Below are 286,150 nucleotides of genomic sequence, written 5' to 3' on the forward strand. Positions count from 1 at the left end.
AGTCAATTAAGCGTTTGACTCTTGATCTCGGCTCAGGTCATGATGTCACAGCTCATGAGTTTCAGCCCCGCATTGGGCTCCACGCTGGCAGCACGGAGCTTGCTTAGGATTCTCTCTCGCTCTTTCTCTGCCCTTCCCCTGCTTGCGCACTCTGTCTCTTTCTCTCTCTTTCAAAATAAATAAATAAACTTTAAAAACTCAATAAATAATTTAAGTATATATAATAACTTGAAAAATTCAATAAAGTTGTCAGTGAGGTATGATGTAAGATCCCTAAAATATCCCGGAATACTTTTTCCTTTCTGGTATAATAGGACTCTATCTGTCAATAGTTGAGTATTCAGAGAAATACAGACATGGTGAGAGTACATTTTTTCATGAGTTGTTCTGGATGCTACACAAATATTTCATCACTTTAGAAAAGGCAGTGCTTATTTTGATGATTCATAACCATGTTTTATATGTTCCACATGATGGACATGTTCTGCTTTCTATTTAACCGAGGAATTAGTTTCATGTAAACTGTTAGCCTTTTAGTTTTATCACCCACTGAGTATGCCAACCTAAGCAAATGAAGCCTAATAGCCTAGTAAATGTTCTGTGGATTTGAGGGTAGACTTGAACATTGTAGTAAATCATGAACAAACCAGACACAAAGCCCAAATGTATAAAGGAACAAATGAGGTCATTAGCAGTGTGTAGCTTTTGCAGGAGTGGGGCCTTGGCAAGGACTTAGCCAGCTGCAAAGGGCAAAGAAGTTCTCAGACCAAGAAGTAGGGATGCGTTTGGGATAATCAGAATGAGAACTACCTACTTTGTGCCAGGCATCATGTTAAGTGCTTTATGTTAGAGGTAAACTCCACCAGTCAGTGGAACACAATCTCAAAAGCAGCAGCAATGTTCACCTAAAGAAAGTGATCATAAATCTGTTTTTACTTTTTGTCGTGAGGGAGGAAATTGATTTTATATTGTTAGAGAACAAAGAAAATGATGACCTATGTTTAGCTGATTTGCGAAGCTGATTGTATGTTCCATTTGATTGTGTGTTCTATGTTTTCCACTGTTAAAAATACTTTACCCTTGGTGGTGTTAAAATAATTTTGCAGGATACTAAGGAAATCACACTTAAAATATTAGATCATGTTTTAATATGGGGTATGCATGAAGCCAACATTTCTCCCATTAACTTGATCACTCATTCACTCAGCAAATATTTGTTGCAATAACTCCTCTGTGAAGGTATATCATCATGCCTATAATCAGAAATGGGAAATGAGGATGTTGCCTTTTTCAGGCATACCATTTGAGAATAGGAACACCCTGTTCAAGATACAGGGGTGAACAAAACACATAGTCCCTACCATCAGAGAGCTCACAGTCTGGGGTGGGGGGGGGGGGGTGAGCAGACACCAAGCAAATAATCACACCAATATTTAGCACAGCAGGTCTGAAACTCAATTCAGAAACTCAGTGACCAAGAAATGTATATTCTGAAATTCAGTTTCTAGCTCTAAGTCATCATTCCACCCAGCTGGCAGAAACAAACAACACACACATAAAGTTATTATCAGTCTCTGTCAATTGGGTTGCTAATCTAAAAGTATGGGAGAGTCTATAAGCTCAGGAATGAGAAGGGTAGAATGAAATAGGTTCAGTGCTTCAGATTGGCTCCCCAGGGTCTAAGGATAATAAAGTAGTTTTCTTTTAGGCTTGATGAACAACAAAGGTAGAATATGCGAAAATGTTTGAAAGGTCAAAAATACATAACACAAAGAAACATATTTTTTCAGTTGAATCAAGTTTTTATTTTGGTACAGAGTGTTATGGGAAGTCCAACTTTTCAGAAGGACAAAGAGAAGAACCACAATGGTTTACATCAGCAGGAAACTTATTATTGTTATTACCTGACCTAAGCTCTCACTCCACCCAATAATTACCTTGCTTTTATGTAAAGGATGGCTCCAAAGAAATAGAAGGTGGAAAGAAGTGGATACTTTAAAAAGGCAGTTTCTACGGTTGCACAGACTCCATTCTTAGTTTTATACACACTTTTTTTTTTTTTCAGAGATTTTAGTGAGTTTCAGATGCCTCTCCTCTCCACTTAGAATGCTTTATAAAACAGGCCATACTGTCCTATGGCCTCGGTTAACAAAACGCAGGACTTGTTCTAGCAAACAGCACGGAATAGGCTGTTAGCAATCTGTTTGGAGGAGTTGTTACCTCCCACTCTCCTATTTCTACAAGCTAGCTCTAGAACCCTTCATAAGATAACATTCTGATGCCAACTATAGATCAAGGACTCTCTATTTTCTCTCTGGGCCCACTTAAGTCTGGGCTTAAAACCCAGAGCCAATTTGGGGCATGCAGAGGAGGGTGCCCTGATGTGTCCCAGACTAACTCTTCTCACTGAATTGGGAGTGTGATGCCTGCTGGCTAAACGATGCAATTTTGACATTTGCTGTCATGTTGTTTGCTTGTCAGATAGTCTAACAAAGTTCAATAGCTTCCACTCGCAAATCTAAGAGGATAAAATTCTGATTTAAAGTTGGGTGTGAAAACATAAAAAATATAACGTAAATGAAGTTGGGTGTGAAAATCCAGTATTCTCCTAACACTAACACATGCATAATTCATAAACTTTAGAAAACAGATCTTGGAAAGCAGACCTGAAATTCTATGAAACTTCATCTTGTAAAGATTTTGGTTTAAGTAATTCTAATAATTTCAAAGTTTTGCTTCCAATGGAATAATTTTCTAACCTATTTGGAGATTTTGTAAGTACACATATGTGGTTATATGTACTTGGAATATGACTAAAAACATTAAGAAAATCCCAAAAAAACTCTTACAATTAAGCCTAGATCACATATCTCTGAAATAAAAGTTTATTAAGTTTATGTTAAGTTGAAATGTAAGTTCTACATCAAATGTCATTTTCTAACATCAAAATCCCAGCTTACTGCATACAAATTGGACTATTGGATATTAAACACTGTTTCTTTTTCTTTAAACAGCAACAAGGGAAGGTATTAGTAATGATGAATTATCCTGGTTGTTTTGACTTGGATCCAATCAAAATATCTATTACATCTCCCTGAAAAGAAAAAGCGAAACAATTACAATGCAATAAAATATAAATTAAGAGGTAAAGGAGTCTTTAAAATGCTATTTGAAATTTATAAGTTAGTGATACATATAAAGAGCATCCAATAAGATCGTAAAAAGGAAACAAACCAAGGTAAGTTTAAATAGTAACGGTTACTTCCTAGTATAAACCTACTTTTTCCAATGGAGGACTCTTTTAAAGAAGTTTGATCAACAATAAGGATTCAGTTAAGCGACAATTTTGGCAGCTCCTGTGTAGCCTTAATATGTAAGCCTCAGTTTTCTCATCTGTAAAATAGCTTGTGATCTTAATGATATCTTAAACTCTTTCCTGACCTATAGTGCTTGATTTAGAGACAGCTGAAGACCTGAATTCCAATGTGGATTTTGTATTTAATTTAATAATAACAATCTTACACTAAAGGGGTAAAATAATAATCTGTAAGAGGATGAAACCAAAGATGGTAGGTTTTTTTTAATTTGTTTTTTTAACGTTTATTTATTTTTGAGACAGAGAGAGACAGACCATGAACGGGGGAGGGTCAGAGAGAGGGAGACACAGAATCTGAAACAGGCTCCAGGCTCCGAGCTGTCAGCACAGAGCCCGACGTGGGGCTCGAACTCACGGACCGCGAGATCATGACCTGAGCCGAAGTCGGCCGCCCAACCGACTGGGCCACCCAGGCGCCCCGGTAGGTGAGTTTTTAAGAAAGATGCTGTGAATTAAATTCTACACATAAAACTAATATTACACTCTATGTTAACCACCTGGAATTTAAATAAAAACTTGAAACAATAGGGGCGCTGGGTGGCTCAGTTGGTTAAGCATCTGACTCTTGATGTTGACTCAGGTCATGATCTCATAGTTCCTGAGTTTGAGGCCCACACTGGGCTCTGAGCTGATGGCATGGAGCCTGCTTGGGATTCTGTCTCTCCCTGTCTCTCTGCCCCTTACCTGTTTCTCTCAAAATAAGTAAATTAACTTAAGAAAAATAAAGTCGTGTAATTCCTTCAGATTAGGTGAAAATAATATTTAAAAACAACGTGAAACAACAAATAATATAATATAATATAATATAATATAATATAATATAACATAATACAAAGATATTGTGAAAAGTTGGGAGTTGGAAGCAGAAGACCAGAATTTTCTCACCTTTCACAGTAAAGGTGATCTTAAAAAAGTCACTAATATCTGGGAATCTTAGTTTCCTTGAATGCATAATAGAAATATCAACAACCACTTCTAAAAATTATTTCAAGAGTTGAATGAACTAATGTATATAAAAGAGTTTTACAAAACTCTAAATAGTTATAAACACCTTAGATCATATTACATAAGTCAGTCCTGTCTTTTAGCCTATACTAAGGATGACATTCCCCATTCTTCAGGTCCTGACACAAAATCAGTTGCCAAGCTGCTTCTCAAATCCATCTCTTTCTACTTCAGTCTTTCACTTGGGCTAACACAGCAGATCACCACTCTAATTTATTCACTGTTAAATTCTTAGCACCCAAAACAGACCCTGTCACATAGTCCATACTCAGTAGATGTTTGTTGAATGAATGAAGAGTCTATATGTAAATACCCAAAGTACAGAGAAAGAGATGGCAAACATTTATATACTGAAACATAAGAATGGAAATAGTATCCAGGAGTGATTCTCCATAGGCTGCCTCCAGAAAACAAAACAAAACAAGTCACTTTGTGCAATGTCCCACTGGAATTAGCTTCTGCCAAGTATTTAAACTATAATTCTGTTCGACACAAGACTGAGGCCCCCAGCAACCAACCACATCACACCAGAAGAGGAGGTGGTGCTTCAACAAACAATAATGCTAAGGTGGTGGTAAGTCCCGTTGGCAGCTGGCTACATCACAAAGTTACCATTGCAAAGCTTGGACCCTATACCCCTGTTTACACCAGGCATCAGGCTGATATTACCCTAAACCACATACCCTGGTTGGTAGGACAGGGCAGGAGCCAATGTCCTACTGTGTCATATCACAATAATATTCTGGTCCTTGGACACATCAGGGGGCTGCCAGAGTTTCAGAAATTATTTAACTTAAAACATGCACAGCCCTAGGATCAAAGTTCTTCTCTTGCTGTGTAAGGCCACAGTGGGTGCCGAACAATGTGGAGGTGAGCGGGAGTCATGGTTCTTTCTATACGTATACCATGGTCCTTGGAATATCTCCATGGGTTTTCTCCAATGGGCCCTGCTCCAGCACACTTGGTGCAAGTGTTATCTGGTACTTTGCCTTTGTAAAACACGTATCCCTGTTGAAGTCCCCTTGGTACCTATCCCTAATTCTTCTATTCCTGCATCCTTCACTTCTCAGAGGCAGTCTTTATTATAAATTTGGTGTACACCTTTCCTATAGAATGAAAACATAAGCCTTCCAAAATTTTAATTCACTCTTGGTTAAAATTAATGGAGAAATTATAGGCCATAATGTTACTTGATAAGATATCTTAATAGGAAATAATGGTTTGACATTAATTACTTTGAGACTTCAAATTACTATGTCATTATAATTCTCTGAAAAGTTCAGGAAGAGGTGTATCAGGTAAGCTTGAGTTTGTCAGTAAGTAACATAAAATCTGATTAATAGGTTTTTCTTGAATCTCCTAGAAGAATAACACTGAAGTTTTAAAATATCATGACCAAAAGCATGAAAGACATATTTGTATTAGAAAACTGTATTTATTTATTAATGTATGGAATATATTTCTTACAAGAAAATTTTGCTCACCAGCACTGAAATCATTAACACACACACACACACACACACACACACACACACACACACACACACAAATGTTTGTCAAAAATGTTCAGACTCTCAACTTAGCCTTCTGCTTGCAAAGCATACTGCTCAAAATAAAAGATGTCTCGTGTGTGTGTGTGTGTGTGTGTGTGTGTGTACACCACATCTTCTTTATCCATTCATCAGTCAATGGACATTTGGGCTGTTTCTATAATTGGGCTATTGTAGATAATGTTGCTATAAACATTGGGTGCATGTATCCCTTCAAATTTTTGTTTTCTTTGGGTAAATACCTAGTAGTGCAATTGTTGGATCGTAGGGTTCATTTCTGAGTGAACCTCCATACTGTTTTCCAGAGTGGCTGCACAAGTGTGCATAAAAAAGAAGAAAATCTTGCCATTTGTAACAATATGGATAGAGCTAGAAAGGATTATGCTAAGTGAAATAAGTCAGTCAGAGAAAAACAAATACCATATGATTTCACTCATATGTGGAATTTAAGAAACAAAACAAACAAGCACAGAGGAAAATAAGAGAGAGGCAAACCAAGAAACAGACTCTTAATTATGAAGAACAAACTGATGGTTACCAGAGGGGAGATGAGTGGGGATGGGTTAAATAGGCCATGGGGATTAAGGAGCGAACTTGTGATGAGCACCAGGTGTTATAGGGATGTGCTGAATCACTAAATTCTACACCTGAAACTAATATTACAGTGTATTTAACTAACTGGAATTTAAATTTAAAAACTTGAAAAGGAAAAAGATGTCTCTCATCAATTCAAATCAAACACCAAAATGAAATCTTTTTCTTCTATATTCCAATCTATATTCCATACTTTTACTAACTATAAATACATCCACTAAGAACACAGCTTTTATACTTGTGTTTAAATAATCTTACATAAATCATAACATACTGTACTTATCTTTCTCCAGTTTACTTTTATCACTTAACACATTTTTAAAGATTTATTCAAAATTTGTCATATTGAGACTTTTAAGTACATATTATTTAAACTTCTGTATTACAGTGACTCATGTGAATGTGCCATATTTTATTTATCCAGTGTTTCACTGATGATCATTTAGGTTGTCTCCAATTTATCACTATAGAAACAAGGCTGTTATGAACATGTCTTTCAGACCACTACTAACAAATTAAACAAAAACCCTGGGAGATACATAGAATCCAAACATAACATTTAAACATCTATAAAGACTGTAATGTTACCAGATAGGAAAAGTATAGTAACTTAGAGTTAATGACACAGTAAATAAATAACTTGAAATCAATAAAGTGATGCAGCAGCACATTCAGGGTTGCAGACTTCCATGAGAAGATAGAGGACATGGGTAATAGGTAAGTAGACTTCAGGAGACATGGGCTCTGAGACCATTCCATACGGAGGGCATGGACAAATAAACTATAAAGCAGGGCTCAGCCTGGCACCAAAGTAGTTAGAAACATCTCCTTAAATGTCCAGTCAATATGCATGTCAGCCAGTTGAGAAAATCATCTCCAAAACTACTTGGGATGCTTTATTTGTTTCTTTATTGGAAAACCTATTTTTACCCTGAGAAGAATAAGAGTTGTGTATAGAAATAATGCAGCAAATCAAACCTATAATTTTAATATTTTTGTATTAAGGAACTTGTATATATTTGGTATTTTAAATATTCATTATATGTAAGAGTATTCACTATTATTAGATTGTCTAGCAAATAAATTTGTGATTCTAATTTAAATGTGTAATTGGGTAATTGATTTAGACTTGTAATCATAGATTGAAATACTATTCATTTATAAAAAGCATTGGAACATTTAAGAAAATTTAAGATTCATCATATTCAACATTTAAAATTTATTAAATTAATAAGAATTCCTTAAGTATCAGATTTGTTTGTCCATAAGATGATTGGAGTACTTAAAACACTATATTAAATTTATAAAGTAAATTTAGAGGATTTAAAGAAATTTGTTACAAAGCTTATTGAAAGTGCATATTAAAATTTGCTAGACTTAAAACCAATCTGACAATAAATTTCATATTAAAAAATCTGCTAGACTTATAAACAGAATAATAAAATGTATTCTCTAAATGTAAGAACTTCAGGAAAACTTCAGGTAAACTAAGATTTTTAAAAAAACTTTATAGCACATTTGAATGTGAACATTTTAAGCAAAAGTTGACTGAATAATCATCTCTACGTACAAAAGAAACATTAAAGACAAAGGAAAAAAGGAAGAAAGAATTCACATTGATACCTTATACGTGTGTCCAAATAAACATGTGCAAGACATTCTCTATGGTATCACTGCCTTGTATGGTATTTGAATTCTAAGTTTTACTGAATCTCTCTCCAAAGAGGCTATGCTAGGGGCACCTGGGTGGCTCAGTCGGTTAAGTGTCCAACTTTGGCTCAGGTCGTGATCTCGCAGTTCCTGAGTTTGAGCCCTGCATCGGGCTTTGTGCTGACAGCTCAGAGCCTGGAGCCTGCTTCAGATTCTGTGTCTTGCTCTCTCTCTGTGTCTCCCACCTCTCACACTCTCTCTCTCTCAAAAAAAAAAATTAATAAAATAAAACATTAAAAAAAGAGGCTATGCTAATTCATATTCCCATGACCCTTGCATAAGAGCTCCTATTTCCCTACAACTTTGCTAATACTTAATACTGGCTAATATTTTCATTTTTGTAAATCCAATCAATTTGAACTGATATCTTGTATAATTTCAATTGTATATTTCTCCATTTCTAGAGAGAATTAATATTCCAGTTTTTCTATGATTTAGTATTTTATACATTTGCCCATTCAAAACATTGAATTGCTCTTATTGTTTAATAGGGGTTATTTATACATACTGGACATTATGTCTCTTATAATCTTAGAAATTTCTTCTTCTAATATGTTTCTTTTAACTTAGCATATGGAATCCTGAACAAAAAGTGTTAATTTTGACATAATAGTCATAGAAAAAAATATTTGAGGTTTATTGAGAACTTACTATGTCCCAGTACCAGTTCTAACCACTTTGTACCTATTAACTATTTTAATGTTTCTAACAACCTTTGATTCTGGTACCAAAATTATACCCAGATAAGGAAACAGGAAAAACATGAAAAAAATTAGGAGATTTTTTTTTTGGTCTTTTTAAAATCTGTCTTTGTCTCTAGATCATTAAGACATTATTCTACATTTTCTTCTAGTGGTTTGTTTTATTTTTCAGTCTTTAATTCATTTGGAGTTCACCATTGTACAAAATGTGAGATAGGGAATGGCTTTCTATTTTCTAGAAAATAAGGATCAAATTCCGGATCATGGCAAATGACCCAACAGGCCCTTTTGCCACTTTTCTCTCAAGCAATCTCTTTACCAGTCAAAAAAGTCTACTCACTATTTCCTCAAAATGTCATGGACCTTTCTAATTCTGTATCTTTGCTCAGGCCTTTCCCTCACTCTGAAATAACAGCTCTACTCGCTTATCTGCAAGGAAAATTTCCTTTTTTTTTAAGTTTATTTATTTATTTTGAGAGAGAGACCACGAGCAGGGGAGGGCCAGACAGAGAAGGAAAGAGAGAATCTCAAGCAGGTTCCATGCTGTCAACACAGATCCTGATGCAGGGGTGGATCTCACGAGATCATCACCTGAACCGAAACCATGAGTCGGTCAGTTAACCAACTGAGCCACCCAGGTGCCCCTGCAAAGAAAATTTCTAATCCTTCAAAACACAGTTAAAATTTAATCTCCTGTGTGAAAGTCTTCCCCAAAGTATTCACCTATGTTTTCCTTTCTTTCTTCCCATTCTCCTTTCAAAAGTCAATTTTCCTACTCTGTGCTTCTATAGGAGTTTCTTTGTTATTTTGGTCTTTATGACTTGATTATATTTGTGTGCATATATTGTTCCTTTCTTAGAAACCATGTGTCTTTTGGGTCTAAGTGTGTTTGTTCATTTTTCAATATTTGCTTAGTACCTATCATGTGCTAGCCCTGTGCTAGTACTTAAATATACAAGTTTCCAAGTAGCTCAAACTACTAAGAAAGACATGTATACAAAATATTATAGTTTATATTGATGAATTATTGTCATCTTTAACAGGTACTATAGACATATGTGATAAAAAGAATCAACATGCTAATGCTCATGTTTCTTTGCTACCACCAACCCAATACACACCAACAAAGATTTTTAAATAATGCAACTCCCTCTCCCCACTGCCCCAATTTAGAATTTGTGGACGAGTTCTTAGAGCTTTTGTGGGATGGAACTGATGATTACAGGGATAGAAAGCAATGGATTTAGGCCTTGATGCTACATTTAGGATTTGAGGGATAAGTAAAGAAGAAAAAGATTACTATTAACTATATATTTTGATCCATTTTAATGTTTTTGAAAGACTTGAATAAAGAATAGAATTCTCTAGTTCCTTCTGGCTGTTGAGCTGTATATCATAAACAAGTGTGGGCATAAACATCTCAGTACCCTAAAAGGTATTATATACTCAGTGAATATGAGAGAAATTAAAAATATTAAAATGTTTACATCATGAAAAAATAAGCCATTAATGTTGCATTTCTCAGAACAGACTAAAATTATGATGTAAGGAAACATGCATTTTAGAAAAAGAAGCTTTATGTTTTTATGAACAAAAGAGACAAAATTCACTATTTACATGTGGCTTATGTCCTACCTGTGGGAGACAGGCAATTAACAAAATAAATCAATAAAGAATATGGTATATTCAAAGATAAATATTACGAAAAATAAGTCATGGAAAAGTACGAGATAAGAAGTGTAGGTGAGAGTAGAGATTCAATTTTAAATAAGGTATCCAGGAAGATTTCACGCAGATAGTGACTGATATTTGAGCAAAAACTTGAAGTACCGAGAAGATCAAACTCTGGATGTTAGATAGGAGAAATGACAAATACAAAGTCCTAAGCAAGCATCTATCTGTCTATCTATCTATCTATCTATCTATCTATCTATCTATCTATCTAACATTTACAGTCTATATAGTTGGGATAAAACTCCACTTGCTACAGTATGTGACCCAAATATAATCAACACTGCTGACTTTCCTGGCCACATTTCCATCTGGTTGCATATTTAGATTATTTTCTTTTTCTTTTCTTATCCCATTACAAATTATGCTATAATTAATTTATTTGATTGCCTTTATGAATATTTCTATAGAATAGAATTCCAGAAGCATGACAGTCTTGGTTCAGATTGCCAAATTGCTTCCAAAGAAGTTATACCAAATTCTACTCCAACATTTTTCTGTATAAGAGAAAAACTGTTTTATCAAATGTTTGCTAGTACTGAGTACACCTATTAAATATAAAAAAAAAAACTTTGTTAATTTCGTATATGAGAATGTGATCACATTTTAATTTAAGGTAATACATTTTTATTTCTTCATTTATAAATGAGGTTTAATTTTAAAATATATTTACTAGTCGTTTTTTTGTGAATGAACTGTTCCTGACTATTACCCAGTCTTCTATTGTAGTCTCAGTGTTTTTGCCTTATTTTTCTTATTTTTATTTATTTTTTTAATGTTTATTTATTTTTGAGAGACAGAAACAGAGAAGGCACGAGCGGGGAAGAGGCAGAGAGGGAGAGTGGAGACACAGAATCTGAAGCAGGCTCCAGGCTCTGAACTGTCAGCACAGAGCCTGATGCGGGGCTTGAACCCACGAACTGTGAGATCATGACCTGAGCTGAAGTCGGATGCTCAACCAGTTAAGCCACCCAAGCGCCCCTTTATTTTTATTTTTTTAACATTTATTTACTTTTGAGAGAAAGAGAGACACAGAGGCATGAGCAGGGGAGGGGCAGAGAGAGGGAGACACAGAATCCCAAGCAGGCTCCAGGTTTGGAGCTGTACAGCACAGAGTGTGACGCGGGGCTTGAACTCACAGTCTGCAAGTCATGACCTGAGCTGAAGTCAAACGCTTAACTGACTGAGCCACCCAGGTGCCCCAAGTGTTTTTTCCTTATTGATTCATGCATATTTTAATATTTTAACTTGTTTATCATATTCATGGTAATATATACCAGATTACTCCATAAAATAATATTTAAACTTTAAAAATAAAAAATTGAAAAGCTACCTTAAAAATAATAGGTAGTGATAATAATAATCTAGTGATACTGATTGCTTGTTAAAGTTTTACAACAAAGTTTTCATATTGTTTTTCTTTTTTCTTTAATTTTTTTCCCTTTTTTAAAAATTTAAATCCAAGCTAGTTAACATATAGTGTAATAATGATTTCAGGAGTAGAATTTAGTGATTCATCACTTACATGTAACACCTAGTGCTCATCCCAACAAGTTCCCTCCTTAATGCCCATAACCCATTTAGCCCACCCCCATCTAGCAACCCTCAGTTTGTTCTCTGTATTTAAAAGTCTCTTACTGTTTGCTTCCCTCTTTTATTTTTCCTTCCTTTTCCCTATGTGTATCTGTTTTGTTTCTTAAATTCTACATATGAGTGAAATCATATGATATTTGTCTTTCTCTGACTGACTTCTTTTACTTAGCATAATACATTCTAATTCTATCCACGTTGTTGCAAATGGCAAGATTTCGTTTTTTTTCATCTCTAATATTCCAGTGTGTGTGTGTGTGTGTGTGTGTGTGTGTGTGTGCGCGCGCGCATACCACATCTTTTTTATTCATTCATCAGTCGATGCACATTTGGATTCTTTCCATAATTTGGTTATTATTGATAGTGCTGCTATAAACATTGGGGTGCATGTGTCCCTTCAAATCAATATTTTTGTATCCTTTGGATAAATACCTAGTAGTTCAATTGCTGGGTCGTAGGGTACTTTTATTTTTAATTTTTTGAGGAACCAACATACTGTTTTCCAGAGTGCACCAGTTTGCATTCCCACCAGCAGTGCAAATGTTTTCCCTTTTCTCCACATCCTCATCAACATCTGTTGTTGCCTGAGTTGTTAATTTTAGCCATTCTGACAGGTGTGAGGTGGTATCTCATTGTGGTTTTGATTTATATTTCCCTGATGATGAGTGATGTTGAGGATCTTTTCATGTGTCTGTTAGCCATCTGGATGTCTTCTTTGGAGAAGTGTCTGTTCATGTCTTCTGCCCATTTCTTCACTGGATTATTTGTTTTGTGGGTGTTGAGTTTGATAAGTTCTTTATAGATTTTGGATATTAACCCTTTAACCAATATGTCATAGGCAAATATCTTCTCCCTTTCCATCAGTTGCCTTTTAGTTTTGAGTATCAGAGTAAGGGAATAGGATAACACTACAGAAACAAAAACAAATGCCTATTTTGGGAACATTGGATAATATCTAAAATATTATAATTTCTTGTAAAAGTCTTTGAATATTTGCAGTAAACTTCTTCAGCTATATTCAACAATTATTAAATCCCAACAGTATATTAAGCACAATTTTAAGTTATTCCATATAACATTTACAATTATTATGCTACAACATTATTGTATTCATATTACAGAGAAAAAACATGAGGCTCAAAGAAAATAAGCCTAGTAGATACCATGCTAGTAGCTAACAACTCCTGGGATTTATGTTCTTTCCATTGCACCACGCTTAAGATATCTAAGAAATGTAAATTCCTTGTATGACACAAAATTATAACTGAAATTATTAAATGACATAGAATTTTGATTCTTGAGTCTTACCCGGCCAGAATTCAAAGCAGCAGGCATATTTCTCAGTTCATACACACCAACCTGTCCATCACTGTCACCCACCAGAAGGCAATCTGTTTGTTTGGCAAAGAGGACAGTTGTGAACTTGATTCCGGGGTTAGCAACATGCACAATCAGAGGATCCAAACTGTAATAAAATATTTTATTTGTAAATGTATTTGTTGTTAATATATTCTTATATACAGATTAAGAAAAGTCTGAGATATTTTTTTGTGATTTCATGTGACAAAAACAAAACAAAAATAAACTTTTTAAGTAAATTTCCAAAGTCAAAATAACTGTTTCTCTACTCCTTATTCAGTCAAAACTTTCACTTCTTTAGTGAACAAATTTCGACTAAATAAATTCAAGCAAGTCACAATTAAGTTGTGAACTCATGGGGCGCCTGAATGGCTCAGTCAGTTGAGCATCCGACTCTTGCTTTTGGCTCAGGTCATGGTCTCATGGTTGTGGGATCAAGCCCTGTGTCAGGCTGCATGCTGAACGTGGAGCCTGCTTAAGATTGTCTCTCTCTCCTCTCTCCATCTCTCCCCTGTTCATGCTCTCTCTCTCTCTCTGCAAAATAAATAAATAAGCTTAAAAAAAAAAAAGATGCGAACTCATAAATTTAAACTCCTGTGCTGGTTAACTTTATGTACTTACTTGGCTAGGCTATGGTACTCAGTTGTTTACAAGGTCAAACACCAGTCTACACTTTGCTGTGAAGGTATTTTGTTTAGTTGTGATAAACATTCAGGTGAGTAGAATCTGAATAAAGCACATTATGCTCCATAATGTAGGCAGACCTTATCCAATGTGTTGAAGACCTTAAGAGAAAAGACTGAGTTCCCCAAAGTAGAATAATATTCTGCTTCCAGACTGCCTTCAGACTCAAGATTGCAAGATGGACTGACGGAATTGCAAGATGGAATTTCCTGATGGAAATTCTAGCCCACCAGCCTATAGTTCAGACTTGGCACTTGCCAGGCCCCACAATCATGTGAGCCAATTGCTTAAAGTAAATCTCTTTCTCTCTTTTTTTTTTTTTTTTTTTTTAATTTTTTTTTTTTTTAACGTTTATTTATTTTTGAGACAGAGAGAGACAGAGCATGAACGGGGGAGGGTCACAGAGAGAGGGAGACACAGAATCTGAAACAGGCTCCAGGCTCTGAGCTGTCCGCACAGAGCCCGACGCGGGGCTCGAACTCACGGACCGCGAGATCGTGACCTGAGCCGAAGTCGGACACTTAACCGACCAAGCCACCCAGGCGCCCCTCTCTTTCTCTCTTTTTATTGCTACTGTTTCTCTGGAGAACCCTGAGTAATACAACTTCTTAAGTTGTATTTTAATGTCTTTTAATAGAAGGATATTTTGACCCAAATGAACCTCTGGAATATAAAAGAATATTTTGAACAAGAACTTTTTAAATTCCCTGTCATCCAAAGCAATCCACTGATACCCTTAAAAAACAACAGAACCAGGGGCACCTGGGTGGCTCAGTGGGTTAAGTGTCCAACTTTGGCTCAGGTCATGGTTTTGCTGTTCGTGGGTTTGAGCCCTGCACTGACAACTCAGAGCCTGCTTCAGATTCTGTCTCTCTCTCTCTCTCTGTCCTTTCCCCACTTGTGCTCTGTCTCTCTCTCTCAAAAATAAATAAATAAACTAAAACAAAAAACAAAAAAACCAAAGGCAGCAACTTGCATACTTCTTAAGAAATATCCTTGGGGTGCCTGGGTGGCTCAGTCGGTTGAGTGTCTGACTTCAGCTCAGGTTATGATCTCACCGTCTGTGAGTTCAAGCCCCGCATCGGGCTCTGTGCTGACAGCTCAGAACCTGGAGCCTGCTTCTGATTCTGTGTCTCCCTCTCTCTCTCTCTGCCCCTCCCCCAATCGTGTGTGTGTGCGTGCGCGCTCTCTCTCTCTCTCAAAAACTAAATAAACACACACACAAAAAAGAAATGTCCTGAGATCTACAGTTTTACCAAAAAAAAAAATAATTAAAATCAGAGGTGGGATGAGTGATCGTTTTACCAAAAAATTAAAATCAGGGGTGGGATGAGTTAAGTCGTCATTTTATACATTAGTCATCTCATACTCAAAACTAAATTGCTTTGTGGTATAATCCTTGGTTTCGGATTCAAACTATTTTATAGTATAAGCCATGACAAAATTTTAGAGTTACTATATGATTAAGTTCTAGGATAAAAAAATTGTCATTAACAATAAACCCCTTGAGGGGAACCTGGGTGGCTCAGTTGGTTAAGTATCTGACAGGTCATGATTGCAAGGTTTGTGAGGTCAAGCCCCACATCAGGCTCTGCGCTGATGGCGTGGAGCATGCTTGGATTCTCGTTCCCCCTTTCTCCACTCCTCCTCTGCTTACACACACTCCCTCTCTCAAAATAAATAAGCCTTTTTAAAAAAAAGAATAAACCCATTGAATTTTGTGTCACTTATTTTAAGCAAAAATATATTGCCCTGATGCTTCTGCTAATAACTAACATAAAAATCTACAGTATTTTCCAACTGAGGAAATAGAATCATTAAACACTTTATTCCCGCATTGTATAAATTTCCATTTTAAAAAGAAAACATGGGTCTAGATGACCCTCTAATAACTTTGGTGTCACACCTTAAATTAAAATTTTTAATTAAATGAATGGCCATTTAAATATATTTTAAAACAAGGTAAGAGAGTAAGTATTATAAAAAATAATTATTTTGTTCCCTTTCTTTGTCTTATTGCAAACAATCTTTAGTTAAACACAGTTAGTTGCCTCTCTGCATTCTTCTAAACAAGGCAATGAAAAAGAATTCAAAGCAGCTATGATATCTTATATCTTCCTGTAAAAGTTTGATATGAGTAAGGTAACCTATTTTCATTTAAATATTTTTAAAACTACATACCACATAAGTAATTAAAATGAATATAGCATCTAGCCTATATCTTTTATTCATAAAGGACTCTCACAGTGTAAATTATTACTTGTTTTAAAGTAACCACAATTCTCTCTAACCAATACCAAAACTATCAGGTATCATTTTGTTTGAACTGCTTCTATGAGAAATATCACCAGGAAAAATATTAACACTTACGTGCTGATGTGAAGGTGCCAAATCTCTACTCTGCTCTCGTTTGCGGCTGCAAATATATAGGCTGATTTTGGAGACCAGGCAACATCATAAACAACATAAGTAGTTGGATAAAAACTCAAAAATGGCTTGGGATTCTCCTGTTGCCATATAATAACACCCCAATCTGCAGAACAGCTTAAGAACACATCATGACAAAATGGATTCCATGCTATTTTATACACTGGACCCTAGAATTAGAAAAACAAATTAAAATACATAGGTAAGTAATAGTTAACATCTCATACTTTAAACTTGACCAACAAATTAAAAATGCTAAGATTTCTAGAAGATTTAGGTACCATGCATTGTTGTGTATTATTTTAGCTCAGAGTAAGCTCATAAATTGAATCTTCCCTAAATAATGCCATACAGAAACATAAAAATATAGTTGTTACAATACTAACTAAATATTAATACATATTATACTTATTTACTTTAAAAAGTATAAGGATTACTTTAAAAAACAGAAATAAGGGAGAAAATGAAGAAAACATAAATGGAACAAAAGATACAGAAAATAAGTATATGCCAGAGACAATTTTACTTTGGAATCAGCATGTTATCATAAGCAAAGTCTTTCAGAAACAAATAAAAATTGTGACTTCCATAACTTGCAAGAAAAAAATCAAGAACACCTGGAAGCCAAACAAAATGTCCCACACGTTATTGATGATTTCCATACAAGACAGTACTTAATTCAATTCGTACTATTAACTCTGAAGTTGTAAATTTAGGGCATGTGAAAAGTAGTGTGTATAAAAATACTATTTTTTTCAGAAATATTAAAAGATAAATTTTCCATACCTACTATAATTAAACTAACCTTATGTCCTCTGTAGGTTTCTAGGTATTGTTCATTATACGAACAAGAACATTTGTGAATATGACCCTCCTCGGTCCCAGCCAAATAGATATTTGTATCCTACAACACAAAAAATTAAAATGTATTGGCTTGTGATATATTAGTAAAGGTGCTAAATAGAAAATCAGATCCCTCGGGGCACCTGGGTTGGTTGGTTAAGGCTCAGTTGGTTAAGGGTGCAACTTTGGTTCGGGTCATGATCTCACAGTTCATAAGTTCGAGCCCCGCATTGGGCTTTCTGCTGTCAGTGCAGAGCCCGCTTCAGATCCTCTGTCTCCCTCTCTTTCTGTCCCTCCCCTACTCTCTCTCTCTATCTCAAAAATAAATTAACTTCAAAAAATAAAATCAGATCTCTCAAGATCTATTAAAATGAATTTAAGAACCAAAACTAGAAAAACTATCTTGATAATAGTTGTCTGTTGTCTTTTACTTTCTATCATCGTTTTATAATATTTATGTATATAATGCTGAAGAAATGATTTTTTGCTGGATATGAAAGATTGAACTAAATGGAGTCTTAAGCATTTGTAACTCCATATGTAGGTACTAAATAGAGATTTTAAGTGTATTTCCTACTGTGAAGTCATAGTCTAAAGGTCTGAAAGTCAGGCTCTATGTCCTGGGTATGTGGAGTCAGTATCATCTGGGAGCATTTTAGAGATGTCAACTCTCAGATCCTACCCCAGACCTACTGAATCAGAATCTGCATTTTAACAAGATCCCTAAATAATGTGTATGTACATTAAAATTTGAGACACACTGTTCTAGCATGTACCACTACTTAAGAATGCAACTACAAAATCATGGACTATAAGCAGTTTAAACAACACAATAAAGTATAATTTTTCCCCAAACTAGCATAACCAATTTACATTCAGCAGTATATAGAAGTTCCTTTTGATCCATATTCTCTTCAATGGTTGGTTACATTAGAAATCTTAAGTTTTGCCATTGTATTAGGTATAAAATTATACCTAATGGTATATGAATTTATATGAATATGAATTCATTTATATGAATATTAACAAGGTTGAGCACATTTTATGTTTACTGGCCATTTGTATTTCCTCTTCTGTTCATGTCTCTTAACTATTTTACTCATAATATTTTCATATTGATTTATATAAAAGTTCTTTATATATCCTATTATATATGCTTTGTCTATTACATATGTTGCAAATATCTTCTCCAAGTGTATGGCTTACCTTTTACTTTTTTAGCGTCTTTTGATAAACAGAAGTTCTCATTTTGATGTAGTTAGTATTATAACTTTTTTATATACTTAGCATTTTTTTGTGCTTTAAGAAATTTTTCCTATTTTGAGGTAAAAGCAAAGTTTTCCTATATTTTCTTCTAAAAGTTTTTTGTTTATGAAGGGGTAGGTATCTAATTCCATTTTTATATGAACAATGATTATCCCAACACCATTTATAAGTTGTTTATCTTTCTGTAGAGATCTTCAAAGTCACTGTCTAGAGTTATTCTTGTCAGTATATAAACTCTGAGATTTCCATGCAACAGATTTATTGGGAAGTTCTCTCAGGAATAATTTCTTTGAAAGAAACAATAACGGGCAGAGATTTAAGTTGACTATGATGCAGTTGCAACAGAAGGCTCAGCCCAACCTCCAAGAAGCTCTGGAGTTGAGATAGCCCTTTAGAGTCTGGCCTCCAGGCAAGGAGGCCAGACATGTTATACCACCACCCCACCAACACCAATAAACTAGTGAAGCAAAATGACAGACTCAAACCAAACCATATCAAAATAAAACTAAATGTAAATGGCCTAAATATCACAATTAAAAGGCAGAAATTATAAGATGGATAAAAAAGCAAGACCCAACTATATGCTACCAACAAGAAATGTACTTTAAATACAGAGATACAAGTAGGTTAAATGTAAAAGGATGGAAAATGATTTAATAAACACAACAAACAAACATGGCTGGGGAAGAGAGAGAAAAACCAAGAAACAGACTTGTAACTATAGAGAACAAACTGATGGTTTCCAGAGAAGAGATGGGTAGGGGGATGGGTTAAATAGGTGATGGCTATTAAGGAGGGCACTTGTAATTAGCACCAGGTGTTGTATGTAAGTGTTGAATCACTAAATTCTATACCTGAAACTATGTTGACTAACTGAAATTTAAATAAAAACTTAATAAAAAGAAAAAATAAACCATGTTAACACTGGTTAAAAGAACGCTGAGGTGGTTACATTAATATCGGGCTAAGATTATTTCAGTGTTAATAATATTACCAGTTATGAATAAGGCCACTTTAAAATGATAAGAGAGTTGAATAATCAAGAGAACATAACAATCCTAAACATTTGTATCCTTAAGACAAAGCTTCAAGCTACATAAAGCAAAACCTGATAGAATTACAGTTAAAAAAAAAAAAGACAAATCCAAAATCATGCCCAGACACTTCAATGCCTCTCTGTTAATAATTGATGGAAGAGGTAGGCAGAAAATCAGCAAGGATATAGTCAACTTGGAGAACACCTTCAACCAACCTAACCTGATTGTCATTCATAGAACACTCCACCCAACAAGAGCAGAATACACATTTTTCTCAAGTGCACAGGGAACACTTATGTGTAAATGTCACATTCTGGGCTTCAATAAATTTAAAAGGGTTCAGTTTATTAATTTTTATTAAAAGTTTGTTCTCTGATCATGATGGAATTAAATTAGAAATCAATAAACAGAAAGATCCTTGAAAAACCCCAAATATTTAAAAACTAAATAACATGCTACTAAGTAGTCCATCAATCAAAAAAGAAATCAGAGAAATTACAAAGTATTCTGAATGGAATGAAAATGAAAATACAACATATTAGAATTTGTGGGATGCTGCCAAAGCAGTACTTAGAGAAAAAGTTATAGCAAAAATGCCTCCATCAAAAGAAGAAAAGTCATAAATAAATGATCCCAGATTCCACCTTAAGAAGCCAGAAAAGGAGGAGCAAATAAAACCGAAGCAGAAGAAAGAAAATAAAGATCAAAGTGGAAATCAGTTTTATAGAAAACAGAAAAACAATCGTGAAATTCAGAGAAATCAAAAGCTGGTTCTTTGAGATCAATAGCACTGAAAAACTTCTACCAGACTAAAGAAAAAAAGAAACACAAATTACCAACAGTAGCAATTAAAGAGGTGACATCACTACATATTTTAATATCTATTAAAGAATACTAAGGAATTATTATGATGCCACTAAGTTTAATAACTTAGATGAAATAAATTTCTTAAAAGACACAAATTATCAAAATGCACTCAAGAAGAAATAGATGATAATAATAATAATAATAATAATAATAATCCTATATCTAGTAAAAATTTGCATTTCTAGTTACAAGTTAAAAACCTTCCTAAAAGAAATTCCAGGCCCAGATAGTTTATTAATCCCATCAAACACATAATGAAGAAATAATACTAATTGTATACATATTATTTCAAAAAAGTAAAGAGGGAATACTTTTCAACTCATTCTACAGGATTACCCTAATATCAAAACCAGACAAAGACATCACAAGAAAAGAAAACTGTAGATAGATATCCCTTATAAGCAAAGATGAAAACTGCTAAACAAAATTTAAGCCTATCAAATCCAACAGTACATTAAAAGTATAAATTACAATCAGGTGGAATTTATTTTAGAAATAAACATTTAAAAACCAATGTTATTCACCATATTAACAAACTTAAAAAGAAAAACTATATATCATCTCAATAGATGTAGAAAAAGCATTTGACAAAAACCTAGCATCTATTCCTGATAAAACTCTCAACAAACAGTAAAGTAATAGGATCTCCTCAATGTGATTAATTGTATCTACAAAAAAATCTCAGCTTACATCATACTTAATAGTAAAAGGACTGAACACTTTCTCCCTAAGATCAGAAACAAGAGAGGGATGTTTGTTTTCACCACCTCCATTCATCATTGTGCTGGAAGTTCAAGCCAGTACAAACAGGAAAGAAAAGGTAACCAGATTAGAAAAGAAGTAAACTCTTTATTTACACACTATATGATCATCTCAAATTCCTCACACCAAGGACATTTCTAGGATAACAAACTAGGATTTCTCAACCCAGCACCATTGATATTTTGGGCCAGTCCCTTCCCCTCCCCTTCCCCTTCCCCTTCTTTTCTTTCCCCTTCTTCTTCCCTTTCTCCTGCCCCTTCCCCCTCTCCTTTTTTTTCCCCAGTACCCCTTTTCTTCCTCTTCCCCTTCTCCCCCTTCTTCTGTGCAAAGGAGGGCAATAGTTGTCTTGTGCACTGTAGGATGTTTAGCAGTATCCCTGGCCTCTGCCTACTAGATGCCAGTAGCATTCCTTCCCACGTCCCACCTCCTGTAGCTGCAACAACCAAAAATATCTCAAGACATTGTGAAATATACCCTGGTGATAAAATATTCCCCTCCCTGCCCACATTGAGAAGCACTGTTCTAGAATCAAGGTGAAATGTGGATTACAAGAATTTGAGAGTGAAGGCAGTTGGAATACAACAGCTGTGGAAAACATGAAATGCAGTAAAGGCCTGAACTACATTAGCAGTAGTAGGCTTGGACTAAAAGGACAATAATACTTAAATAGCATTTGGTTGATAGGGTAGAACAAAGTAGGAGCTCAAATTTTGGTTTGCATAATTAGATAGATGATGGTGTCACAAAAAAGATGATCATGTTACATATAAGGAAAAATATATAGGATATGCTTGTTTGTCATAGTTGCTGAGTTTTCTGATTCCAAAGTACTTCCAGATAAAAATAATTAGAAAAAGTAGAATTTCATTAACTGTGCTTTGATTTGATTCTCTTCCTGATAACCATGAACTTAACTATTCTTCCTAATCCTCATCATCATGAGAGTCACCACTCACATTGAAATAGTGGACTGTATGGTAGTTTCGGTTTCTATCAAAATGATAAAGCACTCAAGTTAAACTTGAAGTTGTAAAGAGAATCCTTCCACAGTTTCTCAGAAATATAGACCTTTCCTCTAGAAAGCAGATAAAGACACAGTACAGCCAACTGGAATGTGCCTCTCCACCTTAGTTTGGCAGCTATGTCTATGTTTGTTTTATTTTTACCTACAAGGCACTATATTGATTAACATGCTAAACCTTTGTCTTGCTTTATGTCTTACTACATTTCAATTATTGGAAGTTGTCATTTGCAATAGTGAATAATGGATTGGAATAATTTACCTTAGGATGAAAAGCGAAACACATTCCAGGGGCCTGTCGAGATATCAGAGCTTCACCTTTCTTTTCTTTTTCCCCTCCTTTTTTGCTGCTGCTAGAAGTAGTTCGCTTCAAACGCATCAAATCTTTATTTAAAGAAGAAAACATATATCTTATTTAATACATGAAAAAGTATTGTATAATAATGTATGTCCCTCCTACAAATAATAGTATGAGTTCTGCCATCTTTTGCATGTGATTATCTTAAAACTAGCAAATACCAATGAGAAAAACAATGAGCAAGTACAATATTTTTTCTTATGTAGCCAAACGAAAATTTGTCACCTCTTACTCATGGCTCACTAGGAATTTTAAGTCAGCACATAATAAGAGAAAGGTAATTTGATACGTATGTGTATTTGTATACATTCTTTTTACCATGACAGTCCAGTCCTTTCCGTATAACCCATTTGGAGATTCTTCCATCTGCTGATATAGAAACTAGTATTTCTCTTTTGTCATCCCCTGTTGTCCCTCGATCTTGTTCTATCCACTGTAGTTGCCATACAGGTCCCAAATGTTTTTGAGGTGATTCACTAAAACAGGGAAAAGCACTAAATATAGAATCATTGCCATAATTTTTAAAAGCACAGGAGTATAAGTCATAAGGACAGCTCCCTGGAGCACTGTGACCTACTTATGGGATGATGCTCCTATTGTTCACTTTCACTTTAGTAAAAGTATTTTGAAAAACAGGGAAAACAATCATTTTGTCACCTAATATTTTTGTTTTTTTTCATTTCTTATAAAAGGAAACTTTTACTACTTTTAATTATATTAATGCCATAAAAGAAATACAAAAGCAAATATTTTCTTTCTTTTCAAAATATACTTTCCCTTACTCTATTCATTTACTTTTTCCTAGATAAGTTGTGTTAATTTATTTTGGACACTTTGAAAATAAGTATCTTCATCTTTATAAGGATTTTTTTCATAGCTTAAGTAGATAAATTATTTAAGTCTTATTTAAGTAAACAATTACCTTACCTTTCTATATTTCAGGCTTGCCCATTGGCTTGATTCTCTCTATGGCTGATTTAACGTTTCTCTGAAGAATTAAAATCACTTCTCAGATTAGTGATTGTTTTCCTGTCAGGATAATAGGTTCCTCTGTTCCTAGTCCTTGATTTTTTTATGCAAACCTCCCAAAGCAATGGTTCTGAATCTTTTTAAAATCATAGATAACTTCGATTATTTGGTAAAACAAGCACAAAGGCCCATGCTTACAAAACTATGCAGATAATTTCAAATTTAAGCTTACAGACCCTCCTTTGATGCCTATTTTCAGCTCTAAGTTTATTAAAACACTAATATAAATATACTACTTCATTTTTGCCGCATTGGTATCTATTCTATTATAAAAACCTAACAATACTCAATATCTTTCACTTTTAACTTTTTTAATTTTCTCAGTATGACTCATTCACTGATTGATTTATTTATTCTTATTCACTTACTATAATCCTGTTACATTCTCAATATTATGTGACATGCTGATGATAAACAGGCAAGACTTAATCCTTGACTTCGAGTTGCTTACAGCCTCTTCAGAAAGATATATATATATAAATAATACATATACAGCGTGATGAGTGCTATGATAACTAGACAAACGCACAAAAGAAAGGAATGGGAAGGCTTCTTGGAGGAGGTGGTGCCAAAGCAATAAAGGGTACAAACTTATAGTTAGAAGATGAACAAGTTCTAAAGATCTAATATATAGCATGATGTTCATACTTAACAATACTGTACTATATACTCAAAATTTGCTAAGAGAATAGATCCAAAATGTTCCCACCACATATTAATCAATTTTATTGTGGTAATCATTTCACAGTGTATACATATTAAATAATTACATTGTACCCCTTTTAAAAATCACATTGTAGAACCTAAATATATACAATTTTTATTTGTCAATTGTACCTCAATGAAGCTGGGGAAATTTTTGATTTTCTTTTAAAAGAATAAACAAACTGTAGGGGCACCTGAGTGGCTCAGTCGGTTAAGCGTCCGACTTCGGCTCAGGTTATGATCTCACGGTTCATGAGTACAAGCCCCACGTCAGGCTCTGGGCTGACAGCTTGGAGCCTGGAACCCACTTCAGATTCTGTGTCTCCCTCTGTCTGCCCCTCCGCTGCTTGGACTCTGTCTCTCGCATTGTCTCAAAAATAAGTAAACATTAAAAAAAATTTTTTTTAAGAATAAACAAACTGTCAAGGAAGGTTGGTGAGGTGGGCAGAGAACATACAGATTTTAGGACAGAGCATTTCAGCTAGAGAGGAATTATTAAGTGAAAAATAATGGTATCACTCTCAAAACATAAACATTCACTCAAAATTAGATAACATTAGATTAAATTTTTACTTCTCCCTAAAAAAAGCACATATTATATGTTTATCTGATTCTTGGATTCTCACCTACTATCCAGAACAGGAACATTACTGTTGCTCTGTACATTATAAATTGCAATGGTACCATTGTGATAGCCAACTGCTAAAAGATTAGGTGCTCCAATGGAGAAATCCACAGCAGTAACTCCATATGGACTCTGATAAATACGTTCTGGCCACTGAATAAAAAAATAATTGTATTACATTTTAAACTGGGTTTTGCAGGCCGCAGTAAGATAGGGTATAATGGTGACTTAAGACAAGTCTGGGGGCAGTGGAAATGTAAGAAGGGCTAGTCTACATTAAGTTACTCTTCTCTTCCTAACTTCCAGTATAGATGAAAACAAAATGTCAATTAGTCATTCCCTTTCCTTTGATGAATCCTCAGGACTCAATAATTTTAAGAAATACAGCATGGCCTTCTCCAATAATTATCATATTTTGGTAATCTTTCAGTAGGATTTGCATGATCATCATAGATTTACTTTCTTTAAGAAACAAATAATGGGCTCCAATCAAATTATCTAGCAATGTTCCTATCTTCCAGTATCTGTTTCATAGGCTTGCATTATCTAGACATTTCTGAACGGTGGAAAGAAGAAGCCACAAAAAAACTCTGTACAGTAGTCTTTTTGACAACTCTGTGAAGAGTTTTATTGTTTTGCTTTGCTTAAAGTCTAATCTAAATCCTTTCTTGCTTCTAACAGTCTGTATGGAAAAGAAGACAACTTACCAGTGATGGATCCTATATTAATACTTCCACATGTTTAAAATTGCTTCTACCTTCCTTTTTTTTAATTCTACATAAACCCAGCTTCCTAATAGACTGGGATTATTTATAAAAGCTCCAATCATTTTTTATTTTGCTTTCCTGATCCTTTTCTAAGTTTTCCACTTCACAATTCAGTTATGAATTAAAACTAAATGTAAAGCTGCAAAATAACAGACTGACTAAAACTGTTTAACAAAAAAAAAACCCATGACTGATTCTTATTATTCTCTTCTTGCTAATAACATGGTCATTCATATTCATCCATTTTGTATGTATTCAAGCCAGCAGAAATCTATCTTATGAGGTGATGAGATATTTATACATTAAGAAACAATTCAGTATTAGCTGAAACATATAATTTTCAAAGGATTTTCACTCGCAAATTTGCTCTTCTTTCTGATAAAAAATAATGGTTCAACTCTGGATCATAAGATCTAATAGCACATAGTAAATGCTCAATAAATATTTATTAAATGAATTTACTGTATCTTATATCAACAAGAATAAATTTTAATACTTATAGATTTAAACCAAAGAAAATAAAGTCTTCCTCGATAATTTTTTGACTTTGTTTAATTATCCCACACAACTATCTACTTTATGAGAATTATGTCAATATTTAATTAACTAAAAATGGGTTTATTCCTACTGGGGTTACCATAGGATTCTTTATTGACCAGCAGCAAGCCAATCCTCTTTTTTGCTCTCTAAATCCAAAGTGCCCATAGCCAACAGCCAAAAGGTCCTGAAAATCAGAAAAATACGTTTAAAATAAGAGAGAGTAGCATAGAAACATTGGAAAATATATAAAGATACATTTTAATGAACTGTGTTAAGAATAGAAAGACATTTCTATTGAGAAAAAATACCAGTATACTATTTATTTTTACTTTACACCTCCATCTTCCTAAGCAAAATAATAATCATATTTTCAGACTGATGAATAACTAAAAAGAACCAATTGCTGAAAAGTTCTTTTATATATTGAGTTAATCTTCCAAGATTATATTACTACATTATGGGTTTCTGAGAATGACCTAATTATTTCAAATATAAAGACAAAGTGCCATGAACTGAATTGTGTCTCCTCCCCTAAAATTCATGGGTTGAAGTCCTAATTCCCAATGTGATTATATTTGAAGAAAGGGCTTTTAGGAGGTAATGAAGATTAAATGAGGTCATGAGGGTCATAATGTTAATCCAATAGGATTGGTGGCTTCATAAAAAGAGGAAGAGACACCAGAGCTCTCTCTCTCCACCATGTGAGAATGCAGCAAGAAGGTGGCCATCTGCAAGATAGGAAGAGAGCCTTCACCAGTAATGAAATCAGCCAGCACAATGATCCTAAACTTCCTGGCCTCCAGGAAATAAATTTCTGATTTCTAATCCAGCCAGTCGATGGTATCTTTCATGGCACCCCAAACGGATTAATAAAGCATTTCAAGATATGCTTATACAAGTGCATAAAGACAAAAGTTTAATGATTGACCAAACCCAACCTCTTCTTTGTAATCAGAATACCTTTATCAAAAATATATTATATATTTTTGCCATAACCCTACTTTCAAGCCAACATCACCTCTTTATAATTTCCTCTGCCTTAAACCACTCTTCACCACTATTCCTTTTACACTGACATGAACAAACTTCTATTCATCGCTTCAAGACTCAGCATAGGCACCACTTCCTCTAAAAAGCATTCATGAGCCTCTCTTATGTATTCCCACAATACTATTTATTTTCCTTATTAAAACACAGAGAGAACTATTATATAGGCAGGGTCTATGTGTGACTAAATTACTACTGTTTCTCTAGTGCCTTATTAGAGTTCCTGGCATAGTCAATGTTCAATAAGTATTTGTAGAATGAATTAATAAATATAATAGATGCCATTTGTCATATTTTTTTAGCTTTGTTAACAATTATTTAAATTTAATCTCAATAACAATATATTAACTTTTAAAATGCTGGTTTATTCAGTTTCTAAAAATGATTCACCTGTCTTTATTACACATTTATTATTGATTTATTGAGTATCACTTACCTTACATGGGGTTTCCAAATATAGTTTATAAAAACCAATCTGTACTAAAAGTATTTTATTTTATTAAAAATAATATACATAATTTAAACAACACATTACTTAGGTTTCTATAAGAATGATGATAGACTTTCTGTTTTTTTAAAAACCGTAACCACTAGCATATTTGCACATAGCACCTTATAAGGTGTGGCAGTAAAATAAAAAGGCTAATTCTTAAACTTACATTATACAATACAATCTTAATATACCAATTCATTTTGACCACTTTAAAAATACACTAAATATTTATTCCAAAGGTATTGTTATTACACAAAAGGGTTTTAGAATCCCTAATTGAGAATCATGTCTTCAGAAGCAGTTTATAAACTCAAGGAGAAAATAAGTCTCGTTACTCTATAATCATCTCTCTTTTAAAGCAAACATACCATTCTCCAACTTGATGATTCATATAATTTGGCTCAAGATGATTTTTGGCAGTGCAGTAATTAAGAGCAAGAACTCTGGATTCAGATGTTAGAGTTTGAATTCTAGCTGTTTCACTTACTAGAGTTGTGTTACTCTGGGAATTTAAGAGATGTGTAACTTTGGGCAAGTTATTTATCCCTTTTGTACTTCAGTTTTCTTATCAACATAATGGGGAAAATAGTACCTAACTCAGAGTTACCGTGTTAATACAAGTAAAATGCTTACAGTATCGCCTGGTACATAGTAAGTACTATTTAAGTATTGCTGTTAAGCACTCTCAATAATAGCCAAATTATGGAAAGAGCCTAAATGTCCATCAATTGATGAATGGATAAAAAAATTGTGGTTTATATACACAATGGAGTACTACGTGGCAATGAGAAAGAATGAAATATAGCCCTTTGTAGCAACGTGGATGGAACTGGAGAGTGTGATGCTAAGTGAAATAAGCCATACAGAGAAAGACAGATACCATAAGTTTTCACTCTTATGTGGATCCTGAGAAACTTAACAGAAACCCAAGGGGGAGGGGAAGGAAAAAAAAAAAGAGGTTAGAGTGGGAGAGAGCCAAAGCATAAGAGACTCTTAAAAACTGAGAACAAACTGAGGGGTGATGGGGGGTGGGAGGGAGGGGAGGGTGGGTGATGGGTATTGAGGAGGGCACCTTTTGGGATGAGCACTGGGTGTTGTATGGAAACCAATTTGACAATAAACTTCATAAAAAAATAATAAAAAATAAAAAAATAATTAAAAAAAAAGTATTTGCTATTACTGGTAGTAATAATATTTTAAGAAATCTCAAAATTATCTTGTATATTTTCAGGGTCACTAGATTAAGTATATATTTGTGAATATGATTACTTTAAGAAGAATATTAATTTGGGTACATGAGCTTGATATATCTGAAAATAAATCAATTAGATGTTATCTTCTGGTTCACTTTTCAATATCTGATATGGATTCAGAGAATACTGTGTCCCAAGTACATCTCCTAAAATTAAAATGATGACATTTCATATTAAAGGAGAAAAAATTATTTTGTAACTATTATCATTTTCTACTTTTTGAAACATGAACTTGTTGTAGAGGTATGTTAAAAACTCCACTTTAGGAGGAGGGAGGGAAGATGGCGGCGTAGGAGGACGCTGGGCTCACCGCGTGTCCTGCTGATCACTTAGATTCCACTTACACCTGCCTAAAGAACCCAGAAAACCGCCAGAGGATTAGCAGAACGGAGTCTCCGGAGCCAAGCGCAGACGAGAGGCCCACGGAAGAGGGTAGGAAGGGCGGCGAGGCGGTGCGCGCTCCACGGACTGGCGGGAGGGAGCCGGGGCGGAGCGGCGGCTTGCCGGCCAAGCAGAGCTCCCAAGTCTGGCTGGCAAAAGCGGAGGGGCTGGATGGACTGTGTTCTGACAGCAAGCGCCAACTTAGCATCTGGGAGGTCATAAGCTAACAGCTCTGCTCAGAAAGCGGGAAGGCTGGAGGACAAAGGGAGGGAGAGCAGCTGAGCCCCCGGAAGGCAGAGCTCAGCTTGGCGGGGAACAAAGGCGCTTGCCAGCGCCATCTCCCCCGCCCATCCTCCAGCCAAAATCCCAAAGAGAACCAGTTCCTGCCAGGGAACTTGCTCGCTCCGCACAAACACCCAACTCTGTGCTTCTGCGGAGCCAAACCTCAGGCAGCGGATCTGACTCCCTCCCGCTGCCACAGGGCCCCTCCTGAAGTGGATCACCTAAGGAGAAGCGAGCTAAGCCTGCCCCTCCAGCCCCCGTGCACCTTGCCTACCCACCCCAGCTAATACGCCAGATCCCCAGCACCACAAGCCTGGCAGTGTGCAAGTAGCCCAGACGGGCCACGCCACCCCACAGTGAATCCCGCCCCTAGGAGAGGGGAAGAGAAGGCACACACCAGTCTGACTGTGGCCCCAGCGGTGGGCTGGGGGCAGACATCAGGTCGGACTGCGGCCCCGCCCACTAACTCCAGTTATACACCACAGCACAGGGGAAGTGCCCTGCAGGTCCTCACCACTCCAGGGACTATCCAAAATGACCAAATGGAAGAATTCCCCTCAGAAGAATCTCCAGGAAATAACAACAGCTACTGAACTGATCAAAAAGGATTTAAATCATATAACAGAAAGTGAATTTAGAATAATAGTCATAAAATTAATCGCTGGGCTTGAAAACAGTATACAGGACAGCAGAGAATCTCTTGCTACAGAGATCAAGGGACTAAGGAACAGTCACGAGGAGCTGAAAAGCGCTTTAAACGAAATGCAAAACAAAATGGAAACGACGACAGCTCGGATTGAAGAGGCAGAGGAGAGAATAGGTGAACTAGAAGATAAAGTTATGGAAAAAGAGGAAGCTGAGAGAAAGAGAGATAAAAAATCCAGGAGTATGAGGGAAAAATTAGAGAACTAAGTGATACACTAAAAAGAAATAATATACACATAATTGGTATCCCAGAGGAGGAAGAGAGAGGGAAAGGTGCTGAAGGGGTACTTGAACAAATTATAGCTGAGAACTTCCCTGAACTGGGGAAGGAAAAAGGCATTGAAATCCAAGAGGCACAGAGAACTCCCTTCAGATGTAACGTGAATCGATCTTCTGCATGACATATCATAGTGAAACTGGCAAAATACAAGGATAAAGAGAAAATTCTGAAAGCAGCAAGGGATAAATGTGCCCTCACATATAAAGGGAGACCTATAAGACTCGTGACTGATCTCTCCTTTGAAACTTGGCAGGCCAGAAAGGCTTGGCACGATATCTTCAGTGTGCTAAACAGAAAAAATATGCAGCCGAGAATCCTTTATCCAGCAAGTCTGTCATTTAGAATAGAAGGAGAGATAAAGGTCTTCCCAAACAAACAAAAACTGAAGGAATTCATCACCACTAAACCAGCCCTACAAGAGATCCTAAGGGGGATCCTGTGAGACAAAGTACCACAGACATCACTGCAAGCATAAAACATACAGACATCACAATGACTCTAAACCCGTATCTTTCTATAATAACACTGAATGTAAATGGATTAAATGCGCCAACCAAAAGACATAGGGTATCAGAATGGATAAAAAAACAAGACCCATCTATTTGCTGTCTACAAGAGACTCATTTTAGATCTGAGGACACCTTTAGATTGAGAGTGAGGGGATGGAGAACTATTTATCATGCTACTGGAAGCCAAAAGAAAGCTGGAGTAGCCATACTTATATCAGACAAACTAGACTTTAAATTAAAGGCTGTAACAAGAGATGAAGAAGGGCATTATATAATAATTACAGGGTCTATCCATCAGGAAGAGCTAACAAGTATAAATGTCTATGTGCCGAATACCGGAGCCCCCAGATATATAAAACAATTACTCATAAACATAAGCAACCTTATTGATAAGAATGTGGTCATTGCAGGGGACTTTAACACCCCACTTACAGAAATGGATAGATCATCTAGACACACGGTCAATAAAGAAACAAGGGCCCTGAATGATATATTGGATCAGATGGACTTGACAGATATATTTAGAACTCTGCATCCCAAAGCAACAGAATATACTTTCTTCTTGAGTGCACATGGAACATTCTCCAAGATAGATCATATACTGGGTCACAAAACAGCCCTTCATAAGTTTACAAGAATTGAAATTATACCATGCATACTTTCAGACCACAATGCTATGAAGCTTGAAACCAACCACAGGAAAAAGTCTGGAAAACCTCCAAAATCATGGAGGTTAAAGAACACCCTACTAACGAATGAGTGGGTCAACCAGGCAATTAGAGAAGACATTAAAAAATATATGGAAACAAACAAAAATGAAAATACAACAATCCAAACGCTTTGGGACGCAGCGAAGGCAGTCCTGAGAGGAAAAGACATTGCAATCCAGGCCTATCTCAAGAAACAAGAAAAATCCCAAATACAAAATCTAACAGCACACCTAAAGGAAATAGAAGCAGAACAGCAAAGGCAGCCTAAACCCAGCAGAAGAAGAGAAATAATAAAGATCAGAGCAGAAATAAACAATATAGAATCTAAAAAAACTGTAGAGCAGATCAACGAAACCAAGAGTTGGTTTTTTGAAAAAATAAACAAAATTGACAAACCTCTAGCCAGGCTTCTCAAAAAGAAAAGGGAGATGACCCAAATAGATAAAATCATGAATGAAAATGGAATGATTACAACCAATCCCTCAGAGATACAAACAATTATCAGGGAATACTATGAAAAATTATATGCCAACAAAATGGACAACCTGGAAGAAATGGACAAATTTCTAAACACCCACACTCTTCCAAAACTCAATCAGGAGGAAATAGAAAGCTTGAACAGACCCATAACCAGCGAACAAATTGAATCGGTTATCAAAAATCTCCCAACAAATAAGAGTCCAGGACCAGATGGCTTCCCAGGGGAGTTCTACCAGATGTTTAAAGCAGAGATAATACCTATCCTTCTCAAGCTATTCCAAGAAATAGAAAGGGAAGGAAAACTTCCAGACTCATTCTATGAAGCCAGTATTACTTTGATTCCTAAACCAGACAGAGACCCAGTAAAAAAAGAGAACTACAGGCCAATATTCCTGATGAATATGGATGCAAAAATTCTCAATAAGATACTAGCAAATCGAATTCAACAGCATATAAAAAGAATTATTCACCATGATCAAGTGGGATTCATTCCTGGGATGCAGGGCTGGTTCAACATTCACAAATCGATCAACGTGATACATCACATTAACAAAAAAAAAGAGAAGAACCATATGATCCTGTCAATCGATGCAGAAAAGGCCTTTGACAAAATCCAGCACCCTTTCTTAATAAAAACCCTTGAGAAAGTCGGGATAGAAGGAACATACTTAAAGATCATAAAAACCATTTATGAAAAGCCCACAGCTAACATCATCCTCAACGGGGAAAAACTGAGAGCTTTTTCCCTGAGATCAGGAACACAACAGGGATGCCCACTCTCACCGCTGTTGTTTAACATAGTGCTGGAAGTTCTAGCATCAGCAATCAGACAACAAAAGGACATCAAAGGCATCAAAATTGGCAAAGATGAAGTCAAGCTTTCGCTTTTTGCAGATGACATGAAATTATACATGGAAAATCCGATAGACTCCACCAAAAGTCTGCTAGAACTGATACATGAATTCAGCAAAGTTGCAGGATACAAAATCAATGTACAGAAATCAGTTGCATTCTTATACACTAACAATGAAGCAACAGAAAGACAAATAAAGAAACTGATCCCATTCACAATTGCACCAAGCATAAAATACCTAGGAATAAATCTAACCAAAGATGTAAAAGATCTGTATGCTGAAAACTATAGAAAGCTTATGCAGGTAATTGAAGAAGATATAAAGAAATGGAAAGACATTCCCTGCTCATGGATTGGAAGAATAAATATTGTCAAAATGTCAATACTACCCAAAGCTATCTACACATTCAATGCAATCCCAATCAAAATTGCACCAGCATTCTTCTCGAAACTAGAACAAGCAATCCTAAAATTCATATGGAACCACAAAAGGCCCCGAATAGCCAAAGTAATTTTGAAGAAGAAGACCAAAGCAGGAGGCATCACAATCCCAGACTTTAGCCTCTACTACAAAGCTGTCATCATCAAGACAGCATGGTATTGGCATAAAAACAGACACATAGACCAATGGAATAGAATAGAAACCCCAGAACTAGACCCACAAACGTATGGCCAACTCATCTTTGACAAAGCAGGAAAGAACATCCAATGGAAAAAAGACAGTCTCTTTAACAAATGGTGCTGGGAGAACTGGACAGCAACATGCAGAAGGTTGAAACTAGACCACTTTCTCACACCATTCACAAGAATAAACTCAAAATGGATAAAGGACCTGAATGTGAGACAGGAAACCATCAAAACCTTAGAGGAGAAAGCAGGAAAAGACCTCTCTGACCTCAGCCGTAGCAATCTCTTACTCGGCACATCCCCAAAGGCAAGGGAATTAAAAGCAAAAGTGAATTACTGGGACCTTATGAAGATAAAAAGCTTCTGCACAGCAAAGGAAACAACCAACAAAACTAAAAGGCAACCAACGGAATGGGAAAAGATATTTGCAAATGACACATCGGACAAAGGGCTAGTATCCAAAATCTATAAAGAGCTCATCAAACTCCACACCCGAAAAACAAATAACCCAGTAAAGAAATAGGCAGAAAACATGAATAGACACTTCTCTAAAGAAGACATCCGGATGGCCAACAGGCACATGAAAAGATGTTCAACGTCGCTCCTTATCAGGGAAATACAAATCAAAACCACACTCAGATACCACCTCACGCCAGTCAGAGTGGCCAAAATGAAGAAATCAGGAGACTATAGATGCTGGAGAGGATGTGGAGAAACAGGAACCCTCTTGCACTGTTGGTGGGAATGCAAATTGGTGCAGCCGCTCTGGAAAGCAGTGTGGAGGTTCCTCAGAAAATTAAAAATAGACCTACCCTATGACCCAGCAATAGCACTGCTAGGAATTTATCCAAGGGATACAGGAGTACTGATGCATAGGGGCACCTGTACCCCAATGTTTATAGCGGCACTCTCAACAATAGCCAAATTATGGAAAGAGCCTAAATGTCCATCAACTGATGAATTGATAAAGAAATTGTGGTTTATATACACAATGGAATACTACGTGGCAATGAGAAAAAATGAAATATGGCCTTTTGTAGCAACATGGATGGAACTGGAGAGTGTGATGCTAAGTGAAATAAGCCATACAGAGAAAGACAGATACCATATGGTTTCACTCTTATGTGGATCCTGAGAAACATAACAGAAACCCATGGGGGAGGGGAAGGAAAAAAAAAAAAAAAAAAAAAAAAGAGGTTAGAGTGGGAGAGAGCCAAAGCATAAGAGACTGTTAAAAACTGAGAACAAACTGAGGGTTGATGGGGGGTGGGAGGGAGGGCAGGGTGGGAGGGAGGGCAGGGTGGGTGATGGGTATTGAGGAGGGCACCTTTTGGGATGAGCACTGGGTGTTGTATGGAAACCAATTTGACAGTAAATTTCATATATTAAAAAAAAAAAAAAAAAACAAAAAAAAAAAAACAAAAAAAAAAAAACAAAAACCACACTCAGATATCACCTCATGCCAGTCAGAGTGGCCAAAATGAAGAAATCAGGAGACTATAGATGCTGGAGAGGATGTGGAGAAATGGGAACCCTCTTGCACTGTTGGTGGGAATGCAAATTGGTGCAGCCGCTCTGGAAAGCAGTGTGGAAGTTCCTCAGAAAATTAAAAATAGACCTACCCTATGACCCAGCAAAATAGCACTGCTAGGAATTTATCCAAGGGATACAGGAGTACTGATGCATCGGGGCACTTGTACCCCAATGTTTATAGCAGCACTCTCAACAATAGCCAAATTATGGAAAGAGCCTAAATGTCCATCAACTGATGAATGGATAAAGAAATTGTGGTTTATATACACAATGGAATACTACGTGGCAATGAGAAAAAATGAAATATGGCCTTTTGTAGCAACGTGGATGGAACTGGAGAGTGTGATGCTAAGTGAAATAAGCCATACAGAGAAAGACAGATACCATATGGTTTCACTCTTATGTGGATCCTGAGAAACTTGACAGAAACCCATGGGGGAGGGGAAGGAAAAAAAAAAAAAAAAGAGGTTAGAGTGGGAGAGAGCCAAAGCATAAGAGACTGTTAAAAACTGAGAACAAACTGAGGGTTGATGGGGGGTGGGAGGGAGGGCAGGGTGGGTGATGGGTATTGAGGAGGGCACCTTTTGGGATGAGCACTGGGTGTTGTATGGAAATCAATTTGACAGTAAATTTCATATATTAAAAAATAAAAAATAATAATAATAAAATAAAAAGATAAAAAAAAAAAAAACTACTCCACTTTATGTCAAATAAAATCCCTTGCCTAATGTCTGAGAAAACAAACAACTAGTACTTGACAGTCACCCTTATATACTAAAGACAGAATTGTTAAAATGTTCAATAACTTACAGGATTTGTTCTATTCCAGGCAAGGCTGCTCACATTAAGGCCTTTGGTTAAGTCACAGGAAAAGGACCAAAGTCGTTCTAAATTGGCTGGTATTGTTGATTGTCCTGTACTTATTTCTATTTCTTCTTCCTCTTCCTTCTGACCCTCTTCCTCTGTCTTTTCAAGTTTTTCACCTTCTTGAAAGTCTTCAGGTTTTTCAGGTTCTGGTTCTAAAATTAAATCAAATGAAGAGATTATTGTCCTCCATTCCTACAAGAGCCTTCCAAAGGTCCCAAACAGCATCTCTCCCTCTGAGACACTTAAAGCACCACTGGATCTGCTGGATGATATGGCCCAAGTGACAGGGCATTCTGAATGACTACCTGGGCCTCTTGTAGAATCTTCTTTTCTTCTGGGCTTACTCAAAGCTAGCCTTTTTTCAGATCACTTAGTGAATAAGCCAAAGTAGCACATCCAAATGAGGAATATGTTGTCGCCAAAGAACAAAGAGGTCTACTAGGCATGGTACCTTTTTTGGTTATAAGAGGGGCCAGAAGAAACAACTTATCCTTAACCTTTGGAAATTTCACTGAGGTGGAAAGCCCCTGAAATTTTATCAGAGGTGCCTGGGAGGCTCAGTCGGTCAAGCGTCCGACTTCGGCTCAGGCCATGATCTCTCGGTCCATGAGTTTGAGCCCCGCATCAGGCTCTGTGTTGACAGCTCAGTCTGGAGCCTGCTTCAGATTCTGTATCTCACTCCCTCTTTGCCCCTCTCCTGCTCATGCTCTCTCTCTCTCAAAAATAAATAAACTTTAAAAAATTAAAAAAAAATTTTTATCAGATTTATTTCTCACCCTCTGGGATGCAAATGTCTTACTAATAAGTCTACTTCTTATTCACCAGGTCTAATCAGCATAATGTCATCAATGCAATGGACCAGTGTGATGTCTTGTTGAAGGAAAAATTCCCTGAAGACTAAATTAGGACATAAAACTAAAGAGCTGATATACTCCTATAGGACAGTGAGGGTGTATTGCTGGCCTGGCAGGCTGAAAGCAAATGGCTTCCAGTGGGTTTTATCAACAGGTACTGAAGAAAAAAGAAAGCATTTTCTGTGTCAATAGTCACATACCAGGTACCAGGTGGTGTGTTAATTTGCGCTGCCAAGGAAACATCTGGAACAGCAACTGCAATTGGAGTCACCACCTGGTTGAGTTTACAATAATCAACCATTATTTCCCAAGATCCTGCATTTTCTATGCAAGCCAAACAGATGAGCTGAATGGGGGAGGTGATGGGAGTCAATACTTCTGCATCTTTCAAGCCCTCGATGGTAACATTAATCTCTACAATCCCTCCAGAAACATAGTATTGCTTTGGTTTACTATTTTCATAGGTAGCGGAAGCTCTAGTGGCTTCTACTTATCGATTTCCTACCAGAATAGCCTCCATCACATAGGTCAAGGATCAAGTGTAGGGCTTCTGCCAGTTGCTAAATATTTCTATTCCAAAGTATACATTCTGGAACAGCGGAAATAACTACAAGATGAGTTAAGTTACCCACTGGACCCACTGTGAGATGGACCTGAGCTAAAATTCCATTGGTCACCTGACTCCTATAAGTTCCTTCCGGCTAACAAACCATAGTGATGTTTTGGGACTCATGAAGTTAGTATCTGTCCAGAGCTAGTGTCCAGTAATCCCTGAAATTTATGATTATTTCCTGTTCCCCACTACACAGTCACTCTTGGAAAAGGCTGTAGGTCCCTCTGGGGAAGGCTGAGAGAAATTTTAACAGTATACACTTTTGGTAGTGTAGTGAAATATTTTCTCAAAGAGACGCAGCCTCCCCTTTATCCAAGGAGTTCTGGGTCTGCAAATTGACTCAAGCCTAGAAATTGCTTAAAGGGCTATGACTTTTCTTTTGTAAAGAAAAGACTCTTCTGTTTATACAGATTAAGTAAGAATTTAGGAGGAGACTACATTTTATGGGCTGATTTATCTCCCCAAAATTCATATATTGGAAGGCCTAATCCCCAGTACCTTAGAATGTAATGGGTTTGTAGACAAAGGCTTTAAAGAGGTGATTAAGTTAAAACAAGGCCACTATTCTGGGTCCTAATCAAATATGACTGCTATCCTTATAATAAGAGGCCATTTAGATACACCGAGAGACACAGGGAAGGCACAAGCACAGATAAAAAAACCTAGTGATGAGACCGCAAGAAGGTAGTCATCTGCAAGCCTAAAAGAGAGGCCTCAGAGGAAACCCCAACTGTACTGACACCTTCAGCTCAGACTTCCAGTCTCCAGAACTATGGGGAAGTAAATTTCTGTTGTTCAAGCCACCCAGTTTGTGGTATTTTGTTATGGCAGTCCTAGCAAACCAATACAGCACCTACCTATTTCTCTTCTAAGGATATGATGATCAGCTAGCCAATGCCATGGATCTCTGTGAGTCAGACTGTTCTGATTACTGCTCTTTACCCTACAGTAACCATGCCCACCGTTTCATTGGTGATTAACTGCTGCCACTTATCCCCTGCCACTCAGAATCTAATTGTTTAAGGATCTCAGTTGACTAGCAGTAGTTCCCACTACAATTTCTGACCTACAAAGAAAAGTGAGCAAAGAATTCTTCAAGGACATTGGGGCACCCAGCCAATTTATTTTTCACAATTGTGCTAAAAGGTGTATTATCCGGACACTTCTATAGTGGATAAGCAGGTCATCATGATAAATCCACCCTAACATTCCAATGTCCCAAAGCCTTTGGATACCTTTCTCTATAGTGTACCAAAGCAGTTCTAACATTTCAACTTTATTTAGTGAAAACCACATTTTGTCATTCTGGGGCCAGGACTGAAGCCCCTGCCTCTGCCCCAGGCCAACATATGTACAAAACTGTAAATGCATTTTCTTTTCCTTATGAATTCTTTTAATAACATTTTCTTTTCTCTAGCTTATTTTATTGTAAGAATATAGTACATAATACATATAATATAAAAATGTGTGTTAATTGACTTTATGCTGTAAGTAAGGCTTCTGGTCAATGGTAGTTTATTTGTAGTTAATTTGGGGGGAATCAAAAGTTGTACTTGGAGTTTCGACTGTGCCAGGGTCATCACCCCTAAGCCCTGCCTTGTTCAAGGGTCAACTGTACTTACCATATGAACCCACTTATATGATATACCAAAACAGTCAATCTCTGGTGAGAAAAGTCAGGTTAATACCTGTTTATGGGGGGTAAGGTTTAACTGAAAAATAGCACAAGGGAAATCTTAGGGTTTGTAATTTATTCTACAAAATGGGAAGATACTGAAGGTTTTTTAAGAGTTAAATGCCATGTTCAAACTTGTGTATGGGATACCTCAGCACACCAGGATAGTAAAGTGGAAAGAGAAATGGAATGAGATCAGGCCTTGGTTGAATGCCTAGCTTTGTCATGGACTCTAAACTTAGAAAGTTTCTGTACTCTTCATCTTCTTCATTCAAAAATTGAAGGGTTGAATTCATCTCTAAAATCTTTCAAAATATTCTGTGAACATATGAGATGGGATTTGTAGCAATAAGAACAGGAAGAATGCCCCTGTAATAAAATTAGGGATAGGTAATAAGCACCAGAACCTGGAAAGTGTCAATGGCAATGGAAAGGGGATTAAATATGAGAAAACAATTCAGTACAAGGGCAAGGAAGAGAAGAGAGCCATGGAAGCTTTTGTAGATTTTAATCTAAGGGGTGACCTCTTTTTTGTGCGCTCTGTAGTTTGAATTCTACTGTTATTTGGATGTTTAATGCTAAAAGGTATATAAATATGTCTTTTGATAAGTGATGATCCAGTCTGGAGGTTACATTTAAAAATGATAACGTCATTCAATTCTTTTGATTATTTGAGCTTGTCTAAATGTGATTTTTCAAAATACCTTTTAAAATAGGAAGCTGACGATAAGCTGCAAGTTTTGGTTGAAATATATTTTCCATTAGAACTCGTTCCATAAAAAATAAATCCTGATGAAACTTGTCAGATTTCAATATTGTCTCTGAGTGGTCTACTTCATCATCATGGACTTTAGTCAAAATTACATTTTCTATATCCATTAAAGAACTAGCTTCACTATCTGTAAAATACAAACATGATGCAAAGATAAAATAATTTATGCAGTATTAGATGATTCCTGCAAAGGATTTTAAAATGACATTTTGTCATTACTGTTTGTTTTCCTCCAATATTCAACAACTTCAATAAACATTTATTGAATATCTTTTATCTACCAAGCACATGAAAAATATACACATATTATTTCATTTTGGAATTCTTAACCATTCAAAAATGCACTATTTATCAGAAGATAAGCAATGATAACCTCATAGGTAATTTATATCTCTATACCTTGTTCTTCAAATTTAAACAAGATTATTAGCCTTCAGATGAAGGTCTGACTGGATTACTGTTTTATAGAAATACCATACGATTGTGTTAATTTTTTGTTGATGCTACAACAAACTACCCAAAACTTAGTAGGTTAAAATCACACAAATTTATTATTTTAAGAGTTCAGTCAGTTAGAGGTCTGACCCAGGTCTCACTGGGATACAACCAAAAAGTTAAGAGGGTTATGTTTCTTTCTGGAGGCTCTAGAGAGACTTATCTTTTTCAGCTTCTACAAGCCACCCAAAACCCTTCCTCCATCTTGAAAGACAACATCACTGCATCTCTCTGATCTTCTTCTGTCATTACATCTCTCCATGACCACAGCGCAGAAAGGTCTCTACTTTTAAGTAGCCATATGATTAACTACTCTCTCATTCTACTAACAGAAACCACAACAAAGACTCTTGGCCACATTTCCCCTTCATTCTTTCTGCCTCCTGACCAACTCTGGTACTTCTCTGTGTAGCTCACAGTGTAGAATGTTCCTTCCTCTTGAGATTTGTGAATATAACAAGCTATCATTTCAATGGCAATAGTGTTCTGATCTGTTGGCCTTGCCATGCCTAAAAAATAATACATTTCGGGGCACCTGGGTGGCTCAATCGGTTAAGCGGCCGACTTCAGCTCAGGTCACGATCTCGCGGTCCGTGGGTTCGAGCCCCGCGTCAGGCTCTGGGCTGATGGCTCAGAGCCTGGAGCCTGCTTCCGATTCTGTGTCTCCCTCTCTCTCTGACCCTCCCCCGTTCATGCTCTGTCTCTCTCTGTCTAAAAATAAATAAATGTTAAAAAAATTTTTTTAAATAATAATAATAAAGTTCACATTTAAAAAAAAATATTGTCTATTGGGATGCCTGGGTGGCCCAGTTGGTTAAGCATCCAGCTCTTGATTTCAGCTCAGGTCATGACCTCATGGTTCATGGGTTTGAGCCCCATGTTGGGCCTTGCATTATCAGTGTAGATTCTCAATCTCTATTCTTCTCTTTCAGCCCCTCCCCTGCTCATGCTCTCTCTCTAAAATAAATAAACATTAAAAAAAAATTTTAAATATTGTTTACAAGCCGAATTTAAATGTAAAGACACAGATAGATTAAAAAGATAGAATTAAAAAGATATGTTAACACTATCAAAAGAAGACAGAGTAGCTATATTTAATTTCAGACAAAGTAGACTGTAGAACAAGGAAAATTATCAGCAATAAAGTGAAGCATTGCACAATAATAAAGAAATCAATTCTCCAAGAAGACACAGCAAGCCTAATCATTTATGCAGCAAAAAATCAAGACTACAAATCTGTAAGGCAAAAACTAATAAAATTGCAAGGAGAATTAGACACATCCACTATTATAATTGGAAACTTTTAACACTTTTTAAACAGAATACACACTATTCTCAAGTTCACTTGGAATGCTCACCAAGATAGAACACATTCTGGGGTGCAAAGCACACCTAAACAAATTTAAAAGAATAGAAATAATAAAAAATGTGCTCTCAGACCACAGTGGAATTAAACTAGAATTTAATAACAGAAGGATAGCTGGATAGTCCCAAAATATTTGGAAATTTAAAAAACATATATAAATAAAAAATAGGTCAAAGAAGAAGTTCCAAATAAAGTTTTAAATTTTTTAAATATTTGAACTAAATTAAAACTAAAACTTATCAAAACTTGTGAAATGCAGCAAAAAGAATGCTTGAGGGAAATTTATAGCATTGAATGCATATACTAAAAAGAAGAAAATCTAAAAATTAGTAATCTAAGCTTCCATCTCAGGGCACTAGAGTAAGGAGAGCAACATAAGCCTAAAGTAAGCAGGAAACAAATATATATATAAAATATATAATATATATTAAATATGTAATAAATATATATTAATATATATATTAAAGCATAAATCAATAAAATTGAAAACAGGAAATCATCAGAAACAATCAATGAAATTAAAAGTTGTTTCTTTGAAAATATCGATAAAATTCATAATCATCAGCCAGGCTAAACAAGAAAAAAAATAAAACATCTAAATTGTCAGTATGAGCAACAGCAAAGGTGTCATCACTACCGATCCCATAGCCCAAAAGAATAATAAATACTGTGAATAACTCTTATGTCCACAGATTTGATAACTTAGACGAAATGGAGCAATTCCTTGAAAGACATAAACTGCCAAAACTCACACAAACAGAAATAGGTAATCTGAATAGGCCTCTATCTGTAAAGAAATTGAATAGATAATTAATAATTTTTCTAAATAGAAAGCATCAGGCCCAGATGGTTTTACTGGTGAATTATATTAAACATTTAAGGATGTTTATGCAATCAGAAAATAAGTAGAGAGAACACTTCCCAATTCACTTTGTTAGACTGACATTACTCTAATATGAATACCAGATGAAAACATTACAAGAAAAGGAGAATTACAGAAAAATATTGTTTATGAAAGCAACACAAAGATCCTCCAACAAAATATTAGCAAATCAAATCTAATAGTGTACAAGAAGACTTATACGACAAAGTGGGGTTTGTTCCAGGTATGCAAAGCTAGTGCAACACTTAAAAACCAATCAATATAATTCACCAGATCCACAAGCTAAAGAAGAAAAATCACACTTGATTCAGAAAAATCTTTTGACAAAATTCAACAGTCATTTATGATTAAAAAAAAAAAAAACCCAGGAGAATAAGAACAGATATGAATTTCCTCAACTTGATTTTTAAAAAACCTATGAAAAACCTATAATGAACATCATATTTAATGGTGAAAACCCAAAAATTTCCCCACTAAGGTAAGAAACAAGGCTAGGATATTCCTTATCATCACCTTTATCCAACATCATACTAGAAGTCCTAGTCCTACAATAAGTCAGGGAAGAGAAGTAAAAATTATACAAATTTGAAAGGAAAAAAACACTTTGTAGATGATACGAGTGTTTGTGTAGAAAATCCCCATAAATTGTGAAAAAATATAAAATTCTCCAATTATAATAAAAATTAGAGCAAGGTTGCAGTAAACACCATTAATATACAAAAATCAATGGCTTACCTATAAACCAGTGATGAACAACTGAGAACTGAAATAGGGGCACCTGGGTGGCTCAGTCAGTTAAGTGTCCGACTCTTGGTTTCAGCTCAGGTCATGATCTCACAGTTCATGAATTCAAGCCCCACATCAGCCTCTGTGCTGACAGTGTGGAGTCTGCCTGGGATTCTCTCTCTCCCCCTCTCTCTCTGCCCCTCTTACATGCTCTCTCTCTCTCTCAATCAATCAATCAATAAACTTACAAAAAAGAAAATTGAAATAAAAACCATAATACTATTTATATTGGCACTAAAAAGTTAAATGCTTAAGTTATAAATCTAACAAAATACATACAAGATCTACATGAGGAAATTACAAAACTCTGATGAAAGAAATCAAAGATCCAAACAAATTTTCAAGGATAGGAAGTCTCCATATTGTTAAAATGCCAATGTTTTATAATTTGATATATAGCTTCAGTGCAATCCCAGTCAAAAAATCCCACCAAGTTATTTTATTGACATTGACAAACTGATTCTCAAGTTTTTATGGAGAGGCAAAAGAACAAGAATAGCTAACACGATGCTGAAGAAGAATAAGACTGACACTACCCAATTTTAAGAATTACTATAGAACTACAGTTAATCAAGACAATGGGATATTGGTGAAAGAATAGATAAATTGATCAGTGTAACAGAATAGAGCTCAGAAACAGACCCACACAAATACATTCAACAGATATTTGACAAAGGAGCAAGAAAACTCAAGGGAGTCTTCAACAAATGAACAATTGGTCATCCATATGTTTAAAAAATGCAAACACAGAATTTATGCCTTTCACAAAAACTAACTGAAATGAACCTCAATATAAAATACAAAACTAGGGCCGCCTGGGTGGCTCAGTCGGTTGGGCGTCCAACTTCAGCTCAGGTCATGATCTCGCAGTCCGTGAGTTGGAGCCCCGTGTCGGGCTCTGTGCTGACCGCTCAGAGCCTGGAGCCTGTTTCGGATTCTGTGTCTCCCTCTCTCTGACCCTCCCCCATTCATGCTCTGTCTCTCTCTGTCTCAAAAATAAATAAACGTTAAAAAAAATAAATAAAATAAAATAAAATACAAAACTATACATTTTTCTGAGACAACATAGAAAACCCAGGTGACCTTGGGTTTGGTGATAAATCTTTGGATACAATACCAAAAGCACAATTTGAAAAAGAAAAAAAAAAATGTTAAATTGAACTTTATTAAATTAAAGGATTAAATATGAAGGACCAAGAAAATGAAGAGACAAGCCTCAAAATGGGAGAAAATTTTGCAAAATACTTACCTGATAAAGAACTTAATTTATCATAATTCATAAAATACAACAATAAGAAACAGTCCCATTTAAAAAATAACATAAAATTCAATTAGACCCTTCACCAAAGAAGATATAAATCTACCAATAAATATATGAAAAACTGTTCAACATCACATGTCATTAGGGAATTGCAAATTAAAGCAATAATGAGATGGGGCGCCTAGGTGGCTCAGTCAGTTAAGTCTCTGACTCTTGATTTTCACTCACGTCATGATCCCACCATTAGTGAGACTGAGCCCCATGTTAGGCTCTGCACTATTAGTACAGTGCCTGCTTGGGATTCTCTCTCTCCCTCTCTCTCTGTCTCTCCTCTACTGGTATGCTCTCTCTCTCTCTCTTTCTCTCTCTCAAAATAAATAAATAAACATTAAAAGAAACAATAATGAGATACCACTACACATCTATTAGAACAGCTAAAAAGTTTTAAAAATAAATAGTATCAGGGGCACCTGGGTGGCTCAGTCGGTGAAGTGTCCAACTTTGGCTCAGGTCATGATCTTATGGTTCATGGGTTTGAGCCCCACATCGGGCTCTGTGCTGATAGCTCAGAGCCTGGAGCCTGCTTCCGATTCTGTGTCTCCCTCTCTCTGCCCCTCCCCTGTTCATTCTCTCTCTCTCTCTCTCTCTCTCTCAAAAATAAATAAACATTTAAAAAAAATTTTTTTAAAGTAAACAGTATCAAATACTGATAGAATGAGGAGCAACAGAAGCATTCACTTGCGTTGCTGGTGGTAATACAAAATGGTACAACCGCTTTGGAAAACAGTTTCATAGTTTCTTAAGAGTCTTAAGCATACCCTTACTATACGACCCAGCAACCGTACTCCTAGGTATTTACCCAAATGAGGTGAAAAGTTATGTCCACACAAAAACCTACACAGGAATTTTCATAGCAGCTTTGTTCACAGTCACCAAAAACTAGAAGGAACAAAGAAATCCTTCAATAAATAAATAAACACATTGTGGTACATCCATATAATTTAATATTTTCTAGTGGAAAATAAATGAGCTGTCAAGTCATGAGTCAGCACACAGGAGCCTTAAATGTATATTGTTTAGTGAAAGAAGCTAGTGTGAAAAAGCTACATATTGTATGATTGCAACTGTATGACATTTTGGAAAAGACAAAACTATAGACAAAATAAAAAGATCAGCGATGGTCAGAGGAATGATGGTCAGAGTTATGGAGAAGGAATGATGACTAGGTGGAGCACAGGGGACATTTAGGTCAATGAAACTATTCTATATGAAACTGTAATGACCGATACATATTGCATTTGACAAAACTCACAGAACTGTACAACACAAGGAGTGAACCTTGATGTAAATTATGGATTTCAGTTAATAATAATGTATCAATATTGATTCATCAATTGTAACAAACATACCACACTATTGCCAGATGTTAGGAATAGGGGAAACTGCACCAAGGGCTGGGGGAGGGATGAAGGAAGAAATTAGAAGGATCTCTCAGTACTCTCTACTCAATTTTTCTCTAACTCTAAACCTGTGCTTCAAATGTCTATTACGTTTTCAAAATCTAAAGCTCTCTTAAAAAAAAAAAAATGGGGCGCCTTGGTGGATCGGTCAGTTAAGCGTCTGACTTCAGCTCAGGTCATGATCTGGCAGTCCATGAGTTCGAGCCCCACATCAGGGTTCTGTGCTGACAGCTCAGAGCCTGGAACCTGCTTCAGATTCTGTGTCTCCCTCTCTCTCTGCCCCTCTTCTGCTCATGCTCTGTCTCTCTCTCTCTCTCAAAAATAAATAAACGTTAAAAAAAATTTTTTTTAAAGAGCTCATAAGAGAAAATAATTTCTCCTTGTGAACTGAGCTAGGGTCTTACACATTCAAAAATGAAAATCATGGCCCTTTTTCCCTCAAACGTAATGGCTAACATACAACCTGTACATTCAAAGTTTAAATAGAATAGAAACACTTCTTAAACCAAATATGGGCCATATTTAACTTTTTTTCTATGTATTTGCATTATAAAATCTCAGAGGCAAAAGGGACGTTAGAGGTGATCTAATAATGCTACGAGTTTTTATCTGACTCTCCTTTACACACTCAATAAATCCGATCATTTACCTCTGCTGCCTACCTTTTTCTATTTTTTATTTTTTCCCTTTTCCTACTTATGGTCTCCCCTATCCCCTTAATTGGCCATAATGCTAAACTAGAGTATACTTTTATTTTGTATTATAGTTCTTGAATATGGTTCTATTATTCCTTTTTGCTTTTTAAAACACACCCATATACACAAGAAATAAAAGACCCACAAATTGAGACATTTTTCTTTTAGGACCTTCCACTTACACTTTTTTTGTGTGTAAATGGCCTTAATAGAGGTGGAGTACGTATATCCAATTTTGAAGTCCCAATGTAATTTTTCAGCCTAAGATTGATGTTTTTCTTAGCAATTTTTCGTAGGAAAAATTTTAGCTTCTAAAAGCAAAACTACTATATGGACATTAACATTTAAGCAACAAACAACGTTTCTTTAGTGCTAACTAATAATTCATTCTTCCCCTTCATTGTTCTCTGGGAAAATAAACTGGTCTTCATTGTAAACAACTTTCAGTAAAACATGGCTATAGTCTACATGACTATATAATTTAAATATAATTTTAAAAACCAAAAGAATATTGGTGACATATTTAACATATGTCATAACATATATGAAAGAGAGCTTAAGAACGAGTAAGCAACAGAGAAAGACAGACTCTTTGAAGCTCTTGACAGGTATCCAAGAAAAATTAAATTTTTCAGTTCAGAGTCCAAGATGACGTGAAAGACTAACAATGCTATTTCTGAATAAAAGTTGTATTTTTCACGTTTCACCAGAAATGAAGTATTGTGACTGCCAAGAAAGAATTTACTTACAATGACGTGTGAAAACGTCACTTTTTAAAAACTGAGATAGTGCTTGCTGAGGCAGCACGTACAGTAATGTTAGAATGATACAGAGAAGACTAGCATCTTGTGCAAAGATGACACACACATTCGTGACACATCCCATTAAAAAAAAAAAACTGACATAAATGAAACCTTACCTTTTTCTGTAGTACTCCCTGGCACTCTTTGCTCTCGATCTTTAGAAGGTACATTTGCTTTACCACATGAATCAAGGATAGATTGTTTTGCTGGTAAAGATGAAAGCTCCATAGCAATGTAAGAATCATGCAAATCCCAAGTAGTGGACATTATACCTAAGTAAAGAGATAGGTAAAAATTAGTTTCAACCAAGTTCTAATAGTTTAGGTTATACACAACTAGTTATAGAAAAATCTCTCCGTGTTTTAATGATAACTCCAAGTTATCCTCACCATCCTTTTTGATACCCTCTCCTTTCTCCCTTCCATCCCAAGCTGATGCAGCAGAATCCCATCAGTCTGTCGCTATAGGTCTTGCTTAATATGGACCTGGACAACCGTGTTATAATAAGCATTTAGCATTCTTTCACTTCTGGTTAATATGTTTATATTCTGTAGAACTTTTAATTTATAATAATATAATCCCATTTTTAGCACATAACACCTCCTATATACTTAACGTGAAAAGATTACACTTGTTGGGAAAATGTAGATTCTGTTCTCAAGAAATTTGTAAAGTAGTAGGGTTATTATCTTCTCTTTCAAAAATTTGTGTTTACATTATATTTGTTCATTTGAGCAAATATAACAAGTCTCCAAGCAAAAATTGGCAATATTATTTATCTCCAAATAAAAAAAAGAATTCCAACCCCTTTCATTATTGATATAACAAAGAAAGGCTCATGTAGCAATTATTTTATCAGTGACCATATTCCTAAGGCTAAACTTGCTAAATTTTTAAAGTCCAGTGATTTGCTAAAGAATTATTTTCCCTAAAAATCAAAACAAGATCTGGATACAATAAATGCAACCACCTCATTGTTAAAACTTTTATTTTCATGATACAAAATGAAGGAGCTCTGGTATTTCAAAATGTTTTCAATTAGCAAGAATATTAACTCACATTTCATAGTAACATTTCTATTTTATTAAACCTAGTTATATTTGGGGCGCCTGGGTGGCTCAGTCGGTTAAGCGGCCGACTTCGGCTCAGGTCGTGATCTCACAGTCCCTGAGTTCGGGCCCCGCGTCGGTCTCTGTGCTGCCAGCTCAGAGCCTGGAGCCTGTTTCAGATTCTGTGTCTCCCTCTCTCTGACCCTCCCCCGTTCATGCTCTGTCTCTCTCTGTCTCAAAAATAAATAAACGTTAAAAAAAAAATTAAAAAAAAAACACCTAGTTATATTTAAGAAAGTTATACACAGAATACCTAGCTTATTTCGCTAATTGAAAAGGGTACAATTTCCATGTTCATAAAGTAAAATACCATAGGAGGTAATTGTGTCTTTCTATGTTGAAGTACTTAAACTTTTTTCTTCCTTTAACTGAAAGTTTAGTAATTTGAGTAAATAGGAATATACTGTTATGTGATCACTAATAATTGCTACATAAATAAAGGTACATGTTATAAATTACATGAGCAATATAAAATGTTAGGGTGATTTAAAGTTTTTTCTTATTTGAGAATAACAAATAACATGGGTAATTTTAGTTTGGGTACCATCATGACATTTGTACATTTGAATAAATTAACCTAAGAAATAAAAAAATCTCAAACCACATGCCATAATAACATGTACAAAATAAAACAATAAATAATGAATGTTTTTTTGTTTTTTGTTTGTTTAAGTTTTTATTTAAACTCAAGATAGTTAACATACAGTGTAATATTAGCTTCAGGTATACAATTTAGTAATTCAACACTTCCCTGCAACACCTTGTGCTCATCACAAAAGGTGCATTCTTTAATCCCCATCCTTAATCACCTACTTAACCCATCCCCCTACCCAACTCCCCTCTGATAACAATCAGTTTGCTCTCTACAGTTAAGAGTCTGTTTCTTGAAGAAAAAGAAAAAAAGCATGATTGTGACTTCCCAATTTTATACTGTTTTTTATACTAAAGAAAGTTTTAACTAATATCAGAAAAAAAGCATTCCCAACTATATCTGTGTTTTGAGCGTTTCTGAGTCCAGAATATGTCGAAACAGTTTTTACCCATTTTAAAATATTGTTTCTCTCTATTAGTTTAACTCAGACTATAAAAGAATAGCAATTAGCCATATAACATTTGCAGAAAAATAATTTTATATTTTAGCTGAGTAAAAAGATATGCTTACTGTGAAAAAAGAAAAGAAAAATATGACTTATATTTCCATCACCCAAAGATAATAACCGCTAACATTTTGGTCTATGTCCTTCCAGAGTCACATATGAACAAATATGTGTATTTTTTATAATAGAAATGAGCTCTTACCAAGCTTTTTAAAAAAATTTTTTTAGAGAGAGAATGCATGTGCAAGTGGGTGGAGAGGGGCAGAGGGAAAGAAAGAATCTTAAGCAGGCTCCATATTCAGTGCAGAGCCTGACCTGAGTCTCAATCCCACGACTCCAGGATCATGACCTGAGCCAAAATGAAGAATGGGATATTCAACCGACTGAGCCACCCAAGAGCCCCTACACATGTTTTTATAAAAGACATTATTGTAGTATAATATCCATAGAAAACAAGCTGGTTTTATGAAATCTGCAAAGATTTATTGAATTATATATACACTTATTGAATTATCTATTTATTCGAAATGCCACTTTTATAATAAACTACTATGTCTACTGTCAGGTGGAAACTTTTCCTTCACTCTCTGTGAATCTTTACAGAGGGAACTTCAGCTAAATTAACACCTTGACCTCACTATAACCCTCATTCGCTCACTGCAGAGAAAAGTGACTAATCCTATAGGACAGTTTAGAAGGCATTGTGCTTAGCCACTTCCAGATTCTTTTGTTAGGTCTGTTCAATGGCAGAAAGCATGCTTCCTGGTCAGGTCTCACCCCTAAAAAAGAAGGTCTGTGCTGGTCTAGCTGTGCTAATTACTACTGGTAAGATCTATTCTGAAAGGAAGAAATGCCAATTCCACTTAGCTGCAGATTTAAGACTACATTTTTTCAATTAACTTTATCAGTAATAAAGCTAATATTTGACTTCCATCTCTCTGACTCCTGCATCTCTTTCAATTTCATCCCAAATCAGGCAAGGAAGACATATTCTTTTCTTACTGATCCATAAGACTTTAATATTTAATTGGTCTGCACTGAAATTTTTGAATATGGACTATCTCTCATTATTTTTAATTAAACTTTTCTATGAAATACTATCATTCATAGAAGAGTGTATAACACTTATATGTGTAAAGAATTACTACCATGTACTCACCAGCCAGGATAAGAAATAGAATATCTCCAGGTGATTAGAAGCCTCCTAGACACTCTTCTATCATAGCCCACCTCCTTCTAGCTACCTCAAACAGAAGTACATCCACTTTTCCTAACTTTTGGAATGGTCATACTCTTGCTTTGCTTTAAAAGGTTTCTCTCCTGTGGTAGATGCTGTTAGTGTCCTGCCCGTATCTGTTATGCATTACCTCTTACTGGCCAATCTGCAACTGCCAGCACCTATATTGTTTTGCTTGGGGCCATCTTTGGCCACTAGGGCCACTTTGATGTGCACAAATCAGGCCAGAAGTACCAAGGAACTAACAAGCCCATCAGCCTTCAAACAATGATTTAGAAAGTTGGAGCATGATAAGATAACCTGGCTCCCAGATTCTCTAGCAGTATTGAACTCGTTACCCAAAGAAGTAATTTGTTAGATCACATAACCTTTGTTGGCTGCCTACCCTTTCTTGTTTCACTTACTCCCCTACCAGTGTTTCTTAGGATTACCTCCAAAATAAACTATGTGCACTCAGATTCTTTCTGCAGAGGTTTCTTCTTGGAAAACCTCAGGTAAGGCTCTCTGATATATGTATACCTACACAATATATACTCTAGTTTTAAAAACTGAATAGCAAACACTATCACAGATGAATAAAAAGAGAGAGAACAAAATCACTACTATTAGAGGAGGACTACTAAAGGAGGATTCTCAGGAGAAGATCATCAGAACAGTCTGGGTCACATTCTGACTTCAGCTTCCCTGAGAGTTTACAAGAGCCACTTATGAAGAAATCACATGGTGAGATCATGAATGTGTCCTTGGAAACACAGAACTTAATCTTCAGAGGGCACCTGACAAGCTGGGCATCGAATATCCAATGAAAGTATGGTTAGGTAAGTGGGATGTTCTATATTTTCTGTTCATCATGTCTTCTCTGCAGCAGTCAGGGTAAAACAGAACATGTCTGTGCAGGGAAGGATTTCTAGGAATGTGTCCATTTCATTTAGCTATTTAATTTATTGGCATACAAATGTTCACTTTTTTTAATAATCTATTTTATTTCTGTAATGTCCTCACTTCCACTTTTCATTTTAGTAATTTGAATCTTCTCTTATTTTTCTTTAGTCAATCTAACTAAAGTTTTGTCAGTTTTGTTGATCTTTTCAAAGTACCAACTTTTAGTTTCATTAGTTTTTCTCTATGTCCACTCTAATCTTTAGTATTTCCTTCCTTATGCTGGCTTTTGGTTTAGTTTTATCTTATCTCATTCTTAATGTGTAAAGTTAGATTATTGATTTGAGATTATTATTTTTTTTTATATTGAAGTATAGTTGACACATAATGTTACATTAGTTTCAGGTGGGGATCTTCTTTTTTAAATGTATCTGCAGCTGTAAATTTCTCTCTAAGCACTACTTTCACTATATAAGTTTTGTTATGTTTTATTTTCATTTTCATTCATCTCATCTCAAAATATTTTCTAATTTCCCTTGTGCTTTCATCTCTGATGCACAGGTTGCTTAAAAGTGTGTTGTTTGGGGTGCCTGGATGGCTCAGTTGGTTAAGTGTCCCACTTCAGTTCAGGTCACGATCTTGTGATTTGTGAGTTTGAGCCCCGCGTCCGGCTCTGTGCTGAGAGCTTAGGGCTTGGGGCCTGCTTCAGATTCTGTGTCTTCCTCTCTCTCTGCCCCTCCCCTCTCCCCCGCCCCTTTCTCTCTCAAAAATAAACATTAAAAAAATCATTTAAAAGTGTGTTAATTTCTAAATATTTTTAAATTTCCCAGTTTTCCTTTTGTTATAGGGTTTTAATGTCATTAAGTGTGGTCAGAAAAGATATTGATTTAAAAATTTTTATTACCTCTTGTTTATTACCTAACATAATGGTGTATCTTGGAGAGTTTTCCATGTGAACTTGAGAAAAAAAATGTGTTTTCTGATGTTTGGGGATGGTGTATATGTCTGTTATGCCTAGTTTATATTATTATTCAAGTCCTCTATTTTCTTTCTCATTGATAATCTCTCTGGTTGTTCTGCCCATTATTGAAAGTGGGGTACTAAAGTCCCAACTCTTATTGTAGAACTTCCTATTTTCTCCCTTCAATCCTATCAATTTTTGCTTCATATAGTTGGAGGCTCTCTTGTTGAGTACATATGGGTTTATAATTGTTATATCTTGTTTATGGATTGAATTTTTTATCAGTATATAATGCTGTTTGGCTCCTGTAATAATTTTATGTAAAGTCTACTATGTCTGATATTAGTAAAGCCCTGTCAGCTTTTTTTGGTTGCTATTTACATCCTTTCACCTTACATATTTTTGTCTGTGGCTCTAAAGTGAGTCTCTTGTTAGACAGCATATACTTGGATCATGTTTAGTTTTTGTTTTTTAACCCATCCTACCAATATCTGCCTTTTAATTGGAGAATTTAATCTACTTATTTAAAATAATTACTATTCAGGAAGGATTTCTTCCATTTTTGTCTTCTTTATGTCTTATGTGTTTGTTCCTCAATTCTTTCATTACTGCCTTCTTTTGTGTTTACTTGATTTTTTAATGGTGTTCTGCTTTGATTCCTATCTAATTTTCTTTTTTGTAATTTTTGAGTTATTTTCTTGGTGGTTGCCTTGCAGATTACAATTAATTTCTTAAAATTTTAACCATCTATTTTGAATTAATACTACCTTACTTCAGTAGTATACAAGAACTCCTATACAGTTCCATCACACCCACTTTGTGTTGATGTTGTCACAAATTACATCTTTATATACTGTGTGTCCATTTGTATAGTTTTATAATTATTGTTTTATGCATTTATTTTAAATTATATTGCAAAAATAGTGGAGATACAAACCAAAATTATAATGCTGACTTTTGCATTTACCTATGTAGTTACCTTTCCAGTGCTCTTCATTTCTTCATATGACTTCAAGTTATTGTCTGGTGTCCTTTCATTTCTGCCTGAAGGAGTCCCTTTAGCATTTCTTATAAGGCAATTCTACTAATGCTAAATTGTCTTGGCTTTTGTTATCTGGGAATGTCTTATTGTCTCCTTCATGGGAAAGTATTTAATCTTAATTATTTAATTTCTCCCTCATGAGGATTATTTGAAGGATATAGAATTCTTGGTTGACAGTTTTCTCTTTCATCTCTTTAAGTATGGCATCCCACTGACTTCTGAACTCCATGGTTTCTGAGAAATTGGGTGTAATCTTATTGAGGATCCCTTGTACATGAAAAGAGTCACTTTTCTTTTGGTGTTTTCAAGATTCTCTTTCAACACTTAATTATAATGTGTCTGAGTGTGGATCTCTTTGTTTATCTTTTTGGGAGTTTGCTGAACTTCTCAGATATGCAGATTCATGACTTTTATGAAATTTGGGAAGTTTTTTGGCCATTATTTCTTCAAATATTTTTTGTTCCCCTTATCTCTTTTTTCTCCTATCATTCTGAAATTCCCTTTCTGTGTATATTGGTATGCTTGGTGGAGCCCCATAGGTCCTTCAGGCTGTGTTCAGTTTTCTTTATTCTTTTTTCTTTCTTCTCCTCAGACTAGATCATTTCAATTGACATGTCTTTAAGAATTGCAGATTCTTTCTTCTGCCTGCTCAAATCTGCCACGGATAACTCTAGTATTTCCATTTCAGTTATTGTACTTTTAATCTCCAGAATTTGTTTGGTTTCTTTTTATAATTCCTGTCCCTTTATTCATATTCTTTTTTTTTCCATACACCATTCTTGTTTGCTTTAGCTCTTTGCCCATAGTTTCCTTTAGCTTTATCAGAATGTTTGATACAATTGATCTAAAGTCTTTGGCTAATAAATACAATGTCTGTACTTCCACAGGGAGAGTTTCAGTTAATTTATTCTTCAAATGGGCCATATTTTCTTATTTCTTTCTATCCTTTGTAATTTTTTTTGAGAACTGAACAGTTTGAATATAATAATGTGGTAAGTCTGGAAATCAGATTCTTCTTGCTCCTTGGAGTTTGTTTTTGTAGTTTGCTGTGAGTACTCGTTGTTTGTTTGCTTAGTGATGTTTCTAAACTATTTTTATAAAGTCTGTATTCTTTGTCATGTATCATCGCAGAAGCTTTTGGTCAGCAAGTGTCATGACAGAGATCTCCTTGAATACCTGAATTCCTCCACCCTCCCCGACCAGTCCATCAGAAAAAAACAAGACAGAAAAGAAAAAGAAAAGAAACAGACAAACAAAGGATAAAAAACCTCTCTGGGTCTTGTAGAGTGGGTCAATGTTAAGGTATTCCTTTAATGCTTAACCAGGCTGTTTACATCTATGCCTTAGCCTTCACTTCCTGCCTGTACTAAGCCTGAGATCAGCCAGAGGGGAAAGCTTAGGATCTTTTCAAGTCTTTCCTGAGCTTGCATCTTGTCCTAGGCATGCACAGGACTTTCTAAATTTCCCTGTATATACAAGCCTTTTTTAATATCTTAATTTCCCAAAGATCTCCCTCCCTAGCTTTTTCTCTCAGGCTTACAGTGTGTTTCTTGTCTGACTCCATTGTATTCTTTTGCCTCTAAGAGAGATGAGTTGTTCATTTACTTTGCAATATTTGTTGGGAATGCAATATGCACAGCTGCTTTACCGCCTGTGTGTCCTGAGTTAAAAAACAAAACAAAACAAAACAAAACAAAACAAAACAAAAACAAGTGCTCTGGGTCAGTCCTTCAGATATTCCCAGGCAGGTTAAAACAAAGAAGCCAAATCCTTTGAGAGTAAGGTCTGCTCTGCTTCTCTGGAACCAGAGGCCAGGGTCTCAAACTGGGAAGGCAGGCAGTTGCCTTTAAGACCATCACCATACTGAGAAGGGGAGTAGGGCAAGAGTGAGTAAGAATGCCGCAAAACTTTCCTACTAATTATAAGTTACCCTTGGCTTGACTTAGCATTTGCTTAGAAGTTTTATTTTAATCTTTTCAAAGAACTAGCTTATAATTTTGCTGAATAACAAAAGCCATTAAAATTAATAACTTTTTTCTAATTACCTTTCTGGCCCTACCTCACAGAATTTTTGGCCATGCAGGGTTATGAATTTATGAACATTGAGAGACAGTAAGTGTAGTACAGAGCACAGGTTCTAGAACCAGACTGTCTGAGGGTATTACTGCGTGCCATACTAGCTGAGTGACGTTGGTCAAGTTAGCTAACTTCTCTTTGCTTGTTTCTGCCTCCAAAAATGGAGAGTAACAATAGTACCTACCTCATTGTGTTGTCGTGAGAATTAAACCAGTTAATAAATGTGGAAGGCCTAGAATAGTGTCTGGCACATTTTAAATGCTATTAGTTATGGTTAAGCAATCAGTTTCTCTAAATGTTTCATAAACATTTGAATAGCACAAAATTCTATAATAGAGTTTCTATAAATATCAAAATTATAATTATGTTATCTAAATCATCTATATTTATATTTATTACTCATTATTTGTCAAGTTCTAAAAGCTATAGATTACAGGACCTAGCTGCTATTGTGATTTGACCAAAGTATTTCTATCTTTACTTCATATATTTCAACATTTATTTGTTAACTGACAGACTCAAAGAATGTATATTAAAATATGTACTTTATCAAGCAGAATGAAATATAAATTACCTTTGTCTTCTTTTACGATTTTGTCACACTGAACATCTTTATTCTTTGGTGCTCCATTAATAGTCTGCATCATCCTTTCAGCATATAAGTCATTGCCTAATCTATTTCTACAAAGGGTCTCATAATTCTTGTTTCTCTGCCTATAAAATATAAAGTATATTCAACTCATTAATAACAATTATTGCCATGGATATTATCTCTTTATATTATGCCTTCTCTTTAAAATTATTTTCTTTAATGTGGATTTCACCAAATGTGAAGTGAGAGTTCAAAAAACTCCTTAGGAAAAGACTGCACTTGGGGCGCCTGGGTGGCTCAGTCGGTTAGCATCCGACTTCAGCTCAGGTCACGATCTCGTGGTTCATGAGTTCGAGCCCCCCCCCCCCCCCCCTCCCCCCGTCGGGCCCTGTGCTGACAGTCCAGAGCCTGGAGCCTGTTTCAGATTCTGTGTCTCCTTCTCTCTCTGCCCCTCCCCCCACGTGTGCTCTGTCCCTCTCTCTCAAAAATAAACATGACAAAGAAAAGAAAAGAAAAGAAAAGAAAAGAAAAGAAAAGAAAAGAAAAGAAAAGACTGCACTAAACTACCTCCAAAAGACTCTACTTACTATACCTCCCAGCATCCTTACTACTTTCAGTGCCCAACGACATGCTGGCACTATCTCCACACAGTTTTTATGAACTCTGCTATAAACACTGAAAGCTATAAATTTCCTTCAGAGTACTACATTTGTGCCATCCTGTAGGTATGTGCTATTTTAATAATTATTTACTTCTGAGTATTTCTTAAATTCCAATTATGATTTCTTCTTTGGTTCATAAGGAATTTAGAAAATGTGCTTTTTAACCTCCAAATGTGTATCTGAATGTGTGTCTGTGTTTTAATTGAGATTTATGTTATTAATTTTTAACTTAATTCTATTTGTGGTCAGAGAATTGAGTTTGTATGATACTATTTCTTTGGAATTTTTGAAACCTTGTTTCATGGTCTTGTGCATGAATGATTTTTAAAAATAATTGGTGTGTGCTTGAAAAGAGTGTGTATTCTCTATTGAATGCAGAGTTTTATATGTGATCATTAAATTATGTCTTTGGTTCAAATTTTCTATATCTATGTGAATTTTATATCTGGTTGACATACAGTAATTAAGAGAAGCAAGTTTAACACACCTACTTATACTTAACAAGTTTCTAATTTTTGCTTCATATACGTTGAGGTTATTTTATTAGGAGTATTCAAGATTAAAATTATTATACCTTCCTATCATTATAAAGTGATCTTCTTTGTCCCTAGTAATGCTAGGTAATAATTGGTTTAATTATTTCTCTGTAGATGATTTTTTTTTCTTTTTTCCTTCTGTTTTTAAAATCTTCTTTTGGGGGTGCCTGGGTGGCTCAGTCAGTTAAGCATCCAACTCTAGCTCAGGTCATGATCTTACGGTTTGCAGGTTTGGAGTCCTGCATCAGGATCTCTGCCGTCAGCAGGGAACCCACTTTGGATCCTCTGTCCCCCTCTCTCTTCCTCTGCCTCTCCCCCACTTGCTCTCTCTCCATCTCAAAATCAATAAACACTGATAGAAAAATAAAAAGTAAAATCTTCGTTTAGTATTTGGTATTCTGGAGTATCAATATAATGCACCAAGTGCATTTCTTTTTTGTGGATTTCTTTTTATTTATTCGTTTCTGTAAAGTGGTGTCTTAATAGCTTGGGAACATCCTTACCCACTCTCTTTGAATAGTTCATCTCCTCCATTCTTCGTATTTTGATATTTTGGAACAAACCAGGTGCATTTTAGACCTTTATTCTATTGTCAATTTCTTTTTTTAACTTCTCTTTCATACTTTATATCACATTTTTCTTTCCAAGGTTTATTTTGTAGAATTTATCCAGACCTATGTTTCAATTTATTAAATCTGTTTGATTATGTCGTGTTTAAATTCAATGTTTTCTGTTTAACTTCAACAATTATATAAATATACTTTATTTTAAAGTTCTTTTTAGATGTTTTTGCAAATATGAGTCATCATTTCGATAGTTTCTTGATGTTAGTGAGGTGTTAACACTATCTTTTATTTAAATATTTCACATATATTTTATATTCTATATCTCATAATAGAGTCCTAATATCTCATTATCCATAGTCCTCAGGGTGTAGATCTCTGGTCTGTTATTTCTTTTAATTCTCATTCATAGTACTTTTTTATTGGTTTGGTGTATTTTTACCAAACTCAATCTGAGGGAATCTTGAGTCTAAATGGGATATGCTTTCCTCCAGAGAAAATTCATGTTTGCTTATGATATTAGCTTTGAAACCTGGGATCACTTGAGATAACTGAAATCCTTTTAAGGACTTTGCTTAATACAAAAATGTCTCTTTTAGTTCTCTTAATTTGTGCGGGTCCAAGACCTGCTGGACTCTAGATCCGTGTGTTAATTTTAACGTTTGCTTCTAGCATCTCTCCACCTCTGATTTCAGATCACGTATCTATCCATTTGTTATTTGCTCCTTTCCTTTTTCTGGTGTTAAGAGCTTTCCCTTATGTCTTAAGAATTTCAAAGTGTGTTATTCAGGATCTACTTGTACTATATTTTATAGTCCAAATAATTCTAGGATGTTTTATATTTGGGTAAGAATAATATCCTAAAAATGTTTTATTGATAGATTTTTAGTACTTTGAATCATATTCAAATTATATTTGAATCTAAATAATCTGAATAACTATATTAATAATGTATATATTTTTTTTATTTTTGAAAGAGAGAGCGTGAGCACAGGAGAGGGGCAGAGGAATAAAGAGAGAGAGAATCTCAGGCAGGCTCCAGGCCCAGCACCTGGGATCAACAACACAAGCTGAAATCAAAAGTCAGACACCCAACTGACAGAACCACCCAGACACCCCAAAAATCTGTTTACAGTAGCTACATTAATTTCAGACAGAGCAGACTTCAGAGCAAGGCAAATTATCAGAGGGGCATTATAGAGGGGCATTACATAATGATAAAGGGGTCAATTCTCCCAAATTCTCCCAAAAAGGCATAACAATCCTTAATGAGGCAAAATAAATGAGGCAAAAACTAATGATCTATTTGAATTCATTAATAAGGAGCAATGGAAAATCTGCTCTAATATAGTAAATTCAGTTATTTTCCAATAACATATTTTTACTTAAGTTTTGAATATAAAAATGTCAGGCCTTTCTTTTTATTTTTTAATTTTTATTTTTATAAAATGTTTCATTTATTTATTTTGAGGGAGAGAGAGAGGGAGAGCATGACTGGGGAAAGGGCAGAGAGAGAGGGAGACAGAATCCCAAGCAGGCTCCACACTGTCAGCACAGAGCCCCATGCTGGGCTTGATCCCACGAACTATGAGATCATGACCTGAGCCAAAATCAAGAGTCAATCGCTTAACCTACTGAGCCACCCAGGCACCCCAGTCCTTTCTTTTAAACTGGAAATAACTTACATATGCATAAAAGAAAAAAAAATATCATTAAAACCTTTATTGAAACTTGGAAGCTTCCTTTATTTCTTTTATTATTTGACTTAGTAGTGTACCCACTTTTTAAAGAGTATGGTAAACCTATGGGTTCTTCCTCTAGAAAAAAGTACATACAACATAAATAGTTTTCAAAAAAAACCCCACAAACACTTTTCATATCATTTCATAAGGCACATATATAACTTTATATAGAACTTCACCAAGCACGTATGCCACCAGTATTTACCCAGGAATGCCCCAAAACAGAAACAAGGATAGGAACTTCTGACTTAGCATTTAAATTACAGAAGCAATATAGACAATTGAGCCATACATACCTTACTTTCATAGCTTCTTCAGATTCTACAGAAACCATGACTGTTGGTAGGTTAAAAAATCTTAGTGTTTCCGTCTCTGTGAGTATTATCTCTATAGTCTTTTCTAGGTCTTCTTTTGTTACAATTTTTCCAGGTGTTGCCCTCATAACTCGTAAATCTAAAATACAAGACTTAATAAAAATCATTTACTAATTGCTATTTTAATTATCATTTTACCAAAATATGATGGGTCATATGTTGCAGGTGGCTTTTATGTGATCAAAGAACAGACCATATTGTGAGATGTATTCAATCCCTTCAGAGGGATTCAATCCCTCTGAGTCTGCGGAAGATTACAATAATAATCCAATGCTCCTTGTCTATCTCTGAGAGGATGATCTTCCCTCCTGCAGCAGACACTGCTGATTGCCAAGTTTTCATTGCTAAGGCTTTCCCCCTTCCCTTGCCTCTTTCCATTAAGAAAATCAAGTGTTTAGTTTCCTAGCCTCTCTTGAAGCTAGGGTTCACCATGTGACAGAGTTCTGGCCAATGAGATAACAGTAGAAATACATAGGAAAGAAGACTTTCCTGGGGAAACTTTTACTTTCCTGATAAATAAAAGTGATATGGCTGGAGCTATTGCCTTTCTCCTTTCTGCTTTTAATGTGCATATAATATCCAGAGCTGGGGCAGATATTTTGAGACCATGAAGCAAGAAGGAAGAAGAAAAGGCTTAAGGAAAGAGAACAGCAGAGTCGCCAATCTAGAGTCTCACAGTTAAGCCACAAGATCCGATCCAAAAGCTATCTACCTTTTAAGTTCTTTTAATGCGAGAAAAATAAATGATTATTTAAGCCAATGGTAGTTGGGCATTACTTGTTGTCAGAAGTAGTCCTGTTACATATCTTAACACCAAAGAGTCTATGAAGCACTTTTCCAACCTTATGAATATTTTCATTAATCCTTCATTATCATCTTAGCGGAAGAGACACTCTTACTGCACTCCAAGGCAAGCATTCCTCAAGTAGGTATCCACTTCACCCAGCACTTTTGATCATCCATTATTTCCTCATTTTTTTACCTTTACTTTCATAATCCTTTACCTCATGTTTTATGTTCTGCTTGGAAGAAGCCACCCCTATTTGTTCTCCTGATAAATTACTAATCATCTTTAAAAACTCAAGCCAAAAGTCAATAATGTTCTCTGTTAATTCTTTTCTTTTTTCCCACCTCAAAGGTGTTAATCTTTCCATTCAAAGTGCTCCCATCACACTCTGCATATATCCTATTATGGCACTGATCACAGTGTAACAGAATGACTTATCTCCTGAGTTAGAAGCAGAGCACTCCTAAAAAAATTTTTTTAATGTTTATTTGAGAGAGAGAGAGAGATAGAGCGCAAGCAGGGAGGGGCAGAGAGAGAGGGACACACAGAATGTGAAGCAGGCTCCAGGCTCCAGGCTCCAGGCTCTGTGGTCAGCACAGAGCCCCATGTGGGGCTCAAACTCTTCAACTATGAGATCATGACCTGAGCCAAAGCCAGAGGCTTAACTGACTGAGCCACCCAGGTGCCCTAGAAGCAAAGCACTTCTCAAACAGTATCTGTGATTCCTGAGGCTGGTGGTACAAGATTCTCACCTTGGGAACATTGATACTACTCTGGTAATTCTCACGTAGCTAACCCTCTGGCCAGCATTTAGAAATCATTACCAGAGTTCTTTTATCTCAAGTACCTGACAAATAATAAGTATATTTGCTAAAGAAATAAGGGACTGATACTGAAATAAATGATCACATTTTCATTACCTGTAAAACTAGTCAATTTTTCTCGTTTATAGGATGGTTCTTCTAGGTCTTCTGCTATTGATTCAGTAGTAGATACACTTGACTTAGAAACTATACTGCTTCCTAAAACTGACCTTTAATAATGAAAAACAAAATTATTCATTTATTTAGATGTTCTTATGGGTAATTGAATACATGAACAAAAACATTATCATATTGAGAAATCAAATATCCTATAATCATATAAGAAAAATTGATAAAAGTAAACTACTTCTTTAAACATCAAGCTGATTTGTAATGTTCCTTAAGTAAAAAGTCATTATTAAAAAAAGTCATTATAAATATAATTTAGGGATAAAACATGTCAAACCTATATCCAAAGTCCTGTGATGGATTCCCAATATATTTAGAATAAAAAGCTAAAGTACAGCTTATCTATCCAGTCTCTCCATCTTCATTTATCACATTTCCCCCATCCCACCCCCTTTTTAAGTTACTCAATCTTTTGGCACTTTCTTACTTTAGAGTCTCAGCCTAGAACATTCTTCCTTTCATTTTTCACCAATTTTCTGCTCTTCACTCAAATCCCATCTTAAATGTGATTTATTCAATTTTATAAAGGCCCTCTCATGATTTAATTAAGAGAAAATCTATGTACTGGTTAGGAAATCAATACATTGAAGCATACAAAAATAATTTCTTTAAACATGTAAGCAACATAATTTCGTGATATTATATACTTTTCTCCCCTTTCTACTTATAGGTCCAACTTGTCCTCAAAAAGGTAGGTACAGCGGGGCGCCTGGGTGGCACAGTCGGTTAAGCATCCAATTTCGGCTCAGGTCATCAATCTCACAGTTCATAAGTTTGAGCCCTGAGTTTGGCTCTGTGTTAACAGCTTGGAGCCTGGAACCTACTTTGTATTCTGTGTTTTCCTCTCTCTCTCTCTCTGCTCTTCTCTTCCCCTACTTGTGCTCTCTCTCTCTCAAAAATAGGCAAGTAATTTTTTTTTTAAAGGGTAGATACAGTTTACTGGAATATTCTTTGTTTTACAGAGCACTCCTATGGCTACTGCATGCAAATTTTGAGTCAGACTCTAGAGCAGCATATTTTCTCCTAAAATGTGCTTAGTTAACTTCTGGAACTTTTAATTGGTCAAATGGAAAATTACACATTCAAATATTTCCCCATAATCTTTAGATTATTTTAGGACATACTGTTTAATTATTGCAAACATTCTGAACTTCTCTACCATAAACATTAATAAAATTTCACTTCACTTACATAAAGTGTCTACATAACACATGCATAACATTTCATTTACAAAAAAAATTATGAAACAAAAGATAAATCAAACCCTAGGAGAACATGGATTTACATGGGATATTGGGGGAGCGGAGCTGCTTCTTCCCATAAGTTGTAGCATAAAAGAAACAGAAGAAATACGTCTGTAGGTATGTGATTACCCTCATCTTTTGGTTCCTCAAGAAAACTTGTATAAAACCCATATATTTTCTCAGAAATGTTTGGTGTGTTGGAGAACTCTTTTTTATTCTTATTCTTTAATTTTTTTTTACATTTATTTATTTTTGAGAGACAGAGCACAAGTGGGGATGGGGGGCAGTGGGCAGAGAGAGAAGGAGACACAGGATCTGAAGCAGGCTCCAGGCTCTGAGCCGTCAGCACAGAGCCTGAGGTGGTGCTCGGACTCAGAAACCATGAGATCATGAGATCATGAAGTCGGACGCTTAACCAACTGAGTCACCCAGGTGCCCCGAGTATTGGAGAACTCTTAGGACATGCAAACCTCTACACCTAAGTAAAACATGAGGGGAACATAGAGATGGCACACTAACATAGAGTGCAGGTGGGAGACCGAAGACAACTGACATCTAAGTTACATACATACAACTTAAATGAAAAGACAGCACATGTGATATAAAAAAGAACAATAGAATTGTATACTCTACCTTGTAAAGTGCCCTAACATACTAGGATTTAATGTATTCTGATAAAGGCTATAAGAAGATATAAATTCTGCTGCAAATGATCCTTCTCGTGATGTCAGTAGTTTATTTGGCTTTGCTGTACCTGTATGTGGATCTGGATGGTAAAGAGGTCGGGGAGTGACATCAACTCCATGTGCATCAATTACCTGTGGAAAATCATTATTTAAAATGAAATAGGTAAAAAAAAAAAAAAAAAAAAAAAAAAAAAAAAAAAATGGTGGAGGGTTCTGAATAAATAGGCCCTAGAAAACAAAAAAAGTCGTAGAAAAAAAAGTATAATGTTTCTAGGTTGAAATAAACATGAAAAATTGAATAAAAGTTTTTATGCTTAAAAGGTTTCTTAACTAGGCCTACTTTTCAAAACAGTCTTATTCATGTTTTTACATGAATATATATGAGTAATATATGTTATATATAAGCCATGTATATTAATATCAGGGAAATTCAGAAAGGTAGAGAGAATTCATGCAGATTGTTAATATTTTTGTATATTTAATTTTAATCTATAAATTTAAAAAATCACTATTATTCATTCAATATTTTATTAATAAACATTTCCCAATTTTTACATATTTCTGTTTGTTTTTGCCTAATTCTTAATCTTTTCAATTATGAAATTTAACACATACAGAAATACAGGTCTTACATTCAAGTTTTTAATCCACTTTGAGTTAATTTTTGTGTATGGTATAAATAATGGTCCAGATTCATTCTGGCTTTCCAGTTTTCCTAACTCTACTTATTGAAGATACTGTTTTTTTCCCCAATGTATACTTTGCTCTTTGATTGTAAATTAATTAGTCATATATGTGTGGGTTTATTTCTGGGCTCTCTATTCAGTTCCATTGATCTATGTATCTGTTTTTGATCTATGTGTTCATGTGCAAATACCATACTGTTTTAATCACTATAGCTCTGTAATATACTTTGAAATCAGAGAGGGTGATGTTTCCAGCTTTTTTCTAAGACTGCTTTAGCTATTCAGGGTCTTTGTTGCTTCATACAAAATTTAAGATTATTCTATTCTGTGAAAAATGCCATTGAAATTTTGATAGCAATTGCACTGAATCTGTGGACTGTTTTGGATAGTGTAGACATTTTAACAATATTCATTCTTCCAATTCATAAGCATGGAATATTTTTCCATGCATTTGTATCTTCTTCAATTTCTTTCATTACTGTCTTGTAGTGTTCAATATACAGATCTTTTACCTCTATTAAATTTATTTCTAGGTATTTAATTTTTTTAATGTTTATTTTTCAGAGCGAGAGAGAGAGAGAGAGAGAAAGAGAGAGAGAGAGAGAGGGCGAGCATGAGCGGGGGAGGGGCAGAGAGAGAGGGAGACACAGAATCTGAAGCAAGCAAGCTCCAGGCTCTGAGCTGTCAGCACACAGCCTGACGCAGGGCTCGAATCCACGAACTGAACCATGAGATCATGACCTGAGCCAAAGTCAAACACTTAGCTGACTGAGCCACCCTGGCGCCCCTATTTCTAGGTATTTATTCTTTTAGATGCAATTGTAAGATTGTTTTCTTAATTTCTCTCTCTGAGCACTGGATATTAATGTGTAGAAAAGTAACAGATTTCTGTATGTTAATTTTATATCCTGTGAATTTACTGAATTTATTTACTAATCTAATAGTTTCTGGTGGAGTCTTTAGGATTTTCTATATATAATATCACGTCATCTATAAACAGTAACAGTTTTACTTCTTCCTTCCTAACTTGGATACGTTTTATTTCTTTTTCTTGACTAATTACTCTGGGTAGGACCTCCAGAATATGTTGAATAAAAGTGGCAAGAGTGAGCATCCTTATTGTTTTCTTGATCTTAGAGAAAAAGTTTTCAGCTTTTTACCATTGAGTATATATACAGTCTAATTATGTTGAGATACATTCCCTCTATTCCTGATTTGTAGAGTTTTTATCATAAATGGATAGTGAATTTTGTCAAATGCTTTTTCTGCATCTATTGAGATGATCATATGATTTTTATCCTTTATTTCATTGATGTGGCCTATCACATTGACTGATTTGTGAGTGTTAAGTTAAACCATCCTTGCAACCACGGAATAAATCCTACTTGAACATGATCTATAATCCTTTTAACATATTGTTGAATTTGGTTTGCCAATATTTTGTTTAGGGTTTTGTATCTAAAACATCAGGGATATTGGTGTTTTTCTTTTCTTGTGGTGTCATTTGGTTTTCATATTGGGGTAATACTGGCCTCATATAAAGAGTTTGGAAGAGTTTTCTCTTCTTCCACTTTTTGGAAAAGTTTGAGAAGGACTGATATTAATTCTTTGAATGTTTGGTATAATTCACCAGTGAAGCTGTCTGATCCTAGACTTTTGTTTGTTGGGGATTTTTGATTGCCAATTCAATCTTGTTAGTAGTAATTGGACTGTTCAGATTTTCTATTTCATTATATTTCAGTCTTGATAGGTTGTTCATTTCTAGAGACTTATGCATTTCTTCTAGGTTGTCCAATTTGTTGGCATATATTTATTCATAATATTATCTTATGATCTTTTGTATTTCTGTGGTATCAGTTGCAACATCTCTTTCATTCTGATTTTATTCATTGAACCTAATTTTATTTGAATTTCCTCTCTTTTTTTTCTTGGTGAATATAGTTAAACATTTGTCAATTTTTTTATCTTTTCAAAAAAACAGCTTTTAGTTTCATTGACCTTCTCTATTTTCTTTTCAACTCTGTTTCATTCATTTCTGCTCTCATCGGTTAATTCTTTCCTTCTGTTAACTTTGGGCTTCATTTGTTCTTTTTCTAGTTCTTTGAGGTGTAAAATTAAGTTGAGACTCTGTTTTGTGAAGTAGGTATTTATCTCTATGAACTTCCTTCTTAGACCTGCTTTTGCTGCATCCCACAAATGTTGGTATATTCCCACTTTCATCCATCTCATGGTATTTTTTGATTTCTCTTTTGATTTCTTCTATGACCCATTAGTTATTCACTAGCAAGTTGTTTAGTCTCCACATATTGTTGAACTTTCCAGTTTTCTTTGTGTAATTAACGTCTAGTTTTCTAATACTGTGGCTGGAAAAGATACTTGATATGATTTCATTTCTTTTCAATTAATTAAGACTCATTCTGTGGCCTAACATAGGGGCTAAACTGGAAAATGTTCCATGTGTATTTGAGAAGAATCTGAATTCTGTTGCTTTTGGTTGGTATTACCCTCTCAGAGGATCCATTCATTTTTCTTCATTCTTTTTTCCACTCTGTTTTTGGCTTGCATAATCTCTATTGATCTATCCTCAAGTTTGCTAATTCTTCCTTCGGACGGTTAAAATCTATTATTTAGTTTCTCTAGTGAATTTTTAAAATTTTGATTAATGTACTTTTTTCTCAACTCCAGAATTTCCATTTGGTTTTTATAATTCCTTTTTGGTGCAACCCAGAAACAGTATTTTAGTTTATTTATTTATTTTTAATTGAGATATAATTGTTACATAAGATAGAATCGTTTTAGGGTACAACATAATGATTTGATATACGTATATTGCAAAATGATTACAATAATAAGTTTACTTAACGTCCATCACATAGTTACAAAATTTTTTTTTGTTATGATGAGAACTTTTAAAATCAATTTTCTTAGGAACTTTTGAATATACAACAGTTTTAAAAAGTTACTTAAATTCCAGTTAGTTAACATACAGTGTAATATTAGCTTTAGGTGTGCAATATAGTGATTCAATACTTCCATACAATACCTGGTGCTCATTACAAGTACACTCCTTAATCCCCATCACCTATTTAACCTCTCCCCCACCCACCTCCCTTCTGATAACCATCAGTTTGTTTTCCATAGTTCAGAGACTCTTTCTTGGTTTGCCCCCCTCTCTTTTTTTTCCTCCTTTAGTCATTTGTTTTGTTTCATAAATTTCACAGGTGAAATCATATGGTATTTGTCTTTCTCTGACTGGACTTATTTCACTTAGCATAATACTCTCTAGCTCCAACCATGTCATTGCAAATGGCAAGATTTCATTATTTTTTTTTTTTTTACGGCTGAGTAATTTCTGAGTAATATTCATATATATATATGAATTCATATGAATTCATATATGAATATGAATATGTATGAATTCATATATATATATGAATATATTTATACACACACACACACATATACCTCACATCTTCCTTATCCATTCATCAATCAACGGACACTTGGGCTGTTTCCATAATTTAGCTATTGTAGATAATGCTGCTATAAACATCTGGGTACATGTATCCCTCTGAATTAGTATTTTTGTGTTCTTTGGGTAAATACCTAGCAGTGCAATTGCTGGACTGTAGGGAAGCTCTATTTTTAACTTTTTGAGGAATCTCCATACTGTTTTCTAGAGTGGCTATACCAGTTTGCATTCCTACCAACAGTGCAAGAGGGTTGCCCTTTCTCCACATCCTTGCCAAAAAGAGTTGTTTCTTTTGTTGTTGATTTTAGCCATTCTGACAGGTGTGAGGTGATATCTCATTGTAGTTTTTATTTGTATTTCCCTGTTGATCAGTGAGGTTGAGCCTCTTTATTGATATTTTCTATTGGATGTGATGGTCATCAGACCTTCTTTTACTTCTTTATTCATGGTTTCTTTGGTTCTATGAAGACATTTATAGTGATTTCTTTTAAATCTCTTTTTGTTAAATCTGACATCTGGTTCTTCCCCCAGTTTCGATTGCCTGTATTTTTTTCTTAAATATGGGTCATATTTTTCTCTGGGTACTGATATCTCCTTCCTTTCTAAAACTTGTTATTGCTATTTGCTTGTTCATTTGTTTAGTGATTACCTGGATTATTTTAGTGCGATTTATTTCCCTATAATGGGTTGAACTGTGTCGCCCCACAAAGACATGTTGAAGTCTTAACCCCCAGTACCTCAGATTGTGAAAATAGGGTTTTTGCAGACTTAAGCAAGTTAAGATGAGATCATTAGGGTAAGCCCTAATCCAGTATGACTGATGTCTTTATAAAAAGGGAAAATTTTGACACAGATATACATAGAGGTAAGACATTATGAAAACACACGGGGAGAACACAATATGAAGACAGAGGATTGGAGTGATAGATCTACAAACCAAGAAATTTCTATGACTACCAGAACTAGAAGGGAAACAGATACGTTCTGATCGTATTCAGAGAGTGCATGTTCATGCTAACACGTTGATTTCAGATTTCTGTCCTCCAGAACTATGAGACAATGAATTTCTATTGTTTTAAGTCATATAGTTTGTGGTACTTTGCTAATGCAGCTGAAGGACTAGTATGCCCCCCCCCAACCCCACTTACCCCCACACAATGTTAATTGTGCTTCTCAGGGACAAATAGCTTTGGGTATGCCCCAAACCATCCTGGAGTGACAAAGGTACTATTAGGGCTCTCTACTATACTTCTTTTTTTAAAGATTTATTTTTTATTTTTAGAGGAAGGGGAGAGGGACAAAGGGGTAAGGGAGGAGGGAGGGGGGGTTGAGAGAGAGAGAGAGAGAGAGAGAGAGAGAGAAAATATCAAGAAGACTCCATGTTCAGCACAGAGCATGACACAGGGCTCAATTCCACAACCCTGGGGTCATAACCTGAGCCAAAATCAAGAGTCAAATTCCCAACAGACTGAGCCACCCAGGAGCCCCCTTTCTACTACTCTCACCCCGTCCACACTCAGCTGTTAAACTTCACTAACTGCCAGTTGACTGTTCTATTGTTTTCAATGCCCTGGGGCACAAATTCTCTAATCCAATCAAATTGTGGCTGCTTTCAGGGACTATTTTCTGAGGTCAATGTTTGATATTGAAAATGCTCCTCCCAGTAGCCTTATTCTTTCTGCCTCTGAATTTGACTACTCTAGGTATCTCATATAAGAGGAATCACACAGTATTTGCCCCTTTGTTACTGGCTTATTTCAATTAACATAATATATTCAAGGATCATCTATACCCTAGCATGTGTTGGAATTTCATTTCTTTTTGAAGCTAAAAATTTTCCAGTGTGTGTGTGTGTGTGTGTGTGTGTGTGTGTGTGTATCAAATTTTGTTTATTCATCATCTGCTGATGGAAACTTGGGTTGCTTCCACCTTTTAGCTATTGTGAATAATGCTGCTATGAATATAGGTGTACAAGTATCTGTTCAAGCTTCTACTTTCAATTCTTTTGGATATAGACCAAGAAGTGGAATTACTGGATCATATGGTAATTCTATACATATATTTTTTATTTATTGGTATTTTTATTTTCTAATTTTTTGAGAGGGAGGGAGGAATTAGAAGGAGGAGAGAGAACATCTCAAGCAGACTTCAAACTCAGCACAGAGCCTGATATGGGCTCAATCCCACAACCTTGGGATCATGACCTAAGTTATAATCAAGAGTCAGATACTCAACCTACTGAGCTACCAGGTGCCCCTGATAGGTCTATTTTTAATTTTTTGAGGAATCACAACACTGCTTTCCATAGCAACTACACCATTACACATTTCTGTCAACAGTGCACAAAGTTTCCAAATTCTCAGTATATTCACCAACATTTGTTCTTTTCCATTTTTTTTTTTTTTTTAGCCATGGTAATGAGCCTTAGGTGATATCTTATTGTGGTTTTGATCTGCAGTTTCCTAATGATTAGTGATGTTGAGCATTTTTTCAAGTGCTGTTGGCTATTTGTAGATCTTCTTTTGAAAAGTATCAAGTACTTTGTCTATTTTTTAATTGGGCCACTTATTTGTTGTTGAGTTGTAGGAGTCCTTTGTATATTCTGAGTATTAACACCTTATCAGATTTTCAAATATATTTTCCTCATCCCATAGGTTGCTTTTCTTTTTTTTTTTTTTTTTAACGTTTATTTATTTTTCAGACAGAGAGAGACAGAGCATGAACGGGGGAGGGTCAGAGAGAGGGAGACACAGAATCCGAAACAGGCTCCAGGCTGTCAGCCCAGAGCCCGACGTGGGGCTCGAACTCACGGACCGCAAGATCGTGACCTGAGCCGAAGTCGGCCGCTCAACCGACTGAGCCACCCAGGTGCCCCCCATAGGTTGCTTTTCATTGTGTTGTGTCCTATGATGCAAAGGTTTCTAATGTTTGATGTAGTTCATTATATCCATTTTTTTCTTTTGCTGTATATGCTTTTGGTATTCTATCTAAGAAATCATTGCCAAACCAGTCTCAAAAAGTTTTTCCCTATGCTTTCTTCTAAGAATTTTAGTGTTGTAGCTATAAGAGCTTGATACGTTTTGTTATTTTTGTATATAAGAGTCCTACATCATTCTTTTGCATGTAGATATCTAATTTTCCTAACATCTTTGTTGAAAAGACTGTCCTTTCCCCATTGCACAGAATTGGCATCCTTGCTGAAAGTCATTTGAACATATTTGTAGGGGTCCTCTGTTGTTTTCTATTGGTTTATGTGTCTGTCTTTATGCTAGTACTACAATATATTGATTACTACAGTTTCATAGTAAGTTTTGAAATCAGGAGGTGTGAGACCTCCAACTTTGTGGTTCTGTTTTAAGATTGTTTTGGCAATTCGGGGTCTCTTAATATTCCATATGAGTTTTAAAATAGATTTTTTATTTCCACAAAAAAATATCATTGAGGATTTGAGAGGGATTGCATTGAATCTGTATCTTGTTTTGGGTGGTATTGACATCTTAAGAAATATTCCAATGTATAAACAAGGGATGTTTTCCCATTTATCATCTCCTTTCATTTATTTTAGCAATTTTTGTAGTTATCGGTGTACATTTTTCACTTTCTTAGTTAAGTTTCTTCCTAAGTATTTTTATTATTTTTGATATGCTGTAAATGGAAATCTTTTTTCTTAATTTTTTTGGATTATTCATTGCTAGTGTATAGACACACGACTAATTTTTGTGTGTTAATTTTCCATCCTACAACTTGCTGAATTTATTAGTTCTAAGTACTTTTTTTTTTAATTTTTTTTTAACGTTTATTTATTTTTGAGACAGAGAGAGACAGAGCATGAATAGGGGAGGGTCAGAGAGAGAGGGAGACACAGAATCGGAAGCAGGCTCCAGGCTCTGAGCCATCAGCCCAGAGCCGGATGCGGGGCTCGAACTCACGGACCATGAGATCGTGACCTGAGCCGAAGTCGGACGCTTAACCGACTGAGCCACCCAGGCACCCCTAGTTCTAAGTACTTTTTAAAAAAATGTTTATTTATTTATTTTGGGGCACCTGTGTGGCTCAGTTGGTTAAGTATCTGACTTGATTTCAGCCCTGGTCATGATCTGAGCCCCTGAGATGGGCTTTTACGTATCGTAATACTATATAATACGTATGTATTGTATATATGTATGTATAATATACACATAATACATATAATGTATATATAATAATATATCATTGTTATGGACTTAATGTTTGTATACACCCCAAATTCATATTGGTCTCCTAATCCCAATGTGATGGTATTGGAAGGTAGAACCTCTGAAAGGTAATTAGGTCATGAAGGTTGGGACCTCATGAATGGAATTAGTACCCTTCTGAAAAGAGGCCAGAGCTAGCTAAATCACTTTCCACCATGTAATACACTGAGAATATACTGAGGATAACTTGAAAATTTAGCAGTCTGCAACCTGGAAGAAGGTCCTCACTAGAACCCAACCATGCTGGCGTTCTAATCTTGGGCTTCCAGCCCCAGAACTGTGAGACATAAATTTCTTTGTTTATAAGCCATCCAGTCTATAATACTTTGTTATGACAGCCTGAGATAATATAGTATCCATTTGTTAAAATTATATAAGCTTATTTCCATTGTGTGGCTATTATAAGCAAAGCTGCTATAAACATTTGTGTATAGTTTTTATACAAACTGATACTTTCTTTTCTCTTGAGTAGATACCTAGATGTGGAATGGCTGGATGATATAGTAGGTATATATTTAGCATTGAATAAAGTGCCAAATGGTTTTTCATTTTTCATTCCTACTAGCAGTGTATGAGAATTGCTCCTCCACATACTTGCCCACATTTGGTATGATCAGTCTTTTAATTTTAGCTATTCTAATAGGTGTACAACAGTATCTCATAGTTTCAATCTGCATTTCCTAATGACTAATGCAGATTGTCATTTGATGTGCTCCTTTGCTATCTGTATATGTACTTTGTTGAAGTATTTGCTCAAATGTTTTGTTCATTTTAAATATGAGGCTGTCTTAATATTGTTTTGAGAATTGTTTATATATTTTGGTTATAAGTACTATATCAGATGTTTACTTTATAAATAATTTTTCCCATTGTATGGTTTCTTTTTCCATCCTTTTAGCATTCTTTCAAAGATCAGAAGCTTTAATTTTGATAGAGTCCAATTTACCAATTTTATCTTTTTTTTAATTTTTTTTTATTTAAAAAAAAAATTTTTTTTAACGTTTTATTTTATTTTTGGGACAGAGAGAGACAGAGCATGAACGGGGGAGGGGCAGAGAGAGAGGGAGACACAGAATCAGAAGCAGGCTCCAGGCTCCGAGCCATCAGCCCAGAGCCCGACGCAGGGCTCAAACTCACGGACCGCGAGATCGTGACCTGAGCCGAAGTCCGACACTTAACCAACTGAGCCACCCAGGCGCCCCTACCAATTTTATCTTTAATGGACTGTGTTTTTTCGGTCATATCTAAAAAAATCATTGCCTAGCCCATTCAGATTTATATATTACATACTTTTCTGTATATATATTATACTTTGATTAAAAGTTTTAAAAATTCAATTCTTAGTTAAATGTTTTCTTCTTATTTTTTTTTTTAACATTTATTCATTTTTGAGGGAGAGAAACAGAAAGAGAGAGAGAGAGAGAGAGAGAGAGAGAGAGAGAAAGAGACAGCGCCAGGGCATGAGCAGGGGAGGGGCAGAGAGGGAGGATCCAGGATCCAAAGGAGGCTCCAGGCCCTGAGCTGTCAGCACAGAGCCTGACATGGGGCTCAAACTTATGACCCAAACTTATGAACTTATGAGATCATGACCTGAGCTGAAGTCCTAGGCTTAACCAACTAAGCCACCCAAGTGCCTTTTAGTTAAACATTTTCTAATGAGATAACCAATTTGTGATAATTTATATTTGCTAGAGTACATTACCAAGAAGAATGGATGTTAGCTTTACTACCTATATTATAGCTAGGTTAGCTATTATTAACACCATAATCAACTAGTTCTTAAGGTCATGAGTAGACTTTCCTCACTCCACCCTAATGTTTCTATTACCAGTAATGAATTATAGAAGCCAACAGCCAATGTTACACTGTAAGATATGTCATGTGGCAAAGACTCTAACAAAATCAATGTATCAATATTAGAAGTGAGTTCATTACTTCAAAGCAGGATATTTTCTACTTTTAACATTTCAGTCAAGTTCTTTATGATGCCATTTTCAAATAAACTCAGAATTCTAAAGAATATTACCTGTATGACTGTCCTTGGGGTGGAAATACTCATTTTTTCTGCTTTTATCTCAGGTGCAATTGTCAAGGTTTTTGACAGAGCCATTCTGCTTTGGTTTGCACCACTATATCCTTTTGTTTGGGTTCCTTTTACTGTGCTGATAAAACTAATAGACTTCTTTGGCTGTGGGCCAGTGCTCCTATATCAAGAAAAGATAACATAACACGAAGGATTCATGATTGAAGGAAAATTAACCAACAATAAAAATCAGACTTTCATTTAGAAACATGGAAACAATCTGAACATAGGTACAAGAAAGAATAATAGCTACTTGAGAGTTCAATATGTATAAGCATAGTTCTAGAATGTTTACATGCATTGTATCACTTTTTTTCTCATAATCCTTAAGAGGTTGTTATAAATATCATTTTATCTAAAATCAGAGAGGCTTAAAGGGAACTATTCCTATGAGAGTTGAAATCTGAACCTAGGTAGTCTGATCCAAAGTCTACAGTGATTTTTCTGGTCTCAGTTTCCTTATCTGTAATATGGGGATATTAACAGTACCCTATTCACAGATTATTATGAGGATTAAATGGATTAATTTGTATATTATAGTTAGGAAGTCTCTGGCACATAGGAAGCATAAGTGAGTGTATAGGGCAGTTGCATAGGCAGAATGAAGCATGAGGAGTAAAAACTGGGAAGAATATTGTGTTTCTGCCTGAACAATTACATAATAATCTTTAATAAGAAGATAACATCAAAATGTATCCTGGAGAAAAAAAAAAAAAGATATGATTTCACTTTTCTATACTCTGCAAATTCCTTAACACAAAAACCTACCTTATCATTCCTTTGTTCTAGTACTCTGTATTACGGATTTCTTCTATTAAACAAAGATGATCTTCCCTCAGATTATAAAAAGGAAATAGGTTTCCAAAGAAAACATTTTAAACAATAATTTTACTTTTCAAATCATAAAAGATCAGACAAGAATGAAATATTTTTAAATGACAATCAATCCACTTTTCATGTTTTATTTTTCTTCATAGCATTTATTACTACTTGCCACTTTGTTGTTGTCCACTCCCTTACCAGAATGTTAGCATCTTCAGGGTAAGATCTTTGTCTTGTTAATTGTTATATTCCTAGAACCCACGACAGTACTCAGGATATCGTGGTCTCTAAAGAAGTATTTTTTAAATAAATGAATTCCTGCAATGAATTCATGCAATATTTCAAATTTACATTGTCTTAAAGTATTTTACTCTATCCTCCCTCCTTCAATGTCTAAATGACTTTATCTTCAACATCTCTAAGAAAATAAGAACAAACAATCTGGTTAAAAGCTCCTTAAATTATTTCTCCATTGTCTTATATTCTTCTTCCATATCCTACAAACTCACCTAAACGCATCTTTCTTTCTTTCTTCTTTTAGTAAAAGAGTTGCCATTCTTATCTAAGGCTAATCTTTCTTCTTGTGCTCTGAAATCTGTCTATTACTACTTTCTCAGGGACTATTGTACATCAATAATTCCTTATCCACTACATATTATTTCCTCTTTTCCCCTTGAACATATAATTATGCTCCATTCATCCCCCCAACTAAAAAATCCTTCCTTTAGCTGTGTCTTCCTCTGTTACTTTATCTACGCTTCCTTTCATAGTCTAACTCTTCAAATATTAGTAAATAATACTGTCTACTTCCTTATTCCTTATTGGCTCCAAAATTCACTGCAATCTAGTTCCACCTCTCCTCGCCTACCGCATAGAGATTACTTTCATTACAATCCCCTAGTGCTTCAACTTGTCAAATCCAAGGGACTCTTTTCAGTACTTATCTTTGTAGCATCTGACAGTTAACTCTTCCCTCTTCTGGGACATCACTGTCTCTTATTTTTCAACCTCCTTGGGACCTCTAACCACCTGACCCTTCCATTTTGGACTAATTTGTACCTTTTAGGTTTCTCGTCTCTCTCTATTTAATCCAGAATCTACAACTCACTAATTGAATAACTCTTTTACCATTATGTTCAACTTGGATTTTCTTTTTCTTTGACCTTTTGCCCTATCCTTACAAAAGCTAGTCCTCCCATTTTATTTCTCCTTTATTAGTTTCCTCTTTTAAAGATTACACTTAAGCTCAAACCCCAGTTATTAGTTTGTTCTCTCTCTATACACACACACACACACACACACACACACACACACACACACACACAATATCCCTGAGTAAATTTACCAACATCCATAGTTTCAATGACTACTTCTATTCCACTTCCTTATGGAAGTCTATCATTACCACTACTACCTCCTTTCTTCCATCCCCTGAAGATTTTATATCCTAAATTACTGACTCTCTCTCAAATATTACTTCTGGCATAATTCTTGAGTATTTCAATATCCATGAAGGTAATCCTTTTAATGTTATGGCCTCTTATAACTTGAAGCCTTCTCACATACATGATCTAGCCCTCCTTGCTATGTCAGCTACTTATTCCCATGGTCATACATGGTCATCCCGTTGCTAAGGGCAAGGTCAACTATCACTTCCTTTTTTTCCAGCTTATACACCCTCTGAATACCCAAATTCAAACAACTCTATTCAACTCCCTTCAACTCCATTGTCACCTTAGAGTCCTTGATTCTATCTACCATGTTTACTCCCTTCCCCATCTCTCTCATGCAATCTCTTTCTCTCCTGAGCTTACAGTTAATAAATATAAGCCATAATTAATTATAGGCATACCTCGGAGATATTGCAGGTTCAGTTCCAGGCTACCACAATAAAGCAAGTATCACAATAAAGTGAGTAAAATGAATTTTTTTGGTTTCTTAGTGCATATAAAAGTTATGTTTACACTATAGTCTATTAAATGTGCAATACTATTATGTCTAAGAACACAACATACATATCTTAATTAAAAAATACTTTATTGCAGGGGTGCCTGGGTGGCTCAGTCATTTAAGCTTCTGACTTCGGCTCTGGTCATGATCTCATGGTTTGTGAGTTCGAGCCCCACGTCAGGCTCTGTGCTGACAGCTCAGAGCTTGGAGCCTGCTTCAGATTCCGTGTCTCCCTCTCTCTCTGCCCCTACGCTGCTTGCACTCTCTCACTCTCTCTCAAAAAAAAAATAAACATTGAAAAATTTAAAAAAAATACTTTATTGCTAAAAATGTTAACTATCATCTGAGCTTTCAGTGAGTAATAATCATGGATATGGTTCATGATAAGAAATACAATAATAAAAAAGTTTGAAATATTGTAAGAATTACTGAAATGTGACACAGTGCCAAAAAGTGAGCAAATGTTGTTTGACAAATGGCTCCAGTAAGACAAGCTCAACACAGGGTTGCCAGAAACCTTCAATCTGTAAAGTACACAGTATCAACAAAGTGCCATACAGTGAAGTGCAATAAAATGAGGTATGCCTGTGTTATAATCTTTACTTACATTCTCATCTTCCTTTTCCTTTTCCTTTTTTAAATTCACTGTATTTGCTGGCAAAACCAAAACTATGATCCATTCCAATCATCTTCTTATGTTGAGCCTTGCACCTGTGTATCAACCATGTTTCTAGCTTCGGGTAAACCTGATGTTTTATCATTTGCCATAAATGTATAGGCCCAATATGTCTTGTTCTGGACAAACTGATATGCTCAAGTTACTGTACCTTGGTTTCCCGACTCCTTGTCACTCCTTCCCCTCCCAGGGGTACAATTTTCCAATGCGAACCAGTCTATCCCCAACCATCTCTCTTATCAGGCTCTCACACTGTGGGCCACTATATATCTTCCCTAATCACCCTATAGCCAGGTACCAGACAACTTGGGATGGTCCCTAGGTTCCAGATCCCACTGAAATGATTCAAACTAGTCCAGCTTAAGCCTGTTCACCATGTCTCACTCTACCTTCCCACCAAAAGCACAATAGAGATGGGCCCACAGTTTCTCCCTTTCCCTCTGCCTGGTGGCTAACCACACTGCTTCCCCATGTAGCCCCCTGTAGCATTGCCTGCCCTCTCCTCTTGGACACTATGAGTAATAAACTATTTTTTTCAATGGCAATCACTTCCTGATCTGTTGACCTTCCTATACCTCTAATTTTCTTTAATACACTATGTTTTAATTGAACCTGTACAGCTAAAAGAAGCTGGAGAAAAAACATCCAAGTATGATGCCAGGTCTCACTTTATGGATTTTTGCTTTAAAGTGTGTCCTTAAAATTAAAAAGTATATGGAAGCCAATGAAAATGATAACACCACAACCCAAAACCACTGGGAGCAGCAAAGACAGTCATAAGAGGAAAGTACATAGCAATCCAGGGCTTCCTAAAGAAGAAAGAAAGCTCTCAGATACACAACCTAACATTACGCCTTAAAGAGCTGGAAAAAGAACAGCAAATAAAACCCAAAACCAGCAGAAGACAGGAAATAATAAAGATTAGAGCAGAAATTAATGCTATCGAAATAAACAAACAAAAAAAACCCAGTAGAACAGATCAATGAAAACAGAAGCTGGTTCTTTGAAAGAATTAAAAATTGCTAAACCACTAGCCAGTTTGATCAAAAAGAAAAAGGAAAGGACCCAAATAAATAAAATCAAGAATGAAAGAGGAGAGATCACAACCAACACAGAAATAAAAACAATAATAAGAGAATATTATGAGCAATTATATGCCAATAAAATTGGCAATCTGAAAGAAATTGACAAATTCCTAGAAACATATACATTACCAAAACTGAAACAGGAATAAATAGAAAATTTGAACAGACCTATAACCAGTAAAGAAATTGAATTAGTAATTAAAAATCTCCCAAAAACCAAGAGTCCAGGGCCAGATGGCTTTCCAGGGGAATTCTACCAAACATTTAAGGAAGAGTTAACACCTATTCTCTTGAAGCTGTTCCAAAAAATAGAAATGGAAGGAAAACTTCCAAACTCTTTCAAGGCCAGGATTACCTCGATTCCAAAACTAGACAGAGACCCCACTAAAAAAAAGAACTATAGACCAATTTCCCTGACAAACATGGATGCAAAAATCCTCAATAAGATATTAGCCAACCGATCAAACAATACATTAAAAAAATTATTCACCACGACCAAGTGGGATTTATACCTGGGATGCAGGGCTAGCTCAATATCCACAAAACAATTAACATGATTCATCACATCAATAAAAGCACAAGAACCATATGATCCTCTCAATAGATGCAGAGAAAGTATTTGACAAAATACAGCATGCTTTCTTGATAAAAACACTCAAGAAAGTAGTGATAGAAGGATCATACCTTGAGATCATAAAAGCCACACATGAGACACCCAACGCTAATATCATCCTCAATGGGGAAAAACAGAGCTTTCCCCCTAAGGTCAGGAACAAGACAGGGATGTCCACTCTCACCACTGTTATTCAACATAGTATTGGAAGTCTTAGCCTCTGCAATCAGACAACACAAAGAAATAAAAGGCATCCAAATCCGCCAGGAGGAGGTCAAACTTTCACTCTTTGCAGATAACATGATACTCTATATGGAAAAGCCAAAAGATTCCACCAAAAAACTGCTAGAACTGAATCATGAATTCAGCAAAGTTACCAGATATAAAATCAATGCACAGAAATCGGTGCATTCTATTCACCAACAATGAAACAACAGAAAGAGAAATCAAGGAGTCGATCCCATTTACAGTTGCACAAAAAACCATAAAATACCTAGGAATAAATCTAATGAAAGAAGTGAAAAATCTATACACTGAAAACTATAGAAAGCTTATGAAAGAAATTGAAGAAGACACAAAAAAATGGAAAAAGATTACATGATCCTGGATAGGAAGAACAAATATTGTTAAAATGTCAATACTACCCAAAGCAAGCTACATATTCAATGCAATCCCTATCAAAATAACACCAGAATTCTTCACAGAGCTAGAACAAATAATCCTAAAATTTGTATGGAACCAGAAAAGACCCCGAATACCCAAAGCAATCTTGAAAAAGAAAACCAAAGCAGGAGGCATCACAATCCTGGACTTCAAGCTATACTACAAAGCTGTAATCATCAAGACAGTATGGTACTGGCACAAGAACAGACACTCAGATCAATGGAACAGAATAGAGAACCCAGAAATGGACCCACAAACGTATGGCCAACTAATCTTTGACAAATCAGGAAAGAATATCCAACAGAATAAAGACAGTCTCTTCAGCAAGTGGTGCCGAGAAAACTGGACAGCAACATGCAGAAGAATGAATCTGGACCACTTTCTTACACCACACACAAAAATAAACTCAAAATGGATGAAAGACCTAAATGTAAGACAGGGAGCCATCAAAATCCTCGAGGAGAAAGCAGGCAAAAACCTCTTTGATCTCAGCCACAGCAACTTCTTACTCAATACATCTCCAGAGGCAAGGGAAACAAAAGCAAAAGTGAACTACTGGGACCCCATCAAAATAAAATCTTCTGCACAGCGAAGGAAACAATCAGCAAAACTAAAAGGCAACCGGCAGAATGGGAGAAGATATTTGCAAACGACATATCAGATAAAGAGTTAGTATCCAAAATCTATAAAGAACTTATCAAACTCAAACCCAAAAAACAAATAATCGAATGAAGAAATGGGCAAAAGACATGAATAGACACTTCTCCAAAGAAGACATACAGATGGCCAACTGACATGTGAAAAAATGCTCAATATCACTCATCAGGGAAATACAAATAAAAACCACAATGAGATATCACCTCACACCTGTCAGAATGGCTAACATTAACAACTCAGGCAACAACAGATGTTGGCGAGGATGCAGAGAAAGAGGGTCTCTTTTGCATTGTTGGTGGGAATGCAAGCTGGTGTAGCCACTCTGGAAAACAGTATGGAGGTTCCTCAAAAAACTAAAAATAGAACTACCCTACGACCCAGCAATTATACTACGAGGCATTTATCCAAGGGATACAGGTGTGCTGTTTTGAAGGGACACATGCACCCCCATGTTTATAGCAGCACTATCAACAATAGCCAAAGTATGGAAAGAGCCCAAATGTCCATCGATGGATGAATGGATAGAGATGTGGTATATATATATGGAGTATTACTTGGCGATTAAGAAGAATGAAATCTTGACATTTGCAACTACGTGGATGGAACTGGAGGGTATTATGGTAAGTAAAATTAGCCAGAGAAAGACAAGTATCATATGACTTCACTTATATGAGGACTTTAAGAGATAAGACAGATGAACATAAGGGAAGGGAAACAAAAATAACAGAAAAACAGGGAGGGGGACAAAATATAAGAGACTCTTTTTTTTTTTTTTTTTAATTTTTTTTTTTTTCAACGTTTTTTATTTATTTTTTTTGGGACAGAGAGAGACAGAGCATGAACGGGGGAGGGGCAGAGAGAGAGGGAGACACAGAATCGGAAACAGGCTCCAGACTCCGAGCCATCAGCCCAGAGCCTGACGCGGGGCTCGAACTCACGGACCGCGAGATCGTGACCTGGCTGAAGTCGGACGCTTAACCGACTGCGCCACCCAGGCGCCCCAAGAGACTCTTAAATACAGACAACAAACAGAGGGTTACTGGAGGGGTTGTGGGAGGGGGATGGGCTAAATGGGTAAGGAGCATTAAGGAATCTACTCCTGAAATCATTGTTCCACTATATGCTAACTAATTTGGATGTAAATTAAAAACAATAAAATTAAAAAAATAAAGTACTTCCAGATTGGAAAAAAAAAAAAAAAAGTGTGCCCTTAATGTGCCAGCAATCATACTGCATCTTTTTTTTGGTTCACTTTTTAGTACACCTTCTGAGGTCACTATTTCATACTTCTCTCTCCTTGAATATCAAGATTTCCTCTCCCATCTTTACTTTCAGCTTATTAAATGAGAAAAATGAGCTAATCAGGTAACTTTCAAATATTGTCACGGTCACAACTATGCACCTGTCTATATCTATGTCTACATTCTCTATTTTTCTCTTCCTACTCTGGACAAATTACCCATGATTCCAGCTTAGGACAATTTCTCTACTCCTGTACTAAATTCCATTTCTTCCTGCCTATTCAAGGACATTGCTCTAGTAATTCTCTCATGCATCATAAACTTTTGTCAGTCTATTGGATTATTCCTTTCAGCATGTAAACATGCTATTGTTTTCTTATCTTAAAAAATTTCTCTTGGGGCGCCTGGGTGGCTCGGTCGGTTAAGCGTCTGACTTCGGCTCAGGTCATGATCTCATGGTCCGTGAGTTCGAGCCCCGCGTCGGGCTCTGTGCTGACAGCTCAGAGCCTGGAGCCTGTTTCAGATTCTGTGTCTCCCTCTCTCTCTGCTCCTCCCCTGTTCATGCTCTGTCTCTCTCTGTCTCAAAAATAAATAAACATTAAAAAAAAAAAAAATTTCTCTTGATTCCATCTACCTCTCCAGTTACCATTCATTCATCTTTCCTTTAATTATAGCAACTCCTTTGAAAGAACAATCTGTACTTATTGTTTCTCTTTTTTTAATAAAGTAATTAATTAATTAATTAATTAATGTATTCATTTATTTGAGAGAGAGAGACACAGAGCACGTGTGAGTAGGGGAGAGGGGCAGAAGGAGAGAGAATCTTAAGCAGCCTCCACACTCTGTGCAGAGCCTGATGCAGGGCTTGATCCCACAACCCCGGGACCATGTCCCAAGCTGAGATCAAGAGTGGGAAGCTCAACTGACTGACCCACCCAGGCACCCCTATACTTTTGGCTTCTAATATCCCTCCGTTTATACTCTCTTGAACCTGATCCAGTCAGGTTTTAGCCCTTATCATTCCACCAAAAGAACTCTTACTGAGGTCCACTCACTTCCACAATATTAATGCCAATGTTCTCATCTTACTTTCCAGCAGAATTTACACTGCTCCTTCTTTGTTCTTTGACTTTTTTTTTTTTTTTTTTTTAACTTGGATTGCAGGACACTTTCCTTATCCGGTTTGCCTTCTACTTTTTCTGCAGTGTTCATCCTTGGGCTCTTCCTATTTCTGTCTATACTCATAGCCTAGGTGAACTCATCCAATGCATGATTTATAAACCATCTATATGATAATGACTCCCAAATATATATCTCTAACTGTACCTATATCCTCTGAACCCTAGACCTATATACCCATCTCCTTACTTGACATCTCAGACTCAAAATTAGCATGTCCAAAATTGAGCTTCTGACAATCTCGCCCTCACCCTGTCCAACAAACCTACTTCTCTTGCAGTCTCCCTCCCTTTTTGTCAAAGATAATGTGATTCTTTCAGTTGCTCAGGTGAAAAACTTCAAAATATATCCCAAATTCAACCATTTTGTTATCTTCCTTGTTGCCACCATCCTGGTACAAATAACTATCCTATCTCTCTTGGATTGTTGCAGTAGCCTTCTAACTCATCTTCTTGCTTAACATCAGTCCCTTGAAGTCCATTCACCACATGGCAACCAGAGTGATCCCTTAAAACACAAATTAGATCATGTCACTGCTCTACTTAAAACCCTCCATTTATTTACCATCTCATTCAGAGTAAAGGCCTAAGACCTCACTATGACCTAAAAAGTCCTACATGCATCCAGTTAGGTCTCTGACTTTATGTTCAATATTCTCTCCCTTGTATACTTTACTCTCGTCACACTGGCATCCTTGATATTGGCAGGCGTATTTCCTTATCAGAGCCTTTGTCCTTGCTATCCTCTTTACCTGAAACGCTTTTCCCAATAAATAAACATGTTTAGCATCCTTTCTTCGAAGGTCTTTACTTAAAATCACCTTCTTAGTGTGACCTTCCCTGGCTCCTCTATCTAAAATGTCAAATACTCCTCCTCTTAAATATTTCATATCCCCTTGCTTTACTTTTCTCCATAGGACTTATACAACATAATGCATCTTTTACTTATGTATCTTATGAATTAGCTGTCTCCCCACTCCATAGAAGTTAAGTTCCATGGGGGTAAAAATTTGGGTTTGTTCAGGGGCACCTGGGTGGCTCAGTTGGCTAAGCATCTGACTTTGACTCAGGTCATGATCTCACAGTTCATGAGTTCAAGCCCCGCGTTGGGCTCTGTGCTGACAGCTCAAAGCCTGGAGCCTGCTTCAGATTCTGTGTCTCCCTCTCTCTGTGTTCCTCCTCTGCTTGTGCTCTGTCTTTCTCTCTCTCTCAAAAATAAATAAAGATTTTTTAAAAAAAATTAAAAATGGCACCAGCATTCTTCTCGAAGCTAGAACAAGCAATCCTAAAATTTGTATGGAACCACAAGAGACCCCAAATAGCCAAAGTAATATTGAAGAAGAAGACCAAAGTGGGAGGCATCACAGTCCCAGACTTTAGCCTCTACTACAAAGCTATAATCATCAAGACAGCACGGGCACGGTATTGGCACAAAAACAGACACATAGACCAATGGAATAGTATAGAGACTCCAGAATTGGACCCACAAAAGTATGGCCAACTAATCTTTGACAAAGCAGGAAAGAATATCCAATGGAAAAAAGATGGTCTCTTTTTTTTTTTTTTTAATTTTTTAATGTTTATTTATTTTTGAGACAGAGAGAGACAGAGCATGAATGGGGGAGGGTCAGAGAGAGGGAGACACAGAATCTGAAACAGGCTCCAGGCTCTGAGCTGTCAGCACAGAGCCTGACGCGGGGCTCGAACTCACGGACCACGAGATCATGACCTGAGCCGAAGTCGGCTACTTAACCAACTGAGCCACCCAGGCGCCCCAAGACGGTCTCTTTAACAAATGGTGCTGGGAGAACTGGGCAGCAACATGCAGAAGAATGAAACTAGACCACTTTCTTACACCATTCACAAAAATAAACCCAAAATGGATAAAGGACCTGAATGTGAGACAGAAAACCATCAAAACCCTAGAGGAGAAAGCAGGAGAAAACCTCTCTGACCTCAGCCGCAGCAATTTTTTACTTGACACATCTCCAAAGGCAAGGGAATTAAAAGCAAAAATGAACTATTGGGACCTCATGAAGATAAAAAGCTTCTGCACAGCAAAGAAACAATCAACAAAACTAAAAGGCAACCAACGGAATGGGAAAAGATATTTGCAAATGACATATCAGACGAAGGGCTAGTATCCAAAATCTATAAAGAACTCACCAAACTCCACACCCAAAAAACAAATAATCCAGTGAAGAAATGGGCAGAAAACATGAATAGACACTTCTCTAACGAAGACATCCGGATGGCCAACAGGCACATGAAAAGATGCTCAACGTCACTCCTCTTCAGGGAAATACAAATCAAAACCACACTAAGATACCACCTCACGCCAGTCAGAGTGGCTAAAATGAACAAATCAGGAGACTATAGATGCTGGCAAGGATGTGGAGAAACGGGAACCCTCTTGTACTGTTGGTGGGAATGCAAACTGGTGCAGCCGCTCTGGAAAACAGTGTGGAGGTTCCTCAAAAAATTAAAAATAGATCTACCCTATGACCCAGCAATTACACTGCTAGGAATTTACCCAAGGGCTACAGGAGTGCTGATGCATAGGGGCACTTGTACCCCAATGTTTACAGCAGCACTTTCAACAATAGCCAAATTATGGGAAGAGCCTATGAATGGATAAATTGTGGTTTATATACACAATGGAATACTACTTGGCAATGAGAAAGAATGAAATATGGCCTTTTGTAGCAATGTGGATGGAACTGGAGAGTGTTATGCTAAGTGAAATAAGTCATACAGAGAAAGAGAGATACCATATGTTTTCTCTCTTATGTGGATCCTGTGAAACTTAACAGAAGATCATGGGGGAGGGGGAAAGGAAGGAAAAAAAAGAGTTAGGGAGAGAGCCAAACCATAAGAGACTCTTAAAAACTGAGACTAAACTGAGGGTTGATGGGGGGTGGGAGGGGAAAGTGGGTGATGGGCATTGAGGAGGGCTTCTGTTGGGATAAGCACTGGGTGTTGTATGGAAACCAATTTGACAATAAATTTCATATAAAAAAATTAAAAAAAAATTTTTTTTTTTAAATTTGGGTCTGTTTTGTTCCCTGCTATATCCCTAATGCCTGCAATAGTACTCAACACACAGTAGCTGCTTAATAAATATTTGTTGAATAAATCATTATATCTAACTCAAAACATTCAATCTTCATACTCAGATGTTTACCAGCCTACTGGGTGGCTCTAGCTAAATATCTATAAGACATCTCAAACTGAATAGATGCATAATGAAATATCACACTTACTCATAAATCAGTTCTTCCTCTTTTATTCCCCATAGGACCCCAATAGAAAGGAATTAGTGAATGATGTTATATCTATCAATTAGGTAGTCACTGGGATCTTATGAGAGCATTATCAGTGACCCCCCAAATCTCCACATTCTAAGTTTTATGGGAAGGAACCGTGTTTATCATGTCCACAATTTCAGGTCCAGCTATTAGCAGTCTGCCTGATAGATAGGCAATCAGAAAATACAGACCACTTTTTGAAAGAAATTAAAAGAAGTACCTGTAGCCAATTATGTTAGAAATTTATGGTATAGGGGCACCTGGTGGCTCAGTTGGTTTAAGGGTCCAACTTCACCTCAGGTCATGGTCTCATGGTTTGTGAGTTCAAGCCCCACATCTGGCATTCTGCTATCAGCATGGATCCTGCATTGGATCCTCTGTCCCCCTCTCTCGCTCTACGCATCCCCTGCTTGCACGCACATGCGTACTTTCTCTCTCTCTCTGAAAAATAAACACTTAAAAAAATCTGTGGTATGTCTCTAACTACATTAGAAAATAGATATTTCAATAGAGGCAAATTAGAGAAGATAACCACTTTGAGGTTTCGGGAAGAGGTAACCACTTTGAAAGCCACTACACCTGAAAATAGAGTCATAATACAAATGGTTATGTACAGCTGCACATTCTGGAGTTTCCTGAAGCAGGGACCTAGTTTGTTTTGACTCCTGTAACTTCATTATGTAGGGCAATAACTGAAAAATATAAGGCATTCAATTGGTATCTGTAGAAAGAACTCCTGATGATCACTTCCATGTAAACAGAGGCAAATGACATTTAAAACATACTACATATACACAAATCTCACTATGAAATAACCACAAAAATAAAAGTAGGTGTGGCTTGTGAAAAAGTTTCTGTTTTAGCCCCTTCTTAGTTTAATGGGATGATGGTAATTTTTTTTAATATAATTTATTGTCAAGTTGGCTAACATACAATGTATACAGTGTGCTCTTGGTTTTGGGGGTAGATTCCCGTGATTCACCGCTTACATACAACCATACAACACCCAGTGCTCATCTCAAGTGCCCTCATCAATAGCCATCACCCATTTTCCCCTCTTTCCCGCCCTCCTCCCCCACCCCATCAACCCTGTTTGTTCTCTGTATTTAAGGGTCTCATGGTTTGCCTCCCTCCCTTTCTGTAACTATTTTTTCTCCTTCTCTTCTCCCATGGTCTTCTGTTAACTTTCTCAAGTTCCACATGAGTAAAAACATATGATATGTATCTTTCTCTGACTTATTTCACTTAGCATAATACCCTCCAGTTCTATCCACGTTGCTGCAAATGACAGGATTTCATTCTTGAAATGATGGTAATTCCAACCTAAACCAAATAAATTTCTTCCATTCATTCTAGTTATTTATAGAACACTTGCTATACATAAGGCCCTGTGCTAAACACTGGCAAAGATACAATATGAATCAGATATAGACCCTAAGGAACTTATAGTCTAATAAAAGAAATAAAATGTGTATATGATTATAATGCAAGTACAAAATTGTATTTGCCTCAAAAGAAGTACACAGAAGATGAAATGAGAGTTGTATTAAGATGACTTTGGCTGAGAGGTTTGAACAGAGAAATTATGAGTGACATCTGAGTTAGGTCTTGAATTGTTAAGTGGGATTCCAAAGACATACTTGGGGTGTGCATATAAATGTGTGTTTGTGTTTGGTGTGGGTGGAGGTGAAGGGGGACAAAGGCATTGGAGTAAGATGAAAAATGCACCCTGAGGAAAAATCTTTGTGAACAATGAAGGTAGAAAAGCATGTGGTATATACAGGGAATCTTAAATGATTCAATTAAATACATGAAGGAAAACAAAGTTAACCTTTATAAAAGTAAAACAGCCAGGCTAAGTCTGGGATTTTTTACACAAGCAAGAGAGTGTCTTCGAAGGTTTTTAAGCAGAAGAGTAAAGTGACTTAAACTATGCTTCAGAAAAATTTAGCTGTATGCAGCACATACTATAAGTAAGACCATTAGTTAAGATGCTATGGGAATAGTCCAAGTGAGAAGTAATCAAGGTTTAACACAGGTGGCAGATGTAGAAATAAAACAAATACAACATATACCATGTATTAAGCATGTCTTTTTATCTTTGCATTTTCATGCTTTGACATCTAAGAACTTGTTCATCCTGGAGGGAATGCCCCTCCCAAGGCTAATGGATGCCTATACACAGTAAGGGCTCATTTATAAGCACCCTTATAGAAACCAACCAATCCAGAGCCTAAACCCTTAACAACCTTTATCAGGCTGTCACGGAGATCTCATTCTCTGGGCCACTATCCACCTGCCCTAATCACCCTTGGGACAGGAATCAGACAATTAGAGATAGCCCCTATAACCAGAACCTTCTGAAATTATTTAAATGAGCTCATTGTAAACCTGCTTATTCTGCTTTGTCTGTTCTTCCCACAGAAACCACAATAAAGGTTCGTGCCCATATTTCTTCTTGCTTGTTCTACCTCCAGACTGGCTCTTGTGCTTTCCCATGTGGTCCCCTGTGTGGCATGGCATGCCATGTATCCTGTTTCTAGGGATCCATGAGTATTTAAAAAAATTCCTCCCCTCATAATAGTTATTTCCCTGTCAAAGTGTCTTACATACCTGATTAAAACATAACTCAGGCATCCTTAAAAGACAGCAGATACAGAACTGATCAGAATTGGTAACAGATAATAACAATACTACTTAAATTTTAAATTTCAAAGAACTTCCATCTATATTCTTTAGTTCAATTCTTATAATAACTTGTAAGATATTTAATAGTCATGTTTTACAAATAAGAAAACTAAAACTCAAAGGTCAATTTAAATTTTTTTTTTAACGTTTATTTATTTTTGAGACAGAGAGAGACAGAACATGAACGGGGGAGGGTCAGAGAGAGGGAGACACAGAATCTGAAACAGGCTCCAGGCTCTGAGCGGTCAGCACAGAGCCCGACGTGGGGCTCGAACTCATGGACCGTGAGATCATGACCTGAGCCGAAGTCGGACGCTTAACCAACTGAGCCACCCAGGCGCCCCTCAAAGGTCAATTTAAATGCTCAAACTCATCCAATAATTCAGAGGCTATTAATCTGTTTATTTGTAAATTAAGGTTAATAATAGTACCTATCTCATTGAGTTAAGGTGATGATTAAATTAGTCTTCACTTCTTTTTTTTTAATATTTATTTATTATTTTTGAGACACAGAGAGACAGAGTGTGAGCGGGGGAGGGGCAGAGAGAGAGGGAGACACAGAATCTGAAGCAGGCTCCAGGCTCTGAGCTGTCAGCACAGAGCCCGATGCAGGGCTCAAAATCACAGACTGCAAGATCATGACCTAAGCTGAAGTCAGATACTTAACCGACTGAATCACCCAGGTGCCCCTAAATTACTCTTCACTTCTAAAACACAATAAGAAGTTAAATTGTAGACATGTTCATATTAGATATCAGTGATATCTGATGGAGCCGTCTGGTAGCAGTTAAAAATGCAAGAGTAAAGTGAATTTTAAGGAATAGAAGTGAAAGCTGGAGATTCAGATTTGAGAATCTCTGTACGGAGATGATAAGAAATGAACTGAGTCCCAAAATAAAAACCTAAAGGCATAAAAAGAAGGTAATAGAACCAAGGGGAGAAACTGGAGATAGTAAAAGAAATCAGAAAAGAGGTATTTGAACCAGTAAAGTTCAGGGATAACTTAAATTTATTGAGGAAGATCAACACTGTCAGATGCTGCAGAGAGGTAGAAGTTAAGAAAGCCCATTGAATTTGGTGACTTTTGAAACCTTTAGGTAACTCATTATTGACCTTTGAATAGTTTCTGTACAGAAATGGAGACGACAGATTGCAAGGGTTGAAAAGTGAACATAGATGTTCTGGTCCAACATGTAAAGACCACAAAAGTCATCAATCTTGTTTTTATAACAAGAAAAAAGCTTAGCAAACTGAAAATCAACAGGTTTTTCAGATCCATCATTTAGTTTATAGGCAAACCACTGGCCTGAAAGTTGGACAGGCAGGAGAAAACAGAGAATCACAATTTACTGAGAGTAGAAACTTTGCAACTAGGGCCAGCAAATGGTAGGAAAACTTAAAGGATAACTGACTAATTGCTGGAGACTGAGTGTAGACTAATTTGAAAGGTAAAAATTCCTGAGGGCCCAGCCTCACACGGAGGCCCACCATGAGACTCATCGGGCTCTTGGGATGATCAGAGAAAAACTCCCTAATAATTTCAGCAGGGAGATAGGGCATAACTATTCTAAAATATACTCAGAACGTTCAGTTTTCCTTAACAAAGGCCTGCCCTCAAGGAAAACTATTTTATCAGAGCCTAACCAATGTGGGGGGGAAGAAATACACAACTCCAAGACCCTCTAGACTTCTTGTTCCACCCAAGGAAAAAAAATCTGAGAAACACTTATGAAGGTCACACTGAAGGGACAAACGCCCACTAAAAGACTAAGACTAATCATAGGATTATAGAACACTTCCTCTCCCCCCAACATCTTATCACCACACCAAGAGGTCGCCTGTACAGTAACAGGGGACTGGAATGGGAAGAAATGCAAGGCTCAGACTCTATGAAGGAGTCTCTAGGGAAACCTAAAAAACAGAGGAGACAAACACAAGGACACCAGAGGAAATTGAAGCCTCAAAAACCCACCACACAGCCCAATTTCCAGTCAGATAAACACAAAATCTCACATTAAAGGCTTATTTTCCTCAGTTCATATTACCTGATGCAACATGTTCGCTTTCAACAAAAAATTACAAAGCATATCAAAGGGACAAAGAACAGTCTGAAAAAACAGAGCAAGCATTACAGCCAGACTAAGATATGGCAGAGATTTCAGAACTGTCAAGAATAGGAATTTAAAATAATTATGATTTATATGCTAAGGACTCTAGGGGCACCTGGGTAGCTCAGTCAGTTAAGGGTCCAACTCTTGATTTTGGCTCAGGTAATGATCTCACAGTTTGTGGGATTGAGCCCCACAACGAGCTCTATGCTGACAGCCTGGAGCCTGCTTGGGATTCTCTTCCTGCTTGGGATTCTCTCTCTGTCAAAATAAATAAATAAACTTAAAAAAATATGATGAGGACTCTAATAGAAAAAGTGGATAACATGAAAACTCTAAGAAAGAATCAAAAGGAAATGAATGAACTTGTAAGAAAGGAGAATGGAGGAACTAGGCAGAGAAGTGGGATAAAAGCATTGAAGAAAGAGTGGTTGTTTTTACCATGAAAGGAGATTGCTCATATTGCTAAGCTAATAGAAAAGATCTAATATAGGAAAAACTGGAGTGAGAAAATGGAAAATTGGTAAATACATGTTTTATGAGATTCTTTTCAAGTTCAGGATTAAGTCCTAAAAGGAGAAAGATGAGAAATAACATTGGTTACTGGTCAAACCAATGGTTGTAAACTTTAAAGTCTATGAAATTTTGCTTTAATTGGGTAACCTGGCTATCTCAAAAAATGAAGATTATACTACTTCCCATCTCCCACCTGATTCTTTCCTTAATAGGTAATCTCCTACGAATTTGTCATTATGTAAGAAATTCCCAAGAGAATTTTCTAATCCTCTAAGCTACTATGAGAGTTACAAGACTTTTTAAAAAAAATTCACATGAATTCAACACAATTTTACTTTCAGATTTCCATACCTACAAGTAAAACAAAAATCAGACAGGATGAGCAGTAACCAATATTAGGTTCCGTCAGCAAATACTTATTGAGTGCCTTCTTCATTGAAGGCAATAGCAGTGAACAAAACAAAAATGCCTGCCCCATGGAGTTCGACAATTTGGGTGAAGACAGAATAATGAAAAAGTGTATCATATACCAAGGAGGGATAAGTTTTATTATTTTATGACGGGTGGATTAAAAAAATGTTTTAGTTTTGAGAGAGAGAACATGCACATAAGTGGGGGAGGGGCAGGAGAGAGGGAGAAGGGGAGAGAGAGCGCGAGAGAGAAACCTCTTGTGGCTGGAACCCATGAACCATGAGATCATGACCTGAGCTGAAATCAAAAGTCAGACGCTTAACTGACTGAGCCATCCAGGCACCCTGAGAAGGACTTTTTGTTAAGGTGACGTGTGAAGGAAATGTGAGTCATGAGACTAACTGGGGGTGCAATATACCAAAGAACAGCAAATGCGTAAGCCTTGAAATGGGAAAATAATGTGCCTTACATTGTTGTGAAACAATGAGCCAAAGGAAAGGGTCCAAGGTGAGATCCTGTGGGTCTGTAATGACATGAGCTTTTTACTCACATGGAAAAACTGGAGGGTTTTGAGAAGAGCCACAGTGATTACTAAGTTTGGGGTATTAGAAGACCATTTAGGTGGTTACTGTGATGTGACAGGGACTTTTACATTAGGGAGGTAGTCTCGATTTATTTTGCAGGTAGAAATGATAGAATCTGCTGATGGAGTGGGGCATTAATGAAGTCAAGGGAAACTCCAAGGTTGTTTATTGTGTAATTGGAAGAGTGGAAACTCTCATTTACTGAAATGTCAAAGACTGCAAAGTATATAAGGGGTTGGGGGAGATTAGCTTTGCATATAAATTTGGAGATGCCTATTAACTTCTAAGTGCAGACATTGATTTTTTTAAAGTCTGGATTTTGGAAGAGGTGCTGGCTAGAAATATAAACTTGTGAGTCATTAGTATATAGGCGATTTTTAAAGCATAACGCAATAGTGAAAAAAAAGGTGTTTAAAAACTGACCCCAGCAACACTCCAGTATTTAGATATGGAAAAGAAGAAAAGTTACCACCAGCAAAGCAATTTGAAAACAAGTAGCCATAAACCAAAGAGAGAACTAGGGAGGGCTGGTGTCCAAGAAACCAAACGAAGTGATTCAAAACTTGAGAAGTAGGAGGGTTAAGAAGAAACTGAGGAATGGCCATTGCATTTGGATGCACGCCTATTGCTGACCTTCACGCAAACTATTTTGGTGTTGTGGTGGAATGGAAAAAAGACCCTGAGAACCATATTCTGGAAAGAATGTAAGGATCTCCCCCAAGAACTTTCAACACGTTCTATTAAAGAAAGATTAGCTGAGCTAGTGGAGATTGGAGGAGAGATGCTGAAGGTCTGAGAAGAGAACAAAAGTGGTCCGGAAGTGTGGGAGAATGGATGAATCAGAAAACTTTAGTGCAACTGCTGGGCAGCACTAAAGAACCATTTGAAGTTGTAAGCGAAACAAGTCCACAGAGTTGTGTGCTCTTCTCCAACCTCTCGTTCAAGTGTTGCAGAAATGGCAGAACATTAGCAGGAATGGGTTTTAAAAGCACGATAGCATGAGGAGGCAGGAAAAAACTTCGACGACAGAGCATTAGTAAAGTTCAGTCCTCTGGCTCACTGAAGCTGAGGATTGAATGGGGGCAACAAGCTTGACCCGGCAGACCGGAAAAACCACCCCAGGAATGCTAGGAGGAGGAGCGGTTCTAAACAAAGTAGGTCTTTCCCGTAGAGCAAGCACAGCAGTAGGGGGTTCAAAAAGGCTGTACTAGGCCACGGAAGGCGATACTGCGGTATGAGAGCTTCGAGGGATGACTGAACCCAGACGCACTAAGAGACTGGATCTAAAGGGGCTTCCTCCGAGACCCAGGAAGATTAGCGCCGGAACTTACAACCAGAGGTTCTGTTGCTTGCGGCTGTTTGCTGGAGAGATAGGCATGGTTGCGACAGGCTGTGGAGTGGTGGGCCACCCCTTCCCTGGCTGCTTCTGGAGTCCCTGTACCCCAGCCCTCGGCGTTAGCGGCTCTGGCTGAGGCTCGGGAATGTTTGCCGGGCGTCATGGAGACGGAGGAACCCTGGCTCAACAAGCGACCGCGCGGTTGGCTGGCGGCTGGAGACCGAGGAGGAGGGCGGAGGCGGAGGGGAGGGCAGAGGGTTGGTGGAGCAAGAGGAAGCCCCGGACGACGACTAGAAAAAGGAGGCGGGCGGCCCGGGCCCCAGGCCCCTCCCAGGTTCTGAGTCTCCCCGGCTGCAGGCGGATGGATGGGGCTTCTTCAGGCGGTGGCGGCAGCAGTGAAGGTGGCGGCGGCAGCAGCGGCAGCGGCTGTAAGTGCAGCCTCCATAAACCATCTCTCCTCTCCTAGTCCTGATTGGGATGAGGGGCTCCTAAAGTGTCCTCGGTCCCCTTTCTCTCCTTCCCCTCCCCCACCGTAGAGTACCGCCCGGAAGACCCTTAACTTCCGGGGAGGGGCTGAGAGAGAACGCGCCCGGCCCGCTTCCCCTCCCCGAGTGCGTCGCCCCTCTGGGCGCATGCGCAGCTCTCCTCCACAGCGCACCCCCTCCTAGCCCGGTCTTTTGCTTTGGCGGTGGCGGCGGCGCGGATCTTCCCCGGCGGCCGCGGTGCGCTGGGAATCCGCTGCGGTGTGAGTTCGTCTCGCGCAGTTCGCTTCCGCCCCTTTCTCCTGTCGGCTCCCGAATTCGGTCGGGGTGGGGCTAAGCTGACCATCCCCCTGTGGCTCCGCCTCTTTTCCCCTGTAGATCCGGGTTCGGTCCCAGCCCTCCCTTGGGAGGCTTCTGCTCGCACTGCAGTCCCCGTGGTGAGCAGGGTCCTGGGCAAGCCGCCCTTTTTGAAGGGAATGAGGGAGGGCAGGAAGACTGAAGAGGGCATTAATATGAAAGAACGAGGTTCTCCTGCCCGATGGGAAGATCCCTGGGGACAGATGCCTCCCCCTCCTTGAAATGGCCTTGTTTTTACAGCTTTTCTTGGAAAGATCCCTGGCTGGGAGCCCATTTCTGATCCTCGTTTGCTGTGTGACCTTGGGCGAGTCACTACCCCTCTCTGGGCCCCAGTTATCCTTAAAGCTTCCTCCAACGCTAAAATTCTTAATTTTGCAGAAAAGCTTGTGCAGTTACAGACTCACCCGTCTACTGGGGCCGCTTAGCCCAGATGACGTGGAGTTGACTGAACGAACCTTCTTTCTTCAATCATGGACGGAATGAGGCGACCTATTTATTGGGTCGCTTTTATTTCTTTACAAATGGCATGACCCAAGGCCCATTAATGTTTTCCTAAAATTGTCATGGGATCCTTGTCCTAATTCTTGGCCATCTTTTTAAAAATGAGAGGTTGAGAATTAGAGACATGGTGAGCTTGCGGTATCATCATCTCTGGTCTCATTACTACTGAGGCTCTCTTTCCTTTGATCCAGATGGTGTGGTGGCTCGATTCTCCCAGTGCCTGGCTGAGTTTCGGACGTGGTTAAGAACCAACTGGTTGAGGTTCAATGCAGACAAGACGGATGTGATGCTGGTAGGCAGGGGCACACTTGGATATTAAGGGAGGGAAAATCCAAACTCCCTCAAGTAATATAAATATTACATTACTCTTCCTGTATATTCCAGTGTTTGAGAACTGATGATGGGCCAATAATTTCCAGAGTTTGGGTGAGATAAAAATAACATGTCGACAATATTAGGACTATTAAGAAAAAAATCAGTTTGTGATAATCTGATAAAAGGGGTCGCCCGGTAAAACTCTATGTAAAAATTGTGAAAAAAACAAGACTGTCCTTTGAAGAACCAAAAGGCTATGTAAGTGTTTTGAGGTGGGGTTAATAATAAAAACCAAACTAACAAAAAGATGATGCTGATTCTTGCATAGCTGTGGGGCTTCCGAATGTAATGCATTACTGCTTTGTAACCCGCATTCTGCCTACTAAAGTAAAGGTAAACTCTCAATTTATCTAAAATGTCATTTTAAGTTTTTTGATATTTAGGTATTTTCAACCAAACTGGTAGCTATCCATAAATTTTTACCTGCACATAATGTGTAGGTTGTTACTTTTAAATAAAAATTTTAGTAAATAGTTTACCAAATAATCTCAAAAGGGACTCATGGACTCTGAAAATTGTTAGGTAGAGAATTTGTTGTTAGCGTTTTGAATGCGCTGCATTCATCTGTTTCATTCAAACAGCTCTAGAGTAAACTTACAGATATTTTCTTGGAGCGTTTTGAAAGGTACCTGAGTTGCATAACATTTTGTTTATGTAGTATGGATATATAGTACTTACATTTGCATCAGGTATTGGTACTGAATAACAGGTTATATTTCATAGGTATATGTAAATTGCCAGAGACGTTTATTTATTGGTCAGTTTAAGGTACTGGTTGAAGTAAAATTGTGACCTTAAAATGCTTTTGTTAAAGGAGAATACTAACTGAAGGGTTCCCGTGTGTGCGTGTGTGTGTGTGTGTGTATTATAACTTCTATAAAAAATGTTTAATAACTTTTTAATGGAGTATTCAGTAAATTGTTTAAAAATAATTTCCCAATATAATAACAGTTTTGAGAAGTTTCAACGTGGTGAAAGTTAATGTTAGTTTGCCTGAAAATAATGAAGCTTGTAGGTGGGGAATGGGAGCTAAAGAGGCATTTATTCAGGCTTTGTATAGAGATTTTTTTTTTGTTTTGGGACATTAGCCACAAACCTCACCTAAAATTGGAATTAACCACACTTTTTAGCTTAACTTTAAACATTTTACTACATGATGTAACAGAGCTATCATTTTGGACATCACATTAACACGTAATATAAACTGTAATGATTTTAAACAGCTCATAGGTATTAGTGAATATTCTCATACTTTTAACTCTGTCATGTCTTGTTTTTAGCTCTTCTAATATCAATAGGCATTGAAGACTTACATTTTGTTATTCCAAGTATAAATATTGATTGCTTGCACTTAAATACAAAGAAGACATCTATTGAATTAATCCGAAGTGCTGAAAAACTCAGGGAAATGAATGGAAGTAACTAGGAGATAGATTCTGGTTTAATAAAACAATGTTCCAAACATAGAGCTTTGTCTGAAAAGAGCAGTGTCTTCATCAGTCATTGGAGGTGTTTTAGCATAGGCAGAAAAGCCTGGTAGTGGGGAGACATAATGAGAGATTCCTACCTGGACAGGGTAGAAATTGACTAAAGACACTAAGATTCTGTGGCTAATGAAAAGTTAATTTTTACATATTTGTTACTGAGGAGGTAAGCAAGAGTTTTTGAGAAAGACTTTGCTTTCCTCAAGGTGGTTCCTAAAATTTTGAAAGATAAGCGTATCACAAGAATAAAATGGGAGTAAAACCATGCTGAATTCAGGAGTAATGTGTTACAAATGACTTATAATGTTGCAGGCATTTCTTTTTATCTTTAGAATATCTGAACCTAAAAAAAATAAAATAAAATCACTGAATTCACATTTTTTTAAAAAGGGAAGGAGAAAAATGTAGAGGGAATTTTTCCCCTAAACAATAATGCCACTTATAATTAGTAAAAATGATACACATTATTAATAAACTTAAAAGTCATTTATCAATAAGAAGGGGATATCCATTCAGATATCTCCTAGATGGGATTTTCCTGACCATTTCAGATTTTCCTGACAATTTCAGTAGCTTAAGGGACCATGATCCCCAGCTTTTTAATCACAATTGGGATTTTTTTTTTGAGGTTGAACTGAAGAATCAAAGACTAAATGGACTTAAGCAAGTTATTCCTGTACTTTGCATTTTGACAACACTTTTTAAAAATTTTTCTTCTTGTGAACCAGCTAAATTTCATATATTAACTTTGGTATTTAAATGGAAAACACTCCTTTATCCCCATGGTATTATAAAGCCTGAGTTTCTACCTCTGGGCCCCTGATTTCTGTCTTTACCCACCTCAGGTCTGTGCACATCAGTTGTTCTTTGCCTTCAGCTGTTTCCATCAAGTGTCTCAAAGTGAAAACTATTTAAACACAAACTGACTTTTCAAAAAATGACTTTTATTTTGAGTCAAAAGGACTAAGGTAATTCAGTAGTGTACTTCTATATACCTGTGCTAAAATATTTATTCCCCCAAGGAATCCTGAAAAACACTTTTGTATAAGTATTCTAAAAAAAAATAAAATGAAAATACTGTACAGTAAAAATTGTTTGTAGATTTGGGAACCTTAAAGTTTTCCTTTCTCTTCTTTCCCTTGCTTTTCTTTCAGTAGAAAATGTGCATCAGATGTTTATGTTTAATTGGTTTACAGACTGTCTGTGGACTCTTTTCCTGTCAAATTACCAGGTAATGTCCTTTCGCTTAGCAGCTTCATATACCTATAAATGCACAAGTTATTCATGCACAAATTATTATTGGACATAAGAATTTCAAGTTAATGTTGAGTCTTTGGAAAAAGGAAACTGGTTAATAGAGTCTAGACTGTTAAGGGAATACAAATTTAAGCAAACAGCCCATGTTGCACTGTAAGTGAAGTATAAAAGAAAAACTGTGTATGTGCACATTTATGCAGTATATTATAGTGCTGGCATCACATTTGGAAGGAATGACTTTTTATACTGAACTGGTTGATATGGGCAATCATTTTTTGAAATTGCATTAAAAACCCTTGAACATTTGAGGGAAAACGGGCTTTTTGAAATTAAGACTTCAACTCCTGGTTTAGTAAAATGTGTTAGTGCATGTTTTAATATCACCTTTGTATTAGCCAGTATCTGCGTTAGTAATGGAAGTGAAACATGTTTGTTATTTTGCAGTCATTGACCCTGCAGTCATTAGAATTGGTTTCAAGGCCAATTGGCAGTTCTAGGCCAGTGTTTTAAAATAAACTTTCAAACTGTAGGCATTTCAGGCATTGCAAATAAGCAGGTTTTCCCTCTCTGCAGTCAAGTCGGAGATTATTTATATCTATCAAAGAGCAGCTTTTCAGTATTTCGCATTTTGAAATTTTCTCCAGTTGTGCAAAATTCAAACATTGCACAATTATGTTGCTCCTGGCATCTCAGGAAGCGTGTGAGGAAAAGCAGATGAGATGTGAGGATGGCAGACTACCTATCCACAGTCCCTTAATCTCTGACCTCTAAGGTTTGGGGATGTGGGATTTTACATTTCCCGTCGGGAATCAACGGAGAGAGAAATACTTACCAAGAGACAACCGCTTTCAAAGCGCACTACTTTGTGCCTTTGCCGTTGTTGCATCACAGCAACATCCGTTTTCAGCAAATGCTCTTCGAAAAAGGCCTACATGTAGAATGTAACGTATCTTTTCCCCTGCGATGTGAATGCTGGACACGGTTTTCTGGGCACTTTCCCTTGACCTCTCTGGTCCCTTAGAGCCCTCTCCTTCAGCTGGAGTCGCGGATCCGCTAAGGGCAGGGGAGGCGCCCCGCGCGGAGAAGCCCACCTACCCCCCACACCCACCTTGACTCCGCCCCCTCCGCGCTCCTCCCGGGGAAGGCTTCCGCGGGGCCGCGCGCGCGCGCGCCCGCCTCTGCTCCTGCGCGCGCTCAGGCTTTTTCCCTCCAGTCCAGCTCGGCCGGGGCGCCGCGAGGGGGCGGAGTGGGGTGTGGTGGGCGCGCTCGGGCGGCTCCTGCGCGTTCCCGCCAAGGCAGCGGCGGCGGGAGCGGTAGAGACGGCGGCGGCGGCTGGAGTCCCGTTGCCGACTCTCACATCCGGGTTCTGGCCGTGACCCAGCTGCGGCCGCCGCGGAGATGTGACCCGTCAGTACGGCAAATATGGCGGAGGTAAGGGAGCGAGCTCCCCCTCCCCGTCCCGGAGCCGGGCGCCCCGGGCCCTGGCCGGGGAGGAGTGGAGTGGGCCTGGCTAGGAGAGGCCCAGCCCTGCTGGCGCCACTGCCCACCTGTTGTCCGGAACAGGCCGCGCTCTGGGCGGGAGCTTTCCTTGGAACTTAGTTGGGATGGGTCCGGGGGTAGGAGGAAGCGGAGGCGTAGTTGGACTTCGGGGGCAGTTTGAAGGGTCGAGTGCTGCGTGGTAGTGCGTGCGGAGAGGGGCGAGGGCGAGTGGGCGCCCTCCAGGCAGGGGCGCCGGTGGCGCAACTTCGCCGGCCGGTGCTAGGGGCCAAGAGAGAGGAGCTGCTGCTTCCTCTTCTTGCGAAGTTTCTTCCCTCCTTCACCGAGATGCTGTTGCGCCCTTCCGTGTCACCCCCACCCGTTTGCTACTGACATCCAGTCCGTGTTGATGGGGAAAACGTAAGGCAGAATGGCCTTCAACTCTCATTTTTCTCATGGAGCTACGATGAGCGTGGAGAAATAAACGTAGCCTTTCGCGATCCGGCCCTTTAGGTTGGGGGAATCCCCCTGAATCTACGGAACAGTTCCATTCCTCCCGAAGGTAGAACCTTTTTTTCTCTTTATGTTTCGGAAGAGTTGCTTTCTACCTTTCCCCCTCTTCACTTTCCAGGCATTCCCCCCCACCCCCTTTCCTATCAAGGCTATCTATTATTGTCTTTTTTTCCCCCTTTTATGGGAGGTTTTTTTTGTTGGTTTCCCCCCCCCCCTCCTTTTTTTCCAGTAAACGAGTTAACCAAAGGCCCCTTTCCTCGGTGGTAATTGTTTTATATTTTGGGGCCTCAAATCGTGGCAAATAACCACTGTTATGATTCATTGAAACTTAGTGTTAACGCCTCTGGAGATTTGAATTTTTGTTTCTGATTTAAACCTTTAAACATTTGATTTTTTTAATACTTCCCCCCCCCCCCTTACCCTCGGAAAAATTCGTTATTCCTTACCCCCTAGAGTTCAGGAAGTGATAGTATTTGGAGTTTTAAGTCTACTTTGAGCGAGAGCCTCACTAAATGATTGATAAGGCATTTCTTCTGTGTGAATTACCGTTTTCATGGGCTCAGACATCCCCAAATTCACGAATAGGTAAAAAAATTTTCTTACCATCCAGTCCCCAATATTTGTCTTCATTAATTGCTGTATGAAGTCAGTGGTGAGTTAGGTGAGTACTTTGAATTTGGGATACTGAAATATAGATTATGGAAAAATATTAATTTGGACGCTTTTTCATATACCTGTTGAGTGGAGGGACCTGAAAGTTAGCTGTTTTGTGGAATTGCTCTTAGGTTGCCCCTTCTGCTTTCCTTATGGAAACTGGCTTTGTACTTTTGTAGTGGAGTATTTGCTGTTAAAGGAAGAGGAGATTCACTGTAGCAGGAGTCTTCACTGCTAGTAATCTTTTAAAAACATTTAATACTTTTGATCTAAAACTAAATTTAGATCTTAGATTTATTTCCATTTCTTTTGTTCTTTGTGGTTAAAGAATTGTATTTCAAGGCACATGAGTTGGAGAAAACCTAGTACTTTGTATTTCATTTAAATGTGACTGGGTTCATTCCACTGGGCTGAAGGAGTTTTAGTCCTGGTAAGATTTTTAAGTGTTCCTTTTTTCATGTGTAAGTTGGGGAAGGAGTTATATGTAGCTGGATTTACCTACATTTTGTTAAATAGCCTTCAGTGGATTCCCCCTTTCAGTGAATGCCTCTTAGATAAGCAGCAGTGTACTGTAATAGGTTATGTGGTTTCTTCCCTCACGGTGCTGCTCACAATGACTTAAGCTTTAAGTTTTGTAGTCCTATTTTAAGGCAAGCTATTATTGACGGAAAATAACTTTGCTTTTGAAAATACAGTGAAATTTAAGTTTAGAAAGCTTCACCCAGAAATTTTAATTGCCCAGCACACTGAAAACTCAGTATGTAAATAGGAGTATATTAATATTCTTGTTTTAGAAATTAAAGATGGTTGTATCATAAGAGAGGAAAAGCAGTATTTTGAGTCACTAATCATTTCCTAATATTTTCAAGTTTTAGTTTTCTTAAAAATTGCATAACTTAGAGAATGGAATTCTCATGTTCAGTAAGGAACGCATGGATGGTTCAATTTCAAGAAGAGTAAACCTGAACTTTGTGTTCAGTGAATTTATTTAGTGACCTGAAATCTTTAAAAAAAAATTCATCTTTTAGTGTTGGATAGTTTTGTTTTTAGTGAATTTAGAAGAATGGGGAAACCTTCATTCATCTGTGTCCTACAAAATACCTAAACAGGTGAAGAGGTGAAAAGTAAAATTAGTTTGTATTGTTCTGATTTCAATATTTTAGTAATTAGGATGATTTTAGAGATTAGTTATTTTTAAAACATAGATGGAGAAGTGCTTGCTTTTATTTTTATATGGGCACTCAGGAGATTCATTCTTTGTGATGCCAGTAAAAAGCATCTGGTAGAATAAATCAAATGTGCTATTGCACTTTTGGTTAAGTAGACCTGAGCATTGAAGCTGACTGGTAAAATAACAGAAAATGCAAAGCAACAATATACATTTATTTGATAAATCTGAGGGGAAAACAGGTTATTGAAGAAGCATGTCTCCAGAGAAAAATGTCAATATTATGCTTCTAAGTTCGTTGTTGTTGTTGTTATTTCCTACATAGGAGAATGACCTTACCTTGTTTTTCCAGAAAAGTGTTTAATTCTTGAATACAAATTGATTTAGATGTGAATGGAATATACTAATTTTTTCATATTTGATCTGATCACCTAGGCAGTCTATAAGTAGGAAGTATATGTTTAATGGTTCCTCAAATCGTGCTAACATTAAAAACATATTTAATGTGCTTAGAAGAAATGGCACATACTCTTTTTCTTAATAGGTTTTTAGTAATATTTTTCATTGCTTTTTATCCCTTAAAATTACTTATCAACCTTCTAAAAGGAGGTTCTCCTAGTTACACTTAAAGGAAGGAAATTACAGGGTAGTTGCAGTTTTACAAAGGCAACGAGAAAGAAAGAATAAGAGGAAGAAATAGTTGATCCTTTGGGTTTTATAAGGAATGTGGTACAGGGACCTTTGGGAATGAACAATTTGTCTGTTATTTCAGGGTTTGTAAACACATACGGGACTTTTCTTTTCCGGGGGGAAAAAGCGACAACATAGTGTAAGACCTATCTTTTCACCTAGGTCATATTGCTATCATATAAAGAGAAGAAGATTTTAATGAACCTACTTTTCTATATTAGTTTTAAGTATTTAAACCTTTTCAAAACCAATACGTAATCTGTTTATTCACTGTCACATCTTCATTTATTTCTCTTGAAAACACACTCCTTGCTTAGTGGGTTTTAGTGTATTTGGATTTCATTTTTTAAGGAAATAGGATCATCTTGACCATTCTTCTTGATGGTGTTAATTTCTATTCTAAACAAAACTTGTTTCACTGCAGTAGTGTTAGGCCTTAAATAATTCTCTATAGTGGTAATGAACTTTTTAGTGTTTATACTTGAGTGTATTTAGGATTTATCCAGAGTAAGACTCTGGATAAATGTATGAGAATCTAATAAAGTTTAATTCAGAAGGAGTGATAAAGTGCATGATAAGGTAGAAAAGGTTGGTTGGAGGATATATAAAAGTCGATTACTTTTAGAGAATTTTTCTGCAGGAGAGTAATCAGTTTTTCAAATCAGAAATAAAACACTGGCATGCCTGGGTGGCTCCGTCAGTTGAGTGTCCAACTTTGGCTCAGGTCATGATCTTCTGCTTTGGTTCGTGAGTTTGAGCCCCGCATTGGGCTCATGCAAAACCCACTTTGGATCCTCTGTCCCCCTCTCTCTTTGCCCCTCCACTGCTTGCACTCTCTCTTAAAAATAAACATTAAAAAAAAAAAAAAAGAAAACAAACACTGCCATAAGAAACTGATTAGTAAAAATAGAAAAGTAATCACCTGTATAGAAATTTCTTGCTTGAAGTTAGCTTGAGTCCCTGTATGTTTCAAAAGATTTGCAAATGATTTCAAAATTCATTGCAGTGATAAAACTGTTCAAGTACCAGTCATCACCTGGGACTCATTCTGTTTGACTTATTCTATGGCTTATAAGAATGACCGTTAAATTATGTTTGTGTAGATAGGAAATTCATAAAGTAGCACCCCCAAAAAAGCTTTTTGCAAATTGAGATTTTTTTCTAAAGGTCCTAGATTTTAAAAAAAATTTTCAGAAGAGGCTGTTAAACATATCCCATCCCTTTAGCTAAGTATTCCTTGGTAGTGTTAGGTCTTTTGAGCAGTTTATAATAAAAGTAAAGAACTTAGATCTCAAAGGAAATTGAACTAGAAGATATCTAAATCTTACTTAGAGAAAATGAAACTGAGCAGAGTTGATGCAATTTGTCCTAAGTTGTGCAGTTAGGCTGTGGCACAATTAAGAGTGGAACCTAGGCTTCTGAATTCCTAGTGCTTAATAATAGCAATTCATCCTCTGAGTTATTACTACTGTAGTCAATTTGCTAGTTTTACCAACACGACTTTCTTAATCTTTTTTATGCCCCCAAATTCTTCAGGGGAAAGTTAAGTGACTTAGTTTTGTATGGAGGAAGAGAAATGGTGAGCACAGTTCCCCTGCTTTCTCCACCTGGAGGAGGGGCATCTAACTCCTTCCTGGCTTCTATCCCCATCACTTGAGAACCTCTGATTTAGTTAGCAGCGTCTATATTGTTAAGTAGGTGATGATAACAAAGAAATGGTGGTGGAATTAGTTTGAGGGGAGAAATTAGTTCAGACAGTTATGTTTATTTGAAAATATGCTTTTGATTGCCTGGAATATATGAATCTGATTACTTCATTTTTACCTTTTTTTTTTTTAATGGTTATATTCTAGTTTACTGTGTTCTAGAGACACATTTGAAGATATCTGAGGCATTTAATATTTGTTACAAGTATTAGCAACTTGATCAACTAAATCATATATGTGGTGAAGATATAAAAGTCAGCTGTTCATTTTTTAATTTGATTTAGCCTACTCATACTCTGTGTGACTGTCTAGTTATGTTTTCTGTCTCAGATAATTATGTATGCACCTAAAAGAAAACTAGGTTATTTTTCTAAATGATACATTTGTTAAAAAAAAAAAAAAAGTGGCTAGTAATAGGTTTTCTTAAAAATCTAAAAGTAGAGGAAGGAAATGAAAATTGCTCATAATTCCATAAGATGATCTCCACTGACTTTCTTTAAAAAAAAACCAGTAATACTAACAAGTGGTTAGAAAATTCCAATAGTATAGAAGGGTATAAAATGAAAAAAACTTTCTCTCCCCAACCCATTCCCTAGAGATAACTATTGTTACAGGGTTTTGTGTGTACTTTTGGAGAAAAAAAAAAAATGTCATTTATATTCCAGCCCAAGTTACCCCCTTCTCTACTTTTTTTTTTAACTCCTAATATATGTATGAATAAATAAATAAATGTTCTTTACATTTTTTTCCTCATTCACCACAAACAGACTTGTCTCTTTTTAATGGATTAATAGTGTTTTGTTGCTTAGAAGAACAGTATTTCATTTCTAACTAGTTAAATGATAGACTTGAAAATTTTTTCCCAACTTGTTGCTATGAACCACTTTATGGTAACAACTGTTAAACATGTATCTTGGTATGCTTTCTTAGGCTTATCAGTAGGATAATTTCATATTAGCAAAATGATCACTAGAAGGGTTAAACCAACTTGTATTTTTCTACCAATAATGTATGAGTGCATCATAAATACATTTTCACTTCTAATGAAAAATTTTTTTTACTATTTGCATTTTCTAGTTTGTGCCTTTTCTAAAAATACAAAAAAAAGTTACAAATGAATACCTGTTTTACAGCTCTAGTTTTAAGCAGGTACTAATTTGTGCATCATTAATGGTAGATGTCGCAGGTTTTTCTGGAAGATATTGTTAAAGATACCACTTCCTAAATAGACATAGATAATAGTCTGACATGACAGATGATAACTTGCAGTCACATTTTAAATATACTTTGAACAGATGAAAAACATTCAAAAAAGTAAGAAAGTAAGGGGGAGGAAGGAAAGAGGTAAAGAGAAAAGATTTTTAATATAGTTGTTCCCCTGGAAGGTATAGAAATATTCAGGTCGTAGACTTCAGTTCCACCTTCACCACTTACCATGGATCAAGTCACATTATCTCCCTGGGTTTGCTAATCTATAAAATGATGTTGGCAGAGTGGGTGTTATTGCCAGGTATGTAGTTATGATCAAGTAACTTTATGCATTGGAGAATATGTAGTACTATATAAATGTAAGCTGGTTCTGCTCTTCTAAATACCTAAAAAAAAGAATGCTCACATTCTGTACTTAAATTTCCTGTATTATGATAGTGAACTTTTACTTTGAAAAATAATTTTTTTGCCTGCAGTTGGGACAAAAGTAATGTATAGTATAAAATTTTCAAATGCCAGTTTTCTAAAAGGTCAGTTTTTAAATTAATTGAGTATAATAAACTTACAAGAAATATCTCACTCTCACCCAGCCCAAATGGAAACAGTGTAATTATATTTTGAACATGGAATACTAAAATGTATGTCTAGAGGCATATCTCCCTACTTCCCCTTCCCTATCCTAACCTAGGTACACATCAGTCAAATTACAGTTCTTGAAACATTCCAGTATTTCTGATGTAAAATGGTCATTAATGCTGTCTTTGAATACTGGGTGTTCTCCTTTCTGCCAGCTAAACGTACAAATAATACCAGTCCTCTGAATATTTGGTATCTTAATTAACGGAAAATATTTGGGACCTTTTTCAGAACTTTAAAGTGATAGATAACTTTACCAATACAACACAAGGATCAGTGTGGTATTGGCAGTTAGTGCTCTTTGAGGCCTTTTAAAAACTGCAAACGCCATTCACAACTCAGTGTCTTTGTTATTGCCAATACCTAACATCTGTGAAAATGTACCTTTTATTCAGAAGAAGAATGACATTTTTAATCAGAAACCCCTTTTTATCAGAAGACTGTTAAATGGAGTAATTATTAGAGTGTTCAAAAAGAACTGAATGCTCAAAGAGCCATTTCTCTTAAGCTCCTAATTTGAAAGAAATGCTGATTTTCTTGTTTCTGCCCTGCAATATTTTCAGAAGTTTACTAAAAAGGAAAAACAGCACTGTGAGGCTACTTTGTGAGTGGCAGACCTGGGACCAGATAAAGACAGTCATCGTTGCCGTAGCCTTGGACAGAAATTGTGCTTAAACTTGGGAAACAAAGCATAACTGCATGACATAAAAGTAGATTAATATTTTAAAATATTGATTTGCTGTGTAATAATTTGTGTGGTGGTTATATCCGTTTTGAGCTTAGAAGTGTGTTACTCTGCCCATAAGATGTTAAGCAAGCTAGAAACCCTTTTTATAGTTACATTACTCTATCACCCTGCTTTTCAGCTTCCTATTAGAGGAATGGAATTAATAAGTAGCACTGGTTTGACTCTGTGTGGCAGAGCAACTTTTAAGTAAGGGTAGTGGTGTGACACTTTAAAATATATAATACTGACTACTATCAGTCTTTTATTAAAGTAAGTTGATGCTATAGTCAAGAGCCATTTTAAGAATTAAAAGGGAAAAAAAATAGGACCCTTGGGAAGTGTGCTTCAAAAGAACCTAAGTCACCATGTACAATAGAGAATGTCATACTTAATACAATAGCATACTATGGACAGTTTTCAAAATAGAATTTTAACACCTTAAAAGAAATTTGTCTTAGATGCCTAGTTTTTCAAAAATTCGTCACTTTCCTCATTTTATTTTGTTCTTCTCGGCTCCCTTCCGCATTAGTTACCAGAAAGAAGGAAAATAGAGATCTTCCTTATGATGGGGTTATGTCCTGATAAACCTATCATAAGTTGAAAATATTAAGTCAAAAATGCATTTAATGTACTTAACCTACTGAATGAACATCATAGCTTAGGATAGCCTACCTCACACATGGTTAGAACACTTACATTAGCCTACACTTGGGCAGAATTGTCTAACACAAAGCCTATTTTATAACCATGTATTGAATATCTCATGTACTTCATTGACTACTAGACTGAAAGTGAACAACAGAAAGGTTGTATGGGTACACAATGGTTATAAGTGTATTGGTTGTTTGCCCTCGTGATCGCATGCCTGACTGGGAGCTGCAACTCGCTGCCACTGCCCAGTATCACAAGATAGTATCATACCACGTGTTGGTAGCCCAGGAAAAGATCAGAATTCAAACTTCGGTTTCTACTAAACGGGTATTCCTTTTGCACTATCATAAAGTTGAAAAATCGTAAGTTGAGCCATAATTGTCAGGGACTGTCTGTGCTGGAATAACTTATCTTTGCTAATAATTTTGGGCTTCCAGCGTGCCTGACTTCTAATGGGCATGAAATAGCTCTGAATGAATAAGAAAGGTTTTAACTATGAAGCATATGCCATTTGAAGCATCTTGAGTTTTTGTTATATATTTACAGAAGTTTATGTTTGTATATGACTTGTTTATAATTTTGAATTAACTGAATTTAGATAAAATAATAGCCTCAAACCGTCAAGTGGTTGTATTACCAAAATAAGTTGCTAACAGTGTTATCTTTAAATTTTCTAAATGCTTATAGTTAAATTTATGAGGGGTAGAATGCTACAGTAGAAGCAGCATGTTATAATTGGGAATGTTTTTGATTTTTTCATCAGAGACCTTAACCTTTCTAGACTTTAGCTCAAAGGTTACTAATTCTGTGATAATTTAAAAATATGTTGTTTGTTGTAAAGTTAGCCTAATGTACTATTTGGTGCTTAATAACATTTTACTTTTTCCTTCTACTGTATACAACATAATTTTTATTTAAAATTAACGTCTTGAAGTGTTTTCGCCTCCCTTCTTTCACGTATTTTAAGCCAGAGGCCAGCTTGTTAGTGAATCTTGTGTGTAATTTCCCCTTTATTGATAAGAGAAAATATTTCAGAAAGTTCTAATATCTAAAATCAGATCTCTTAAGCTGCATATGTTATGAGATCCATATTTGCCTTTAAAATCTGAATCAATTTCATATTATTGTCTTCATTTCTACATTCAGGAGTGTTTGGGATTTTTATATGTTTAAATATAATGTCAGAGAAAGGATTATATAGAAGGTTTTAATTTGTCTTAGATAATTCAGATGTAAAAACTTAACTGTGATCTTTGATGTCAAACTGGTCCTTGAGTAATTCCTGTAAATTTTGCACAGATTTACTATACAAAGATGCTAATATTTCTTCTTTTCTCCCCCTCCTCAGCCATCTGTTGAGTCTTCAAGTCCAGGTAAGTATTTTCTGTATTTTCTATAATTTCTGTTTGACTAACATTTGTCCTATTATAAAAAGCCTAGAGGAGTTAGACTGTCATCTGACTTGCTTTTCTTCCGAATGCTTCTTTTCTCTGGGGAAAAAGAAATGGATGAAATATTTGACTGCCCATGAAAGTACAGGTGAGGCTGCTGTGAGTTCAACCTCATGACTACTTGTAGGTTCACTTTTTTTATGAATTACTACGTGTATTTCTTATAGGTTTTAATTGATATTTGATTTCAAGTAAATATGAAGTGTGCTTTTTCAAAAGGAGTCACTAACTTAGAAATATTTGCTTGTATAGGAAGCTCAAAGTTTTTGAGAAAAAAAATGCATTTAGTGAGGGAGAAAAAAAGCAGAACATTCAAAAATGAATATTCAATGTTATAAATTAAGGAGGTTATGTTTAGATTGAGTAGGATCTGATTTTACCCACAGACCATATAGAGGTTGCAAACGTGATCTTTTAAATTTTTTTCTTTCTAATGTTTGTTATTTTGGAGAGAGCGAGAGACAGAGTCTGAGCAGGGAAGGGGCAGAGAGAAAGAGGCAGACACAGAATCTGAAACAGGCTCCAGGGTCTGAGCTGTCAGCACAGAGCCCGACATGGGGGTCGAACTCCAGAATGGCGAGATCATGACCTGAACCAAAGTTGGATGCTTAACCGACTGAGCCACCCAGGCGCCTCGCAAACATGTGATCTTTGACCCATATCTGGGCCACAAATGTTTTTTTGTTTGGCCAGTCTAGTGATTTTAAAAACCTAGAATATTTTATATAAAATCTGAATTTAGGCTTCTCATGATTAGTCAGAGGTTCTGGCACCGCTGGGTACAGCATTCCTTTATAGCAACAATTGGTTGGAGCCAAATAGCAGTCAGGAAAGAGCCCAGTCTGCCTTGGTGTCCAGAAACTTCACCAAGAGAGAGGACTGCCTTCTACAGTGGAGTACGTGTAAGGAACAGTGCGAGATAGTTAGAGTCAGGAAGGGAGTTCTCAGAGGCAGGGTAATGTTTTATTTGAAAACATCATATATATATTGAATCTTTAGGTATGATACATTACTGAATTTTCCAGATTATTAAAGCAATCTTTCTATGTTGTAAATTTTAGAAAGAATGTTTGTAAAAATGCTTAATATATGCCTTTTTTAATGGTTTAGGATTCTTTTCATGAACACAAATAGTTGTGTTCTATGTAGTACGATGTATGAAGTAAGAGTTGGATTAGGATAACTCCAGATCCCTTCCAAATGACTAGTGTGCTCAGTTGACTGAGTTTTTTTCGTGGTTATTTAGCTACAAATGTCTTATTCTTTTCTAATAGGCTTGGAAGTAAAGTATATTAGGCGTTGTGACATTTCTGAAACTCAAGGATTTTTTTAAACTTATTTTATACATATGTTCTGGATGGTTGAGGTTGGAAGTAATCTGACCTCATAAATAGCAGATTATTTGTATCCTTTTTGGGACATGGAATTGTACCCAGTATTTTTTTTCTTTCAAACACAGACATCTTTTTCATTGAAAAAGTGGGTTCTAGTTGTTTTTGTTCATGTTGTCCCATTGCAAATAGACTGAGTTTTAGATATTTTTCAATGAATTTTTGAGAAATTCATCAAGTAATACATAGGCACAAAAAAAGTAATTACTTCAAAGGTGATACTAATGGCTTTCTCAGTTTCCATTGCATTTGAATTGGCCTAGGCTGAACTGCAAGAATAGTGGAACTTGAAGAATACAATGTTTTCGATGGCCTTTACTACTTGCTGAATGCTTCTACAAATAGATTGATTTTTTTTTGGTTTCGGACTAAGGAAGATCTTTTGAAGTAGATAGTGTTTGTAGTATCAGGTTTCTGCCCAAGGGAATATTTATTGTCCTTACAATACTAATTGTAGGCAGTTAACAAAAGTTGGTGGGAAAAAATTAGGAATAGAGGCTTCATGTAAAAAAATTTTTGGTCCACTGGTAAGAGGCTGTGTCCTTTGTAACGTCTGTACTTTGGAATTGATATTAGTAATAAGAGTCACATGACCCAGGCTCAATAATTTGTCTCTGGACTTTCCCAGTGTAAACCTGTACAGGTAAAATACAAGACTTTACCTGTAAGACTAGTAGCCATTAGATGTAGGGATTTAGGGAAGGGAAGGAAATAAAATTATTAAATGAATGCACATGATATGTTTAATTTATCTTTTGAATCTTTGAAAAGATGTAACATACCTTAGTAATTTTGTATTAAGGTACGATTTTATTACCAAGCTGACACTTGCCTTAACTCTGAAGCAAAATATTTATTTACACAAAGCACCAGACTCCCTGCCCCTAATAATTTATCTTGGGGATTTTTACCTCAAGGAGACAGCCTAGTAGGCTAGGAAAAGAATGGTTAATTGGTCTCAACAAGGCAAAAATAAGTCAAGTAAAACCAAGAAGTCAGATTAAGGCAAGAAAAGTGAAATTGAAAGTTAGAAAACAGTGTGGTATATATATGGAGAGGATTGGAGTGAGAAGGGGAAAAAGGTTCACCCACACTTTGTTATTTCTTGTAATGAGAGAGTAAAGTGGCAAGGCTTTAAATATAAATGGCTTTGCAAGTAATGACAAAAAATGGGAGACTTCAGGTAAGTAATATAGCACTCAACTTGGTGCTGTGTACTCATGTGAGTTTGTTTTGTTTTTGTTTTAGTTGGTGAAAGAGTATACGTAGTTAGGAATTAAGCATAATTATTTTTTACAATATTTGCATTCAATAGGAATTAGGATAATAGTGTACAAAGTTGTGGTGTGAGGTTGTTCTAGGATCTTCCTGCCTACAAAGGAGAAGAAAAGTACAGCATGATTTGTAGGAATACATGATTATTGACTAAGTGTCCTAGAAGGTTGCTGTGTGAACTGAAAAGTTTTGGGAATGTTTTTTCATTAAAAACTCAAAAAGAAGGAATAATGATTGGGACTATTAGGGACTTATCCCTAATAGTCTGTTTTTCAAGAAGTCAACTTCTAATGCTTTGTTTTACTTACTGGTTCTCTCACTGGACTGAAGGAAGAGCATACTGATGTAATATATTACTAGTTAATGGTATTAACCTTTGTTATTAAGTAAAAAGCTACAACTAAATTAGTGGCTCTCGATGTTTTCTCATGGAACTTTTGTGTCTAGTCCCTTAGCCAGTACCAAGGTGCTGTATTAAAACTATGCCATGCTTTTCTTAATTATCCAAAGAAATTAATACACTTTTCTAAGTGTTTTTATTTTGTAAATCATTCTAAAACTTTGATAGTTTGTTAACTTAATTTGTACTATAAGGTGATTTCTGATTTAGAAATAATAATTATTTTATATTTAATATTAGTATTATGTTCGTCAAAGAGCAGGATGACTTCTAAGTGCTTCACCACCTGATCTGGCTTGCAGTTCAGTCATCTTAGTAAAAATAGGTTCTCTTCAAGTATTCTTTGAGGCAGGATACTTAATGTCTCTGAGGCTGTGGCTTGCAGGAAGCTTAGAATGCAGTAAAAGCACAGGCACTGAATTAGCAGACCCACGATTCAGATTCCGTCCTTGCCGCCTACTGGCTCTGTGAGTTTAAACGTGCTGCTTAAACTCAGCCTCAAGTTTTGGTTTTGTTCAAGTTTGGGTTTGAAGATTAAATGAGATACAATGTATGTGACGTGCTTGAGCCATAGTATTTGGCACACAGTAAGCACTCAGAATATGGTATTTATACTGAAAATTGAGGGAGATGACAAGAACCCTGAACCTTGAGTGTCCCCTTATCCGTAATAGTCTGTTTTTCCAGAAGTCAACGTCTAACGCTTTGTTTTACTTACTGGTTCTCTTACTGGACTGAAGGAAGAGCATACTGATGTAATATATTACTAGTTAATGGTTTTAACCTTTATTATTAAGTAATATAACTTTTTAACAGTTTAAATTGATAAAAGAAATTGCTGATTGATTTTTTAAATGTTAAATAACTCGTTTATTCATAAAAAAATGAATTTGTAAACTTAAGTCCAGGTTTGGCAATAGCCAATTGTGGGGTAGTTTATAGAATGTATATGCTGAGCATTTGCAATCTACTATTACAGGCTTGACCCTATTGAGTACAGCAGTATTCCCCAGCCAGCAGGCTAAAAATAGATTAGCTTACACATCAGTTAGCTATTAGATTATTTTTAATGAGTTCATAAGAGTTCTGTATGCCATTTTAATAAATTTCAGTTTTATATTCTCTATCTGAATTATTTTAGACCAAAATCAACTAAATAAATTAAGGACGGCTACTTACATGCTGAAATATATTTCCGTGGAAGTGCTAATAGAATAATATTTGAATGTAGCTGTATTTTCATTACACTGTGTATTCAGATGACTGTATATCTCCCATGACTGTATTCTCATGGGCCATAAAGACTCATACTCATTGGGTCTATTAAATATCAGTCAGATGATTAAGAATTGTGGTATTTCCCACATGAATTACCATTCTTACTTGATGTGATCCATTATTCTTTACAACTGAAATTTTGTGTTTAGATGACAGTACTCTTTTTTAAGAGCTGTACACACTTTTTTTAAAGCTATACTTCTCCCACCCCACCAGTTACAATTTTAACTGTGAATATATAGAGGTGAAACAGGACAAAAAATAATCCCTTAGACAAGAGTTTTTTTTTACAGGGACAGAGTGATGAGTAAGGGTAAGAGTTTTAGAAAACTAATACTCGATGTGCATAGCTTTTCCCTGATACTTTTGTTTGACCTGTATCCAACTTCAAATAACATACACATTAAATAAATATTAATAAGATAACACTTCATTTGGTTTACCAAACTTTTTAAAATATTCTTTACCAGGAGGTTCAGCAACGTCAGATGACCATGAATTTGATCCATCAGCTGACATGCTGGTTCATGATTTTGATGATGAACGAACATTAGAAGAGGAAGAAATGATGGAAGGAGAAACAAACTTCAGTTCTGAAATAGAGGATCTTGCAAGGGTAAATAACAATAAGAGCTAGAGGATAAAGTAGTTAACGGCTTTTTTTGCAGATAGAGGAAACATTTGAAATTTTCATTCTCTACCTTTGTTTTTGGGGAAGAGTGGTGTTACATATAATTGATAGTGAAAAATTCTGTGTGGTTGTAGGTGAGATATTTAAAGTTTGAAATGAAAGGCATTTTTTTTAAAAAGGAATAGCTATTATGTGGAATAGAATTACTTGAGTGAAACATCACAGTTATCTGGTCAAAAATAGGCTATAAAGGTATGCTGAATTTCCTCTTACATACCTCTGTCCTCTCCCAGTTACTGACCTTTTACTCGCACCCTTTCAGAGCCAGAATTTTTTTTTTAATTTTTTAACGTTTATTATTTTTGAGAGACAGAAAGAGACAGAGTGCGAGCAAGGGAGGGGCAGAGAGAGAGGAAGACAGAATCTGAAGCAGGCTCCAGGCTCTGAGCTATCAGCACAGAGCCCGACGCGGGGCTCTAACCCATGAACCATGAGATTATGACCTAAGCCGAAGTCTGACGCTTAACCGACTGAGCCACCCAGGCACCCCGAGCCAGAATTTCTTAATAGTGGTCATCATGTTTCTCATTTCCAATTTATTCCATAAAGTACTCTGGATAGTTTCTGTCCCCTCCTATCAATATGACCAATGATCTTACTATTCTATTCATCATTTTTCTCTCTATTCTCAGCCATATTCAACAGTTACTGCTTCCTTTTATTTGAACTCTGGAGTACCCTACTGTCCAGTTTTTCATTTCTGTTTGTTTCTATTTAGTATCCTTTGCAGACTCATTTTCCTTCACCAAAGGTGAATTTGGAATTTAAATTTAGAATTCCCTAATTCTCAGTTCTGGATTTTTCTTCTGTCTATAAATCAGTGCGCCTCAGAATGTAGTATGAGAGTCAGCTGCTTCAGAATTGCTCATAGACTTAAGAAATGCGGATTTCTATGCCTCTCCGCAGGCATATAATTAGAATCTCTGTGGGGTGTATACACACCAAATTTGAAAATTACTAAATTAGGTGATCTGTTCTAATCCATTCCCATAGTGTCAGTATTCTTTATTTTTCTAGCATTAATATATTCCCTATTCCCAATTTTGTTTAACCTCCTGCTTGACATTTCTGCTTGGATATCTCCATAGACATCTTTACATTTTAAATGTCCAAAGCAGAACTGTTGATTGATCTCCTACTTCCTCCATCTGTTCCTTCCCTATCTTCAACATAAAAAATGGCACTGTTTTACCTTATTGCCTAAATCAGAAATCAGGAAATCCTCTTCCTTCATTCCTAATACTCAATCCTGAATAAGCCTGTCATTTCTTTCCACAAAGATACCTCTTATCTGACTGTTGTTCTATCTCTGCTGCCACTGTCTTGCCCAGGTCACCATCATTTCTAGCCTAGCCTATTACCACAGCTTCCTAACTGGATTCTCCATCTTTAAAAGAGGATTCTCCTCTTTTACCATTCTTTCATCCGGTATATTTCTGTAATAATCATGATGGTATTTTCAAAATATTAATGCAGTTGTGTCAGCCTTTTATTTAAAACTGCAGTGTCTTCCTGTTACATGGGAAGAAAATCCAAACTCCTTGACCTGGCCAGCAAGGCCCCTGTCATGCTGTTACATAGCCACACCAGGTGCTTCTGTTCTTAGATATGCTGTTTCTTCCTGCTTCAAGGCCTTTCAGCTTTTTCCTACTCCTCGGTATGTGCTTTCTGAGGCTGGTTCCTTATCCCCTTAAGTCTGGGCTTAATGTTGCCTTCTCACAGTGACCTTACCTGTTCCCAGTTAGCTTTTTTTTTAATCCACTGTACCCGATTCAATACTTTCTTTATAACTAACACAATTTGTAATTATATGTTTGTCTCATTTATTGTCTGTGTCCTCCTTTAGTTCCATGAGAGGAGGGACAGTGTTTTATTCACCAGTGTATTTCCTGATACTTAGCAAGAGTGGTCAAATTTTTTGGATGAAATGATAAATCACTCTGGTATGCTCTTATTAAAATGTATTGTGTATATGATCTGGTACACCCCATGACAAAAAGAACATACAAAATAAGTAAGACATAGTATCAGCCTTTACACGTTTAGAGTACATAATATTTTGGAAAAATTAATTCTTGTATAGTAATATGTGTTGCCGAGTTTTAGTTTTTATATTGCACATTTAAAGAACTAGAAAAGGAATTCTATTACTATCTAGTCAAATCTTGTCAGATGGTCCCCTTTTGGATCTTTTAGTAATTAAAACTAGCTTAATCCACAGTGCCTAAGCAATTCAGTGTTTTATTGTTTTAAGCCAGAAAACAATTGGTCTTAGTGACCATGATGTATAGTTGTTATAAAAGCTTTTCAAGAATGGGTTAAAAAGCACTTGAGGAGCGTGGAATCAAAACTGTTCTTTACAAGAGGCTAGAAAGTCATTCAGAAGACTGTTATAGTTTGTTTGAATGATCTAGAACCTATGTGAACATCAAAGGAAATGGTTGATTTAGGACTCAGTCGCAGTCACTTCATATATTCATTAAATGGAAGGCAGTTATTTGCCTGTATTTCACAGAAACTTCTATCACTTTAGGTATATTTTCATTTCTGAATAACCCATCCATGGGATAACCATGAAAGGAGGAAAATCTTATATATTCCATTTTCTCACACTCTATGTTGCTGAAATAATTAAGTAGTCACTCAGGAGGAGATAATCAGTACAGGTTGTGTGGTAGAATGATTATTGGTTTGTTTTTTTTTTTTTTTTTTCTGTTTCTGAAAACAGGCTATTACATTTAATTAGTACAAAATTGCTAATGAGCTTTGCTAAAAGTTTGGGCGTGTTGTTGTTTCCTATTTCTCCTTTATTCTGCCTCCTTTGGTCTTTTACAGCCTCCCCATATTTGCTTTCAGGTGACCCTTCCTTAGGAAAAAGAATTTAAAATAGAATTTTTTATAGAGGATATAGAAAGGAAGAGAAAGGGGAGCCAATCTTTTATCATTCTCCTCAAACAGGCTGTCTTACATCTTTTCAGATGCTTCTAACTTTTCCCAGAATAATTAAAATTTAGGTTTAAGTTGCGCATAATCACCAGCGCTTCATCTGTAACCTGCAGCTAAGCTAGTTTAGGGCCAATATGTTGTGTTTCTTAAAGTTATAAACTTTTTAGGTATGAACCAAACCAAACTGGTTTTTGTTTTTATTTAAAAAATGAGCCAGATTTTCTCACTGATTACTGATATTCTTTTATAGAAATGAAACATTACAGTTCTGTCAAGAATCAGGTGATTTTTTACCTGGCATGTTGGTTGTATGACATGGACTTCTGATGTAATTGTGGCAGAATTTTGACTAGCAATTCATTCAGGAATTGTCAATAATTGCATGGCGTGTAGTTTTAAGTTCATTCAGTTTGAAATCTAAAGTTTTAAGTGAAAAGTAGCTTTTCATAGAAGAAGCTTTGATGTTTGTTGTTACATTTTGTACAGTTCAATACAGGCATGAATCTTAATATAAAATAATTATGTAAGTTCAGCATTTGAATATTTTAATAGAATTAGATATACAGGTTAGAATTTATAGTGGTAATCTTAGAAGGGGTATCAGAATCGTTCCTGTAGTGAATACGCTTTTGTTTGCTTGAGTAGCAATATGCAGGCTGGCTTAACTCTGTTTTTCAAATGTACTCTTAAAATTCAAAGCCTTGTTTTGAATGGCACAAATGTAGCAGTCTGTTTGGGAGAAGAGGGATCAGGATCAGCTATATCTTTATGTATTTATCTGTATTTTTTTAAAAATCATGTTATAATAATATTATACTTAATACTCATTTTGAAGTGCTAGACACATAACCATCTGGTGAATCTCCAGAACTGGAAAATAAAGATTAAAATGTGAGAGGGTTTTGTGAAGTGTACACATGACAAGAATTACATAGAATAAAAAGAAACCCCAGTGTGGGAGTTCTAAAGAAAAGTTAACTGCCTCCATCCCTTTATAGTTTATCTTATAGTGAAGCCCCAACAATCCCAAGAGGTTGTTTACCTTAGGAACGGTCTGGTCTCTTTAGTCCAGTCTGGATGTGTAGTCCCTTATGCCATCCTGGCTGGAAATCAGTCTCTTTCCTCCTCCTTCCCCTCTTCTTTCAGTAGCATTTACTGGTAAATTGGTTGTGGTACACGGTATAAGAAGCGTACTGTGTCCATCCAACAGATGACCCTTGAATAGCCAATATCTGCTGTCTCCTGCAGTCATTTCTAAAAAGACTAACATGAACACGGCTGAGAGGGACCCACTCCTCTATGGCTGGCAGATGGACACCACTCCAACCTTAAAATAGTGCTGTAGTTATTTGGTAACTTTACTGTTTTGAAGTTAAATGGCAGATAGATAAAATGTCTTTTGAAAACATCTGTTCTTTTCACCTCCAGCTAGCCTCCTTTTAGGTTATGCAGACGTGATTGCTCCTCTTTTTGTTATTGTGCTTAGTCAACTTATTTCTTAAAGCACAATATGCAAGTATAGTCCATGTTCCTGTATTTTTATTCATTTTGTGCTATGTCCATATCTTCCATATATTTCATTCATTCATTCATTTATTGAGAGAGAGACAGCGCGCACTTGTGCACGCAAGTGAGGGAGGTGCAGAGAGAAAGAATCCCACGCAGGCTCCACTCTGTCAGCATTAGTACCCAACATGGGGCTCAGTCCCATGAACCGTTAGGTCATGACCTGAGCCGAAATGAAGAATCAGACGCTTAACCAACTGAGCATCCCAGGCACCCCTTCCTTATATTTCTTATTCCTTTTATTTCTCGGTTTTGAGGAAGGCAGTACATATGCATGTATATGTAAAGGTACTGTGAAACATTTAGTCAGACTTCCTGATTCAAAACTCTACTGCAGGTGTGTGACTCTGGACAAGTTACTTAATTTCATTAAGCGCCAGTGTTACTACAAGGATGATATACGTAAAACATTTAGCATAGTGTCCTATGTGATAATCACTCAATAAATCTTAGTAGTTTTTATCATTCATAAAATTCTCAAAGATACTTGTAACCCCCAAACTGTGATGTTCCATTCTACTTGACCCATAATTTTTTCTTTCACTTTGTTTCTCCCATTTCTATACTTACATACTACATTTGTATGGATGGTAATAAGACACTACTACTTTCTTGTGGTGTTTCAGTTTAACTTGAGGAAAGCCCCTTATTAGTACCTTATGGAACATAGACTTTGACCATATAAGTTAATGAGAGATTATCTGGAACAGGTGACTGGCAGACCCCAGTATAATAATGTGCTGAGTCAGCCACATTTTATTCAGCTTTTAGTCTTTTTTTCAGAGACAAATGGCAAGGAACATTTGTTTTATAGGGTATCATTACTGTTTATATCAGTATTTTTGGAGGCAAATAATAGAGATCCATCTTGAACTTACTTAGACAAAATAAGGAATTTAATGTAAGGCTCATGTAATTTTAATAAGGGCAGGGAGATATCTAGTCCTTAGGGACTCAGTGCCACCAGAAGATATTTTCTGTTTCTGCTGTTCTACATGGTGGCATCCTTTTTCAGACCAACTTTGTTTATATGCTGTCAGTTTCCAGGTCTCCAAGATGTACTGCTTAAGATACTCTATGTTTTTTTAGCTGCTGTTGGTACAAATCTGGAAACAAACTATGGCCAGGCTTGGGTTACGTGCCCATTCCAAACTTATGGCCAGGAATGCAGTGATTCCAATTGGATCAGATGCTATGTAGTCCAGAAAGTGAGCTCTCAATCAAAATACATGCTTGGAATGGAGGAAAGAACATTCCTGAAAGAAGATGAATATGGAAATAGAAAGAGAAAGGATTTGAGGGGGTGGGGCAGACAATAAATTATCCTTACAGGGTACTTGTTAAATGCTACGTACATCCTTTAGTGCATAGTAGGGACATAATAAATGCTACTTGAATTTGAAACTGAGGATTCCTCAGCAAAATTGATTTTGGTTTTTATTGTAGTACTTGTAGCTCAGTGTTTGCTGCAAGATCTTCACTTTATACCTTAGTTCAAGTAAGATATTTTTTATACTAATGTCAAACTCTGTCTTGTATTCCTCAGTCTTGATTGTCGTTTACTAACTTGTTGCTTACAAACTTGGTATTAGGTGACAAGAAATTAAGTTAAAAGTCAATACCTAAGCATAAGCATAAAACCGCTATATCCTTTATTGTTAATATTAAGCAAGCATTTCCTCAGTGGAATAGGCAAGGATATTTTGTTTACACGTGATAGAACCCAGCTAAAATTAACTTTGAAGTTTATTAGAACTTTATTGGTTTTAATTTATTGTTTTTAATATTTCTTAGAACTGTTTTAGAAGTTATATGAATGTGTATCTGGGAATAAGGAGTGTCTAGAACAGAGATTCAGTGTCACCAAGACCTCTTAATCACTCTTTACTAATGGTTAAATCCTGTTGATTTCTTCAAGGTCTCTTGAGTTTTTTCTCTACCACATCCACTAATTTAACTAGTTTAAGCTCTAATTATACTACATGTGAACAATAGCAGTGGATTCCAACCTAGCTCTGTCTCTGACAAACTAAATCTTTCCCTGCCAAAGTCCATCTGGAACATTTTGTTACATGTATAATCTTCCCTAAGCCCTTGTAGTGTCAATCACTGCTCAACAGTTACTCTCAAATGCAGTCAAAAGTAGAGTGTAACACTTTCTACTAGAAACTAAATGAAACTAGAGAAAGGTAAAAATACAAGATCGAACTTATTTTAGTTACTACAGATGCCTTCTGCTCTAATTAGGGTAACCTTGTATTCATTTTTGTTTCTGTACCTGTGCGGTAGTCATTTCCTCTGACTTGAGTGACTTCTTTATCTGCCAGTTCTGTTACTGTTTCTTCACATTCAGTTAGGTCTCCAAATGTATTGTGACCAACCACTTTCAATTCTCCTCCGTTCTCTGCTTAGTCAATATTAGCAGTGTTGCTAAATTTTTCTTTGAGAAATGAAAAGTGAGTCACAGTTCTTTTTTTTTTTTTTATTTTTTTTATTTAAAGGGAACTTTTTATTGCTTTTTATGTACAGAAGACTCAACATTTAGCCCAGCTTGGTGGCCAGTTGTTTAGCCTTTGTCTTTTCTAGGTTGGCAGTGTGAGCTACTGACTTTGCATCTAGGATGTTGCCTCCCCAGTGACCGCAGATCTCATCATATCTGTCATGGTAATTGGTCCTGATGGCTTCCACCAGCTTGGCCAGAGCTCCTTTGTCTTCCAAGTTAACTTGTGTGAAGGTGACAGTGGTGCAGGTCTTCCTGTGGACCAAGTAGCCCAGCCTGGCCTTCCCCTTGATAATGCGGTGGGGAATCCCCATCTCACAACGCAGAACAGTCAGGACGACAACCAACTCAGGGGGATCCACAGCATGTGCAATCACTACCAACTGAGCCTTCTTGTTTCTGTTAAGTTGGTGACAGTATTAACCCCGGCTGGAAGGACAGACAGCCTCTTAATGGGGACATTCCCTTTGTCAGCAGCTTTCTTCTCAGCCCGGGTCAACAGTCTCTGCTTTCTTTTCTTTCTTCATCTTTGGTCTGTATTTATGGGTCAGCCAAAGCAGTTAAGTAGCTCTTTGGCAGTCCAAGACATGGGTGAACTGGTTAATCCCGTGAGGCTCTTTCAGACATTGATAGAGACTAGCCCTTTGCTGCTGCAGTTGAATGTAGCGGGGCCATTTGACAAAGCAGGTGGGGTTCCTTTTGGGCTAGGTACCCTGTCCGATACCAAAACTCTTGAGCCTCTTCTCAAACAGCAGGTTGACCACCTTCTTGGCTTCCTGCTTCCTCATGACAGCAGGGGTTGGGGCCACCTTCTTCCCTTTAGCCTTCTGTCCTTTTGGCATCTTGGATGGCTGGAAAAGAGCTCAAGTGAATCATTCTTCTTAAATGCTTATCTAGGGGGACAAATTCTTGACCTAACCATGGAAATGAGACATTCCACGTTCCCGATAGTAATTAAAAAAAAACCCAAAAAACAAAATAAAAAAACTGTTCCATGCAGTTAGTATGTCACCTATCCTTTTGACATATAACTGACCTGGGTTAACAGATGTTAGTGATAAGCCTTATTAACAATAATAATCAAACTTTATTACCTCTCACTGGAAAGGAAATTTGCAGGTATCTTAGACGTAAGATAAGTGGTTCTCAAGGTAGTCTCATACCAAGAGCATCAGTATCACCTGGCACATATAAAGTGCACATATAAGTGCAGATACTCAGGCCCAACCTCTGCCCTGCTATAGTAGAAACTTGGATGGGGCCCAGCACTCTGTTTTGATAAGCCCTGAAGGTGATTCTATTGCCCTCGAATATAAGAAACCAAAGCTAGAAAGCCCGCAGACATTTGATCGATAACCTGCCTACTTTGTATGTTCTTTCAAAGCATCAGTTAACTCACTTTTAAAAATCAGACGTAATAGCAGTCTATATTAGGGAAGTTTTAAAGATGAGATATTGATGAAACAAACTCTTCATGAATTCTTAAAGTCTGTGTAAATTTAGTTGCAAACTTAACGCTGAAGCTTTTTTGGTGCGTTCTTGTTCATAGTAGTGACTGCCATTGTCAGACCTTCTAATTTGTGGTATAGAATGAGTTTATGGAAAATACGAGCTGGGATTAGGTCTAGGTATTATAGAAAAGTCTCTCAGGGCATGAGGTTTCTTTCTGCTTGGTTTTCTTACTTGTACATAAAGGTAATAAACTGTCCCACTGGTGCTTTTAAAGATCTGTTGAGATTGCATAATACTCTTCCTTTGCTCTTGTTCAGAAGAGAGAGAATAAGATAGTGGAATCAAAGCACTTATCACAAATGTGCACATAGAAGACACTTTAGGGCGGCTGTTTGTTATTACTGTGTATACAACCAACCTTTTCTGTAGCTTTCTTTTATTCTACTTTCTTGATTTTGAAGTTCTGTTTTAGTTCTTAAATCCTGATTTTCTAATTCCAAATTTCTGTGTCCTGTACCAGGTCCATGGTACGTGGATCTCTGCATGGATTAGATCCTTGAACACCTCAAGCACTGTTTGTGTTATTGCACTTTGAGAAACACAATAGGAGATGCCAGTTAAGTATGCCAGCTAGTCATTCAGCTGGAGTGGTAGTACCTTACCTGTTACAGTTACCACTTTTCAGGTTGTGGCTGTTGGGGGTCACCAGGGCTCTCAGAATTGATTTCTCTTTTAGAGATAGATTCACAAACTAATATATAACTAGAATCTCCATTTACAATGTGAAATACCCGTGTTAAAAATAATTTTCTTCCTACCTCTTTCTGTAAGAAAAATTTTTCAAATCATAAACATTAGTTGCTTCCTGCACACAAATTCTGAGTGATGGGAGTTAAACGTATGATCTAAGTACTTAGTGTCATCAGGTTATATCATCCAATCTGATTTATCCATCTCTATTGGAACAATGTATGTAACACATGGACAACTTATTTCTGTCCATGAATAATGCTGCAAGACTGCTGGAGAAATACAAAGCATGTTTTGTTTCATGGTTGCCCTTCTGGTAGGTTCAAAACTGCCTATTAAATTTTTCTCAGAGAGGTGGAGCGGGGGTTGTAGAAGGAGGGTGTGCGTGAATGTGTGTGTAATATGTTCAGGTGATTTGGATTACATTTTTTTTTTTAATGTTTATTATCGAGAGACAGAGAGACACAGAGTGTGAGCAGGGGAGGGGCAGAGAGGGGGAGACACAGACTCTGAAGCAGGCTCCAGGCCCGAGCTGTCAGCACAGAGCCCGACGTGGGGCTCAAACTCACAAACCGCGAGATCATGACCTGAGCCAAAGTCGCACGCTTAACTGACTGAGCCACCCAAAAACCCTTACATTTTCTTTTTATAGTCAAAATAGACTCCTATTTCCCTGATACTTTATATCACTTGGTTACTGATTATTAGAGTACCTTCCATAGAACACTTGATTTCATTTCATTGCATATGGATATTTCTTCATTTCACTCTCAGGAGGTATGTTTTTTAATGGGTATTACTGGCTGAAGCAGTATTCTAACGTACTGAAGAGTGAGTATAGGCTTTTGGAATTAGACCTGAATTCTGGCTCTACTATTTGTACTCTGTATCATTTTGGGGGAAGTTGCTTAATCTGTGAGCCTGAGTTTCTCATCTGTGAGATGGGGTAATGTAACAGTTTTGTAAAATGGATTGTAAGGATTGCATATGACATGATTTTACATTATAGGTAACCCTAGAAAAGAATGTATGACTAATGTAATCCAGTATTGTTCTTATATTATCATTATTGTTTCTTTTAATGTGTTTGTTTCTTTTTGTTTTATTGTTTCTTATTGTTTCTTTTAATTTTCCCACTCCCAAATTGTATATGGTACTCCTAAGTGTGAGTATCTATACATAGTGTTAATTGTCAAGCTACATTTATTGATCGCACAGAAGAACGGTTCTAATTCTAAGCCAGTGTTACTTTTTATTATGCTTAAAGGTGTTATTGTTAGCAATTAGAATTGATCAGTCTCTTATAGAAATTCTTGAAAGACGAGGATTTTCCTAGGCTTCAGAATTATTTTGGCTCACCTTGTATGATTTGAGAATTCTCGATACAGGTCTAAAAGTTTTCTGTGTGGAATGAAGGCTGTAGATCTGTGAATTACAGGAAAATGAAATAATCATTTATTCAGAAGTTAACTTTTTATTTGGTCTATTTAGGAAGGAGACATGCCAATTCATGAACTTCTCAGTCTTTATGGTTATGATAGTACTATTCGACTCCCTGAAGAAGATGAGGAGGAGGAGGAAGAGGAAGAAGAAGGTGAAGACGATGAAGATGCTGATAACGATGATAACAGTGGCTGTAGTGGGGAAAATAAAGTAAGGTTATACACAGTAATTCTTTTTAATTTTTTTATTTATTTTTGGGACAGAGAGAGACAGAGCATGAACGGGGGAGGGACAGAGAAAGAGGGAGACACAGAATTGGAAACAGGCTCCAGGCTCTGAGCCATCAGCCCAGAGCCCGACGCGGGGCTTGAACTCACGGACCGTGAGATCGTGACCTGGCTGAAGTCGGCCGCTCAACCGACTGCGCCACCCAGGCGCCCCTACACAGTAATTCTTAAGATTGTAGTCTTTTTTCTTGTTGCAGTAGTAATTTATTAATATTGGAAGTTGCCTGTAATCTCCTGAGAAAGTAATAGTTTTATCTGTGTCTTTGTGCATTTCTTTTCAGTGTCTCTTGTAAGTAAATTTGAACTAACTTAAAAAAAAATACTGTTTCTAAGTAATAAAAGCTAATTGGTAGTTCTGTATTCAGTTTTCTTATTATGTTTTGAAATAATTTGATTTATAGAGAAGCTCAAAGATAGTATAGAGTGTTCCTATATACTTTTTACCTGACTTCCCTTGTTTATATCTCATGTAACCATGGTATATATTGTCAAAAGTAAGAAATTGGCACTGGTACTATTAACCATATTAATTAATTAAACTATAGACGATTCAGATTTTGCCAGTTTCTCCACTAATGTCCTTTTTTCCTGTTCCAGGATTCAACCCAGAATACCATGATGAATTTAGTGTATTTATTTTAGTTTTCTGTTTGTATTTGGAATACTGTAACCTTTCATCTGCAACAGTTTTCCTTACATCTTAAAGAAATTTAATTTTTTTATTCTACAGGAAGAGAATATAAAGGACTCATCAGGTCAAGAGGATGAAACTCAGTCTTCCAATGATGATCCGTCACAATCTGTTGCTTCTCAAGATGCCCAAGAAATAATCCGGCCACGTCGATGTAAATATTTTGATACAAGTAAGTATCACTGGTTGCTGTGTGGATAATTTTTACCATTTAATATATGATGGAAAATTCCATTTCTTGTTCATTCATCTGTTTGAATTCATTTACTCTGAAATCTCGCTGAACAGTGTTAGGTTTTGTTCTAGGCTATTAGTTTAGCAGTGCTAGGGCCCTTTTTGTCCATGAGTAGATTGCAATAATTGTTGCATCACTGTACTACTTAATTTTGAATGTGTTCCTTTTTTTCCCCCCCAACGCTTCTTTGAATTTAGTTTGTTTCATGGTCATCTTTTTTAATTTCTCCTGGTATTTTCCTCGGTGTTAATTTTCTACTTTCTTTGCCTTTTAGCCTTTTTTACCTATATTCATAAATACTGCTTTTTTCTAATCAGTGGTTCCTAGTTCTGAAGAAGTGGTTTACTCTTGAAACGATAATATGTTTTATACGGAAGATCTCCTAATTTTACTACAGTTGTAATCTAGCCACAGATGACCAGTAGTTGAGACATTTAATGTACGTATCTTGAATATTTGCATGCTTCATTTGCTCCATGGTATTTCATTCTAAGCAGGAATCATTACTGTAGGTGACAGCTCTTTGATAAGAAAAAGGCAACCATTAGTGTTATCAGTTCAGACTTGTGGTCTAAATTTCTATGCTTTATTTAAAAGACAGAAAGACACTCGAAGAACAACCACCTGTCATGAAATGTGTGGTAATGTAATAACTGATTAAACATGGCTACTGCTTCGTGTGAAGGATTTCTGTTACATACTTAGTTTGCAAGTGAATGTAGTGCTGCTAATATTTTATTGTGAGTTTTACGCACTGAGTCTGGGTGGCTCAGTCAGTTAAGCGACTGACGTTGGCTTAGGTCATGATCTTGCAGTTCGTGGGTTCAAGCCCTGCGTCAGGCTCTGTGCTGATAGCTTGGAGCCTGGAGCCCGCCTCAGATTCTGTGTCTCCTTCTCTCTCTGCCCTCTCACACTCAAACATTAAAAAAAAAATTTACTGAGTTTTGATCAAAGATCTGGTCCACTTGAAAAGAAAGTGTATCACTATAAAAAGAGATGGGTTAATGAAATTACTGTTTTAAGTTTGGTGAAAATCTGGTGTTTTTCCTTTTTCTTCTTAGATAAATTGCCAAAGTTTGGTTAAAAGTGGGATGCTAAGTGACTGCATTCTAAAACAATATTTATTTCATGATCTGGTATTTCAGTTGTGATGCATGTATGCATGAAAGCTATATATATATACTGCCTATCTTAGCTTTTCCATAGGAAGATTTAATTTCTGAATGTAATTTACCCTTTTGAACTTTGTATGCCATTTTACAGTTGAGAAGATGCTGAAACATGTAGTAGGTTTTAGATTTCCTATCCCAGTATGTAAATACAATTTTACTCCAAATGTAAACAAACGGCAGCTTGCCTGCTCTCAAGAAAACAGAGGTTGAGGAGAATGGAGGTCTTCATACATAGCCTCCCTTCACACTCCCACAGAGTGTTGCTAAAAAGTTCTCAGTATCTCAAGGAGCACTGATTGGAAACTACTGTTTTTGTTTTATCCAAATTCTCATTTTATTAGGGAAGAAATTGTGCTCCTATAATTCTGTCACCAGAACCAGAATTAGGTTCAGGAACAGATTATCTTGACTCTAATTAAACTTTTTTTCTTAAATTTTCGTAGGAAATAATTGTCTAAGGATGCGGTTTTCTAAGATTGGAATTATCCTAGGTTTGTGGATTGTTTTCCTGTTTTAAACTGATAGGGTATTATTTTATTATTTGATTAGAAATATCTTGGCCCTATTCTGCAGATACTTTCAGGCATACTTAAATGTTCGATGGTAGATGTAAAAATAACATACAGCTAGATATACAGATGTGGACAGGAAAAACAATCATTTTATAATATTGTCTTATTTATTCTAGATAGCGAAATAGAAGAAGAATCTGAAGAAGATGAAGATTATATTCCATCAGAAGACTGGAAAAAGGTAGTTAGAGCCATATTTTCCCCAAGTTTAGGTAAATTAACATTAAAAACAAGTATAATTATTATTTTACTAGCTCTGTATATTGATAAAGTTGAGGTAAGCCCTTTTTTAAATGTTTGGAAGGCGTTCAGATTTCCCTTTAATATATCAAAGTAAGAATACTTATTTTTTTATAAAATAAAATAATGGCATAGAAAGAATTGGACTCTTTTTGAGCAAATCCATCTCAAACCAAGAACAGAAATTGAAATTTCGAGCTAGTGCCAATTTAGTTTTTTGTTGCACTGTAAAAAGTATCACAAGTGAATGTTTTTTTAAACTTGGGAAAGCAATTGAGGCTTTGGTTTTGTTAAAGTGGCTTTTGTTTAATAATTTAAATTGTAAGTTTTTCCATCCCATATTAATGTTGATATTTACAATTCAGAGTATGTTGGATGAAGGGACACATTGGAGCTTCTCTATAGCTATCCATAATAAGTTAATTTCTAAAGTGAATCTAAAGATTATATATTGACATAAGTTTTTAATTATAAAACTATATAACTGTACAACTTAGTTTTACAGTAAAGTAGAAGAATTAAATTTAAGCTGTTGCAAAGCAGTTGAACTTACTAGGAAAATATGTCAAAATATCATGTAGAATTGATTAGAGCAAATCATTTATATAGAAGGATGATACCATTCTTTCTTTTTTTGTTTTTCTTTTTTTTTTCCTAATGTTTCTTTTTTTGAGACAGAGCGAGCAGGGGAGGGGGCAGAGAGAGAGGGAGACACAGATCCAAAGCAGGCTCCAGGCTCTGAGCTGTCAGTACAGAGCCCGATGTGGGGCTAAAACTCGCAAACCACAAGATCATGACCTGAGCCGAAGTTGGCCATTTGACTGAGCGACCCAGGCACCCCTCTTTTTTTTTTTTTTTTTCCTTTAATGTTTATTTTGAGAGAGCCTGTGCATGCCAGGGGGAGGGACAGAGGGAATCCCAAGCAGCTTTCAACACAGAGACATGGGGCACAGTCTTCTGAACTGTGAGATCATGACCTGAGCCAAAATCAAGTGCTGGATGCTCAACCAACCGAGCTCAGGTGCCCCGAAATGATGTCATTCTTATTGAGACATATCACTGTGTTTTGCTGTTAAAAATTACATTGAGCATTTTTTGCTGTTCTTTTTCCTAGGTCTGATTTTAAATTTAGTGCATAAACAATCATTTCTTTGGAAGCAGAATAGCTCTAAACATCAAAATCAGTGGACTGGCTGTACTTTTTAAGTCACAATTGTTTAATTATTTAATTAGTTAATAGTTTTGAGTCTTCTTGTGGCTTTGTTTTTTTGTTTGTTTGCTTTTTTTAAGTTTAAAGTTTTTTTGGTTTGGGATGCTTGGAGCAGACTTAAAGAGCTGACACCTTGGTAATTAAAATAAGAGAACATCTTATACTTAAAGAGTTTCTATTAGGAAGAATGAAGTATTCAAATGAACTTGGAGTGGGCTCCCAGGTATTGTCGGCTTCAGCCACAGTTGGTCCATTTCTGGGTTTCCAAGGAGCTGTTTAGAAGACAGCGATACCATTGTGAGTTAGAATGGTAAGGGAAGTTTAGCTCAGTGCAGTATGTATTAATTTGAGTGAAAGATGAATGAAAGATGGGGCTGAAGACAGAAAACAAGGATCACAAAAGTTACTTACTGTTTATGTGACCTATTTGGGCAAATGTTCTTCAATCCAGTTTTTTCTGATTCCTACACCATGCAGAAATTATGAAAACTAAAAACCTTGAAAGTCACCTTAAACTACTACTTTCTACCATATATTCAAATTTATATCTGTTTTCTCCAACTTAAATTGTTTTTATGTCTGAAGTGTGCAGTATTTGAGTAAGTGTTGAATTATTATTTTTTTTTTTTTAGTGAAGGAACAAAAGCTTAAAAGAGGGACAACATGGGAGAGTATTCTCTTCGTCAGGAAATTGCGTAATAAAACAGGCCACAGTAAATCCAGACTGTTTTATTTTAGAATGATTTAGACTGTTGTAGTAAAAATTTTCAAGATTCTGAATCATCTTCTAAGGCTTGTAAGACACTAAATTTTTCTAGGAATTGGGACAGAGGAGACAGCTTTGAAATCAAATTTGAGTCCAAGTTACAGCCCTAGAACTTGTTAAGAGTGCATTCTTGAGGAACTTAATTGTTTTGAGTTTCATCTCACATAAATACAGAAATAAAAATTTTAGCCTTGTTGAAGTTGGTGAGAATTTAATGAAAATTACACAGGATTTAATGAAAATTACACATAAGGTACCTGGTACATAATGCTCCTAAGTGCTGTTTCCCTTCCCTACAGATTAGCATGTAAAAACGTGTTCTGAACTCAATAGGGAAAAGAGGTCATCTTATTTTTACAGTAGTCCAGAAGTTCTCAAACCTGGCTCCGTGTTTAGAATCATTTGGAGAACTTTTAAGTACTGATTACCAGGGCCTTTATCCAGAGATTACAATTTAGTTGGTCTGGAATGGATCCAGGCATTAATATTTTTAGAAGTGCCTGAGACAGGGAAGGTTGATAACTTAACTGTCTATTCTCTGGTAAGCATTGATGAGTAAAGTTAAAAGAGGCACAAGAAGTGATAGTAGGGTACTCTTTTTTTATAATCAAAGACATAAAATTCACCTGTAAGAGTAGAGAAAACTTGTATGTGAATTCTCCTTAGAAAATTGACTGGTTTTCCTATGCAGGTTTAGCAAAAAATTAATTGCATAGAGTATGTCTTTGAAGTTATACTAGAAAAAATGAGATTGTGGTATCAATGGGTTGACAATAAGAGGAATTTTTTCAAATCCTAAGAGTTATTTCAACTGTTATTTAAACTGGTAAACTGTCACCTTAAACTTACCTTTTCTGCCTACATCTTCATTTTGAAAATGCAGTAGATTCAGTCTTAACATTTAGCCACCAGATAAAGGAGGGTCTATAATCTTGGTCCCTCTGTTTTGTAATATCTCATCGGTGATGATCTCCAGTTACCTTTCTGAACAGCCAGCTTCCCCTAACCTGTGATTTTACATAGATTTGATGACTAAATTTCCTAAAGTAAGATTTAATTTTGTTTTGGGGAGGTTACTTTTTTCATTTTGTATTGTTTTGTGAAAGTCAGTCACTAACCTGCTTATCCATGTGGGCTTTCATCCATTTGACCTCTACAGAGCTTTATACAAACCCGTTTTTCTTTACCTTGAATCTGTGGTTCTCAGATAAGAGTGTATGTCAGAATCACCTGCACAGCAGCTTGCTGAGTCCCATCCCCAGAGTTTCTAGTTAGTAGGGCTCAGGTAAGAGCTGAGCATTTGCATATCTAACAGTTTCCCAAGTGACTCTGATGGTGCTGATCCAGGGACCATAGTTTACAGTGTAAATACCTTAATGTATCTGAATTTGCTTTTCTGTTTTTCAGAGTGTTTGCAGTTTGAATTATAAGAACTCATTTTTACTTCTTTTTCTCCATATTTTGAAGTAGTTTGTATTCACTGTGTATATTGCATTACACCCCATTATTATTACTAATATTTTCATCCAATCATACCCAAGCTCTTTATTATTAACTCATTCATCCTCACAATACTCCTCTGAGGTAGTTAATTGGTTGTATCTTTTATGACAGAGAAACCATGAACAGTTTACCTAGGAAGATGGTAAAGTTAGAAAATGGATATAAAATCTGTGTTACTAGATCTTACTAATGTGTTATGTTATTTCTAAAATAGGAGATTATGGTGGGCTCCATGTTTCAAGCAGAGATTCCAGTTGGCATTTGTAGATACAAAGAAAATGAAAAAGGTGGGTTAATTAGTAAAGTTACATAGCTTGAATTTATGCTTTTGAAGTGATGAACTGTTATTTTATAATGGAATGAGACCAGGACAGTTTGTTACCCCATTGATTTATGAAAGAAGACCCTTCATTATCTCTGTAAGAAGAAAAGGTTTCTGTTTTTCCAGTTTCGTTCTTAGAAAAAATTGAATGCCTTTTCATACTGAGTGACTTAAAACATCTCAACTTTTCATTTTGTTTTTCATATTTTAATTTCCCTGGATAAATCCTTTATAACCTGTATAAATTAAATATAATAGGTTGTTTTATGTCAGTGGAAGCTGTTAGGTTTAAAAAAACTTAAGTACATAATGACCTAAAAAGCTTAATGGTAAGCTTTGAAACTTTTAATATCACTAAAACTGAGTACTTTAATATTTATTTATTTGTAAAATAATTTGGGAAAACAACTTGTATACTTAAATTTTACATGATTTTTTCTATCATTTTATATAAAAATTCCAAGTCGTAAGTACTTAAACTTCCAGTAACATAAAATGCTTGAGGTCTTAAGTCTGTTTTAGATTATTCGGTTGGGGTGAGTTCCAGAAAGAATGTTGTGGGTGTGTTTTTAATGAGTTCATGTATAGTATGACATCACTCAGTGTTAGAAATCTTTGTTCATTTCTTTTATTTCAGTTGTTATCTTCACATTTCAGCTCACATATGCAGAGCCTTTTGGAGTTGCAGAAGACTTTTGTTTTCCTTTTAGTGTTCTCTCCAGAAACTTCCTTTATAATGCACCTGCTTTCAGGGCAAGCAGTAGGTAGAGGCAGTTAAGAGAACACCACAGGCCAGTAAATTCTAGTGACAGCAAAAATGTTTTAACACACCAGCAATAGCTTGTACTTACTTTCAAGTTAATTCCTGCAATATACAGGAACATTAAAAGTACAATATGGAGTGACTTTGTTATATAGTAAGATTCTATACATAGTTTTGTGAACACATTGGAGTTGTGTGCAAAAATAAGTGAACCATTGACATTTGTATTTATTTTTGTAACTGAATTTTAAATGTTATGCTTTGCTTATGTACTATATAATGATTAGCACATGTTCACCATTGAGTTCTTTCTCCAACTAAAGAGCTGAAAGTTAGACCTTTGTTCTAATTTATTTATTTATTTTTTTTTAAGTTTTGATTATGAAAAATAGTAGTGTCTGTCAGAAAATTTTGTATTTTGTAGGTGGGTAGGAAAATATTTTGGTTTTACATATGGCAGGTTAGTGTTAGGGCTTAAAGGTAGTTTTAATTAGCTCTTAATATGTTTTATGTTTTAACATGTTTGTATTGTCCGATATAGAAAATAAATGATCTTTAACTTTCGTTGTTTTAAATTTGGGTTTGATGCTTTCAGTTTGATTGTAATTTTAGAAAGCAATTATGCATAATTATTTTTTCCGGAACAGATACGATTTACAAATTTTACTTACCATGAGAATTCAAGCATTGTAGATGGTGTGAGGATCAGACTAGATTTAGCAAGGGGATCCTGCTTTAGAGGGGTCACTGTAGTATAGGTTCTTTCCTCAGTTTTGTATTTCTAGTAATTCATACTTCTGTCATATTACCCAGAATTTGTCACCACTTAGGGTACCCTGTGCACACAAACCAAACTCATGTGAAACTTAGGTAAATTACATTGTTAGGAAAAAACTGTTAAAGGGATACTGAAGATTAGTGCATTCTGTTCCTTATAGGAAAAAGTTTGCAAGATATTTTTCATTGGCTTGGTGACCACACATTCAAGAGGGAGAACATTTGGTTAGAGTGATTTTGATTAAAAAATGTCACAAAACTTTGATACCTTGATACCTTCACTGTAGGAATTACTTGGTAAATGGATTAGAATTTTTTCATTGATACAAGGAAACCCTATCACTGAGTATCCTGGAGAGATACTGATGATTTTTTTCTCTCTGATACCTGATTTCTTTTTTACTAGACTCCATGCAGCATATATATTCCTCATCAGCTATCATTTCTTTTTTTTCTTTTAATTTCTGAGTATTTATTTTTGAGAGAGAGCACGCACACAAGTCGGGAGGGGCAGAGAGATAGAGAGAATCTCACAAACTGTGGGATCATGACCTGAGCTGAAACTGAGTTGACAAGCTTAACCAGCTGAGCCACCCAGGTGCCCCTCAGTTATCACTTCTGTTTCAGTTATATAAACAAGATTTGTTACAGTCACGTTAAAGTCCTCTTTGAACCTGTATCTGTTGTTATATAATCTCAACTACACTATTACAATTTTCTTAAATTTATGTAAATTAACAGTTTACTCAGTGCGCAGTGTATTGTAATCATTTGTTTATTTTTTGCATCCTTAATACCTGGTATGATTCTGTTACATAGGCACTTAGTAAACATTTGGTGGCTGAGGTATTAGGTGGGTGCAGAATAACGTTGACAAAGCCAATACGGAGTCAGTAAACTTTGATCAGTATGTAGGCATTTGGCCTTGGACATGTTTACTTCCTTTTCTCCTCAGTAAAAAATAGCTGTAAAAGAGCATTTATTTACAGAGCCTATCATGAGGATTTACATAGGATATTTTCACAGTTAGCCTTAACAGCATATACATTGTAAGTACTCAGTGAGTGACATTAGTATTCAATGGATGATTAATCTTACTCATTACATTTAGGTTTTATTTTTCAGATTTTCAGAAACCATCAGTTCATGCTGTTTTACTTACAATTGGCAAAAACCCTCTTCAGTTAGCTTCAGCAAAAAAGAATTTACCTGATTGCTTAACTGGAAAGTTCTGGGTGGCCTGGCTTCAGATAAAACTGGATTTGGGGGTTCTTCTGATATCAGCTGTCCCTCTCCTTTCCCTCTTTCCTTTATTACAAGACAGGCTAAGATGGCTACTCGGAGCTCCTGGCTTACGCTTTACACTGTCCCTGTAGCTAGAGAACCAGCACAGATGAAAACTTCTGTATCCACCTTCGCTCCAGCAAAAGTCCTAGAGAGAATCTGTTAACTTTGTTTGAGTCATGCTCAGCCAGAAGTAATTACTGTGACCAGAGAGAAGAGTGACTCTTCTGGTTTGCCCTGGCTCATTTATGTTCTTGGGGCTCCAGGGTGTGATGTCAGCCTCACTCAAATGGAAAGGATTTAATTCCCAAAGATGTGTTGTAGAAATGAAAAGCATGATTTTTCAGTTACGTATTTTATTGTTTCTTCCATATACTAAACTGAATGAACACTGCACCTTTTGTGATAAGACTGAATTGAATGCTGCTGAACATCTTGGAACACACACAGAGGACTGCCACCGCCTCCCCCTACTAAGAATTATCTGCCCAAAGTGTCAGTACTGCTGAGATTGAGAACCCTGGACTAGGTTGATTACAATTAGTTGGGCTACTTAGGGGGAAAAGGGTTAAGAGAAAGGAGCCAAGATACATACTTCCCAGTCTAATTTTCATGCTTGCATGACATGAGTTTTAGAGTAAGAAAATGATGGCTAGGAGTTTGGAAGCAGTGAATAGCAAAAGACTGCATGAATCTTTGTTTCTAATGAACATTTGACATATTATTGATTTTGAAGTTACTAAAAAATGTACACATGCATTATCCTTAGTTGATGATAATACTGTTGAAAAGGCAGTTCATTTAGCCTGTACATATAGGAAAGGCTCAGCTAAACAACTTAAAATTTATGTCATTAATCACAGTGTGTCCTTTTAAGAACATGGGGTAAACCTCATTATACCATAGCTGATTATGGACTGGCATTTTCATCCTCATGATACATTGATTACATTGAATTTTTACTTCGGCATTAAAAAACAGAATAACACTTCTTATGAAAACTGAAAGTGAATAAATACAAATTTATTCATGGAGGATTAATTTCCCAGATTTGTGGTGGTGGTTTCTGGACTTTCTACACACCCTCCCAACCACCACACACTGAACTTTGTTAACATAGTGACAACCCATTTTATTTGAGCTTGATTTGTTACTTAAAATTCCATAATAAGCCCTTTCCTGGGTAACTTGAATATACTAGGTGTGTTCCTGCCTTCAGAATGTTTTCATTTACTTATAATCACATGTGAATTATATCTCCCATAATATAAAGTGGATATATTTGTGGTTGCTTTTTTAAAAATTCTAACATCTAGGCTTGGTAGTTGATTTACACAACAAGAGATGTTATTTCTCTTCTGTATTTTATCCTGTGTTTTATCGTAGTGGTGGATTTTTGATTTTCTGAACTCTTGGCATTTCGTTCTGCAACAGACATTTAACAAAAGTTAGCTGTTGTTGCCTGTTTTATTTAGATCATGGTCAAAAGTCCTATTTTATTTGGAGTGTAAACTTAAGTGGAAAATAATTTGGTCTGTTTCTGGAACCAGTAGACAGTGTGATTTATTCTCTGTGGAAATGCTGATTGTTCTCATCTGTGGTTATTTTTTAGTATGTTGTCACTGTATAAAATGAGGTGTTGTATTCTCAGGGTCAGCCTGTCTAGCTGTTTTGTCACAGTTCTAGGGGTCTGGCTTGTCATTTGGCGCCATCTGGTGATGTTTGTGTACTCAGCTTAGACAGGACATCTCTGTATCCTGTGGCAATTTGCAACTTAACAGAATGATTCCAGAAGTATCTTTCAGGTCATCTGTGCTTGTTTCATAGGCCCACTATGGGCGTATTTAAGTGGGAGAACACTGGGGACTCAGGGACGCATCACCTTCCATCTTTCTTAGGACTTCTTGTAAGGCCTTGCCCGCCCTCCATCCATCAGTCTCAGGAACATGAAAACTGTAGTCTTCCCCACTCCCCGCTTCAGTGAACAGAGGCTAAGCAGACAAAAATCAGTAGTCGTATATCCAGATTCACTTTATCATGGTAGGTTTATTGTATTTACAATTTAGAGTTTCACTAAGATTGTACCAGCAGGCTAGAGAAGGAATGAGGTTTACTAAGGAAAATTTTCTAGAGGTTATCCTTGTACTTTATTTATGTTTTTTTTAATTTTTTTTTTTTAACGTTTATTTTTGAGACAGGGAGAGACAGCATGAACGGGGGAGGGTCAGAGAGAGAGGGAGACACAGAATCCGAAACAGGCTCCAGGCTCTGAGCTGTCAGCACAGAGCCCGACGCGGGGCTTGAACTCACGGACCGTGAGATCATGACCTGAGCCGAAGTTGGCCGCTTAACCGACTGAGCCACCCTGGCGCCCCATCCTTGTACTTTAAAGAAGAGTATCTATTTTGGGAAACAGAAAAGTAGAACGATATTTTAAAGTGTATGTGTGTAGTGGAGGTGCAGAGTGAGACAAGGTAATTTATATGAAAACACCCAACATAGTGCTTCATACATAGGAGATGCTTAATTAGCTGTTAATTCCTTTCTTTAAAAAAAATTTTTTTTAATGTTTATTTTTGAGAGAGAGCGAGCAGGGGAAGGGCAGAGAGGGAGGGAGACACAGAATCTGAAGCAGGCTCCAGTCTCTGAGCTCTCAGCACAGGGCCCGACATGGGGCTCGAACTCACGAACTGTGAGATCATGACCTGAGCCAAAGTTGGACGCTTAACCAACAGAGCCACCCAGACACCCTGCTGTTAATTCCTTTTTTTTTTTTTTTTTTAAATAACACAAGGAACTTTGGCACTGTCGGTTATCCTCTGTCTCTTAAATACAGAGTTTTTCTTTAGCTGGTTCCTTCCTACTGGCATTTAAATGATTGTCTCCTATGTTTAAAAACCAATAAAACCAAAAACTTTCTTCAGCTCTACCTCCTCTCCCGCTGTACCTGTCTCTCCTCTCTTAAAACCAAACTTTTCAAGAGTCCCTACTTTATTTCTTTCCCTTCCATTTACTCTTCAGTCGTCTCTAGTGGGGCCTCAGCTTCCATTTCTGCACAGAAATGGCTCTTAAAACATTCCCCTCCTTGTTAGTAAGCCTATTGTACCTTTTTCAGTTGTTACACTGTTCATTGAAAAGCATTTAACCAGTCTAGCACTCCTTGAAGCATTTTCTTCCCCTAGCAGTGATGGTGTCACATTTGTTACTTTTTCTCTTTTGATTCTTCCTTGTTTTTTTTTGTCTGTGTTCCATCTTCCTGTCAGTTACATTTGCACAGGGCTCTCATCTTAGGTTTTCCTCCTTTCCTTCCACTTTTTAAATTGTGATGAGATTTAGGCTTTAGTCTTACTATAATGGAAATTCTGATGAAAGTGAAATGCTTTTTTTAAAAACAGAAAGACTCTTGTTTTATGAAAATGATTTATGTTCATTATAATATATTTTCAAACTTCATAGAAAAATACATAAAAGAAAAAATTACCCCAAACCTTACCACCAAGAAATAAGCAGTGTTAACATTTGGTGAGCATTCTTTTAGACCTCTCATTTCAAAAATAATAGTTGTAGCTAACATCCATTGAACCTTAATAATGTGCCAGAATTGTTTTAGCGTACTTTAAATCTTTACAACCCAATATGATAATGTTGTTATCCCCATTTCACAGATGATGCAGAGAGAAGAGAAGTAACTTGCCCAAGGTCATATAGGTAGTAAATGGTGGTGATGCTATTCAAACCAAGAGAGCTTGGACTTGAGTAAACTCAAGCTAAGTCATCTTAGCTTGGCTCTGAAACAGTTATAAAATTGTTTAAATCACTTAGGCCATAAAATATGACCCAAGAACAAGAATGAAGTTAGGCAAGTCCTAGGACCATGCTGTACCTCTCAATTCTCAACATGTTGGCTTATAAGTGTGAATTATTTGTTTAATCAAACTCTTAACAAGATTTGGCATTTTTTTTTAACTTCTATGTTTTACTAATTTAGTATATGAAAATGATGATCAGCTCCTGTGGGACCCTGAGTACTTACCAGAAGATAAAGTGATTGTATTTCTTAAGGATGCATCTAGAAGAACAGGTGATGAGAAAGGTGTAGAAGCAATTCCTGAAGGATCTCACATAAAAGACAATGAACAGGTACATGAGTAAGAAGTAACTTACATTATGGGATAAATAAGTCACAGGGATGAAAGGTACAGTATAGGGAATATAGTCAATAATATTATATGGGGGCACTTGTGAGCATAGCACAATGTGTACAGTTGTCCAATCACTGTGTTGTACACCTGAAACTAATGTAACATCGTGTGTTCTTCAGTTTAAAAGGAGAAATAACTTATAAGTTTCCCCAAGTAAATTAACCATTTACATCTATAGATGCAAATGCTGCCACACTCACTCTTATTAAGATATCCACCAAAATTCCTATAATGTCATCGATAGGGAATCGGCGATAGCTAAGGTTACTTCATTAGTGTAATTTCAGCTAAAATAAAAATGATACCATTTTGCCTGTATATACTTTTTTTCAAAATGTTGGAGTTCCTTTGGATATTCCTAAGAGCCTGTGGATATCATCAACTTAGGAATACTATCTGGGATAATGTTTTAGGGATATGGTAGACAAGTTGCCTACAAGTGAACCTAGTGACAGCAATTTTTTTTTTTTTTACCTTTTTTAAATCAATGCTTTTCTTCTCTCATTTATTTTAAATTAGAATAGGAGCTGCAAAAGGCCAAAAAGAAAGGATTTGTGAGTTTTATAAAATAGTTTCTTTTCATTTTTAAATTTCTGAGATATTATGGCTGCCAAGTTAGAGTATTTGCTTACCATTTTCAGTGTATTCAAAAGCGTTAAATTAATCAGGATGGAATTTTTTTTTTTTTCTTTTTTAATGTTTGTTTATTTTTGAGAGAGAGAGAGAAAGCGTGAGTGGGGTGGGAGGGAGAGAGAGAGAGAGGGAGAAACGCAAAGTCTGAAGCAGGCTCCAGGCTCTGAGCTGTCAGCACAGAGCCCAGCATGGGGCTAGAACTCACGAACTGTGAGATCGTGACCTGAACCAAAGTCGGATGCTCAACTGACTGAGCCACCCAGGTGCCCAGAATTTGTTTTTCTTCAGTGTTTTCTTTAAAATTCTGTGTTGTATTCACTGGAATTACTTGTCCTCCAGAAATGATGAACACACACACTGGATTCAGGAAAAGCTTTTACTTTCGTAAGAAATTGTAGCCGTGAATTATTCATACTCTGGGTCACATATTGAAGCCTTTTATTTTTCTAGGCATTATATGAATTGGTTAAATGCAATTTTGACACAGAAGAAGCACTGAGAAGATTAAGATTTAATGTAAAAGCGGCTAGAGGTAAATAATACATTTTTATTTGTTTTCATGACTTAGCAGAAATTTAGAACTTAAGATCTTCAGTCTACATAGGTATATCCTAGGTTTAGTAATACCGATCTTTCTGAATTCCGTATTTGCTGAATAACAAATAACTAGTAACATATCACGTAACTTGTGTCTAACACAAGCATTATGGGAAATGGGATTAAGTCTGGTTCTTTATGGGAAAATAAGGCCATTAAAAAACACATAATGTCTTTTAATTTCAGGGCATTGTTAAAAATACTTTTTATGTATTGATTTTGAGAGAGAGAGAGAGAGAGAGCATGCATGCATGCATGCATGCGGGAGGGGCAGAGAGAGAAGGAAGGAGAACATTCCAAGCAGGCTCTGCACTGCCAGCACAGAGCACAACACAGGGCTCAGTTACACAGACCTTGAGATCATGACCTGAGCTGAAGTCAAGAGTCAGATGCTTAACCAGCTGAGCCACCCAGGTGCCCTTGAAGCATTTTTAATAAATATTTTCTTTTTTGATCTTGTTTAATAGCCTATGAGCTATGGAATGTGACAGTTGCTTTAATTTCAAACTGTTGAGACTAAGGTCTCTGAATTGAAGTACCTTTGCTGAGGAAAACATAATTTATAAATAATGAAGCCATAATTAAAATCAGTCCAGGTTTTGGGTTTGTTTTTTTTTTATTCTAACCGGCTCCCACTCTGCTTCACTAAGAACACTATATATTATCACATAACAAATGGAAGATATTCATTCATTCAACAAAAATTGGAAGGCAAGTTCTGAGGACATCATGAAGTCCCTGCTCTCATGGCGCTTAGAGCCTAGGTGGGAAGCTGAAAAACAGTTATGAGTTCTTCCAAGAATTAGAAGGTTCAATTCAAATTTATTGCAGTAGGACTTGACCTAATTTGGGGAATGGTGAGGCTTGTTAGGGAAAGCTTCTAGAACAAAGTGGTATTTTTGCTGGGATGTAAGCGAATTAGGTGAGAAGGATGAGGCAGGAAATTAAGTATAGACAAAGGGAAACAGCACCAACAAAGTCTAAAGTTAGAAAGACATAGTGAATTTAAGGAATTGAAAGGTAGCTAGTATAGTTAGATCATAAAGGAGAAAGTGGCCCAAGTTGAAATTGGAGAATTAGGGACCAAATCATCCAAAATTTTATTAAATACAGAGTTTTTGTCACTTTATCTTCTGCAGTCATCGGTAATAGAGCTCAGGAGTAAAATACTTCCTTATTACTACTAGAAATTTACATTTTTATTTGTAACTGTTCATGTGCATTATTTGGGGGAATATTGCTTTAACAGTTTTCCTACTCTTTTTGTCAGAGGAATTATCTGTTTGGACAGAAGAAGAGTGTAGAAATTTTGAACAAGGGCTAAAGGCCTATGGAAAAGATTTTCATTTGATTCAGGCTAATAAAGTAAGTAATGATATATGTTCTCTCTTTTATAAAAAGCTAGTTAACCCAGGTCATCTTATATCAGTTATTTTCTAATGTTAAACATTCTTTGATGAATGTTTTACTCTGTTAGTTTTTGGGAATTATAAACATGCCTAGACTTTCTGGCATACATTTACTAAGTGACTGTTGTCAGTGCATGATGTTAGATGACTTTAAGAATTGGACTGATTTACAAATATGTTAATCAACTTTTGTGTAGGATGTGTATATATAATGTAATTGTTTAAAACTATTTTCCATAAACTTGGGACAGATTGTTTTAAAGGAGGGTCTTTAAATTTTTAAACTTTAAAACATTTGTAACATGACATTATTTACAATTAAAATATTTTTTACATTTGTTTAAGTCCCAAGTGTCTAAAATCAGATACTTAATATTTAATTTGGTTTTAATTAAGATTTAATTTTCTAGAAGAGTATCTCAATAAATCAGCTTTATTTATACATTATAATTTTATAATTGGACAATTGTATGTAATATGATCCATTTATCATTCCATATTGATAATATCAATAATACAGTGTCCGTGTATACCCAAAAGAACTGCATAATTACTTGTATTGTTTCTGTGGGAAATTAGCATGCACAAAATTAAAATCTCAATAGTTTAAGTGGAGGAAATTAAGGAATTTCTAGGTTTATGTAAATACCACATTTTTTAGCAAATAGAAATGACAAGGACCTTTGCATTACATGTTTCCTTAAAGATAGCATCTAAGTTTTGTGTGATGGCTTGTCTAGGATGGTGTTGAAAGTATCTGGGCTTACATGGGCTTAATTTAAGTCTGAGTTCTAAATAGTCTGTCCCCACATTCTTCTTACACCTCTTAATGTGATTGGGTAGTATCTACTTAATTTGTTTCACTACATATTTAATAGTATATTTTATGTTCTGTAAATAGTTGCTTATAAATCCTGTGAGTTTATTTTTCTTAATTTTGTTGTGCATTAACTAGTTTACTCTTGATTAACTTGTTGCATTTTGGTATTTGGCCTCAGACATAAAACTAGTAAGAGATACTTTGAGTTGTAGCATTGGTGTCAAAAATGTATCATATTCCTTAATGTTCTGTCCAGATGAACTGATTACCTCCAGCACAGGGCATATTCTATGAAAGCCATGTATTATGCTAATGAGTAGATATGTATGTTTATGATTGTAAAAAAAAAATAGATTGTTTCGTGGTTGAAAGGGACATTTTGGATATGAGTTTTCCAGCATTCCTGCCTAGATTCAGATCAAACCATGCTGGATTACCTATGGGAGGGGACCCCTGGAATGGTAAACTGGAATAATAACTAGCAGCAGCAACCCTCCAGAAATCCTTTTTTTTTTTTTTTTTTTTAATTTTTTTTAACATTTATTTATTTTTGAGACAGAGACAGAGCATGAATGGGGGAGGGGCAGAGAGAGAGAGGGAGACACAGAATCGGAAGCAGGCTCCAGGCTCTGAGCCATCAGCCCAGAGCCTGACACGGGGCTCGAACTCACAGATCGTGAGATCGTGACCTGAGCTGAAGTCGGCCACTTAACCGACTGAGCCACCCAGGCGCCCCCAGAAATCCCTTTTTTAAGAAATAAGAACCTATTAGGTGACTGGAAACTACTAGTCAAAAAAGCCTTTAATGTAATATGGAAAATAAGACCTTTATTTCTTTGTAAGTATTTGGGATGGTGATATTTCTGTGTTCCAGAGGTCAGCTGACCTATCTATACCTAATATACTCTAGTGAACAAAAAAAGAGGACAGTAATTCTTTAAGGAGAAGAATGGTCCAGTGAAAACATTAAGACTTTGTTTTTATTCCTGAAATTGAAGTTTGGATCTTAAACATAAGTTCTGTGTAGGCTTACTTTATTGAAGATTTTTCATAATATTGTTAACTTTGCATGCCCCAAAATACCTTTTCAATTTTTGCTCTCAGTAAAGTACAGTCGACTTGGCTGGTGTCTGTATAGAATTAAGATTCTAAAGGAGGCAAAAAAAAAAAAAAAAAAAAGCTTGAGAAGATGATAAAAACAAAAACCAAAACCTTGATAGCTTTCAGTCTTAGAGCAGGATGGGCCAAACTTGTAAAGTGCAAGCATAGGGGAAGAAAGAAAAATATGTCCGGTAGTGAAATGAGGATGTCATCAAATTGACTTTAGATGCAGTCAGTCCCACAGGATACTTACTTCAAGATTAGACATTTATGGGTTCAAGCTATATGGTCTTGCATTCCAGCACTTATGCAGATACGTTTTTTCTTTATTTTGAACTCTCAGTACTTTATTACATACATTAACCCTACCAGCTTTGCAAGCTAAGTATTGAAAAGGGGGATGTTGTCCACATCATTTGCCAGTCTCATTGGTGTTGAACATTTATGTAAGGAGAGCCATTCAGTCGCATAGGTAGATATAGCACCAGTTACTGGAGTAACTTACTAAACAAAGAATTAGCATTGGCATTATTATACCTTTCAACTCATTATGGAATATTCTCAGCCTTTCTAGAAAGTAAAATAACTGAGTCTGGATCACCAGTAAGACCTCTAAGAGAATCTTTTAAATGGGAATTTAAAAGTAGACTCCCTAGGTATTCTGTGAGTAAAAGTATACTGTTCATAACATTAATTTTAATTAAATGCCACTTTCAGATATTTTCAATAGAGGAGTATTTATTTGTATAGTAAATTAAGATGCATTTATTTATTTATTTATTTAAATGTTTATTTTTGAGCAAGAGAGAATGAGGTGCAAAGTGCAAAGCAAGGGAGGAGCAAAGAGGGAGACACAGAACCCAAAGCAGGCCTCAGGCTCTGAGCTATTAGCACAGAGCCTGAAGCGGGGTTTGAACTCACCAAAGTCGGACACTTAACCAACTGAGCCACCCAGGTGCCCCAGATTGAGATGGTTTTAAAAAGCATAATGCTAAATATCTGAAGATTTGTTGCCAGTGTATTATTTCTCTCCATGGGGATTCATAAAGAATAGTTTTAACAAAGCTGCTGCAGTGTTGTATTTTATACGTACAGTATTATATATTAAGGTACAGCTAAATTTTTCACACTTCAGATATTTTTCATGAAATAATTCCTTTAAGGAGGAGATGATTCTTAAAAACAAGTGTTTGTTTCTTATAGGTTCGAACAAGGTCAGTTGGTGAATGTGTAGCATTCTATTATATGTGGAAAAAATCTGAACGTTATGATTTCTTTGCTCAGCAAACGCGATTTGGAAAAAAGAAATATAATCTTCATCCTGGTGTAACGTGAGTTTACTTTTTTCTGTCGAGTCATTTTTGCTTTTGGATTTTTCTTGAGAAAATTGTGATTTTTAGAATCTTCCTTTTTCACTAGGATAGGAGTTTACATTAGTTTAAAGTTATCCATTTACAGATATATCTTCATAGGCCATTTAGACTTCAGTGTCTTATGAAACATTATAAACTACAATTCATAATATTTGAGACAATAAATACATCAAAGCAAAATTTAGAGTATGTTTTCAGGAGAGAAAACGGATCAGAATAGCTGTTAAAGCGTGTTTTAGTTCACTTCTGTTCCATTCAGTATAAGCACATAGTTTTTATCTAATACTGTGAGCACAGTGAGAACAGAAAAGAGACTCTTCAAAGAAAACTATGGAGCTGAATGCCTCATAGAAGCTCATTAAAGAATGGAAATTAGTATTTTTCCTTGTGTAATCTATTTTTGATCCCAGAAACCAAAATAAGGTTTGGGTATAGATGATATAAAAGGGAAAAGACAGAGAAAATAAATCAGGTCAAATTTCATTTTTTAAATGATTTCATTTTGAAATTTCATTTTCATTTTTGTTACAAAGTGTTCTAAAGAGGAAAGAACATGCGCATGATGACTTCCCTTTTCCCCGATTTCCTGAAACCTTTGCTCTGACAGAAATAGTATATAATAGTCATCCAACTTTAGCTTACTCCCAGTGATACAGGGAATATGGGTTGTTATTGAATGTAGTCTTTATGCAAAATGCGTCCGTCATATGTCTGTATCAGTCGCTGTGCACCAAAATCTGAGCCTTATTTAGTCTAGCTTTGGAAAAAACTGTCCTGCTGCCTCTAGGAATTTACTTTAGGTACATAGAGTATTGAATGAACCCTTCATCTCACGTGAGTTGTTCTAAAATGCTGATGAATTGGTCAGGTGGATTTAACTTCACCATTCTATCCTTCATTATTTCCTGCTGTTCACAAAATACAAATAATACTCAGTTGTGATTTTATTTGGTCAGTGTGCACCAGTAAAGTTCTTAGGGCTGGCCAAATAACTGCCTTTGAAAGATGTGCTTATATGCATATTTGATTGTGCTTTATTTAAACTCTAGGCTGGACTGCTTCTGGTCATGTTCATTTACAGGTGTCTCTGCTGGTCACTTCCCTGGAGGATCACACACTCTAAAAATCCAAAGCAAAATTATCTAAAAGGGAATAATGGGTACGGTTGCCCCTGGACATCCTGGGACATTGGACTCTGCCTCATCCCTCATTATTCAAAGCTCACGATGCCTAGAGTGGAATTCCATAAAGAGTATTCCAAATTTAATTGCTTAATGTTATAAATTTATAGTTAATTTTTTTCTTGATGATTTATTGGTAGTATTGAGGTATAATGACATAGAACGAGATATAGCTATGTAGGCTTCAGAGTGTATCTTAAAGTAGTCACAATTTTCAAGCTATTCTGTAGGGAAAAGCCATAGTAACATCTTTCATTTTTTTCACCCATTTCAGAAATATTGTTCACACACGAACTACAGGCAATCTGTCGTCATCAGCAGTAAGAACATAAGAATTGCCTTGCTGGGTCAGACCCATGGTTCATCCCGTTTTCTCTTTCAGAAAGCATCACCAAGGGAAGTGTTGTGGGCTGGCTTAGTTGGTCGTGTGTGCTGTCAAGCTCAACAGGTTAGGTAGGGATGTGCCGCCAAACATTGTAGTTTCTTATTAACAATCTGGCCATAGCTTCTGGAAACTTTTTGAAGATACTTCTGTCTACAACCTTGATTCCTCTTAGGGTTAAGTATCTGTAGGTGGAATAGCCACAGTTAAAAGTAGTCCCATACCACATCTTTTCTCATGCTTGAAGATTTTACAGTGCCCCCTGGTGTAATGGTATGAAGTGAACAAACGTGGTTTTCCCTGTAGGCGAAAATACTATGGTTTTGTAGGCTTTAGTTATGTCCCTTCTGTGTGTTCCATAGTTTTTGGTTTTGTTTTTTCTTTAACTGAACAAACTAATTTTTTACTCCTACTTACCCCTTTTAGCTATGTTACATCTTCTATGAGAAGCTGTGACCAGACCGTACCTTATTTCCCAAAGGGCAGAAATTGTGGTTTTCTGTAAACATGGAGATTCTTTTCTAGTTTGCTTCCAGGACCTTCTTCTGTTAGTAGTTGCACTTTGAGTGCACAAAACATTATTAGAAATGTGAGTTTTTTCATCTTTTTAGTCAAAATCCATAGAGCACGTTATCCTGAAAGTCATTTGTTCATTTTTCTGTGACATTTTTACCTTCCAATTTGTTCACCAAAATGAAGTGCATTTGCCACTTTCATGCCTTATAAACCGCCTCTACTGCAGATTCTCTCTACTCACTACCTGGAAGATTTGGTAGCCATATGCAAATTAGAGATTTTATTGCAACAGGCTTGCAAATATTTTTTTTTAAGTAAAAACTTAACCCAGCATAACTCCGATTATCTGAATGCTACTCCAGCCTCCTGGATGGCCCACCTGACTTCTTCCTTAAGCACTATGGATGCCATTAATCTTTAAGAAATAATAGTAATTCTTCTACAATACCATTGTGGTATCCAGTCAACTCTGGCTTCCTTTGCTTGGCTTTTAACATCCTCCATTATCCATTTCCACCATACCAAATTTATTTCCAACAAGTCCTCATCATGTATCATCTGTTCTTATTTAGTCATAGCTTCTGTAATCCCTTTGGCATTCATACTCATTTCTGTTTCTGTGTACTTCCAGTTCGTTACATAATTGTTCTGGAATTATGATGAATGGCATTAAGCTGAAGGGGACTTAAAGACCATCAAATTTATTTCCCTCCATTTATAGAGGAGGAAAATAAGGCCTAGAATGTTAAGTTGATTAGCTTATGGTTACATACATTTCTTTGATATGTGTTTTGTACCTCAGACTGTTGGAAACTTCACATCCTTATATTTATTATATCCCCATAACCTAGGGGACAGTCTGATCATGTAGTTTGATGTTATAACTACAGTTTATAGTCTTTGGTGGACTGTTAACACAGACTTTCAGTAAAATCCTAAGCCTTTTCCACTGTTGCCTTCTCACCCACATGCTTACTTGCTCAGAAATTCTAAAGATTTGTCTTAATATTCCTAGTATAATTATTGTGAGGAATTTTTTAAATAATGACTTTTAAGTTTTTTTTGAGCTTCTACTCTGTGCTATGCACAACTTAGGCCAGGTGGTACAGTGATGACAAAAAGACTAAAATTCCTGCCTTTAGGGAATTAGTTAAGTGCAGGTATCAGCACACTCTCTGTAAAGAGCTACAGAGTAAGTATTTTAGGCTTTGCAGGCCTTAAATTCTCTGGCAACTACCCAGCTCTGCTCTTGTACAAAAGCAATCTTAGATACTATGTAAATGAGTGGGTGTGGCTGTGTTCCATCAAATATTATTCACAAAACCTGTGGCCTGCCACAGTTTGCAGACCTTTATTCTGGTGACTTAATAGCACTTCATAGTTTACAAAACACTTTCCTACACATACCTTTTGCAACAGCCCTGTGTGGTAGACACATACATGATTTTATATAGGTAAAGACACTAAACTTTCAGAGATGTGAGTTTAGCTCAGATCTTGTAACCCCAACCCAAAGTCACTTAGTACAGACAGCTCTTCTCCCATCCCATATAGTTCAGGAACGACCTAGGGAAGAAGTGAGCACACCTCTAATGATATATTGGTAGACAAAGGCAGCACATAAGCCGAGGAATTTAGGGAGCTTTTTGTAGCTCAGATTTAGCAGGAAGATAATATACGAAATATCCAGGAAAGTTCAGGGAAATGATTCATTGGTAGGCCCTAATTTGGCTTTGAGGTATTGCTGTAGCCATCACAGAGTCTTGAGGAGCTTTAAAATTGCAATCTGTGTTTGTTCAGAAATTATTTTGTACTCCTTCTGATTGGCATCATCCCTGTCTCTTCACTTACAGATCCTCTGATTTTAGTTGGGCCACTCTGAGCACTTGCCTGTAGGTTTAAAACTTTCTATAGGTCTCTAAAATTTGCTAGTTTAAAAGCCTTTATGCATTTTCCCAACAAACATAACCAGAGGAGCTTTCCATTTAAATGTTCAGATCCTGGTGGGATAGAGGAGGCAATGGAATGAATGTAAGTGAAAATTAGGACATATTTGCTAATAAAGCCTTCTAAATTTAACCTCAGTTTTAGTTTTCAGCTTTTTTAAATATAAGAAGGTGATTGTTTCATTATTTCACTTTATTTTAAGGGATTACATGGATCGTCTTCTAGATGAAAGTGAAAGTGCTGCTTCTAGTCGAGCACCATCCCCTCCCCCAACTGCCTCAAACAGTAGTAACAGCCAGTCTGAGAAAGAAGACGGCACTATAAGCAATAGTAATCAGAATGGTAAGCAACCAAAGAAACTCTTCTGTTTGTTCCTAATGAAGGGCACTTGTCTTTAGTAGCATGGGCAATTCAGTTTTGGTTTGGATTAAACTTCCGAAGCAGAAGTTAAAAATAATAATTGTCAGTACCCATGGCACATACATAATATGAACATACATACATAAGCTTAATAAGAATATACTATCAATAGTAACCATTTCTTCTAAGAAATTTATTCTTGAGTAGCATGTATTTTCTTAGTCGGGATGCTTGGATAGAAACACTCTTGTTAACTCTTAGACCACAACTCCAGCGCCATTTCACATCAAAGTACATAGATATTTATGAAATACTTTGAGAGCCGTAACACTTTATCAGAAAAGTGCTTTAAGCATTTGGTGAAAAGTAGTAGATAATAAGGGCTTGAATAGTTTTTTCTTTGCTAGTGTAATATCCTTGAAGGATGAGAAAAGATAAAGCAGGTGTCAGGCTCTGCATTAATACTCTACAGAAACGTTCCTATATTTATCTCTGTGAGAAAGAAGTAAATGGCATTCCATTTTGTTTAAGGTTCAGGTAACGTTCTTGTTTAAAATGTATAATGGACCAAAGGTCACTGCGTTAGTAAGACCTAGTCAGAAAATTATTTTGACTTCTACTTTAATTAAAATGGTCTTCCTAAGTAAGACAAGCCTTCCACTCCTCTTGAGGAGGAAACGGGTGAATTAGAGACAAGCTCTGCACACCTGTATTCTGATGTAACAGTCTTAGGGGAGGGCCAGGGAGAGTTGACCTCACCGACAGAAACTAGAAGAGCAACACTGTGAAAGACTGTCCCTTATTCTGACCTTTGGTCTCACACTGGCACCGCTGGAGCAAATGTATTTTGTTCATTTAATGACCCCTCTCTGTTCCCTCACTGCTTCCCCCTAAGAACAAGTCATACAAACAGAAAAGAGGGCCCGGCAGCCATTTCCTGGTCTAAAAAGATTCAATGACATGTTGTCTAATGCTATCCTGAGGTAGAGTAAAAAGCTAAAACTCTGATCTTAGGACTGGGGGATAGAAGCTCAGGGATGCAAATAGTTGATACTACTTTGGTCTTTCCCTGTTTGCTCATAACACCAAATAAATTTTCCTTTTTTTTGTTTTTCCCTTTTTTAACCATTTGACGAAAACATGCAGTTTGACCTAAGAAGGTATATATAAATTAAGTTATTCAGTAGCCCAGAAGCCATTTACCTAGGTACCCACAATCAAGATTCCTAGGTTTTCAAGGAAAGGATGGATTTCGCCAGTTCAGTTTTCTTTCTTTTGTAAGGGGCTTAGTGTCTTGAAATCTCATTTTTTACCTACTCACAGTGGTCACTTAGCTCTTTGTGCTTTACTGTAACAGAATGGTTCCTTCTGCATCATGGTGCATAACATCCCCGTATGCATGTATGGGTTGAGTGCACTTTTGAGTTGGGGAAATAGAATATTTTCTTGGACCAAATATAATATTTGAAGCTCATCCTTTATACTGAATATTTTTCAGATAATTAAAAGTTAATTCTCTCCTGTGGCGCATTCTGTATTTTACATTAAATGTCTGTCTCCACAATGTCTACTCCATTTTGCAGTCAACTGTAACATGCCCTTTTCACTGTTACTTTTATCAGAATAATTATTCTTACCTACTATGGAGACATTTGTGTTTGCTTTCATCACTTTCAAATGTGTGTGTGGACAGTGCCAGCATTACTTATTTTAACATAGTGGCAGATTATTTAAATCTATGTAGATAAATATGTGATCTTTACCTTTAAAACACAGTACCCATGGGTTTATTTACATTAAGAATGAAAAAGTCTTGTCATTTTATATGGCAGAAAAAACTCGAGCTTCTAAGGAATGTAACATTTTTTTTACATAGTATTAGAAAGTTATAACCATTTTGCTAAGTCTAATAATTTGTGCATATCTTTGCTTTAATTTATCTTATTAGACTGCTGGACCCAGTGCTTATTTGTGGTCACATTATACCAACATGCTTCTAATATGTGCCAAATTCTATTACTTCTTTATGTTTATAACTTAATCTTCACAACAACCCTGTAAGGTAAATCTCTTACTACCCTCATTGTACATGTGATGAAACTGAGGTACACAGAACGTAAATAACTTTTGCCAAAGGTTACGCAGTTACTAAGTAAATAGAGCCAGCATTCAGACTGTATATATACATAGACTTGGTATCTCTCATCCTTGATGAAAAGCTATTCCATAATAGCTGTTTTTGAATAGTTTACAAATTTAGCTTTTTAATGCTAGCAGTTTCACTTATGTTTCTTCCAATGTAGGGGTGTCATCTAATGGACCAGGTGAAATGTTGAACAAAGAAGAAATAAAAGCTGAAGGGTTACATGTGAATGGACCAACAGGTGGAAATAAGAAACCACTTCATGCAGATGTGGATACTAATGGTTATGAAACAGATAACCTTACCACTGACCCAAAACTTGCCCATATGACTGCAAGAAATGAAAATGATTTTGATGAAAAAAGCGAGAGACCTGCCAAAAGGCGAAGGGTAAACAGCAATGGAAAAGAAAGTCCAGGTTCTTCTGAATTTTTCCAGGAAGCGGTGTCACATGGAAAATTTGAAGAACTTGAAAACACCGATGACTAAATTTTAGACTTATTTTACTTTCTTTGGAGTAAAATCTGGTGTGACTAAAATTTTCAGGGTTGATGGGTTACCTTAAAAAGTTGATTTCCTTGAAGCAGTTGGTTAAATTTGAAATGAGTCCTGATTTTAGTAAGATTTCATAATTCTGCCCTTTGTAGACTTTTTACTTTAAAAGTGTAAAGACCCTGTTAAGGCTATAACAAATAGTTTAGTAAATTTGAATGAACTATGGAAATATCTGTACCTTCTCATTTGATGTGTTAATCTTAAAAGCTCACTACCGGTACTTTTTGCTTAGTTTGATGGCAGAGAAGAAAAAACCAAGTTCTGATTTCTGTTGAACACCAGTTTTTCTGAGTTTCTTGAAATGTCTTCTTTTTTTAAGACATTTTCTCTCCATACAAATTGAGTGTCATTGTTAAGGAAACCCTTATGAATCCTGAAAGTTATGCTAGCATGATTTTTTATATATAGAAGTTTAAAAATAAACCAAGTCAGGTTTGTATATGTAAAATTGTTGACATCAATGATGTCTTTCCATATTCTTATCTGGGCTTAAGAAATACATTCTGTATTTTTCCAGATTCTTTGTAGCCTTTGAAAGATTTTTACAGTACATATGTCTTGACTGAGCTGTCCTTTCTTAATACAAAAGCTTGTATAATTTTCTTAACTTGTACAGTTGGTAAACTTTTATGAGAGGAATTGATATTCTGAGTCTGTCAGCTTTCATTTTATTTTGCTAAGGTTTTTCTAATGAATTTTTAAGTGTTTGTGTAGTAACTAAGTCATGTTTCTTATACAGGTGGTAAAAGCATTCATAAAGGATTGTGAAAATTTGTTTTTTCAAATTTCTACTTAAGGACAAATAGTTTGAGAATTCTGAAATTAAGCATGATACCTAGATCGCATAGTTTGTTTTGCGTTTGCTATAATTTTCAAAATTATTTTTGAAGCAAGACAAAAGTTTAATGTTAGCTTAAGTGCTTAAATGTATCATGCTGACCAGAATCCTGTTCGATTATTTTTATATGCATTATAAAATTTCCCATTTTTGCATTAACTAAACAGGGGAAAAGGTCAAGCAATATTTAGATATTGGCACACACAAGGAGTTGGCAGATAACAATATTGATTTTATGTGGAAAAAGTGATGAAGTTGAGTGTATTTCCAAAATGAAGATAAGATGAATAACCATTGCTCTGTGTGATTACAAATAGGATCATCTATTTGCATAGCCTTTCAAGAGTGCCATTTTATTTTTAGTGCAAAATTCTTGTTAAAAATGTAGTTTTATACAGCTGATAGACCAACCTATATCCAAACTTTTATAAAAGATTATTAACTATTCTTGTTTTTTTCACACAGGCATACCCCAAATGCTTCTACCAATTCATTTTCAGCCATCAGTTCAAGAGCCAATGCCTTTTTAAAATAAATCTTCTGTGGTCTTGTTTTTAATGGCTCAACTGTTTAATACAATTGAGTAAAGGTTTGCACTGAGAAATTATGGTTTAGGCCTTACCCCCATGAAGTATTACTGTTAACATATGTTCAGAACTGCTTCCTTCCACCAATGTGAACAATTCTTTTCCCCAAACAGTGTTAAAAAGCCACTTGACAACACTTGACTTCATATAATGTATGTTCACTGTTACTACATACATATCCAAGTAAATCAGAGTTTTGGGTGGAACTGTTGAGAAGCCTGAACTTTTTGTTTTTGTTTTACCCTACAACATTTAATTTATCCAGAATGGCAGCTTTAGCAGATGGTCACAATCCATTTTCTAAATCAGTTTTTATTACACAAATCCAAAGTATCCTAGCTCCTAGCTCTTTGTCAAAGATGGTCTATAGACGTGTTTCAAATGAATAGTGACGCTGTACTTTTTAAGTTGTTGCAATATTAGAGACGCTGTTTTCACCTTTTTTTAAAGATGCATTTTGTTTGCAGGTTTGTGAAGTTCTTGGAAACTAATTACAGGAACATTTTTATTAAATTCTCAGGCATGTTTGCAAATATGGCACATGTATACATGTTAGGAAATTTTACTTTTCTTAATCTTACCTTTTTAAAGTATACCTAATAAAAAGACATTCCACTACTATAATACATAATGCTCAGCCTTTCATGAAGAAATATGAATTGTATTTTGTGTTTATACAGGTATTTCACAGTACTTTGTTCTTCATAATGCAGCCACTATAACTTGATAAGTCATTGCACTACTTTAAAATTTTTAGTAATATCATGAATTTAATTTGCTTTAAGATTTAGTACATTTCATAACTCTTGAACTCTTAAACTGCATTGGGAAAAGAAGACTTTGTTAATAGTTAGTCTTCCCCCACCCCATACCCACCCTCAGCAAAGCACTATCATTTTCATTTGAAATGGTATTCTGTTTTATGATGTGTTTTCAAATGGAGTTCAGAATCTGCAACTCAGTTCAACATAAATCTGTTGAGCTTTAAAATGTATTTGAATATTTAAATAGGCATTTAAAATTATGAATTAGATGTTTTTAAATTTATGCATAGTAATTTTGCACTGTAAAATAATTCCCTTTTCCCATTCCCTGTCTGCCATTCTGAATATGCTTATTAAAATATTTTTTTAAACATACTTGTCTACATAATGCCGTGTGAATGATTTTCATTAGATTGATTCACTAGGTTTTAATTAGAGATTTTAAGTGTATATAATACATACTGTTTACAATGCAAAATATGTATAATCTCTGGCCGTCCTTCTCCTAGATCTCTCACATGAACTAGTGTTTGAGTGGCTTCTGGTCCCTCTGACCTCATCTTAGATGATGTATTTTTGTCTTTTTTTTCCTCCAAGGGGATCTTTTGGTTTGCAGACCTTTATTCACCCACCTTCCTCTAAACTATATAATTAGAAATTTACCCCATCTTTTGTAGTGCAGTTCGTATCACATAATATTTTTCAAAAAACTTCTGTCACAATATTTACTTTTTTCTAAATGGAAAATTAAGTGTGGGCATTTTTAATAAGTGAGGGTTGGTGAGTTTCCATAGGCAAGGTGTATGCTGATGACTCTAGAGGTGTGTAACTGGCTCTGTATCACTACTAAATGCCAAAACAGAAATAAAAAGTTTCCCACATGTAATCCATATTCATGAAAATTGCCAGTGTGGAAAGTCATATGGGGAAGAATAGGAATTTTCCAAATTTTAAACCTTTTGTTCTTTTTAAAAATCACCTTTTTTTCCTGTATTCTATGATTCCACTATTTAAAATTTTTAATCATAAAATCAACTCTTCAATAATCAAGTTTATCCTTTGCAAAGTCTTACAAGTCATGGGCTGATGGATTAGCCTCATTTTCTAATAATAGCAGTTTTTCATAACCTCATTTATTATGTACTCTTAGGTACCGAGCTGACATCTTTTGACATCTGTAAGTACATGAGTTTTTCTGACCATGATCATTTTTTTTTTTATTTTCACTTGTGTTTATACTAGCTCCTATGACTTATTTAGGATGTATGATATATTCAAAATGTCATTTCGCTTGCTCGAAGACCTCTGAACACCATCTTAAAGGCAACCTAGTCTGTGAAGGACATTGAAGAAACTGCCATGGAGCTGAACTCCCAATTCTCCTTTGTGCCAACTGATAGGAAAGGCTTCTTCACATTTAAATGTCAACAGTGACAAGTTTGCTTGTATCGTCTTCTCCGGCAAATATCTGGGCCTATACTTGTACCAGCTACAAGGCTTGGCTTGTGGCTTCAGATAACGTGTGGCATGTTTTCTTTTTCAAAGAGAAGGCATTCATTAGTAGTGGTAGAAGTGTATGCTGAGCACAGAGCATGCAAAAGGAAGAAACAGGCATGATCTCAGGGAAACAGTTCACCAGACTCTGTGCCAGAGCATTCTAGCTAAGATTGTCCTTGAGCTTAATGTTTCTGTTAGAAATTAAGCAACAGTAAATCTACATACAGTTCCCCTAAGAAAGACCACTTATTTTTAACTGTAACATAACAGCTGTGGATTATTCAGGACTTCCCCCTTTTGTCACTGTCCACTGAGTACTACTACTACAAGAGTAGGGAGTCTCCTGACCTCCTAAAGTTTGGGAAAAGTGAGGGAGGCCTAATGCACATTTGACTTGGTTATAAAACAAATACACTTTCTAATATTCTCGTTAACATGAATGGTTGACTGTAGAGTTGGCTAAATCTGTCTTTCTGCACACCAGCTAGAACTTGCTTGTAGAGTACAGGTAGTTGTAAAATACATGGTTTTACTCTTTTCTCTCTGAAAGACGATGGACTTTGGATTAAGGACTATACACTTAAAACTTTGTATAAAGAGAACAAGAGGAGATAGGGACCCTGAAATGATTTCTCTCAGAACTGTAAGAGATCAAGCAGCGAGAGTGGCATCAGACTAACCTGAGCCACTGTAAATTGCTGACCAGAAAGAAAATCCAGATTTAGTGAAAGAGCTTGCTCCAAAATGGGGCTTTTCAATACTTTTTCCTCCCTTGTCAGCTAGCTATGCTTCAGCTGAGTTAACATGAGCGACCTGGCTGTGAGCTAAGAGTAGTACCAGTCATTCTGAGTATGAATACACCAGTAGTCCCCTTTGAACATAGTTTGTGGTTGATGGAAATTTATTTGGAGGACGTGGTTCTGAGCTTCCAAATAGCCTGAATTATGAGCTCCATGAACTGCTTTGCCTCGTGGCCTCTCTACTACATCACTGTCTGTATTTGCCCTCCGGTGTTTAGTAGACGGGCATTTGCATTTAAAAGTAGCATAAACACCTGAACTGCCCAACTATAAAATACAGGTGAAACTTACTGTGCCAGTATCACAGAGCTCTTGGGATTTAAAAATCACACATTAAAAAAATACATAAGGAAATCAATCCTCTCTAGAGAGTACTAGATGAAGATCCAGCAGTAGTACAGGCGTACGGTCCCTTTTCCAAAATTCTTGTGACCAGAATTTTTCAGATATTAGAGAGGTGCTATGTTTTAAAGAATATCCACAACCAGGTCTCGAACCTATGGTTAAACACTTAATGGCCACCGTAAAATGTATTCATATTCACACACATTTCAGGTCCGATATTGCTGCCAAATGAGTTTGGCAACAAACTCAAGAAAAAACTTGGATTTCAGAATCGGAAACCTGTAGTAGCCTTCAAATTTTGCTAGCACTCAATTGGCAGTCCATCCCAATTTATTTCGCTACATAACTGGCAAAGAGGCGCGTGAACAGGAAGCCAAACGTACACGAACGGTGTATTCTGGTATCCACAGCAGCTTCACCAGAGCCCTTCTAAAGAGCCAACAAGTACCCTATAGATGAAGCAGCTGGTGAGAAGAGTCCACCAAAGTCCAGACGTGACCCCTCTGGAGCCTTCCCTGCAGTCCTCAGTTTATGGAAGGGGAAAACCTAAGGCCCCAAATGGAAAAATGTCCGACAACCTCAGACTGAGCTGCTTAGACAAGGGCAGATTCCTCTGTCCTTTTGCTTCATGGTACTTAATAGTTTAAGTGTCTATGTATTTATGGCTAGAGCAATGGGCTCAACCCTTGACCAGTCAGTCCCTACGGCCCAGAAAGTGAGTTATTAGCCACCCTTTAGCCAGCCCATCATTGTGGCTAGGCAAATGGCTCTCATAAGGCAACAGCACTTTTTAGGTTAATTTGGGTTGAGCAGCTGGGGAAGAGGCATTCCTCAAAAGGAGCATGTGTTGGTCAAAGAAAAAGGTTCATTTGGCATCTAAAGCCTATTGCAAGTATTATCAGATGCCATTAACGAGTGATTACTGTTACATGCACTGTGCTAAACAGTCATTATAAACTGATTCTCACAGCATTACAAATTTTTACAAATGGGGAAACTGAGCTGTCTTGGGAAGTGGACTTAATATTTTCCAATGATGTGCATTTATTCAACTATGTTCCTAAGTTAGATCTTTGTGTTTAGAGAAGATGTGTGTTGCAGGGCAGAAAGCAGATATTATCTACAAACAACCTGTTCTACCCTTTTTTTCCCTCAAGTCTAAGTTCTGGAAAGGAGAAAGTCCCTCAAGCTGGGAAAAAAAGCTGGTCAGTAGGCTCTGAGAATAGTTGGAATGCGAGTTCATTCTTTAGCAAGACCTCAGAGAAGGCTGCGTGTGTAGGTCATGCTGGACTTCAGGCACTGAGACTTAACACTGTGCCAAAGTTTGGAATCTGCAATGCCACCTGCCTTCAAAGAATACCTCAGAGACAGTTACCAAGGAGTTTAGCGGTGACCATGAAGGGCTGAAGACAAGAAGATCCTTCTTCTATTTTCAAGGCACCATATAATTCCTTTGAATCTGGTTTAACCTTAGAGAAGGACTGGCATTGAATTTCCTGCTAGGTGGTAAAATGGGGACTCCTCTGATTTGATTTAAAAGAAGTAATTTGACACTTCCTCCACACTCAAACGTTACACTGTACTGCTTGTTCCAGCCGGCTCTGCAGACAGAGCAAAAGGTAGGCCTTACAGAAAGGCAAATTTACATTCTGTAAAGCAAATACTTTTTCACAATTACCACTGTTCAATAATGGAACCTTTCTCTGCCTCTTTTTCCTCACCTCTAAAATAAGAACAGTAAAACTTACTTTAAAGGACTGCTTATGGGACTAAAATGTATCAATATGTAAGGTGCTAAGAAAAAATGCCTACCCAGCATGTAGCAAATGCTAAGTAAATTTATTTTTACTGTTGCATAGCAAGTATTCCAAAGTTTGCTATACTTAAAAAACTACCTTTTTGGAAAACATTTGGAAACCTTAAATACCTTAAAAATGTTCATCTTTGATCTCCTGAAGTTCGGATGGTCTCCTTGAATAGAATAGACTTAGGCAAAAGAAATTCACTATAGCCTTACTTATAAAAATTAGAAACAGATTTCATTATCACCTGTTAATTGTACCTCCTAAAATAACTCAAATACCGTTTCTATTCTGTGCTTTCACAGCTACACTACAGCACCCCATCACGTCTCACCAGGACACAACAATCTTCTACAGCTGATGTATTTATCTGTCCAGTCCTGCCTTTCTCTGACACCCCCCACCCCCCCGAACAGTAATCTGCACAGCATCCTTGGTGATCCTGTTACAGTGCAAATCTGGTTTACAGCAGGTCCTCGATTTAGGCACACCAGTAGCCAGTGGGCCAAATCTGCCTGGCAACCTTTTGTTTTGTTCTAATTTGCACAGCTTTAAGCAAGTAGGTACCACAAGCTCAACCACTAACGATGTATTGACTGCATTCATTTAGATTCACACTTTGAACCTGCCTGGCCCCTCTCTTATCAACTCCTGACCTACAATCCCAATACTACAGCTGCTGTGAGCTTTCTAAAAGGAAGATGAGGCCATGTTTCTGCCTTGCTATGCTTTAAAAATGTAGCCATTAGTCAGGTACTCTTGTCTAGAGGTATTCATTTGGGAATGTGTACCCACAGTGTGCCCAGCGCTATTCTTTCTAGGTGCCAGGGACACTGCAGTGAGCAAAACAGACCAACATCTGTGCCTTCATAAAGCTTACACCTCATCAAGAGACACATGCTGCCAAGAGAAAGCACAGGAGGGAAATACGGACAATGGTGGAGTGCAATCTCAGAGAGGCTGGTCAGGGAAGGCCCACAGAGAGGAGGGCATTTGCTGGAAAGACATTAAACAGGGATGCATTCCAGACAGAAGCAGATACACTGGCCCTGGAGTGCTCGAGGGCTGTCCCCTCCAACATTTCCTCAGTTCAATACTAGGTGTCCTTCAGGAAAGCTCAAATACCATTTCTCCAAGGAAATTTTTCCTACCATTCTTAGGATGATATTCCTCCCCCACATTCTTACAATTACCTCAGTTTCATGATTCCATCATCATTTGTAGATACTGTCCTCAAAAATATTCATTGAAAAAAATTACCTGAAGGATAAGCACACATGATGAGGCAACTCTTGATGAAATCCTCCTTCTGCATTCTCCTATTAGAGGGATGTTATCTGGAATTCTTTGGGAAGAAAAGGTTTAGGAATTAAAGTCCAGATTTAAATTTATCAGCTGAGGGAAGCTGGACAAACCCCTGAGCTTTGCCTAAGCCACTATTCGTGCAACAGTACTGTAATATGAAAAGACATAATAAAGGCCTGACTCCATGAAGGAACACAGTAGGCCCTCAGTAAATAATTGCTTCTCATGCACACTGTGTGCCATCATTTATTCCCCCAGTGGCAGCCGCTGCCACAAGAGGGCCCCATCAGCACAACTGGAAAGGCCTGTCTGCTTTGCCTTCTCAGATTTAACCAGCTACCGGCTCATGCCTAAGCTTCAAATCCATGGTGTATGAATTCTGGAAGAAGAATGGCATTTGACGGGAATATAGTGATGACGAGCTTGGTACCACCAAGTCTATCACAAGCAGACAAAGCGAGACAAGAACCTAACATGGTGGTGAAGAGCAAAAGTCAGGTCCTGAGTCCAGCTGACCGGGGTCTGAATGTGGGTTTCACAACCACATGGAACGATTTACTTCACTCGCCTTCATCTGTTAAATATGGTTGTGTCAGGCCTCTGCTGGGGGCCTGGGTGCCAGCCCCAGTGAGCTCGGTCTAGCTTGATGGAGGGATGGACGGTTGATGTAATGAGAGCTGTAGGGAAGTCCTGGGAGTACCCAGTAACTGCTCACCTGCTATGGATACATGAAGGCACCAGCCCTGTGCTTTGCTCCTGTCAGCAGTGCCTCTTCTGTGGCGGTCTCCGATAATGACAGCCCTGTGCAGGGAAGCCATGTTGAGACAAGAAACCAGCAAGGGGCTGAATGAAAGAGCATATAACTCACAAATTAGAAAGTCAAATTCTAAGAGGATTTTTAAAACCTGCCTTAAGGGCAGTCTCTTCAACAAATGGTGTCAATAAAACTAAATACTAACATGCAAAAGAATGGAGTTAGACCCTGACTTTCTACCACATACAAAAACTAAAAATGGATATAAGACTTAAATGCACGACGTAATTTTACAAAACTCCTTGAAGAAAAAAACATAGGGGAAAAGCTTCATGACAATGGACAAAGCACAGTCAACAGAAGTAAAAATAGATAAACTGCACTACATCAAAATTTAAAACTGCATCAAAGGATACAACAAGAATGAAAGGCAACCTATGGAGAAGAAAATATTTGCAAATAATGTATTTTATAAAGGGTTGAAATTAGAATATACAAAGAATGACAAATCAACAAAAAGTCCAATTAAAAAAATGGACTTGAGTAGACATTTCTCCAAAAAAATGCATATAAATGGCCAACATGCATATGAAAAGATACTCAACACCACTAATCATTAGGAAAATACAAATCAAAACCACAATATGATCACCTCACAAACACTAGGCTGGCTACTTTCAGTAAAACAAAGTAAACGTTACCAAGGATGTGAAGAAATTGGGACCCTTGTGCACACTGGTTGGAATGTAAAATGTGCAACCACAACAGAAAACAGTATGGGAGTTCCTCAAAAAAATAATAACAATAGAATTACTGTATGACCCAGTAATTTCAAAAGAAAACATATTTGCACACATCACTGTAGATTCTGTGTTACCCCAAAATCTTTTAATTTTTTTTAACGTTTATTTTTGAGACAGAGAGAGACAGAGCATGAACAGGGGAGGGGCAGAGAGAGAGGGAGACACAGAATCTGAAACAGGCTCCAGGCTCTGAGCTGTCAGCACAAAGCCCGACGCGGGGCTCGAACTCATGGACCGTGAGATCATGACCTGAGCTGAAGTCGGACGCTTAACCGACCAAGCCACCCAGGCGCCCCCTTTTTTTTTTTAATTAATTTTTTTTAACGTTTATTTATTTTTGAGACAGAGAGAGACAGAGCATGAACAGGGGAGGGGCAGAGAGAGAGGGAGACAGAGAATCTGAACGAAAATCTTATGTTAAAACCCTAATCCCCAATGTGATGATATTTGGAGATGGGGCTTTCAGGAGGTAATTAGGTCGTAAAGGTGGAGCCCTCACGATAGGATTAGTGCCCTATAAGAAGAGGCAAGACAAAGCTTCCTCTCTGCTCTCCACCATGTGAGGATAAGAGAAGATGGATATTCCACAAACCAGGAAGCAGGCTCTTACCAGACGCAAGATCTGCAAGCACTTTGATCTTGAACTTTCCAGCTTCTTCTCCAAGGTGAGAATATATGTTTGTTGTTTAAGCCACTCATTCTACAGTCATTTTTTAGAGCAGTCAAAACTGATTAAGACACCCACTTTTTGCAGTATTATTTACAATGCCAAGAGTGGAAGCAACCCAGTGTCCATCAATGGATGAATGGATAAATAAAATGTGCTATATACACACAATAGAATATTATTCAGCCTTAAAAAGGAAAGAAACTATGACAACATGCTACAATATGGATGGACCTCAAGGACATTACGTTATGTGAAATGAGCCAGTAGCAAAAAGACAAATAAATGCTGTATGATTTCACTTATATGAGGTTTTCTACAGTAGCCAAATTCATAGACAGAAAGTAGAACGGTGGTTGCCCAGGGCCGGAACAAAGAGGGAAATGGGGAACTGTTTAATGGGCACGGATTTCAGTTTTTCAAGATGAAAAACTCAGGAGACTGGTTGCACAACAATGTGAATAGACTTAATACTACTGAACTGTACACTTAAAAATGGTTAAGATGGTAAATTTCATGCTATAGGTATTTTGTCACAATCTTTTTTAAAGCCTTCATGTACTCGTAATTCAGTTGAGCTTGCCTGTACCAAAATGCCTCTCTTGATGAGCATATTTTATTTTGGGGTTATGTCCCGGTAAAGCTATTCAGAGGCTTAGACTCCTGATTAAGCAGATGAAATATTTTAAAACTAGAAAGATTAGCATTTCTTTCTTTTGAAATTACCACAACTGTGCCAGAGACAGATATTTAATCATACGTGTGAGTCATACAAAATACTTGTGTGGCTTAAAGCAAAAATTTTTCCTGTGTCTTCTCTCAATACTCTACTCACTATTTACCAAACAGATCTGCAACACTAGTTGGGTTAACTACTACTCAGTTCTGACTCGCTCTGGAGCTGGCAGCCCCACAAGACTCCCAGGCTCAGTCCCATCTGTCGGTCACCTCCCCCACCCCTTTCCAAAGCAAATCACAAGTCCATGTTGTTAACCTGTATGTCTGACCAATCAGCTATAAATCAAGGTTCCCAGGACCTCCCCCTCAGGTTTGAATACTTTGTTAGAGTTGTTCACAGAACTCAGGAAAACAGTTCATTTACTAAACTACTGGTTTCCTACAAAAGGACGTAACTCAGGAACAGCCAGATGGAAGAGAGGCATACATAGGGCAAGGTGTGTGGCAAGAGTGTGGGCCACCCTGTCCCCTCCAGACGCACCACCCTCCCAGCACCTCCATGCATTCAGCAACCTGGAAGCTGTCCAAACCTCGTAGTTCAGGGATTTTTATGGAGCCTTCACTATGTTGACATGATTAAATCACTGGTCATTGGTGATTGATTTAACCTCCAGTCCCTCTCCCCTTCACCTAGGCGGGTGGGGCAAGGAGCCTGAAAGCTCACAACCCAAATTGCCATGGTTGGTTCCCCCCACAACCAGCCCCCACCTGTCCTTAACAAAGTCAGGTGCAGTTGGTTAAAAGAGGCTCATTATGAAAAATAAAAGATACTCATTTCATCTTTATGGCTACAGAACTATTTCAACAACTGGGAACAAAACTAAATATAACAAAAAAAGATACTCTTATAGCACTTATAAAGTACAAGAGTCTTGGAAGCTATGTGCCAGGAGGAACAGGGACAAAGACCAAATATAAATTTCTATTATATATCACAATGGCAAACTATTTTATTACTAGGTTTCAATCAACTAACTGGAAGCCATCCTCTTGAATGTGGGCAGACTTAATGGCTCTTTGCACTTAGAAAGGAATTTTAATACATGTGTTCAGGAAAAAGTATTTATTTGACACCTTTACAAAAATATTTAGGCACATAATTTTCATGTTTAGGTCACCTGATTTACACATCTCAATCCTTAGTACCTTTTAAAACCACTAAAATGGTCATTTGGTAAATAGGATCTGTATTGAAAAAAATACTATGATAGGCCAACATTTGTAGACAAAAAAATCAGTTGATCATCAGCATGAGAAAGAAACACTTATGAACAAAATAATCTCTAAAAACATTTTTGTGAGACAATAAATCTAACCAGTAGATTTCTTTTTTTAAAAGTAACTCAAAAAAGAAAGCTTAAAAAAACCCACCATTGAATATCTTTTCATCCTGTCACGAAGTGGCACCCCTTTAAAGGTAAGAGCTAGAAGACAGGTGATGATGCAAAAGATCTATAAGCACCAACAACTGAGATAAACGTGGATGCACAGGCAGTGTGGAGCAAGGAAGAAGGCAGGTCTGGTCTGCAGAGGAGCAACTGGGAAAGTTTTAACTGAATCACCATTCTGAGGTGAAGATAAAAATATTTTTTTCTGTTTTGAAATTCACCATCAAAATAGAAGTAATTTTGTTCCTTTTTAAAAACAGGTGGAATCCCATCACATGTGGCATCACATAATGGCAATTATATCCAGTAAGTATTTAAAAAAGGAAGACTACCGTTATTTAAGCGCTCTAGAGGCAATGAAATAAAGGGTCACATTTTTCAAGAAATACACACATTGCCCAGGCCTCCAGCATTTAAGGAGCACAGATTAAGAATCTAGTTTGCTTCCAGCCTCACCATGAAATAGTGACAGTAACAACACTTGCTGAGTGCCTAACACGTACTAGGGCATTGTGCTCAGTGGTTTCGCATCCATTGTCTCACTTACTGTGAATATTACTATTTTTCCCTCAAGGAGGGAAAAATCAATTATAGCCTTGTTCATAAGGAGGAACCAATACAGAGGTACCCCCTTATTCACAGGGGATACGTTCCAAGACCCCTAGTGGATGCCTGAAACCACAGATAGTACCGAACCCTACACATGTTTTTTCCTACACATACATACCTATGATAAAGTTTAATTTATAAATTAGGCACAGTAGATTAACAATAAAATGGAAAAATGGTAATATACTGTAATAAAAGTTATGTGAAAGTGGCCTCTCTCAAAGTATCTTATGGTACCGCGCTCACCCTCATGACAGTGTGAGGTGATCCGATGCCTACTGAGGAGGTGGAGGGGAATGACGTGGCACCGTGACTAGCATTTGGCTACTACTGACCTTCTGAAGATTTGTCAGAAGGAGGATCCCGTGCTTCCAGACCTTCCTTGGCCACAGATGACTGAAACTGAAGAAACGGAAACCGTGGATAAGGGGTACCTCCTATAGTACACAGTTATGGGGCAAGAAACAATATGCGAAGCAGAGGGAGAAGGAACCCAGGCCATTCACGAATTCTAATGGCCTGGCACTTATTTCAGAGCTAGTAGTTTGAGTTGTAAAGTCCTTTTAGATTAAAAAAATGCTTCAGCTCATGGGTGGGTGGGACACCCTAATCCATGGTAACTGCAGGCAGCTCTTAACTTACAAATCACTGACTGCTTTCATCTCCTTTCACTATGGGTCTGGCTAAAGAATTATACATTCCTTGAGAGCAAGAACTATGTCCTGTTCAGGGTGGTTTCCCCAGAGCTTGGCAAAATGCCCTGGCATAAGACAGATGCTCAAAAAAATCTCTGCTCACTGATGAAACCATAATAATGAAAGCAGGCTCAAAATCCTAGGCACTATTCCAAACCAGTCAAATATGAAACTCTACTATTCTTTTGGTGAAGAATCTGTATCAGCTTTACTGACCTGAACTTTCCATGGATTCTTGATACAACAGGACTACAGAAAACTAGCAGATGCATGGTATTTTAAACCTATGTCCACACTGGATCCTACAAATGACTTATAAAGTCAAGAGCCAGATGAAGCAATTAAAAGTCACCTGACACGTTGGCAACATGCAGTCTGGTCAACCAGACCACAATCAATCTGACACCGACTAAAAGCAGATGGGCCACAAAGGACCCTGCTGTCATTACCTCAAGAAGAGGAGACCCTAGTCATACAGAATTGGGTTTTCAAAACTCTCATCACAGCTCATCTGTCTCAAAGGGAAAATTAAGGATTTAACTCTAAAGCTGCCTCTCTTTCTCCCAGGAGGTAGTTAATACATCATAGAATTTTCGCCTTGTAAGATATCAACCTGGGGGCAAAACCCAGACACTCTGGGTGATGTGAGAATACCAGGTAAATCTCTAGTGCACTATAGCCAAGTCTGCACATAACTGAAAAATTCCAAAAACGGCTGGCCGGTCTATGCAGTCTCCAACTTCCCCAGGCTGCTTTCTCTTATCTTGACATGTTGGTGGTAGTCAAAGAGGGAATCAGAACATTGGCAGGGCAGAAGCTGCGACTTGCTGTACTGTGTCTGGCCAGAAAGTTCGGCACAGGTGGAGGGCCCTAAGGTCATGTGCATGTAGTGAGGCTATAATTACACATGATTTTCTCAAAGCTGGAGTGATGACAGATTTTCAAGGAACCTGACCCCCAAGAAGCAGTTCAACCCCTGCTGGAATTCTAGCACAACAGCTACAGACACAGCCAAAGGCCTTTCATGACGAGAAATTCTACAACACAAATGATTTCTAATATCAAAGTTCCCTCCATGTGATTTGACAGAAGAAGAAAGAGAATCAATAAAATTAGCTCTCACAAGGCCTTTCCACTGTGCCCAGCCAAAACCAGGCAGTGGCAGGCCACATCTATCAACCAAGGCCAGCCTGGAAGGTAGACACAAGCTCTGGCATGTAGAGTGACATATCACTGCCCCTAATTTGCAAAGCCTATTCCTCTTAGGCTCCAAATTCAACCAAGCACTTGCCTCCTTGGCTGACTCAGCCAGCCATCTCCATTTCCTCACTTCCTCAGAGGAAAATGGCAGCATGGCTCAATGGAAGAAACATGAATTTTTACTTATTAACAAGTCACTTACTCTGAGTCTTCTCATTGATAAAACAAAGACAATAAAAATCATTTTACACAAGATAATATCCTATGCTCCCAGTGGAATTTTCTCAGATCAGATGATCCTGGAAAAAAGTGAGCCCTGGGAGCTTTTGGCCTGGAAGTTGGCCGTGAGATTACTTCTAGGGACCCAATACCACTGGTCAGGCTTTAGTAAAAACAAACCCAAATAAAAGAAACACATGAATATGAAAATGACCTCAATGTAATTTTTTAAAAAATAAAAAGAAATCAAAACCTTCCAGGCCTCCTGTTAAGCCACCCAAATACCAACTGTTTAGATCAGTAGAGCCCTATGGATTCCAAACCCAATGAAAGAGAAGTTAGCATGCACCAGTGCAAAAGCACCCAGCCTCTTGCACACTGACTGCACAACTGGCCTGTGCAGATACTCATACGCAAAGTCGGTGGATGCCTCTGCACCAAATCACAGGGCTGTGTGAGTGAATCCCCTGCCTGCCCAAAGAGGCAATTTAGGCAGTGCCTATTCACAGCTGCTCTCCCAGGATGCAGCAAAGGTCTCAAGAGAAGCTGACGTGCTCATAAGGTAAGCCAAGGGGCACAGGATGTAGGTGACAGCATGCAAAGACACAGGTATGCTCACGCCATTTAAGGAGAAAGGATGGTGATGGCTGTAACAGCAACACGCCGAACAAAGACTAAGCCTTGACAATGCAAAAACCTCTAAAAAGGCTTTCCCCTCAAACCAATACATTCAGAAATATAAGACCTACTTGTATTAATTCAAAGAGGAGTAAACAGAGTAGCAACCAAACCCAGAGGAGGGAAGCACAGGAAAAAGACAGCGTCCACCTTGCCTGCCTGCCATTCTCACTCAGAGAAGGAAGGCTGAGCTGCATGGTTTGCAACAAAATATAGCTCTTCATATATACGACTCGTGATCTTGGGGTCACGAGTTGAAGCCCCACGTTGGGTATAGAGTTTAAAAAAATAATAAATTTTTTTAAAAAATAAATAAACAATATGCCGCTCTTCACATACATGTCATCTCACACTGTAGCATATGGTAGCAAACCATTGTGGGGTGGGTAGGGGCAGGTACTTCTAACCCCATTTACGGATTCGCAGTTTCTAAGAGCTGAAGAAAGTTTCTGTGACTTGTTCAGAGTCGCAGCGTCTTCTGGATGGATCATAAAGTTAAGTTTTCTCTCTTAACCCTCAGTCATGATAGCAAGAGTGAGATCATTCAACTACCTCCAAAAACATCTGTGCACCCCCAGCACTTAGCATAATGCCAGGTACATATTGCATACCCAGTACATTTGAGCTGAATGAATGAATCATACAGATGGCCTCCTTCCTCTATCCCTTCATCATCCCCATCTTACACAATAAAAAGGGAATAGCATAATTTCAAGGAATGCACTCTGCTCATTCCATGAATTCCCAGGGGAGCCAACATGGAAACCAATACAACCTCAAGGCACATGTAGTTTTTTAGTGCCAAAGTTGTTATCTTTAGCAAATGCAGGGATAATATCCTTATGAAGAAAAATCCTTAAGAAATAAAATTCTAAAAGGAGAAACTTTAGATACTTGGCTGCATTTCCAGTAGAAGGAAGACTGAGCTACCTCAATATGCAGCAACAATTTCAATGCGGAGGCTCCAGTTGGAGCACTTTATAGATGGAGCTCTAAGGGATACCTGGATATCAAACTACGGAATAAAATATTTTCAAAACACTGATGGTTCATTGTCAGCATAAAAGAAATAAATTAAAAAGCCCGGTACATTTTCCAGTTTGATATAAATTAATTCCAATGGCATATTTAAAATAGAGTCAATTATAAGCTTCTCTCATAAAATTTTAAAAGGCAGCAATCAATCCTCAGATTGTACAAGTGCAAAGGAATGGTATTTTCTCTGTAATCAAGACACCTGAGTGTCTGTGTAAGAAATGCCAGTGTTCTCAGTTGATCAAAAGCTCGGGCCTAAGTAGTGGAAGCGATCCTCTGGGTCATACTGCTCCTTTCCCCTTAATGTCCAGCTTGTTACTGGCCTCTGACTGCTTGCTCAGCTGTTCCTCAGAGAAAGTGATGTAGGAATACACCAGGCTCCCAGCAATGCTGCAAAAAAGAAAACCACCATCAGGGAGGAATGAAGGAACGACACATGGAAGGGAGACTGGTACGGGGGTGGAAGCTACCTTCATATATCAACAGCACGTAAAATTACAACAGATAATATGGAATCTTCATCTACCAAGTAAGAGATGCTCCCTCATCATGGCATTATCCACTGGGGAAATGAATGCTTGCACACACCTGCCAACAGGCGTGCCAATTTTACACCACCTTTCTGGAATGCAATTTGTTGAAATCATAAACCTTAGAATTCTGCTTATCCTTTTGACCTAGCAACCTACTCCATGGAAGAATTGTGTACATCTTCAGAGACTTATCAAGCAAGTGTTTACCACAAAATTCATAACAGCAAAAAATTAGATAAAGGGTAAATGTCCCAAGGGGGAATTATATAAATCCACACAATAGAATATTATGTATCTCATAAAATCATATAATATGAAAACAGGCAATGACATCTTAAATGAAAAAATAATCTCACAAAACATTAAATATTGTCTAATCCCATTTTATTTACATAAACATGAATATGTACATCGATATGCATCAGAAAAAAAGTCTAGAAAGATGGTGAGTGAGCTCAGAGGTGATTTCTTTTTTATTTCTATTTCCTGGATTTTCAAAAATAATTATTCAAAACAAAGAAATGTAATTTTTAGTAAGAATGAAAAACATCCCAATTATTAAGTAAACATGCAGATCCTGGGGGATTCACAGACCTGCTTTCTGACTAGAATCAAGTTCACAGTGGAGAACCTATCATCTGAGCCCTTGACATGAGTTGGTTTCTCATACCCCTCACTTGTCCACCACACCGACCACCAGGGAGGGTTCGCACATGAGGGACCCTGATTATACTTGTCTATTCTCTGCAGGGACTTCAAACCCACACGGGATACACAGCTTCCTGCCCCAGTCACTAAGTGAAAGTAAGCCAGAGGAGCTCAGGAGCATGTCAAGAGACTGTTCTGATGTGTTCTTCTGCTAAGCCTGACACCTGTGACTCTTTTGGGTCTCCAGCTGGCAGCCTGGCCTAGACTCTGATTTCAGACATGCCTGTCCTGGTTGGGCCCCCCATCTTTTGCCTGACCCCTTGACTCATGAACTTGCCACTAATTTGAAATTAGTTCTATTCTCCTCTGGGCTCTGGGGTTCCAGCACCATACCAGTTGCAGCAGGGTGAGAAATGCCTAGCTAGCTCCCTACAAATAAGGAAGGAAGATCAGGCAGTCACAGCACTTAATCATCAAATTGTGACCATTTACTAAAGTCTATTCCATGTCAAGCATTTAACATACATCTGCCATGGCAATATTCCTACAAAGTACAATATCCCTGGCAAGAATGTTCATTTTACAGATGAAGAAACTGAGTTCCAGAGTCATAAGATAACTTGCTGAGGGTCACAAAGCATCCTAATAATGGACCAGAATAAAACCCGTATCCCTCTGATTTTCTCCACTGAAACAGCTTCCTCCCTTATGGCCCCTGCTCCACTTGATAGAAGAGATACCAGTCCTTATTTTGTTCCCATAAGCCTATATATTTCCAAAGCCTTACTCTGAGCTCTACAAAGTCCCTTGCACAGGCCTGACACTTTGTAGCAATACAGTAAATAACTGCTTAACTGAGTATCTGTGATGGCCCAAAGAAACTCCAGACCCTCACGAACCCAATCTTTATGCCAGTTTCATAGAGCTTCATCTTTTCCTTCATCTAGTAGTTTTTCCATTTCTTTTTTTTCTTTCCTTTTTTTTTTTTTTTAAGAGTTTGATCTCTCAGACTCTTCTAGAAACGTTTCAGGTTTTCTAGTGCATCAAGTAGATGATTTCCCTGGTAGCTGGGCTAGGACCCAGAGATGGCTTACTATAGCCTTCCTGACTGAAGCTAAAATTCTCTGAGGTTCACATGCACATCTACATGACAGGCAATTTCCCTCGGCCTCCAGCCCCATCTGAACTCACAACATCCTGTCATCTGGGTTCCCCCTCCCAGGACAACCTCAATATAACAATGCTTTCTTTATTTTTCCTGTCAAGACAATCTTTTTTTCCTTTTTTTCTTTTTATACTACAAGTTTATTGATTGATTGATTTAATTTCACTTTTTATTTTTTTAAATTTACATCCAAATTAGTCAGTATATAGTGAAGCAATGATTTCAGTAGATTCCTTAATGCCCCTTACTCATTTAGCCCATCCCCCCTCCCACAATTTGATTTTTATATTAAGCTGATTTCACCTGGATGGAAGTAATGGAGCAGTGTAGGATTGAAGAAGACAAAGAATACCCTGGAATACTACGGAATCACCGTAAGGATGAGGCCTGGACCCTATATCTCTAGCATAGCTAGTGTAATGAAAAGACATCGACTTTGTGGAGTTAGGTCTTGGTTCAAATCTTGAATATACTGCCAGCTTTGTGCCCCTTGGCAAATTTATTAATTTATCTGAGATTCTATTTCTGTATTAATAAGAGTAATACTATCTCTCTAGGCTTGTTTGCAGATAAAGTGAGATAACTTGCATAAAGAACCAGGCCCTAATCTTGGCACATGGTAAACAATCAGAAAATATATATTCCCTACTCGCTCTTTCCCTGTCAGCTCTGCTACTCCTAGACTCAGAGGGGAGATGCACTTTGGGAACGCAGGGAAACTGGGAGGAGGGGAAGAAGAGGATGGTGAAAAAAGAAAGGGAAACAGGCCAGATGCGAATCTATATGAATCTTGATACATCACTATCAAATGGTTTGGAATTAGTATCTTCTAATACTTTACACAAAAAACTTCTCAACCTATTGGCTCCATAAATATTCACATTAAATATGACGACCTCTGATACTCTGGATTTGTTATTTATATATTTGACCATCCTAAAGATTCACTTTTTTAAATCTCAAGCAATCTTCCACTTGCCTAATATTCAGATCACAGCACTACCATTAATTCACTCAACATGCTGTGACAAAGCCAGGAGATAAACAGAAGAAAAAGACAAGGCTCCAATGCACTACAGACAGGGTCTAGTTAGAATACTGCAAGACAGGCTGGAAAAGTGAACAGTGCCACCTCTGCTCTGGCCACTTCTGATCTTCCAAAGCCACACAAACACAATCTATCTCTTCTAGACTTACAGCTCCAGACATATTTACTAGCCTGAGACAATTAGATATCCACTCTACAAATATATGCTAAAAATGCCTTCCATATAGCAACTCCATGGCCAGAGAGCAAGAGTCCTAAGGTCCAGACTATGTCCATCTCCCTTTGTGGCTGACATATCTGCTCATGTGTTTAGCCATGTAGCTCTGCCTCCCAGACTAGATGCTGCCTTCTGTATTCCACATGTAACATAGGTCAATTTATACCCAAGCCTATGAGCCAAGGCAGTTTGATTTTTACTGCCATTTCCTAACATATAGTAATTCCTGCCAAATAATTGAAACTGGACCTCTGGGTATATTCTTCCTACACCCATGTCAACTCCCCACATAGCAGCTCCCGGGAGCCCTTTTTCATCTTTCTCACCAGCCAAGTAAAGCAGAGCTGTGTTGCCTCTGTATATATATCACCTTCCAGAGCTTTCCAATCTGAACAGAGAGAAGCACAGAGGTGACACAGGATTGAATAAAAACCACATAATTGTTGACTATGACATTTACGAAGCTCTGTGATGGGGCGCCTGGGTGGCTCAGTCGGTTAAGCATCTGACTTTGGCTCAGGTCATGATCTCACAGGTTGTAAATTCAAGCCCTGCATCAGGCTCTGTGCTGACAGCTCAGAGCCTGGAGCCTGCTTCAGATTCTGTGTCTCCCTCTCTCTCTGCCCCTTCCCCACTCATGCTCTGTCTCTCAAAAATGAATAAACGTTACAAAGCTCTGTGATGTGGGACAAGTTACTTAAACTCTCAGAGCCTCAGCTCTGTGAAATGAGCCCATCTGTGAAATGGTGATCAGAATACCACTCTTACAGGATTGAAGTGAGAATTTAATTATATAATTTATGTAACAATAAGCTATCTAAAATTACATGTTAATTATATAACTTAGATTCTATATTTAAATTATGTAACAGGACAATAGATCATTTCAAAACACTCATTGGGACACAATAGACACCCAATAGGGATAAAAGTCAAAATGTCAAGGCACACCAGGAGCGAATACTGCCGAAAAGAAGAACCAGATTTTGCCAGTTGCTGCTTTTCCTCATCTTCATGGCTGCACACCCGTTCACCCAGAAAATCAAGGAGTCCTACATATAGTAAGGCCTCTTTGTCTTTGGTCATCCCAAAGAGGCCTTAACTGTATTGAGTAAGCAAACCCCTATTATCTGTGGGTCAGTAGTAACTCTCACAGTATTTCTCAAGCTGGGTATTCCTCCTTCGTCACTCACTCAAGTGCTGGCCCACTTTTCCAGTAGCACCCTTGTGAAATCCGTCTTATGGAGTATCTACTGCCCACCCTCCCAGTCTCCCATCCAACATCTGCATTTCCAGCTCCACGCCTTTGTTTGCTCATGCAGCACTCAATGGCTGGAATACGTACACTTCTGTTTTCCATCTCTCCAAATCCTACCTATGGCTCAAGGCCTTACTTACCTAACTGTCCTTTCTTCTATTAAGTCTTCCAGGAAGACAACCATAGCCTTTGTGAGAGGTACCAGTCTAAACAGCTACTCTGTGACACTTGTGTGATGACAGCTGCTGAAAGCTCTCATGAGAATGTGCAGAAGTGTCTCCTCATGGCTGTTATTAAGACCATATAAATACCAAATGTTATTATAAATACCTTATGATTCCTACATGAATGAAAGGCATTGGTGTTAATCATTTCATACTTTCCTTCCTCATTCCACCTAATCTCAACATAGTAGGCAAAGTAATTCTGTTAAAACTAAATCAGATCATGTCATTTGTTTAATCAAAACCCTCTGTCTTCCTCTCTCTTAAAAGTAGTCCTCAATCACTCCACCCCACTACCTCTATGGCTCATCTCATCTCATTCACTCTACTGCCATCACACTGGCCTCCCATGTTCCCTGAACACACCACAACACTCCCACTTCAGGGTCTTTTTACTTGTTCTTCTCTCCAGAAACTGATGTGGCTCATCCCCTCCCTTTTTTAGGTATTGACACAAAATGTAACCCTATTCCCTGCAGTACTCCTCGTCCCCCTTCCTTGCCTTTTCTCCATTACTATTTATCATCACAGTTATTAACATTTACCACCAACAAATATTTTACTCACTGTATTGTAATTCATTTTTTGTCTCCTCTACTAGAAGGAAAACTCCACGAAGGGCAACAATTTTAAACAGTTTTGATAACAGCTCTACCCCCATTGCCTAAAACAAAGTTTGGTAGGTACCTACCATACATTTGTTAATAAGGAAATAAATCTTCCCAGCTAGATTATAAATTCCATGAAGATAAAAATTAATCTATGGCTTTGCAAACACTAAGTCATCACTTTCTTTAACATATTTATAGACTGGGTTCAATAATTCTGATTCTTACTCTGCTTGCCAAAGAAGACAGAAGAATAAAGACAAATCAGTGGTAAGGCAGGAGGTAAACAAGGCAGCTCTAGGAATGTTCAAAACAAAGAGGGGTCATTTAATCTCTTATCCCATGTCCCTCACATGGCTAAATCATAGGGAAGATTTTTATAGTCAAACCAGGGTGAGAATCTCAGTTCTGCTTCTCACTATGGCAGCTGTGTGCCCTTGGATGAATTATTTTCCCTGAGTCTCAATTGCATTATCATGTGAACTGGGAGATGATTAAACGAGATGGCACTGTAAAGGTGGCATCATATACCAGGCACTCAACAAACATTAAGTCCCTATCTGCTGCCTTTCCAGATGCATGTTTATATCCTTTCTACATGAGGATAAGTATTGGTCTGTGCACATACTTTAAAAATAGAAGTACCTTAGTCACCGATGTCTGGCCAGGATGTGAACCAATTCATCTGCCTAGGAGTTTTAGGAATTTGCCCAGGAGTAAATTTAGAAAAAAGGCTCTTAAGTCCTGTTGTGCTGTTGTTTGGAACTCATGGGCCTTGACATAGATATTATTTGTTTCATTAACTGATATGAATTAAGCAAATACTCAGAATTCTAGGGAAGCCCCACATAGATAGAGTAGTTTTTTTTTAAGAGTCTGAACTAAAAAATGTTATGGAAAAATAAAAAAGAATATAAGCCTAAAAACTTGTTTTCTATCTATTCTCACTGTTTACTGTTAGCTCTTTCCAAATATGTAAGAGAAATGCCCTTCTCCCGTTCCAAAAAAATTTTTTTTCCTTTCATACTATTCCTCAACTTGGGGCTGAGTCCAAACTGCTTAAGCATATCCATCTTTTTTTTTTTTTTTTTTTTTTTTTTTTTTTTTTTTTGAGAGAGAGGGCACAAGTGAGCGAGGGGCAAAGAAAGAGAGAGAGAATCCCAGGAGGGGAAGAGGGAGAGAGAAGAAGGTGGAAAGAGAGAGAGAGAAAGAGAGAAGCGGGGCTCACCCGAAGTGGGGCTCGTGCTTACCCAAAGTGGGGACTCCTGCTCACCTGAAGCATGCCTCGAGTTCACCCAATGTTGGACTCAAATTCACAAACCGTGAGATCATGACCTCACCCGAAGTCAGATGCTTAACAACGTAGCCACCCAGGTGCTCTTAAGCATATCCATCATTTTCTACCCTACATCTATACTCCTTTTTCTTTTCTGCCTCTTAAAAATCTTTAAAATGTAGGTGGAGGCTCCCATCAGAACTAAAAGGATAACATATTTTACGTGTTTTCCACACCCGGAGGAGGTTCCTTCAAATGTCCTAAGTCTCCTGTAAAATAACTTCAGGCCTACCGAGAGCATGTGGCACAGTTCCTAAGGACTGTGGAAAAGTTTAGTGACAGTATCGGGATAGACAACTTGATTTCAAAAACTGAGAGCAAGAAAACTAAAGCTGTGAAAGGTGAATTATAAAGAGCTAGTGGCAGTACTGGTAGAGAACACAGATTTTTTGCAATATTCCATTTCAGTGTTCTTCTGTCAGGAATTATGATATAACCAAGGGCTAGCCAACCTCCCTGGATCCTATTCAAAAGTCCAAATTATTCTAGTGCCATAAATGCCAGTTATATAACTCTACAAATAGCCTGGTGGATATTACATCAGCAGCAACTAACTGATAATACAAAACATGTCCTTCTCTCTCCCCAAGTGAGAAAATCCCTAAGCAAAGGAAAAGCTCGTGTCCTTCAGGAGAAGTCTGGAACCAAAATAGAATCTACTAAGATGAAATTATACAGGAGGAGAAGCAGTCTGAAATTGAGAAGCAACTCATCCTTCTAAAGAAACAAGCAAAGGAATTCAAAATGAGGGAATAGAAGATTCGGGTGCTGGGCAGAGGTAGCTAGACTAAAATCCCCAGGAATAACTGTGGGGCTAGACTCTGAGCTTCACCATGTCCCGTCCCAGAGACTATGCAGACCCTAGGGTGGCCTCAGAAGCTACAAAATGAGTTTTATTACACTAAAGAAGGCTGACTTAACCAGTATGTATGGCATATCATGAAGGAATATGAAAATAAAAGTAATCCATTCATGTATCCACTATTTATAGACTATAGTTAAGAATGAAGACCTGGAAGGCAAATCATGGATTGAAAACTTGCCAGCTGGGTAATATGGGGCAAGTTTCTAGCCTCTCTGTGAAATGGAATATTCACAGCATCTATCTCATAGAGCTGTTACAGAGACTAAGTATACGTAGTTAGGACAATGCTCAGTTCTAGTACACATAAAAAATACTGGCCAGCAGGCACCTGGGTGGCTCAGTTGGTTAAGCATCTGACTTCGGCTCAGGTCATGATCTCACAGCTCATGAGTTCGAGGGCTGCGTTGGGCTCTGTGCTGACAGCCCAGAGCTTGGAGCCTGCTTCAGATTCTGTGTCTCCCCTTCTCTCTGTCCCTCCCATGCTCATACTCTGTCTCCCTCTGTCTCTCAATAATGAGTAAACTTAAAAAAAATTTTTTTTTAAATACTGGCCAGTATTTTGTTATTAGTACTAGCTGAATGCTTATTATGGCCCAGACACTGATAAATACTGGCATAACTGGAAATAAGACAAGTGATTTCTGCCCTCAAATAGCCGAAAATCTAAAATGGTGATGGACACATATATGGTTTACTAGGCTACATTGTAATTATTTAGTCATTTTCTGAATGATAAATGCATTCAGGAATGAGAACTTGGTGACTCTGGAGTCCAATCCATCTGGGTTAAAATCCTTGTGACATGTCTTACTAATTATGTGACCTTGGCAGATCTACAAGGGAATGTACCATGTCTCTCTAGAACACAATGCCTCGCATACAGACACACTCAATGCATAACTTCAGAATACATTCAACTTACTTAACCTCTCTAGGCCTCAGCCTCTTCATTTATAAAATAGTGATAATAAAAGAACTTCAAAAGAGTGTTACAAAGAATTAGGCAATTCAACAGAGAAAGTACATTTGCAATAAAAGGTACTAGAACTGGATATCTATATTAACACACACACACACACACACACATACACACACACACACACAATAAAAAGAACTTTTCATCTAGACTTCACACAGTATATAAAAATTAATCCAAAAGTGAGCTACATACCTAATTGTAAAACCGAAAGCAGTATAAAACTTCTCGGACACATAAGAGGAAAAATCTTTGTAACCTTGGGGTTAGGCAAAGATTTCTTAGATACCTAACACTGAAAGCATAACTCATAGAAGAAAAACTGATAAAATAGCCTTAAAAATTTTCTTCTTCAAAAGAGAGTATTAGAAAAATGAAAAGGCAGGCCACAGACTGGGAAGTAATACTTGTACATCACATATCTGATAAGAAACTTGTATCCATAATAAATAAAGAACTCTGAAAATTTAAGAAAACAAAGGGCGCCTGGCTGGCTCAGTCAGTAGAGCTCGTGACTCTTGATCTCAAGGTTGCAGGTTCAAGTCCCATGTTGGGTACAGAAATTACTTAAAAATAAAATCTTCAAAAAACAAAAAAACTTAAGAAAACAACCCAATTTTTAAAAAATGGGTAAAATAGGGGCGCCTGGGTGGCTCAGTAGGTTAAGTGGCCGACTTCGGCTCAGGTAATGATCTTGCGGTCTGTGAGTTCGAGCTCCGCGTCGGGCTCTGTTCTGACAGCTTGCTCAGAGCCTGGAGTCTGTTTCAGATTCTGTGTCTCCCTCTCTCTGACCCTCCCCTGTTCATGCTCTCTCTCTCCCTGTCTCAAAAATAAGTAAAACGTTAAAAAAAATTTTTTTTTTAAATGGGCAAAATATCTGAACAGCCACTTTACTAAAGAATATATACAGATGGAAAATAAACACATGAAAAGATGTTCAACATCATGAATCACTACAGCATGTAAAACCACAATGAGAAACCACTACAGATCTATTAGAATGTCTAGAATACCAAGGGCTGGGATGTGGAGCAACCAGCATAGTACATCATACATGGCTGAGAGATATGCAAAATGTTACAGACATTTTTGAAAATAATTTGACAATTTCTTAGGAAATGAAACATAACACTTACCAGACAAACCAGGAATTCCACTCCTAGGTATTTACCCAAGTGAAATGAAAACTTACGTTCACAAACAAACTTTTAAGCAAGTATTTTAACAGCTAATACAGAATGGTTAAAAATTGGAAACTACCCAAATGTCTTTCAGTCTTTCGGTTGGTCAATCAATAAAAAACTGTGATATATTCATAACAGAATATACTCAGCAATAAAAAGTTACAAACTACTGATACATGTAACAACACAGAATCTCAGAGTGCAACACAGAATCTCAAATGCAGTATCTGATGTGAAAAGAAGTCAGACCAAGAGCTACCTTTCCATGACAATCTGGATACTACACAGATGAAAACAGATCTTTGTCAGAGGCTGAGGGTAGTGGGAGAGGTTCAATGCAAAGGGACATGGGGAGATTTTAGAGGCAATACAATTGTTTTATATCTTGAATGTGGTGGTGGTAGTTACAGGACTGCTGTATCCATTTATCAAAACTCACAGAACTGTAAACTAAAAGGGGTGAAATTCACTGTATTCAAATCATATAACAACTTTTTAAAATGGAAGAAAAAAAATCACAAAGATGAGTCCCAGAGACTCTAGGAATTCTAGCCTGGGCAGTTATGAAGATGATGATGTCATTATCTGGAAAGGCTACATTAGGCCAAACCCACAGGCCAACTCCAGCAACAGATGGAAAGTAAGTACAGAAGCAGGCTCTTGTCACCACCCTTCACTAATCATTCCCTCCCTTCTTCACTGCCTTTGGGGCTTGGTGAGCACTCAGTAAGTGGCTGCCGGAGAAAAAGCCTTTAGGAGAGTTGAAGACAGGCAGGCTCTCAACGGAGACCTATTTAAAAAAGTGCCGCCTAAATCCCAGAATCAATTTGGATGAAGCCTAATAAGTAGCTACCAGTGCAAACCTCCTGCTTCTTGCATTTGAATCACACCAGAGAAGGCTATTTAAACTCTTCTTAAAACAACAAAGAAACTAGGCAGGGTAGAGGAAAGCTAAATGTATCTGGGTCTAATCACAGAATCTTTGAAGAATATAGTTCAATTATAGATATGTAATAAAGCATAAGCATAGAATTTTCATTGTATAATTCAGGTAATAAATATATGATGATGTTGTAAAATTCTTTCAACTTCTCTGTGAAATTTTTTGGCTAAAATGTGGAATAAGAAAATGGGTTACAAGAATGTGTGAATTCCCTACCTTTTTTTAAATTAAAAATCATGTAATGGTTAATGGCACTCAATAAACAGTAAATGAATCACACACACACACACACACACACACACACACACACACACACAAGAATATGTTCAATTAATGATTTCCTTCAAAGTGCAGTCCACCAAAGATGGACTGACACCATTTCGATCAAAGTGAATCTGATAGCCACTTTAAGTTTGGTTTTTGCATTTAAAAAATAATGTCCACAGCTTATGAGGCTACTTATTAACTCATGGAAGAACTCAAAAAAAAGTAAATAATAAAACTATAATTTTCATTTTAAAGAGAAAAAGTGAAAAAGATTAGATAATAGTTTTGTAGAGCTTTCCTCTACAAAAGGTAAAAAGCACACTATAATGAAAAACAGCATTTGAACAAAAATTCATGTGGGTTTTAATTCCAACTCTGCAACTAATTTGGCTGGCTAAGTACATCAATTATTCTCCCTAGCCTTGTAATAAAAGAGACTGAAGAGATAGGATATGTAAAATTTATAATAAAATGCGAAAGCAATTAAAAATTATTAAAAATACTACCTAGGGCCAGAGTACCAATGACAGTCATTATCATGATTATCATTACCAAAGATCCTTGCTAGCAAAATGGTACTGTGTAACCAGAACTAAAATGTACTACCCAACACAAAAAGAAACTCTACTGGAAGAATTTTCAAGATGTTGCTTTTGATCTACCTTAGATTGGCAAATGTTATAACATTCCAAAATACTCAGACACTTTTAATAGCCCGCAATGTGGAAAAAAAAAAAAAAAAGATACCTAAGTTTTCTTATAAGATGCTTTTATCATCTCAAAAGCAATTTGAACTGCAGAGATCTGAAAATGCAAACAGAAGCTTTCACTTCATTTTGGTTGTTAAGATTATTTATTTGAAGCTAACATAACAAAAATCAAGGCATCTCTGACTCAGGTCTATATAGTGCTAAAAAGATTCTTTAATCCAAATTTTTAGAAGTGAATGAAACGCAGATCACATTCCAAGTCAGAACTGTTCCAACAAGTTGTTCCTTACATCCTGGCCCCTTCTCATGAATATTAATGAATGAAACTGGTATTTACTAAACACAGATGTCAAGCAGTGCGTTAGGTACTTTATATTAGATTACTTCATTCTAACAAGTCTAAGGAGGTATTTTCTTTCATTTTCTTTTTTTTTTTTTTTTTTTTTTTTAACTAGGAGGCTCCACACCCAGCATGGAGACTAGTGCGGGGCTTAAACTCACCACCATGAGATCAAGACCTGAGCTGAGATCAAGAGTCGTTTGTTTAACCAACTGAGCCACCCAGGTGCCCCAAGAGATATGGGTATTTTCACCCCTAACACCTAAAAAAACTGAAGCTCAGAAAAGATAAACAACTCAAAGTCACACAGATAGGAAGCATCAGAACTATAACTCCAAACAAGGTCTAAGACTGAACTACTCATCTTCCTTCCATAATATACAATCTTCAAGTACACATTACACCCACCACTACCCCCAACTCCTACACCCACAAATAATGAATGACTTTTCCTTTAAAAGATAAATAACTATAGTGGCAAATAAATGTCAGGGAAGGAGTAACAATGAGTTACTAGCCTATTACCAGTATTAGTACTAAATTTTCATGTTCATTCATAAAGAAGGTAGAACAGGGTAGAATAGGTATTATCAATAGTTGTTTATACTGAAGAAATAAGAGCCCAGACAGGTAATATAATTTGCTGTAAATTAAAGAGATGACACTCCCATATTCTGTTAGAGAGCTTTATAGTTTCCAAAGTGCTTTTTCACCAATCCACATAGGATTCATCAAACACTTATTAAGCAATAGCAGGATTCATTCTACGAGTTTGAGAAATGAGAGAACTACATAGGCAGAGATCCCTGCCCCCATGGAATTTACATTCTAACAGGAGAGACAGAAAATAGGCAATAAATAAGCAAATTTTATAGTATATTAAAGGATTAAGTGCTCTGGAAAAGATAAATAGAAAAATAGAATAAGAGGGTTTAAAACACAGCATCAGAAGGAGAAGAGCAGGTTGTAGTTTTAAACAAGGTGGTCAGGGTAGACTTCCATGAGAAGGTAACAATTGAGCAAAAACTTACAGGCATAAAGGAGTTAACCATGCAAGTGGAGAAGACTAGGCAGTAAACTAGACAAGAGATGCTAGATTGGTGGCTTAGATGATGCTGGGAGCAATGCAGGTGAGAAGTGACTGTTTTCTGGATCTATTCTGAAGGCAGAGCCAAGAGAATTTGTGAACACACTGGATACTGGGTAGAAGACTGAAGGGTCAAGAATGACTCCAGGGTTTTGGAACTGAGAGGCTAGAAGGACAGAGTGTGCATCAGCTGATATACAGAGGCTATGGGTGGAGCACACTTTGGAGAAAATAATAGGGACTTCAGGTTTGGACATGTTAGCTAGAGATGTAAAGTGGCCTGTTAGACATAGAAGTTGGAGTTAAAGACAGAGGTCTGGCCCAAATACAAATTTGAGAATTTTCAAGCACATAGACAGGATTTAAAGCCATGGAATCAATTCTGGAACTGAAAAAGGTCTTTCATACAAGTCACCCTCACCACTGATAAAGTCTAAAGGAATCCAGTGATATGTCCAAGGTCAGACACATATAAAGCAATTCTAACAGAGCTGCTATTCTTTAGCCCTGAATTTTCTTGACAACACTGTACTACCATCTAGTATAAGTAAAGGATTGTTCTTTGAAGGCTAGAAGGAGTTTAGCTTCCAGAAAAGATCCCTTAAATAGCGTGCGCATAAAATATGGAACCATTTTATCCCCATTTCTTAAAAAGCATATGTGAAGACATTAAATATATATAATACACTGTAGGTGCTCCATAAAAGTTTAATAAAGAAACAAATTTGCATTAAATAGCCCCTTACTGTGATACTATTTGAGTATCCAAATCCCTCCTGTCAAAGTGGTTACATTTAAATATTTTTACTTACCTGATATTTAAGCCAATGAAGTTCGTCCATGTGAAAATATAATCTCCACCAAAGACCATTCCAATATAAGTTATTAATATATTCTACAAAGAAAAACAGCAATATGCTGTTACACAGGTTTAAATGAGCTTTTCAATATTCATGTAAACTCATCCACACAATGGCCCAAATGCCTATCCTTAAAATATAAAATCAGATAAACAGAAAAACCCACCAATCCTAAAATGAGCATAGTATGAGTAAGGCCACTAATAAGGAAACAATGACATTAACTTCTTCCTAATCTAAATCTCCAAAAGCTAAATGCTTTCACTGATAATTATCACAAGATTATCCACTTTCCCTGTCCCATGTTATAGGCTGACATTATAAATTTAAATAGAGAAACACTAGGGGTAGAAAAAATAATGCACATTTAGTAATCTTAGAAAAGAATGCTTCTTCCTCCCATTGTGGTAACCATTGACTTGTGAGGGGAAAGTGAAGCAGGAAAACCTCACAGGTAAGCATCTCTCCCTCTTGTTCTAAAAAGGAAAAAGGGGATGGTAGGCAGTTCACCAACATCAACATTGTTTTTAGAGGCAGCTTCTTTGGTATCTTAAGAAAACACATGATGGGCGCCTGGGTGTCTCAGTTGAGTCAGTTAAGTGTCCAATTCTTGGTTTTGGCTCAGATCACAATCTCGAGGTTCATGGGACCAAGCCCCACACTGGGCTCCGCACTGACAGCAAGCAGCCTGCTTGGGATATTCTTTCTCTCTCTCAAAATAAATAAATAAATAAACTTACAAAAAAATACCACATATGAAAAGTCGTCTCAAAGTAGCATACCTAAAATTACCTCTCCTGATTCCCTAAGCTCCTAGGTGTAAACATCTGCTTCTCTGGCTTCCTTTCAATTATCTTCAGACCACAGAGGTGAAATAAACTTTCCCAAAGTTCAAGCTATTATTCAATTCTTCCCTAACCTTCTCTCTTTCACATTCACAAGTCACTGCCTCCCTCTCCACTATTATAGCTGTCGTAAATGATAAATGTCACAAACATTTTTAGAACCTGGGCTCTCCTAGATTGGGCCTATGGAAGCAGAACTACCACAGCATGTTTAAAAGGCCAAAAAGAAACCTCAAAATTAATTGTATAATGGGAGTGCCCTTTGAGAGAACATTCAAAATCATGTCAACCTTTTCTAGGTCTAAGCAAGTTACCTTAGAACAGCTTTTCTTATTATTTGAGGGGAAAAAATAAAAATAAATACCATATAACAGTAAATAAGGTCAGTAGGCAACTTGAGAAAATGTGTAACAGGATCTCACTTGGAACAGAGATCTAGAGAGAAGGCAGGTTAATTTGCATAGATTGCCCAGGGAGCTACAGATAGGGAAAGGACTCAGAATCCAAACCTTGCTGCTCGAAATCAACCAGGAAAAGACAGCAATGCCCCCAAAGCAGAACTTACTAGCAACCACAGAAGAATCTATGCTAGTAACTGAAAACTAAGACGGCAAGTTTCAAACTTTAGTCTACCAGAGAATCACCTGGAAACCTTGTTAAAAATGATGATTTCCAGGTTCTACTTTAGAGCCTCTGATTTAGTATATATGAGGTGGGCCCAGGAATTTCCACTTTTAACTAAGTAACCTACATAATCTTCCCACCATGATTAAGAAAAACAAGAAATACTGACAGTCTCTTGGGGCAGTGACTGAGCTAAAAGGGCTGTGACTGGGAGGCTGATGAAAGAAACTCCCCTGTGGCCCATGAAGCTCTGAACCAGCAAGGGCAGCAGCGCACTCCTGTCTGAAGATGGAAGACATCCTTCAGCAGTGATACAAGGCAGCGAGGACCAACAGTGGTTGTAAACTAATCCAACAGTCCAGTTTTTCCCTCCCTCTAGACTTTGGAAGTAAAACTGCCCCTTGGGGACAGAGTAAATTAATAGGGTTGTGTGGGGAGGAGGAAATATCAAAAGAAAGGTACTGGACTGTATGTTAATAAGAGTGTGATTATATTTGTACTCCATGCTGATAAATAAAAAGAAAATACACTAAGAAATCTTAAGCAAATAGGTTCGTTACTAAAAAGAAACACTGACTGGGGCTCCTGGGTGGCTCAGTCGGTTGAGCGTCCGACTTCGGCTCAGGTCATGATCTCACAGCTTGTGAGTTTGAGCCCCTCGTTGGGCTCTGTGCTGACAGCTCAGAGCCTGGAGCCTGCTTCGGATTCTGTGTCTCCCTCTCTGTCTGCTCCTGACCCACTCATATTCTGTCTCTGTCTCTCTCAAAAATAAATAGACATTAAAAATCTTTAAAAAAAAAAAAAAAAAAGGAAACACTGACTTTCCTACACTGTCCTTTTTGGCTAAAAACTGGTAACAACAACTGGCCTGTCTCTCAGGTTCTTGCTGTTCTTATTCTGCATTCACTTTGCTCTTGAACCATTTACTTTACAAAACCAAAACAGAGCTGAGAGCTAACTTGAGGGGTTAAAACTATTTTAGCAGCCTAGGCCTTTGAATGCAGATGAACTTGTCTCTGGCTCTCATGGGAATTCACACAACTAACTAGTTATAGCTTAATTTAGAATTTTATTTACACCAAACACTCCAATTCCATGATTTGAAGTCACAGACCTTCTGAAATTTTAACCCAAATCTAGTTTCCAAAGTGAGGGCAAGTGGACACCACTCCATGGAGATATAAAGGGAAACATAGCAGAGCAATGAAAACTTTATTGTGCAATCCCTTCCCTCACTATTGACAAATGGGGAATCAGAAAGGAAGTCCCAAGGGATAGTATTCTTTTCCCCAAATGATCAAGGGCCTACCTCTCTGTCTTACCCCCCCGCCCACCCCCGCCCGGCTCTGTCTTACCTTTTTTAGAAAGCAAGCCTACCCTGCTAATTCATTTGGAAATCTGGCATGCTGTGGTGTTGGAGATTAAAGCACTAGAAGCACAAAATCAGATGAAACAGGCCTCAGGCTTCAAGCCACTAACTTCAGCTCAATATTCAAGTCAACTTGGCTCTCCTGGCTGAAGACAAATGAGCCTCCCTCAAATAAAAGGGATCTGGAGGAAATGACATCACTGGAAATGTCAGACACAGCTTTTAAAAGTGGGCCATTTAAGGTCTGGCTCATGCACTGGAAAAATCCCTTGATTAATTTCTGGCAGGCACCCTTTCCCTATAACAGCCAGAACTGAGTAAGGCAGAGAACAGAACAGTTTTCATGGGGGTTACAGGGACAAGCCTATCACCTACCCTGTCTGAAATAAGCCTAATTCTGCTTCCTCTGCACTAAGATAACACATTCTTCTTTTCCCATACTCCTCAAAGCCAAGTTGCCTGAAAGTGGAGATTATACCCCCTTGAGTTCTTAAAGATCATTTTAGAAACCATCACCACAATCTGCCAAACCAAGACATTCTGTCAGAAAAAAAAGGATTATAGGGGCTTAAGACAACAGAGAGACTTAAAGTAACAACTTTAAAACAAAGCAGGTACCCAAAAGCTAACAGTATTTTTTTCAACTCACCTTAATACAGCCAACTATTGTAGTTGTAAGAGCAGAATTATACTGAGTGCAGAGTACTGTGGCGTACATCAAGATAAACCTGGAATGAAGAAGGAAGAGGTGTAAGAGCCAGTTGCTTACTTTATAGCAATCTCTAGCCAAGAGAAACAGCGTTCGCCATGCTAGCACATTGTAGTCACTATGAGCTTTCCCCACCTCACCCCTGCATGTACTGCAGCTTTAGATTTTAAAAATCTCACTAAAAAGAAACACATGTCCATTTGTTGACCAGGTGTTTTCCCCAGCTACCCTCACCAAACCCTTGAAATCCTGAATACTCTTTTTATATTATATTCCCACTAAGTCACCTAACCCAGATAGAAAGCTGAGCTCACAGACCACGAGTCAGGTGTGCACCTCCCATGAGACAATATGACCCTTGGACCAGGAGGCAACAGAGATTCTTAAAGATGGAAGAAACCCGAATCAGCACTACCTTAAGAGGGGCTACAGGTTCACTTAACAACTAAGTGGCCCAGCAGTTGGAACGGCCAGATTTACAAGGCTTCCAAGCTGGAGTATCAATGCACCATGTCAATTTTATTTTGAAGCACTTGCTCATCATGTACCTGGCTTGTGCCAGATCTAGTCATAAACACTAACTAAACTGACTGGCCAAGGAAAAAATTCATTAGGGAAATACAAAGGTGAAGAGAAGAGGCACATTAGCAGATACCCTCTTATTTTCCACATACACTCTTCTGAGAGGAAGATAACCTGGTGGAGAGAGTCAGACAGCCCCCAATTCAAAGGGTGCCACTGCTGCCTGCTAACTGTGCAAATTTAGACAATTTACTTGAGTTCTGAGCCTACTTTCTCATAGGTAGGTGGACAGAAACATGTGTCCAGTGATTAATATAGAAATAAAATAATGCCTTTTGAAATATTATGGTGCTTATCACATACTAGGTTATTTGGTAAGTATTCGTTTCTTGTCTCCATCCTTCTGAGTATGACTCTGGGATCAGTTTAGTAGCCCCTAGGGCTACGTTCCCAAGGGCTGTGAAACCACCTGAACCTGGAAGTTTAATTATCCTATGCTGATACATTCAAGACACAGAACAGTATACTGAGGAATGAAGCAAAAGGATCCCAGAACAAACTTCTCTAGGAAAACTATCTGCTAACAAGGAACAAAGGCTTACCCCATCACACAAGAGAGAGTGAACTGCAGAAGAAAGAGGGTGTCGGCCCAGCCTTCAAAATCCATTGCCTGTAATACACAAGAAAAGTATCAGATTGTAGAGCAAGCCCTCAAAATCAGCTGTCCTATTCTTTAATCAAAATCCCATGGAAAAAAATCCTATGTTGCTCCCACCACACACACATATACATTTCCCTTCATCACTCAAGGGATAGAGAGTGATGTTTAAGAATTTGACATATATGGAGCTGAACCAAAAAAGCAGTTTCAGAAGGTTTCCTTTCTAAAATGTAATGTGAGGAAGGTCTTGTACTTCTCCCTGTTGGTTCAAAGAAATGGACATTTGCTTGAAGGCAGAAGCCGTATCTGAGATCTGGCTAATCTGAGCAGCTCTCCCAGATGGCTAGTATGAAAGACTTTCTCAAACATTGAAACATACTTCTTTCCTACAACATGTGAAAACTCAAATACAGCATTAGTTACACAAATTTGGCTGAGGTCTATGCAGGGTGAATTACTATTTTAAAACAGCTGATGGTAAAAGCAAGGTTTTTGCTGCTGTTTTGTTTTTAAGCTAAAAGCAAAGGAGTGAAGAGAAATGAAAGGGTGTAGTGATCACCTCATCTCTCAACCAAGAGGGAAGGTTTCCCTCTAAAGTACATAACGTCTCTTACAATATCAATTTGTTAAGCAAATACGATAAACACTCCACCTTTTATCTTTCTGCCAACCCAATCAGCTTCAATTCTTGTCACTTCAACATAACTCTCATAGCTCCAAGGCTCCAGCAATACGAGGCTCTTCATTGTTTATAAAATGTAACACGCATTTTCACACTCATGTGCCTTTGCTTAGAATGTCCTCAACACTCTCCTGACTCCTGTTGGCAGATCAAACTAAAACGCAAGCAGCCACTATATGGAGCCTTCCTGATAAGAACTCTCTCCTCTGCCCCAGAAGTACTTCCCTCTAGGACCCTCTCTCCAAACTGCAAGTCTTTCTACACAGTGTCTACAGCTTCCTGCAGGAGGACCCACATCACATCTACCTAAGCAAATTCCTAACACAGCAAACAGTAGACACTCAATTTGTTCAAGGTTCTTTCTTTGTTGAGGCATAATATGCAAAAAATAAAATCAACCACTTAAGTGGTGATCCCCTCCCAAATTTACAACCTCTGATTATAACCTATGGAGACGTCTGATCTATTGTCTGTTACTAGAGTTTTGTTCTTCAACAATTTCCTACAAATGGGATTGCACAGCATGTACTCTTATGTCTGGCTTTTCACTTGGCATAATGCTTTTGAGAATCACTTATGCCGTTGCATCATTTTTGTTACATTTATTTTTATTACTGATTAGTATTCCATCTTATGACTATACCACAATCTATTTAGTCACCAGTTACTAAATATTTAGGTTGTTTTCATGACTTGTTATTAATAAAGCTATAATGGGCCTTTGAATACAAATCTCTGTGGACATTTTTATTTTTCTCAGGTAGATATCTAGAAAATGGGTTGGCTGGTTCTTTCAGTAAATGTATCTTTAACTTTCTAAGAAACTGATGAAATAACTATACTATCTTGTACTCCCACCAGCACTCTATGAGAGCTCCTATTGCTTTACCTTCTCATCAGCACTTGGAACTGTATGAGACCACTGTAGTATAAGTAAATGGTATCTCACTATAATATTAACTTGAATTTTTCTAATGATTAACGAAGTGGAACATATTTTTTTTCTCTCTAATGATTAATGAGGTTGAGCATATTTTATTTTTTTAAGTTTTTTTAAAAAGATTTTAAAGTAATCTCTGTACCCAATGGTGGGCTCACACTCATAACCCCAAGATCAAAAGTCACATGCTCTACTGACTGAGCCCGTCAGGTGCCCTGACTGAGCATATTTTAATGTGTTTATTTGCCATCAGTATTGCTTCTCTGGTGAAATGTCTGTCCAAATCTCCCAAATTTATCTATTTGTCTTATTACTGAGTTGTTATTTTTCATATATTCTGGATACAGGTTCTTAATTTTATATATATATATAAAAATCACACATATATATGATTATCATATATATGACTGTGTATTTTCTAAAAAATTACATATTATATATGATTATTATATATTATATACATGGTTGTGCAAATATATCCTCCCAATCTGTGGCTTGCCTTTTTATTTCTTTAATGATGCCTTAAAAAACAAAAAAAATTTAATTCTGATGTAGTCTAACTTATTTTATCTTTTACAATTCTTGCTTTTTATGACTTTCCTATGAAGCTGAGATTTTCACAGAGATTTTCTCCTATATTTTCTTCAAGTTTTAAGTTTTAACTCTACATTTAAGTCTATACTAGGGCTGCTATAAATAAAGTTCCACCAATTGAGTGACTTGAACAACAGAAACTTTTGTGTCACGCTCTGGAGGCTGGAAGTCAAGATCAAGGTGCCAGCAGGGATGGCTCCTTCTGAGGGCTGTGAGAGACAATCTGTTCCAGATTCAAGGCCCAGAGTTTTCCTTTTCGGAACGTTTTTAACTAAAATTCAATTTCTTAATAGAAATAGAGCTAAATAGCCCCATTAATTAATTAAGCCCCCTTAATTAATTAATTCAAGGCCTAGAGTTTTCCTTTTGGGAAGGTTAACTAAAATTCAGTTTCTTTAAGAGAAATAGAGCTAAATAGCCTCATAAATAGAAGCTAAATAGCTTCTAATTATTTTAATTTAGTAGAGCTTTTTAATTATTTAGTAGAATAGGGCTTTTCATGTTATCTACTTCTTGAGTGAGCTTTGGTAGTTTGTCTTTTTAAAGAATTTGTTCATTTCATCTTAGTTTTTGAGTTTATGGCATAATGTTGTTCCTAATATTCCATTATACCTTTAGTATATGCAAGCTCTGTAATGATATCACTCTTTCATTCCCTATATTGATAATTTGTGGATTCTCACTTTTTGCCCTGATCAACTGGCTATGGTTGAGCAATTTTACTGAACTTTCATTGGCCTCCAGGTTTTAGGTTCACTGATTTTTCTCTATTGCTTTTCTGTTTTCTATTTCACTGATTTCTGCTCTTACCTTCCTTATATTTACTTTGGGTTTAATTTGCTCTTATTTTTTTCTAGTTGCTAAAGGGAAAGGCTTAGGCCACTGATTTTAGACCTTTCTTCTTTTCTAATATATGCATTTAATTCTATGGATTCACCTCTAAGCACCACTTTAGCAGCATCCCATAAGCTTTCCTATGTTATGTCTTAAAAATTTTTAATGTTTATTCATTTTTGAGAGAGACAGACTGTGAGTGGCGGAAGACCAGAGAGAGAAGGAGACACAGAATCTGAAGCAGGTTCCAGGCTCCAAGCTGTCAGCACAGAGCCCAGCGCAGGGCTCGAACTCACAAACCATGAGATCATGCATGACCTGAGTCGAGGTCAGATGCTTAACCAACTGAGCCACCCAGGTGCCCCTACTATGTTGTGTTTTAATTTTCATTCAGTTTGAAATGTTTTATTTTCTTCATGATTTTTTTCTTTGATCCATGTGTTATTTAGAAGTGTTTATTTCCAAACATTTGAAGATTTTTCCATATATCTTTATGTTATTAATTTCTAGTTTAATTCTGTCCTGACCAGGGAACAGACTTTCTATGATTTCAATTATTTAAAGCTATTAATAATCATTTTATGGCTCAGAATATAGTTTAGCTTGGTATATGTTCCATGTGCACTTGAAAAGAATGTATATTCTGTTGTTTTTGAGTCGAATGTTCTGTAAATGTCAATTAGGTCAAATTAGTTGATGGTGTTGTTCAAGTGTTCTATAGCCTTAATGGCTTTCAGTTTAGTTGTTTTATCAATTACTGAAAGAGGAGTGTTAAAATCTCCAACTATAATTGTCAATAATGTACTTATCCTTTCTGTTTTATCAGTTTTTGCTTCAGATATTTTGAGGCTTTCTCATTAAGCACATTCATATGCAAGACAGTTATGTCTACTTAATATATTAACTCTTTCAGCATTATGAAATGTCCCTCTTTATGGTATAGTTTCCTTTTCGTTTACTATACTTTGTGTTTACTATACTATAGTTTGTGTTGAGCTTCTTGTATGTGTAGATTTAGTTTTCATCAAATTGGGAAAGACATCTGCCATTAATTCTTCAAAAAGTTTTTCTACCCACCCTCTTCTTCAGGACTACAGTTACACATATTATAGATCTCTTGATACTACCCTGCATGTCACTAGTAATCTGTTCATTTGTTTTCCAGTCCTTTTTTCTCCATGCGTTTCATCTTGGATAGTTTCTATTGCTATTTCTTTAATTCACTGATCTTTTCTTCTGTACTGCCTAATCTGCTGTTTAATACCTTCTACTTTATTTTTCAATTCAGGTTATTATATTTTTCCTTAAAATTTCATTTGGGTCTTGTTTTATGTACTTCTTTTCTCTTCTCATCTGTTTTCTCTCCACAATCCTTTACCACCTGTTGTCCAATGTCTGAAAAACATTTTTCACATATGTTTGGTATTCTAGTAGGTTCAGGCAGAAAGGTAAATCCTGTCCCTGTTATGCCATCATGGCTAGAAGCAAAAGACCAAATTCAATTACTGACTCGAATTATAAACCTATCTCATATGATGCCTCCACTGGGAAGCTTTGCACAAAAACCTGCATTCATATCAGGCTCCTTCTTGCCAAACTGTCAAGAACACTAAGTGCTACTTTTATCACTGACACTGCATGTACGTGACTAAGTACGTGTATGTATGTGACTATTTGTATATTCATGATCATCTATCCAGACACTTTGAATGCCTTCATGGTTTATCTCTGTATCCACAGTGCTTAACAAAGTGATAGCGAATAGATGTTCCATAACTGTAAAATGATGAAGAATAAATGAAAGAAGTCATAGTCTCATTCTATGCACTTTCATACCTGTAAACACACCCTCCTCTCTGACGAAAAACCATTAAAACACAATAAAGTACAGGCTGGGAGGACTCAGGAGACCAGCCTCTACCAGCAAGACTATAAATTCCTTGAGAGCAGGAACTATGTCATATATGTCATTTCTCCATAGCCCCAAGCATTTAGAAGTGTTAGGTACAAATAGCTGAGGTGGATTAAACATCCATGATCTCTGGCTTAGTATCGTTTTCTACTGGCAGATGAGTTAGACTTTACTTGTTAATACACCCACACACCTAAGCACCTGGGTAGCTCAGTCGGTTAAGTGTCTGACTCTTGATTTTGGCTTAGGTCATGATCTCATGGTCTGGTCATGACATCGCCCCACATCAGGCTCTGCACTGAGCATGGAGCCTGCTTGAGATTTTCTTTCTCTCTCTTTCTTTTCTTTCTTTCTTTCTTTCTTTCTTTCTTTCTTTCTTTCTTTCTTTCTCTCTCTCTCTCTCTCTCTCTCTCTCTCTCTGTCTCCCCCTCTCTGCCCCTCCCCTGCTCATGCTCTCTCTCTCTCAAAAAAAAAAAAAAAAAATCATGGGAAAAGAAGAACATTTAATACACCCACATACTACTTGTACACACTACTAGATTTAAAGTTTTAGATTAAATCTATATAATTTTAAATTTTCTTAAAATGGCAAAAGTCATTTTACTGGCCTAGAACTTGTTAGTTTTTGTATTGAGTTTAGTTTCTCTTTTTTTGAAGAGAAAGGCATAACCCAGAAAACCAGCAGGTGGGCACAGAAGAAGTATCTTTGGGAGGGTTATTGGTACAGAAGCCATTGTACCTAAAAAAAGCAGCACACCAGGATTCCGAAGCCCAGTATCTTGCACCACCTCACCACTGTTTCATTATGCCAGCATTAGCTTCTGCAAGGGAAGTTAAACTGGGTGCACATTAAGGTTTCTTCCAACTCTAACATGAGTGTTAGATCAGCTTCATAAGGAGAGACTTTACTTCAAACTGAAACACATAAAAGAAATATCAGGTCTGGGGCACCTGGTTGGCTCAGTCAGTTGAGCGTCCAACTCTTGATTTCAGCTCAGGTCAAGATCCCAGGGTTGAGGAACTGAGCCCTGCATCAGGCTCCACAGTCAGCACAGAAGTTCTCTCTCTCTCATTTTCTCTCTCTCTCCCTTTGCCCCTCTTGCCCACTCGTACGTATCCTCTCTCTCTCTCTGAAAAGAAAAGAAAAAAAAAGAAAAGAAAAGAAAGGAAAAGAAAAGAAAAGAAAAGAAAAGAAGAAAGAAATCTCAGGCCTAAGAACTTTCCTCAACTCTAAATTATCCTCCTTTCCTAGATAAGCTACTCTTTTACTCCAAAGTCACTAAGAGAATAAGCTGGTGTGATGGACCATGAGGATTCTCTGAACCTTAGTTTCTGCACATATAATAAGAGAAATAACTCTACAAGGCTATCTTGTAGAGTTGCTATCAGAATTAAAGATAATTATGGATACAATGGTATGAAGGAGGTCCATCTCATTCAATAAATAATGTCAGTTTTCACATGTAAACATCATTTCTATTTTTTTTAATTAAAAAAAAATTTTAATGCTTATTTTTGAAGGAGAGAGAGACAGAACACGAGCAGGGGTGGGGCAGAGACAGCGGGAGATACATGACTCCGAAGCAGGCTCCAGGCTCTGAGCTGTCAGCACAGAGCCTGATGCGGGGCTCGAACTCACAGCCTGTGAGATCATGGCCTGAGCCTAAGTCGGATGCTTAACCGACTGAGCCACCCAGGTGCACCTTAATTTTTTTTGTCAGTGACCTAGGAGTGGAAAGAAATCAGTTATTTGGCAAAGGCTTCAAATAAAACTCTCTATATACCTGAGCTCCTTCCCTCCTTTAGCTCTAAACATTTCTTCTGGTTTCATTTTGTATTTTTAAATCTACTAAGTCCCCGTCATGTGCCAGGTCCCACAGTTGGCCTGCGGGTACTGTGCTGAAGACAATTTAGTTCAGGTTTGCTAATAAATGAAGGAACAAATTGTGACAATAAACAAGTACTACCTTTTATTTGTGGAGTGCTTTATAGTTTACAAAATGCTTCTGCATACCTCATGTCATTTGATCCCCAAGTAACCCTGTGAGGTAGAAAGGCCAAGCCTTCTTATCCCCAGAAGACGAGGAGTAACTTACTTTAGGTAACATAGCTAATACATGGTAGGCTTGAGTGTATACACTCAAGCCCAAGTTTTTCTACACTGAGCATTACATTTTATTTGGAAAAATGCCCCAAATATATACTGTACAGTCCCCTCTGGGAACATAATAACTGTATCTATAGAATATTAAAATAAATCCCATGAACATGATTCAATTTACATAGAATTCAAAAATTGAAAAACAATTCTCACAGGATTGTTTTCCCTCCCTAAATACTAGGCCTGTCTCTGGAGAAAACCACTCTACAGCAGAAGCAGCCTATTGCATTCCTCTGCTTTGCCACAGGAATGGATCTTTGGCTACAACAGAACAAGCAGCAGCCATTTGAAAGTATAGCTGTAGGATAAATATGACCCAAACACTACCTTAGTAGAATGGAGTCTACTCCCTATCATAAAGATAGCATAAAAAAACAATTGAAGCTACTGCTTATTAAGAGCTTATTATACTTCCGGGTTCAGAAATGTTAAGTAACTTTCCCCAAACCATCCAGCTATTAAGTGCCTGTTCTGTTAGTTAAGTACCAAGAAAAAACAAAGGCAAGGTAACATGTTCTGAGTTTTTTCTTCTAGATAGCTTCACATAGTTATCGTTATTGATCACTGAGCCAAAAAGTGGGCATTTAAATTCTAAATCTGCCATTAATTTTCTGTGAGTCCATCATAAAGTCATTTAACCTCTCTAAGCCTCTACCTAGATTACAAATATAGACAACAGTCTGCTCCATCTGCCTCTTGTGAGAAATCAATTCAGAGAATGAAATGCAGACACTTTATACAAAATTCACATACTTCCATCACAACTGTTATCTCTCAGTGATAGATTTGCATGCATATTTGTCTTCTCCCTAAGACAGGAAATACAGAAGGTACAGTGAACATATATTTTGTTAATCAAGGATGGGGGGAGGGACAGTTAAAACCAAATAAAATGTCTGCCTCCAAAGATAGCTAATAAAGAGCCACTGTGAACAAAATGACCTGCTTGGTCATTGTGTGACACAGAGCTCGATGGGCTCCCTTCCACAAGTCCTGCAATCTTCAAATGGCTGTGATTACAGCTGCACATACAAAGATGCTTAGCTTTCCTTCTGTTTTGAATGAAGTCTCTGGTTCTACAGGTGCTGGTGGTACAATGCCAATACACACCACAGGCATAAAAAGTACATGGCATAAATCAATGGGCAAATGGGTTATATGGACCTACCATTTCTGAAAATTAGGCATTTGGTTTGAACAAGACTTTCGGTTAAATAAAAATATTTGAAAAAAAAGTTTAATAAAAAAATGTATTCTCTAGTTGTTTAGGTTAAGGAAATTAAGAAAGGGAGTATAGGAGTAAGGTTAGGCACTAACATCACATAATCAGTAAAACCAAGTCTAGGGATACAATCAGATTTTTTTGTCTTCTTTCCCAGCTCTAATCAACTGATTCTGGCTGTCTGAACCACTACCTTGGTGAACAGTCAGAGCTATTCCTGGGCTTTAGCAAGGAAGCATCGTCAAACTACTTGACAATGTCTACAATGAACACAGGATAACATAAGCACCAATTCATCACCCCTGACCTAATAAGAAGCATGTAATAATTTCAGTGTTCACCTGAGTCTTAGATATAACCATTCTCACTCCAAGGAAAATTTGCTAAGCAGAGTCACCAACTTTATTTGAAATAAAATCCAAAGCACGAATGACATATTTTCTTACATGTTTTGAAACCTTATAAGCTTTGATACTCGTTTACTATAAGGTCTAAAAATAAACAAATCGCTCAGTTTTAGGCTTCATGGTAAATAAGGAAAAGTTGATGAATGACACCATTGTATTTTGAAACTTCTTTCCCCAGAAATCTACTGAGAAAAAAACTGAAACATGTGATCCTAGAAAGTAAACTGTTAGGGAACTGACTAAGGCAGAAGATAACATCAGTAGTGCAAATGATCTCCAAGGTTCCCTCCCTACCTTGGGAAAGCCAGACAAGTTCATGGAGCCAGTGGTCCTGGGTTGCCCACCCTATCCTCCGCACTACTGTAACTACTTGCCACCACTTCTGTTCCACCTCCTCCTGGCTCAGACAAGGAATTGGGACCCAGATATCTTCACTACCTTTGCTCACAAGGCTCTACCACCTACATAAAATCTACATATAACTGCAAAACCACACATTCCAGCTTATTAACAGGGTCATTTACTCTTATTTGAAAAAAGGCATATCCTCGAAGGTAACAATGGTTAAAAACATTACTTTGTCAGTCAAACGACATGTATGGCAAAGAGAAAGATCTAGTCATTCATAACTGAAGAATAACTGATCAACCCACTTGTTTGGTATGAGGATGCCAATGCCCAGAAAGCAGAAAGGACATGTGTATGTGGAAAGAATAATTCAGGGTTTGAGAAATCAGCCTGTATGGTCTAGAGTGACCCAGAAAAGATTAATAACTCTGGACTAAACCAACAGCCTAAAATTCCTCATTATTTAGTCAGCAAAAAGAGACACCTCCACTTTTCCTGTAAAACTCATCTGAGCCATGTAATTTTAACCAGTGGTATAATGAAGACATTATACAATGTACCAGTGCCTACAGTACCAGCCTTGTGAGATCTACAGCAAGGGGTCTGTTCCTCCTTCCCTACATGAGAACACCTAGCAGGGTGTGCTGTCAGAAAGCCAGGCTCCAGCTCCTGTGACTGTGAATCACTGGCTTTGTGCTGCAGACATTCCCTTCTGGAGGCAACAACTAACAAGTTTAAACACAGTCTGTCCTAACTGACACTTTGGAAAGCAATTAGTCAACTGATACTTTATCTACCTTTATCTATGTTAACTAGATATCTTTTATTAACAGTGAGCTGGCTTTTGTAAACATCGTTTTTAAGAAAGAGAATGTTTTAAAATTAGAAGCCATGTTTTCAAAAACCAAATGTTGACTATATTGGTTCCTTGGTTTCTGGTACAGCCAGGACTTTGAGAACCTGAATAAACTTTTTTAAAAAATTACACACACACACAAACACATTCACACACACATTTGGTTTCTCAGAAAGCTTCCAAGGATTTGCATTATGGGCTCACTAGGTTACGTTGTTCAATTGGATCCTGCCTTTCAATTTTTATGGTAATTTACGTTTTTTCTTCCTTGGCTTTCAATTCTTGCTTAAAGACTGTGTCAGCCCTATCAACCGCTCTGTAGAACTCCTGCCTCCCTGGGGAGCTGGCCTTTCAGAGCCCTCTTACTGGATTCCTATCCTAACACAGGGAACTTTTCTTTCCTTTGCCTTCTAAAGTTAACAGTGAGATTTTGAAAAAAAATAATTTGGATCTGATCTTGCTTTAATTTGCATGCTCGGTCAACAGTCTGCAACCCTGAATAATGAGAACAAATTAATTTGTCCCACCACCCCCAGTTATCTTAAACTTTAGGATTCATCATAGGATAGTCATTATTTATAGAAAAACTTTATCCTTTTCTTACTGTTCCTTTTATAAAATGTAATTTAAGATACATTCACATGGCTCTACAATCAAAAAAATATAAAAAGACAAATAGTGAGAAGTCTCCCTCCCATTCCTGTTCTATACTTATTCTGTTCTCACACACACACTCACACACGAATTGGTGGTTACTTTATTAGTCTTATGTATATTCTTCCAGAGTTTCATTACTTAAATAAGTGAATACAATGTATATATACAATGTTCCCTTCTTCTTATTCAAAATGTAGCATACCATATTCAGTTTTATACTGTGTTTTAACAATTTATCTTGTTGATCTTTTCATAGAATACATACAAAGCTTCCATGCAAAATGGCTCTGGGTCAAGAAAGCCAGGAGTCCAACGGATGAGAGCAAGTTTATAAGCATTGGTATTCAGGAGTCAGGGAGCAGCTGGGCTCATGCCAACCATCAGAACAGCAGCCTAGTCTCCACACTGGCATACCTTCTGCTCCTCAGAAATTCTGTCTCAGCCCAAGAAAGGGCCCTACCTAGAGAACTAACCAACTCAGTTGATACAACCTACTCAGTTTACACTTCACAAAGCAGGGTAGGGGAGCAGAAGGGCCCTGTCCAAAATCAGACAGTGGTCAAGGACAGAACTGGATGTTGCTTCTGCATTCTGCCCTAAATTCTCTCCATTCTATCCCTTATGTCATAAACTTTTAGGGACTTGTCATATCTGCAGAGTAAATTTCAAATTCTTGTATGTAGCACTTGTCCCAACTTGGAAGGGTGTGATGTGGTGGGGAAAAGCGAGAGTACTAGTAATAGTCAGGAATTCAGGATTCTAGTCCTAGGCCCTCTTTGGGCCCCAGCTTCCTCAACAGTGAAAGAAGAGGCTTGAACTGGATGCTCTCTAAGGTCTCTTCGAAGGCCTCCAATGTCTTTGACTGCCAAAGCCTGAGCATACTGAAGAGGCTGGTCCCCGCAGCTATGCCTGTGCTCATGATGTTTGTTCCACCCGGAATGTACCTTCTGTTTCTCTTCCTCCACATCTTTCAAGACCCACCTTGATTCTCCTGGTAGTCATTTACTCAGAAAATACTTCTTGTAAAGAAGCTATAGGCCCTCCTACTTCCACCTCAGCACGTAGAACCTGCTCTTACCTCCAACTAAAGGACTCCTTCGGAAGTGCCACGCACACTGGCCTCAGTCCATTCAGTTCAATCCCTGCTCAAATGAAACTGAGAAAGATGCTTTATCTAACTACCTTATCCCAAGCAGCACTTCCCCAATCACTCTCCTCCTTGTTCTATTTCTCCTTGTAGTTCTTATTATACAATTTATGTTTAGTTGATCTCACCCATTGCATTGCAAGCTCCTTTAAGCAGGGACAGGTCCTTTTTTTTTTTTTTTTTTTTTTTTTTAATTTAGAACAGCACCTGAGTAAACACTCAGTAAATATTTGTTGAATGAAAGAAATATGATTACTTGTAAAAGATTAAGTAATGATAAGGCCAAGCTTCAGAAACTTCACTTCCAATATTACTCTGAAGGCATTTCTCACATTCAATAGCTTGTTCTGTAGCCCTGCATGGAAGCCCCAAACAGGGGTAAACCTATAAGTCAGAGAGGCAGAAATGGCTCTGAGAGATGTAGCCAGACAAACAGTAAGAGATCTTTCTGGAGTCAGACAGATTCTAGTTCTGAACTCTGCCACTGTGGAACCTTAATTATGTTCTTAACCTCTATAAATCAAGTAACAACCTACCTCACAAGTATATAATGAGGATTGAGGAAAATTATTTACATGGAAGCATCTTGTCAGGTACGAGGCATCATACCTTATAGGCAAAGTCTTCCTAAAGGCCAGAAGTAGCCTCAAATTGTTAATATGGGAACAGCTTTATTTAAAGATAAACTGTTCCAAGGCACCTGGGTGGCTCAGCTGGTTAAGCATCTGACTTTTGATTTCATCTCAGGTCATGATCTCACACTTAGTGAGTTCAAGCCCTGCATCGGGTTCTGCGCTGATGGCACGGAGCCTTTTTGGGATATTCTCTCTCTCTCTCTGCCCTGCTCTCTCTCTTTCCCTCAAAATAAATAAACTTAGAAAAAAAATAAGCTGGCCCACAAAAAAGTGTCCACTCTTAAAAAAAAAAAAAAACAAAACACGCACATAAATGAATGTCTATGTATACCGTGAAGGAAAAGCACAAGTCTAAAGATACATACTGGAAATGAACCCAACTTACTAGAAAACTCTTATCTGAAATCATGCTACATATGCCCTCTGAAATATGAAACCCTTTTTGCCAGGACTTCAGATGTACAGCCTACTGACTACTATAAAACTGAATCTTCCAATGGAGCAAATAAAACTGCAACCTCTTACAGAACACTATGGGCCTCCTGGATGCGTCAGGTTGTCTGTGGGTGGCTTCTGGACATTGTTTCTGCGCTGGTGAATAAAGGCAAACCCCTCAACCACCTCTCCAAGTTATATCTCTAACAGCAACTCCCAGAACAGGTTAGCCTTATTTGTTGCATTTAGTGGGTAAGAAAACCAAGCCCCATCTCTTCTAAAAAGCCAATCCTGATATTCAATCCACACCAATTTCTTCCTAACCTAAATATTTATGGTATGACTGACAAGCACGCACTTTGGTGCCAGATCTTATTCCATCTCTATAGCATGCCAGTGTCTTCTTTGTGTAGCAAGGACTAGGTCATATTTCTCACATATTCCCAATGAAGATGCTCAGACATACTCATCTGAATTGAACTTAAAATGAAATTGCAGTGACTTGTCTCATAAGCATACAAGTAATTTAGGCATAGAGTCAAACAGAATTCTTCCTAAGTTTCAAATGTAATTCATAACCTACTAAAAGAACACTCACTACTCATATCACTTATATTTTTACTTTGTAGGCAAAGCTCCATGAGGCACTTTGTCCCCAACAAGGAGACAGAATTGACCCACTTCCATTTTACATCCCAAGATGCCCCCAAAACACTTCTCCCACAGAACCTAGAACAGTTTATTGCTCTGATGTTGGCAGGTCTACTCCCCAAGACAACCGTATGGTCCTCAAAAGCAAGAAAAACACCTAATTCATCTTTTTTCCTTATCACCTGAGCCTAACACCATGAGACACACAGTAACACTTAACTATTTGAGAATGCTAAATGGAGAACATGTGAAGGAGAGAATGTTAAGAAAAAGAGCAGGAGATTCTAAGACTGTCAGCCAGTGTGTCCATGTACACCCCAGTAAACATATTATAAGAATAATATTGGGGCACCTTGGTGGTTCATTTGGTTAAACATCCGACTTCGGCTCAGGTCATGATCTCATGGCTTGGGGTTCAAGCCCTGTGTTGGGCTCTGTGCTGACAGCTCAGAGCCTGGAGCCTGCTTCAGATTCTGTGTGTGTCTTTCTCTCTTTCTGCCCCTCTCCCACTCACACTCTTTCTCTCTCTCTCAAAAATAAACAAACATTAAAAAAAATGTTTTTAAAGAATAATATTAATTAATAGTAAGAGTGAGAACAAACAAACATTTATGTGAAACACAAAACGCTGATAGGGTGTGATTACAGAGCAATAAAATTCAGCTTCCATTAGTTTATCACCCTAACTTGAAAGTATTCAGGTGAACTCTGTCATTCTTAAAAAAAACATTTCTTCCAAAATAAACCTTTCTTGACCTTTGCCTGGCACTTTTGTTGGAAATAACAAAAAGACTACTCAAATTCTACTCCTTTGCATAAAAAAGAAAAAAACAGTAAGATGAAAATCTAAATTTCATTCTAATATAGTTAGCAAAGCAACTTTTTTCACTATGAGTAAACATTCTCAATCATATAGAAACATTGCAAGTTGACTGTTACTGAACTTTCAAATATGCATGAATTATGTTACAACCTGGCCAATAACTTCTATTTAAATGATCATCACTCTGGAATGAATAAATATCTCCTTTGGTCAATTTTTTCAAGTAACTACAAGCTACTAGTCAAAGTCTCAAATTAATGAGAATTCCATTTTGCCAAGTCTATAGAATACCTAACCACATTAATTCTTCCAACTTTCTCATGTACAGACTGACCTCAAGATTTGGATCCATCTGTGCTGTCATGCCTGGTTACTTTACCTTACATTCTTGCCCCAAAGCTAAAGTGTAAGAGGTATTTCTGTCAAAGTCTCCTAGAGGGAGAGAGAATACTGCGGAAAGACCATGGCCTTTGGAGTTCAGGCCTGGGTTTAAACCCTAACTCTATCCACCAACAGTATAATATTGGGCAAGTTACTTAGTCTCTCTGAGCCCTTATTTCCACATTGGTACAACAGAGATAATTCAAACTTTCTAGAACTGTTCTGGGGACTGCATTGTATTACATATGTAAAGTAACTAACACATAATAGGGACTCAATAAATGTTAGTTTCTCTTCCCACTTTTTCCATAGCCACAAAATACTTCTTCAGCACTCTTTATTAGTCAGATCACCAGCTCCATTTCCTACTTTGGAGTCATTTTTAGGCCTGCTAGCAGCCAGGTCACAGTTCATTAAAACATTTATACATGTTCAAGATGATCTATGCTGTTTTTTTTAAAGCATTCTTGATGAATAAAACAAAGGGCCTTTATAAGCTTTATAAGGTCTTCTACCTTTGACTGAAGAACAATTTTTTAATAATCTAACTACTTTCAAAACCTTTTCTTTATTTTGGCTCCCACTGATTTGTGAGACTTGTGACCGTCATTAGAGTAAATAACCAATACATTTATTCTGAAGAAACTACTAGCCAGGGGAATCATTAAAAGAAATCTTGTTATAGAAATCTTGGCAAAATTCTAGGTTTCCATTTAGTCTGCAAAATTTTGTAAATTCTAACAAAATGGTATCAATTTTTTTTCCTATGAATAGGGGTTTGTTTTAAAGAAATATTCTTGTGTGGATTTATTTTGCTACTCTACTGTGGGTAGCTGTTACCACATAATGCTAAATATCTCCTAAGGAAAAAACCCAGCGTGGGATTTAAACCAGCATGACAACTGTACAACAAAACAGAGAGCTTCTTAGAAATGCCAAATATTTTGTTTAGATTTGAAGAATTCTACTAATTTAGGATTTTTTGTTTCTCAAGGATAGTCTGCCTCTATTCTTATTTTGTAGTTTAGTAGAAATGTGAAAATTCCCTTCCTCTATCCTTCTGACACATAAGAAGGACACTAGTTGGCATTCACTATTTTTATGTTAACAGTCAAAGCTATTTTGAGCCATTTTAGTACCATCCAATACTCATGCCAAGAAAAAAGGTTAGCATGACATTAGCAAGCTAAAAAATAAACTCTGTTTTTGGTCATTCAATAAGCACATTACTTTTTAACAACCCCACAGTGTATCTTGTGGACACAAATAATAATAAAATTCAAGAACATAAGCCATTAAATCGTAATTAGAAAGTCCTACCTTTTGCGCATCTCCTGTAAAATATGCAATGGCCAGAGTGGGCAGAATCATGAACAGTGCATTGTAATAGAGCAGACCATATTTTCCCAGCTCCTAGAATAGTAAATAATTAGGTGTTTCATTTGGTTCTAGAAGACAGATATACAAAACTCTATATAGAATTCCACTACCATTACACACACACAAACCCTCCCCCACAATATAGACAGCAAATCAGCCAAGTCATTAAGTTTTGCAAACGTTAATGACCTAAGCTTTCAAAAGCAAGAAAAAAAGAAAAAAAATCAAACCTACAAGATTTTTAATTTATTTGAAATAAATCCTTTGAGTGCTTAAAACCAGGGAAATAAAAATAACTTCAACTGGCTACCACAAAACAGCAAGCAGGGGAAAGTTTATTTTGAATATACACACCTCTCTCTATATAAACACAGTCCTGAAGCCCTTCCCTTTCCAGAACTGAATTAAAAGTCATCAAGTCAGTCTTGAGCTTTTAGAACCACAGCAAAATGCCATTTAAGAAAGACAGGGGGGCAGATACCAACACACATACTCACACCTAGACCAACACAGACAGACATAACTTGACAGTGAAGTATTTCTGAAAATGGATATGTGAAGTACAATGAAGATTAAGATTATTCTATCTACAACTCCCAAAAGTATGATTTGCTGTGCCCTCAGCTATTGGGCCACATACACCTTTAAACACAGGGAGCCTATGAGAACTCTGGGTCCACTTTTCATTCACACACTTCTAAGACATTCAGCTGGAAGCAGTCACCTGAAGAAGCAGGCCAGAGTTTGGGGTGAGGGGAGGAGGGTAAAGGCAAGATGGGGATGAAGTACTGAGGATGGAGGCATGATATCTGCCTAACTTCTGTGATGAAAGATCACTGAACAATGTAAAAAGTCATACTACCTTCTCAAAAGGAGCTTTGGAAAACTGGAAACAAATACTCAACAACAGAAAACCAGTTGATTAGATACAACCAAACAATGAAATATTATGCGACCACTAAAAATGTTAAATAATACTGATTGATAAGTAAACATGTTCATGAAACTGCACTAAGTGAAAAACAGACTAGAAAACATTATATATTATTGCTCTTTTATTTAAAATTTTACACAGTTAAACATGTACATACACATGCAAATGCTCACATACTCTTATCCTCCAAAACTGCACTTCTCACTTGATGGTAGAATTAAGAGAGATTTATCTTTTCTTCCTCTTGCTTATCTACATTTTCTACTACTTCTATTATACTTTCTACTATTTCTAATATGTATTATTTGTGATTTCTTTAAAGTTAGAAATGTTTTAAACTCAATAGGTGCATTCAGGTCTGAAATGCAGCACTAAATCTTAATGTCACGTGACTCATGCTCAAAGGACCATGATTTAAGCATTCCTGAAATTACACGTAATAAAACTTCTGATTTATTAACAGCATCTCAGTGTGGCCATACTGCCTCTCAGATAAACCATATAACTGATTTCTATGGCCACCAAAAGCATCAATGAAAAGATGTGCCTCATTTCTAAGGCAGGAAAAAAAAAAAAAAAGCCATAGAACAAACAACCTTTAACAACAGATACCCAGTCAGCCAGAGACATGAGTGTGCTCTGGTAAGTAAGGATGCACCCCCCCACACACACACACACCCTATCCAGATAACGGACAAATACCAAATTCTTTTTAATTGTCTTGAATATCTTCTTCCCTGCCTTCTTAAACATAGTACATTGACTAAAATTCAATTGAGGGCATCATCATAAACATGCATTACTGTATTGGGTCCTTATATGATGTTGTGATGTCCTTAATGCTGTTTAATCACCCTGTTTTTGAGTACTTTTATCTTTTATAGTTTTCCTGTTTCTTTCTTTTGTTGTTAGCTGACCTTTTATACCACTGCCTCTCTGCCTCTAACTAGAATTCCATCTTCTAGTATGTTGCTCCCAATCCATGAGGTATGAAAAGCAGATCAATATGCTTAAAAGTTCTAATACAAATGAGTCCTAAGTCATTTTTAAGGGAGGAAATGAAGGACTCTCATGGGAATGAAATAGCAGAAACTCTCTTTGCTTTTGTCCAGGTTCTAGAATATACTCTAGATTGTGCTGTCCAATACAGTAGTTACTAGCCATATGCAGCTATTTCAATTTAATTATATTTAAACTAATAATTCAGTTCCTCAGTTGTACCTCAACAGCCACATGTGGCTGGTAGCTACAGTTAATGGACAGTAGAGATAGAGAATATTTCTATCAACACAGAAAATTCTATTGGTCAGTACGGTTTTAGACAGCTGAGGCTGATGGACAAATGGAATGTTATTACTGGTACATATTTTCCAAAGCAGCAAATGGGCTGAGAAAAAAAAACAGAGTAAAACTAAATCTCTAACTGTTCCCTTTTCTCTATTTCAAAAAGATAAAAATTATTTAATAGTAGTAGCTTCCACTAAAATACAATCATCATACAAAGTCATCAAGACAAATAAGTGAAGAATAAGACATAAAAGGTATACTTAAGAAAAAATTGTTGGAAACAATCCACATTGTCCCTATTCTTCAAAGACCTTCAAAATAAACAATCTCTGAGAATAACGAAAACTACTAGGACATTCATTCTATGGCTCTTTCTGAAGAAGGCAAAGCCCCCTGCCAAGACAATACAAACCTGACACTAACACTACTACTGACTAGGTAGGGCATTTGTACTTACAATCTGAACTCCAAAAAATGGTCTGAAGGAGTTTCAGAAATATTGTACATATAATAGGGCAGCCTAAAAATTAAGAAAATAAGGTCATCTGACTTAGAAGAGAAAACATGGGTAGGGAAACACAAGATTTAAATGAGATAAAAAATGTACCACTGTTTAGAAAAAACTATGGTGACAGTATCTCATGTGGGTCCTTATATGGGATACATTATGATAAAAAGGGCAATTCCTTCAAATAACAACCCTATGATGTATACAGCTGAGTTCCACATAGCTTCTTCTTACAATAATGTGAACTTATACCATAATGTAGTAAAAGCAATGTGACTCAAATTCTCTGATTTATGGCTTGACCTAAAAATAAAATTTAGTATGTATATATTCAAAGTGTATAACAGACCAACAAAAAATATCTTTAAAGCATGCTGCAAGTTAAAAGAGCTGGGTATATAACATTCATGTGTACGAGATCTAGGCCAAGGAATCCAGCATTGCTCTTGAGAGAGAATGATACTAATGCTCCCTAAATGCTTTCCCATTATTTGTGGGACAAATATGCAAAGTCCATTCTTGTTCTGCAGCTCCTTTCAACACTCACTCCTCAAATCTGCTTAAGGTCTTCCAGATATTTCCTTCTTGTCCAGTTCACAGCCATGAACATTTATGACACTTTTCTCCAATGAACACCCTTAATTATTTCCCTCTCCCAAAGTCAATATTCACCCAATCCTTTCCAGAAAAGGAGTAAGAATAAAATCTAATTGCTAATTAATAACTGAAAAATAAAGTTTTTTATGTGAGCAGCAACATACAGATATTTTACCTTCAGAGATCCCTAGGTCTTTCCCCTCTCTCCTAAGCATTTCTTTATTTTCTGCTTTTTTCCTGACAAATTGACATTACCACTCCTAACAACAGTAAACATCTCTTAAAGATGTAGATTGCTACCTACTTTTGAATCTAATTTCTGTTTTACATATGCGCCATTTGCTGCTGTCAGGACATCATTTATCAGAATGAAAACATATCCTTCCAGGTCAAATGCCAAGTCAGAGCTGCAAAACACAAGCAACACTTTAATAACTTACATTTAAAGAACATGCATGTAATTTTAAGTAGGTCTGAAGTACAATATATGGAAGAACATATTCTTATCTAGGTAAGTGAACATTAGGCATTTTACCAGCTATTAGCATTTCTTAATTCCTGGTTATAGTTTGCAATTTCATACTCAATAGGGAAGTCTTCAGAAATGAGACATACTAACACCTAAACATAATCATTAGTAATTAACCAATCACATCAGTTAATAGCACACTGCTCTGAAATCAAAGTCAGACAAGACCAAGTAACCAAATTCACCATTATAATACATCTGAAGCAGAAAGAAGGCACTGGAACTCAATTTCAAAGACAAGGAAACCAAAAAGATGAAGCTGTTAACATGTCACTTTTCCAAGGATTCATTCACACAAAAGGCAGGCTGTACAAGTGGTTGGGTCACTGGGTGGAATATCTGAGGTATAGATTATAGTTAGTTCTGAGATCAAGCTACAACAGTGTCTAAGCACATAGTAGGAACTCAAATACTTAAATGACTGCTTTAAAAGCCTATCAGGTATAACTAGCAGGATTAGGGAAATTAAAGTTTTCTATTATTTAGTTGACCACCAGGCACAAGATAAGAACTTAGTAAACTGAACAGAATAATGAAAATCTAAGAAAAGTATGTCTTCATTAAATGTTAGCACCCTAGCTAAAATAGCGGCCCCACATTCCACATTCTGTGATTGTGCAAAACTAGTACATATTTATAGCTAACTAGTACATGGAATGAGACTTCTAAGGAGCTCTATGCCACTGCTATTTTAGGCAGAACTAACCCATGTACAGTCCCTTTTCCAAACAGCCTGACAACCTTTTAACTTCAGACTCCCTTCCACCCAATCTGTTTCCCAAGTAAAAGGTTCTGATTAGATAAGGCTGGTCCAAATCTGCAGGCCAGGGTTGGCTCTGAGGAACTCCTGTTGTTTGACTCTGTTTGGGGCCCCACCAGCTTCAAGGAAATGCTCCAAAGACTAGCAAGGCATCTCTAAAAAGAAAGGTTAAAGGCTCATATACAATTTTTCTTCAAGGAGGTAATATCACCTAATGGGAAAAATAGTTAGCTATATAACAAAATTCTAGTAACTATTCTATCTTAAAAAAAAAGGAATGCAATTTCACTTGGAAATTTAGGGTAGAATAGAATCTGACTTTAATATTTCCTCCTGCCTATACCACAGGGATGATGAAGGTAAATGAGCTAATCCAAGAAGCGCACTGAATTCCTAGATGGAAAATGTATGCTGGGCAGAATTTGTGTCATTAGCAACCCCACTATGCCTTGGGCTAAGTAAAATGTAGACGGCCTCTAGCTATAACTTTAATTTTCTGAGTCTTTGGGCATACATTTTCACCCTACATTTTAAATATTAATCAGCTAATTAATAAATTAATTTATTTTTGAGAAAGAGAGAGAGCATATGTGAACACAGGGTAGGAGCAGAGAACTATGAGATCATGACCTGAAATGACTGAGCGACCCAGGTGCTCCTCTTCCTGCACTTTAAAACTTAAACTTAAGAACAATGGAAAAAGCTTCAGTAATTTAACAGAATGTCTAAGTTATAGCATTTGTGATATATCTTAAGTGAGCACAAATAAAGAAATTCTATTATTTATTATTCCATAAGGCAAATAATTCATTATCATCTGCCTTTTCTAAGACACTATTTTCTTTAGCACTATGCAAAGTAAACGAATACCACATGATTTATAAAAGCACACAGGCTCTGGAGTCAGGCACAAATTCAAATTCTGGCTCTGCCATTTACTAGCTGTGTAACCTTGACCAAGTTACTGAACTCAGGTTTCAGTTTCTTCAACTAAAAATAGGAAAATTATACCCATAGCTTTCAGAGTTGTTGTAAAGAATGCATAAATAATATGTGTAAAATGCCAAACATGGCATATGGTATGTGCTCAATAAGTAGAAGAATCAGATTTTGCCAGCCTTGACCTTAATACAGTCAAAAAGATTGAACTCTCTGAAGAGTCTTTTGGATGTTTTTCAAAGACATGATTCTTACTTAGCCTAAAAAAAATATCTTTACTGGTAATTGATTATTATTAATAATTATTGATAATTTCCAATATGTTCTTAATACATTCTTACCTGGCAGCTACAAAGGCTCCAATAATCATCGCAAATACGGTCATCTTAATACCCCAAGAAAAAGTCTTCCTACAAAATAAAACAATTAAAAAATACATACATGTGCCTTTATTCACAAAGACTCAATCTGCAACACAGGCAAAAATATATGTGTGTGTGTGTGTGTGTGTGTGTGTGTGTGTGTGTGTGTGTGTTTTCTTTAAAAAAAGCTATAAACAATCATATTTTAAATGCTTCCAAGAAATTGGATATTTCAAAGAACCCCTTTACATGAAGCAAAAAGTTACACAAAAAAGTGTATTCATTTTTTGATTCTTATATTTACCATTATTGAGTTTGCATTTTTGTAAATCAGAATTTCTTTAAGTAGAAAAAGGTCACACGCACTTGTGGTAAAAGTAGCCAAGACGTGAACACTATTTAAAGCCTATACTGATGTTTCTGACCCAGCTTCACCCAGTGGCAACAGTAAGTATAGGAATTCTTAGAAGTGTATCTCATGTTCAGACAGATTCCAACTACAATTCATAATCTTCCCAACTGCTGCTCCCATAAACTATCAATTCCTATAGCAAAGGAAGAAAGTTGCTTAAACTTCTCAAAAGACAAAGTTGAGACAAGACAAATAATTTTACTATTTCACATATGCTGGGCCCCTTTTCAAGATAATTAAAAGTTTGTTAAAGACTACATATATTAGAAATCAGCTCACTTGAGTAAAACTCCTTCAGCAAACATTGTAAACAGGATGGAGAACCTTCTCAGAACTGTAAACATTGGCAAGCTGCAAAAAAAAAAAAAGGAAAAAATATGATTAGGTAAAATAAAGTTTAACAATTTACTTTTTTAACTAAGACTCCCCAAATATCTTAAAATAATGTTAATCTCTTCCTTCTATTATGCTGATTAATTCCATTCCACATTGATTAATCTGTGATTAAACCTTTGTTTCTTTCTAGGATTCTTATTTGAAAGCTGAAAGAATTGCTTTTATAAAACTACTAGAAGTGAGAAATACCAAGCTAACTATAAAAAATGGTAGAGATCATGTATCTATTATCAAAGACTAATAACAGCCACTTTATCTCACTCTACGTTTATACAAATACCCTTAACAGTAACCATGTTAGTCTTCCTTTTTTACTAGACTGACCTTACTTCCCACCCACTCCACTCCCCCTGAACACGTCCAACCCTCCAAAAAGCATCTATGATAATCTACCCACATGAAACACTCGATTGTCCTTTTGTGGAAATACTTTGGTCTTCCTCTAAATTACCACAGCATTTTGCTTGCACTAGTCAAACACATATCCTCTTGTGATATAATTATTTCTGAATATATCTCATCTCACTCCAAAGTGCCTTATACTTAGCTGGCAATAAAAAATAGGCTGAGGATGGATAGATGGATGACAATGGATGAAGAAGAGCAAATTCTATAGAAGCAGCACTTTGTAGCATGTCTGCATTTCTTTCCAAGTGGATAATGAGATGGAAAAGGATGCCCCACCCATGAGAAATCTAACTTCCATGAACCCTCTCCCAGAGATATCATCATGGTTATTCTGTCAGGTTTCTTGGGTCTGGAGAAAGAAGAAATGAAAAACGCTTTGTCTCTCATCCTCAGATTATCTCCCCATTGTTTTACAATCATCTACTATGCCAAAGGTTTACCTTAAGTGGAAGTAGTGAAACCATGGATTTCTGTTAAACGGCTTCCCTATGTGTATAATTTTAGTATCACATACACCCAATACATACTATACTCCTCAAGTGGAGAAGCCAAGAATTGGGAGGTTAGAGGATAATTAAACAGTGTTGTTGTAGAGCAGCGAACTACTGCTTTTTTCTAGAAGTGAATACGCTGCTTCTACAGTGATATGGCCATGGGTACAATATTTGTATCAGAGTTCCATCTGATGTTATTTTAACTACTTCATGTTAAAAGAAACACTACAAAAGTTCTCATACCACCCTCTGATTTTGCTTGCAGAATTTGCTTAAAATATGATATTTATAAATTGTATTAAAGAATTGAAACCCCAGAAGCCTAACATATATTCTCCACTACTATATAGGTCTGGAAAAATAATGAAAATCTCCTATCACAGCATTTTATAACATTTTAAGACTTCTATTAGCAAAGTGAGGAGGGAAAAAAACCCCAAAGCAAATAAAACTCTTTCTATTCAAACTTAAAGAATTTAAACTAAAATCTTTTTGGTGTAATCTTCATTATTTACTAACAGAAGCTTTCCGGTCCTTTTTCTTCCAAAATCAGAAACAATGTGTTAAATATTTGACATTCAAGTACAGTTTTAAGAATACATTATATTAACCTCACTAGTAAAATAAAGTTATCCATACTTCAGTTTCTTTGTGCTGAACAGTCCCGTGATTTGGTTCCCAAAATATAGTAGAGGTAGTGGAAACGTCTAGAAAATTTAAAAAGGGATAACAAAACTCAATAATAAAGATAGCTAAAACAAGGTCCTTTCAAACAGAAACAGTTTTGTTTATATGATCAAAATCTTTCCACTTAAAACATAAGATTAGAACTCACACACATTTTTGGCCCCCGTGAAGCACCCAAAAAACATTATTCCTGGATAAACAGCACTACTGTGGCAGAGAGAGGGAAGAATGGAGAAGGAAAAAGAAAACAGAAATATGAATATGATCAAAGCATAGGAGACAGTAACATCACCTGCTTTAAAATATAATGGATTAGCCCATGGCAGAAAAAGGAAAGGCATTTCATCTTCACATGGAGTTAAGCACAGGCAGACAGAAAAATAAGAAAACAAACCCAAAGAACAACGAATGCAGGATACACTGGCTGGATTAGATGGATGTAGAAAATGCAAAACAGCTGTCCTCCCAATAAGTGTTCATCGATTAAAACAACACAAGATCTCAGGGGGCTTTTTTCCCTTAATTTTACAAGAGTGTGTAGGCCTTTTTAAAACACATATTACTAAATTTATTCTTACCTTCACTATACCCTATCTGGGCAATTTCAAGACTGCAATTTTTAAATAGGCGGAGCACTGACAAAAATATATAGGGACTTCTTTTCAGCAAAAAGCACTAGTATTATTATCATTATTGCTATTATTACTATTTTACCTTTCGAGGTACATTTCTGTCAAGGTCAGGAAACTTGACTACTCTGAGCGCCTTTCCCACCCAGAGAACTGCCACTGTGGCCACCATCTGTAAACAGAGAACACAGATTCACTGTTCTACATATAAAGACACACACAGAAGTTCGAACGACATAAACCACGTAATGCTGAAGATTCCAACTAACCTGGCCAAGTCCAACACATAGTGAGGAGGGAAATCTACAAAAAAGGTAGAGAGAGAGAAAAATACGGGGTCAGGAAAACCCAAACGTAGCTCTGTCGATTCAATTTAAATGCATTTTGATACAAACACCAACATCTGCCTTTTATCCAAATGAAAATCTGAGAAAAATCCCTGCTGGTTGTCAGGCAACACCCCTGATTTTGTAGCCTAGGGCGGCCACTTGTCTCATCTTGTCCGATTCCACAATTTCAGTCAGCTGCCTCCAACAGATTTTTCAAGCGGTGAAGAAGACAGACATAGGTGTCTTCAACGGCTTCACATCTTTAAAACAAAAATGCTGCTTCTGCCTCAGGGTCCCAGTGACAGCGTCAGAATCGTCTTAAATGAGCTTGAGGATGCGCACGTCCCCAGAGGCTGTCAGCAAACTCGAGGAACCCTGAAGTCCCGGACCCCGGCCCAGGATGCCGGGAAGGGAAGGCATCCCCTCGCTCTGCTCCCAGCCTGGCATGCAACGGGAGCCAAAAGTCACGAAGCAACTCCGCTCCGTTACTCCGCAGGGCAAGGTCTCCTGGGCGCTGCACAGTAGGCACGGCGGGCGCTTTCCCACCGCGGCGGGTTACGCGCGCCGGGCCGTCCGGGGCCCCGCGCCCAGAGCGGGACCCGCACCCCGGCCCATGCGCCAAGCCGGCCCCGCCGCCCGGGCCGCGCGTCCGCCGCCAGCCCTCTCCGGCGCCCGCCCAACTTTGTTCAGCTTCAACTTTGGCAGCGTTAAGTCCAAGGAGCCGGCGCCCCGCCGGAGCCGCGCGCTCCTCCCCACGGCCTCGGCCGCCACCGCCGCCTCGGCCCTACCTGTAATTGGTGAGCACGCTTTTGTTGACCACCACGATCAGGAAGGAGCTCACGCCGTAAAAGCCGGCGGCCAGCAGCTTCAGGAACACCGTCAGCGTTTCGGCCGACGCCATCCCCAACTCCTCCTCATGTCTGTGTGTGGAGGATTTCGCGGGGGCTTCTCCTTTAACCCGGGCATGCTGACGTCTATGAACTTCCGCCATGGCTGCGGCGGCGGCGGCCTGTGAGAGGAGCGGCGGGCGGGCCCGGCGGCAGGGCCGAGCGGCGCGGGGGCCTGTGGCTGTAGTTCCCGGGGGACTCGCGGGGCCCTGATCGGCGGGCTGTGTCGGCTGCGCGCTCGCCGCCTCGGCTCCCCGCACGGTAGCCGCCCGTCCCCGCCCAGGGGCAGGAACGCTGGGTTTCACACCCTTGGGGACTGGGCTCGGGCATTGTGCAACGCGGGGTCAGAGGGTAGGGGCCGCGCCGGGATTGGTCTGGGTAGGGGTTGGAGAGGGCCTGGAGAAGGGGAGGCGGCGACCCTCAGTCGCGGGCAAAGAAGGAAAGGAAGCCAAAGAGCAACCACTCGGGGACACCTGAGCGCCAGGCGGCAAAGCAAATTCACCGAACGCCGCGGCCGCCCGGCGCCTGCGCGCGAGCCTGCGCTGGGTCTATCAGCGGCCGCGTACCTACAGCTGGGGAGACTGGAGGCAGGGGGAACTGAAAGCCGTATTCTCCAGATAACAGCCGCAACAAAAGTACGGACCATCCTCCCCTCGGTAACAGGTGGCTGGCTGACTTATTCTCAAGGTGTGCGCGTCTAGACCTTGTTCTTTTGGTCTCTCCTGCAGAAGGTCAAAGCCCTTCAAAAGTATCACACGTGGATAAAAGTAAACACCAAGCATTTCATTCTACATTCCCTCGGGCTTCTTACATTTTCTGAACTCAGAAACACCAAACAATACTTTCTTTGCAGATCAAAGGAAAATTTGTTTAAGAAAAATGTACACATATCCAAAAAAGTAGTAAGATAATCAAGCAGCTTATGCGTTGATGACAGAGTAAGGGTTTGGGAGGTGCGTTCCAATTCTGGGATTCCTGCAAATGCCCTCTCACTAGCCATGTGCCAATTAGTTGACCTCTCTGGGCCAGCATCTCCGTATCTCTATGGATGTTAAGCTAGTGCAGAGCTAGTTTTCAGTAAGTGGCAGTCAATTATTACATAACTGAAACAAATCATTATTATCAGCTTCAACAAAGAAATGACATAGCTAATATTAATGTCAGAAAAACAACTTTGAATTATTTTTCTATATATTTCATCTATCTTTTTTATTTCTTTTAGCCCTTACTTTTAAATTGTGATGAAATACACATAAAATTTACCATCTCAACCTGTTTTATTGTTATGGTAAAATATGCTTAGTATAAAATTCATCATTTTACCACGGGGTGTATAATTCAGTGGCACTAAGTACATTCACATTATTGTGCAACTCTCACCACTACCCATCTCCAGAACTTTTTCATCATCGCTAACTGAAATTATGTAACCACTAAACAGTCTTTCCCATTCCTCCTCACCTCAACCTCTAGTGACCACTATTCTTTCTGTCTTTATGAATCTGACTATTTTAAGTACCTCCTGTAAGTGGAATTATACAGTATTTGTCCTTTTGTGTCTGATATTTCACTTAGCATAATGCTTTCAAGGTTTATCTACTTGTAGCATGTGTCAGAATTTCCTTCCTTTTAAAGGCTGGATAATATTCCATTCTGTGTATATCTTTTGATCCATATCTTTTGAGTTATTCTATGAACTCCTTTGTTTTCTGAATATTCTGAAACACTGGTGCCCAGAATGAAGTTCTTAACATGGCCCACAAGGACTTAGGGGATGTGGCTTCTGCCCACATCTCCAGAGGCACTCCTCACATTTCCCTCCCTAAGCTGCAACTAAATTAAATTATGGCCAGTTCCGTGAAGAAAAATGCGGGTTCCTGTTTCTGAGTCTTTGCTCCCATTATTCTTTCCATCTAGGTTGCTTTCTCTCTCTCTCTCCTCTCCCCAGTCTCCTGAAGAACTCTTACTTTTCCTTTAGTATTTAGCCAAAGCATTACTGCCTCTTTGGGTACCTTCCTTCACACTGTCCCTCCACTACCTCCATAGAATTGATATCTCTCCTTTTGTGCCCCTCGCACCCCATCTTTGTACATCCCCATTATAGAGGCTCTGGAATTACATGTTTGTATGTCAGTCTGTTCCAGCAGACAGTGAACTCCCTAAGGACAAGGACAGGTGGGATACCTAGCACCGTTTAAATGTTTTTGCTAAATGAATAACTTTTTAACAATAAGGAAAAATGGCCATATTTCTTCCCTAATTGCTAGCAGCAGAAGAAAAATAACTAGAAAGTTTTATTTTGGGAACTATCTTCTGTGAAAAAAAATACTATAAAAATAATATCCCTCATAACAAAAGCAAACAAGCAAAATAGACCTGTATTACATAAAAAGTATCTTCCCCTCTTCCTCCCCTACCCACTCTTTAAAGAAAGCAACTGCTAACAGTTTAGAGGTTGTGTTAAGTGCCATGTTCTGTTCACATATGAATACATACATGTACACGGATGTATGTATACACACCCATATCCATACACACAGGTGTATATTTACACATGCATATTTAATACATTTTTTAACATACATAGAACAGAACCAGGTAAGAACACTGATCCTCAAGCCAGACACTGTCTCTGACACTAATTTTGTGACCTTGGGCAAGTTACTTGACAATACTGTGCTCAGTTTCCTTATTCATAAAATGAGGATTTCGCTTAGCACCCACCTCATGGGGTTTTGGTGAGAAATGCGTAACGAAGGTAAAATACTTAGAATATAGTACATACTTCACAAGTGTTTATAATAATAATTACTATTATTATCATTAATACTATTATTATGCAAACTCTGTTTTCACTTAGTATTTTTAAGGATCTTTCTGTGTTAGTAAAGAAATTCTACCCCGAATAGCCAAAGCAATTTTGAAGAAACTAAAGCAGGAGGCATCACAATCCCAGACTTTAGCCTCTACTACAAAGCTGTAATCATCAAGACAGCATGGTATTGGCACAAAAACAGACACATAGACCAATGGAATAGAATAGAAACCCCAGAACTAGACCCACAAAAGTATGGCCAACTAATCTTTGACCAAGCAGGAAAGAATATCCAATGGAAAAAAGTCTCTTTAACAAATGGTGCTGGGAGAACTGGACAACAACATGCAGAAGGTTGAAACTAGACCACTTTCTCACACCATTCACAAAAATAAACTCAAAATGGATAAAGGACCTGAATGTGAGACAGGAAACCATCAAAACCTTAGAGGAAAAGACCTCTCTGACCTCAGCCATAGCAATTTCTTACTTGACACATCTCCAAAGGCAAGGGAATTAAAAGAAAAAATGAACTATTGGGACCTCATGAAGATAAAAAGCTTCTGCACAGCAAAGGAAACAACCAACAAAACTAAAAGGCAACCAACGGAATGGGAAGATATTTGCAAATGACATATCAGACAAAGGGTTAGTATCCAAAATCTATAAAGAGCTCACCAAACTCCACACCCGAAAAACAAATAACCCAGTGAAGAAATGGGCAGAAAACATGAATAGACACTTCTCTAAAGAAGACATCCGGATGGCCAACAGGCACATGAAAAGATGCTCAACGTCGCTCCTCATCAGGGAAATACAAATCAAAACCACACTCATATATCACCTCACAAGAGTGGCCAAAATGAACCTATTAGGAGACTATAGATGCTGGAGAGGATGTGGAGAAATGGGAACCCTCTTGCACTGTTGGTGGGAATGCAAACTGGTGCAGCCACTCTGGAAAACAGTGTGGAGGTTCCTCAAAAAATTAAAAACAGGCCTACCCTATGACCCAGCAATAGCACTGCTAGGAATTTACCCAAGGGCTACAGGAGTGCTGATGCATAGGGGCAATTGTACCCCAATGTTTATAGCAGCACTCTCAACAATAGCCAAATTATGGAAAGAGCCTAAATGTCCATCAACTGATGAATGGATAAAGAAATTGTGGTTTATATACACAATGGAGTACTACGTGGCAATGAGAAAGAATGAAATACGGCCTTTTGTAGCAACGTGGATGGAACTGGAGAGTGTTATGCTAAGTGAAATAAGCCATACAGAGAAAGACAGACACCATAGGTGTTCACTCTTATGTGAATCCTTAGAAACTTAACAGAAACCCATGGGGGAGGGGAAGGGAAAAAAAAAGAGGTTAGAGTGGGAGAAAGCCAAAGCATAAGAGAGTGTTAAAAACTGAGAACAAACTGAGGGTTGATGGGGGATGGGAGGGAGGGAGGGTGGGTGATGGGTATTGAAGAGGGCATCTTTTTGGATGAGCACTGGGTGTTGCATGGAAACCAATTTGACAATAAATTTCATATATTAAAAAAGAAAAAAAAGAAATTCTACCTCATTCTTTTTAACAGCTGCTGAAAATTCCATTATAGATGCATCATAATTCATTCATGTAACCTTTCCTATGGGCATTGAGGTTGTTGCCGGCTTTTTGGTTATTAACACTGCAGTCTTTATTATCCTTGTCCATTCAAATTTGTAGAGGTATAAGTTTCTAGATGTTGAATTGTTTAATTACAGGCTATGTTTCTTAAAAGCATTAACAAATGGATCTCCAAAGAGACTGTACCAATTTTACATTCCCGCTAGCACTGTATGAAAATGCACCCCTCTCTTATAAAGTCAGATGGCAGCAATAGAGACCACTGAAAAAGGCCAGATGGTTTGAGTGCTTCCCGGTGGAGGGATGAAATGCCAGGTACAAATTTCTTCAAACAATCAATTGCAATTGATGAAAATTGCAATGAATGAAAGTAAATCTCATAAAAGTATTAATCCAAAAAACTACTGTTGTTTTTCTCAGCATGATTATGTTATTTATTTATTAATAAATATTTGTTAAGACCTACCATAGATAGGCCAAGAACTATACTGGATTTTCTCAACACCAGGAATGCTTTGTAGACCCTCAGTAAAGTGCTGTGAAGTCAAATGGAGTCAAGCATTTGTATCAGGTGCCCATAAAGATAGATGTGCACAATCCAGCTGGGTTTTTATTATAGGTATTTAGACTTTTTGGTACTTTTAGGTATTTCAATTACTTAGACCTATTTTCTAACCTCAGTAATATTAATCACAGAATTATATATGGGAGATTTATATATTATTTATAAAATTGAATAACGGTGGAAGTATCTAAAATTGTATAAGATTGGGAAGACTTGATTTAAATATTTTCATTGATATACAAGTCTACTCTATTTGGAAATGTCAACATTGTACCTTGATATGTTTTATATTTTGCTAGGTGGAACTACTGGCGGAAAAATCTTCTTTATAATTAAAACATGTCTTTTTATCAAAACATTGCTTTACCCATCATGTTTCTCCACCAGGAAAAATTGATTCTGTATACTATTTGTTAACATAACTCACGTTATTTCTTTTCCCTGTACTTCTCCCTTTCCCTAAGCTCACTTGCTTTTCTTATACTGGAATTTATGTGGGATATTTTGGTGCCCACATCTATTCACCAGTTTCTTATTTCACTGCCTGCTTAGATCATCCTAGTGACCTACTGTGTTGTACCACTGATTATTTTCTAGCCCGGAAGCAAGGGTCATATGTGTTTCCTATTCAAACAATGCCTTTAAAATTCTGTGAACTAAAAAGCTTGGAAGGGGAATGGAGCTTCTCTGCAGTGCCTCATACTTCTCTATGTTGGGCTCGAAGATATGAAATTATTGATTACTGATGATGAGCCTGGCCATGTGCTATCATTGTGGTTTATTATTTTATTTCATCCTTTCTACTCTAGGAAGTAGGTATGGCAAAAAAACTTATAAATAGGAAAACAAAGGCCAAGAAGGAGTCTTAGGAATGCCCTGAGTCCTACAGCTCTAAGTGACTGTGCAGATTTGGCCCAGTGTATTTAGCAGTGTGCTCCTACACTACATAGTCCTGCCCCAAGTGGGGTAGATGAACATACTTCCTTTTATAAGAAGTCTGGCGATACCATTTCCTCCTTCAATTACCAAGTTTAGTATTTATCAACCATATGAAGAATAACTAGGATTAAGAAATGACAATTTATTAGTCATAGTCAATCATGACCCAATCACAAATACCATACTAGTCATCAAAGTAGGCATTGAAAATACAAAGGCATTTAGAACTCAAGGTGTTTACAACTGAACTTCATACAAATTGACTGTAAATCAGTTGTTTTGATCCTCCTATCTCAGTGAACTTGGCCTCACTATCCACCGATTGACCATGGCTCTACCCTCTTATAACCATTCCCCCATCACTCTTCAACCCACCTGAAACTAGTTTTACAGCCTCCACCACACTGAAGCTGTCCATCCCTAAGTCATCAATGACTTCCATGGAAGTAAACCCTGCAGACACGCAGTCCTTCTCTTGTTCCTCCACTCTACAGCATTTGCACTACTGATCCTCTCCTCTCCTTTAGCCACACACACTTCCCTTTACTTCTCTGATGCCACACCGTCTGAAACACCTCCTAGTTTTCTAGATATTCCTTCTCATTCTTTCTGCTTCACTGGCTCTTCCTCATCTAGATTTTTTAAGTAGAGTTTCACATTCCTCGGGGCTTCGTCTTGGGTCTTTTCATTCTATACATTCTTACTAATAATTTCATCCCACTTAATGGATTCACTTACCATTTATCATTTTGCCAACACTTCCCAAATTTCTATCACATGGGTTCTCTTGAACTCCAGATTAGTATATACAACCGTCTCCCGAACATCTTCACTTGAATGACTCTGAGGCCCCTTGACATGTATAAAACTAAACCGATCATTGTCCCCTCAACCCCCGCAAACTGCTTCTCCTCCATTGTCCCCTATTGTATCAGGTAATGAATCCCGACTGGCTGCTATCCAGCTATTTACTTAGCCATCCCATATATTTACTACTACCTGTTTATCAGGTCCAATCAGCATAATTCAATCACTGTACTGAATCAGTTGATTTTGTACATTTAGATGATCAAGATATCTATAGACAATATTATGGCACAAAGTAGGAGATTTGATGTAACCCTGAGATAAAACTGTAATCATGTACTACTGGCCCTGCTATATAAGTAGTAAACTATTTCTAGTTGGTCCTTATGAACAGATATAGAGAAAAAAGCATTTGCCATATCAATTAATTAGCTGAATACTAGGTGCAAGGAGCTATGGTGTTAATCTGCTTTAGTAAAAATACTACATGTGGAATATTAACTACAACAAAAGTCACCTCCTGATTACGTTTATGACCATCCTCAGATATTTCTCAAGATCTGCTTTCTGCATTGGACAAACAGGAGACTTATGTGGGAATGTGATAGGTATCACCACTCATACATCTTTCTAAGTCTTTGGTAATGGGCACTAACCTCTGCAATTCCCTTGAAGATATGCTATTCGTTTTGTTTACTGTCCTAGTAGGATGGAAAGGTTCCAGAGGCTTCCTTTCTACCATTATAGTCCTTGTTCCATGGGTCAAATTGCCAATGTAAGGATTTTACCAGTTGCCATGTATATCTGTTATGTCTAAACATGTATTTCTTTTAAGTTTATTTTAATCCGGTTTTATATCCCATCTTCCTTAAAATTCATTTCTATACATATTCCTCAGGTTTATATTGATGTAAGTTGGGAAAATCTGGCAATCAGCTTTTTTGGTTTATAAGCTGCTTCCTCCTGGATCGGACTTTGTACTTGTTCCCCCGGAGCATGCGGATATCTGACCCTAGTTACGGGAACAGTGGATAGTTCTCAAGCAAGGAAAGACTGATATCCTCAGACACAGGAGGACAAGCTGCTTCCACTGACAGAAGAGGTTCAAAGTGACTTGAGATTTCAAAATTCTCACCTTGGCCTAAGTCCATCCAGATGTATCCCCAATCCACGTTTTGGGGTCCCTCTCCTTCCCTATCACTTTCCTAACTTCTACACCAGAGACCTGGCAAGGGTATACATTCAACTGATGTTGTAAATTCTGTAAACTGGACAATTAAATATCTGTTCATTTTTAGCAGTAGCAGCCCTGTAGCTATAAGAAATGAGAGATTCTTTTTTTTTTCTATTTTTTAAGTTTATTTATTGTTGAGAGAGAGAAGTGGGGGAGGGACAGAGAGAGAGGAAGACACAGAATCCGAAGCAGGCTCCAGACTCTGAGCTGTCAGCACTGAGCCCGATGCAGGGCCCAAACCCATGAACCATGAGATCATGACCTGAGCCGAAATCAGATGCTTAACTGATTGAGCCACCAAGTGCCCTGTGGAAATGAGAGATTCTTTTAAGGCTGTCATGGAATCCCTCCGCCTCTTTGATGAGACTTGAGCAGAGTATGAGGACTCAAGGTTGGTACTTTCTCTAAGTGCTTTAGTGTATTCAGAAGAACCTATTTATCACCAGTTGTCATAGTCATTGTTACTGTTCTAACAGTCAAACACGGCAGATAGACTTGTTTCATTAGGCACTTTATCCCAATCAACTACAGGTGATGACTTAATTAATAATGATACTTCTGCATGACATGGGTTACCAGTATTCATTTCCTATTAGCAAGGAGCTCAGCACTACATTCAAGCCGAGCACAAAGCCAAGCTAATGGCCAAATCCCACTGTTTAGGGTCTGTTTCCTGGGAGTACTCCTAGCAACAATTTCTGTGCCAATCAGAGTCCAGTTAGGAGACAGAAACCACGCTGGTTATTTGCTTAAAGAGAATTTAATGTAAAGAAATACTAACTATGCAAATAAAAGGTTTTTAAAAAATCCTCTAAGGTATCATGGAGATAGCTACTGCAGGAAAGGCAGAGGGAATAAAGGGAAGAGGCTAGAATTATTAAAACCTAGAAAATTAGAGGGTTCCCCCCACATACACACCAATAGCTAAACTCAGACCTCTGAGGAAGAGATGCTGCTTAACTGGAATCTTTGATACTGGAATCTTTGAGTGCAGAGGAGGCTCCCCATAAGCCTGGGATCCAGAGGCCCTGTAGGCTGTGGGGAGCATGTTGAGACCGGCTCTGCGAGTGACAGGAAAACTGCCAACTGCATTCAGCTGCTGGTATGGGAAGGGCTGGCTGCTTCTGGGGGGAAGAATCATTGCTGCAGAAATGCTAAGAGGAAGCAGACACTAAGGGGCATTTCTCCTCCAGCTTTGCAGTCTCCCTAGCACCACCAATGGCAGAGCCTGATGGAGAGCCAGCTGGCGAAGCAGGAATGTGGTTTGCAAGTCACAAGCACCAGCTTCACAAAGTGGAATAGAGAAAGATAGTCCAAACCTACTCTAAGGTTTGGAGCTGAGAGACAAAAATTTAATAACTGGCACTCCCATCTTCCTAAAAGGAACCATCATCCACCAAGCTGCTCACCCTAGAAACCCAGTAATGAGTCATTCTTAGGGCTTCTCTCTTCTCTTTGGCCATAGATAAGCTCTTAAATATCTCTGAAGTTTGAACCCGCTGCCATCATCATCATCCCTCACCAAGACTACAAGTTAGAATACAAGCCTATTTAGTCTTCAGGCTCGATAACTAACATCTGTGCTCCTGCAGTTCGCTCTCTACACAGGAGTCACACAGCAGCCACAGTGATTTTACAAAATTGCAGATCTAATTGTTAGGATTAAACCCATCTCCTGCCTTATTCTTCTTTTGGCTCTCCTTGCTCTATACTTATGATCGACTTTCTCTAATTCCTCAAACACATCCTCTCATTTCTGGATCCTTGCACCTGCTCATCATTTGACTTATTATAGGTTAATCTTCCATCCCCCACAAACCCCATCCCCCTCTGCTGGCTAACTTCTTCAAGTCTCAAATAAAATAGAATATCTTCCGTGAGGTCTTTTCTACCCAGAGACTCATTAACACCCATTCCTGCATGCCTCTTAAGAGACATAATCACTTCAGTTACTAATTGAAATATTCTTTTCCTACTTTCTGCCTATTGCCTTCTCCTTACCATAAATGTTCAGACCATAATGCATAGGCTGTTGTTTACTGCAGGTGGTTGCTATTGAAATATACTCAGAACATAGGCTGCAAATTCTCAGATTCTGTGCTTAAAACTCAATGGTGCATAACGATTTTAGAAAAAAACTTTTTCCCCTTCTTACTCCTTTTAAGCCAGATAAACCCCTTCCAAAACATGTCCTTGTATAGTCTTCCCCAACTGAACTGATGAAAAATCTATTCTTTCAATTGTTTAGGCCCAAAAGCTCACAGCCATCTTTGACTCCTCTCTTTCTTTAGCTGCCCACATCTAGCTCGTAGCAAATCCCATCAACTCTATCTTTAAAATATATCCATATTCCAACATTTATTACTTCTACTGGCATTCTAGTCCAAGTCACCATATGTGCTTGCTAAAATATTGTAATTTTTTTCTGTAATGGTTTTTCTGCTTCTATCTTGGACTCACCTTTCCCTATTAGTCTTTTCTCCCCAAACCACCCAAAGTGACCTAAAAAAATAAATCAAATGTCACACCTCTGCTAAAAATTATTTAATCAACTTCCCATCTTACTCTAAATAAAATTCAAAACCTTACAATGACCTACATGGCCTTACATGATCTGGCCTCTTGTTACCTTTGTGACTTCATTCTCTGCCCCCTCACTCCACCTCTCTTCAGTCAGTCACAGTGGCCTCCTTGCTTAGAACACTCAAAGCACACTATACCTAAGGACCTTTGTACTCATTGTACTCTGCCTGGAATACTGTTCCTCCAGATAGCCTCATGGCTCATGATATCACTTAATTAAGGTCTTAAATGCCATCTTATCAAAGTAGTCTTCTCATCACTGAAGAAGGAAATGAAAGAAGAGCTAAATAAATAAAGAGCTATTCTGTGTTCATAGATTGGAAAATTCAATATTGTTGAGATGTTAATTCTCTCCAAATTTATCTACAGGATTGATGTAATTCCTGTAATTAATGTAATGTAATAATATTCCATTGTAGATATATACCACATTTTCTTTATCCATTCATCCACTGAAGAACATTTAGATTGATTCTATATATTGGCTATTGTGAATAATGTTGCAGTGAACATGAGAGTGCAAATATCACTTTGAAATTCTGTTTTAATTCTTCTCTATATAAACTCATGTCGTTGCAACTAGACAGTATTATGCTAAGTGAAATAAGTCAGAGAAAGACAAATACCATATGATTTCACTTATATGTAGAACTTAAAACAAACGATCATAAGGGGAAGAAGAGAGAGAGGAAAGCCAGGAAACAGGCTCTTAACTATAGAGAACAACCAATGGTTATCAGAAGGGCAGTGGGTAGGGGGAGGGGTGAAATAGATGATGGGGATTAAGCAGTGCACTTGTCATGATGAGCGCTGGGTGCTGTGTGGAAGTGTTGAATCACTAAATTTTATACCTGAAACTCATATTACACTGTATGTTAACTAACTGGAATCTAAATAAACACTTTAAAAATTTTTGAAAATCAAATCAATAACGTAATTTTACACGTAAGGAACTAGAAAAAAATTGGAAAAAATTATTTTACATAAATACTCAAAAGTGGGATTGCTGGATCATATGGTAGTTCTATTTTTAACTTTTTGAGGCACCTCCACACTATTTTCTATAATGGCTGCACCATTTTACATTTGCTTCAACAGTGCACCGGGTCCCAATTTTTCCATATCCTCACGTTATTTTATTTTTGTTTTGTTTTTTATAATAACCATCCCAACAGGTGAAGTGATATCTCATTGTGATTCTGACCTGCATTTCCCTGATGTTGAGCATCTTTTCACATGTTGGCCCTTTGTATGTCTTCTTTGGAGAATGTCTGTTCAAATCCTTTGCCCATTTTAAAAAAAATGTTTATTTTGAGAGAGTGTGTGCATGTACTCAACGCTAGTGGGGGAGGGGCAGAGAGAGGAGAAAGAATCCCGAGCACGTTCCACATGGTCAGTGTGGAGGTGAATGTGGGGCTCGAACTCACAAACCATGAGATCATGACCTGAGCCGAAACCAAGAGCTGGACTCTCAACCAACTGAGCCACCTAGAAGCCCCAACTAGTTTGTTTTTATTATTGATTAATAAAACACCCAAACTCATTGTAGTGCTGCTACAAATATGTACCCTATAAACCCAGAAATTCTGATAAGTTCTATTTTGCATGATTTCCACCTAAACAGAAAAAATATACAGTTCCTTTTTTAACAGTATACACATTATTGAGTTTTTTGCCAACAAGAGAGAACTTTTGTTTTGACTAAGTATTGAGGAGACTCAAATTCCCTACTAATAATTTTATTTGTCTGATGATTAGAGAAAGGTTTCATTGATAGTTTCCAACTCTGTATGTTTCAGATCTTGGTTCTCCTCATCCAGTCACATACTTTTAGAACTGGCCACTGTAGGACACATTTTATTTCATGATACGTCCTCTGGGCATGTAACTTTGTGTCACATGGTAGATAAAGTACTATAGTAGACAGGAGAAGTATTCTAGAAGCCCATTCCTACATTAAAACAGCTAAATAACTTTATACAAAAGTGGATGCATACCACCTATATATATCCTACCAAACCCAGACCATATACTTCTCACTCAATTTCTCCATACAAGAATTCTCGAAGTATTTTCTGCCATTCAAATGTCATCTGATACAAGGGGACGCATGATGATGGAAAAATTGAGGTGGAAAGAGACAACATTCTTCACCAATTACAGCTAAAACATCTTCTACAAATTTTATTTTTGGGGCTTTTTTGTTTTTTATTTTTAAGAGAGAGAGAGAGAGAGAGAGAAAGAGAGAGAGAGAGTTCACCAGTGAGGGAGGGGCAGAGAGAGAGCGAGAGAGACAGAGGATCTGAAGCAAGCTCTGCACTGAGAGTGCAGAGCCTGATGTGGGGCTGGAACGCAAGAACTGCGAGACATGACCTGAGCCTAAACCAAGAGTCAGATACTCAACCAACTAAGCCACCAGGTGCCCCTCTTCTACAAATTTTATAAAATTTATAAAGTATATAAAGCAGAGAAACATATTTCTAGGGCCTCTCTTGGAGCCTTAGAAAAAGTTCATACAAATGAAGGGCATGAAGCTAAAGTTTCATGAACTTCATAACTCAGGTCTATAAGAGTGGAGGATTTTGTTTTTGTTCAGAGCTGTATTCTCAGTAACTAGAATCAAAGCCATATTGTAGGCATACAATAAACATATGTTAAAAGAGTGGAAGGAAAGAAGAAAGAAAGGGAGGAAAGGAGGGACAGGAATGAAAGGAAGGAGGGGAGGGAGGGGAAAAGGAGAAAGCAGAAGTGGAGTAGTTCATTGCATAATTTCATTACAGAAACATGTGGTTTCCCCATACTTGGCAGAAAATAACTCATTAGAGTTATTTCTGTTGGAAGGAAAATGCATTGGGACAAACAAGGTAGTCTAGAATCTTAAACTCCACATTTAAGATGACATGTCAATACAGGGAGGTTATCCGGACTCAGAAATATCTGGACTCAGGAATGGGTAGAACTATGAGATGGCCCAGGACAGAAAGGTTCTGGATGGAAACTTGGGTAGAGTCAAAAGAGGAAGCTGAAGTTAACTTTTTAGGTTTACATACATATGTCCATCCAAGCAGGCATCTTTAAAAAAATGTTGGGGTACTGCAGTCTTCTCTTGATGACTCTGGAAAAGCCAATGCTGTTGATAAGTCACATAGCTGTGTGTCCACATTGCCTCCTCAATTCTACTTAGGGTTAATGAATATTAACTGACTAGTAGCCTCTGACCAGTCTGACCAGCATGGCCACTATGTAGTTTGAATATAGATATATTTCTATAAATGCTGGTAAAAAGTAACTTCCCTAGTTTCTCTGAGACTTGACCTACTGCCATGGTCACCCTAGTCTCTCCTCTGGAATCCCCCAGACCTCCCCACAAATCAGCAACCAAAGGAATAAGTCTAGGAGTGACATCCTGCTTCAGCCATAAGTTTCATTGGCCAATGCCTATACTGTGCTCATCATTAAATATTTTGCATAAAATCCCTGGTTCTACTAAACAATCAACAAGCTGCATGGGAGAAATCATGACTTTGGAGGAGGCAGAGTCTTGCCCTCCCAGTGCCTTGTGGGTTAGATAAGAATAGAGCAACACAACCTTATTGCTTGGATTGATTGTTCTCCCTAGAGTTGAGTTTTCCCAGGGTGGGGCATTGAACAGGTAGCCAGTTTCCCCATAAAACTACATCAGGGCATAAGTCAAGTCTATTCTAGTCACTGTTAGATTTCCAGCAACTAGTACAGTGACGGCACATAGTAAGTACTCAATAAACTTTTTTTTTTTATTATTATTAGAAGATGAAGAGTAAAAAAGAAAGTAGAATCTAAAAGGTCTAGATCTAAAAAGATTATCTAAAATCTTGGGGAAAAAATCACTGAAGGTTTTCCCTGGCATTCAAGGTGGGTAATCTGAGACTTGACAGATTGAAGGTCTTGCCCAAATAACCATGAGTTATTAACAGAACGGATTGTAGAGACCTGGCCTCTTGCATCTCCATACAATGCTCTTTTCACTACACTGAGCTGTCTCTCTTATATCCAAGGAATCAGGTATTCCCACTTTGGATTTCTCACAGCATGGAGAAATTCAGACCTGATCAGTACTGCCACCCACATGGGAACTGGAAGATTTAAGTAAACTCCAGAATTACATGAGGAAGTAATCTCATACTACAGCTGCAGCTGATTCTGCTTTCCTCCTATTCTTGGAACTGGTGGGCAGAGTGAAGTCATGATTTTGAGCAGAGTGGGAGAATTTGGAACAGCCACCATGAATTTGTGAAGAGAAGTCAATGGGAGTTTAAAAGATTTCTGAGAGCTGAGAGAATGAGGTTGACATTCATTAGGATGACTGTGTGTGGACCAACTCAGCAAGGTGGTTGAATTTTCTTACCAATCTTGGCAGCAATTAAGAATTATCCAGCCCAAATGTCAATAGTTCTGAGTTTGAGAAATCCTGTCCTGGAAACATTTTAAGTGTATAATGGCCACAGGTGGCTAGCAGTTACTATATTGAACAGCACAAATATAGAACATTTCCATCAGTATAGAACATTGTACTGGACAGCTCTCACCCAGAAGATTTTCAAGATCCTTTTTATCTCTGAGGTCTCAAGCAAATTGGAACAGAGCAAGATAGTAAGGATGATGATGGGGAAAAAAAAACACCAAAAGAATGAACACAATGGTCTTTAGGGGCATCAGTTATAAGTCATTGTCACTAAAGATGGATAATTCATACCTGATACCGAGAGCCCATATTTTGATTGCAGTTCACACAAAAGTATAGTATTGGGATCAAATTAACTATTGATTAAATTTTAACTAAGTATGTTGACAAACTAAATGCCACTTGGGAATCTACATTGTGGCTACTTGTCTGACTAGTTCTTTGTCTCTTTCTTGTTGTCCTCCCACGGCTATGGCTATAAAGGCAGTGCCCTACCTCTTTTCTGGGCAGAGAACATACATAATGAAGGTTTTCTTTAGAGTGAAGGAGGCAGTAAATGGGATTTACATTTAACAATATCCCCTCAGCTTTAAAAATGATTGGTTTTGATTCTCCCTTGGGGAACTGAAACAAAACACTTTCCTGCTCACACTGCACCTGGGTCTAATCCTGGGCACCTGACTCCTGGAGTAAAATGAGATGTGTCCGTATCTTTGTATATCCAAAAGGCTTCCAGGCAGAAGAAGAAATGCTTTTAAAAAGTATCCAATATTAGAAATAAGAAAGGTGATTATTGGATATTCTTTTAGTGGAATACTGGGAATTGTCAGATGGATTCTCAATGTATTAATTAATTCTTAAAAGGGTATGCACCCTAGATTGGCTTTCTAATAGAAAAGCGGTCTTGTGGAAAATCAATTGTGAAGCAAATGATTCTTGTGTATAGCACAGATAAATTTTAAATGTTGAGATGTAATTGATTTCCCTCCAGTAGAAAAGATAACCCTAAAGCTTTAAATTTATTGCCTGTAAGATATTAACCAGTTTTACATTTATTAGCATATTCACTTTAACATTCTTTCGGCTAACTTGACTACATAAATCTGTCTTCACATTTTCCTTTGAACTGGTTTTAACATCTTATTCTTTACTCATTAATGAATGGGTTGAAAAAAATCCTTGGCATATGTTCATTTTTTATTTCTAGGAGAGTCATGCCTTTTAACTTTTTGAAATTATACCTAAAAGAAATCTAACTTAGTCAAGTAATCCTGGATCAAGTGGGTTCAGTGGAAGCCACAGATTTTTAACTTACCATAATGAATACCCTGCTAACAGTGTGTGCTCAATATCTTCCAAATGATTCTCAAGTTGACTCATAACCCAGCTCTGTGCCCTGGGAGGTTGATTTCCATGGATTTCGTCAGTGGGCTTTCTTCACCCAGGGTTGGGACTAGATGAGGCAAGAGAGGCACCTAGGGCACCACATTTAAGGAGGCACTCACTCTCAGTGCTGATGCTGCATTTGCATGGCCCTGACAGGAAGTGTCTCCTTGTATGTTGAGCACTAGGCACCTTGCTCTAGTCACTCCACTCCAGTCTCAGCCCTGTCTTAATGGCAGACTTTTGATTGACTTTAGACAATGGGAAGGGCTATAGGCACAAGAGGGAAAAAGGAAAGTGAGGTCCCAGGGTATTTATTATTACCCTGGCTTCCTCCCTGGGATGTTACCATGGGCTAGTATCACATGCTTCTCTCTCTGCTTTCCTCTATCCCCTCACCCCTTCCTTTCAGCCTGTAGACCTAGGGTGGTTACTAGCTCTGGAGCTCTGCATTATCCCTTGTAGTTTCCTTACACTGAGCTGATACCTTGGTAAGCAGCCCCTTATTAAGTTCTCCTCAAATTATCCAGTTTGTGGATAATTTTGACCATGAGATTCCTGTCAAGTCCCTGGGTGATACACAATTAGCAAGACCTGAAAATGGCATGGGCTATTTTGAGAGGAATGGCTTTATTGTCTGCTAGAGGTGTTCAAGCCAATGCTAGTCAGTGAACACCAAAGCCATGAAGGAGTTCTCTGCTCTGGAGGAAGGCATAATTATGTGACTCTGGTTTTCTAAATAGGGAGACTGCACAGTCTCTCACGCACACAAAAGCTATAGTCTGTGTGTGTGTTTGTGTGTGTGTGTGTGTGTGTGTGGTGTTTGTAGGAGTCATGGGGATAGGGACAGAAAAGAGAAAGTAAAACAGGAGAAGTTTATTGCCTTACTAACAAATATGTAGTCAAGGGAGATTTGTTAGTGATACCTGGAAGGAATATCGTGGTTAGTAACAGAGAATAGTGGAGTTAAGGGAGAGATTTTGTACTGTCAAAATTAGCAGAATTTTAGGTCTGCTCTTTTAAGATGTGAGTACCCGGCTATGGACTCCTGGTAAGAGTATATATATCTTGTGTTATCAGGTAGAGATTTAAATTGGGCAAGCTAAGTCTCTGTTACTCTATGTAACAGAAGGAAAAGTTTCCAAATGTGGTGCTTACAGTATGGCCAAGATGGGACAATGCCATCTCAGATTTAAAGCACAATATATATTCTCCAAGAAGGCATTCCTTGTTGGTAGATAGCCCAATGCTACATTTCCAGTCACCATGCTGGAACAAGCAGGAGCCTCAGTTCAGTCCAGACTGGTATTTCAGAAGCTGTGGTTGACATGGAAATACATGAGCCCCAGGGTATTATACTCTGAGTTCCAGGAAAGTGTGGCTCAGGAAGAAAGGGGAGATTGATGGCTTGAAAACAGTTTCAATTGCCCTGCCAGTTCTCTCCTTGCCACTCCATCTACATCCACACTCAAAGTTATGTGATGGAATCAATATCCTTGACAACAGAACTTTCAGGAAAGTACACTGGAAAATATATGTTGGAATTGGAGGGGACTAAAAAATAACTCCCATCTTCCTCACTGGAGTTTGAATTTGAAAGCAACAGAGAGATAAATGCAGCAGGCAGATTGATAGCAGTCATAACACAATTTGAGCCATTTGGAGAAAATTGCTTAGGTTTGAGTGCTAAGTGGACTTGTTTAGGACTGTTTTCTCCCTCCCTGCTTCCAAGTGTGGGATTGCCTACCCAATGGAACATTTTAGTCTGCAGAACAGACACACTGCATTTATTGCTGTGTCCTCTGAATTGGGGCAAAGAGGGAAGAAAAGAATAAATTCCTTAGTGCTTATCATCTTTTAATAGATTAATCTTACCCAGTCAAGAAACATGGGCTAATTGCTGCCGCCCCTAATGAGGCATCTCGCTTCTCAACGGGGAAAAGTGAGTAATGGATGGGCCAGAAGACCATAGGCATTACCATAGAGAAGTTCCTACCTCCACAGGGAAACATGAGGAGCAGGGAAATAAGTATTCTTCCCTAACTTTACCTTACCTGTTGAACTTAGTCATTCAGTTTATGGTCAGTCAGGGGTGTGGAGAGGAGATTTGCAGTTATCAGGGGAATTCTTCTTACCTTTATGAGATTGCATCTTTTTGAATTCTCCTAGGAATGCTGGTCAACTATGTGAATTTTGCATCCAGAAGACTCTAAAATATACATCAGCCATTATATATATATTTTTTAAATGTTCATTTATTTTTGACAGAGAGAGACAGAGCATGAGCGGGGGAGGGGCAGAGAGAGAGAGAGAGAGAGAGAGAGAGAGAGAGAGAGAGAGACACAGAATCTGAAACAGGCTCCAGGCTCTGAGCTGTCAGCACAGAGCCTGACATGGGGCTCGAACTCACAGACCACAAGATCATGACCTGAGCCGAAGTTGGACACTCAACCGACTGAGTCACCCAGGTGCCCCCCATCAATCATTACATTAATTAACTCCAAGCCCATGATGTATCAAAATAAAAAATTCATTTCCTGTTTTATTTCCATTCTCACATCATGGCCAGGCCATTGCCCAGCATGATTCATCAGAGGTTCTGTTATGAGATTAACATACTCCATTAATAAAATGCTAACAACACAGAGATGCCCAATTCTGAATTTAAACCCCCTCCCATTATAAAATTTCTTGTGAGAAATTCAAAGATTAAAGTCAAAAATAACAGTGTGTCAGAAGGTAGAAGAGGGTCAGTACTATGTACTCTGCAGACTTAGATGTCACTTTAATACCAGGTGTCTCCGTGGCTGAGCTGGTTAAACATCTGACTCTGGATCTCAGCTTGGGTCTTGATCTCAGGGTCTTGAGTTCAAGCCTCATGTTGGGCTCTGCACTGGGCATGAAGCCTACTTAAAAACAAAAACAACTCCCCCCACCCCCCACCAAAACTGGTAAAACGAATTTGGGGAGCCTGGGTGGCTCAGTCAGTTAGGCAACTGACTCTCGATTTTGGCTTAGGTCATGATCTCATGGTTCATGGGATTGAGCCCCATGACAGGCTCTGTTTTGTAAGTGCCAGAGACTTCTGGGGATTTTCTCTCTCTCCCCCCCTCTCTCTCTGCCCCTCCCCTTCTTGCTCTTTCTCTCTCAAAATAAATAAACTTTAAAAACATTTTTTAAAAAAGTCACTTTAATACCAAAAAACAAAGCAAGCCACTCCATACCATTTATATAGAGTTTTGTTCAGGATACTTTATTGACAGGGGCAATCAGGTTAGTGAACAGATGATCCAAGTGGTACTACACAGCTATTCTCCACTCCATATTTGCTTCCTGCTCTCCACATCTTAACCCCTAGCTTTTATGGAGCAAGGAACATGGTGGTGAGGTCACAGGGTAGTTATCTAAAGTGGTGCCATCTGTGTGCCAGAGGGGAGAACAAGATGGAGGGACAAAGATGAAGTCAGTATTGTCAGATTCCTACATTGCGTTAGTCTGTTCTTGTTGTGGAAATAACCCCATTATTTTAGTGACTTACAACATCAAAATATTATTTCTTGATCATGTTACATGAAAGTCATGGGTGGGCTGATGCTCTTCTGGGCTTTGCTCAGCTGGTCTGAGATCTAAATTTTTTCTTATATGGGCATCCAGGCTCAAAGAATGGCCACTATCTGAGGCATGCTGTTGTGATGGTGGAAGATAGGAGCAAAGTTAAATCATGCTAGTCATCTGTACTCACATTTTATTTGTTAAAGTAAGTAACATGACCAAGCCCAAGTCAATGGAGTAGGGAAATACACTCCAATTATGCAGAAGCATAGCAAAATCATGGAGGAAGTAAGTAACTGTGAACAAATCGGAAGTGTTGTAAATAACAGTGTTCAAAACTTTTGCCTTTATGAAGTCTCCAACCTCAACTTCTAATCCATCCTTCTTACCTTCTCTTCTGCCACATCTTTCTGATTTCTGCATTCTTCTGCTTTTAAGGGATCATGTGATTACATTGGGCCCACTGATAACTCAAAATATTCTCCATATTTTAAGGTCAGCTGGTTAGTAACCTTAAATCCTTATGTAAAGTCCTTTCACAGCATCATCTAAACTAGTGTTTGATTGAATAATGAGAGGTCTGAGTCTTGGGATGACAACTTTGGAATTCTGCCTACCACACTGGCTTCAATAATAAAGGAAAATGACTTGCGAATTCAATCTGGTTTTGGTGAATGTCACTGTTTTCTGGGAAACTGGTCTATTCCAAATATCCATTCCTTGGGGTCAGTTTTGATCATGTCCTTTTTGATAGAGGAGATCATCCACTTTTTCCTGGATTTTTCAAATTTGTTGGCTTGCATGTAATATTATGATTCTTTTCCTCTTTTCTATATCTATGGTTGTTTCTTTTATCATTCATATTCCTTTTTTCTCCTTTCCCTTAAGTCCTTTAATACCAAAAAACAAAGTGAGGCACTCCATTCCATTTACACAGAGTTTTATTTAGGGTAATTTATACAGGGGAAATCAGGCTAGTGAATAGACGTTCCAGGTGGTACTACACACCTATTCTCCGCTCCATATTCTCCACCCATTCTCTGCATCTTAACCCCCAGCTTTCATGTATATTTTAAACAAACACACAAAACAACTATTGCTTTTATTTATCCTTTTATACTACATTTTTGTTTCTACTTAAATATTTGTAGTGTTTCTCTGTGTTAATTTCCTATTCATAATTTCTTGTGTATTATTTTATGCTTTTTCTATTTTCCTGAGATGAGAACCTTGGGATCCTTTTTACTAAATCCTTTCCAGGAAGAAAGAGAACTAGGAGCGGGTGGAAGAGGGAGAAAAATGAAAACTTTACATTTTCTTTTGAACTAGTTTTTGCTGTTATGCCACAGGCTTTGGAATGAAATGGTTTCCTTTTCATTTTCTACCTTATAATTTGAGTTTTGGCCTCTTCATCCCTTATTTTCAAATAGTAAATAAATTTAGAATTTTCCTTATGCTTATTCTTAATTTTATTGGATTTTTTAAATCCCTATATTTATTTTTAAAAACATTGGGTATTTCTTGGGGTGCCTGGGTGGCTCAGTTGGTTAAGCATCTGACTTCAGCTCAGGTCATGATCTTGAGGTTCGTGGGTTTAAGCCCCATGTCGGGCTCTGTGCTGACAGCTCGGAGCCCAGAGCCTATTTCAGATTCTGTGTCTTTTTCTCTCTGTCATTGCCCCTCCCCCACTCATGCTCGCTCTCTCTCTCTTGCTCTCTCTCAAAAATAAACATTAAAAAAGTTTTAAAAAATATTGGGTATTTCTGCATAGTCCACAATACAATCAATTTTCTAAGAACAAAACCCAAAATTTATTTTCTCTGTTGCAGAGAAACTGAGGTCCATATCCATTACATCAACTTTATTAATTAGATTGTATAATTACTCTGCATCCATATTTTTGGGGTTTTGTTTTATTTTGTTTTACTTGTTTAACTCTGAAACAGATGAACTGAGGTCTTCCACTATAATTTTATTTTTATTACATTCTCCTGGGAATTCCAGTAGTTTTTACTTTATATAACTAGCCACTTTCTTCTTTGGCATATACAAAGAACACCAAAGATGCTGTTTTAATATATTGTATTTTCATTATTACATAACATATAAGGTCCTTATTTATTGTTTCTAACCTTAAATTTTAGTTTATCTGATATTAATAATTCCACTCCAACTTCTTTTTGTTTCATTGGCTTGGTATCTCTTTCCTCACTACTTTATTTTCAAGATTTCTTTATTGCTTTAACTATATTTCTTATAAATAGTATATAGTTAAGTGTTATTTTTTTAACTCAGCCTGAAAGTCCCTGTCTTTTAATGGGAAATTTCAACCTATTCAAATATAGTATCAAGACAGAGACTTGATTTCAATATTTTTATGATTTATTGTATATTGGTTCTTTTTAAAATTTTCCTTGTTTTTTCATAGTAATCCCATTCCCCTTTTTATTTGGAAATCTTATACATCCTATTCAATTAATCATTAACTCTTCTATTAAGATTATGCTTGAAAGTAATAACAAATCCAACCTATATCTTAAGGAAAATAGTATAGTGAGTGTGCAAGTGTGTGTGTGTGTGTGTGTGCATATAGTGTGCTATACTTGAATCTCCTTAAGTGTTTGTATTATTTTTCTTATCAAATTGTTCCTTGTCTCCTCTAGCAGCTCTATGTGTTCTGTTTATTTAATCGCTGGTTACTGAAAGAGTTGGCCTTAGCAGGGTTAGCAAACAGGAAGCAACTTTATTTTTTCTAATGATTTTTCTCATTGCTAATCCTACAAAATTATTGTGTTTACCTATTCCTCCTCATCCCTGAAATGATATTTCTGTCAATTTTCATAATTTTGCCCTTTTTCTGTTACAGTCCTGTGTGGCTGGCCACTGTCTGCTGCTGGGCCCCTTTAGATGAGTTATTACTTTTCTTAGTTGGCTCAGGGAAGTGCAGGTCTGTTTATTGCCATGTCTAGTAACTAGAGTACTGTTGAGTGGTGGAAGGTAAAGTCTAACCCATTATGGAATGGTGCTTTAGAAGCAAGCAGACCACAATCCCCTGGTGAAGCATCTGAGGGAAAATTCACTGATCTCTGACTTCCCAGTGTTCTAACAGGCTTGGTGTTTCCTTCCTGGCCTCTTGGGACCAGTGAGACCAGAAACACTTTTATTAGACCAAAGGCAATCTTTCCCTCTGGTAATCCACAGATCCCAACAGCCAGCTGGTCTCAGGACACAGCACAACCTCCGTCATTGCCTTGTGACTCAGAATCTGGTCTCCAGGGCCATAGTCAGATCTCAACATCAGAATAGAAACCATGTCTAACCTTGTACCCCGCTGCTTGACGATCTCAGCAGCTGTCTGGCTTAGAAGATGACAGATGGAAGCTGAGAGTAGAAGAGAAAGGTACTGAGCTTAGGTCACTACCTTCCCAGAATCCACTGCTCCCAGCTGTCCAGTTGTTTTAATGGAGAATTCTCAGCCAAATGGAATTGTTAAGTTGATTTAGTTCTTCCTAAAAGATAAAGCTCACAAGTTCCAGCAGAAACTTCCAAAAACAACTAACATAAAAATCTTCAGTTCTAATCTGCATCTACTTTGGGCTAAAGTTCAAACACTGTAGTTAGGTCCAGCATTTAATTTAGAAAAGATTGGAGTGAGAGACTTTTGGGAACATCTTTTGAGATGTTATATTAAGAGCAGGGGAAAGGGTGAAGATAGAAAGGGAATTTTTAATGAATGCTTACTATGCTCAAGGCACACCACATTAATTTTTTAACACTGAAAATAATAATACTATAATAAGGTACTGTCCCATCTCAAGGCAAGGATACAGTAACCCAAGGCTCAGACAGTTTACATTGTTTGCTCAAGTTTAGTCATATCTGCCCACATTTCATTACCTTATAGTATCACGAAAAACTACCATCATTACTTGTGCTATTACTAGGTATGTGTTCTATTTCTTATTGTTTTTATTGTTAGTGATTTAAAAGTTTGTGTTTTATCTTCTGAGCCAGCAGGGTAGCTAGGGATACTGTTTTGCTTTGCAGTGAGCCTGGGAGGAGGGAAAATGAGGATGGGGCGGGAGTGGGGAGTGAAGAGAATGGATGACAGCAAGCCAAGAGAACAAGAGGATCAATCCTTATTTGCTGGAAAAGAGACACATGACTTCAAAACTTTGACCTGCTGCTGTTGCTACTCCTCTAGTAACCAGAAGAAAGGTAAAGAGCCAGGATGCATGTATGCATCTCCTCTACCTCCTATATACCTGAGCCCATCACCCTATCTTAAAGCTCTTGCCTTAGATAAAAGCCCATCATCTTATCCATCACTCTTGCTCTTCCCTCATTTACAGAGTTTCCATTTGTACTTCCCCATCCCCTCCCCCACCTCCATTTTCTCTCCTTGCCATTCTATTTTAGAGCCAAAACCTGACTCTACTTGGGAAGAGGTGCCCAAGAGGAGCATTGATGGAACACAGTAAATAAAACCTCCAGTCTGAAGTGGAAACAGAAACCTTGAACATATTTACGTCCTTGCCTTTAAAAGTTTCCAGAGACCCCCAAAGCCTTCCTCTAAAGGAAATGTTTCTAATTAAACTTATTTCTCCTCATGTACTAACAGTTCAGATTTAAAAAAAAAAGTTTAAACAAATGGATTAAAAATGAAATTTTGAAATACAACTTCTTGAAAACAGTAGGACATGGTATCAAAAAATTTTTAGCTTATTGTGAATAAGTTATTCTTTTAAATTATTTAACAATTCCAAAAAAAGTCAAAAGTATACTTGAAAAAGGCGTTGTATAGGAATGAGTTCAATGTCTATTAACAAAAAGCTATTTTAAATTTGACAAAGTCTTTTTAATTGCATGAATCACTAATGTAATCCTATTTTCCAATGATTATCCAAAATGTTGATATATGATTAATTCCACATGCATCAAGTTAATGGTGCATTTGTCTTATTTGATATTCAATTATTGAGCAAGGTTACTGTTGCTGTTTGGCTTCCAACAGCAAATTTCCAGAGATGGTGAATGCCATTCTTGGTCCCAAATCACACTTTACTGTAGAAATGCTGATGATTGAGGAATCTAATTGAGTTCATAAAAATTCATGTATTAGTCCCTCTTGTGGATAATTATTTCCTAATTTTGTCCTTTTGTTTACTAAAAATGTTGGCTTTTCTTGAACAGATGACTGTTGATTTATAATTGCAATTTCTATGTTATGCTTTTTTATACCATCCACTAGAATATTATTTAGGTAACAATTTCTTCTATGATCTTGGAGCTTCACTATTTTCTTTTAGTTACCTAAATATTGCTGTAAAACAATATTTTTTGAGGGGCCTAATTTTCACTTGACTAGTTTAACAAATCATCCAAGGGTGTTACATTATTTAATTTATGGACTTTGAATATATTTTTTAAAGGCTTTAAACAATATTTGACAGGTAAGGTACTGAATTTGCTAATTGGTTTTACTGTAGAAAACATTCTTTCAAAGTTGCCATGTCTAGCACTCATTTCTTGAATAACAGTTTTATCAAGGAAGCCCATAAAATTTTTTGTTAGGCTGGAAAAAGTCTGTGAGAAATTATAGAATTTACTCCAGGATACGTTTTCAAATGTCTTCTTACTAGTTTTCTTCCTTAGCTTACTCTCTACAACTCTATGGCCCACATCAACAGATATTGCTTGTATATTTCTTTTCCATGCTGTAGCCATAATCCTTTTAGGTTTGGAAGGAATAATAAATTGATCCCTAATTAAAGATTTGAGGGTTTCACAATTTCTTTCTAAGACAAAATCTGCTCTTTTATGTGGGTAAATGTTTTCATCTTCCATACGATGGGGAGGAAGCCGATTTTTTGTCAAAAGTAACATTTGCACATATCCAGTTTCATGGAAAATTATGGGATTTGTGTCATTTTGTTCCTGTGGATTAAAGAAAAGAGTACTTAGTCATCAGTCTAGTGAGACAAGAAGGCTACATATATTTTTAAACGTGAAAATGAAATGGTAAAGTATCCTAAAAATGACTACAGAGACGTTTTTAATGTGAACAATAATGGTAGTGAAACACACAAAAAAGATGTGCTTATATGTGGCACACTTCCTTCTCTTAATATTCTGTCAAGATGTTAGGGGTAAAATCTGAACTTTTGGCCTATGAAAATCCTTTCTGAAATAAAGTGAGATATGACAAAATAAATATATTCCTTAAATGTCTGAGATGTTGTCATTGGAAAAATAGGATCGTTGGTGGGATGGGACATTGCTCTGGTATTTCTTAGGTTTCTATGTCCAGAAATAAAAGGCATACCAAAAAATGAATTGAGTCAAAGGTGATAAGCCAAATTTAAGCCAAAATTAAAGTCTGCATACTGTTATAAATAATTCCAAGCATCTAAAAGTATCTTTATAATATTATATTTATTCTGATACTCCAACCCTTACCACAATACTTAGCACATAAAAAGCACTCAATATATATTTGTGTAATAATATAGCCAAAGTAATAGATTGACTTAAAAATAGACTATTTTTGTTACAGTAATAGCAAAATTTGTATGAATGAGCTACTTATTAAACTCTTTCCCATATTTCCATTATAGGGCAAAAAGATTAACTCCGAAGAAACAGGTCAAATATGCATATTATCAGTTTTTACTTTGCAAACTTTAAGTCAGTGATTGCTACCTTTCTTTTAGAAAGACAACTCAAGACATAAGAAACCAGGATCATCTAATTGTACATCAGTATACTTAGTGAGAAAGGTATATTATTGCTTATAATTACTAAAAAGATAATGAAAGATCTGGTTTTCCAATCCATTGGGATGTCAGTGATACCTGTTTAGCCACAGTAGTGAGGATTTGTTCTATTTTTGGTCTGTCCAATGCCTCTGGGAATTCTCTACCTTACAAATCTCTGTACTCTTACATAGAGGCAGAAACTAACTTTATTAGCCTTCCTTGAGGTTAGGGCACAGGCATGTGACCCAGGCTCTGCCAATCAGATACACCTCAGATAGTCTTCAGTTCAGAGAAAGCAAGCACTAAAGGTGGGCTATTTGAAAATGACTCTAGTGAGAATGTAGCACATAAATCTGCTTTGAAAGGCAGCAATAGCAAGGGTCTTAGAAATAGCATCTCCTGCCCAGCATCAGAGTCATAAACTGTGTAACAAAAGCATGGGTCTGGGTGAAGCAGTCTAGGGTTACAAATGGGTGACTCCTGACTGGATAGCTCTCAGGCCAGATTGTCTCTCCAGCCTTCCTACAGTCTCTGTGAGCTACCAAATAGCCTTAATGTATGTATTTTCTCATTCAGTTAGCTAAAATAGTTAGAAAAGTGAAAAGCAATGCAGTCATTTAAAAAATACAAAATCTGTTTTATATTTCTTTTATAATCAAGAAAGTTTGACAAAGCCTTTTTCATAAAGAAAAACACAAAATTTTCAGTTGATGCAAAGGCATCCCCAGTTTTGGGTTGGCAGTTCTAAAAAGAGCACTAAGAATCTAAGGGCGGTTGTCACTTTGTAATGCAAAACCGAGAAGTAAAAATAATTTATCAAAGATTCTAGTCACTAGAATATAAGATTCCTGCAAGTAGTACTTATGCACATATTTCCTGAACAATAGTAGGTATTATTACCATGTGAGAAGTTACTGTCTTTGCTGGACTAATGTTGATTATCTTGGCATTTGGCTTTTTTAATTCATCCTCAAAGCATAAGGGGAGCAAGCTTTTCTTTCTTGTTGAACAATATTCACTTAATTGGTCATTTATGATGGTTTTGTTTTCTTTTGTGCTAAAATCATCCATCTGTGGGGGAGATTTTCTTCTGAAAATGAGCACAAGTTCAGCATAAATAAAGGGTTGATTCTAGTTTGTCAGTTCTTGCTTGTCTCTCCGATCCCCGAAAGTCACTGACAACATCTTCCCCAAACTCTCAGCCACACACTTTCAATCTGGCAAGAGTATTCCTTCCTGCCTTTTTGGGGGAATTAGCAAAAATGGGGGGAGAGGAGTATATATATATATGTAAATATATATATATATATATATATGCCTCTTTGGCTTTTGAGTGGGGAAGATGTATCTTATGTAGATTGAGAAGAATACCGAAGATAAAGAAGTATTTGCCACATCCTTTGTTGAGATTCTGGGAAACAAGTGTTTTGCAAGGCAGCTTCCTGACAACATAGGGTGGCCCCAACTTTGCTAACAGAATGCAATGGCATGGTATGGTTATAGTCAGAAAGAGGATATAGTTTTCATTCCATATTTCCTATGGTTCACATGTGACATAGGACATTGAGTTTGGCTTACCAAAGTGGTTGCTGTGTCAGGGGTGAGGTAACCCACATCAAAGGCCTGGCACAAGTGAGGCATGGACAGTCTAAGGACAGATGAAAGTCATGATGGAGGCTCAGAGGGTTCTACCATAGTAATGAGAGTTGAGAATGGAGCCTATTCAAGTTCAGAGAGAATAGACCATATATTCATGAACCACAGACATCAGCAGCCACAGAACACCTAGAAATGAGACCAGCAGTACAAGGACATTGACCAAAATACTTGCTCAAGTACCTTTTCCTCAATGTCACAAAGTCCAGTGAGCATCTCATTCACATACTCAGATAACCATCTTAAGAAAGAAAGAGAAGGACTGGAATAAACTTAAAGAGGCTATACATTATTGCTCCAAAGTTTAAAACATGCTGGATTAATATGATTTTACTCAGAGTCTGAGGATCTGGGAAAGATCAGAACTTTATACAAAACTACAAAGCTATTTTTCTTAAATCCATATTGTAGTAAAATTAATCTTGTCTATACAACAAAAACACAATGTATTCTCTCCATTCATTTTCCCATGTTCTTCTTTCCATTTGCCTGTCAACTTGAAGCAGATAGAGCATGTGCTCAAGGTATGAATGTATAATAGTAGGATACTCTTAGACCAGTCACTGGATTGTAGTATGGGCCTAAATAGGCCCATACTATAATAATAGGCCCATACTGTAAGTAATAATAAGCCAGAATAAATTCATTCCAGTCCAGTAAAAAATAAAACAAATAACTCTTCCTATTAAAAACATTGAACACAATAAAATATGAAAAATGTTAAAATAAATTACCTTTTATTGACAGAATCTTCTAAGTGACCAGCCAAATCAGATGATTCCCTAGGTTTTTTTCCAGTTTGAGCTGAAATTATAAAAGATTTTCATATATCATGGCATTTAGAAAATACCTTCTATAAAATATTTTACAGTGTAAAATAACAATAGAAAGCTTCCAGTATAGTGCTTGATCTGTACTAGCTACCCAAGTTAAGAATTTCTTAAGTGAACAAGATAGAACTGGAAACAACTGTAGCCAAGGATCTATTTGGCTCAGGCAAATCAAACATAAAACTGGCCTTGGAGATTTTTGTGGAAGAAAGACATTCTCAAATTTTCAAATCTCTCTAACACGTAAGTCATTATTAGCCAGTAGGAAGCCTCAGATGGTTAAACACTGTTGGTAAATGGGGAGGTTGGGTAGCACAGGTCAAACAGATCTTGCCACCTAGCAGGAAGGAAGTGTCTAGGGTTGAACTCTTCCAAATATGCCTGGTGGACACTTCAATATTTCCCTACTTTCTTTGAAGTGCTCCCAGACACATATGATGTGAGCAGTAAATTCAACTTTTCTCTTGTCCTGAAGTAGTTTGTATTCTAGTGCAGTGCTTCCCAACATTTTCCACATCATGGCAAACATACTAATTAATATTCTTTTATACAGTACACTGAGGACAAACACTTGAGTATTCTTGTAGCCAGACTGACATAAGGCCAACCCTTGCATTCTTGAAGGCTGAAGGATTAGTATTTCAGCATAACAGGTTACCACAGAAGCTCTATTCTAGAGAAAGGAAATAGTCAACAAACAAGCAAATAAACAAACACAAAAATACATAAAATAATTTCAACCACTTGTAAGTATTATAAAAACATATACCCATGGTACTTCACCTATGGTGGCTATAGAGGCTTCTCTCAGGAGGGCATATTTGAGTTGAAGTCTGAGAAAGAAGAGGCAGCCAGGTGAAAAGCTGGGCAAACAGACTACTAGGCAGAGGAAACAGCAAGTGTAAAGGTTTCAGTGTGAAATCAGCTTGGAATGGTAAAGGAGCTGAAGGCCAATGTTGTTGGAGTGTAGTGAATGAGGGGGAGAGTGGAGTAAGATGAGACAGGTAGCAGGAGCCAAATTATAGAGAGCCACATAAGCCATACCAAAAACTTAAGACAGTATTCTGATTATAATAGAGGTGATTTAGAAGGTATTAAGCAGAATAAGAAAGTAGTTCGATTTATGCTTCAGGAAGATCACTCTCTGTGCTCTGCTCTGAGCTCTGCTGGCTTCACAGAATGAGTCTGGAAGTTTCCATTTCTACTTTTCTGGAACAGCTTGAACAGAAGATGTATTTACTCTTCTTTAAATGTCTGGTAGAATTCCCCTGGGAAGCTATCTGGCCCAGGACTCTTGTTTGTTGGGAGATTTTTGGTAACCGATTCAATTTCTTCACTGATTATGTCTGTTCAAATTTTCTATTTCTTCCCATTTGAGTTTGGGTAGAGTGTGTGTGTCTAGGAGTTTGTCCATTTCTTACAGATTGTCCAGTTTGTTGGCATATGATTTTTCACAGTATTCTCTTATAATTGTATGAATTCCTGTGGTGGTGGTTGTGATCTCTCCTCTTTCATTTCTGATTTTATTTATTTGGGTCCTTTTTCTTTTATTTTTGAGAAGTCTGGCTAGGGGTTTATCCATTTTGTTTAGTCTTTTAAAAAAATCAACTCTTAGATTCATTGATCTGTTCTACTGGGGTTTTTTTTTTTTTGGATTCTATATTTTTTTATTTCTGCTCTAATCTTTATTATTTCTCTTCTTCTGCTGGGTTTGGGGTTTCTTTGTTTCTGCCTTTCTAGTTCTTTTAGGTGTGAGATTTGGTTATGTATTTGGGACCTTTCTTGCTTCTGGAAAATACAATGTATTTTCTTCTTAGGACTGCCTTTGCTGCATCCTAAAGGGTTTAATGCCATGTTTTCATTTTCATTTGCTTCCATGTATTTTTAAATTTCTTCTTTAATTTCCTGGTTGACCCATTCATTCATTAGTAGGATGTTCTTTAACCTCCATGTTTTTGGGGCTTTCCAAATTTCTTCTTATGGTTGATTTCAAGTTTCATAGCTTTGTGATCTGAAAATATGCATAGTATAATCTCAATCTTTCTGTAACTGTTGAAAGCTGTTTTGTGACCCAGTATGTGATCTATTTTAGAGACTGTTCCATGTACACTTGAGAAGAATGTGTATTCTGCTGCTTTAGGATGAAAATTTCTGAATATATCTGTAAGTCCATCTGGTCCAATGGGTCATTCAAAGACGTTATTTCCTTATTGATTTTCTGCCTAGATGATCTGTCCATTGTTGTAAAAGTGGACTATTAAAGTCCCCTACAACCATGGTATTGTTATCTATAAATTTATTTATGTTTGTGATTAATTGATTTATATATTTGGGTTCTCTCACATTGGGAGCATAAACATTTAAAACTGTTAGCTCTTCTTGATGGATAGACCCCTTAATTATGATATAGTGCCTTTCTTCATCCCTTGTTACGATCTTTGGTTTAAAATCTAGGTTGCCTGATACAAGTATAGCTACTCCACCTTTCTTCTGATGTCCATTAGCCTGATCTATGGTTCTCAATCCCCTCACTTTCAATCTACAATTGTCATCTAGTCTAAAATGAGTCTCTTGTAGGCAGCATAAAGATGGCTCTTGCTTTTTTTTATCCATTCTGATACTCTATCTTTTGATTGGGGCATTTAGTCCATTTACATCAAAGTGATTATTGAAAGATATGGATTTAGTGTCATTGTGTTATCTGTAGATTTCTTGCTTGTGGTGATGTCTCTGGTCCTTTGTAGTCTTTGCTGCTTTCCACTTACTGGGTCCCCCTTAGAATCTCCTGCAGGGCTGGTTTAGTGGTCATGAACTCCTTTAATTTTTGTCTGGGAAAACCTTTATCTCTCCTTCTATTCTGAACAACAGCCTTGCTGGATAAAGAACTCTTGGCTGTATATTTTTCCAATTCAGCACTTTGAATATTTCCTGCCACTCCCTTCTGGCCTGCCAAATTTCAGTGGATAGGTTTGCTACTACCCTTATATATCTACCCTTGTAGGTTAATGCCCGTTTGTCCCTAACTGCTTTCAGAATTCTCTTTGTATTTTGCCAGTTTCACTATGGTATGTCATGGTGTTGACCTGTTTTTGTTGACTTTGGAGGGAGTTCTTTGTGCCTCTTGGACTTGGATGCCTGTTTCCTCAGCTATAATTTGTTCAAATAAACCTCCTGCCCCTTTCTCTCCCTCTTTTTCTTCTGGAACTCCTATGATAAGGATACTATTCATTTCATTGACTCCCTTAGGTCTCTAATTCTCCCCTCATGGTCTAATAATTTCCTTTCCCTCTTTTTTTTCAGCTTCATCACTTTCCATAATTTTATCTTCCGATTCTCTCTTCTGCTCTTCCGTCCTTTCTGTCACTGCATCTACTTTATTTTGCATCTCAGTTATAGCATGTTTTAATTCATCGTGACTAGTTCTTAGGCTTTTGATCTATGAAGCACTAGATTCTCTGCTGTCTTCTACACTTTTTTCAAGCCTGGCTATTAGTTTTATGACTATTATCCTTTTCATATATATTTTTTATATCTGTTTTGAGCAATTCTCTGGATGTCATTTCTCCCTGGAATTTCTTTTGAGGAGAATTCTTCCGTTCTGTCATTTTGGCTAGGTTTCTGTCTTTTACGTGTGTTAAATGCTTGTTATGTGTCCTGCACCTGTGAGAACTACTGTATTATAAAGGGGTCATACACTGCCCAGGGCCTGGCACTTCAGGAAGTGTTTTTGTAGTGTATTGCGTGCACTCTGTTGGCTGCTCTATCCCACTGGTCAGTCTTCTACAAAGCTGCTTCTTACTTATAGTGGCAGATTGTTTAGACCTTCCACCAGACGTGCTTTGATTTGTTCATTGAAGTAACCCAGGAAGAAAGGAAAGGGCCAGGGACCTGATCCCATACAAAGAGAAAAATGAAAGGGGTGAAGAAAAGACCAAGCAGAGAGAATCAAAGAAACTATAAGGCTTAATCCAGAGAGAGAGAGAAAGGAAAATAAAGGAAATAGAGAAAAGGTGTGAAAAGAATAGAGTAACAATGACTGATTACACAGACAAGCAAAGCACAGAAAGAAAGAATATATATTTTATATATAAAATAAGAATTGACCAAAAATCAAATCAGAAACTTTGAGACTGATTCCAAAGGGGGGAAAAAAGAAAAGGGTAAAAAGAAAAAGAAGAGAAAAAAGAAGAGAAGGAAAGAAAAAAGAAAAAAAAGGAGCAACAGTCTAACACACAAAACCACAGGACAGTTATCTGTTGGTGCCTGGGACTGGTGGTTGTGCTGGTCTGGAGGAGAGGCCATCTGGTTCCCTCTTTGTCAGTCTCACTTGACTAGATAAACAGTTGCCAGGCTCAGAGGGGTGGGGTTTGGTGTAAGTGGGTCCCGCCTCCACTGGGGGCTGCTGTGCTGCTCCCTGAAGCTCCACCCTGTTGGTGATGGGGAGAAAAATAGCGACACCCCAATCTCTCCTCCCCAACCAGGGGGATTGCCCTGCTCCACAGTCTCCCGTGCCTCCTAGGCACTCAGCTGGGATTCAAAACCCCATGTTTTAAAGGATCCCACACTGCACAGACCCAGTTCTGGGGTAGCACCAATCTGCCCTGTAGATGTGGCAGGTGCCTGCAGGGTCTTTTGTCCTTGGGGGGGCAATATACACTCTTCCCCCAGTACTCAAGGGAGGGCACTGTCCTCTCCCTATGCACCCCTGAGGTCGCTCCCGTGCCCTGGGGCTAGCTCTCCTCTCTCCTCCCAAGGCATGCTCACACCGCTACAGCAGCTTCAGTCTGGAGAAAGCCACGCACTTTTGAAAACTCCGATCTTCAGCTCCTAAGGCTGTTTGCAAAGTAGAGACTGGCACCGATTATATTTCTCCTTCCCCAGTCCCTGGTCCCGAGAGATTTTTCTCTTGTTCCAACACAATACCGCAATCCACAGTTTCTCTCTCTCTCTCTCCCTTTTGTCTCTCCACAGAAGGGGATCCCTGCCCTCCATGCCCACTCTGTTTTATCTCCCCCAATTCACGTACAGGTACCTCTGTCCCGCCAAGCTGTCACCCTCCACCTCTGGAGATTTTTCTGTCACTCCGAGGATAGATTTCCTGGGTGTTCCAAGTGTTCTGACCTTAATACAGCTAGGTTTGAGGGACAAGGGAAATCCTGGTCCCCCTACTTCTCTGCCATCTTCCTCCTCAGATTATTCTAGATTATTATTAAATAATTTTCTTTCAGATCACTTCAGATATAATAGATTATTTTGGAGTTTTTGACTTTTGCAGTGTTAATCTTTTGCTTTCTTTTTAACTTAACTTTATTGAAGTATGATTTGCATACAATTAAATGCATGCATTTTACATGTATAGTTTGATGAATTCTGATAAATATATATATATACTTATATAAGCATCAACAAAATTGAGACTTTGACTATTTCTATTATTTAAAGATAGTTTTCCTATGCCCTTTTGCAGCAAGTTCATTCAATTTGTTCTGTTCTCTTTTTCAAACACATTGTTTATCTCGGTGTTGGATACCTCAATATACTATCTTGTCTGATCCAGTCATAATTCTGTCCCTTCACGTTGCATTCTATGTGATTTTCCTAAACTTGCTCTTCAGATCTTTGATTTGGTTTACTCCAATGTTTATTCTACTCTTCACAACTTTTAATATAATTTTAGGTTCTGCATTATCATTACTCATTACCTTAAAAATATTTTTATCTCTGAGGCGCCTGGGTGGCCCATTCGGTTATGTGCCTGACTTATAACTGATTTTGGCTCAGGTCATAATCTCAAGGTATGTGCACTGACAGCTCAGAGCCTGCTTGGGACTCTCTGTCTCTCCCTGCTCCTCCTCCACTCTCTCTCTCTCTCTCTCTCTCTCTCTCTGTCTCTCAAAATAAATAAATAAACTTAAATAATATTTTTAGCTCTCACAGCATCATTTCATTTTTGACATGTATCTTTTATATCTTCAAATCTTATTTCACAGAATCCCTTATGTTCTTTAATCTCTTAAACATATAAAAATATTATTTTCTAAATTTCTCCTGTTTCATGGGGTACAATTTCTGTCAGAACGTGACCATAGCTATCTTTAAATTATCTCCTTTATTTGCTATGTGATATTTAATAAGCCCCACGTTCCTGTTTTTCCTACTCACCTTTGAATTTGGACACTTAAATCCAGGTTTGATCCTAGTCCAAATATAAAAGAAGTAAATTTCTTTGGCTACTCTCCCTGCTTATCTGGATACTGTTAAATTCTCCCCTTAGAAATTGACAGGCAAATTCACATGTTGTTACCTTGTAAGTTCAGGCATTCAGCTGCCTGAGCTGCCTGGTGAGGGAGCCGGAGCCCTGAAACATTATGGGGAAATTTGTTCCTGTGCACTGTATGTTTTGTGAAACCTCTTCATGACTCTAATGAGGTGGTGATGGTGATGGGTGATCTGGTGAAGTGCCACTTGGGTTAGAGTCCTTTACCTCTCTCTTGGGGTAAGCAATTCAGTTTGAGGAGACATTTAGTCAAAGAAAGGCCTCAAAGTTCTTAGAGTGTTTTATGGGATCATATATTTTTTTCTTTACATAATTGTCTTTGTGGCTATTATTCACACTTGCAAAGATGGTTCCTAGGAAATTGCATCTTGTCTCTTCTGTTGTCAACTCCCCTTTCAAGACCTTGCTCCTCCAAGTTAGGAGGTTTTCCCCCCTGAGTCCATATGAAGCAATACTAGGAAGCCAAAGAAAGAAAGGGCTAAGTATGGTCATCACATTTCTTTAAAAACACTGCTAACACAGACTTGGACTGCTATTGACTTGCAGTGAGGAAAGGGATCCCAAAAGGGAGGAATTTCCATCTTTCTGTGACCCATCATTAGTAACACACCCCTTTTCTTTGAGTATTTGGGTGGTGGGGCTAGGGAGTGGTATTAAAAGAAGAATTTTCAGAATATCTTCTACTGGCTTTTTAAATACTCTTCTTTCTCTTAGGAAATGGAATTGTGAATCAACTTCTGGAATCTTCTTTCAAACTACTTCATGTTGTAATATGTAGTAGATTTCCTTTCAGTTTGAGATAAAATGTCTCAGTTTCAATTTAATGAATTTTTCTTGTCTATTTTTCTTATTTTTGTTATTCATTTTGGCCAGGATAAATTTGTATTTATGTTGCCAACTTTCCCAGAAGTCTTAATTTGGGACTTTGATAAAAGAACTGTAATTTTTCTTCTGTAGAGAGACTCAAGAAATTTTATAAAGGGAAATTTGCTTTGCTGAAAGAGTAGAACAGTCTGCCCCGCTGTTAGGAAATACTTCAGAGGCAACTTATGTGGTAAACAGAGGATTGCCTACTTAATAGTCCCCTTTCTCCCTTTTATGCTGACAGAGCTCTGATTTTATTTATCTTTCTCCAAACAACCATATCTTCCACAGGAGGCTGGGCTCCTTCCTCACCCAAGGGAGTGAATCTTTAAATGATCTAAGCCTGTGCTTTTAAAAATGTGAGCTATAACCCATCAATTTAGACACTAAATTAATTTAGCATACTTTGACCAACATTTTAAAAAACAAAATAGAACAGCATACAGTGTATTACTTGTGTCCTTAGTAACAGCTGTACAAAATACTAAAATACTGCAATCAAAATTCAACTAACAGAGAAAAAGACAATTAGGACACCATGAAGCTAAATCTTCTGCTCACTCTATATATCATAAAATATATGTGAAATAGTTTATATACAATATATATATGTATACACCATGTTTAAAGCTGGAAAAACTTACCTAAGCTGATAATGATTTGTTGGTTAAAATATGGGTGCATTAAGCTATTCTAGTAAGGAGACACCAGGGAAGGTCTGCTGGAGGGCTTTGAGGAGCATTTTCCTCATTTTTACAAAGGAACCAAAGAGCTTTTCTCTTTTTCAGTGTATGTTGTTAGCCATACAAGTTATCTTGAATAGCAATCACCATGTTGTACAGCAAAACTAGGAGGACAGGCTACTTACTAAGAAACTTGAGAAAAGACAGAGGGACCAGGTATATCTCATCAAGACTCTGAATTAACCATGCCTGGAACTGCCTTACTGATAGACTTCTTATTTGAGATATAAACATCTTTATTGTTTAAACAATATATAGTCAGATTTTATTTTAATTAAAGCTGTATGTCTCCTAAATATTAAAGATGAGTAAGAATCTATCCGGTGGAAAAGTCAGTTCTGAGTTATAGAGGCCAGAATGAATCATATTACACTGTATTTGGAACAGACTGTTCACAGTGACTAGAATCAGTAAGGAGAAAGAGACAAAATAGAAGGCTAGAAAAACCCTGTATACCATAAAAAGCAATCCAAATTTTACCATTTTTGTAATAGATATCACTCAGTTATTAAGTAGGGAAATAATGTGGTGATAAGATAAGATATGATATTCTTTAAAGATTTTCTTAATGCTTTTAAAAGTTAGATACAGTTAATTTTCAGCAATTTCAATATAAACACACAATGTGTATACCTGCAAATAAAGCAGAGTCTTTTTCCTTCTTATAAGCCTTAGATTGAATCGTGGGTATAGGAGAAATGGTTGTAGAACCTAATGTTCTTCCATGCTCTTGTTTATTCTGTGAATAAGATCATGAAAAGGCTTAGAATTTTTTTTTTTTACCTGAACATTAGGAAAACTGGAAAACTATCTCAGAAATTATTTCTCTCTATGTATATTGATAAATAATTTAAATCTGATTATTCACACTTGGAATATATAATTATAATAAGTAACAGCTGTATAGTTCTTTAAATTATTTTAAATGTCAATTTATATTTGAGAGAGAGAGACAGACAGAGTCCGCATGAGGGAGGGGCAAAGAGAGGAAGACACAGAATCTGAAGCAGCCTCCAAACTCCAGTTGTCAGCAAAGAGCCCGACACAGGGCTTGAGCTCATGGACCACAAGATCATGACCTGAGCCAAAGTCAGATGCTTAACCTACTGAGCCACTCAGGCACCCCCCCACCCTCATCTAGTTCTTTAAATACTTCCAAATATAGTATTTATTTAATCCTCAAAAACAAAACCCTATAAGATGGATGTCAGTACCACTTTATGAGGAAGAAACAAATCTACAGAAATTTAAAACTTGGACTATGTTCACACTTTTTACTAAATTCTATTTTCTTTGCCTCTAAAGCTTAGCTATTATACTCATATAAAATTTATTTCTCCAAATGCAGGGAAAATCTAAAATTCAAATACTGAGGGGGGAAAAAGCCCTCTTAGTTTAAAAAGAAACTTGACTCATTCATTGAGTAGATATAGCAGAATACCTCTGAGTAGAATAAGAGAACTGGAAAAAAGATCCAACTTTTCCCAGGTTAGGGTCTCAGATTGGCTCTAATGTGGAGAGAGACTTTGGTGAATCCATTATGTCACTAGAAAGATTATTGATGCTTTTATTTTAGCAATTAACTTAGTCGGGTTCAAAATACAAACTGTCTCTGGAGGAGCAGCTCACATTTCAGTTCACTTGTTTTATCCTTAGCTGGGCTGCTTGCAGTCTCCCTAAACATGCATGGTTCAGGGGGCAATGAGATACTTGGATAGGGTTTATACATGGAAGATGGGGCTGCCATCTTTGACTTTCTTCTTTCTATTACTCTCCACTCACTTTCCAGAAGCTTGGGTTGCCCTGAACATTGCTCTCTAGTTCTCCTGGCCAGGAAAAACATGTTTCCTATCGGAGGTTTCGATGCCCCATGCAGTGCCAGCTTCATCTACCCTTCAAGCTAAAAGTCATAAAAATAGCCCTGTGTAAGTAAGTTATTCCAAGTTTCTATGCTTTTTGTTGTCACATGCTTTTGGTTACTTACTCTCTAGGGTCTTCAGATAATATGTGTGTGCGTGCGTGTGTGTGTGTGTGTGTGTGTGTGTGTGTGTGTTTTCTGATATCTTGTCTAGAGTTTACATTTATTGTCTGAGACAGGGTGGGTGTAATAGGGTTTACTCAGCCATACTGAATCATATTTCTCCAGAGTTTTTACTACCTCTATTGTCTTTTCCTATTGCATTGTTCAATACTTCCTAAACATCTATAAATAATAGTGGCAATAAGGGTCACTCTTGCCATGCCATAGACTAGTGTATTGTCATTAATTATGAAGTTGGCTATTTTAAGGTATAATTTTTAAAATTTTGCTGGGGGTGCCTGGGTGGCTCAGTCAGTTAAGCATCCAACTCTTGGTTTGGGCTTGGGTCATGATCTCACAGTTCATGAGTTCAAGCCCTGCATCAGGCTCCAAGCTGCCAGTGCAGAGCCTGCTTGGGATTCTCTTTCCCCCTCTCTGCCCCTTGCCAACCTTGCTCTCTCTCTCTCTCAAAATAAGTAAATAAACTTTAAATTTTTTAAAAACAAAATTACGTTGATATTCTTTATCATACAGCAAGTATTTTTTGTAGTTTTATCAATGATGGCTGTTGAATTTATCAATTATATTTAAAATCTTGCAGGTATTAAAATAACTACATTTTTTCTGATGAAATTCCAGGCATAGAGCTGGCAGATATTTAGGGTGAGGATGAAAACAAAAGTTGTAAAGAGACAGGTTAACTGCAATTCTTTGGACTTTCTGAACCAACTGCCACCTCTCCCATTTCCCAGTTACCCTCTCCTACATACAGTTATAGAAAATTGTATTTAATTAATCTCAGGCTAAAATAAGTGCCCTTCTCTTAATAAACTTACTGCTAATGTTTGGTTCTCTGGAGTGAAACTCTCTTCATGCTAGCATTTGGAAGAAAGGCTACCAGTCAAATTACCTGCTCCCTGCCCTCTTATGCTAAAGTAAAGCTAGCTGGTTGAGAACTCTGATGTATACACAGAACAGCTGACTCTCCACTCTGGAGAGATACTTATTTATAAAATTAATGACAGTTTCATAGAAAAATTAACTTATATCTTTACTCTTAAATATGAACAAATGAAGATTTATTAGGTATGATAAAAATCAGTAACTTCAAAAATATCTATCATGTTAAACAAAAGGAATACTGACACCAGAAAAAAAAAAGAGATAATTCAAGAAACAGAAAATAAGTTAAAAGAAATGAACTCTAACATCCTCAGAAAATGTTGAGAACACATGTAACAGGAGTCTGCAAAAAGAAAAACAACAACAACTAAGGACAGGAAAGAAACTTAAAATATCATTACTGAACCAAAATGCAATCAAAGGACTAGAATAAAAGGTAAATTTTCAGAAACAAAAAATAGAGAATAGCAATATAGAGAATCAACCCAAGAAATCTAATATCTGACCATTAAAGAACACAGAAAATAGTGGAAAGAAATTGGAAAAGAAATAACAGAGATATTTTTTAAGATCTAAAGAAAGACATTTGCTTTAGGGTGGGGTCCACAGAACACTGAACAGAATGAATTGAAGTAAAATTACCACCCTTCGGCATATCCTCAAGACATGTGAAAACAATATTGATAAAGAGAAGATCCTAAAAGTTCCAAGGGGAAAAATAAAATAAAATCAACTTACAAAAGACTGAGAACCTTTCATTAACAATACTGAATGGCATAAGACAGTTTAGCAATGTCATCAAAGTTTAGGGAAAAAAATGAAATTAACATATAATTGTACTCAGCTAAATTATCAATCATATAATGGGAAAAATAAATATACACCCAGACATCTATGAACCACTTCTAGGGATGTTCCTTGAAGACATATTATAGGAAAATAAAGGTGAAATCCCAGAAGAAATAACAAAACATGGAGTACTAAAATCTGGCAACTAAACCAGGAATGGAATGACCCAGTGAGTGACAACTGCAGAACAGGCTTAAAATAGGTCAAATTTAGAACAAAAAGTCACTGGGATCCTTGAACAATTCCTCCAAGAAGATTAGAATAGATTCTACTCAATAGAATAGATTCTACTCAATAATGAGTAAGAAAGCTTGACTATATTCACATATAATGATAAAACTGTATATTTCTTTTTTAGAGACTGCATATCTTACAGGCATAGAGCATGTATCAGACTGTTAGGTTCTTCCTAGCTCTGCCATTTATAATTTGATCTCGGCCAAATTACTTATATCTTCTTTGTACCTCTTTTTTCTTATCTATAAAATAGGAATAAAAATAGTACTTCCTTGGGTTGTTAGGGATGTAAATTTATATATATACATATATATGTATATTTATACTACAAAAGTACTGTAAATACTATATAGATGTTTGCTATTATTATCATCCTCCCACAAGAAAAAAAAAGGCAAATTGAATCTTCAGAAAAAACCACAAAAGTGTATACATGACAGTAAAGGTTTCAATATGAGGCAAACTAACACATGGCATTATTTTTGAGTAACTGGTGGAGAATAAGAAAGCATTCTGCTTGTACATTTTACCCATTGAGAAGAATTGAAATCCTACAACATTACTTTGTTGCACATTCATTACAATGAATATTTAGTGTGATCATAACATAGATACTATTTATAGCCTTGAGTTTTAGAATTAACCTATAGACAAAACATGAGGGCTTAATCAGAGTTGCAAGACTGAATATAATCATTGACGTCAACAATGCAAAAGTAAAGATATACCTGACTTGGGGAAGAAGGTGTGAAGGAGAATGGGAGAAAAGGATAGGGCTGCTAAGTTCTTCATTTTACAAACAGGGGAATCAGGAGGTAGTGCTTAAAGTTAATATAAAAGAAAAAATATTTAGATATGTTATTTATAGGTACAAAAGTTAACAACTGAGGAAACAAAAAAGTAACTATCAAAGATCCAGAAGAAAAAAAACAGGGGGAGAGATGAAATATACAGCAGTATAAATAAGCTAATTCAAATATATTTTACTGACTATACAATATTAAACGTTGAAAAGCAAAAAAGTAGTAGTAGAAGCTCATTCTTTAAAATTACGGAGTTAATCATAAAGGGAATTAAACCCCCCCCAAAAGTTAAGTATGGCTCCCTTTGAAAAGAGGAAATTAGAACAAGAAGAATGGGATGGAAGTGCTTTGTATCCTTATTAGACTTTCTGAATTATTTAATTTTTTAAAAATTCATATGTATATTTTAACTTATTTTTTAAAAATTAAAATGTTGCATATTTTATATAAGATACTAGTAAATTTATTATTATGAGTAAACTTGTGATGCTACAATATGTATTTCTTGAAAGGTATTTATTTAACATGAACCTAAATAAAAGATGTAGTTGAGGATAATACTAATTATCTGGACAGTGGATCCTGTAAATTTTCTTAAAAATTATAAAAGGGGAATATGCAACAAAAATTATAATGTCATTAATTATGGTCCAAAGTATGTATTTCTTCATGCTTCCTTTTCCATATTAGCAGTAATCAGGGTTAATAATAAATTAATATCTAAGAGACTCTCTTAAATGACTTTCCTTTGCTGATTCTCTGGTTAACTTCTCTCCCTAGTTTCCTAGATAAAACCTAATGAACAATAGCCAAGGCATGCTCAGTGTTCAAGGCTAGTCAACTACTTTTCTGGATGCCCATGAACCTCTCTGCTCAAAAGGTTATCAAGAGTCAATATTGTTGGCAAATCACTATGTTGTACACCTAAAACTAATGTAACGTATGTTATACTTCAATACTACAATTATGCTGCAATTTAAAAAAAGAATCAATACTGCTGGTCCCAAGCTTGTTTATAGTAATTGTGACTGTAATTATATAAATAACTATAGTATGCTAAAAAGAAATGGTCTTGGCTATACCTCAAAAGATTACAAATGGATGCATATTTTCATATTTTAAATTAAAATAAAATATTTAATTCATGCATGTATTTTTTTATGATGTCCTGTTTTAACTAACTTTATGATAACTGTTAGTCCTTATCATATTCAAGGAATTTCTGCTATATGGACTGTCAAGCAAATAATATATTATTTTCTGTATTATCCTTTCACATAAAGTTTTACATAATATCAAAAATGAAATCACTTTAAAATTTTACACTTTGAATCCTAAAATAAATGTGAATTTGGGATTCATAGAAGTATATACAAAATTGTTAGTGCTAATCTGAATTTCTACAAAGTAATTGTTAGGTACACAAATTAAACCTACCTCAGCTGTATCCTTAAGATAAAGAAAAGGTCTAAAAGATCTTGAATTCAGATTTTCTTTCATTGGCTCTAAAGAAAGAAATCGAAACATAAATGATATTTCTATACTATTAGGCTACTTCTAATTTAACTATCAATAAAATATTTTTTCTACTTCTAGTCAACTTTAGAAACGTAATTTGATAAACTTAGGTGCTTATATATGCATTACATTTTCAGAGCTAAATATATTCTAGAGTAATTTGCTTTAAAAGCCAATTCTATTAGGGGCGCCTGGGTGGCTCAGTAGGTTAAGCGTCCAACTTCGGCTCAGGTCATGATCTCACAGTTAATGAGTTTGAGCCCCGCGTCAGGCTCTGTGCTGACAGCTCAGAGCCTAGAGCCTGCTTCGGATTCTGTGTCTCCCTCTTTCTCTGCCCCTCCCCCACTCATTCTCTGCCTCTCAAAAATAAAGATATGTAATAAAAAATTTTTTTTAAAAAGCTAATTCCATTAACAGAATTTATAACTTTTGATTATTAACTCCTGACTACTTATCAGAAACTATGGAGGTCAGAACTATGACCTCAGAACACACAACAAAGTGGTATGTTCTTGGAAAAAAATGGATTTCTAAACAAAATGGAATCATAATTAAAGGAATCTTTTCATTAATTCCTTTGAAAAGAGAAATATTCCCCTCAACCTGAACCCCATCTCAGCTCTAATTATTTATTAACCTGGGTTATCCTTTAATGGATTTTCTTAAGGTAGGTATGGTGTTAGGTCAAGCATACAGACTTTGGATTTAGATAGCCTGGGACCAAAGCCTACTTTTTTGTCTGTAAGTCATATACCCTTACATAAGTTATTTAACTTCCATGAGCCTTAGTTTTCTGATCTGTTAAGGGGAAATAATAGTACTATCTTAGAGGAATGCTGTGAGGAGGAAATGAAATAATAGATGTAACTAATTTAATAGTATCTGGCATTCATTCAGTCAACAGTTATTTATTTATTTTTAATTTTTTTAATGTTTATTCATTTTTGAGTGACAGAGAGAGAGTGTGAGTGGGGGAGGATCAGAGAGAGGGAGACAGAATCCAAAGCTCGAAGCTGTCAGCACAGAGCCCAACACGGGGCTCAAACTCACAAACTGTGAGATCATGATCTGAGCTGAAGTTGGACACTTAACCGACTAAGCCACTCAGGCACCCCAACAGTTACTTACTGATCACCTACTACATGCCAGCACTGGTGTTAGACACTGTAATTGTGATTCCTGTGCCCAGTGATACATACATTTTAGTGGGTAATACAGATAATAAACAAGTGAGACAAAGAAGTGAATAATTATAAATTAAGATACCTGCTGTGACAGAAATAGATTTTGGTGAGGGAGAACAACAGAGTGAGGTATATTTTAGATAGATTCATTGCTATGGAGTGAATCTATTCCCCCCAAAATTTATATGTTGAAGCACTAATCCTCAATGTGATGATATCTGGAGGTGAGGCCTTTGGGACGTACTTAAGTTTATATGAGGTAATGAAAGTGAAGACCCCTATGATGGGATCAATGTCCTTATAAGAAAAAACATGACAGAGAGAATCTCTCTCTCCACCATGTAAGGAATCAGGCAAGAGGACAGCTGTCTGCAAACCAGGAAGAGGGCTCTAACCAGAACCTGACCATACTAGCACCCTGATCTCAGACTTCCAGCCTCCAGAACTGTGATAAATAAATATTTGTTGTTTAAACCACTCAACCTATAGTAGTTTGTTATAGCAGCCTGAACTCACTAATAGAGAAATTGGCACTGAGAAGTGAGGTGCTGCTATAACAAATAACTAAAAATGGGGAAGTGGCTTTGGAACTGGGAAATGGCTAGAGGCTAGAAGAGCTTTGAGATGCATAGGAGAAAAACCCAGTATTTCCATGAAGGGAATTTAAAGGAGATTCTGGTGCGAGTTCTCTAAGATTCTTTTACCTTCTTAAAGAATACATAAAGGGGCACCTGGGTGGTTGAGCGTCTGACTTCAGCTCAGGTCATGATCTCACGGTTTGTGAGTGAGCCCCGTGTCGGGCTCTGTGCTGACAGCTCAGAGCCTGGAGCCTGCTTTGAGTTCTATGTCTCCCTCTCTCTCTCTACCCCTCCCTGCCCCTGCTCACACTCTGCTTTCTCTCTCTCTCAAAAATAAATAAACATTAAAATTTTTTTTAAAAAGAATACATAATCAAGTACAGAAATGTTGGTAGATCTATGGATGGTAAAAGCCATTCTCAATGAGGTCTCATAGAAATTAGGCACATATTATTGAACAATGAAGAAAAGGTTATCCTTGTTATAAAGTGACAAGGAACTTGGCTGAACTGTGTTTGTGTTCTACTGTTTTGGGAAAGGTAGAACTTGTGAGCAATGAAACTGGATATTTAGCTCAAATTTCTAAGCAAGCATTGAAGGAGTGGCTTGGTTCCTCCTGACTGCTTGTAGTAAAATTCAAAAAGAGAAAAACAAATTGGAAGACTGAACTGTTAAGCAAAAATAAATCAGAACTTAAGGATTTGTAAATTTTTCAGCCTGTCCACATTACAAAAAATAAGAAAATTTTCAGCATGTCCATGTTTGAAAAAGAACACTAAGAGTGTGGTAGAATGACTATTTGATAAGGAGATTGGTATGGGTGTGAATCACACACCTAAATAGATATCCCAACAGTGACACTGCCAGTTTGAACTGAAGGGGATGGAGATGAGACAAAAATGAATGAAATCTGTTGGACTTCTTGGGTTTTACAGGATAGGACCACAGAGCTATTCACTGCAAATATGTGCTATTCTTCAAGACAGGGAAAGAATGACCCTGAAGGCAATTCAAAAATCATCAGAGCTGCCTCCTCAGTTTCAAATGGGGTTACTAATGTCTCAGTTTCAACAGGCCAAAGAGCCTCCACTCAACACCTTTGGGGTAGGGCATCCCAGAGTCTTGGAGTCATGACCCCTACCTGGCATGCTATAGAGGCAGGACCTCTGCCCCAGTGGTTCCAGAAGAATATGCAGCCAGAGAGAATTATTCTTGAGTCTTAAAATCTTAGGAAGTTTACCTTGCTAAATTTTAGACTTGCTCAGGACCTATCACCCCCTGTTTCCTTTTATTTCTCCATTTTGGAATGAGAATGCCTATCCTGTGCCTGTCTGACCTTTGCATTTTGCAAGCACATATACTGTTTGTTCTAGAGGTTCACAGGTAGAGAGGAAATTTGCATCAGGCTGAATCATTCCTTGAGTCTCACCTATATCTGATTTAGATACTATTTAAATAAGACTTTGGATTTTAACAATAACATAAAAGTCAGACATCAGTAAAATAATTTAAGTGTTCCAAAATTCTTTTATTGTCCAGAATGAGGATAATAATAGATTTTGAAAGGTTACATGTTGTAATTTCTAGAGTGATCATTTAAAGAATAGAAATAGAGTACATAACTTCCAAATTGATAAAGGGGAAAAGTGAAACTTAAAAAACTCAATTCTAGAGAAAACATGAGAGGACATAAAAAGAAGTATAAAATCAACAGGGCAAATGAAAGAACAAAAAAATAAAATGGCAAAATTAAATCCAAAGATATTAGTAATTGCATTAAGTATAAATGGACTAAATGCTCCATTTCAAAGACAAAGAGTATGATAGTAGATTTTTAATTTAATAGTATGATGTTTATGAGAGATAAATATAGATTACAATGTTACAAGAAGGTAATAAAATGATGGAAAAAGATATACCATGCAATGGTACCCAAAAGAAAGCTGGGCAACTACAGCAATATTAAATAGTAAGACAATTACTTTATAATGAAAAAGGGTTCAATTCACTAGAAACATAATTTGAAATATTTATGTAACTGATAACATGGCTTAAACTATATTAAAAATCTATAAAGCAAAATTTGACACTGCTTAAAATTTCAACAGTAGAATAGATAAGTTGGGATATACGGTTGATCCCTGAATAACATAGGTTTGAACTGCATGAATCCACTTACATATGGATTCTTTTGATAGTAAAATACTGTAAATGTATTTTCTCATCCTTTTGTTTCTCTTAACATTTTTCTTTAGCTTACTTCATTATAATAATATAGTATATAATACATATAAATACAAAATATGTGTTTATGTTATTGTAATGGTTTCTGGTCAACAACAGGCTAATAGCTGTTAAGTTTAGGGGAATCACAAGTTATATGTGGATTTTTGACTGTGCACTAGAGTCAGTGCCCCTAACCACCCTGTTGTTTAAGAATCAGGTGTACAGTATTTTATTTTATTATTATTATTTTTTATTATATGAAATTTATTGTCAAATTAGTTTCCATACAACACCCAGTGCTCATCCCAAAAGGTGTACAGGATTTTAATGATGGAGAAAATAAATTAAGAAGAGAGACTGAGGAGTAAAATAGCAGGAAAACAAGAGATATGGGTTCCCAAACCCCTAAGAGGAAAATTTTAAGAAGGAAGGAATGATTGACCTACTATACTTGTTATTAAAATGTGGAAGAAAATAAAAACAGAAAAATATTATTTGGATTTAGCAGTGGAGATCATTGGTATTCTTGATCAGTGCAGCTACAGTAGGATGGTGGAGGCGGAATCCAGACTGTAGTTGTCTGAAGTTTGAACAAAAGAGGAAGTAGAGACAGATGAAGAGTATCAGAGTAATGAGGCAGTATGGAGCAATGTGGAGTCAAGGAGCCTTACCCAAAGGGATCGATGAGAATGATGCAATCGAATGTTTTTTTTGATAATTCCAGAGAAAGAAAAAAAAAAAGGCAACACAAAACACTCAAATTCTCTGAAGATGTGGAGAATTTAATGCGTTTACATTAAATATTCATTTGTTCATTTCGTTTATTATCTGTCTCCCCACCTTATCCTAAAACATAAATTGAGGGCAGATTTTTTTCACTCTTGTATTCCCAGCACCTAGAGTAGAGACTGACACATAGTACGTGTGTAATAAATATCTGTTGGGTGCACAAATTTTCCTGGTAAATTTTTATTAAACTTTCTTACAATATTATAAGTGCTTGTTCCTAGCTTACAGATTCCTTAATGTTCTAAGAAAGTAAGTTCCTTTACACTTTCTGTAAATAAGTTTCTATTAAGCAAGATGTCCATACTTGATTGATTTCTTTTTTTTTTTTTTAACAATAAGGAAACTCTTAGGGTAGAGCTGAAAGGAAACTCAGAGCTTTCTTTCAAGAAAAATAAATAAACATAAAAATATATTCTTAATTTGTGAACTGCATAAATTGTCTATTCTGATATTTAATGTCTCTACTGCTTAGGAAATTCTTTATAGTTCACTGAAATCTTTCACACTGCAGTTATACACCATATACTTTCAAGAAAATTCTTTCCACAGAGACATCCAATGGTCAAGAGCTTTTAAGATATACATTAATAAATAATAAAGTATATATTACAAGCAAAACCACTCATTAATAAGTTAAAGGAGAAGTAAATATGGTACGCAGAGCATTACCTATTGACTTGCTTTCTTGATTTTTTATATTTGTTGGTACAAAGTGTGGTCTTAAATTTAATGTTTCAAAATCACTCTTTGTAGGTTCAGGCTCATTTTTAAAGGAGACATATCTAGAAAAAATAAAATTAATCTAAGTTAAAGTAATCAGAAAAATCTACAAAACTAATCTAAAAAATAAATTTTGAGAAATGTGGTGAAATGCAGATTAAATGTTGTTGTATTAGTACTATTATAGTACAAAGTGTAAAGTGTTGGTACTAAGCCAGAGATGAAAGTATTCGTGATAATCACTTGAAGTAGAGACAGATAGTAAGCTACTGTTGTCATAGGATTGAGGGCACTCTAGGAAACTATAGTTCACAAGCTGATTAACCCTTTAAAAAATATGCTGGAAATTCATTAAATGAGATATTGGAGACATTGTCAGACCTGAGTCAAAGTGGTGGGACCCAGAGTTAGGGTCACTTCAGATACCAAAATAATATACTAGATAGGATCACAGCGTTTATTTACCATACAGGAAATTTTCTCCACTAAATCCTTTGACTACTGATAGTATGTAATAAAGTTAATAGTATTACATAATTCATGATATTTCTGACCTCTAAATGCTGGGTAATCCATGACTCAGTCTTCTGACCTCAAACACTCAGCCTCAGTTGATATCTAATCTCACATCTTCACGTATTATCTATATGCTCATGTCCCTGAGATTTATAAATCCAGGCCCTCAAACTCTTCCCTGAGCTCCAGATTTATATATCCAACTGCTACATGACTTCGGCAGTTAGGTATATCATAGGCATCTCAAACTTAGCACATTCAAAACCAAATCTTTGCTTCTGCTTTCTTCCCAATCGTTGAGGCTTCCCCATCTCCATTCAACCAAAGGCTTAAGCCTAAAACTTGACAATATCTTTGATTTCTTTCTCTCGCTCCTCATTCCCATCTGTTGGCAAACCCCACTGGATATTTCTTTGAAATACATCCCAAATCAAACTACTTTATTTCTTGTTACTTCTACCCTAGTCCAAGACACCTTCATCTCCCATCTGAGCTACTTCTATGTGTCTCTCGCCTTCTATCTGCTCTCTCTGCTATCACTCATCCCCTACAGTCTATTCCTAATGCAACCATGGTGGCATCTGTAAACTATAAATGTGATTGCCATTTCCCTCCAAATGTCTCCTACTGGACTCAAATAAAGTTCAAAATCCTCACTCCAAGACAGAAACTGTCCCCAGTTCTCATGTTTCTAAGCAGAGGAACTTCGATTGAATGTCCTTTCAGGCCTCTCTGTGCACCTCCCCAAGCCCCACCTCCACATGGAAGCAGAGTGAATTTTCCAACTGTTTGGTTTGAGGAAAGGAATTTAAGCTCCCACTTGAGGACCTTGGTACTTGCTCATCCTTCTGCCTGTAACATTTCCCAGTGATTGCCAAGGGTTACTCCCTTAAGTTATAAGAGAGCATTTTGTAAGACTCTGCTCAATTTCCATCTCTCCACAAAGGTTTTATCCTGCCCCTTTCTCTATTTAAAATAGTAACCCCTATCAGTCTTAATTCCTTTAATTTACTATCATTTTCTTCATAGTATTTATCACTAATGGATTGACATTAAATATTCATTTGTTCATTTAGTTTATTATCTGTCTCCCCACCTTATCCTAAAACATAAATTAAGTGAGGATTTTGTTCACTCGTATTCCCAGCACCTAGAATAGGGACTGACACATAGTACATGTGTAATAAACATCTGCTGAGTGTACAAATTTTCCTGGTAAATTTTGACTAAACTTTCTTATAATCTTATAATTTCCAATGAGATTTTAGTGTATTCTCTTTGGATTTTTCAGTAAACATTCATTTAACCTTCATAAAACATTTTATCTATCCCTTTCAAAACATTTATATTTTTGTATTATGTTCTTGTTTAATATCACTGGCAAGCACTTCTAGAATAGTACAGTATATTGGTGAGAATGGGCATCCTTCTGCTTCTAATTTAAATGGAAATGCGTCAAGGCTTCCATCCTAAGGATGAAGTTGGCTATATAGTCTTGTTAAGGAGTAATTTTTTTTATCCTTATCTTACTAAAGTATTTTTCAAATATGTTTACAGAGACTATATAGAGATGTTTGGATATGGATTTCCTCATGGTGAACTAGAGAGTGTGGACTTTGGAGTTGGACCTTACTTTGCATCTTGACTCTACGTGAAGTTCTGCAGAATACTGATTTCCTCTGAATTTGTCTTTCACAGGCCAAATGCAGTAATAGCTATCTTATAGGGTTAGTACAAGAAATACGTAAAATAAAGTTCAGAAGTTGCTTAGCAAAATGTTTGGGACATAAGAAGAGGTCAAATTTCAGTTCATTTGTTTTATCCCTTGCTGGGTTGGTTTACAAGATTGATTATACACAAACTCTGTCCACAACTGACCTTGACTTTCCTTTCTAGTTTATATAGCCTCTTGTCATATTGTTTTATTTCTTAAAAACTTTATTATATGGATTGATTTTAAGGATTTAGTTGACTAATAACTAAAATATAAATCCTGATGCCCAGAAGCAGATAGACTTATGGGATAGATAAATGGGGTATAGAAATAGAGTTCTTCTAAGCTCACAGGGACCTGGATAAGGGTGTTCTCCTACTCATTGAATAATGAGCCTAACGTATTTTACCACTCATTTTGCAAAGGAAAGGGAGGAGGGTGGTCACAGTTTCTGTCATTCTAGCTTCTTCCCTAAAAGTAGGTGTGAAAGGTCTGAGATTTGACATTACTTACAAGCTAACGAGTTAGGCTGCCACAGTTTGATCTATGCTCGCAAAGAAGTAGACTCCTGAGTCAGAGACAAAGGCCTATTTATTACTCACCATGATAGGAATAGCATTTTCTGTATCAGTTCTCTGAGCCTCTATTCCACAGGGCAACAAGCAGAGGGCCAGAAGACTTCTGCACACATAGTGCGTTGTTACAAGAGTGGAACCCTGAGCTTACAGAACCCAAATTTTTTATAATGAATAGTAACATACCTGCTCTTGCTCAAAGAAAAGCACTACCTCTTTCAAGGCTATTTGTTATACAAAAATCCTTGAGAAGCTAGGAACAAGGTAACCAGTGCCTCTTCTCATAAGATGTACAGAAATATAAGAGATCCATGGAGAATTTTTTTCCCAGCAGCAGGAAGAACAAATGGGAGGCTAAGAGCCTAAGAATAAAAATTGAGTTCCTAGCACTAGATTCTTATGTAATATAAATAATTAAACTTGGATTATAAATTTTATGGTTTAATTCACTAGCATAAAATCATAAATCTTCTCTTTATAAGTTGTATTGGTTTTGAGCTGCTTGTAATTTTTTTAATTCATCCACCTTCATTCCCTCTTTTATGGTCTTATATTTAGAAAAATACCCTGTGAAATTATATCCTGTTGCAGTTGAGTTAAAGGAATACAGGTAAAGGCCTTGATTTTGTGCTGCATGGGCTGGAGTTAAAGGAAGGTTACTGCACATCCATGGAATGGATATGAAATGGCACTGGTGCATAAAGGGAAGAAATGGGGACACAGCTCAGATGGAAGTATGGGGATTGCTTCAAAAGCTGCCTCTTCCCAAATAGGAATCTGTTATGGATAACTTCCCTGCTTTGGAATGTTTTATGTTTTTACAGAACAGCCACTGTGAAACGAAGGTCCAGAGCTTTCGTTCTGGTATCATGGAAGAATTCTAAATACATTTTTTGTCATAAAGACATCCAGTTTGTATCTTTATTTTAATTATATTTGATTTTAACTTGCATAAAATATTTCTCCAGGTAAATGTCTCAGAAAGAATATATAGGTGGATTACCTTCTAGTTTTTCATATCCAAAAATTTCTCTCTTGTTCTCATATATAAATGATGATTCATCTAAATAGAGGATTCCTGGATTGCCATTCTGTTCAAAAGTTTAAAATTGTTTATTGTTTTATAGCCTCAGAGATGCAGATGAGACATATAAAACTCATTTGACTTCCTTTCCTTTGTAATTAACCACTATTTTTCTGCCTTTGGACTTAAATAATTTTACTGTAAGTCTAGCGGTTGGTAACCCTTTTGATCTGAAAATTCAAGTCTGTCTTCAAAAAAAGGTCATTTTTCCCTAATATTTCTTTATTTCTTTACTATGTTTCTTACTTTCCTGATTTATGTATTAGGTATATATTTCCAGGTTGAATATCTTGAAATCTTAGTATATATCTCTTTTCAATCTGATTTCCTTTTTTTTGTATTTTCATAAGATATTGCTTCTATTTGACCTTCTAGACTGTCAATCCTGTTTTTAACTGTATTCTATTTTTATTTTCCTACTCAATTTTTGATCCAGAAATATTTTTAAATCCCTTTTCCCTGATTATTTCTGTCCTTAAGATACATATTCTCCTAAGTTTTCTTCTGTTTCTTCCATTATCTACCTCATCATGAGTCACTTGTTTTGATTGTCTTTATCTCCCTCCTTCATATGAGTCCCCTTAAATGAGGGATTTCTCTTCAACCTCTCATTTCAATGAGTGTGAGTTCCCTCAGCACATATAAAGGTGAGGCTATTTGAGACTCAGGTAATATCAGTCAGTGACAGATAAGATTCTTTTGAAGAGTATCAGTGGCAAACAAGCTGTCATAAGAGGGTCTCTTGATTAAAGGAGTGACAAATGAAGAGGTCTCTAGAAATGTTTCTTAAATTTTTAGATGTATACTAGAATCATCTAGGGTGCTCTGAAAAAACACCGATGTCCAGACTTCCCCCCTACCCCCCCGCCCATAGTTAAATCAAGATCTCTAGGCAGGGTTCAGCATATTTTCCAAAAACTCTCATGTGGGCAGTTACTGTAAAGAGGCCCTGCTCTAGAATGTCAGGTTCCTCTAGGTATGAGCAATAATGAGTCCTCTTCCAGCTACAGAGAAGAGGCAGTGTTCAGCCTAGTAGCGAACCTCTCCCCATAGAGAGCTGGAGTTGACGTTGTTACCTTCCCAGGATCCTCCTGGGGCCTTGAAGGAGCCTGTGCTTACATAACTGAGAAATGGTGTGGGCAGCAGGAATGAGGCATGAATCTCTGCGTCCACTCACATAAAAGCCTCCATCTTCTCTATCCTTCCTGTTCCCAGGCCACCCTACCCTACTTACCCATAAGTCATACTTTACCTAAGATTTTAGAAATTATTGCCATATGTAAACATGGCTTGTGTATCTCATTTACTATCTTATTTTTAATGATTAGAATATATGATTGCATATTTCAAAAATACAGCTTATTTATTTATTTATTTATTTCAGTATTGGTTTTGGAAGTAGAACCCAGTGATTCATCATTAATATATAACATCCAATGCTCATCACAAGTGCCCATCCCCCACCCAATACCCCTCCAGAAATCCTTGGTTTGTTCTCTGTATTTAAGAGTCTCTTATGGTTTGCCTCTCTGTTTTTATCTTATTTTTCCTTCCCTTCCCTTATGTTTAATACAGTTTATATTTTTATTGCTGGGTTTTGTTTTTGTTTTGTTTTTTTCTGAGTGACTATTGTATGTTGGGGAATTTTAAACTCTTCACACATGTCAATACATTTAATTTGCAAAACAACCCTATGGAATACATACTATTATTATCCACACTGTAAATATGAGGATACTGAGACACAAAAGGTTATGTAACTTGTCCAAGGTCACAATTAGTAGTAAGTAAAGCTAAGATACAAACCTGGCAACTGGCCTATAAACCTCATCCTCTTAATCTCTGTGCCAGTCTAATGTCACACAGAGTATAAGACATGCATATTGAACTAAAGGAAGAAGGAATGTGGCCAATTAAATTTCACTATAGGCTGCAAGAGAATCCTTCATTAATATTTAACTATCTTTTCTGTATGCAAGTTTATCCTATTGTCATAAAACTATTTCTAAAAGGAATATTCTTTTGACAGGTCTCATTATAGATTTATTTTTAGGACAATAATTCTTCTAATGAATAGCCCCTATTAATCTATTAATCTAAAGGAAAATATTTTTGGGGAGCCTAAATGGCTCTGTCAGTTAACTGTCTAACTCTTGATTTTGGCTCAGGTCATGATCTCACCATTTTTGAGTTTGAACCCTGTATCAGCTTCCACACTGAGAGAATCCTGCTTGGGATTCTCTTTCTCCCTCTCTCTCTGCCCCTCCCCTGCTTTTGCTCTCTCTCTCAAAATAAATAAATAAACGTTAAAAAAAAGAAAAATATTATTTTTTGTAACTTCAGTAGCCTTGAATTATTTACTGAGCTAACTTTCAGTGACAATTTAAATACCCTTAATCAACCTCCTTATTCCTAACTTGTTTTCTATTTCTTACCAATTTATAAGTGGTAAAATTGCCATTTTCAACTGATAATGCAGCACTAAATGCTTAAGTAATAGAGAAATCACTTTGTCTTTCCTTTATTTTTTTAAAGGAGAGAGAGAAAGAGAGAGAGTGCTCACTCACCACTGGGGGAGGGGCAGAGAGAGAGAGGGAGAGAGAGAATCCAAAGGCGGTCTTGCACTGTCAGCACAGAGGTCTTGCACTGTCAGCACTGGGTGCTTGATCCTATGAATCTCAGGATCATAAACCTGAGCTGACACCAAGAGTTGCACACAAACAACTGAGCCACCCAGGTGCCCCACTTTATCTTTATTCCAGGTAATTTTTAAAAGGGAGTTTTGCTAAAATGAATATGACTCTTTTGTAAAAGGTCCATTTATGAAAAGTTGCAGAGAAGAGTATATTTGGTGTTTAATGAGAAATCTTAGAGACTATACACAGATTAACTGAAAGATATCTTTAATATTTTATCGGTTCCCATTTATCCCAGAAAAATGCTGAAATCCTGAACTGATAGTTACATGGGACACATGTCTCTGGGAGTAACTGAGAAAAAAAGCCCTAAGAATTTGAATAGTTCTCATTCTTAGTTTTATGTAAGAATCTTTTGGGGAATCTTAAAAATAGTAATGCCTGGGGTCTACTCCAAACTAATTAAAGTAGAATCCAATTATTTTAAAGCTCCCCAAGTAATACTAATGTGCACGTAGGTTGAAAACTACTAGTCTGAAGGCAAAGCACAGCTACAAATAAACCTGGGAAGGTTTACATCAATTAGGTGATCACAGCACCGGGCTGAGAGGCACTATGATATTCAGCAAACTATGGAAGAAAACTGGAATGAACAGATGTTGGTGTTGGGCAGCTAGATCAGCAGGACATAAGCTAGAGCAGAGACTCAAAGGATGGTCCCTGGACCAGCAGCACCAGCATTACCTGGAAACTTATTAGAAGTACAAATTGTCAGGCCCCGCCCAGACCTACTGAATCAAAAATATTAAATCAAAAACTCTGCAGGTGCAGTCCAGCACTCTGTGTTTTAAGGAGCCCTCCATGTTTGAGACCTACTGGGCTAGAGCAGTGCATCTCTGTCATTAGTGTTCACAGGAATCAGCTGTGTGAAGTGTATCTGCGATCACAACTCAGTGTAGGAGTGAGGTTTAAGAGCACCGGTGGAGACTCGCATCCTGAATTATAATTAACAAAACTTACAAGACCAGGAACTGTATCTCCAGATACAGAGGAACTGAGTTTATCCAATATAACCCATATAACCAGGATATCATTGTTGATATGAGGACAGAAACGTTCTGCCTTATGCTCTGTTACTTAAGCAATCATTCTGTTACAGCTAAAAAGGACTTCCTGCCAAGAATGGGTTGCTTCCTAGAAGAAGAATGCCCCCTCCTCAATGCCCCACAGACATCTAAAACTTAATATATCCAAAATGAAACTCAGACCTTATCACTGTAATCCTCTTCTCTACCCCAATCTGTGTTTCATCATATATTCTCTACCTAAGTACAAAATGTCATAATGCACTTAGTAACCAAGCCCGAAAGCTGCAAGCCATTCTACATTCAGAATGGGGCAGTGATAAATTTGCCATCCAACATTCATCCAGTTGCATGAGTGATAAAGAGCACAAGTCTGAAATCGAACCGCTAGAGTTTAAATCCAGTTTGAGCCACTCACCTGTGTGACCTTGGGCAAGTTATCTAACCTCACCGAGATGGGCTTCTCATCTATAAAACTGCACTGAACACACTGAATGTTTACACAGAATAAATGAGGTAAGAACAGTGTCCACACTACCATCAAGGTACGATAGAAGTTCTATTGATTCTACATCTTATTATTTCTTTTGTCTGGGCTCTCCTCTACATTTATGATGCTTAGAAAAATTATATAGCATTATGCATGTCCACAATGCCAGTGAAAGACCAACTATGACATATTCAGGCTATCTCTTATAAGTACATAGAGAAACTGCCTTACTTAGTTTTCTAGGTAGACTTCTTTTGGCAGTCTATTGGTCTAAAATTTGAAATAAATCCTGACATTAATCTGGGGCAATGTAATAGAATTCAAGACAAGTCTTTCTTTAAAAATCCAGAATTGTAATTACTATCTAATAACCACCTGTAATAATAAACTACAATAAATATTTTATAAACTAATTTATTCAGAATGCTGAATAAGTATGGTGTAACTCATAAGCACTATGAAACATGCCTATGTTTGACAAAGCTTACATTTAATACAGATTACATAATCTAAAACAAATCTACAGTAATGCTTTAAAACGTCCAACTGAGGGGCGCCTGGGTGGCTCAGTCGGTTAAGCGTCCAACTTCAGCTCAGGTCACGATCTCAGGGTCTGTGAGTTCGAGCCCCGCATCGGGCTCTGGGCTGAAGGCTCAGAGCCTGGAGCCTGCTTCTGATTCTGTGTCTCCCTCTCTCTCTGCCCCTCCCCTGTTCATGCTCTGTCTCTCTCTGTCTCAAAAATAAATAAACGTTAAAAAAAAATTAAAAAACAAAACAAAACAAAAAACCATCCAACTGAAAGTTTGAGGTAGTTAGGATGGTTACCTTTTTGGTTTTTTAATACCAAATGACTTGTCTTCTGTGCTCCTGGATACGTTCTTAGATGTGGATGGAGCAATAGCCTCTTCAAATTCCAACTGAAAATCAAATGTCAGTGGTGTAACCAAAGTCTTTTTCTTTACTTGACTCTGAAGTCTGTTTTTCTGCAATAAATCCAAAGTACAACACTGAAAAAAAAATGAGCACTTTTCATATAGGAAAAATCCTGTATGGAAAGGATGAAATTAGTCTCACTTTATGCATTCACACAGAATTTATGTGCCAGTCACTAATAGCAAAATATTACAGATTAAAAGCTGGGGGGGGCCTGTGTACCAACATTTTTTATACCATTGCTGTGTGACCTGAGCTACTCTTTTCCTATTGATGAAATGATAGGATGTTGGACTAGATGATCATGAAGGCTCCCTCCTAATTCTAAAATTCAGAATTTAAGAGTGACCTATATATTACACAAAGAAAACACTGATACATAGAGTTATTGGAAGGAGAGCAAGTTGATCTCTAACCTGCTGCTCTTGCCGTCCCCATGCACGTGGTGAATCATTCCAACATTTGTCTAGTTGCGTAAGCCAGAAATGAAGTGAAGAAAGCAATCAAAAGACTTTGTTCAAATATTTATATAGATGGACTGAAGAGGGAAAAGGATATAGCTAACAAGTTAGTTAAGGAGCCAGAAATCTTTTCTAAAAAATTATCTCAGCATTGCCCAGAGGAATAAAGTGGTGAAAAATTTGACAGCAAGTCAAAGGATAGGAACTTCTGCTTCTGCCAGGAAAGGATTAAGTGCTACAGGAATTGCCCTCCTGCTGTAAACAACTAGAAACCCAGACAAAACATACGAAAACAACTGTAATCAGGCATTAGAGAACAGGCAGAGGGGGAACCATAATCCCTGAGAAAAGGGAAACAAATGAGGTAAATCCCACGATGGCTCAGCTTGCTTATTGAAGGTAGTTTCCTGGCTGAGAAGCAGTGAGGGGGAACTCACATCAAACCTCGTGGCCTTGACTTTGTTGTGTTTAAGAGATGGAAATTGCACCAACAATTACACTCTTGGGCATTTACCCCAGAGAAATGAAAACTTACGCTTACACAAAAACCTGTACACAAATATTCACAGCAGCTCTCTTTAATCTTTTTTTTAAAGCAGCTTTATTTTTAAAAGCAAAATACTGAAAAAAACCCAAACATCCTTCAATGGGTGAGTGGTTGAAACTCTGTGTATTCATATAATGGCATACTACTCAGCAACAAAATTTATATATTATTTATAATAATAAGGCTATTGATTCATGCAAAATCTTAACAGGGCCTCAAGGGCATTATGCTTAGTGAAAAGTCAATCTCAAAATTCACATACTGAATGGTTCCATTTGTATAACATTCTCAAAATTACTGAATTTTAAAGATTGGAGAACAGATTAGCCATTGCCAGGGATAGATGGGGAATGAAGTGCGGATATGGATACAAATACAGAAAAATAACATGAGGGAGTTCTTTCATGGTGATGCGTATGTGCTGTATCTTGATTGTGGTAGTGATTACACAAATCTCTTATGAGATAAAATTGATAAACCTATACACACAAATGAAGGCAGGTTTAAAAATGGTGAAAACTAAATGAAATCTGTAGTCTGGTTAATGGTAATATGCCAGTGTTAATATGGGCTGGGATTCATACTGGTTTTGATATTGTATACTACCCATATAAGATGTCACTACTGGGGGCAACTGGGTGAAAGGGACATGGGACTCTGTAGTACCTCTGCAACTTCCTATGACTTGTATTAATTTCAAAATATAAAAGTTAAAAAAATAAAGAAGCAATTACCAAAGTGATTTATATATTTTCATCTCATTTCGTGGTCGTTAAAAAAGAAAATAGAGATAATTCACCTTCGTAAATGTATGTAGGTGTATGTATGTGTATGTGTACCTGTATATTTATATTTTGAGTATATGTAAAGATAAATGGGTTTATGCATACATAGATAATATTTGTATATCTTTGTAACAGCACAAAATAAGATGTGGACGGATAAACCCAAAGTGCTAAATTTTATTTGCCTCAAGGCAGCAGTTGAGGAGGCCAAAGACAATTTTTCTTTATGTAATTTCCTTTAAGCATAATTTATATATATAAATATGTATATATGTAAAACTGCTCCTAGGGTCATGGGATTGAGCCCACATTAGGCTCCATGCTCAGCAAGGAGCCTGCCTAAGATTCTCTCTCTCTCTCTCTCTCTCTCTCTCTCTGCCCCACCCCCGCTCATGCTCTCTCTCTCTAAAATAAAAATAATAAATAAAAATAATAAATAAAATTAAGAAAAAATTTAAATTTGATTGTATATACTTAAAAAGAATTTCCAGAAAATCCTCTATTAGTAACACATGAACTAGACATAGTAACACAAAATGAGAATATTTATGGAAATGGTTTACACAAAAGAAGACCCTAGTAAAAAAGGTAAGAATTATTATTACTAATCATAACTTAAAATTCATATAAAAGGGAATTTCAAGACAAATTACAAAGATTTATCTCTGATTATATTTTCTAAAATACATTTCATTTTAAACAAGAAAATTAAAAAGGAGTGAACTTTGGGGTGCTTAAGTCTAATATGGTTGCATTAGTAAGTTACTCCTGGTTTGCTATTTCAAAATTTGGGTAGCAATGACAGAAAGAATTTATTGGTTTTCCCAATATTTCTCTTTTTTTTTTAATAAAAGGAGACAGTTATGAAAAAAAGAGAAAGATTATTATTCAAACATTAACGTTTTCATTTTCAGGTTCACAAATATGTTCAGTCACTTCAGAGTTCCTCTTTGTGCTGTCTTCCTTGATTTCTGAGACTCTATGCTCTTCATGCCTCATTTATCCACATTGTTAAATTATTTTGCAAGTTTTTGTGTAACCAAATTAAATTGCTCATATGTGCTAAAAATCTAATTTTTGAAAATTATATTCTTTATTAACATTTTATATTGAATTTTATAAAAGTCTCATGTTATTTAATTTTTATGACCTTTACTTTTAATTTGGTAACTATACCAAATATTTTCTTCCTTTTAATAAACCAATTAAATAACTTTTTATATGTTTAACATATTAATGAGAACTATAGAAGTAGTCACATTTACTATTTGGCTGCTTATTTGATTTTTTATCTTAATCACCTTAGATACATTATATCCTAATATAATGTGGCAGCTATCCAGAAGTTACCTTGTATATCTAATTAATTCTTTATAGTATACACTTACCTAGATGACTTTTTGAATATAATGATTTGCTTTTTACAAATTAGTTTACAACTCCATACTACTGCATCATTAACTAAAAAATAAAGATAATCATTCACATTTGAAATAACATTTTAATGATTAAATTTTATTTTAGCTTTTATTTACAAACCTTTGCTCTTCTGGCCAAGAGCATCTTTGCCTGCTCATCCAGAATATCTAACTTCTCTAAGATTTTTTCTGCCATTTTCAGTCAGTAAATTCCTATTTAAAAAGGAGAAAAAAGAAAAAATCTCCAAAACAATTAAAATTTAAACATATAATTGAATATTTAGGCATAAGAGACCCACATTTACATTTCTGTTTGGGGTACAAAATAGAACTGTAGAGATCATGGAGTAGGTCATGGAACTGTAGGGGTACCCAAGTTTTTTAGACAAAAAGGTCACATGATCAGAACTCCCAGATGTGTGTGAACCTTAGGAATTTTTAAATGTATGATAAAGGGAAATTGAACCAGAATTGACTCATACTTGAAGCAAGGACATGTGGCTTGATTTATATCTATTTTCTTTTTGTTGTGATATAATTTTAATGAAAGTAAATGTGAAGAGCTCACATTTGTATAATTAATTGCATTCAAATTAAATTGGTCAATGATCCAAGACTGTTAATACAGCACTTAGAAGGCAATCAGTCACACAGAAGGAGCAGCTGTCAAGCTGGTTGGGTCCTACTGCCGTAATAATAAATATTCTCTAGTCAATTAATATTGCTGAAAATTACATCTGGGGTCAGGCAGTCCATATTAGGCTTGGGGACCTGAATGTTAGACATCAGGACACAAAATACCTTTCCAATGCAACACAAATAACTAGGAGGAGCTGAGTAGAGGCAAGAATCAGAGTATTAACCCAAAGCTCCCACTATATTTTTGCTCAGTGAATTGAATGGGTTCCAGTGGCATTTAAATGTAGAAGTTGTATGGTTCATAGGAAGTACTGAATTCATCAATATTTCTAAGACACATCAATGTCAACACTAAGGTTCTTTCTGGCTCAAAAATGTCTACGCTATTTCTCCCACATTGCATATTATTCAATCAATATCTCACAAAGACACAAAGACAATAATACATGAAAAGCCAAGGATTAAGGATTCTATGCCAAAAGCTCACATTATTTAGTACTTGATTTCTCTTAACTATCTTTTCTACTCTTGGACTCTTCTGAGCCATGGGGCTGCAAGGCAGATTGTTTGCCTTGTTACAAACATCATAACTTGAAGTTGCAAGTTGGAGATGGGATGTGCAGGCAAGGGTGTTAGCACAATGATGAGTACCTTGGACTTTCTGGGTCTCCTATTGAAGAGTAAGGGACAGATTTTGGCAGACATTTTAGATTATCTGGATGCTATGTGTTGTCTTTTGTGATCCAGGAACCAATCCTCTCATATATCCTAAAAGCAACTAAAGGAATTTTAGTTTCTGTGTTTTTCTTATGCATAATATGAGTTCAAGGTGGGGTGGAGAAGGCTCCCATATTTCTCTCCAAAATTTCTTTTATTGGAGACAAAAGATTTCTATTTCTCAATCAGGGAAAGAAAGGCTTTCCTAACTGTAGGAACCAGCATATTGAAGTGAATGGGTTTCCCAATTTGGGGAAGGTATAAATGACACAAGGGACAATTGAGACACACGGCTTCCTTGTGAGAGGGAACAGAAAGCAGGTATTTTTAAAGAGTAAGATGTCCTACACCTCTCACTTTCCACACATCTTCAACATCACAACAGACATTTTAGGATGCACCATATCATCACATTTTACACACACACACACACACACACACACACACCCACACACACACACAGCTGTAATTTGAAGGAATTATGTTGTTTATTTAAAATTATCAATTATTTAGCTATGATATGATTCCTGGCAAATCACTGTGCATATCATGAGGTATTTTTAATGTTTAATTATTTTTGAGAGAGAGAGAGAGAGAAAGAGCATGAGTAGGGGAGGGACAGAGAGAGAGGGAGACACAGAATCTGAAGCGGGCTCCAGGCTCTGAGCTGTCAGCACAGAGCCCAATGCGGGGCTCGAACTGACAAACCGTGAGATCATGACCTGCGCCGAAGTTGGACGCTTAGCCAACTATGAGTTTTTTTGTTTTGAAGTGAGAAAATCTAATTAACAAATTATTTTTAAGGGTCAATGACAGTTTTATGAATACTAAATTTGAAGTTAATGAAGTTGACAGAATGTTATTAATTTCAGTTTTGTAGTTTTATTTTCATATTTTGAAGCCTATCCTTTTTTTTCAGTTTGCAAATGTTTTCATAAGTCTTTGGCAGGGTTTCTAATGGCTAAATCGCCCTGGGATAAAGTGGAGGTGAGGAAACACTTTAGACTATGTTGCTTACTTTCATCATTATACCAAGGGTACCAAGGGCTTAGCTGTATCAGGCAGGTCTAATATGACAGTGTATCCCAACTGCTTTGCATAAACTAAAAACTAATCCTTTAATGCTAAATTCTGCATCATATGTTCCTCGATATGACCTTCCAAGTTTCAGTCCTTTCTTGATTCAATCATTTGCACTTTCATTTCATTTCCAGAATATTGGCTTCATACTTCTACTTCATACTTCTTTTTCTATGGGCACATATTCTACTTCACGAATTCTATTTCTGTGAGCATATATTATCATTTGATGGCATACATTTATTTGTTCATTTCTTCATTTGGCTACCTAGCTGTATTACAAGAGAGATATGGTGCTAGGTACTCCATCAAATTTACTGAGGAAGTTGGACCTGATAGATATTACCTTCCTGGGCAAGGCAGATGGGCTCTCCTGTATCACTAAGAAAACAGAGACCATCAAGTAAGAACTTCAACTTCTCTCTCTCATGCCAAAATCTTATCTGCGTCCATTCCCATCTCACTTGTATTTTAATTTTAATGGAATTGTTGTCTCTCCTTTTCAAAGTTAACCCCTCCCAGTGTACTCTAGACTCTATTACCTCTGTCCTAAAAGAATTATTTCCATTGGTGTAGCCTCTCTCTAGTATCTGTCATTCTCTTTTTTTTACCAGTTGCTTCTCCTTAGCATGCTCACACCTCTTCTGGTTTTTTAAAAAAAAATTCTTCTCCTAACCCTACTAGCTGTTATTCTCTCTCATCTTCCCTTATTGACAAATTTCTTAAAATGCTCATCTATACTTACATCTCTTTTCCTTCTTAATTTACCATCATTTGGCTTCCTTCTATACTATATCTGCTCTGGTCACCAGGGTCACCATCTTATAAATAAGTGGGCACTTTTCTGCTCCTATTTACCTTATTTGAATGTCTACAACTCTTGTTAATGTTAGCCACTCCTTTCTATGGAAATTCTGCCCTCCCTTGGTTCCTATGACAACAGTCACATCTTCTTACTCTCTCTGAAGATTCCTTCTTCCTCAGATCACTCCTTAAATACTAATGTTTCTAAGGGCTCAGGCCATCTTTTTCATTATTCCATATTTTCTTCAGGATGACCACCCAAACTCCTGGCTTCATCTACCACCATCTATTTTCACACAAAAATCTCTCTTTCGAGTTCCAAACCTATGTTCCTAGCTCAACCCAGATTTCCTACAGGTAACCCAAATTAATCTAAAAGCAAACTTGTCCACACCTTTCCTCTTCTTCAGTCAAAAGTCTCTTCCAACCTTTATTATCACATTAGTTATCTCTTAGGCACCCAGCCCATAAACTTAGGCATTGTAATGGTTCTCAATCCTTCTCAATGACAAATGAATTCAGAAACTTCCAAGGAATCCAGATTTCCAGTTGTCACCCCAGTCCTGCTAAGTCAGAATTTATGGAGCTGAAGGTGCGGAATCTGTTTTTTAAAGCCATTCTAATGCAGCTATTCCCCAAAACAGGATTTGGTCACCACTCTTCTGGAAAACTCCTTCTTATCCCCTCCCTAAACATACACAATCACTTTATCTTGTATATCCTACATCCTACATATCCTCTCAGTTTTTCTTCTCTTATCCATTCACATTGCTACTGCCTCGGTTTAGGGTTCCATCATTTGATGCCTGGATTATTGCCATAGTTTTCAAAATATGTCTATACATTTGATCCATTCTATCCTCCATTCTATCCTTCACATTTGTCTGCCTTATTTTCTCAAGAAAACACACACACACACACACACACACACACACACACACACACACACCTCTCCCTGATGAAAGCTTCAATCTATCCCTACTGCTTTCAGGACAAAGGGTCAAGCTCCTTGATATATCATGTGCGAATCATAGTTTGGCCTCTAAGTCTTTAACCCCATCTGCTCCTTCCTCATATATACTTGATACCCCAGTCCTAATGGACTGTGGCACCTAATGAACAGTGCCTCCAATGTGTTGTATCCTCTTTTACTTGTTGCTTGGCTCTTGCTGTTTCCTCTATCTACCATGTTGTTCTTCCATTTCCTATATTTCTAAGTTCTATTCATCCTTCAAGACCCAAACAAATAACACCTCTGCAGGGAAGCCTTCTCTGGTACACTGATTTAAATGTCCAATGTCTGTGCTCACATCATATCCTATATATACTGCTATCCAAGTACTTATCACTCTCTATTAAACCATTTGATATCCTTATTTTATTCCTCCTCTAGGCTATGTGTTTTTTGAAAGCAGGAACCATGTCTAATTCATCTTTGTATCCCTATTGCCTAAAAATCTGAATGAATTAGCCATCAGCCATAATGGAAATGGACAACTATAAATGTTATGACAGTTTTAGCTAGCATTTACATTTATGAGTTTGCATAAATAATTGTCCAAATCTTGTTGAGGTTCTTCTAGATCAACCCATAGCATTAAAAAATATTACTTTTTCTCCCACCTTCAAGCTTAGAAAGGCAGCATAGTATTTTGGTTAAGAACATAAACTCTGGAGTCAGACTGCCTGGGTTTGAATCCTTGGCTCTGCTACTTATAAGCTGTGTGACTGTAGGTTAATTGCTTAACTTCTCTGTGTCGCCCAATTGGTAAAATGGAAGTAATGCAAATACCTAGTTCATGGGACTGTTACAAGGTCCAATTGAATGAATATAAGTGACATATAAGTGTTTGGTAAATAAAATAAGTATATACAAGTAATGAGGCACTTACCTATTAGGGATAAGATGTGTGAGATACTTATAAATCCTGCAAAATCCATATTCTCCATCTCCATACCATTTCATTTTTTTTCTGCCATACCTGCCATCATGCAATCACCAATGGTCTCCATATGTCTAATTGCCCGCTTGCTTCTTCCACAGTATACTTCTTTAATTTTACCTACACTAACCCCTTGGGTCTTGGTAAACAACAAGACTTTATTCAGCAATTCAGTATCTTCTATTTTAATCTGGCAATTCTGTATCTTCTGTTTTAATCCAGCAATTCAGTATCTTCTGTATTGTATCATATGATTATCTTGTTTCCTTTCTTTCTCTAATTTTTTCATAGTTTTGTTCTCAATTTTCTATTAAATTCTTATTCTGAGTTCAGTGAGAAGAAACTAAAGCTCACTTTCCTATAAAGCACAAGTGTAAGCCTTAAAAATATGGTAAGTATTTAGGGAAAAACCCTGATAAACATTACTATGTCTCCATACTAGAGACTCATCAAAAATGCAAAATTAGTTTGTACTCAAGGAAATAGATCTAATCATCCCCCTTTCAACCAACACATTAATTGGGTTGGGAGAGATGATCTCACTTCTTAAATATATACAGATACATCTGAAGTGTTCTTATATGTACTTACACTTGTGAGGAAATGCTCTCTTCTGGAATGTAGGGATCTTATGTGGTCACAGAAGCCTAACTCACAGAATCTTGGGGGTAGAACAGGTCAGTAGTCTCTCACAAGATTTTATGAACCATGAGGCAACATTGATCCCAACTGGACAAGACTTTTCTGATTCTTGCTTTTATTTCACTGTCATTGTCTTCCCCAGGCCTTCAGATTTCACTCTTCCTTCCAGGTGATTACTGCACTATACAGCCCCTAAATTTTTCTGCCCCAATCTTCCTCTTTATCCCTCAAATACTGATTTTTCACAGTCATAAGAACTGTATTTTTGATGATACTGAATTGTTGACCAAGTCCAGCTCCACAAACCTTAACTAGCTCCCCATTACCTGCAGAATAGCATGCAAGCTCTTTTTAGATGACATATGAGATGTTTCAAAAAAGGCAGTCCAGGCTTTGGCTCAAGCAACCTTTGGAATTAATCTCCCACCACATCTGATCTTCTGCCAAACTCTACAACTCCTATTCCCTGGACACATCCTGCCTTTTCCCCAAGCATGTTTTTCCCTCATGCGTTTCCTTTCCCTGGCAATGTTCTCTCCTCATGTCTTCCACTCAAAAGACTATTCTTTATCAGATCCTAGTATGAAAGCTACCTCTTTGGTGAAACTTTCCTTGATATCCTCACATGCCTTGTCTTGGTGATAGTCTCTTCCTCACATGTGCTCCTATAAGTACTTTGTCTTTCACCACAGAATTTGGTACACTGCACTACAGAAATTCACTCTTTGACAGATCACTTCTGCAATGTATTGAAACTCATCTAAAACAATGCTTACCCACTTCTGAATCTCAGCACCAGGCAAAGAATTTTACACCTAACTGAGATCTGAAAACTCCAATTTAATTTGGAGATGTCTCTGACAATATCATTTTATGGGGAGTAATCCCAGTTTATCTGTAATAGATGATGTTGATTCGGGATGATTTACTGCAGGATGAAACACAAAGTTGAGCAAATGGTTATAAAATGTGGCTCTTGTCAAATCTAAATTCAGTAAAATTATTTTCAAAGGAAACTTGGATTTATGTTCTTAATTACTGGCTCAATAATGACAGTTTTTGCAAAAGAACACAATGAAACAGAGAACTTGCCAACTAGGGCAGAACGAAATTCCCAGTCACTCTTGCAGTAAATCTCCCACGGATCTCACTGTGAAGACTTGGCTGCATAATGAACAATTTCAAGGTTGTAGGGCCAATGTTATAAGCACATCAGAGGCTGAGTCACACTAAGAATAATGACATCAAACTAAAAAGTTACTTTGAAGAGCACTACTCCATTTTTAACAGCACCTTTGGGGCTAAAAAAAACTCAAAAAGAAAACACACAAAAACCCCCAATTTAATAACTACCAACATAATAGGCTCTGCTAAGCAGTCTTCATCATCAAGTTCCAAACGTCTCCTATTAAAGGAAGAGCTCAAGAAAACCAAAAGAGGCTCCAACTCATCAACCAAAGACAGGACTGAGTAATTATCTAGAAAATGGAGGCTTAAATTAAAATTTACTTCCATTATCTGGTTTCATCAGTTCAAACATTTACTCCTTGAAAACAAGGCCTCTGTCTTACACTTTTATCTTACACATTCACTAAACACTGTATTGAGCACATAGTAAGCACTCACTGTTCAATATTACATTTTACTTAATAACAGTCTGAATTTCTCCACCTCCTATTCCAAGTATGGACACCAGGAAATCCTTTTCTTTAAGTCTAAAATATCAATAAATAGCCCACATTATGGGCTGAATTATGTCTCACCAAAATTCCTAGGTGGAAGCACTATTTCCCAGTACCTCAGAATGTGGCTGTTTTTGGAAACAGGGCCTTTATTTTAAGAGGTAACTAAGCAAAAATGGGGTCATTAGACTGGGACTTAATCCATTTGACTTGTGTCATGTAAGAAGAAGAGATAAGGACACAGACATCATGTACAGAGGAAAGTCCATGTGAGGACACATCAAGGCAGCCATTCCCAAGCCAAAGAAAGAGGCCCAAGAAGAAACGAACCCTGTAGGCACCTTGATCTTGACCTTCCAGCCTCCAGAGCTATGAGAAATAAATTTCTGTTGGTTAAGCCTCCCAGTCTGTGACATTTTAAAAACTTTTAAAATGGTTATTTATTTTTGAGAGAGAGAGCGAGCATGCGCACAAATGGGGGAGGGACAGAGAGAGAAGATACAGAATCCAAAGCAGGGTCCAGACTCTGAGCTGTCAGCACAGAGCCCGATGCAGGGCTCAAACTCAGGAACTGCAAGATCATGACCTGAGCCGAAGTCAGACACTTAATGACTGAGCCACCCAGGCGCCCCTGTGGCATTTTGTTATGGCAGCCCTGGTAAACTAATACAGCCCACAAATTATGAGTACTAAGTTTAAAATTCACTATCAGAAGATTTAACTATTAAACCTGGCCCATGTGCTTAGATCTATATACCACACATTTTCTTGTCTCCTTTTTGTTTTTTCAAAAAATTTAATGTTTATTGTTTATTCTTGTCTCCTTTTTGTTATGAGAGAGGGAGAGAGAATTTACTCTTCATTTTGAAACTTTACTAAAATTTGCCTGTCACCAACTTGAGGATGGATAGGAAGCTTCGAAGGAAATACACCAAGGAAGTTTTAAAAGTATGATGTATAGACTCTGGGGAGTATTGTGAGCAACCGATCAGATAACAATTGGAGGAATCTCCAAATTCCACAATTATTGCAAGAGTGATCAACTCCTACCAGCCCATTCCAGGTTGGTTCTGTCTGGCCAGTTTGAAATGCACCAGTTAGGCCCCCTCAAGCCAGCTCACACCTTGTGCCCACCCCATCCCACTCCCTCTCACCCCCTCCCCAGGGTCACCTTCCAGGTGGTAACTCTACTCCCTTGGCCTGCTCTGGTGGAGGGGGGGTGGGCAGCTAGAAAATAAGCACACCAACTCAAAGGCTCTATGCTTTTCTTCTAAAGGGAAGTCAAAACTAGGGGGGGAAAGAGGAAGATCCTTAAAAGTAAGCATAGAAGAGGCAGAGGTTGTTTTCAAAAAACCTGGAAGAGCCCCAGACTGGCCTCCCACCTCCATCCCAGACTCACCTGAGAAACCCTGGTGGGAGCAACCCTCCAGCCCTGCTTTATACATGCCCCTTTGTGCATTTGCTCAATCTCTCTCCCCAACCAGATGCGGCTGGAGATAGTTCCACCAACTGGGAGGACAAAAAGAGCCTAAGATTTAATAAAACTATGTCTTTCCTATTTCATTTCCCATCACTACACAAATTTTAATTTCCAGTCTGTCAATACCTCTGCCTGTTCTTCTTTCTTTCTCTTCTGGTTCTGATAGTCATTTTCTCCCCACCCAGTCACCTCCAGCCCTATTACAAAACATCCTGTGTCCATGGAAAGTTTCCAGAACTCTCCATACCTTGAAAAGGTCAGCTTTCTCTCTCCAGAGAGAGGTTTCACCCACATACTTATGTCACTAAAAGTGAACATGACTCACCAAATATCACGGAGATAGAAACAATTATGCTGAAAGATCAGAAGGAGAAAGAAGTTACAGAAAAGATCAAGTATAAAAGGATTGGGAGTAGTGGCTTTTCTTTTCTTTTTTTGTTTCTTCTTTTTTTACTTTCCTGGAAACACAGAATTCTGAAAAGAAGCTTAAAACTTCTTCCATACAGCTTGCAGGTCTGAGTGAAGTCAACAGCCTGTATTTGAACATTTGTGAAAGGCTGCTATCATTACTTATGGCATTAAAAAACAAAACATTCTTATTCCTAAAATCAAGAAACTACCCATGTGATTAGTAAGATCACACTTCACCCTTGTATTTTATAAGTTGGATAGCAGGTTTGGACACCCCACCACCCACCCCCATACATACACCATTCACACACACATACCATAGAATCATAACTTTAAAACAAATGACTTTATTTTTCCCCCTTTTTTTTTCATTTAAATTTTAGTTAATATATGGTGCAATATTGGTTTCAGGAGTAAAATTCAGTGAATCATCACTTACATAGACACCCAGTGCTCATCACAACAAGTGCCCTCCT

The 286,150-nt window shown here is 37.0% G+C and overlaps 4 protein-coding genes, 1 non-coding gene and 1 pseudogene across 14 annotated transcripts; 2 read left to right on the forward strand and 4 right to left on the reverse strand.

Annotated features, from left to right (window-relative positions):
• Positions 1-1,997: 1,997 nt before the first annotated feature.
• DNAI4 (dynein axonemal intermediate chain 4) lies at positions 1,998-95,373 on the reverse strand. Its single transcript, XM_042952056.1, is given in 18 exon segments — positions 1,998-3,094; positions 13,566-13,722; positions 16,671-16,897; positions 17,533-17,631; positions 22,786-22,907; positions 23,200-23,357; positions 25,242-25,393; positions 26,645-26,731; positions 36,511-36,719; positions 40,414-40,608; positions 48,347-48,502; positions 57,206-57,345; positions 61,023-61,179; positions 62,808-62,920; positions 64,757-64,941; positions 75,229-75,406; positions 95,117-95,224; positions 95,226-95,373. Coding segments are annotated over 18 exon segments (2,553 nt in total). The 5' UTR covers positions 95,285-95,373; the 3' UTR covers positions 1,998-3,043.
• On the forward strand, positions 48,216-48,318 carry LOC122229018. Its single transcript, XR_006206886.1, has one exon. It is a non-coding gene; the product is annotated as a U6 spliceosomal RNA (small nuclear RNA).
• Positions 95,374-95,399: 26 nt separating the features above from the next.
• MIER1 (MIER1 transcriptional regulator) lies at positions 95,400-154,474 on the forward strand. 9 transcript variants are annotated; one of them, XM_042952057.1, is made up of 16 exons: positions 95,400-95,549; positions 96,653-96,753; positions 99,478-99,551; positions 110,356-110,380; positions 110,510-110,546; positions 115,273-115,418; positions 126,199-126,360; positions 127,168-127,300; positions 129,224-129,288; positions 133,041-133,113; positions 139,961-140,112; positions 141,258-141,339; positions 142,675-142,769; positions 145,938-146,065; positions 150,336-150,475; positions 152,797-154,474. In XM_042952057.1, exons 1-16 carry the CDS (start codon positions 95,483-95,485, stop codon positions 153,123-153,125), a joined length of 1,809 nt encoding a protein of 602 aa, XP_042807991.1. In that variant the 5' UTR covers positions 95,400-95,482; the 3' UTR covers positions 153,126-154,474. The 9 variants fall into 9 exon arrangements, with proteins under 9 accessions (XP_042807991.1, XP_042807992.1, XP_042807994.1 ...); XM_042952058.1 differs by having other exon boundaries at positions 99,517-99,551; XM_042952066.1 differs by lacking the exon at positions 95,400-95,549 and adding an exon at positions 95,786-95,866.
• LOC122227506 lies at positions 120,632-124,368 on the reverse strand (annotated as a pseudogene).
• A 15,505-nt stretch (positions 154,475-169,979) lies between the features above and the next one.
• SLC35D1 (solute carrier family 35 member D1) lies at positions 169,980-215,696 on the reverse strand. Its single transcript, XM_042952068.1, has 12 exons — positions 215,039-215,696; positions 214,191-214,224; positions 214,007-214,093; positions 213,245-213,312; positions 211,587-211,658; positions 210,875-210,943; positions 208,610-208,712; positions 204,920-205,012; positions 188,856-188,923; positions 187,672-187,750; positions 184,137-184,219; positions 169,980-170,305 (listed from the first exon to the last, which is right to left on the reverse strand). Exons 1-12 carry the CDS (start codon positions 215,239-215,241, stop codon positions 170,197-170,199), a joined length of 1,068 nt encoding a protein of 355 aa, XP_042808002.1. The 5' UTR covers positions 215,242-215,696; the 3' UTR covers positions 169,980-170,196.
• Positions 215,697-239,917: 24,221 nt separating this feature from the next.
• Positions 239,918-282,054, reverse strand: CC1H1orf141 (chromosome C1 C1orf141 homolog). 2 transcript variants are annotated; one of them, XM_042953179.1, is made up of 9 exons: positions 281,409-281,497; positions 276,398-276,489; positions 272,958-273,115; positions 263,982-264,094; positions 258,455-258,522; positions 252,839-252,944; positions 244,226-244,295; positions 242,736-242,925; positions 239,918-241,014 (listed from the first exon to the last, which is right to left on the reverse strand). In XM_042953179.1, exons 2-9 carry the CDS (start codon positions 276,470-276,472, stop codon positions 240,442-240,444), a joined length of 1,353 nt encoding a protein of 450 aa, XP_042809113.1. In that variant the 5' UTR covers positions 276,473-276,489; positions 281,409-281,497; the 3' UTR covers positions 239,918-240,441. The 2 variants fall into 2 exon arrangements, with proteins under 2 accessions (XP_042809113.1, XP_042809114.1); XM_042953180.1 differs by lacking the exons at positions 272,958-273,115; positions 276,398-276,489 and having other exon boundaries at positions 281,409-282,054.
• Positions 282,055-286,150: the final 4,096 nt, after the last annotated feature.

The sequence above is a fragment of the Panthera leo genome, chromosome C1, assembly GCF_018350215.1.
Source record: "Panthera leo isolate Ple1 chromosome C1, P.leo_Ple1_pat1.1, whole genome shotgun sequence".
Taxonomy (NCBI): Eukaryota; Metazoa; Chordata; class Mammalia; order Carnivora; family Felidae; genus Panthera; species Panthera leo.

Coding starts and splice junctions, on each gene's coding strand:
- MIER1 (XM_042952057.1), top strand. CDS start 95,483: ATGGATGGGGCTTCTTCAGGCGGTGGCGGCAGCAGTGAAGGTGGCGGC. Junction 127,301..129,223: donor ATGTAAATATTTTGATACAA/GTAAGTATCACT, acceptor TATTTATTCTAG/ATAGCGAAATAGAAGAAGAA. Junction 146,066..150,335: donor AATCTTCATCCTGGTGTAAC/GTGAGTTTACTT, acceptor CTTTATTTTAAG/GGATTACATGGATCGTCTTC.
- SLC35D1 (XM_042952068.1), bottom strand. CDS start 215,241: ATGGCGGAAGTTCATAGACGTCAGCATGCCCGGGTTAAAGGAGAAGCC. Junction 210,944..211,586: donor GCTGAAGGAGTTTTACTCAA/GTGAGCTGATTT, acceptor TTTATTTTGTAG/GAAGACTTTTTCTTGGGGTA. Junction 208,713..210,874: donor GGAGCCTTTGTAGCTGCCAG/GTAAGAATGTAT, acceptor TGTGTTTTGCAG/CTCTGACTTGGCATTTGACC.
- CC1H1orf141 (XM_042953179.1), bottom strand. CDS start 276,472: ATGGCAGAAAAAATCTTAGAGAAGTTAGATATTCTGGATGAGCAGGCA. Junction 264,095..272,957: donor GGTATTAAAAAACCAAAAAG/GTAACCATCCTA, acceptor TATTTTTTCTAG/ATATGTCTCCTTTAAAAATG. Junction 244,296..252,838: donor AGACTCTGCTTTATTTGCAG/GTATACACATTG, acceptor TTATAATTTCAG/CTCAAACTGGAAAAAAACCT.